The sequence below is a fragment of the Xenopus tropicalis genome, chromosome 1, assembly GCF_000004195.4.
Source record: "Xenopus tropicalis strain Nigerian chromosome 1, UCB_Xtro_10.0, whole genome shotgun sequence".
Classification (NCBI taxonomy): Eukaryota; Metazoa; Chordata; class Amphibia; order Anura; family Pipidae; genus Xenopus; species Xenopus tropicalis.
Genome location: NC_030677.2, coordinates 132,226,808 through 132,457,617, shown reverse-complemented (window position 1 = coordinate 132,457,617; position 230,810 = coordinate 132,226,808). Strand labels below are relative to the sequence as shown.

The 230,810-nt window shown below is 38.5% G+C and overlaps 2 protein-coding genes across 2 annotated transcripts; one reads left to right on the top strand and one right to left on the bottom strand.

Moving 5' to 3' along the window:
* Window positions 1–32,364: 32,364 nt before the first annotated feature.
* Window positions 32,365–117,884, top strand: gna14 (guanine nucleotide binding protein (G protein), alpha 14). Its single transcript, NM_001008053.2, is given in 7 exon segments — window positions 32,365–32,903; window positions 84,872–85,056; window positions 110,356–110,510; window positions 110,637–110,765; window positions 112,622–112,751; window positions 114,509–114,662; window positions 115,746–117,884. Coding segments are annotated over 7 exon segments (1,065 nt in total). The 5' UTR covers window positions 32,365–32,782; the 3' UTR covers window positions 115,937–117,884.
* A 3,581-nt stretch (window positions 117,885–121,465) lies between these two features.
* vps13a (vacuolar protein sorting 13 homolog A) lies at window positions 121,466–219,410 on the bottom strand. The gene is made up of 72 exons (XM_031890907.1): window positions 219,204–219,410; window positions 211,088–211,131; window positions 205,822–205,864; window positions 204,577–204,672; window positions 204,137–204,238; window positions 203,386–203,495; window positions 202,057–202,116; window positions 201,890–201,949; window positions 200,350–200,430; window positions 199,844–199,901; window positions 198,421–198,548; window positions 197,990–198,096; window positions 196,252–196,423; window positions 196,017–196,079; window positions 195,183–195,315; window positions 194,232–194,326; window positions 192,464–192,606; window positions 192,059–192,257; window positions 190,941–191,055; window positions 188,702–188,838; window positions 187,199–187,331; window positions 185,398–185,515; window positions 183,138–183,276; window positions 181,820–181,907; window positions 180,133–180,305; window positions 178,049–178,205; window positions 177,865–177,944; window positions 177,699–177,758; window positions 176,420–176,576; window positions 175,945–176,061; window positions 175,673–175,776; window positions 174,463–174,630; window positions 173,529–173,836; window positions 172,040–172,187; window positions 171,054–171,192; window positions 169,044–169,174; window positions 168,406–168,572; window positions 167,515–167,738; window positions 167,151–167,383; window positions 166,969–167,061; window positions 165,924–166,283; window positions 164,468–164,569; window positions 163,799–163,957; window positions 162,591–162,852; window positions 162,023–162,183; window positions 161,230–161,333; window positions 159,439–159,721; window positions 157,944–158,339; window positions 156,269–156,373; window positions 156,042–156,188; window positions 155,474–155,602; window positions 155,008–155,141; window positions 153,153–153,282; window positions 151,826–152,058; window positions 151,208–151,355; window positions 149,013–149,159; window positions 148,797–148,878; window positions 147,834–147,903; window positions 146,984–147,092; window positions 145,201–145,314; window positions 144,830–144,975; window positions 144,664–144,745; window positions 143,294–143,407; window positions 143,068–143,143; window positions 142,364–142,527; window positions 135,008–135,053; window positions 134,797–134,920; window positions 134,476–134,590; window positions 128,622–128,707; window positions 127,654–127,777; window positions 125,438–125,512; window positions 121,466–124,037 (listed from the first exon to the last, which is right to left on the bottom strand). Exons 1-72 carry the CDS (start codon window positions 219,301–219,303, stop codon window positions 123,987–123,989), a joined length of 9,561 nt encoding a protein of 3,186 aa, XP_031746767.1. The 5' UTR covers window positions 219,304–219,410; the 3' UTR covers window positions 121,466–123,986.
* Between the last annotated feature and the right edge of the window lie 11,400 nt (window positions 219,411–230,810).

Sequence of the window (230,810 nt, the reverse complement as noted above, 5' to 3'; positions counted from 1 at the left end):
GAAGGGCATAGTCCCGTATTAAGCTCCTGAGTGCCGTTGCTATCTACCTATTACAAATTTGAAGTAAACCATAGACCTCCTGAACTTGTGCTCAAAGCTCAAAACAAGCAACCAAAGCTCGGGTCCGGACTGGGATTCAAAATAGGCCCTGATATTTCAGGTACGCAGAGGCCCAAACAGCCCCCACCAGCCAAATATATAGTGACTGTCTATGGTATCTACAGCAGCCCCTCTGGCATTTGCCAGAATCCACAAATTGCCAGTCCGGGCCTGCCAGAGCCTTACAGTATTTGGGCCTAACCACAGACAAAAATCCTTCTATGCTAAAGATCACAGCTTCAAGACTGTTTTAGGTTTCTGGCATTTTCAGAATCGGGAAACATTTTTTGCTAAATGACAAATGGTAACATAGATATCTTACTATGAGTATAAATACATGCTTTGAATAGCTGAAAAATATAATTTGGCAATAACTGATGTAATTAACCAGAGGGGCCCCGCTACTTATCTCTCAGACTCTGACGCCATTTATTTCAGTGTTTAATCTTTGCTGCCAGCTGGGGCACGTAAACATGTTTGAAAGCCTGTTCTGAAAAGCATAAACATAGTTTAAAGTAAATCAAATCCGGTTAAATAAAGCAATAGGAAGAAAATGCATGCAGTTTGAATAATCTATTCCAAAAGAATACTTTAATATCCTACTCATATAATCCAAATTGTTTTAGTAGCATGGAATCAATGAAAGAAAAGTGTTAATTAAATATATACGACAATAACAAATGAAACAGTAAAATTAGAAAAAGGAAAAAACAGAATTTACAAATATTTATATGTTTTAGCCTAGCAAATCTGACTTCCTTACACCAGAACTCCGTTTACGCACTTTACATACAGTAAATGAGCTTATTTGCCTTTTCACACATACATGAATGATGTATTTTGTTAGTCTTAAAGGGCACCTATTTTATGCCACCCACCTTATTCCTTTAATAATGGCCACATATTGGCTGTACATCCTGCATGGCTAATTAGCAATTAATTTAGATGCATGCTGCAGTGTGATTTATGTGCAGCTGTGCAGCAGTTATCTAAATGAATTGCTAATTAGCCATGCAGTATGTGGATTCAATATGTGGCTGGTTTTAAGGGCCGTGGCAGGCGGGGGAGATTAGTCGCGGGCGACTAATTTCCCCGATATGCCATCCCACTGGCTAGAATGTAAATCGCTGGTGGGATGGCATACGTGGTGCCGAAATTTGCCAAGTTTCCTCTCAAGGCAATTTCGGCAAATTGCTGCGTCGCATATGCCATCCCACTGGCGATTTACATTCTAGCCGGTGGGATGGCATATCGGGGAGATTATTCGCGCCGTGATTTATCTCCCCATCTGCCACAGCTCTTAAGGGATGAGGTGCCCACACAGAGCTCCATCCCTATGCAGGCAGCATATTACTCACAAGTGTGAGTTTCTTGACAAAATGCCCCCCCAACTGGTGTGTGGGCTCTAACAATATTTGTATGATAGGTGCCCTTTAACCTTAAACTGGCCAGGCAATGTGGCTGTGTTTGACCGTACTGGTCAGCCACCCTGCATGCAGGGACCCTGCCCTATCAACATCAAGCTGTATTAGGGACCAGTCCCACAGAAATACAATATATAAAATGCTCAACAGACATAAAGCAGGTGCTGACAGGAACTGAAATGCCCATTGGCCATCAATTTATATAGTGGTAGCAAATGCTCTCATTATATAAACTTTCCATAGATTTTAGTTTTTTACCTAATAGCTTGATTTTTGCATATGACTATCTCCACTATTATTTTCCCTTTCTTCTTCCCATGGGCCTTCCCAAAAAACGCTTGCTGAGAATACACTCCATGCGCTTGAAACTCCCTCTATCTGTGCCTGCACCCGAATGAATTGAATACCCTCGGGTGCAGGCACATGTAGCCTATATCCGCATAAAATGTGAGAAAATGCAAAGTCTCACATTTTTTGGCAGATATCGGTTTCATGTGCCTGCACCCGAGCGTATTCAATTCATTCGGGTGCAGGCACAAGTAGGAGTGTATGGAACGTATTTTTGGCAAGCGTTATTCGGCTGCCCAGTGTGCTCGCTAAAGTAATGAACTGTACATGTCTGTGACATCTTCATAAGTAGGAAGTAGAATGGGTACTGCCATGCAAGGCCATTCGGTTGTTAGAGCCTTATATATATATATATATATATATATATATATAATACTGTATATTGCTCACATTTCTAAAACACTTTTACTTCCTAGTATCAGAGTTCTTTTTTGGGAAGGGGTGGTGCCTTTTTCCTGATCTAGTGTTTTGTTTTTATTTTTGAGCAATGCATAGAAAGCAACTGTTACTTTCATCTCCAATATTTACTTTCTGCAACGTGCCAAGAATATTACACATATTGCTGTAGGGAGTGACAGAAAGGAAACGCTTCCTTCCTTCACATATACGGAACATAGAATGTATACTGAAAAATACAGGATGAAAAGCGGTCAATGCAGAAAGTTTTATTATATGGTTGCCTAAATCTAAACACATTTATTTGAGGCTAAACAAATAAATATATGTATTAAAGGGTCAAAATTAGGGACATAGATATCACAGAATATTTATTTGATATATACATTCATATGTTTGTGCACTGTAAATGGCAGCATCCTGAACAGTAACTAAAACAGTAAGTGGCTTACAACTTCAAGATTGGATTATTAAGGGGGATGATTTATTAACATTTCAGTTTAATGTTCTATTAACAATTCACGATTTTAGTGATTTAACTGCAAAAAACCCAAAAACGCGAATGGAAAACTTTGGCATCTAAAAGCTGTGAGTTCATGTTGAAGTCAATGGGAGTTGTCCTCAGCAAAGTCAAGTCATTATGTCAAACAAGATTTTTGAGTTTATTTTGAGTTTGTTAACTCACAAATTCGAGATATTCACGTTTTTTTTTTATTCAAACAAGTTTTCCATATTAATAAATACGCAAGCATTTGATTTTTTTTAAAAAGCGAGTTTGTTTAGAAAAAACAACTCTCGAAGTTGCAAACTTGAAAACTGAATAATAAGCCCATTAGTGCTGGAGAATCACCAGATGAGTATGGAGCAGAAGTGCTCTCTGCATAAATACCACACATGGCGGATTCTCGGATAAATGCAGACCCCTATGCTTGCAGCAGCTTTCTTCCTTGCCTGCACCTGGAAGCATTGTGTTTTTCATGCTCGTGCTCTTTTACTCGGGGTCTTAGTAAATAACCCCTTGTACTGGATCTCCTACCAATTTCAAGCTATCATAATGCATAGCATTTTTCTTCTTCCACTCCTCAATACAATGTTACCAAGGAGCAAAATCAGACAATTTTTCATACCCGCCCCCAACCCCACCTCCTTATTAGCACTTTCGTAGTCACTTCCCTACTCTCCCTCTGCACCCTTTTCTATAGAAAATGCCCCTCTGTGTTCATCTGTGATAAATACTACAAAGGCATGAAAAGACAATCATAAATAAATAACATATATAATCCACAACAACATTTAGTGCCCATCTGAAATTATAGTGGAATCAATTTTTTTTTTTTTTTTTCATGAAGGTTAAAAAATTTTGAATGCACAGTTCACAACCTAAACTGAATCAACTGCTGTTTTTTATGTGCTAGTGTAAATTACACTGTTGGATCTGCAGAGCGTGGGAGCATGCACAGCTGTTATCAGTTCCCAGCCTTCTTGCCAAAGCTTTTCAGTCACCTATGGCCCAGCCAGAAGCCAGCAAGTAATCATCACCAGACTGCTAACAGTACTAGATCCTTGATTGAAAAGATATTATATACAGTATATATTTAATAGCAGCAAAAAATCCTACTTACAGGACTTGATGATGAAATGAACGATGAAATTAATTAGTACTATCCTTGCAATGTACCAGGCTATACATTTCCATTGCTTCATAAAATCATGTGAGTGCTTTGTTTCAGTTGAATTTTTTCTGGCACTTTGGTGAAAGACTTTCCCTTAGCTTTATATTCTGTCTCTCTATAAACTATGCAGTGCCTTCATAGTGACTACAAATGTACACAGTTACATAGTCAACATTAAATGCATTTGGGGTATTATTATTATTTTTTTTTTTTTTTTTAAATGAAAATTTTCCATCTTTAAATACAAGCAAATCCACTGCCCAAATGTATCATTTACAGAGTGTGTTAAATGTTTCTGTAACCTGGCCAGAGTGCAGTTATATGGTATTTGTACATCCAACATAATTGAGCACAAAGGTAAAATCAAGCTGTTGTGCAAATCCAGTGTTTTTTTTTAATGCAAATTATAATCCACTGTATTGCAAGGGGCATGCATGTTCCATGTCACCCTAAAGACACACTAGGCTACTTAGCAGTTGCACAAAACTCTGGAAATTAGCAAAAAGTCTGCAGAGTGACAGTGACAGCTGTGACTCCTAGGGCCTATGAGAGCAAGGCCATTCTCAGAAATATGGTACCAATGATATATAGGTGTGTATAACAAATACAGACTAACAGAGTTTTTCTTAAGCTGGGGACCACTAAGGCCTGTATTCGCCATGGTGCACAGGTGCATATTTAACATTAAATGCTTTCCAATCTGGCGCTTAAAACTACCTGAGGGGTCATTTACAATCCCTACCACAGTTGCAGTTTGCAAATTTCCTTGCAGTCAGTTGCGCAAAAAAATCAATTTACAAAAGGTATTTGCATCAAAGGACTATATTTACACTTCTGTATAGTTGTGCACAGCACTGTTCAGCCCTCCCTGCCTCCTGTTCCGCATCGAGTGCAGCTGTGCCTATTTACTCAGGGGAATCCTGGAGCTACTGCCTGATTCAGAGGTGACAGTAGCTCCAGGGTTCCCACAGCACCCTGCGTCAAATGTCACAGTTGTGGTAAAAGGACAGGCCACATGTTGCCCTGCCAGTTGCCAGAAGTGACGTCAACTGTACTTAAATATTCAAAGTAGTTGCTTATATTTTAAACTGAAGTACAAGTACAAATAGAATAGCAACTCCCCCTGAGGAAATGCTGCATTGTGGAAAAAACATGGAGATTGCTACCAAAATTGCACTTTGCTCAATGCAATTTTGGTGGTTGGAAATGAGCCCTAGACTCAGTTACTACAGATTACAGGGCACATGTACACCTGCACAAGTTGCATGTGTTTTTCCACAATGCAGCGTTTTTCTCTCAGAATTCCAACGACATTGCAGTCACAAAGGCTCTTGATGTAGTTTCACTGTGCCTACCATAATTGTGTTCGATTCACTAAAATGAATGCATTCCTGGTGCGCTTTATCACTAATAGGGCTCCAAATATTTCCAAAGTCTGTCTGGCTTTACCGGTGATCAGCATGTAAGTGACATGTGACAATCATTCAGCACAAATTAACTAGGGCTATTGACACAGGGTATTAAGGGAACCCTGGAACTGCCACTTGGTACTGAGGTGGCGGAAGCTCCAGGGTTCCCCCACAACAGTAGGCACAGCAGCGCTCAGTTTAGAACATAAGGCAGTGTGGTGCCAAGCACAGTTATAGGAAATTGCAAGGAGTGCATTTTGATGCAAGTATGTTTAATACATTTTTACATGCAACTGACTGCAGGGACCCGCTACTGCACTCAGGCCCAGATTTTTGGAAAGGCCACAAAGGATTGGGCCTAGGGCAGCAAAAATTTAGGGGCTGCATGCCACCCTCTTGCTGCATTAATAGGGAGCTCTACGGACTACAGCGCCTGCTTTCAAACCTCCTGTCCCCAGTGCGGCTTCACTTTCTCTTGAAGAATGATGTGCTGTTTGAGGGGAGAAGGGAGTAGACATAGCTCCCAAGCAGTTCTTGCAGCACTCATATCAAATGGGTATTCCAAAAAAGATATTACAGGGTTTGTTTACTACCCCTACCTTCTAGCAGCAAAACTATAACTCTGACAAAAACAGCAAGAAAGTCATTGCAAAGTCCCATCAGGCACCTGATGATGCTCAGAGTTACATTAGCCTAAAACATTCAGTAATCTATCACATTGTACTTATGGTAAAAGTAATATTGTTATCTATACATCCCCATCATTTTACTTGGGTAAAGTTGTGGCTGATTGTCAGCAGTTAAAATATACTCTATGGAAAGTGCCTAGCCTTGGTACATGCAGGTAATAGATAACTGCCTGCTCAGTAATTGCCCCAGCCTTGAGTGACCCTGAGCTTTGTATAGAGTTCCTGTTCCCTTCATTTCACCCAAGGTTAACTGCAGCTGACCCAAAATGACTGCCTAACAAATATACAAGATATGAGTCCTTTCTACAGAATCTGAGCATTTTCATTCTCCAGAACTTTTTAATGTATGGTCAGGCAATTTTAGGTCTCTTTTATTTTATTTCCAGCAGAGCAGTATGGGTGGGACCGAATGTTTTTCTGGAAGGTTACACAAAGGCTGACTGTCTACAGAAAATTGCGAAAAGCTGAAAAAGTCTCCTGCTTTAATCAATTACAGATTTATGACAGAAGGAATTCCTGGGCAAGTCCTCCTGTTAAACAAATCAACAGTTACTTCTTCCAAAATACGTATTTCACTTCAGTCAGTGTTTTATCATTAGAGCGATAAAATATTCCATGCTAAACTGACTCATCTCCTATGGACAAACTACGGCTGCCAAATAACAAACTGTTTCAGCTGACTTTGCTTTTTCTTTGAAGAAGATTTTCCATTATCAGTGCCAAATAATGATGCAAATATACAGTACATGGGCTACATAATAATATCTGCTCACAGCCATTGAATTAGCCAGTCCTTTGTCTGTAGTTTTTAGCCCCACAGTTTTATGTCTACAAAGCTTTAAATTCATCCTAGTCCTGGATTTAGCATGACTAAGGGGCACATTTTCTTACCCACGAACGGGCCGAATGCGTCCGATTGCGTCCGAATGGTCGGTATTTGGCGATTTTTCGGAAAATTATCGCGACTTTTTCGTTGCCATTCCGAATGTTGCGCTAAATCTGCCGATTTTTTCGTAGCGTTAAAACTTGCGCGAAAAGTCGCGCCTTTTTCGTAGCCATTCCGAAAGTTTGGCAAAATGTTGCGATTTTTTCGTAGCGTTCGGATTCATTCAAGCTTCAGTATGGTGACTTTACTTGGGCCAGGTTGGAGCTGCAGGGTGCCATTGAGTCCTATGGGAGGCTTCCAAAATCATGCTAAGTCTGAAAGTTTCGCCCGCCACTTACGAGTGCTCAATACGAAAAAGTCGCGACAAGATACGAGCGAATCGTAATGGCTACGAAAAACTCGCTTTTTTTCACGAAAATCGTATTGGTAACGAAAAAGTCGCGACAATTTCCGAAAAGTCGTAAGGGCGCCGAAAAAATCACTAAAAATACGAAAAAGTTTTCCAATCGGAATTTTTCCAATTCGGATTCGAATTCGTGTCTTAGTAAATCAGCCCCTAAGTCTAAGGGGCCGATTCGAATCCCGAATGGGAAAAATTCGGAATGGATACGATAATTTCTGAAGATCGCAAATATCACAAAAATGCTTACGAAGAAATTGTATTAGTCATGATAATATCGTATTGGCGATCCGAAAGTCAGAAAATTTTCGTATCGAACGATTGTAAACAGCAGGAAAACCTTTCCGATTTTTTTGCGCAAGCATATAAAAAAGTTGTGCGGGCATCAAAACATTCGGCAAAAATATGCTCGGAGCATGCGAGAGCATTCGTGGATTAGTAAATATGCCCCTAAATCAATTGGATTTCCCGAAGAACCTTGAAAACGTTTCAGACTCAACTGAGCATTTTCTTCAGTTCAGTTGGTTGGTAGGGGATTTCCCAACATTATAAATCATTAACAGAAGTACAATTAAGATAATCCAATCACATTGGTTCCATAAAATTTATTTAGTTCTGTCTAACCTGCAGGTTTACCATACTCTTCCTGTTCATCTGTTGTTTTGTTCCTCTGTTCTTGCTCAAACCACTGCTCAATGCATTTTGGACATGAGGAGTTGGAGAAACTAATGATGAATCTGAACCTTAGAAATTACTGAAGTCAAAATTGCCATGTGTATATTTGCAAGGAGGAGACTTTAATCTGAAACTAATTTACCGTAGGTATAAATGCTAATACGTTTCAGCTAACACATACCTGGATAAACTCAATGAAACCATTGTAATTGGATTATGGTGATTCTGTTTCCCATAAGGGTTTAAAATGCTGGGGAATTCCCTATTAGTTTCATTGAAGAAGATGCTCAGCTGAGTGGTGAAACGATTTCAGCATTACTCAGCAAAACACGCTTTTGGATATTTTGCAGGGAGGAGATTTTATATAAGTCCGTTGCAAAATGAAAGGACATTAGATAACAGTCACTATGATGATATTATGCTTTTTAATGCTATTTTTTTTTCTGTGTAAAATGAAATTTGCCAAAAAAATGGTATAAAAAGCTGCGTAAAATAAATAGAGAAGTCTGACATCCGAAAGCCAGATTTTACGCCAGTATTTTACATAAGTTCTTGGCGGAAGAAAAAACGTGTAAAAGAATTACTCCGGTTTTATGGTGTATTTTTATGCAGCTGAGCCTGGCAACGTGTGGTGAATTTTGACACCGTTTTTTATATTGCATAATAAATCTGCTGCTATGTGTATTTGCAATTGTTTTTAATATGAAATGTAGTTGCACTATCACTGTGTTGTTACTTAATATGAGATGCCATTAAAGCATAAGAACTAAAAAAAACTATCATTATTCCTATATGCACCTAAATACAGATACAGATTAGCTCAGAGATATATACAATATATATTTATGAAACCTTGTAATAGTATTGTATATAATACTTTGTATTACTATAAATCCATATAGCCCATTCAAATGGGTAACAATATGGCATCACTGTGCACAGATTAACATCACATTACTGTGAATATCCCATTTGATAAATAACCACTAAATCTACAATACAGTATATTTGTACTTTCAACTTTTTGTTGAGTTCTTTTTTGGCCATTTGTGTTTAAATGTACATGTTGCTGTTGATCCTTATACTGACTCTTCAACTAATTTGAGTGTAAAGGTGGCCACACACCATCGGTCGCACGAAAGATCGTACAATCTGCCACTAACCGTTCAGGACTGAAACGGCAGATAAGGAGGTAGAAACAATAGGATTTTTACCTCCTGCTGATTCAGCCCTGACGGCAGATTTTGCTCAGGCGCCTTCTATGGCGCCCGATCAAAATCTTTTAACTGGCCCGATCGGTGCCATACACTTGCCGTACACGCACCGAATATCGTACGAAACGAGGTTTTGTACGATATTATCTATGCGTGTATGGCCAGCTTTAGGCTTACAATGCAGACTTTTGGTCTCCACAGGAGAAGCTTCCTTGTCTCCTACCTGCTGTGGAAACAGGGGCAGGCCTTATTACTATTGCGCCCAAGGCAAGGCAATTGATTCACTGCACCCCACAGGAGACAGGTAGAGGCAGGGCATGACAACTTTCCTGAACTCTCGCGAGAGTTTGCGAGAGTTCGGGAGAGTTCAAGAAAGCTGTCTTGTACTGCCTTTACCTTTCTCTGGTAGGGCACAGAAGTTTTCTCTGGAGCCTCCAGAGGTAAAGAAGGGCCAGAACTAGGGGTAACTAGGCAGAAGAGATTCTTGCCCTATATCTCCCAAGTGTTGCGCCCTAGGCACGTGACTCTTCAGCCTACCCCTAGTTCTGGCCCTGTGTGGAAACTTACATTAAAGGGATTCTGTCATGATTTTCATGATACAGTTTTTATTACTATATTACACTGTTCATGTTGCAAATAATTCTAAAATTTAAAATGTTACTTTTGAACCAATAAATGTATTTTTTTGGTGTGTAGGCAGCCATCCCAGTGCATTGTGCCTGATTTTGAGATTACAGAAGGAGACAGCACCACACATTAGTACTGCTTTCTGATAAGCTATTGTAACTCTCATGTAACTGGACTTGGATTTTGATTGCGTTTCTGATATCTAGGTGGGGCATGGGAGCATTTTTAGCAATGCAGGTGTTGTTATCTTGCTACATTTCCATTGTTCTGGTGATCTGTTGGTGGGGAAGGGAGGGGGCTTGATAGCACTCCAACCTTCAGTACAGTGGTAAAATGTGAACTTAAAGGAACAGTTACACCAAAAAATGAAAGTGTATAAAAGTAATTACAATATAATGTACTGTTGCCCTGCATTGCTACAACTGGTGTGTTTGCCTCATAAAGACTACTATAGTTTATATAAGTAAGCTGCTGTGTAGCCATGGGGGCAGCCATTCAAAGGAGAAAAGGCACAGGTTACTTAGCAGATAACAGATAAACTCCCATTATATGGGGCTTATCTACTAGCTATCAGCTATGTAACCTGTGCCTTTTCTCCTTTTTTTTTCAGCTTGAATGGCTGCCCCCATGGCTACACATCAGCTTATTTATATAGTAGCTCTGTAGCAAAAACACCAGTTTTTTGCAGAGCAACAGCACATTATATTTTAATTAATTTAAAACACTTACATTTTTTGATGTTACTGTTCCTTTATGACTGAGGGCATCTGGGAAACTAAGAATATGGATAACCCCATGTCAAGTTTCAAAATTTAATATTAAAAAATCTGCTTGCTCTTTTAAAAAAATGGATTTCAATGCAAGGTTCTGCTGGAGGATGCATTTTGTTAAAAAAAAATGTTTTTCCATGACAGAATCAAGAGAGATATTTTGGGGAATGTCTTGCAAACAGGTGGGCCTGAGGTGTGGCCTTGAACTTTAGTGAACATGCTACTTTAGGAATAAGAGATCAACAGAGATCTGACATAACTGTTAAACCAACCTATCCAATAAGGGTGGCTCTATTGTTGTGTTCGATACTACTGATTGTGAGTCTGACATTTTGTCACAGTTATGGTATTTGATGGTAATGTATATTTATGTTTGAATACTGACCATGTTTCACATTAGAGACAGAGTAGAAGGTACAATAGTGATATGGTACAATGTGGTGTTTCCCAGGACTTAAAGAATTACTTTATACACAAGGACCCTGCCCAACCTCTAGGGACTGATTTACTAAGACACGAATTCAAATCCGAATTGGAAAAATTCCGATTGAAAAACGAACATTTTGCGACTTTTTCGTATTTTTTGCGATTTTTTCGGCGCCTTTACGACTTTTCGGAAATTATCGCGACTTTTTCGTTACCAATACAATTTGTGCGAAAAAACACGAGTTTTTTAGTAGCCATTACGACTTGCGCGAAAAAACGTGAGTTTTTCGTAGCCATTCCGAAAGTTGCGCAAAATCTGGCGATTTTTTCGTAGCGTTAAAACTTGCGCGAAAAGTCGAGCCTTTTTCGTAGCGTTAAAACTTGCGCGAAACGTTGCGCCGTTTAAGTTTTAACGCTACGAAAAAGGCTCGACTTTTCGCGCAAGTTTTAACGCTACGAAAAAATCGCCAGATTTTGCGCAACTTTCGGAATGGCTACGAAAAACTCGCGTTTTTTCGCAAAAACGTATTGGTAATGAAAAAGTCGCGATAATTTCCGAAAAAATCGCAAAATACCGATCATTACGAAAAAAAACGCAATCGGACGCATTCGGCCCGTTCGTGGGTTAGTAAATGTGCCCCCTAGTGTGTCTCATAGTAGCAGGGATGGGCTCTCTTCTGCCCTAGGGTGTCCTTGATAGACAGGGTCCTTGCTCCATTAGTGCAATGGGTTATGTCAAATATCAGGCATAGTAATTTTTTGCAAAAACTATATGAATTTCAGATGAGAAAATGGCATAAACTACTGTTGCAAATACTTATTTGAAGGGGGGGCCACATGAGACCTAACTGTTTAGTTGGTTTGCTTTTCAATCTGACCTGCATCCTAAATATCAAAAGCAAACTAACTGAACAGTTATGTCCCATGTTACCCCCTTTTAAGTCGCTGACTGGCTAACAGGTTAAAGAGCTGCAATGGAGGAGGTAGTGTTCTGGCTATTATGGTATATATCCTTTCACTCCAGCCTTTATAGATTACATTTTTGCCTAACTAAATATATTGTTAACATTTTTTAATTTTGCACTGTCTATCTATTTACCCACTTTTACTTTTTTACTGAACTGTTCCTTTAAGTTACTGCACCTGGGCAAACTCAAGTGTCTTTTATTACATAACCCCACTAGCATGAAAATATTAAAGTTGCTTAAGGGTAACGTTTTGTGGTTAAACTACTTTTTCATCCTTTTTCTGTGCCTTAAGAAAGGAAAGTGTTAAGGGACTGGGCAGGCACATACATCAGCACCAGACACCTACAATAAAGTCAATATTAGAGCAGGGAAATTTACTGTGCGGTAGCAAAGCAGAAGCAATGAATAAAAGCTGTTAAAAATGTAGGTAAACAACTCCCAAAAGACAAAGAGAAGCTCATTAGCAGTGCATTGGATCCATTTTATAGATATACTTTTATTACATATCTGCAAGTGTAGCAATGTTTCTGCTTTCTTGTTCAGAGGCACTTTTAGATGAGGTGATGTGCTTAAATAAACACCTCTTAATTATTACACCTGATGGGGATCAGAGTTTACCACCACCTTGAATGAGAACAGTGTCACGCAATGTATCTCTAACAACAGGGGCATTTTTGGCCCCTCCAATGCCGCCCCCCTCGCTTACCTTTACAGCGCCGGGGGGTCCAGGGGGGCCCCATCGCTAGTGTAGAGAGCGCAATTGCACTCTTTACACTAGCAGAGCCAAAATTCCATTTTAAAAAACAAAAGAAAGAAATTCGGCTTCTAAAATTACGAGGAACGTTTTTTTTTGCCTCCCCTGGTAACTGTGGGGACGCTACTGTCTAACAAGCTGCAGCTGAAACGGCAGATAAGGAGGTAGAAACAATAGGATTTCTACCTCCTTCTGCCGATTCAGCCCTGACGGCAGATTTTGCTCAGGCGCCTTCTATGGCGCCCAATCAAAATCTTTTGACCTGGCCGACTCGCCATACACGCACCGAATATCTTACGAAACGAGGTTTTGTACGATACTATCTGTGCGTGTATGGCCAGCTTAAGAATTTTTTCCAAGATGAACCTTAAAGGAGATAAAGCAGTATAGGTATGCAGTGCATCCAAGCCTTACAATTCAGCTTTAGTATATTTATTGGAAGGACAAAGTCAAGGCCATAAGGCAAGCTGTAGAGAGCAAGTGTCATGAGCTAAAGCTAGAAACAGAGAAACAGTGTTGTGAATACCAAGACCAATTATCCTTTTATACTGAGGAAATGGATAACAGAGTATTCAAAAGATTATCAACAGAAATTCTTCTGCTTGCATCAACCAGGTCATTATGGAGCACAGTGGTCTACTGTTTAAAAGCATACATGTTACTTGTTGTTATGAGGTGCTACACCTGGACCAAACTTTTCACCTGTTGTTACAACACCCCATCTATATGATATAATGCTTCAAGACTGCCCTTGATAACATTGGCTGCCCACCAACATTCCATACTGATATTTACAGTAATCGACTTTTGGTTTACAGAAATAAATGCAGTCATCTTTGTTCATTAAGTATGCCAGGAAACTAGGAGACTAATCCCCTTTTGTAATAAAAAGCACTATGTTTGATATGGAGCAGTAACCAATAAGATGTTTGCTTCTAAACAGGTGACAAGTAAATTCTACCTGCTGATTGGTTGATATGGGTTACTACCCTTGGGCGAAATGACATAACCCCCTAGGAGTAACAAGTGCAGTTGCAATAAAATGGACGCAAATATTAAGTGTATTGATGGCATTCAATAAGATTATCTTAGTCCAAACATTCAGTTCCTGGCATCCCTGCACTTCCACACATTTGCACTGAGCGCAATTGCATCTATTCCCCCTTATAAATCGTGTGCAAATGCATTTATTTGGAACCCTGGAGCTACTGCCATCCTGAACATGGTGGTAGTTCCTGGGTTCTCACAGCAAGTTGCTTCAATAGGAGCATCAAAATTGCACTAAAAGAATCCCTTGCCAACAAAGTGTTAATGCCATGTGCTAAAAATGACATACTCCCCACTCTGAAATTGTTAGCCACAAGTTGCAGCTGATATACAAAAAATGCACAAGCAATTGCCAAATGCGCAAATCAGTACACAGACAGATAGTGCTGCAAATCTGGGAAAAATTATGCATTTGTGTGCAAAATGCATGGGGCAAAAATTGCACTTTTTACACTGTGTTTGGTTAGTAAATGCCTCTTTGGTACTTTTTATTTATTTATTTTCCAAATTAAAAATTCATTTTGTAATCTAATACTGCTTGTCATACAGTTTATCATATTAGAAATTCAACTGTAGATACCCATGGCACATTTTTAACACCTATTTGAAGGTGCGGTTTTAAATATGAAAAACAGCTTTGCACAATTGGTTTGCGAAAAATATATTACAGGTATGGGATCCGGAAACCGTTTTTCCAGAAAGCTGCAAATTATAGGAAGGCCGTCTCCCATAGACTCCATTTTAATGAGCTAATTGGAATTTTTAAAAGGTATTTTTTCTCTGTTCACTCTGTAATAATAAAACAGTGCCATGTACAGGTGTAGGACCTGTTATCCAGAATGCTCGGGACCTAGGGTTTTCCAGATAAGGGGTCTTTCCGTAATTCGGATCTCCATACCTTAAGTCTGCTAAAAAATTATTTAAACATTAATTAAACCCAATAGTATGGTTTTTGCCTCCAATAAGGACTAATTATATCTTAGTTGGGATCAAGTACAAGGTACTGTTTTATTATTAGAGAGAAAAGGGAAATCATTTTTAAAAATGTAAATTATTTGATTAAATTATAGGAGATGGCCTTTCTGGATAATGGGTTTCGAAAATGTTTGTGTTGGGGAAAATGTTTGCATTGTGCATATGCAGAGAGTACAATTTGTTCTTGCATCAGTCTGGGGTTAGGAATGTTAAGCACATAGCGGCATAGTAAGTAAAGGTAAAAAAAAGACATTAGTTCATCAACTTCATCCTGTCCAAAGCCTCAAAGAAGTTGTGCTTGTAAAAAGACCCACATAACACATGGATATTAAACCTATCACAAACATGTCACTAAAATCTCTGCCATTTTTCAGCCAGGTGTGCTAGTATTTAAGAATAGTACAGACACTCCTCCGAACAACATATTTCCACCATGTGAGAAAATTGTTTCTTGCAATTGTTCCGCACTTAGAGGAGGTTTTGTGCAGGATTCATCATTGCAGTTGAAAAGTAGAAAGCATTTTGCTAGCTTTCTTTAAATATTAGTTCTGCTTCAGGCATCAACCTTTATAGGTTTCTAAACCTATTGTTTTCAGCTGATCCTGTATACACACAAATCCACAAAACATTAGTAAAGGGGGAAACAAACTGGCACTGCCTTCTACATCTACAATAAAGCATCTTGTTTTTGATTTTCATCCCTAGGAATGCTCAGGAGGAGGCTTTGTCTAATTAGCCACATGTGCTGCACTGATGGGGACAAATCCTCTTTTCTTTACCAACAATCACCTCTGAATACAGGGCATCTCCCAATTTCCTGAATATGACACACACTTCCTTTTTAGCTGGAGGCTACACCTTGTTTCCACAGTGTTTTGTTTTGGCTTATGCCAAGTGAACACATTTCAATGTGTGTGGACCAGAGTCCACGAAGTTCAACCCTTCCAAGTAAACCCAGCACACAAACCTATAATGACCTATTTATACACTCACATACATAAACCCTACATACCAACATCAATACTAACTGTTGATATTAGTATCACAATAGCCTTGGATACTATGCTTGTTCAAGAACTCATCCAGGCCCCTCTTAAAGGCATTAACAGAATCTGCCATTACAACATCACTAGGAAGGGCATTCCCCAACCTTACTGCCCTCACCATTCCTTTAATCTAAAGGGTGGCCTCTGGTGCACTGATCGTTTTTATGGGAAAAAAAAACATCCCCTATCTGCCTATATGTACCTGTGCATATCAGAGGGAAGGCGTACAGAAGTTTTACAGAAGTTAAGCTCAGGACAAAAGATTTTTGAACTCTATAGGGGTCATTTACATCGAAAAACACCATTGTTGCAGTCTCACATCATTTGTGCAGTTGCTGTGTGAGTTTTTACCATTCATTAAAGGTACTTGCATGCAAAGCCACACCTTGCACTTATGTGTAGCTGCACTTGGCACTTTGTTCAATCTCCTGTTCTCAATTTGGTGCAAGTGCATATATCAATATAGGGAAAACCTGAAGTTACCACCAGCAAGGTCTTTAAGGTCTTCTTTGTCCTACTCCTTGCCTTAAGCTCCAAACAACACCCTCTCACCTTCTCTGAATTAAGTCCAAAGAAACCTAAACTTTGCTATTCCTTTTTATTTTTTAGACTAAGGGAAGCCACCTGACACAGTTTATGCCTAGTGTAAATGGGAACACCTCCTCCTACCCTTACCCTTCCCAGCAGATAGGGTATATAGTTACATTCCTGTTACATTGGTTGTCCTGTTGTTTAAGAGAGTTTAACATATATTACATTAGTACATTTAGGCCTCCATTTATTTTTTTTCTATAGTGTATTTGTTAAACTTCTGCAAGGTTATTCTTATTCTAACTTTAGATTGTGCCAACCTTCTTATATCAAACAGGCAGCAAAGACACTTATGGGGCCATTACTGATTTGATTATGTGTACCAAGGCAAATTTCCAAGGTCAGTACATTTTGTCTGTCCACAATTGGATTGTGAAAACATTTCACCTTTGGCTAAGCGGACAGATTTGGGGATATACAACACAGTATTATGTGGAAACTGGCACAGCAGCCCTGTACATTGTAACTAGCAAACGAAGCCCATCGTGCCTTGGGGCTTCAGTTAAGAAAATCTCATATATCTACATTCTTGGGGGCACATTAAACCTGTTTGGTTGTTTTCGTCTGTCATCTTCTTTGTTGACTGTTGATTTTTTTTTTACATCGCCTGTTTTCCCTTTTATTATTTACAATGTTATGTGTTTGCTTTTTCTTAATTCCTCCCGCTACCTATTCTCTCCTTCCCCTTTTTATAGTATATTATGAAAAGGTGTATTTATAGGGTCTTACAATATTCAAAATGGCAAAATGCTATATTAGGCAGAGGTCCTTGTAAATCAAACTCCCATTCTTCATTATGGGAACATGCTCTTTTAGTTGTGTTGAATGCATCTATTCCAGTTCACGTTTACAACACAGTTTTGGTGCAGTGATTATAGAGATGCTATATTACAAAATAAGGTATGAGACTGAATTTTAATGTTTCCACGCCAGTCCCAGTGTGATTTAGACAGAGAGAGAAAGGTTTTAAGTTACTCTCCATGTCTATTAATATATATTTGCATCTTTGTATGATATGGTACAGGTAACCGTTATCCAGAATGCTCTGGACCAATAGTATTCCGGATAAGGGGTATTTCCGTATCTCCACATTTTAAATATACTAAAAAATGAATAAAACATTAATTAAACCCAATAGGATTGTTTTGCCTCCAATAAGGATTAATTATATCTTAGTTGGGATCAAATACAAGGTACTGTTTTATTATTACAGAGAAAAAGCAAGTCAATTTTAAAAATCGGAATTATTTGATTAAAATGGAGTCTATGGGAGATGGGCTTTCTGTAATTCGGATCTTTCTTGATAATGGGTTTCTGGATAACGGATCCCATACCTGTACTCTCATTTCAAAATCATTTTCAGTCCAGGAACAATAATGCTGGGCCTGCAACCCCATAATGCACTATAAGGGTTCTTAGTACTTTAAACCCATGCGCATGATGAGCCAAAGGCATCCCTTTTTATTTAGCTTAGAGAATGTTGTTAGATAATGGGGTTGGCTTGTTGGTTATGAAAACATTTAAAGGGGTGGTTCACCTTCAAGTTAATTTTCAGTATGTCATAGAATGACCAATTCTAAGCAACTTTTCAATTTGTTTTAATTTTATATTGTTTTTGACTTAATTGTCCCTGAATCCCTCCGTAGGGAAAACTCACCCACTCTCTTTAAGAAAAAACTCAGCTGTTACCTTCTGGAGCACTAAAACATTATTTTGCCCAGTCCTGCGCTTAAGGGCAAATGCCCATACCTGGTGCACTCTTACCTTCCAGTTTGTGCCTGTATGTTACCCAACCACTTAGATTGTAAGCTCTACGGGGCAGGGACCTCCTTCCTACTGTGTCTCATACCACATGGCACTTATATATATATATACATATATGTATTTATTGTATTTATTTATTATATCACTTGTCCTCCCTGTGTGTAATTTTGTATTCTGTAAGACTGTACAGTGCTGCGTACCCTTGTGGCGCTTTATAAATAAAGTTATACATACATACAATTGTCTACTTTTTCTGTCTCTTTCCAGATTTCAGTTGGGGGTCACTGACCCTAGCAGGAAAAAAAATTCTCTTGAGGCTACAGTTTTATTGTTTTTACGTTTTATTATTTATCGTTCTATTCAGACCTTTTCTATTCATATTATTAGTCACCCAATGAAACCACTGCCTGGTTGCTAGGGTAATTGGGTCTGTAGCACTCATATAGCTGCTGAAATTCCAAATTAGAGAGCTGCTTAACAAAAAGTGATTCAAAGGTAAACTATCTCTTTAAATACTTCTATCGTGGTTGTCCGTTGAAAAATAGAAATTTGTGGCCAAGGATACAATACACAGGACATGAGGTCACTAACCATAACAAGTCACACGGTCATAGGCTGACTGCATTTTTACAGGTCACAGAGCTCCTTGTGTGACTTCTAATATCTTTGAATGATTTAAAAACTATCAGGAAACACATTATATCATTAAGGTAAAGGAATATTTGAGTAAATGGAGAAGAGCACCAAACTGTCCATGCCAGCTCCCTTTACCTTCAATAGGAAATGCCTAACATCATTGTTGCAGGTAGTAATTTACTACCTGCAAAATACAATTTAAAGTGTTTTCAGGCTAAGAACCATCTGTATTACTCAGATGTGTCCCATTTCTACAGTTCTTACAGTAGACTGATCCAGCAGTGCGGTCTTGCTCCTTGGCACACTACCTGCCCCTGAGCTCACCCACTCCTGTCCCTACACTGGCGGTTTAGGCCTACACTAGGGTTTGAGGCTTGATAAGGGGCTAATAACATGTCAGTTGTGATGTCACTTCAGTAGGTATGTGCCCCAACTTGAATGCTTTTCTCGTGTTACTAACCATAGTCAGCTTCTGACAAGAGCACAAAGGCAAAAATGTGTTTTTGGAAGGAGCCTTGGATGGATAAAGAATCCATCATCATCCCCACTAAAATTAAAATTAAAAGTAATTCTCTTACAGTACCAGAGACCTTGCCTATTAGGATGGGCACCTCTAGGAAAGGTAACCCCAACAGTTTATAACCACTACCATAAAAGTGCTGTACACCCTATCCCCAGGCCATGTAGACTCACTTTCCATAATTGTTTCAGGTTTCTTTGTGACTTCTGTATTCATGGAGCCTCATGTGAGCAGGCGGGTAGGGTAAGTATTCTTCCACTGTAAAACGTAATATTAAAGCAATTTCTTCAGCTCTCTACCCTAATAAGATATAAAACAATTAAAAGTAACAATGGGAGGACTGCAGTCTTTGATGTCTTCAAGTCACCAACTCAAGTGTGAGTGAGTCTGCAGAGCTCAGTGAGTAAGTTTTGCAACTATGGCTGAAGTTGGCCTTACAGATGAACATGTGGATCAAGCATGAATGGGCAAATTGTAGTGATTCAATTCTTTGCTCTGCTAATTGGTTTCATTACACTGTATAGACATCCATTTGCACTGACCCCACAAATTACTGGGGGTTGGGTTATTCAGCAATTATACCAGAATTTAATAAACCAGAACTTTATATCAAAATATCAAAATATGGGATTAAGGCTTTAAAGTAGTGTCATTCAAAGCTTTTATTTGTTATATTTTTTTATACAAACTACTGAAAAAGTTGTTATTCTTTTTAATTTCAAGGTTAGGAATAATTTAAGTATCAATTTTAAGTCAATTAAACTAAACCAGTTTTTTCCTAATTGCATTAAATGTAAGCAAAGCTTCACATGGCCTCTCCCTTAGGCCCGCACCACATGGGGCAGATTCTCGGCCTGCGGATAAATCACTGAGAAATGACCCTACGCTCAAAAGCGCTTTTGGTTGTGCCTGCACCCAGAGCCATTGCCTCTGTCCGGGAATTTGTTGCAAAACTGCATAGGGTTGATTCACTAAAGTTCGATAAGCGTTATTGCATGCTTTTTTGCGTTAAAATTGACGCAAAAAAAACACGCGATTCACTAAATTATTATTGCTTGCGTTAAACAGCGCACAACTGAATGCGTTAATTTTACCGCATTTCGTTAATTCTTGAGCAGAAATAATACTAACGCATAATTCACAAACACTTAGACGCGCTAAATATCGCATTAGTCTGTGCGAAAATTAACACCTACTTGGGGCAGGCGGTAATTATAGAAAAGTACAGTTCATGATCTTTTGGCAACACAATATGGACTTTGCAGTGTGATTTATTCAAGTATGTGTTGGCCCTAGAGTGATGCAGCATCCAGTTTGCAGGGAAATGGTCATTTTCAGAAAAATAGTTTTATGAACGTAATGGTGTGTATGGCTAATATGGCATGCGCGCAATAAGTAGCACATGTGCGTTAATTAGCGCGCGTGACAAGTAACGTGCTGCATTAATTAGCGCACGTTGCATCAAATATTGCACGAAAATAATCTTCACGACTTTAATAACGCAAACAGCATCGCGTCTAAATTACCGCAAGTGTCCTTTTAGTGAATCGTGCGCTAAGACGTGAAAAATAAGACACAATAAAATTTTCAACGCATGCTATAAATAGCGCTCATTTTATCGCACTTTAGTGAATCAACGCTAAAATATGGTGCAGACACCAAAAGTTTTTTTAGGCGTAGAGGCAGATTCTTAGCTGCAAATAAATGCAGGTTGAGAATCTGCCCCATGTGGCATTGGCCTAACGTAAAAACTGAAATACTTAAAGCATTTAATATGCAAGTTAAACAGAAAGCAAAGCAGATAAGCATGTGCTTGGGTTTCCTGAGTTATTTAGTATATATAAGGCCACAGAAAGTCCTCTTTTCCCAGTAATCATTAATTAATTTTAATTCTTCTGGGCATAAACTTGTCAATATGTTAGGATTGATCTCAGAACCTTAGTTACACCTTAGCTCTAGCAATTGTGAAATTACACACAAATCTGAACAAAGGAAAGCGGACATTTTAATAATGCCTTTTGTTCCATGCACTTGAAGACATTGTTCTTCTCTTTTGTGGAGTAAAGAACGAGATCACATGCAGAGACATTCACCATATGAAATAGAAAGACAAGTACAAAGGATTTTTGGAATTTCCCTTAATGATTGCATAATTGTAATATTTTTATAACCCCCTTTATGCTTTAAACATTGGCTTACGTAGTGCTGCGGAGAGGTTTTTCTGGTATGTGCTGGTTTGCATACAGTCACTGTATATGTTTTAAATATTATGGCCTTTGCATTTGTTTACCTTCCTTATCTCTCCCACTTCTCCGAAGGCCTCTCTGTACTATCGTACGCAAACAGAATACCTGCATTTTAAAGAGGACAGTTTTCAAGGAAACAAAACTAGGTGTAATAGGTTGTCCTTCCAAAACATTTAAAATATGGTTTATCGCACTCCATGGCATTTAATAAACTGGTTAAACACAGAAATTTGTTTGATCAAATGACCAGATCAGCCTTGAATGACTGACTTCAGATACCAAAAATCCAAAAAATATTCAGAGTGATAATAATGTTTATTTGAATTCTTATTTATCTCTTTGTGTCATATAGAGATCCAAGGTACACCTCATTTTTAGGGAACCGATCAGTTTGATTTATAATTCAAAATGAGACACTACATCAATATGATATACAGAGCTCCAGTTACTGTGTATCAGGAGGTCTGTATTTGTCTTTCTGCAAATTCCGGTGCCATACTCGTATACTTAACCTCCATCCCATAACTTTTTTTTATACATGGGAAAGTTGTTTAGAATTAAGAATAAAAGCATGTTGTATAGCTTCACTGATATTCTGTGTTGAATAGCTTCACTGATATTCTGTCCTACATCTTGTTTGATTCAAAACCAATAAAGACAATGTGAAAATGAAAGAAAAAAAATCTACTTCTGTTCAGTCAGCCATTTTAAAATAATTTAATATTAAGAAACTGGGATCTTGGCATCACCCAATGAAATTCCGTTTGCAGCTTTGGTCAATCCTAAATAAAAATAACAAAGCGACCCTGGCAACTAAAATCTCGACATTTGCTATTATCAAACAAAGAATCAGGTACCATCTACCATATAATTAATAATGCCCCTTTCACATGACGAGTAATTAGTTGGGACTGTGTGCCTTCCAGCAGGGGTCAGTCTTACACACATGCACTGACCAGTGAATCCCTGCACAGAGCGCTTGCCTAGGTGTAATGCTGCAAATCTCACATATTTACTAGTTGACATTCTTTGCTGCAATATACTTGTTGGTGAAAACTGAACCATAAAAACAGAAACACCTTAGAGGGTAATATGGCCAAAAAGGTAAAGAACATGTTTCATTGAGTAGCCCTCGCCAAACAGGTTCTCCTTCTTTCCTGCCCTCTGATTCTAGTACCACTGTGCATAATACAGAAACCAACCAGGGCTGGATTGTTTTCTCTCTCAAGGGCTGGAAGAGGAGGGGGGAGCTGGGTTGGGCTCAAGCTACGGACTGATATTTCTCAGCCTGACAGTGAATGAGCAGAAGTATGGTATTTCTGGAAGACTTAACTAACTAACCTGGTCACCGTTTCTGTTAGTTTCTTGAGGGGTTGTAGCATATTTTATTATGAAAGGGTAGATAATCTATCATTATAAAATTGTTGGGGAGACACAAATAACTCTTTTAATTCCCCTGGACCAATGCATCCAGGACCGCTGGTTCAGTAGCACATTTAGAACCTTAAAAAATCAGATCATAGCCAATGTAATTACACGTGTGAGTAAGTGAGCCAATAAGATTTTAAAAATTATCCCCTTACTGAAAATGCTATACCTATATGCTGGTAAACACCTACAACCTATCCAATACAGATTCAACAGACCTCACCAACTGAGCATGTTCTGGCACTCGCAGACCTTATATAATACAAAGGAAAGTCAATTTGTGTATGCCCATTGGTGTCTCACTTTCACAGCAACTAGGCCCTCACAGCAGATACAACAACTATTTCCTTCTATGTAATCCTACTTAATCAGCTGTATAGAAAAACTTTCTTTACCCTATATCCTATCGACAACTTTGCTCTCCACTGTTTCCACACAATATGAAAATAACCTCCTGGTCCCCAACATTTTCTCTCTATTCTATAAGTGAGCAACTGGGCTAATAATGAAATAAAGCAGTTGGCAGTTGATTTTGTTGCAACTTTGTTGTGCAAACTTTTCAGGCTCTAAAAGAGAAATACAGACCCCCCAAGTGTAGAGAGAAAACTCTTGCTGCCTATTATTTATGTTATGTCTGGTGAGTTTTTCTGAAGAGCTTTTGCTGAACACCCCTTACAGGCTATGTCTATTACATGAACAATTCATGACATTCCCCCATTCTGCCTCTACAGAAGCTAATGCATCTTGCTAGTGGGTGTCCAAAAAAATTGCCACAATCTGGGGTTACTGAAAAAAACACTTTTGTGTGATGTCAAGCTTCATTTTAAAATGTCACTGTGTCCCATCTATAATTGGTAAAATTTTCCAAGAAATTGGCATGAAGTATACCTGCTAGGGAGCCTTCTGGAAGTCTTGAGCAGAATTTTTAAAAAGCAGACAATCCCTTGTCTGCCTTTCAAGCCAAATTTATGCACTATAATAAAAAAGGCATAACTCTAACTACTTTTCTTATTCAAAATGAAGCATCTTCCCATGAATTTCATGTCTCAGTCTCCTCAATTGGGAAGCAGCCTGGCTGTTTGGCCATGTGTTAAAGGTGGACACTACTGACTCAGCCACAGCCACTAAATGGGCCAAAAAATTTTGCAAACTTGGCCCATTCAGATCAACTTAGCAGCTTATTGGCCCATATATGGTGCCCATTTATTGTTGTAACTGATATCTTGCTTAAAAATCAAGTTGGTAAGAACCACTTTTGAGTATTAAAGTGGTCCTGTCCTGACCAATCACAATAGACCTCCCCTCCACCATGTAGGTAGTCAACTCGGACAAGGATCTGCTTGAAGTTTGGTACACCAAGGGGCAGATTTATTATGCAGTGTAACAAAAATGGTGACAAAATTTGCCAACACAATGCCAAATGTCAATTTCTTATTCTGTATTTTCTTAGAGTGACTTTTGCTGGTGTAAAAGTGGTGTTAAATGGTGCAAAGTGGTGTAAAATGGTGTAAAACAACAGTGTCGAACAAAGTAAAATGAAACACACCTTGGTAAATTTGCCATTTATTTTACACATCTTTTTACACCATTTTTTCTGCAAATTTAATTATACATAATATGATAAATAGGTCCCTGATTGATAAGTGCTATATGTATGGTGAAACTGTGAACGCGAGCCACAGACTGATGATGCTGGGAGCTGTACTATGCCAAGAGGACTTGGGGCACATATTGATACTTTCTGCATTGCCACATCCCGTGTTTGCCTTAGTTAAAAGTTCTACCATAAGTTTAAGCATAAGGAAACTGGCTCTGGGGCCTTAAGGGAATTAGAAGAACGACAGATGGCTCTGATGTACAACCACGATTAGCAATGAACCATTTCTGTACAAAAAAAAATAGAAAAAGCATTCATATTCATACTTTCCTTTAAAAATACCTGACAATAATGTACCTGACCAGTTCTGAAGTGCATATGTCACCTCAAAATAAATCTGCATTATTAGAGGCAGAATGTAAGAGACCATGGTTTTATATTTTCCACTGTTGTCAACAAACCATTCACAATAAGCAGCATTAAGTTGCAATGAATGGACAACTGGATTATTACAAAAGGTCAGATTTCAGTCACTCAGCAGCTCTCCCAAAGAAAGCTCCCTGCAATGATCAACCTAACGGCATACCAAAACCTCCCACTAACAGATCTGTGTACCTGTACAGTTTGGTATTTGCCAAATTAATGGCTTGATTACCTGCTTCTGTGTGGGGCACCAAAAAGAACAGACTGAATTTGGCACTTTAGACCCCTCACAGATATCCACTGTTTTTAGCAACCCCCTACATTTAGCAATGTCAGAGCACTTGTTTACAGCTACCAGCACAATTCTGCCTATCACTGTACCATCAAGTCCACCAAAGACCTAGTAAGTCTTTAAGGATTGCTCTGTTAACCCACTGTCTCAGGTATGCAGCTGTAAGTATATTCAAAAAGTCACTTGTACTGCTGTACGTACAAGCCTGTTCATCAGCATGTTGTGGGGCAGGTAAAACAAGACTTGCAGCCTCAGGCATCACTGGGAGTGTTCCATGGGCTCAGTAGGGTGGGAGCCAGCTATCATTAGCTTCATAAGCTTTATTTGTTTGCCATTTTCACAGAGTAAAATTTCATACACAGCCTCCAAACTTAGCTTACTTACTTCTCAATGACAATGAACAGTTCTTAGACTACATGGACAGGAAGTGATTCTCTCTCTGCTCAGCATTATATAATAACATATACTCTGCTTTTTGTCACCACCCCAGAACAATAGATAGACAGATATATTTTAATATATTGCAGTAATGTAATTTATACATATTTGTTAATTCTATTCTAAAAGAAGTACCCAAACAGCACATAACCTGAAGTATTCAATAATAACACTGGAAAAACAAGATGGACACCTGTTACCTTGTAGAGTTTTGCACCATGTACTGCACCGTGCTGTGGGTACAAAACACTCTTACTTACTGTCCTTGTCCATTCCGATATCCCCATATATTGTATTTAAACAGTGAAACATTTGGAACATAGATTGTAAGCTCTTTTGGGCAGGGCCCTCTTCACCTCTTGTATCGGTTATTGATTGCTTTATATGTTAATCTGTATGTCCAGTGTATGAAACCCACTTATTGTACAGCGGAATATGTTGGCGCTTTATAAATAAACGTTAATAATAATAATAGGTTCTCATGGGAAAGCATCCCCTTCAGGCCTGACATTACCATGTGTGATGCCATGCACTGATTCAATGTTATAAAGGTCTGAATTTTAGCAGATGCCAGAAGGCAGCTACTGTTTCTAAATACATAGTGCCAGTTCCAGTGAAAGATGGCACTAAAGCTACAGTGTACTATGCCATTTTTGACAATTTGATGCTTCCTGCTTTTTAACAACAGTTTAGGAAATGCTTTGCCTACTTCAGCATGATAATGCCCTCATGCTCAGAGTAAGGTCTTTACAGAATTGGTTTGCTTTGATGTGACTGGATAGTTGCTAACTTGAACTTATTTTATATGCAAGGACATCGGAACCTGTTGGGGACGTGCACCACATTTTTGTTCTATTGCAGGGTGCTGTATTATCACATAAACAAGTGTTTTATATACATACTTATATATGATTTGGACATTAGTAACTTTGTGTTTAGTAGTTGTATGCACACAAATTGTGGTACATGTTATTCATTTATGTAAAAAACAGGCCTTGGACAAAAATTACTTGCCATACTTTGCCCCATTGATTTCAATAGATTATGCCAGTTCTAGAGTGATGTGTAATGATGGTTTCAACTGGCAATGATGTCCAGAGGGTTGGACTCTGTGGGCTTTAAAGACATACTGACATCACAAATTAAGCATTTTTTACATCTAATATAACACTGTGTTTGCATGCTATTTATAATTTCAATAAAAGAATTTGTCCAAGGCTTTTACATTACCTATCTGATCCCCCATGTTTCTCTATGAGGGGGCGGCCATATTTGTGAATCAGTAGCCAGTTGGCATTAGAAGCTATAACTGACTTCAGATTGAGAAGGGACAGTCAGGCTGGCAAAACAGTCAGGTTTATGAACTTCAAGTAACAATGCCTTACAAAAGCAGAACTATCAGCAAAAAACAATCAAAATGACCTACAGGTAAATTTTAATGCAAATTAATATTTTAATTTATTTTAATAGTTTTTTTGGTGTCAGTATCACTTTAAGTTTAAAGTTTTATTTTTCATAATCTCATGTTTCTCAGTAGCAACTTAATAGTTATGCACAGGATGGGAATTTCCTTGACATGCATCTACCTTAACCCTCAAGTCAAGTCCCTTCTCAATTTTCAATCTCAGGCCAGGAACTTGAATGCCTGAACGTAATCTGCCCCTCCAATGATGTCTGAGATGATGTCAGATAGGGACTGTAGGCACCAAAAAAAGAGGGGTAAGGGCCAAGTCGCAGTGCGGATATGACAGATAATATGTGTTGTTATGGAAATCATTAACCACAGCAGACTACAGCATTTACCAGTTCTTTAGCATGAACCCCCCCAAACCCACAGGTCCCAAGAGTTTCAAGCCAGCCCGCACATCTATACAGCTCAGTAAGGGGGGTAGGGGGGGTCACGGATGCTCTAAAAACTGTCCAATTTGATAGTTTGATTAGAGGATAGATTCCTTAAAGTTGTGCTGTTACAGGAAAACAAGTTTTACATTTAATTTTAAAATTTGATGTTGGGCTAGCCATATTCTTAGTTTTCCAGGTGCCCTCAGCCATGTGATCTGTGCTCTGATAAACTTCAGTCACACTTTACTGCTGAGCTGCAAGTTGGAGTGATATCACCCCCCTCCCTTTCCCCCCAGCAGCCAATCAGCAGAACAATGGGAGGGTAGCAAGATAGCAGCTCCCTGGCACCTGTTCTGCTAAAAATGCTTCTAAAGGAAAACTTACACACGCTGGCACTCCAACACTCCAAGGTTAGTGTGCTCAGTGCACAGTGCTGGAGGGATCGGCACCCTCCAAATACAGATACAAAGCAACAGAATGCTGGCATAAAAAGCAAGTACAAGCAGGGCATGACAAAGGGGGTCCATCCTGAAACGTTGCACTTCCACAATAAAGATTGCAAAGGCATGTCCTGCTTGTACTTGCTTCATGTGCAAGCTGTTAAAAATGCTCCCACGCCCCTAGTGGTAGAATAGCACTCAATAGTAAAAATCCATGTCCGGCTCACCCAAATCATGACTCCTCGAGTTACGTGGGAGTAGGAGAAACAATAGGTTACCTGAAAGCAGTTCTAATATGTAGTGCTGGCTCCTTCTGAAAGCTCAGACAGAGGCACAATGCACTGAGGTGGCTGCCTACACACCAGTATTACAGATGAAAAAAAATACATTTATTGGTTAAGAATATAATTTTAGATGGTAGAATGAATTATTTGCTATTTAAACAGTGTAATTTAGTAATAAAAAGTATACCATAAAAATCACGACAGAATTCTTTTAACTTTATCCTTACTAAGCATAACCCCATTGGACTTACTGAGGGAATCATGAGGGGGTGCAACATGAAGCTTTGAACTAAAATATTAGGAAAATAGTAAAATAATTTTTAAAAAGTTGAAAAAATGTTATTGCATTGTACTACAACAAAACAATAGAACTGTTTGGAAGTTGAAATACCCCTTTAATATTAGCAAGTATTTATGAAACTTCAAGCCTTTTTGAAGCACATTACTACACTGTAAACAGAAACAGACCAAGACATGAGGCCAGAAGGCCCTGCCCATGATTTAAAACAAACATTTTATTCTAACTGCTTGTGCAACATAAAGAAAACAACATGTCCCATTTTACGCTTGTGGTATTATGTGAAAATAAACAAAATAAGAAAAGGAAATTGTATTTGTAATGGCATACAGCATATATTATTTGTCCAATTTAAGGCTTATAGAACACAGGGTGTATTGCCTGCTGGTGTGTTACTGCACATGGAGACATGCTGAAACTACCACTGCTGCATCCCTTTCACTTGAATGGCAAACATATGACTGGTGCTTTTTATCCCCAGAACTTACAGCAGAATGTTCTTGGGCTAAAAATTTTTAATGCCAGCACTGTTATGCTTTTTTTAAAAAGACAAATATATTGAGAAATTATTGGAATCTCTATAAATGAGTGGAAGATTTGTTTTACTGATCCCTGATGAGCAGGCCAGAAGGTGGGGAGCAAGTATTGGCATGGTTATTATTATCTCTGATTGCAGAGTTCTTAATTTTTAGAGAATGTACCAGCCACTAACCTTACTTCCAACAGCCTTGGGCAAATGCATTATCTGCAGCGAAAAGAGGTGGCAATGACTGGAGCAATCACATTCCTCAAAACACACATACATATATATATATTGCTTATTAATCAGGGCCCCTTATACTTTTTGACACCCCGTAGCCCTTACACTCGCAGACTATGTTATACTCAGACTCAGATACCTGATGTATATTAGACGGAATGCATTGTTTTAGGTCTTAGGTGTTTCAGATGAGTGTGACTTCACACAAAGTGACCTAAACCAACAAACAGAGCAGGGCTACACCCTCCAAGACATGCTTTTAGCAAGGCTTGTATGTTTTGCCTTTTATTTATAGGTAAGATCAAATACCAAGAAGTAGCATGAGATGTAAAAGGCAGCCTGGACTAAAACAACTTGATGGAATTTAAAAAAAGAAAACTCCTGTTTCTGTCAAATTCATGGTTACACTTCTGAACACAGCTATTTCAATTTATGTTTTTTTATTCACATATAGGTGCAATCTGCTAAATACAATTAATGAATTCTCTGCAGAATTTAGGTGACTTTTACGGTTCAACGGAGCCTTCCCCCCAAAACCTATTTTGTCGGATAAATAATTTTTTTTTATCAGCTTTTCAATATGACTTAAAGGAGAAGGACAGGTACAATCACATACCTGATACCCCAGCCTGCGGCGTAACTTGGTTGTGCTGAAAAAATCTTTTGAGATGGCCCAGCGCGACCAGTCCCTTCTGCCTGCCCTGACCGCACTGCACCTCCCATCCCAGACCATGCCGCTATATTTAAGGTAGGAGAGGGACCAGGGAGGAGGGCTTAGGTACAAGATACTCCAGGGTCTGGGCCTGCCGGCTGCCCTAGCCCCCCAACAACCACGGGATCTGCTGTATATATAGTTACGCCATTGACCCCAGGCCATGGTACATGCAAACAAGTGATCCTATTCCTTCTTTCTTTGCGCTGGGTGTGCATGAACAGTAGAGTGAAAAGCCCAACTTTAACAAAAAAGCCCTTTTTGACTCTACTAAGCATGCTTCAGTAGAGCACTGAGTGCAATGATAGGGCTGCCTATCATTTGACACCCCCAAAGCCAGAGTAAGACTAAATCATTTTCCAAGGGAAAAGACTGCCAATGCTTTTATCGCAATGAAGCAAATTTACAGATGTATGTAATGAATTAGGTACCAGATTCCAATTGATTGAACAACTAACTAGCCATAACATGTTTTAATATTTTAAAGTTTTTTTAATGAATTAAGATTTTGATTCTAATAGATGTAGTAGCCTAATGCTCACACCACTTCATACCCCTCCTTTGTCTATTTATTAAATTAGGAACATGATTCTAATTGATTAAGTGATTTATCAGCCACAACATTTTCTATTTACCCTAATAACCCACTCTCTGTTTGATTATCTATTGATAATAGCATTGACTGACGTTGTAAATATCTTCTCCTATTTAATGTGTAAAATAGAAAACATGCACCTTGGTTTTATTTGTTTTGTATGAATTATATGTTATTGTTTTTTTTTTTTATTATTCATTGATTGTGGAAATAAATTGATTGATTTTACTATAAGTAGTGATTTGTGAGCGCCAACTCTTAGGGGTTAAATTTACAGACCACACCCACTTTGGAAGACACACCCTGATAAACCACTCCCATTGAATATATAGGTAGCTAAGTATCTATTTTAGCTTTTCCTAAAGCAAAAATCACATTATTCTCAGATAAAAGCCACTGATGCACGCAGGGATATCAATTTCATTTGTAAAGCCCATAGAACTAATAGCAGGATGAACACAGTGGCTATCTTATACCAGTGAGACAGTTTTGCTCAGTGATTTGAATGAGAGACTGGAAAATAAATAGGACAGGCCTTAATAGAAAGATAATGAATAAAAAGTAACAATAAAAAAATTGTAGCCCACAAAACAATAGTTTTTTGGTTTCTTTAGAAAGAAAAAGGTCAATAATTAAAAAACTATAACTAATAAAAAATGAAGACCAGTTGAAAGGTTGCTAAAAATTGGCCATTCTATAACATACTAACAGTTAACCTAAGGGTGAAGACACACAGAGCTACTAGTAGCAGCTACTTTCACAGCTACTAAGCTCTAAAAATACCCTGCCATAGACAGTACTGAGAATTGCCTCTGCTAAAACACACATAGAGACAGTTATCAGTAAATGATCAGCATTGTCTATTTCAGTAGCTGTGACAAGTAGCTGCTACTAGTAGCTCTGTGTGTCCTCACCCTAAAGATGAACTACCTTTTAAACAGACCTGCAAAGAAGAATCAGAGGGCAGCTCCAGAGAAGAGAAGGGACTTCCACCCACATGAGAGATTCACATGGGACACAGCCATTGCTATAAACCGGTTAACACAGTAAAGGGGTTGTAAACCCATATATACAATTTTGGGTACTTCAAAGCAAATTTATTTCTAAGCAACTTTCCAACAGGTTCATGATTTTAAAGTTATTGGTAAGTGTAATTGCAAGTAAAAGTAGTATTTGTCCTTCATGCATTATTCTCTCTGCACTGTTGATTCTGGCTATACTGTATATACCATCAGAACAATAATTCATTAGTCACCTTCTGTCCAAGACACCAGTCCCCACAGAGCTTGCCCTGCATGCCCACATAAATAAAAGACAATAATTAGCTAACACACTATTACTAATAGCCTGGATTTGAGGGAATCTTCCCCTGTCAGAGACCTACATTCATTAGGAACACACATCGTTCTGGGGTAGAATTAAAAAAAAACTAAACGAGGCAATGTCAGTAAAATGGAATTTTGGCAATCACAGTTCAAACAGTGCCCAGCCCTCTAAAGTGGAGGAGGAGGAGGGTGCCTGCTCGGAACCGCCCCGTCCCCTCCTCTCTTTCACTTCAGGAAAAAGAAATGTTTCAGTGGATCAGAGCTGACTGCTGACTGCCCACCCTCCTCCTCCTCCTCCTCCTCCCCTCTCTGTCTGTCTGTGGGCTGCAGTCCATCTGCTTCTTGGAAAGGAAGAGACCTCCTTGCTAGCGAGTCCCCCTCCTCCCCTGCACACTGCTAGTTACTGGGGTCACACTGCCCTGCGGCTCCCAGCAATCCTGCCAGCCCTCAGATGCCTTCAGGAAGAAGGGAAGCGCAGTGACACAAACGACAGCGCAAACTTCCCAGGGGCGCAAGGGAATAACAACTCTCCTGGCTGTGCGCCCTTTCCGCCTCCCGGAGCGGGATCTGATTGAACTTTGCAGCGAGTCGCAACTTTCAACTTATCGCAGCTAGGGCAAAGGGACACTCAGACACAGTCTGCCTGCTGTCCGGCACATCTCTGTTTAACCCTAACGCGGGGTTAAGTAAGGAGTTTGCACTAGTTCCTTATTGTTTTGCTAAGTCCGAACCTATCTCCGTATAGATATCTAATTGCTATTGGGCATGGCGGGTTGCTGCCTGACTGCAGAAGAGAAGGAATCGCAGCGGATAAATGCCGAGATTGAGAAGCAGCTCCGCAGGGATAAGAGGGATGCGCGCAGGGAGCTGAAGCTGTTGCTGCTGGGTAAGTAGCTTGTAATGGGCTCTGATGGGGAGAAGCCCCTGTGCCAACCCAACTACGCATTCCCCTGGCTTCTAAATGGCATCCTACTATTCCTTGTGACTTTCAGACCCAGGGTGCTGCGTCTGTCTGTCCTATAATTATTGTTTTTGGGTTACAGGGGTAGTGGAGTCACAGTGGTAGGGGTTCTGCTTTCCCCCCAGATGGGCTCTTTTTACCACTGTCAGAATACCTCAGACAGGTGTTTTGCAATTGAGCTGCCACTTTCCGGAGTTCAGGTCTGGCTCATAGGGGCACAAATGACTTTGTCAAGCACTTGGTATATTCCTTCTGCATTTCCATTCCATCAATATGTATGGCACAGCACTATGGCCAACACTATGAATGGTCCTCTCTTCCTGCACTTTGTATGTACCTCCTGCTGTCTGTGTATGGCTCTTCTGAACCTTTTATCATTGTCTAGTTCAGGGATCCCCAACCTTTTTTTCCAGCCACATTCAAATGTAAAAAGACTTGGAGCAACACAAGGATGCAAAAGGTTCCTGGTGTGCCAAATATGGGCTGTGATTGGCTATTTGGCCAAATATTATGTGGACTGGCAGCCTACAGGAGGTTCTGTTTGACAGTACACATGTTTTTTATGCAACTAACACTTGCTTTTAAGCCAGAAATTCAAAAATAAGCATTTGCTTTGAGGCCACTGGGAGCTGAATCCAAGGGGCTGGTGAGCAACATGTTGCTTTTGAGCCACTGGTTGGGGATCGCTGATCTATACACCCTGCAACTTGTGTCCCTTGTACCTCCTGCAGTGTGTCTGGTTACTCTAAACTTTCACTCGCCAGCAGTATGTAAGTAATGTTTGGAGAATGGTCTGTGTCCTGGTAAAGTAACAATTATCTGTTCTGTTTGCTTTATACACAATATGGTCACACAGACAGGGCAATAGTTGTAAGTGCACAAGATGCAGGTGTGAGATTGGACTATGGTCTCCAGAGGCTTTATGGGTTGCCCCAAATATATGGCTTTTTATTGGTAAGGTGGATTCCTCTTAATTTTGCAGGTAACTGTGCCTGCTTGGTAGTATGAAATGGTATGTTCATTCTGATGAGAGTATTTTAACATACTGCAGAAACAGCTTTTGACCTAAATGGTTGGACCCCCATTTCTTATACTATTATTTGTTGTTAATTTTTTTTCTAGGAAATAGGGTGTATATAAGCTGTATAGGTGTATAGTAAGTGGAACTGTTTTGGCCTGAACACAAGTCTGTTACCAAATTATATTTGGCCATATGACCAAGGGATGCATAGATTGTAAGCTCCTTGAGTTAGGGACCTCATTCCAAATGTATACTGAAACTCTTTACCGAAAATTCTATTTTTTAGGCTGTTTACTGCAGCTCTGTTTAGGTGTACAATATATGTCACTATATGGAACACCCCCTTCCCTTTTGTTAGAAAGTGACTTGGTGACTGCAGTGAATTTCCTGTTCATACACTTGTTTTAGAGTGACTAGTCAGGTTTTATATCTGAGCAGATAAGAGATGAGATCTGATCTAGGCTGAATGTCAGCTCCTTATCATAGGTTACTGATTCTACTCAAACCTGTTTGTACATTGTGTTTTTTTTTTCTTTTTTGCTTATGTGATTTAACAATTAGGGGAAGGCAGATCTTGGAGACATAACTATTACTAGAGTCGTAATCCTTTCTCCTTACACTATTAAACTGCCCTGTCTTTTGAGAACTGAGTTGATAATGTACAAACTGAACATGATGTTTCCCTATTCTTTTCCGTTAAAGTGCAAGGTGCAGTCTAATACCTTACTAGATAGTGAGCTCCAGTTAAACATCAGCATGTGAGTCAGGCATTTGGCATATACAGTGTGCAAAACCAAAGGCTGAATGGATGACAAAGATGTGTTATAATAATCCTGGTCAAGGGTCCTATTGTGTTCTTTGTGGCCATTTTAAAGGCAAAGTATGTATTTTAAATGCACATCACTCCAGAAAGTGTACTTGGTGGGATTTAAGCTGCTGTATTAAAATAAATTGTATTTATCAGTTTACACTGCTTCCTTTCCAGAACAGGACCTGACTGTGTGGCTCGAGAGTCTGCTCCCAATAGAATGTATTATACTCAGGCCCAGACTGGCAATCTGTGGATTCTGGCAAATGCCAGAGGGGCTGCTGCAAATAGCAATGGACAGTTACTATATTAGTGGGCTGTTTGGGCCTCTGTATACTTGAAATGCCAGGGCCTAGTTTGAATCCCAGTCTGTGCCTGACCATACTGATTGTCGGCTATGTGGAAGTTCTGAAGTGTTCTCTTATTTCTTGTGGGTGCCTGCTGTTACATTTGCACTTTTATTGCTTGCCCAGTTGGAAAATGCATTAAAGCCCTTTGATATTATGTAACTGATTTAAACTTGCAGTCTAAAGGTGGCCATGCGTGTTAAGATCTGCTCGCCTGGCGAGGTTGCCAAGCAAGCGGATCTTCTACCGATATCCCCCACCTACAGGTGGGCGATATCGGGTGAATTCAGGCTAATTCGGTCTTTGGCCCTGGGGCCAAACGATCTAATTTGAACACTGGTAATAGGCGCAATCGGTTCGGGGACTGCATTAATCAGTCCATGCGGTCCACGATCCGACTAAATTTTTTAACCTGCCCGATCGATTTCTGCCCTATTTCAGGCCAGATATCGGTCGGGCAGGCCTGTCGTTTGTGCCCCTACACGGGCTGATAAGCTGCCGAATCGGTCTAAGGGACTGATACGGGCAGCTACAATCGGCCCTTGTATGGCCACCTTAACTGGGCTGCACAGGCAGATACAACACCTACTTTGTTGAATTTAATTGGATCTTCCTTCACTTTGACTTTTTCAATACCTTCCATTACCATTGCCTGGGGTGCCATGGCTTTAATGCGCTGACAATTGGCATTGTAGTTATATTATGTGCCTCATATTTTATGATTTATCTAACCTTATGTAGCCCTAATATTTGTCTGTTTCTGCAAGGTAAGGACAAAACAAATAGCTGCAAAACCTGCAAAATTCATTGTTTCTCACTGAACGTTGAGGTAGAAATTACTTGCTTGGTTCCCACTGCTTCTTTGGGTTATAAATTAGAAAACTGTTTTTGCCACAAGCACCACCAATAAGGCAGGACTTTTAGAAATCCAAGTTGGAACACTGGGCGACCTAAGAATGCCTTGCGTATAGTTCCTCTTGTGTTTAGTTGGCAATTATACAGAAGTCCTGTCTTGTTGGAGAGTCTTGAGAATTGGTGTTGGCAGTAGTACAGTGGAAGTATCCGGGTAGGTTCCTAGAAAAACATGAATGGATCTCGCCCCCTGTTAAAATTATGCAGTTGCATTTTTTTTCTCCAGTGCTGCTTTCTGCTTCTGACTCTCTAATTAGTTACACTTAATAATTTTAGCTATACACCAAATTTTGTTGTAATCAACTTGTGGCTTTTCAGTTGTTATTAAACTTCAGTGTCCAGCATCCTATGTATTAATAAGGACTGGTTTAAGGGGTTAGCCAGATATTGGGAGTTTTTGATAACTGGTATTTTATAGATTGAGAGTGTTTTATACAATTCTAAGTGTCTGGTCAACCTAATTTGGATACTTCTTTTGGCTGGACTGTCCTATGCCAGATCTTGAATAAATTTGTGTTGTACTTGGCTTTTTCCCTCAACTGCACATGCGTTGGCCCCACTATTCTGAAGAAAGAAGACAGAAGGAAGAGGAACGAGATGTTATTGGAAGCTGAGGTTTTAGTCACTTTTCAGCAAAGGTTTCTTAGTACTGACTTGCATCAGGCTGTGGGGAGCATAATGACTGACCTTCTACACTGTGGATATCCATTACTATCACAGTGCAATTGGCTTGTATGTTTTAAACATTTTCTTCCTTTGACTTTGAGAGCCTCTTTTTGTGCTCTTAGCACATGAACGGATATGACAAATCTCTAGATGCGATGTTAACCTAAGGCTTGGTTTACTAAAGTTACAGATCACTTGAAAAATCTTTGCGTAATTCTGTTGCTATTCCATCCAATAGTATAACTTGGGTATATTTCAGAATAGAATTAATATCAATTGTGTATATAAAGTTCCCTGGCAACCTGTGCGTGGGATTTTACATGTCATATTCCACCGCTGGCCAGTCAGTATCTGAAGTCACACTCATATATATATGTGTGTGTGTGTGCGCACACGTCTGTATTAAAAGCTTACCCTCATTTTCTCACCTAGAGATCAGCTCTAGCAATAATAGACTGTGTTGGGAGATTAACTCATTCAGGAAAAGTAGCATTCCTCAGTACAAAGGGTGAGTTTCACATAGCAGCCCAAGACAGACCCACATTGTTTTTAATCTAATGACTGGGATCTGTTACAGAGTTCACAAATCAATCAACTGCTTTAAAGGGATGCTATCACTTTTTTATCATTTATTTATTTTTTTTAACACACAAAAAGCATATACAGTTCATCTATTAAAAATATTCCTCTGGGGCAGTTAATGTACCCTTGATCAGCTGAGTATTGGAAATGCTCTGCCTGTGGAAGGCCATGCTTGCCATCACCCTTTTCTGGTTACAGTGTTGCATTTTCATTTCTAGCAAGTGCATGGGCTTGCCTAGGCAGTAGTCAGCTTCTTATCTCTAGTCTCTTGTCTCCTTCAGATTATGCTATATTTCAGCCAGTTGAACAGAGCCCACGATTGCTTCCTGTGGCTCCAATTCACTTGAATTGCAAATGCGTGCAGGTGCCGGTGTGAGCCCTTTCTGGCCTGAAAATGCTGACAGTGCATTTTCAGACTGAAAAGCATTCACACTTGTACTTCTACACCATGTCTCCCATTCAAGTAAATAGGAGTTTAGGGAGGTGATCAAGAGTGATTTTCAGCCATCTGAAATATGCTGCCTGAAAAGTGCTTCCTGTGATTTTAAAAAAGTCTATGAAGGCAGTCTGCTGCAAGGTTTTGTTAAAAATGTCTTGTTTAAGTTGGACTTTAGAAAATGGCAATGACATATTTTGAAGCTTTCTGGATAACAGACTCCATACTTGGGATACTTGGTATGGAAACATCTGCTTATTTATCAACTGAGTTTAGCAAAGTAAATGGCCTTATTATGTGTACTCCCATATTTAAATACCAATTGCTCAAGCTCAATTGCTCATTCTCCTTTAGGGCTCTGGCACACAAAACTCCCTGTTCGCGGGCGACTAATCTCCCTGAGTTGCCATCACCTGCCATCCCACCGGCGAAAATGTAAGTCGCCGGTGGGATGGCACACACGGCAGCGCGATTTCGGCAAATCGCCGAAGTTGCCTCGCGAGGCTTTTTTCGTCGCTTTCCCGAAATCGAGCCGCCATATGTGCCATCCCACCGGCGACTTACACTTTCGCCGGTGGGATGGCAGGTGATGGCAACTCAGGGAGATTAGTCGCCCGCGAACAGGGAGATTTGTCGCGGGCGACTAATCTCCCCGTGTGCCAGAGCCCTTAGGGTGAAGACACATTGAGTTACTAGTAGCAACTATTTCTCATGGCTTCAGAAACAGACAATGCTGATCATTTACTCATAATCGTCTCTATTAGTAGAGGCAATTCTTAGTATTGTCTATGGCAGGGTATTTTCTGGTGTTTAGTAGCTGCGACAAGTAGCTGCGACTAAGTAGCTCCCTGCGACATGTCATCAGCCCCATTGATGATGCTCCCTGTGGCCTCAAAGAAGGTGATAATTTTTGAATTTCTGACTTGGAGGCAAGTTTTGAATCATTAAAGACTATTTACTACTAAAAAGTAGTCTTCCAGTCCATATTGGGCTACCAAATAACCCATAACAACCCTTTTTGGTCACCCCTAGGACAGGCCGCTCCTGCCATTAGGCAAGTTGAGAACCTTGCCTCAGGCAGCATTGAGTGGCCATTTACTAGGGGGCGACAAAAAGCCGACTTTTTTTAAATGGGAAAAGCCTATTCCTTTTTTTAAATGGAAATTCACCCTCGAGAGAGCAATAGCGATGCAGCCCCTTCCAGACCCACTCTAACACTGAAGAAGTAAGCACAGAGTGGGTTTGGGGGGTGGTATCAGGGCTGCTGCCTCAGGTGGCATCAGCCTCAGCATGCTTGCATTGCTCCCCAACTTTTTCATATTTAAATCTTGCTTAAAGGTAACAAATGTTGGGAACCCCCTGGTCTAGAGGATCAGCCACTTCATGGCTAATTCAGCAAGAATTACCCCCTGTGTGATTTATTAGTGAGTGCAGGGGATAACCCCCACTAGAAATCACCTCTGCTATGCTGGATCTTATTCTTGTTGCAGTACTTGAAGCACTGACATTTACACTTGAACACTTACTTTTATAAAAAAAGTTGGGGAGCAGTGCAAGCATGCTTCTACCTTTGATGTGATAGTTCACCTACACAAACGTTCACACTTACAAGTGTGCACTCTGTACAGTAACATTTAAATGAGAGTAGTGGGCGAGGTGAAATAAAGTAATGAGAGTTCAGAAGGTGAGTATAAACATCAGAGGTTATGTTGAGCTATGGGGTAAACAAATTTATGAAAATCTTACAAGCCAGTTAGCGCTTTAGGGCTTGTTTATTGAGCAGTTTGACTAGTTATAATTACTGGAATGTAAAATGTATATTTGCCCATTAAGTGCATCACTCCATTCATAATTCTTGAATTTGCATGAATAGTGATGATTTGCCATTGGCTGAGCCACTCCTTTCTCTATCTCCTGCATACTGTCATCTTGTGAAACATGTGCTTCACTTTACTGGTTATTAATTCCTACCAAATTAATTTCATATGCTTATTCTGGATAAATGTCCATGCTTATTAACTAGTATGAGCAATTCTTATTTTTTATTTTTCCTGCACTGCCTAACTAAATGGCATAGCTGCTCCGGCAAAGGCAGTGAGCCAGTCCAGTTCTGGAGTTCCCTAATGGGGCTATGGAAAGTTCCACTTGTTTTCTTGGCTAAATTACGATCATAACAGGGGCCAATGCTGACTTGTCAGGAGAGGAGCTCTTCATAGGCCAAAAGCAATACTCATACAATGGGATTTTCAAATCTGTCAAATGTCAAACTTGGTATTGATCAGGCAGATTATTATTTTGTGACCCCATACATGGATCAATAAACTTCTCAATAGGCTTGGCTGGGTTGGTAGCTAATGTCAGCCCACGCGTTTCTGCCTTCAGTCTTTTCTGATTGAACTGGATGACAAATGGTCCATTAGGGGGGCTTCCTATCAGTTTAAGATTACATTCCTATTGCACCACAATTGGGAAACCAAGACTACAGCATTTACAGTGTTCCATGAGCACAGTATTATATGTATACCCTCTTTATTCACTTTAGTGAAAAATAAATGGGCTTTCTAAATGGTGTATTTTCCATTAACACGTGACCATATTTCTGTTTTGGGATCAGGATGTGTTTAGAGGACACATGATTAAGAGCAATTGTTCTCTTTTGGTGATGGTAGGCTTAGTAGTGAAGGAGCTACAGGTCAGTCTGACTTAAACACTACAGAACAATACAATTGTGGGAAACATGAATCAACTGAAAAGCAACTTTCTTTATGCTGTGCTGCATTTACTCCCCCTTTTTGGGCTGCTAGGTAAATTAGGAACCAGTTAAACAGCTTTTCTTACATATGTAAGGAGGGTTTGCACTGGAGGATCTTGAGCAGCATTATGGTAGGTTTTGTTGTGACAGGGAAGTTAAACATGATCTAAAAGCATGTGGGCCATCTCTGTGAGTAATGTATCTTGTATTGACACAAAGTGCTTTAGCTGAAAAGCTCCTTGTTCTCGTTTGCCTTACATGTTTAGTCATTTCAAGCCAGCAGTTATAATGTTCCCGACCTGGCTGGCTCTTCTCAGGCTGTGTGCCTGATATCCTTTGTTAGCTGCTGCTAAATGTGTAGTGGACTCACTATTGACCTAGAGTTCTTTAGCACAGGTATATCTCTACCTGTTATGGGACTTGATCTTTATAAATGGTACAGTTCTGCAGCAGGTTGGGTACCCAAAAGTGTATTTGTGGGTAGGAAACACAGAAGGGAATGCATGCTGGTTCTTTTTCCTGGCTATGAGTGACTGATCAGCCAGAGTTGTGTCCCAGAAGTTCTTACTGATGGGCAAACACAGGGAAATCTGTGAATTTGCCAGTGTCAATAAACTAGCAGATTATTACCTAGCTTATCCTCCCAAACTTGGCTTATTACCCAAAAATTTTATCTTAACGAGTCGATGCAGTCCCCGATCCGACTGAATTTTTTAACCTGCAGATTGATATCTGGCTGATTGATATCAGGTGGCCAGATATCGGTTGGGCAGGCCAGTCGTTGTTTCCCCTACACGGCCCGATACAATTGGCCCATGTATGGCCACCTTAAGTGGCTAAACAGTAGGCTAAAGCTGGCCATACACGCACCGATAATATCGTCCGAAACCTCGTTTCGTACAATATTCGGTGCATGTATGGCATGTTGGCGAGTCGACCGATATCGCAGGAAGCTGCTGATATCGGACGACTCGCTGATCGGCCAAGTTAGAAAATTTTGATCGGGCGCCATAGAAGGCGCCTGACCAAAATCTGCCGTCAGGGCTGAATCGACAGAAGGAGGTAGAAATCCTATTGTTTCTACCTCCTTATCTGCTGTTTCAGCCCTGAACGGTGTGTGGCGGATCTGACGATGTTTCGTGCAACCGATGGTCGCACGAAACATCGTCAGATCGCCACGTGTGTGGCCACCTTTAGAATGAAGCAGATTCAGCACTTTTATTTAACCCTGCAAGAGAAACCATAAAAAATGTGTAATGTCCCTTGAAAGGCACCTGCCAAATCTTCAGTTATTTTCTTTTCTTTTGGTGCACGAGAAGCTGTGTGAATTAAAATGGCTTCTTGTCCTTGTGAAATAACATGGGGTTGCAACTTTCTTGTGCTTGTTTATTTTTACCTAGGGTTGGAACACACAGTTTTGTTGTAGAAGTGTCCTAGATCTTGTGTAGTTTTACAGTGGTATGGCTAGTAGAGTTGTAGCTGTCTATATGAATTTTATGGTCACAGCTTCATTGCACCCCCTGCCTAGTGGTTTAAAATTTAGTGGTGAGCACAGCTTCCCCTTTGGCTAGTAGCGTTTGTTCAGATTTAGCTAGTAGCTTCTGTTTAACATGGACATTTTTGGCAGGCCTATCTCTCTCACCTGTCACAATTCCTACTTGCTGTTTGGATAAGGAAACCAACTTGTTTTATTAGACTAACATTGCTGACGCAGTTTAAAGGGAAGAAACGCGTATTAAAAGGTGCTATTTGCCTTAGTAAATATCCTGTGTTTAAAAAAAACAAAAAAAAACAAAACAGGTGCTTCAAGAAGATATAACAGCACCCATCAGTTCTTTGGATACTCTTTTAATACTAAATTATTAAGAAATTAATGCAGAGATGTGTGTATGTAACCCTTTAACATGTGAATAATATACAGGTTGTCACTACACGCTTTAGTTGGCAGATAGTTGTGCTGTTAATTGCAGATACACATTCAGATTCTTTCAAATTTACGTGCCTTCTAGCCTGGGTTTATAGCAGATCAGAGCAGGCATTTTGTGTATTGTGTTAAAATATGATTTAAAGGTTTATTTATTTTTTTTTATTACAAGTGAGAAGCTGCTTAGTCAGACATAAATCAAACTTGGCTTGTGTTTATGGACAGAATTGGCTATGCTATTTCTTCTCGGCAGCATTATAAAGTGTGTTTTTGACTTGGTCATATAAGGACACACATAAGATCTGTTATCATCTATTATTTTTCTAGCTCCCCCCATTGAACTTCTAAGGTCCGTTAAAAGGGGTGGTGTACCATTAAGTTAACTTTTAGGTATGTTATACAATGGCTAATTCTAAACAACCTTTTTGATTGGTTTTCCTTATATATTTTTTATATTTTTATAATTATTTGCCTACTTCTTCTAACTTTGCGGCTTCTAAATGGGGTCTCTGACCATGCAGCCAAAAAACTATTGCTCTTTGAGGATACAATTTTATTGTTATTGTTACTTTTTATTACTTATTTTTCTATTCAGGTCCTCTCCTATTCACATATCAGTCACTCATTCAAACCACTCCCTGGTTGCTATGGTAATTTGGACCCTAGCAACCAGATAGCTGCTAAAACACCAAACTGGAGGACAGCTGAACAAAAAGTGAAATAACTAAAATACTACAGATAATAAAAAATGAAGACCATTTGCAAATATTACTCTCTATCTACATCATACTAAAAGTTAACTCAAAGGTGAACAACCTCTTTAACATTCAAATAACAAGCACCAGTGACAAGTTTGTTTATTTAAAACTGTATTGTACCATTCTCATTTGGTCTGGTCTAGCAAATTTTGTATGTTTTTAATTGTGTGTGGCGATAAGGAGCTTTTAAACAATCATCTCTAGAACCAATAGCCTCATCAGTACAGTTTGGCATTTTTGGCCATTATTTCTTATGCCAGGCTACTAGCCACTCACTCATCCATCCTGCCTATGTCTGGTTAACAACCTGAGTAGTTTCTTAGCCAAGTTGTTGATGATACATGTCAAAGACTTCAAGCAAAAAAAGATTTACTAAACATTCACAAGAAGTTAATGGATGTTTAGAAATATGTCCCTTAAACATTCAGTACAACCTGATAGAGGTTTACAAATATGACAGTGACTTTTTTTATAGGTTCTTGAATTTCCTGCTTAGAGATATTAAATCCACTGTTGGTCTCTGTATACACAAGTACCATAACTACAGGAAAATATAACTTATTCAATGAGTCGGTGCGGTCCCTGATCCAGCGGAAATATCCAAACTGCCAATCAACACCTTTCTGATTTTCGGCCAGATATCAATCGGGAAGGCCCGTCAGGGGCAGGGGCGCTTCTGCCATGAGGCGAGTTGAGAAACTCGCCTCAGGCGGCAGAAGCGCCCCAGTTACAAGGGGCGGCAAAAAGCCGCTCCTGGTAACTTTAAGAGCCGAATTTCCGGTTTTTAAACCGGAAATTCGTCTCTTCTAATGCAGAGAGCGCAATTGCGCTCTCTACACTAGCGATCAGACCGCCCCCGGACCCGCTCCTGCGCTGGGGAGCGGGGGGGGGCGGCATCCAGGAGCCGCCTCAGGCGGCAAGAGGGGCCCAAACGCCCCTGGTCAGGGGACCTTATACATGGGCAAATAAGCTGTCAAATCAGTCTGGACTCGAATCAGCAGCTTATATCTGCCCGTATATGGCCACCTATAGTCTACAAAAAAATCATTAAAACATTAATTATTAATAAAATTTTAATTATTTGATTAAAATGGAGTCTGTTGCAGATGGCCTTCCCATAATTAGGAGCTTTCTGGATAATAGGTGTACAGATAACAAATCCCATACTAGTAATATATGGAAAAGAGTTGTCCCTGCATTAAATTAAAAAGGCGAGTTCTCATATAAGATTTGCCCATGTGATCCATTTTCTCCATCGAACCTTTGTACAGGTATGGGACCTGTTATCCAAAATGTTAGGGACCCATGGTTTTCCGGATAAGGGATCTTTCCGTAATATGGATCTCCATAGCTTAAGTCTACTAAAAAATCATTTAAATATTGAATAAACTCAATAGGCTTGTTTTGCCCCCAATAAGGATTAATTATATCTCAGTTTGGATCAAGTACAAGGTACTGTTTTATTATCACAGAGAAAAAGGAAATCATTTTTAAAAATTAGAATTATTTGCTTATAATGGAGTCTATGGGAGATGGCCTTTCCGTAATTCAGAACTTTCCGGATAAGGGGTTTCCGGATAAGGGATCCCATACCTGTATTGTGCTTGTTTGTGCCGCTCAGTACTGAATATAAATAACTTTCAATTCAGATAAATAACTGATTATTTTTGAGTGTTCATGAGCATGATTTAATTCTGTTAAGGCTGCTGCATTTTAAGCTATAGAATTCTTTTCCTTTATATGCTTAACTGATGCATTTTGCTACATAAAGTGATCTGTTTCACTGTGAATATAGATAAACAGCCTTGCTATGTGAAAGACACACATTTGAACTCATGAAAACACAGGTGAAAAAAGGACCAATATGTTGTCTTCTGCTGTGCTGTCTGTATTGACGGGCACACCATCCACCAATCTGGGCCCACACCGAGTGGATTTTAGCGCAGAAATGTAAAATATGCTATGTCACTGTGTACACAGAACACCGAGGGACCTATTTATCATACTGTGTAAAGATAAAATTATCTTTTATGAATTTGAGTTTGTTCTTCTAAATCTAATAAACTTGCATATTGAATACTCGCTTATTTATTAATAACCGTAAACTCATGATATTAAAAAAACTCAAAATACAGGTATGGGATCCCTTATCCGGAAACCCGTTATCCAGAAAGCTCCAAATTCCGGAAAGGCCATCTCCCATAGACTCCATTTTAATCAAATAATTCAGAATTTTAAAACTGATTTTCTTTTTCTCTGTAATAATAAAACAGTACCTTGTAATTGATCCCAACTAAGATATAATTAATCGTTATTGGGGGCAGAACAGTCCTATTGGGTTTGATTAATGTTTTATTGATTTTTTTAGTAGACTTAAGGTATTGAGATCCAAATTATGCAAAGACCCCATATCCGGAATGCCCTTGGTCTCGAGCATTCTGGATAACGGGTCCTATACCTGTACTCAAAAAATTTGAGTTTAAAAATATGGGTTGACTTTGCCTAGGACAACTCCCATTGACTTCTATAGAAACTCACAAGCTTTTAGATGACAAATTTCTACATTCAAGTTTTTAGTTTTTTGCACTTAATAAATACCAGGCATTTGAACATAATTCAAATTTTTTTTAGCGTGAAAAAACTTGAATCGTTAAAAAAATCACACTCACCCCCTAAATAAAGCCATTAGGAACAGTTCAAGGTACTGTTTTATTACTACAGAGAAAAAGGAAATAATTTTTAAAAATCAAATTATTTGTTAAAAATGCACTCTGTGGGATATGACCTTTTTTGGATATTGGGTTTCTAGAAAAGGGACCCCGTACCAGTATATAATTTATACCTGGTTAGGGAATCTTTCCTAAGCACAGCAGAAGAGGGGGGAGTTCTAATACAGTAAACATTCAGTATGGTGTGGGTGTGTACATGCATGTTCATGGCATGGTAAGCATGACACTCTGGCATATGCCCAGAAATAGACAGATAGAAGGGCAATAAAATACTTGAAACCCTTGCAGCATAGTGCTGTGAATGATACAGAATGCTATCTTCCATAAATTACATTTTTTTTTGACAAATTTTTTTTTTTATATAATTACCTTTTTCTCTGAGTTAATATAAAAAGTACTTGTACTTGATCCTAACTAAGATAGATTATATTTATATTGGTTTATCTGTTTGTTTAATGTTTAAATGATTTTCAGTATGATGATCCAAATCACAAAAAAACACTGTATCCAGAAAACTCCAGAAAATTAATTCTGACAATTTAGTAATTTAACATTGTGTTTTGATGCAGTGCTTGCTCTTTTTTCTGCTATGACTACATTTAAACTGTTGTATTTCCTAGTCTGTATTTTAATAAGGGTAATATTCATTGTTTCTGCAATTTACAGCATTATTCCAGTGGATGCAATCTTCAATTAAAGGATCTACAAATTCATATCTAATTTGATCCCTTAAAGCAGATAATCAGATTAGTCTTGACTAGTCAACCTCAGAGTTGAAATGGCTTCAGATGAAATTAGCCCATAGAGTAAACCGTTGTGTGTCTAAAAGTGGCCATACACATTAAGATCTTCTTCCGATATGCCCACCTAAAGTGGTCGATATCAGGCTAATATATGGGCCATCGGACCAAGGACTGCATCAGTGAGCCAATGTGGTCCACGATCCGATGGGAGAATCAAACCTGCCCAATTGAGATCTTGCCAGCTGAATTCTGGCCACCTTAAGTTGTGTAGCTATGTGGCTCATAAACACCTGACCATCTCAAACCATTGGTTAGATCAGGGGTTGGGAACCTTTTGGCTGAGTGAGCCATAAACACTGCATATTTTAAAATGTAATTCTGTGAGAGCCATACAATGGCCGATGGGAGCTAGGCCGAAGCCGGGTCCTGGATTTCCTCTGCCTGTGGAGGACGATGCGGTTTCAGGCCCGTTCGGCAGCGGATGCTGCAGGGCAAGGTAGGGTGGGTGTCATCTTTAGCTGTTTAATATGGCTTGTTAGTGGTATAACTAGAGGGCTACCTAGCACAGTGCACAGTTGGCTTCTCTTTGTAGCTCTAACAGAGACATATTGGCCACATTTTATTTTCAATTCAAGCGTGAACTGTCACAGGTTTCTGCTCCAATGTCCCTTTCAGTTCCCTGGGCCCTGGTTCAAGTGCAACCTGGTAAGGATGCCGGTGCCGAAGGGGGCGTGGCCTGCGCTCAGCAGATAGAAGACGTGTTCTAAGGCTTAGAACACATCTTCTATCCGCCAAGCAAAGGCCACGCCCCCCGTTACTTTTTTTTAATTAAAGATTTGGCAGCGAGTCAGATGCAGCCATCAAAAGAGCCACATGTGGCTCGAGAGCCATAGGTTCCCTACCCCTGGGCTAGATTGACTACACACATGTTTAGCCAGATTGCCCAGTACAAGTGATAGCCTTGAACAAATGGATCAGGTGCAGAGAAGAGGCGTAACACTGATTTAATGAAGTCCCTTTACATGTAGCCCAAATGTTACTTGTCTCACAGTTGAGAGTTTGAAAAGTGATTATAGTTTGCATTTTTAGCCATTCATGGCATGACCATGTACCGTTTATTTTGCTTGTTTGCCTCAAACTAAAATGGACCCTGCCCAAATATCCAGAGAATGCAGCAATATGGGCCCCATGTTTTTACTAACACTTTGCATATTGGTTTGTTTTTTCTTGTAGTGAGATTATTCTGTACATCCTGTTTGTCTGCTTTTCTGTGCCCTAGCATCTAGATGAACAGGCTAAGCTCTTTGTTCGAGCTATCTGACCCTGAGGCTTACTGCTTCTAAGCTGAGATCCTTTCTGGATCTGGCTAAAGAAGCAATGATACCAGTGAGACAATGTTATGGCTATAAGGGTTACTCTTGAAAGACTATATTCCAGGTATTGTGTTTATTTGGGGGCTGTGCATGTTTTTAAGGTAACTTGTTTGTTGGTAGTATATTTGAATAAAAAAAGTTTCCAAGCAGTTTAGTTTTCCTGGGCTGGTGCTGTTCTCTCCTAACAGGGGCACCAGCCCGGGGTAAAAGGTAGGCGATTGAAGTCACTTGGGGGTGCCTAACATTTTGGCACCCCCAAGTGACTTTGCCTTTCCTTCTCCTTTAAACAGGTGTGTAGTAAATGCTTCCTGCTGATTGGTTGCTATGGGTTACTGCTCCTGGGCAAACACTAAAGGTTAAGTAATAAATCTCTTTATTAACTGTGTGATTTCACTTCCACTTGATGGGGAACAAGCTTCTCTGCGGCAGGAAGTGGGCAATCCTGCAGAAACACACGCCAAGTGGGAGGCTTCTGCATTGAAATTTCCAAACTGTCAGTTGTTCATGTAACTATGAACCTATTTGGCCTGAAGCTGATAAAGCTTACTAAAATAACCCAAGACTCTCGTTAGGACTAGCCATGTTCTTCACTTCCCTGGGTGCCATCCATGGCTCTGATAAACTTCAGTCACTGTTTATCACTTTACTGCTTCGCTGCAAGAGGAAGTGATATCACCCCCCTCCCAGCAGCCGATCAGCAGAAAATGGGAAGGTAGCAAGATAGCAGCTCCCTGTAGATATCAGAATAGCACTCAATAGTTAAAATTCCAAGTCCGGCTTGGGACTCCTCCAGTTACATGGGAGTAGGAGAAACAATAGGTTATCTGAAAGCAGTTCTATTGTGCAGCACTGGCTCATTCTGAGAGCTCAGACTCCGGCACAGTGCACTGAGCTGTATGCCTACATACCAGTATTATAATATATTAACCACTAAAAAATACATTTGTTGGTTTAAGAACAAAATTTTAAATGGTAGAGTGAACTATTTGATATGTAAACTGTAATTTAGAAATAAAAAGTATACCATACCAGACAGAATCCCTTTAAAGTGATACTGACATGAAAAAACTACTTTTTAAAATATGAATCTACATAAAAAGTTGCCTATAGGTCGTGTGGATCGTTTTTTGCTAATAGGGCTGCTTTTGTAAGGAATTGTTACTCAAAGTTCCTAAACCTGACTGTTTTCCCAACCTGACTGTCCCTTCTCAGTCTGTCAGTTATAGCTTCTAATGCTAACTGACTTCTGCTACACAAATATGGCAGCCCCCTCATAGAGGAACATGGGGGATCAGATAGGGAATGTAAAAGCATCTGGCAAATACTTTTATGGCAAAATTATAAATATCATGCAAAGATAATGTTATGACAAATGTAAAAAAAGATTTTATTTCTGGTGTCCCTATCTCTTTAAGGCTATACAGAAGTTGGCAGCAGCTAGTAAAAGCATATATTACATATGTATGTAAGCAACAATAATTATTTTCATTGTAAAAATCCAGACCACTATTAAATATAATATAGGTATGCATATCAATATAAACATTGTTAAATCTGTTAGGTAAAAGTCTGAGGCACAAAATACTGAACGCTTGTTACTGATCTCTGATTTCTGGCTTAGAGAAAAATAATACCAGGGGCGTTAGCCAATCCAAACAGGCGAAAATCTTGCAGATTCCCAAACTGACTGCCCACATCTGTGCTTTTCACTCTTGGAATAATAGCTCATTGTTTCACAGAGGTTTATTTATTCACCTTTACAAACAGTGCTCCACTTACTCTGTGTTTTTCTTTATACCTATTTGTCCTTTCTACTTGTCAAACTTTTCAGTTCAAGCCCCTCATGAAGGTCCAACCTTTGTCCAGAGCCCCCTTCAAAGTTAACTTTTAGAGCTCCCCTTAGGTCATAAAATGAGTACAGATATAGGGATATAAGGCAGGGTTACATGGTGCAGATCCTCCTCTTTACTCTGCCTGTATTTTATAAGCAAGTGAAGGAAGGCAGAGCATTCCTGTTTCCCTGCTATTAAGAATATATAGGGCAGTGAATATATATTCAACCCAAGTCATACTTTAATCTTCAATGTGGGCTTATAGGAACAGTAACAGCCAATAATGAAAGTGTTTAAAACAATGGCAATATAATATACTGATGCCCTGCAGTGGTAAAACTGGTGTGTTTTTTCAGAAAAGCTACTATTGTTTATATAAAGTTGCTTTAAAATTATTTATACTAGATATACCATGACCTGGATGAATAAAAATCTTTATAGACATATTTATATAAACAAGCTGATCTGTAGCCATGGGGGCAGCCAGAAGCACAGGATACACAGTTGATAACAGATAAACTGTGCAGAGTTTTTCTGTTATCTGCTGTGTAACCTGTGCCTTTTCTACTTTTTCAGCTTTGAATGACTGCCCCCATGGCTACACAGCAGCTTATTTATATAAAGTATAGCAAAGTTTCTAAAGCAAACACACCAGTTTTACTAGTGCAGGGCAACAGTATGTTATATTTTAATTACTTTAAAACACATGGATGTTTTGGTATTACTGTTCATTTAAAGCAATCAATTAATAACTTAACAATAAAAGTGTCCAACAGCCCTGCATACAGGTCCCAACATCATGTCATCCACCCCCCCATGACATTTCTTCTTTCCACACTTGTGACATATTTTTGTACCCCACCCATGACATCTCATTGTTCCCCTCACAGTTCCTGCAAATATTATACAGACAAGTGGTTTTCCCTTTTGAGCACTCTTCTAACCAGTAAAATTCAGGAGTGGAATTTTAATAAGGTTGGGTTATTGGGACTGAGTATAATTGCTGCCAGTGCTATCAGTCTTGTATGTGTAAACTTTAGCTTCTCCTGCCAATAAAAATAAACAAACTGTTTTATATAGTGTGACACAGAGGCAGTAAAACTCGGTGGGGTAATGGTTTTGTCTCAAGGCGAATCTGCCAATAATCACTGATTATGTTAGGAAGGCAGCTGAACAGAATGTCCATCTTTGCATTTTCAAAGGCACAGCACAAATGTAGCTAGTGATTTATACATTTTTTGGGCCATAACCTTATATATACTCTTTATTTCATATGAAAGGACAGGTGCATAAATGTTAAATAAGTTATGATCCCTAAATGCAGGATTTGAAACAAAGAAATGATGTCATGGTCAAGAAAACCAGGATAATACATTCTTTTTTTATTGTGACTCGATAAAAAGAATCCCTTTGACTTCTCACATGGCTCCCCATCCGGTTAAGAACTACATGTAACTTTAGATTGTCTCTTACAGTGCTGCTTGCAGTCTTTTGTAACACAAAGGATCCAATTTTCAACCCATAAAATGTGTGCGTGCTTGTGTGTTTCTATAGACAACATGTAAGTTGTAGTGTAGCAATTTTCATTTGCTTAGCTTTAAGTTAAGGTTCTTTTTTTCAATTATTACCTTGTGGTGTATAATCTTAAACTAGTGGTTGAAGAAAAAGCAGAATAATGCTATGCGGCTTTCTACGAGCGCCAAACCAGTTTTTGTAACCATTGTCACAACTTGTTACCACACCCACTTCTAAAACCATGTGCACTACTTAGTGGAAGTGGTGGAGTATTTCATGTGCCACTAGGCCACTCCTAATCTAGTAGAGACCACATCTTTTAAAACTACACATGATTTGCAAGATGAAATTTCATACATGCTTTCTCCTGCCTACAACATAAATGAATAGAGGCTCAACACAACAAAAGGTCATTGTGACCCGCCAGCATTACTCCCAAAATATGGCATACAAATAAATCTACCAGAGGAGGAGATGGGTTGCAGTCACTCTAGATTCATGATATCAAAGGGTATAGCATAACAATTGGACACCATGATGGGACAATCAGCATCCAGATTTACAGACCGGAGGGTGGGTTGCAGTCAGTGCCAAAGTGTGTGTTTGTGTGTATGTATACTAAGGCCTATGTGATTCCCTATGCTGACATTGATAGGCAGGGAATTCATGCCGTTTTCGATTAGTCATACATGCCCATATTTGATTGGGCATGTATGACTATATTGCCTGTGGGCATACACATCATGTTGTTGAGGATTTGGGGCAGTTTTCAGAGATGATCCTGCAGTGTTTATCTGAAAATCAAATCCATCAAATCAAACCCATTTTTGGCAGGCAGATCATCAATAGATCAGTAGTGAGATGGAACAGCACTATTTTGTTCTTTATCTCATTGGGTGTTAAGATCTCTTAAGTGATGAACACAGGGAGATTATTCGCCCACAATAAATCTTTGCTTCTGGGTTGACTAGTCTACCACGGAATGCCTTTCCTCCGGCAAGAATGTGAATTGCCGGTGGAATGGCGTACGCATTGCTTTGGCTTTCTGAAGCTGCCTAAAGTTGCCTCATAAGGAAACTTCTAGTGACTTCGGAAAAGTGAAGCAACACTTATGCCACCCCCTGTGGTAGCAGAGATTTACTGCGTGTGACTAATCTCTCCATGGGGCATTAGCCCAAGGCTATCCCCTCTTGAAAGAGTTTGTTTTATCATAGGTAAATGGCTCAACAATGGTTTGTAGAGAGTTACTAATTAGTCTGTCCTGTTATTGCAGGTCACCCATTCAATGCTAATGTTGGATCCTTATCAATATGAATGGTTGTGTGCTTTATAAGTATAGTAATTACAGGATTGCTGTGACCTGTGGACTTGTACAAAAGTACAAACTACATTCTAACATGATTATTTGCTCCAAGAGGAAAATATTCATCTAAAAGTGTTCCATTTAGGGTGAAGACACACAGGGCCCATAGAGCATAATTGCGGCGCCGCGACAAATCACTCACACAATTTCGTCACGCGGATTAGTTGCTATGACTTTTCAAAAAGTCTTTTCTAAAAGTGCGTCTTTGCCCTAAACATGTTTTTCACAAAAAATTTTAAAATGCCACAGTTAATATATGGTATGTTAGACTGTTAGACTGCATTGTAATGACTGAGAATGTACCCACCTCTAATACTGTTACAGTGACAAAAGTCACATTTTGTCTGTAGTTTGGTGCTATACCTTATCCTTTGAAAACCAAACAACCCTTAGAGGGGCAATATATGTCTGTGTTCAGTATATAGGTCTTGGGATAGATATGCATTCTGCCTGTTATAATTAAAAAATGTGAATGTTTTTGTTAGGTCTTGCACTGAACCATGCAGAACTGAGAAATTGCAAGGACTTTTTTTTTTACTGGATCCTACATCATTGAACTATGGAAGGAGGAGAAGGGAATTAAACAGATTATCTCAGTTAAACCCCCTATCAAATAAACTTCTCTATCTCCATAAGCCTATGGCTAATGCCACATGGGGCGGCTTCTCGGGCTGCGGATAAGCACCGACCCTTCGTCTCTATGATCTAAAACACTAACCATAGGTATTCCAGCATCAGAATGCAGCCTCTCCAGAAGGAGGACCCTGTGAGGCATTTTTAAAGCTTTCTTCTAACTTTTGACTGCAGAAATGAAAGTGAAGTGAATATGAAACATATATTTATTTACAAAATGCCAGTATCGCTTTTTTATTGCATTTTCGATACATTTCACCACATGTAGGAGAAGTACCTCTCTTTAGTAATATGCAACCACAGAACACAATGCACAATTGTATGTGCTGCTTCTAACATGCAAGTGATGGTTTTGTGTGAGTCGAAATTCAGGATGGACAACATTATTTTCATACTACCTATTTACTGGAAAACCTTGATAAATATCTCAATGGTATGCTGAGATTAGTGATACCATCTAGAAATGTAGACAATTTAAAACTAGTTAGGTCACCTCAGTAACTGTAAAGGTTGACAATACATAATATTTATCTGTATATTTAATCTGTTTATTTGGTCCCATCAGTACAAGTTGGGAGCTCATTTGCTGTTTATAGGGGCCATAGCAGGTCTGTCCAACCTTGCCAGTGTGCAGATCCAGCCATGTATGGGCACCTTAAATCTAAAATCCACCTGTACAATTAGTGATTGATGGTTGTCATTAAAGCAAATGTCAGGCAGCACCAGAGTTTTTGCATGCCTGTTGTTCCATTAGCCCTAGACTGTCTGACATTATTAACTGTGATCATTAGGGCAAGGACACAGCAAGCAAATCTGTTGGTTTTGCTGCTCGAGCACTTAGTAGCTTCACCCAAAATCACTTACTGATATCACCAGGGTGCAATCATGGGTCAGGCAATTGTTGCTCAAAAACACTTGTGCTGTTCACACAAAGTATCCTGTAAATTGATTGACCAGTTCAATACAGTAGCATTGCCTCAGACATCAGTCACCAGCAACTGGTTATGATTACACCAGGGTGCAGTTATTTTAACCAAGAGCAACCAATGGCTATAAAATGTAGACGTATATTATCAAACTGTGTGCATTTGTAGTGCTTCATTTTCATTGCAGTAGGCTGAGCTCTGTGCTTCAGCATTCTTCCCAAAATAATCCAGAATACTGACTTTTCTTGTTTGTCTCATTGTAGATTTCATTGAGTTTGTCTTGTGAGGATTTTCTCAGCCAAACCTCTTGTCTTTTTCACTTTGATAGCATTTAAGACAGGTGGCATGGCAATAAATGTTTACACCGATTAAAACTGATCAGCTGTGTATCTTGTGAATTCTCGATAGTTCAGTATACACCATCTAGGCTGTGCAATCGGTAAATGAATCCTTTTGACTCCGACTCCTCGGTTTATGGTACCTCCAACTTCAACTCTGACTCCGAAGCCTCTGTTTTTAAAGGAGCAGTAATACCAAAAAAAAAAAATGAGAGTATAAAAGTAAATAATATTATATTCTATTGCTCTGCACTGGTACAAGGCATTTCATTACTGCCAAAGCCTAGCAATTTTAAAACTATATGAAGGTAACAAACCAAAGAACTACTGGCTAGGAAGCTGCCACACTGCCCTATTGGCCATCAAAGCCTGTCACTTTCGACATGAAAGAGGATAATGTTTAAGTTTGGGTCTAAATCTATAACTAAGCCTACATCATTGCAGCTTATTATTTTATTTATTAAAGGACAAGGCAAAACAAAATATAATTTTTTGCCTAATAGAAGAAAACATAATTCTAACCAACTTTGCAATACACACTCAGTACATTCATTACATATTTGTAATGGTTTTTACTTATTTGTATATATAATTGCTATTAGAAGTAGTATTTGCCTGTCATTTTCTATTCCCTGCCCTGGGGGCTCTGCCATTTGAAACAGTGTAACACAAAGACCTGTCTTGCTGGAGAAGCCTGACCGTTGCAACATTGTTTAAAACTCTGACTCTACAGCTCTGCCCACCACATAAACGTGTATATTTTATATAAGTCCAACGTTGTATTTTTTTGTCAGAACATAGAGATCCTGTACAATAGTGCAACTAAAGAAAAGCCTTGTATTGCTTTTATGGCTGGCATCCTTAATGCTTATTTCTTCTCTATGAGCTGGTGCCACAGACCTACACATGCACTGAGAGGAACTGAGCCAGCCAAAGGGTGCCTACTAGCAATGTGTAAGGCAGAATGTTAGGCATATTGGCTAGAGTGAAAATGTTGATAAGTTTAGTGCTTAAATACATATGGAAGCATGGTTACAAAGGTCAATATTAATATTTGTTTATGTGTTGAGGCAAACCAACAATTGGGACATGAGTTGCACATAATATAAAACTGGTGTGAAATAAAAAAATATATAGGTTATTACCCGTGAAAAGAGTGAATATGGATGTATGTGCCCATTTGTTGGAATATAAAATGAGTAGAATCAGAATGTACGTTGTGAAAAAGAAAGCTATCTGGAATTTGTACGGTTTGAGTCACTGTGCAAGCAGTGTTATCTTCTCTCACCCACACAAAGCCTACCTTTCTGTTCTACATTATGCCACAGATAATCTTTTTATGGAGTAAGTGAAAATGACTCGTCTGAGATATGGGGATATCTATAGAAGTGTGACGTACAAGATTCTGATTTGCACATAAAGCCATGTGACTATACATTTTACATTACATTAACATTTATTTATAAAGCGCCAACATATTCCGCAGCGCTGTACATACAGCATGATCATGCATGGTCCTTTGGCAGGCAGTTTTATAGGCTATTCTGCAATCTCTTTGGATAACTGGTGGTCTGTCTGGACAACAAAACTGGTCTCTATGCCTCCCATTGCAAATGTGCATGTGGGACAATTATTTGGGGATGATAAGTCATCTATGTAGTAATGGATTTTGCCATGTAGATTACCTTGTGTTTACTGTTCTGTATTTGTGTGTAGATGATTGTGCTTGTAAAACTGCATTTGTTTAAAACAACAAAAATATTTGTTGAGGAATTAAGCTAGCAGCTATATCATCATTTCTAACAGGATTTGCTAATGGCAATAGATAACATACAAATATATGTAAACTATGTAAGCAGAAAGCAAAAATTTTCATAATTAATGTACACCCTGCTTTAAACCTGTCACTAACCTTTTTCTGTTTATTTGAATGTACTGTACTGGTATCAGCAAAAGTCTGAAGTTAGTATTGTATTGACTTTAGATGCCCAGAGAGCTAAGGGCACTTTGGTAGGAGGAGCGTATGGATTAGCCAATCTCCTATTTTTTTTTTTAGGAATATATAGGGTTTTTTATCTACTATATATTACAGCATTACTGTCATAATTTGGTGTCATACTCCTAAATGAGGTCAGTGTCAGTTATTTTAGTAAATCTGAATTTTCTGAAAAAATACTTAATTCTGACACTTTGTAAAACATTTATGTATTTATTTTGCTTGTGGTCTATATAATAAAAACAAGCCCCCCACACTTGTTCTTACAGCCGTGCTGTAGTTTTGTGTTTCCTGTGTATGCCCTTTGAAAGCCTTTGTTGAGGAGGGGGCAGGGGGACTAGGGGTTAAAAAAGTTGTTTGGACATTTAGAAATACAAGTACACATATTGGTTGGTCAAATATGGAGCATTGGTGTTGGACTGAAATCAAGAAAGGCAGCTGTGAAACGGCATATTTTCAGCTTGTATCCACAACGTATATTTATTTTATACATTTCCTTCCCTTGGTAGTTTAAAATTCCCATATCATTGTTTCTTAATGTTAGATAGAACTGCGTAGATTACAGATGGCCCACACACATTTTTTGTTCCAAGGGATCTTCTTCTGTAATTGATGTAATGATAGGCTCTACCAAACTGACTAACACCACAGCAACCATATGGCTAATACTGAGGTTAAAAATAGGCGATGCTGTGAATATAAAATATCTTGCTTTTTTACACTGTCCCATGTGGACAAATAGCATTTTCTTTTTGGAGAAGCAAGTTGTGTTATTGTTGCTTTTCTTATTATAGAGGCAGAATTCTTTTTTTTTCTTCTTCTCTACATTCACTATTGACATCTATAAAATGTTCTGTTTGCCTACAAATTACCATACACACTTTTGCTGTCAGGGCAGAATTTAAACTACACTTCACTACAACTACACTTCCTGGACACTATCTGTAGTATCAGCTTTGGAAGAGCAGAGATGCAGCAGCATGGAGGAGACTTGGCTGCCATCTTTTCATACACAGTGCAAGAAGGCTAAACTGACAAAAGATTGACAAGTTTAGTTTGATGGGAAAAGCCACGTCCTCCAAAGAAACTAGGTTAGCCAACTTTGGTTAGCCAAAGTCTTAACACATTTATACATTTATACAAAATGCATATGTGCATTTGATTATGTTTGGTAAGATTTGATTGGTGTGTTACAGCACTGAGGAAATTGAGTGGGGGGGAGGGATTGAAAAATAAAAGAAGGAATAAATATGATAAATGATACTTGGCAGCATGGCAAGAATAGTACTTTGTGTAATGCCAATCAAGGCATATCTACATTCCCAGAAAATTCCCAGAAAACTGCATTGGGGAAAATCTGTTCCATGCAACATCAATCTAAGGGTCACAATGAATACAGAAACTTTAGTTAGTCCAATCCAACATCCCCTTTATGTGGAAAATCTGAGCATTTTATGTACCTTGGAACCATGGCGCCTAGGTAATTGGCCTCTCAAGCATACCAAACTACTGTCACAAATAAAGACCTAAACTCCTAGTATTCTTTACATTTTCATGCTTTGGCCAAGCAAGCATTCTACAAATAATACCTTACCAAATCTACTGCAAAACTTGCCTTGTTTTTCAATGAACTACAGGTTATTAGACGAACAAACTGAACAGATTCAGATTCAGAAACACTTGTGAAACACTCACAAGATCCAAGAATAAAGAAGATCTAGGGATACCTGACCCAAAGCAATGTCAACAGGTAGTAACATTATCATGAATATACCACTCCCACAGCAAAGGCTAGGTTATATTGGAACATGACATTGCTAAAATATTGCAATACAGGTATAGGACCTGTTATCCAGAATGCTCGGGACCTGGGGTTTTCTGGATAAGGGATCTTTCCGTAATTTTGATCTTCATACCACAAAAACTACTAAAAGATCATTTAAACATAATTTAAACTCAGTTGGATTGTTTAGCCTCCAATGAGGATTAATTATACCTTAATTGGGATCAAGTACAAGATTCTGTTTTATTATTACAGAGAAAAAGGAAATCATTTTTAGAAATTAGAATTATTTGCTTATAATGGAGTCTATGGGAGATGGCCTTTCCGTAATTTGGAACTTTCTGGATAACGGGTTTCCGGATAAGGGATCCTATACCTGTACAACAAAGCTGGTAAAAGGGATGTTAGACTGTGAAGGTTGGAATTGTTTTCTCTGGAAAAAAGACATTTGCAAGGGGACATGATTACGAGTACATTAGAGGACATTATAGATCGATGCACCAGAGGCCACCCCTTTAGATTACAGGTACAGAACTTTCATTTAAAACAGTGTAGGTGGTTCTTCACAATGAGGGCAGTGAGGTTGTGGAATGCCCTTCCTAGTGATGTTGTTATGGCAGATTCTGTAAATGCCTTGTCTGGAAGGTTTTTCGGACAAGCATAATATGCAAAGCTATTTGGTGTAAAATGCTGTGAAAAATAAACAAAAAATTTTGCACAATTGTTGTCATCCATTTTTACACAGCATAATAAATAGCCCCCATAGTATAGATATTGGTATACATATAGTTTAGATATGTGAGTGTATAGATCTGCATAAGTATATGTATATATGTGCACTGGGGCTCGCTTGGAGGGGTTCAACTTAATGGATTTTGGTCTTTTTGCAACCCAAATTAACCATGTAACTATGCAAAATAACATTGATATGGTTTTTGACTGCTATTTGTTTCTTTGCAGCAGGATTTCTTGGTTTGGTAGGTGCTGCAGGCCAATCCCTGCTTTCACTACATCTCACTTAAAGAGTTACTTACTGCAAATTTCCCTTGGTAAATTTAAATTTCTATGACGGCTTCCTATCAATGCAATTGTAGCCATAAATGATGTTGGGATAACTAAACTAAACATAGATTAAACATTGGTAATATCAGAGCTCCCCTCACTTAATTTATCATAAACCCATGTAAAAAAAAATTCATAGAATTCATTTTTGGGATACCCTTGTCATAACTTTTAGTTTGTCTTTTATTTTTTTTTTTATAGTTTTTTAATCACTAGCCTCCTTTTTCTTTCTATTTTCTGTATTTAAATTGGATTCACCGACAACCACAAAACTTTTGCTCTGTGAGGCTACAATGTTGTTGCTTTATCTTGATATACATACATACTTACATACATTGATATTGCTTATCTTCCTTTTTCAGGCTTTCTTCTATTAATATTCCAGTCTCTCAGTCAAACGACTGCCTAGTTGCTAAGGTAAACAGGACTCTAGCAACCAGATAGACTCTGGGTCTGGAAAGCCTGTTTAGCTATAAATTTAACATAGCAAGGAACACGGCCAACAATTTTTAATCAATATACTCTCTGTTGTTTGCAAAGAGACTGAATTTTATTATCTGTGAAGCAATTATTACATGCATTTGTCTTTATTGAGCAGAACAGGGCTTTTTGTTACCCATGACTACAGGACTGAAAACCAGGGATCTGGGCCTTGTAAAACTTAGTTCCTTGATTTTACTCCTGAGGCTAATTTATGTTTGTCACCGAATGCGGCCTTTATCTCCGTCATAGAAAGCCCTGCGTGACTTCTATAAAAGTGTAACATTCTAAATCACTAGTTAACCAATGAGGAATAAAAAAAACATTACGTACAAGATGTCTGCGATAGTGAAATGTGTTTGTACTTAACTTTTCATTCTAAAGGGCTTTTGTCTTTAGACCATATAAGGCAAATAAAGCCCCAAGAAAATATGCTTTCATTTTATTGGTTTTAAGATATAATGCATCTGTGCTGGTGACTCTTTGCAATTGAATGGGATGCTGTCGTTGAACAAACTATGAAAACCTGGTAATAACAGTGTGCACTGATTTGTTAATTTGATGAGAGCTGAAATATATGACTTACAACTGATTTTGCATCTTTCATGTAAAATAGTTACATAGTTACATAGGGTTCAAAAAGACCAGAGTCCATCAAGTTCAACCCATCCAAGTAAACCCAGCACACAACCTATACTTACCAATCTATACACTCACATACATAAATTATATATACAACCATTCATATTAACTGTAGATATTAGTTTAACAATAGCCTTGGATATTCTGCTTGTTCAAGAACTCATCTAGGCCCCTCTTAAAGGCATTAACAGAATCTGCCAATACAACATCACTAGGAAGGGCATTCCACGACAATGTTGATTAAGGAAAACATTTTTAAGAGCCAGTTTAATTAATAAAACTTTTAGGAAGATGTGCTATGTACCACATCATATCTTGCCATATTGTAATATTTTTATGAATTGCCTTTTGCCCTCTTTGGAAATAGGGGCAATGATACTATGTGGCTAACCACACCACCTACAGCCACCATGGAATAAAATATTGTTCATTTGTGTGTGTATATAGCAATTTAATCCATTATAATGAATGAAGAAGAAAGTGCTTCCATTTTTGGAGCTAAAAATAACAGTAGCTGGAGCTCTGTAAAACACGGTTCGGATACTGCCTGCATATAATGACATCATACTATATTATTTGTAGGATTTCACATCAGAATTAATTTCTTGCGTGTCAAATCTGGCTGGTTAAATGTCTGTATAACAGCGTAGCACCTGTTTTGGTATGTAAATCTCTGATTGTGTTTTCCCATTTGATCTGAATAGAAAGTAGAACATCTAGGGGCTTTGTTTTGCTTAGAGTGATGTATAAAGAGCATGTCCTTATGTGCAATGAAAAGAGCTCATTGCTTGACTCCCATAGTGTGTAACGCCATTGTCTGTCTAGGGTTTGTACCTAGGTGCAATGCGTGGGAACTACTTTAAAGTTTACCATTTGCAAGAAACCAGTTCATCAGGTTTCAAGGAGCTGAAGATGTTTTAGATAGCTCTGCAGATACTGTTTGTTAAAATGTTTTAACACTGGACAAATGCATAGTGAAATATTTGGGTTAAAAGACAACTATCCAATCAATGTCCGCCCAAAGGCCTATCAAGTTCAACCTCTCCGTATATACCCAGCATTAATAACCTGCATTAGGGAACCCACATTTTTACTACTGATATAACTTTTTGGGTTTAGTCTTTTCTTGGGATGCAATAAGTTCCTCATTTTCTATTTTTGCCTCCCTGATTGTTGTTGCTTCACAACACCTGTAGTATTAATAGGTCATGAAAGAAGCTTCTGACTATTTCTTATTTGCTATCCTCCTAATTACTACCTTAAAGTGGACCTGTCACCCAGACATAAAAAGTTGTATAATAAAAGTCCTTTTCAAATTAAACATGAAACCCAAAATAATTTTTTTATTACCACATCCATACCCATTGTAAAAGCATTTTAAAATCCCAGCTGTCAATCATATAATGCCTGCCCCGCCTCTATGCCTTAGGCATAGGGGTGGGGCAGACAGTTACTTTCACTTTCAATTCAGAACTTCTAAGATGTTGCTGCGCCCCTCACATTCCCCCTCCCTCCTCACCATGTAATTATGTAACCAGTGCATGGATATGGGTATTAGGTCCCCCCCATACTGGCACAGAAACAAGATATTGGCAGGATGCAATGCCTGCTTTGATAACAATTTGATAACAATTGCTTGCTGCAATTGCTGTGAATTCCAAGGCTGAAGAAAATAAAATTAAAATAATTTATACAGTGTAAGTAAAGTTTATTTTGCTTGCCAAACACAACAGAAAACAATTTGAAATTATTTCTTAAGGTGACAGGTCCGCTTTAAGGAGATACATTGAAAAAAAGATACATTGAAAGATACATTGTTCTGTGTTTTTAATATAAATGGCATTTTGAACAACAACAGCACACTTCTTCAACTGTGTCGTGTGTACGTGATACACTGCTTTAAAACATGAGCCTTCACTACATTCAGTTTCATACCTTTATAGACTGCCTTGTAATTGAAAATAACTGTTCTTTTCCTTTTGAGGAAGCCAGATAATTACTGCTTGCCTCCTGTTTTGATTACACATGCTGGCTGAACTCTCTCACAGGTGGTAAAACAAGGGCTTTGAGATGCAGTGTTAGGGGTCAAGAAGCATAGGGCCTGCTTCAATTTGTCTCAGACATTAATAAATACCTATGTGTGTGCATTAAATAGTCATACACAGATCGGTGTTTCACTTTATAGCACAAAACATTTTGTATAATCACTTCTAAAAATTAGATAATGTCAGGGACATAATGATAGGGGAATAATTCTAAAACTGCTTAGGTATCTTATAAGAATTGTATTTCTGAGAAAGTGAGGTCTGATGTTGACTTGGCCACTGACAATCCCTTATCTCACAGATGCACTTGAAGATTTACAATTTGGCTTTTCCTGTAAGGCACACTGCAGGCTTAAGAAAGCTTCTCACATGATAAATAAAAAGTTAAGAGCTGAGACGGATGGATTTTAAAGTGAAGTAATGGTAGCATTGTCTATTTATTGTCTGTAAACTACTGGTTCAAACCAGTTCTTAAATTATAATAATTTTACTCTTAACTTATTATCTGTATTTGTATGGTAGGCAAGGTCCCTTTTTTTCAATCTTTAGGTGGCTATAAACAAGCCAATAAAAGCTGCTGACCATCTGAGTCAGCAGCTTATTGGCCTGTGTATGGGGCCCTCAAATGGGCCTGTCCAACTGATATCTGGAAGGTTAAAAAACCCCCACTGAGGCTCGTCAGCTCCTTTATTCAGTCCTCATCCCAACAGCCTGTGTCCAGTCAATGTGATCTGAGTGTTGGGCCCAAGTGCGAAACAATCAGATCAATCCAATATCGCCCATTTTAAGTGGGGGCGTATCAGGGAAAGATCTGCTCATTTGGCGACGTCACCAAAGAAGCAGATCTTCACATCAGTGGCCCGTTTTACTGTATAAGTTACTGTATGAGTATCTCCAACTAGGTTGATAGAGGGGAAGAAAGTCCAACTAATATGATGAATCGGAAGGGCTTGTTCACGTGCTAAAAAAATACAAAAGTTGAACTTAAAGGACATGTAAAGCCTACTTTTGCCTACAATGTATATCAGTTGGGCACGTCTCCCCCACCCAAATTGCATCATTTGTACTGCATATATCCCCTCCATTTGCTAGCACCATCACATTTCCCTAAAGCAAATAGCAGCTTTCACCCGGTGGCCATTTTCCCTCTGATACATTATCAGTTACATTTAAATCTGCAAACAGCATATACACACACAGACCCTTATTCAGCATACACTTCATCAAGAATACAGGCTCACACAGGCACAACTGTCTGATAAAAGTTCTGCTCTGTTTGAGCACTGTAATGGTAAAGCTGAGCTCAGGAGAACAAAATTGAAGCAGACAGCTAGAGCTGAGTTTCTATGGGAACCAGCAATGCCATCTCTTTACTGGCTGCTAGACTGGGGGGGGCGTGTTTAGTAATCTGAGCTTAGAACAACTGAGCATGTCTGGCAAGCCAGAAATCAAAACAAATTCCCTGGGGGGGGGGGGAGTGAGTACCAGGAGGAAAAGGAAATCTAAGTGATTAAGGAGATGTTGCAGCCTTCCTGTTAACCTCTGGACAACCAGTGTGGCGGGTATTGAAAGATTTCGAAGAGGCTGTTCAGTGATTACTTTTTTGTGTGTGGGGTTTATATGTCCTTTAAAAATAGCATCCTCCTTTAACTCACTAAGAACAGTCTGTTTGTTTCCCTGTGCTAAGCATTGCTAATGGGCTTCAATGAGCTAATCAAAATCTGCACGCTTTTTTTCTGTAAACATTTTTTGTGGACTTTCTTACATTAGGTCCTTGGGTTACTCCATACTCAGTTGGGTCTATGGGTTTTTCCCATACCCAGTGCTGCCCATCAGCTTCTGCATACTAAGCACTGTCAGTAGGTTTCTAAATACAATGCTCTGTTCATGAGCTTCCTCATACTAAGCCTTGTACATGGGCTTCCTCATACTAAGTGCTGTCGGTGCTTTCCTGCACTGTCTGTGAGTTACTAAGCACACTCAGGAGGCCTTGTCCTAAGTACTGTGAGTCAGCTTCTCTCTGCTCAGTGTTGTGAGATGGCTTCCCAGGGCTAGTCCCATTCCTTGTTTCTTCCCTGTTAGATTGGGAGCCATAAAACTGCTAAATACGAATAATACATGTACTGCTGAGAAACTAAAGTGATCATAGCCTCTATATACTAGGGATGCACTGAACACAGCTTTTCGGATTCGTCCGAACCCCCGAATTCATCAAAGAAATTCGGAGGAATAACGCACCGGATCCGAATCTTAATTAGCCATTGAAGGTGCCTGAGCAAAATCTACCTTCAGGGCTGATTTGGCAGAAGGAGGTAGAAATCCTATGGTTTCTACCTCCATATCTGACAATTCGTCTGTGGAGAGTGGGAGCGATCTCGTTGCAATTGAAAATCGTCACGTGTGTGGCCACCTTTAGTACTGTAGCTTGATATATATTGCCTATTGTTGCTCTATTACATATCCGCCTGACCCTGCACCCCAGCATTCTTATTCCTTAGCAAGCATCAACATAACCTGCTTGTGTTCTTTGTCCCATGGTGTCAGATGTTTTACATTTGGGGATGAAAAACATCAAGGGTCTACATTTTTACTGGAGGCCCATTGGCCTGATGTGACCCTCCAAGGGAATTCTGTGGCCCCCAACCCACTCCAGAGTTCCACAGACTTCTGTATGACATGATCATTTTAACCCTTTAAGTGCCAGCCGAATTCGTCATTTCGGTTCCCCCCAGTGCCAGACGTTTTTTAAGCATTTTGTACTCATTCACTTTAACAATGTTTTTTGGTAGAAAAACCTCCATGAAACTAGGGAAATTATATATCGTTTTTTTCGTCACTAATTGGGCTTCGACATACATACCAAATTTTATAACTTTTCTGGAGATATGATGTGTATTTTGGGTGAAATATGTAAAAAAAAAATAAAATTATGAAAAATTTCTGTATATTTTGAGTTTTTTTTCCATAGAAAAGTTAATTTTACACACTTTTTTTTGTTGTTTGTAAAAGCCCTGATACTCCCAAGTCCAACGATACCAAATATGTGGTGGTACCCCACAGTTCCTGTCCAGAAGTAACCCCCAAACTAAAGCAATACTTTGTACAATATCACACCAGAACAAAGCAGAAAAGCGCTTGTAACAGTTAATGCAGCATAACTTATATGTAAATCTAAAATATCCCCTCATGTTTGGTATCTTTAGAAACTACAGACCTTCAGGTTTCTAGGTGCAATGTAGTTTTCACTCAAAAGCCAAATACCTTTTGTCAGTGCATTGTGAAATTTGGAACTTTTTATGACATTTTTTTTTTTTCTAAAACGTAAACTTGGACGCATGATCAAATGTGGATTTGACAAAAAAAAATCTCATAAAAATTTTCTAACAAAGGCATATTTGAAAGACAAACTTCTCCTGAATAAAATGATGCCCCATATGTATGGGTGCACATAAAGACATGGGCACCAAACACTCCAAAGCAGGGGCAATGCACAAGGGCAATTACAGCTAAAAATGTGGGGGCTGCGCTCTATATGCACTTCCTGCAGTTTTTCAGTGTTAACCCCCCTACCTGTGAAATAACCCCCACAAACTATATATTTCTGAAAAGTGCACACCTTCAGCTATTCAGAGACACCACTCTTCTCTTTCTACATGGAAAATTGTGGCCGCAGTCCCTTGCAGAAGTCAGCGCTTTGGTCAGAAATCAAGGAAAAACCAGATAAAAAACCTAGATTTCTCCCCAAAATCTCCATGGCAACTACCAAAAACTTACTAAACATCAATCTGCAAGTTCCCCTGAATAAAACGATACCCCATATGTATGGGTGCACATAAAGACGTGGCCACCAAATGCCCCAAAACAGGGGCAATGCATAAGGGCAATTTCAGTTGAAATTTTGGGGGCTGCGCTCTATGTGCACTACCTGCAGTTTTTCAGTGTTAACCCCCCCTAATTGTGAAATAACCCTCACAAACTATATATTTCTGAAAAGTGCACACCTTCAGCTATTCAGAGACGCCACTCTCCTCTTTCTACATGGAAAATTGTGGCCGTAGTTCCTTGCAGAAGTCAGCGCTTTGGTCAGAAATCAAGGAAAAAACAGATACAAACCTAGATTTCTCCCCAAAATCTCTATGGCAACTACCAAAAACTTACTAAACATCAATCTGCAAGTTCCCCTGAATAAAACGATACCCCATATGTATGGGTGCACATAAAGACGTGGCCACCAAATGCCCCAAAACAGAGGCAATGCAAAAGGGCAATTTCAGTAGAAATTTTGGGGGCTGCGCTCTATGTGCACTACCTGCAGTTTTTCAGTGTTAACCCCCCCTAATTGTGAAATAACCCTCACAAACTATATATTTCTGAAAAGTGCACACCTTCAGCTATTCAGAGACACCACTCTTCTCTTTCTACATGGAAAATTGTGGCCGCAGTCCCTTGCAGAAGTCAGCGCTTTGGTCAGAAATCAAGGAAAAACCAGATAAAAAACCTAGATTTCTCCCCAAAATCTCCATGGCAACTACCAAAAACTTACTAAACATCAATCTGCAAGTTCCCCTGAATAAAACGATACCCCATATGTATGGGTGCACATAAAGACGTGGCCACCAAATGCCCCAAAACAGGGGCAATGCATAAGGGCAATTTCAGTTGAAATTTTGGGGGCTGCGCTCTATGTGCACTACCTGCAGTTTTTCAGTGTTAACCCCCCCTAATTGTGAAATAACCCTCACAAACTATATATTTCTGAAAAGTGCACACCTTCAGCTATTCAGAGACGCCACTCTCCTCTTTCTACATGGAAAATTGTGGCCGTAGTTCCTTGCAGAAGTCAGCGCTTTGGTCAGAAATCAAGGAAAAAACAGATACAAACCTAGATTTCTCCCCAAAATCTCTATGGCAACTACCAAAAACTTACTAAACATCAATCTGCAAGTTCCCCTGAATAAAACGATACCCCATATGTATGGGTGCACATAAAGACGTGGCCACCAAATGCCCCAAAACAGAGGCAATGCAAAAGGGCAATTTCAGTAGAAATTTTGGGGGCTGCGCTCTATGTGCACTACCTGCAGTTTTTCAGTGTTAATCCCCCCTAATTGTGAAATAACCCTCACAAACTATATATTTCTGAAAAGTGCACACCTTCAGCTATTCAGAGACACCACTCTCCTCTTTCTACATGGAAAATTGTGGCCGTAGTTCCTTGCAGAAGTCAGCGCTTTGGTCAGAAATCAAGGAAAAAACAGATACAAACCTAGATTTCTCCCCAAAATCTCCATGGCAACTACCAAAAACTTACTAAACATCAATCTGCAAGTTCCCCTGAATAAAACGATACCCCCTATGTATGGGTGCACATAAAGACGTGGCCACCAAATGCCCCAAAACAGGGGCAATGCAAAAGGGCAATTTCAGTTGAAATTTTGGGGGCTGCGCTCTATGTGCACTTCCTGCAGTTTTTCAGTGTTAACCCCCCATACCTGTAAAAAAAACCCCACAAACTATATATTTCTGAAAAGTGCACACCATTAGCTATTCAGAGACGCCACTCTCCTCTTTCTACATGGAAAATTGCGGCCGCAGTCCCTTGCAGAAGTCAGCGCTTTGGTCAGAAATCAAGGAAAAAACAGATACAAACCTAGATTTCTCCCCAAAATCTCTATGGCAACTACCAAAAACTTACTAAACATCAATCTGCAAGTTCCCCTGAATAAAACGATACCCCCTATGTATGGGTGCACATAAAGACGTGGCCACCAAATGCCCCAAAACAGGGGCAATGCAAAAGGGCAATTTCAGTTGAAATTTTGGGGGCTGCGCTCTATGTGCACTTCCTGCAGTTTTTCAGTGTTAACCCCCCATACCTGTAAAAAAACCCCCACAAACTATATATTTCTGAAAAGTGCACACCATTAGCTATTCAGAGACGCCACTCTCCTCTTTCTACATGGAAAATTGCGGCCGCAGTCCCTTGCAGAAGTCAGCGCTTTGGTCAGAAATCAAGGAAAAAACAGATACAAACCTAGATTTCTCCCCAAAATCTCTATGGCAACTACCAAAAACTTACTAAATATCAATTTGCAAGTTCCCCTGAATAAAACGATACCCCATATGTATGGGTGCACATAAAGACGTGGCCACCAAATGCCCCAAAACAGGGGCAATGCAAAAGGGCAATTTCACTGAGCTCTATGTGCACTTCCTGCAGTTTTTCAGTGTTAACCCCCCATACCTGTAAAATAACCCCCACAAACTATATATTTCTGAAAAGTGCACACCATCAGCTATTCAGAGACGCCACTCTCCTCTTTCTACATGGAAAATTGCGGCCGCAGTCCCTTGCAGAAGTCGGTGCTTTGGTCAGAAATCAAGGAAAAAACAGATACAAACCTAGATTTCTCCCCAAAATCTCTATAGCAACTACCAAAAACTTACTAAACATCAATCTGCAAGTTCCCCTGAATAAAACGATACCCCATATGTATGGGTGCACATAAAGACGTGGCCACCAAATGCCCCAAAACAGGGGCAATGCATAATAATGGGGCTGCAATTTATGTGCACATCTCAAAGTTTTTCAGACAAAATTGCCCCTTAACTGTAAAAAAACCCATATAAACTATACATTGATTAAAAATAGACAACTTCAGCTATTTAGAGACACCATTCTTGGTCTGAAAAAAAATATAAAGTTAGATTTCTCCCCAAAATCTCAACGGCAACTATCAAAAAACTTGCTCAGTATCAATTAGCAAGTTACCCTGAATAAAATTACACCCCATATGTCTGGTTGCACATAAGTACATGGCCGCCAAACCTGAAAATGCACTCTATGCACCCCTTGCAGTTTTTTACTTTACCCCCCCCCCCAAATAAACCCCTAAATTGTACTTTACTCACCTATTTCTGTTTTGTGGAGCATCTTTGATTTGAGTTCCATCTTTCCTGTGGTGTTATGATACCAGTTTTTTGCTTCTTCCTACACTACTTTAGAAATGACAAAATCTGCACCACATTTAGAAGGATATTTGCCAAAAAATCCATAGTAATTTGGCCCATAAATGATGCAAATGTCCTTAGAAGTTGCACTAAAGGTTAGGAATTTAGGTGCCAACAATAAAGCTTGGGGCATTAGCATCAGAGATAAAATTATGTGCACCATTACGTGCCGTGCAGCAGTCACCAGTGGCACACCAGTATTACGCAAAGTTTTTATATTTAGAGAGCCACTGCAACTTGTGTAACCTAACCAGAACATACAGTAGATATTCAATTTGTACTACAAGCACAAAAAACCATAATGTATCTGTCATCCTGTGCTCAAGAACCTTTGCAAAAAACTCAAGGCCTACACTTACAGTAGTTAAATGCTGCCCAGAAATGCAAAGTAATATACAAAACTATGCACAGATAACTGCGCTGACAGGCAAGCTTTTGAGGTGCCAGTAAAAGGACTTGTGGCATCAGCTTTAGAGATAAAAACATCTCATTGATTCATCACACACCACAAGTTTTATCATGCGCCCTGTCAGTCACCCAGCACCTCAGTTCGCTATACCAACAGCACAATATAAGTCCTACCCCATAACCAAAGAAACACTGCAACTAGCCTGAATAACCATAGCTCAAACACAAAAATCTGAATGCCCAAGAACAAGTCTAAACAACCACAAGCTACAAGCACACTTTGTTTTTCTGACAACCTGTGCAAAAAACAAAATCACACACCATAAATCCCTACTTTACTAAAAAAAAAAACACTTTTGCCAATATGACACACCTTACCAAACTTTTCATCACATATATCTATAACCTAGTTATAAGTAAAGTACGGACCTGCCAGAATAGATAAACTCAATAAATAAAAAACAGCGTCACTTTGCCAGCACAGCTAAGTTTGGAGTCCTGAAACCTTGTGCATAAAAACCTAGAACATGCCAAGTTCACTATTCTGATATGCTAAATCCTTATTCCACCAACAAACCCAGAGAACCATAACCTACCTATAAAAACACAAAATTCAAGTCCTCTCATAGTGTACCACAGTATGGTACACTTCAAAACATGGGTGGAAACACAAAGCAGGCTTGCTAGGACACTTGGGACAATAATACCGGACATCTCGCCTAACACCCTTGGAACGGCAAACCTTACATTTTCTCTGGGCATATGTTTTTTTAGGTGTTGGTGGAATTTGTGCTATAAAATGCTTACCCACCATTCGGGCAACATTGTCATTACCTGGCATGTCAGGAACCTCCTCTACATCACCAAACAACAAGGAAGGGAGCAACTGCAGCAAATAATTGTAATAAGACAATCTGGGGCCTGGTACTGCCGCCTTGTAAACGACATAAGAATTATAAAGGGCCATTTGGATCATATAAATTGCTGCTTTTTTGTACCAGGCCCTGGTTTTTCGGGTGGCATTATAATAATGTTGTATTTGGTCGGATTTATCAACACCACCCATATGCTTACTATATTCTTTACTACACAGTGGCTTTGTTTTTGAGGGCCTACCGCCACTTCTGTGTTGGACAATCATGGTCTCATCGTGGATAGTAGTAAGCATAAAAACAACTTTGGTGTCTGAATATTTTATGGCCAAGAGCTCATTGCTTCTTAGAGCATGTACTTCTCCACGCTTCAGTTTCTTATCCAGCAATTCCCTGGGCAGTCCTTTGCGGTTACGGTTGACTGTGCCGCAGGCTGGGGTGTCCAAAGAATTTAGGGCTCTAAATAAAGGGATGCTTGTGTAAAAGTTATCCACGTATAAGTGGTAACCTCGGCCCAGCAGTGGAGTTATGAGCTCCCAAACAATTTTACCACTGGTAGTCAAGTCAGTGGGACAACCGGGGGGGTCCAAATTAGTGTCCTTTCCCTCATACAGCATGAAATAACTAGTGTAGCCCGTGCTGCTTTCACAGAGTTTGTAAAATTTCATCCCATAGCGAGAACGCTTACTTGGGATATATTGGCGAAATTTTAGGCGCCCTTTGAAGAGCAAAAGGGACTCATCAACACAGACATTTTGGGAGGGGGTGTAAACCTCTGCGAAGCGCTGAGACAGGCTATCTATAAGGGGCCTCAATTTATAAAGCCTGTCATAACCGGGCTCATTAGGGGCAACAGCCGTTGTGTTGTCGTTAAAGTGAAGAAACCGCAATAAAATTTGATAACGGTTTCTTGGCATAACGGCTGAAAAAAGAGGGATGGAAAGGACTGTATTGGTATCCCAGTAGGAAGCTAAAGAATTACGTTCTACGAGTCCCATTGCCAATGTAAGAGCCAGGAATCTTTTTATTTCGTTTATATTTGTGGGATACCATGCCTGGGCTCTTGAAAAACCCGGTAAAGGGTTGCTGGCAAGATACTGCTCAGCATACAAATTTGTGTAACGGACCATGTCCTGTAGGATGGCCTCTGTAATATAGAGATTAAAAAAATCTATAATTTCAAAATTAGTGGTGTCCACACTGAGGCCAGGGACTGCAGTGAAAGGGGGAATTTCAGGGACATAATTACAGGGAGGCCCCCACGCAGGCTCTCCAACTGCTGCATCAGTGCTACCCTCACCCTCTTCTACTTCCATGGGTACATCTTGGGCACTACCACCAGCCTCTGCCTCTTCAGCAGTAAGCGTGCCACCACTACTAACCTCTGCGCTAACCGTGTCACTATCGTCTATCTCTGATTCCTCAGTAGAGTGGTCAGATGGAACATACTCAGACCCAGAATCGCTAAATTCTTCTGAGCTGGAGTCCATGCAATACCTAGCAGCTTCCTCGGTGCTGTAAAACCGTTTGGCCATTGTGCCAGAAATATACCGACAACTGCAAATCTAGCAATCAGCAGGCAAAGTGAAAACAAGCAAGCAAAAAAAAAAAAAAAAAAAAAAAGCAGCAAGCAAGACAGCACTTGTAATAGGAGAAGCTAGAAAAAAAAAACCTCACTGTAACCTTTTGATAAACTCAAGCCAGCAAGGGATGACCAGGAGTTAACCTTTGGCAATAGAAACTACTAGAACAATCTGAACTTAGCACCTCTGGATCTTTCTAGAACAACTGAAACCAAATGGAATAAAACCACTAAAAGCAATCAAAGAACAATAATTACAATGAAATCGGTGGTCAGAGCCCTGGATCCACCAATGTCACTGCAAAAGCAACCTTTTAGGGGCACTAAATACACAATAAAGAACAATGCAAAGATAAAACACCATAAAATCAGTAAATTCAAATAAAACCACCCAAACCAACAAAAGAACAATAATTGCAATGAAATCGGTGGTCAGAGCCCTGGATCCACCAATGTCACTGCAAAAGCAACCTTTTAGGGGCACTAAATACACAATAAAGAACAATGCAAAGATAAAACACCATAAAATCAGTAAATTCAAATAAAACCACCCAAACCTACAAAAGAACAATAATTGCAATGAAATCAGTGGTCAGAGCCCTGGATCCACCAATGTCACTGCAAAAGCAACCTTTTAGGGGCACTAAATACACAATAAAGAACAATGCAAAGATAAAACACCATAAAATCAGTAAATTCAAATAAAACCACTCAAACCAACAGAAGAACAATTATTGCAATGAAATCAGTGGCCAGAGCCCTGGATCCACCAACGTCACTGCAAAAGCAACCTTTTAGGGGCACTAAATACACAATAAAGAACAATGCAAAGATAAAACACCATAAAATCAGTAAATTCAAATAAAACCACTCAAACCAACAGAAGAACAATTATTGCAATGAAATCAGTGGCCAGAGCCCTGGATCCACCAACGTCACTGCAAATTCAGCACCCAATAGCAATAAAAAAGTTACAGTGCAATAGAATAATTCAAAAACAGAAATCAATTATGAAAATGCCAAAAAAACACTAAAATGCAACCAAATAAATCAGATAATTATAGAGCAAGATCAGAAATAAAGTTTTAGTAAAAAAAAGACTGCCAAAGAAAGCAAAGAAAGAAAGAAAAGAAAAGAAAGAAAGATTTTTTTTTTTTTTTTTTTTTTTTTTTTTCTAAGTGTAAGTGTGTGTGTAAGTGTCTGTGTGTGCTTGGGAAAGTTGTAAATAAGTGTGTATGTGTGTAAAAGTGTAATAATGACAAAGATAGAAGAAGAAATGGAAAAAAAAAAATAAAAAAAATTTTTAGACAGTTGAGATAGAAATAAGCAAAATAAACAGTGGTTAGAGAGTTGTAGTTCAGCTCACACAATGCAGGCAGGCAATCAGGGCGACCAATCCAGCAGGAAGGCAGCAGGAAGGCAGCAGGGGGGCTCCAGCAGTCACATGTGCTCAGCAGGAGTGAAGAGGCGACGCGGGGGCGGCGACATTTAAAGGGACAGCAGTGGACACGTCATCAATGCGTGTCCACTGCTGTCATTGGCTGAGGGACCGGATCGGTGCGGCTCGGGGACCGGATCTGTAAGTATGTGTTCATTCGCTCGTTGCCTAGGGGGTTGTGCAGGCTTTACAAGCGCTGCGCTGCTTTAAAAGCGAGCGCAGCGCTTGTAAAGCCGACAGTGCCATTGGACGTAGATTCTACGTCCCATGGCACTTTGGTCCCTTGGTACCTGGGACGTAGAATCTACGTCCCTTGGCACTTAAAGGGTTAATGTGATCTGACCATCCATTGTTGTTGTATGTCGAATAATCTGTTTCCTGCTTTTTGTCCTTAAAGGCCTTCTCAAATAATAATACTTTTTATATACAGTACAATTGTATTGGACAGGTTATCCAGAATGGTTGAACCTTGGCTTTTCCATATAAGGGGTCTCTCTGTAATTTGGATCTTCATGCCTTAGGTCTGCTAAAAAATCTTATAAACATTAATTAAACCCAATAGGATTGTTTTGCCTTCAATAAAGAATAATTATATCTTAGTTGGGATCAAGTACCAGGTAATGTATTATTATTATTATTATTATTATTATTATTATTATTATGAAAGAGGAAATCATTTTTAAAAACTAGAATTACTTGATTAAAGGAGACATATTGGATACATGGAAAAAAACCCTAATTTTGAAGGCAATTATGAATAACTTACGGTGCTGGTTTCACATTGCTCTAAAATTGAATACAGTCTGTAAAAATGGCCCCTTTATTGGAGCTCCCTATAAATCCTCTCAGGTCTATGTCCCTGTTTCAATGAAGGCTCCCCTGCACATCCAGAGAATTCAGCCAGCAGGAAGTGGGACAGATGGGCGGGACTAGTGTAGTTTTGGTAGAATTTCTCAATAAATTAGTCAAAAACACAACTTTTTTATGAACAATCCTTCTATGTTTAGAGGAGTATAATTCACTGGTGCATTCTTAATTTTTATATGATATGTCTCCTTTATGATTGAGTCTATGGGAGATGGCCTTCACACAGGGTTTTCCAGGGATCCCATACTTGCCTGTACCTTAAAGGGGACCTTTTGGCAAAAAAATGACACACAGTGTAATGTAAAATACAATGTGCATTTATCAATGATAACGGAGAAGCTCAGGGATTTCGTTGGACTAGGACAAATCCTTGTCCAAGCAAGCCTCAAACCACAGGAAAATTCATGCCATATGTAGTCAAAATGCTGTGTTCTTATTATTATTAGACCCTCCTCAACATAAGCCATTTCAAAATACTGTAAAAATTCTGTTACAGCTAAAATGCCTGTAATGTGCAGATGACTATTGCCGTTATCTCCTGTTCTCCTCTACCCTTTTAAATTATTTTGTGAAAAAGGCCTTTTGCTCCTAACATTGAAGCCAGCGAGGACGAGTATTACAAAACTAGAGTGAATCTGTGCAAGCAATGCTGTATTTTGGCCTTAACACTTTCCTCACTATAACTTCAACAGTATTTTTAATAGGATTATTAACGGCCAGATTTCACAAAATGGGACATTGGAGTTTACCATAGAAGAATTCACCAATTTTCTGTTAATTTCTAGGGTATTATAAGATGCGCATTTATCAATAGGTAAAAGTCGGGGGTTCTAAAAATCCAATAGAAATGAATAGAAAGTGGATGAATTTTTCTGTAGTGAGCTCAGATCTCACATTTTAATAAATCTGCCCTGAGTGTTTCAAATGGCACCTTCATTGAACATTAACTAAAAGTCAGAAATAAGTGTCTAGTAATTATAGCATAGTCTCAACTTTATCATGGCTTCTCATCACTGCTGTTCTAATCGTTACTAAAGGGACATCACTCTAATAGATGGATAGAGCCCTAAGATGCTTAAACTGAAAAAGAGGAGCACAAGGGTTGACGAGGGGGTGGGTTGGTGGATTTATACGGCACATGTCATGTGTCATTGAAATTGTTAGCAAACAATGCCCATTTTAAAGGAAAACCCCACTTCTCAATCATCAAGAGCACCCTCATACAAAACACACATAAACCATACAACTTGTCACCCCCTGGTGTAGCGCAATAACAATTTATACTCTTGCAGTAAACTGGCACTCTTGTGCCAACTTTTGTTATTACTTCTAACACAAGGTAGAAAGTGTATTGCTCTGGGGCACTAGCAAATTTTGCAATCAATGGCTACTTTGAGCAGGCAATATGTACAAGCTCTGACTTCTTTCCTCCTCTTTCTAGTGCTTTTGTACTGGCATGCTACTAGGGCGCCTATCACCCCTGCACTTCAGTTAGAGGAAGCAATAGTTTTGCTAAAGGGAGCTCCCAGTGCAGGCAGCCATGTTATGACACGCATGCACATAATGAGCGAGTGCCACAACTTCTTCCTTATGTGCATGCTGTGATGTAGCACAGTGAATTTCATCCATCGCTCTTATGTCAGCCACATGTGCATAGTGAGTGAGTGGGGAGATTTGCTCATTATGTACATGTGTGCCAAACAACATGGCCACCTGCATTGGTTGCTCTGTCCTGGTGCCGGCAGCCTAGTGCTATTTTATTCAAGAAAAACTCTTGTTACTCCCAACTGGCTCTATTACCCTGTGCCTCTGGTAGGGGAAAAAATATGGGGGTGATAGGTTCACCTTAAATGGATGCCCATGTGCGATCACATAAATGGCAGGTGTCAGTTGTTCCTGCTTGCATGCCATTCCCTTTCAGGCATAAAGCTTTGCTTTCCTAGAAACACAATGCCTTGCACAGTGCTGTGATTGTCCTTGTTTATAGGTCATGCAAGGCACTGTGGGAATTGGAGTCATTACTGCAGGAGAGCTGACTATTGCTACATTGTTTCATTGGTATATGTAGTTAGAATCGGCACAGCAGAGATTAGCAAAGGTCAGACAAATGCTACTTTTAGTAGCAATTTACTTTCCTGATGCCAACATTTTATATCTGGAGCTCTCCCTCTTTTATTGAAAAGGATTCTGTTGTCACATAATTACATTCTTTTATAATTCAATGGTTTAATAGCGTTCTGTTACTTTTTTTTCCAAAACTACATTATATTACATTATATTCTCACAACACTGTTTTTGTTATAAAAAAAAACACAAAACATTTTGTATGCCTTTTGTAAAACGTATAGAGCATCACTGTGAATCTGCTATCGGCTTTTTCATGTGTGATTGTGCTGCTGTGAGAAGGCTAGAGAAATGCAGTCTAGGTGTAATGGAGATGTGGAGAAGAAGAATGCTTGACATGGGGAGTGGGGGGGAGTTGTAATACAATGCCCTTATTGTATTATAACCACTGTCCCCATGACCCTAGTTCCTCAGCACTGTTTTTTGGCTGTAGCCATTTTATTAATGTTTAATTGGCAGTAAGGCTGTTTGACACAGGCACTACATTGCTTAAAACTATATACAGTTTAAAATGGACTACAAATAAATAGCATCATTATAAAGCCTTTAATTTCTCCTTCCACTGTCCACACTGTAGAAAACATCATGTCATCACAACACTTACAGTGTATATTTTCCTTAATTCTTTCTGAACCCATATTTTATACCAGCTTAGATTTCTTGTATTCAGAAAGTGTAGTGTATTTGCCTTTTTTTCACACATCTGTATAAATAGGCCCCTTAATGGGTTGCTTTGCTGGCCAAGATTTAGATTGCATGAGACTCTGCTCTGCTCATCAGCTAAAGTGTATGCTTTGCATCTTTCCCTGCAATTATGATTTGTATTTACCAGGTATGCCAGTTACATATACCCACCTCTGTGTGCACATATATGCAGGCATTTTTCTACTTTTTACTTTGACTTATCATTGTTTAGCTAAATCTACCTTTAGCAATGATTTTTTCTTTTATTCTTCACTGTTTATAACATCCACTCACTTAGTCACTTAGTAGAAGACATATAGATTTGTGTTGTGCAAGACTTTCCATTCCTTGGGCTACAGATATCTACTGTTTCACATTTAGGGGTTGGATTAGTGTTATACATGATGTCATAGAAAGTGTTTGTGTTGATCTTGGGCATGCTGGGCACCATGGATATGTTTTGGAGGGCAATTGTGGTTTTCCAGTTGGACAGCCTTCCCAGAGAACTTTGCATTGATCAAACTGAATTCATATGTATAGTTGGGACAACATTCACAATTATGTTTTTTGGAGCTGCCGGTCTTTGTGTGTGTGATATTTATCTTTTCATGATGCTGCAGGTGACTGCTGAAGATCTGTGTACAACTAGGAGCTAGCTGTGTTTGTTAAACATATGCAAAATATCCTAAAAGTGTTGTGTAATATGGGACCTTTAAGATTTCAAGTATGTTTTTCAGCCTTGTGAGCCAGTGACCTGATTGCTTGACTTCAGCAGTTGGTTCTTTGCCCACCACTTTTAACTAATCTTATTCAAACTTATTTGCTGAACTAGTAAAGAGCAGCAGAAGAAATGCTAAATGTGACAAATAAATACATATAAAGCTGAACGGAAACAGGGCATATAATGTCTAGAACTGTATTTCATAACAGTTTTTTCTCTTTTGGAAATAACCTGCTTGCAATTGCTTTTTCTTCTTTTTCCAAATTACATACAATACTTTCTAGCAAGTCATTATGGTTGAGCTATAGGACAATGGCTTTATTCTTCTCTATGGGTGACATAATGGTGGCTTAGCAGGCACACAAGGTTATAGATGGCAGATTGTCTCTACAGCCAGAGGGCGATAGCTAGTAGTGGTCAGGAAGTTGCCAGAAAGCACATCTGTAGAATGCGTTGTTTTCATTCTAAATCTCACATAAGGAAGTCATTTCTCAGTTCTCCTGGGTCAACATAAGGGTACCATCTTAAAGTACTCAAGTGCCTTGAAAGATGTGTATCTGCCTATTGAAGGTGTTTATTATTTAATTTTTGAAACCGTCTTTAGTAAGACGACTGTTAGTAGAACAAAATCATGCTTATGGCTACTTGTTATAAGGTGTCTCCACTATCCTGTATATTACACTAAATATAAAACAATTTATTTTTCAAATGTAAAATACATTTTTAAAAGTTCACATTTTAAAGAATTAAAAAAATAAGCAGGTGATTAGGGATAAGAATAAAACAGTTGATATTGGGTTCCTAATGTTTTTTACACACTACTTTACAGCTGAATTTAAATCCTAATTAGGAAGCATTTGTGCTACAGGGACTACCTGTAATGTTGTCATAGTCATGGAATAGAAGACAGGTCTTATCAGAATGTATTTTTTTAGACCATAGTGTTTCCTGCAATGCTTTATAGCTAATCAGTGTATTCAATTGAAAACCACTGAAATTGCATTTATTCCTCTATAGCAGTAGTCTGCTTTTCTGCACTCTAACTCTGCTCTACACAAACCACAAAGTCAGTCATTCATTCTCAGAGATTTTGGACAAAAGTTATACCCCCTCATAGTTGGCTAGCTATACTGTAGTTCCTACTTAGTGATGCTTCCCAGTGTGCAGTTAAACGGTAAGCCATTTAATCAAAACAAAAATATATTTAAAGCACCCTTTTTAAAGATAGCAAGCTATTTTACTTCCACCTTCTTACCACTAGGGGAAGGGAGGGCATGAGTGACCCTAGATGTGTGTGGAAGTAAAGGTGGCCATACAGATTTAAGCTGCCGATTCAAGTCCTTTAGACCGATTCATTGATGGCTCATTGGCTTATTGACACTGTCCTTGGTCCGACGGCTCCTATCCCTGTCGTTGTAATTCGGTTGTTATTTTGTTTTTTTTAGTGTGCTTCCTTAACCTAATCTATTTCCTTACTGCAACCAACCCAACTATGTTGTGTGTCAGTAGAACACTGCAATCCTCTGCAAACCTTATGCGGCAAAAAGCCAGTTATAGCAAATGAAACCTGTCGACAGCTCTCAGCCTCAGGGTGTTGGCTGCAGCCAGAAAACACGTTGGGTTGAGGAACTCGCAACTATATAAACATATAAAATTCAGGTTTTTAGTAATTTATGTTAATATTAGTCCTGTAAAAGATTACCTGTGTCTAGAATGATGTTCCATGATAATAAAATCAAAATAATGCTACCTGTCATCTGTCTTTATACAACATGAAAGGTAAACCTCTTCCCTTCCTCAGTAATTATTTCCAGCCCTGTGGAGCAGGAAGCTTTCCTTGACCTCTCTTGTATGCCTAAAGGCTGTTGCTACTACGCTATTTAAAAATGGCAAATGGCTTGCATGTATCATTACATGAAAAGAAGTAAACTAATCTTTTAACTAATCTTTTTTTCCCATAAAAGCGATCACCGCACCAGAGGCCACCCCTTTAGATTAGAGCAGTGCTGTCCAACTGGTGGCCCGCAGGCCGCATGTGGGCCCCCCACCTGTCTGGCTGCTTTGATGGCTTACCTTTGTGTAAGCTTTAAATAGTATCAGTACTGAGATTAACTGCCCCCTGCATTGTTCTCACCTCAAATTCAGGCTGTAATCCCCCTGTATTGTTTAAACATGTAACCCCTTGTGTTTTTCACACCTTTTAGTTTCTGCATTGTTTTCCCCCTGCAGTGTTCACACCTCAGGCTCAGGCTGTAATCACCCACATTTTTCACCTGTTCACACCTTAGACATTGTATGTACTGCCTGTATATGGCAAACACAGACAGCATAGGGTAGGCAAAGTATGGCACATAGGCAGTATGGGGCAGGGAGGGTATGGAACACACAGACAGCATAGGGCAGGCCGAGTATGGCACACACAGGCAGCATAGGGCATGCAGAGTATGGCACACACAGGCAGTATAAGGGAGGCAGAGTGCTGCCTGTGTGTGCCATACTCTGCCTGCCCTATGCTGCCTGTGAGAGGGGAACCTGGCAGGGGTTTGTTCTGGGAGTTTGTTAGAAGTTGGAAACAGCCATTAAATGGTCCCTAAGGTGTATAATTATGTTGCTGGGGGTTGCTGTGCTATCCACAGGGGAGGAGGAGGCATATGGATTTAAGGGTGTGTCTGAATATGACATAATATAATTCTTTCATATATGAATAACTGTTGATATCCCTGCAAGGGAGGACCAAGCATTTGGGTTTTTGCTGCACTACCACCATTGTGATAAATTGGGTGTGGTTTGAAGTGGGTGTGGTTCAAAAAGGGGAGTGGCCAAAACTGGCTTCCATTATCGGCCCTCCACCATGTATGCTAGAGAAATTCCAGCCCTCGGCACCGCAGAAGTTGGACAGCACTGTATTAGAGGAACGGAGCTTCCATTTGAAGCAGTGTTGGTGGTTTTTCATGGTGAGGGCAGTGAGGTTGGGGAATGCCCTTCCTAGTGATGTCGTAATGGCAGATTCTGTTAATGCCTTTAAGAGGGGCCTGGATGAGTTCTTGAACAAGTATAGTATCCAAGGCTATTGTGATACAAATATCTAGATAGGTAAGTATAGGTTTGTGTCTGCCGAGTTTACTTGGAAGGGTTTAACTTGATGGACTCTGGTCTTTTTTCAAGCCTATGTAACTATAAATATTACAGTAGATTTTTATCTACTTTTTAAAGGAAAACTATACCTTCAGAATGAATACAGACAGTTTAGATTGTATTAAGTGGCATATTAAAGAATTTAACCAAACTAGAATATATATATATATATATATATATATATATATATATATATATATATATATATATATATATATATAAAGATCTGTTAATATTGCCCTTTTACGTCCATTTCCTAGAGCCACCAGTTTGTGATATAATGATAAAGGAAATAATGCAGCTCTAACTATAACAGGAAGAAATGTGGGAGTAAAAGACAGAACTCTGTCTATTAAAGGGGTGGTTCACCTATAAGTTAACTTTTAGTATGTTATACAATAGCCAGTGCTAAGCAACTTTTCAATTGGTCTTTATTACTAATTTTCTATAGTCTTATTTGCCTTCTTCCAACTATTCGAAGCTTTCAAATGTGGGTCACTGTTCCCGGCAGCTAAAAAACTATTTCTCTGTGAGGCTACAATTTTATCGTTATTGTTACTTTGTATAACTTATTTTGCTATTCAGGTCCCCTCCTATTTATAAACCAGTCTCTCATTCAAAACACATCCTGGTTACTAAGGTAATTTGGAGCCTGGCAACCAGATAGCTGCTGAAACTGGAGACCAGCTGAAAAAAAAGTGAAATAATTAAAAAAAAAAAATCTAAAAAATGAAGACCAGTTGCAAATTATCTTAGAATATTACTCACTACATCATACTAAAAGTTAACCCAGAGGTGAAAACCCCTTTTATTGGCTGATGTGACATGTATGTGTGCCCAGGGGGCGGCCTTTAGTACTTAAAATGGCAGTTTTCTATTTAGGAATATCCAATGACACATACTACTAAAATAGTATATTTTTATGAAAATGGTTTAGGTATATGAAGCAGAGTTTTACATATCAACAGTTTTATGCAATATATTTTTATATTTTTGCATTGTTTGGGGGTATAGTTTTCCTTTACCAGTGACTACTTCAGGTCCAATCTCCTTTTTTTATCTTATTCATATTAGATCATGTATAATTTATAGCAGTAGAAACAAGTAGAACAATTACATTTTCTCACCCAGATTTACTGGGATAGCAGAGGCTAATATTATTGAGTGTAAAGGCCCTGGTCTGATACACACAGGGCGATTACAGGCAAATGTTTTGATGCTGAGATGCACCTGTCACCGCTCCAAGTGTCCCAACAGGTCATTAACATGTTTCAAATCACTTTTTATAGGGAGCAAAAGGTTCACAGATAATTCAGATATTTTAAATATACAGATATTATCTGGTTCCTAATAAATCCCAGGAGTGAAGTAACTATACTCTCTAATTTTTGCCTAACTCCTCCCTTTTGGCGCCTAAGAAATATATGTCTGGCACTTATTGTTTTCATAAATGTGGGCAATCCCCATGCATTCTCTTGTAATCCCTGAATATGTTGCAATGGGAACTGACAGAGATGTCTGGGTCTCACAATCTAAAAAATGGTAGGATGCATAAAGAGTAATAAGGTGAAACCTTTTTGAAAACCTTTATTATTTTTAATTGTTCACAAAATGTGCTGTTTTGAGTCCTCTGATATGCTGAATGGATGGATTAACGGTGCAGACTTTTGTATACAATGAGGACATGTTGTGTTTACAGTTGCTTAGGGATCCAGAGTATTTAGTGGTTTCAGCTGACTGCTGTGTTAGTATATGTCTCGGGGTTGACATGGCACTAAATTCTTGTGTTTAATAATTTTTTTGTATAAATTATACTTTGAGCTGATGAAATTTATAATCAAGAATGTTAAGTTCCGTGACTTAAAAAAAGGCCTTTACGGTGCAAAGTATTTATAAATACCGTTCTAGGATTTGATAGCCTGTGTGGGAATGTAATACCATGCATATGAATGTGTATCTTTAGCTTTCTTACAGTGTACCAGAATATATGTAGCAATGATAAATTTGCTGCACCTTCAGTGCAAAATACAAATTTTTTTAACTAAAAAGTCATTTAACTCTGAGGCTAACTGTGGTCTAAAGAGAAGACGAGTAACTACTATTGCAGCTGCCTAGAAATGGGGTTTACCATTATTGACTGGCCAAGCTGCATTGGACCTTATGTTCGTATTGATTGACCCAAAAGTCCAATACACTGCTGATTTAAGCTGACAATTTGGGTACTTCAGACTGATTCAGCAGCTTATCTGCCCATGTATGGGTACCTCCGACAGGCCGGCCAGATTTCTATTGGGCAGGCAATTTTTCCGTTGGATTGAGGACCGCATCGCCTCACTGATGTGGTGCTCACTTCAGCTTTTTGTATCCCCTAGGGCCAAACTATTGCATTAGCATGATATTGCTTGGGTTTGCTTGAGTCACAAAGTCAAATGGGTGAGCATATATACTTGTGTTTAACAGGTACCTTAATACTATATTGAAATATGTTAAATTTATTGTATTCATTTACTGAGAAAAAGACTAAAGGACTTTAGAGAAAAGTGCAAAAACAGGTGCAAAGCTTTGTTCCATTAAGATTTACTGGCTGCTTTCCTGCAGTGCTGCCTGCCAAAGGGGCAGAAGGTGGGCAACACCTGGGCTTCACTGAACTTGAACGTTACTCACAATCCATGAGCATTATGCAGCTTGCTCCTGCTAATAGTACAGGTTCAGGTGCCTTTGGTATTTCCCAGGTGTGCTTGTACCACTGAACCTTTTACTCTGATATAATGCTTGGGTATACAATAATATATTTTATATTATATACTTGCACTATTTTACCAAATAGAATGTTCCTGGGGATATTAATTCTGTCCATTATACTAGGTAGAGTTTAATTTCTTTTTAATCTGTTTATTAAGTTCAGGGTTTTCTGTAGCTGGTATATTTTGATTTACAAAATGCAGCTGTGATGTTACTATAAATAGTGGTTGTGATTATATGCAAGTATCACAGACCTTTTGTCTGATTTCCCTGCCATTGAAGCACCCATTCCCAGAAATGTAAGTGGTAACTGTATCCTCAATACTGATGGGTGCCAGCTAAACACAAGGAAACCATTAGTAAGGAGTCACCTGACTATCTGTGAATCTTAATAGAATATGATGTCACCTCCTGCCCCCCCTTTTTTCCATAAGGTATGGGGTAGTTAATTAAAATTATGTTTGTTGATTGCATTTTCTCATTCTCACATTTTCTCACTTGCATTATCATGCATAAAAATCTTCAGAATTATGTAAAGTGTAAAATGACAAGGGTTAAGGTTAACGGTTTTATGTAAAATGGATACAATGTAGGTTTCTTGGTCTGTAGGACTGTATTGATCATAGTTTTTTTGTTCTGCCAGGTACTGGAGAGAGTGGGAAAAGCACCTTTATAAAGCAGATGAGAATTATACATGGATCCGGCTATACAGATGAAGATAGGAAAGGATTTACAAAACTTGTGTACCAAAACATATTTACTTCAATGCAGGCCATGATCAGGGCTATGGATACACTACGGATACAGTACTCTTCTGAACAGAACATGGTAAGACCATTTTTTTCTCTTCTCTGGTGAAATGTTAGCTGATGATCACTGACATAACAATGTGAGCTGGTGGGATAATAGCTGTTTAGTTGTTCTGTATAGGGTTCCTATATAATGCAATGCCTTGTCTGAAATTACCGTAACCCAAGTAATAAAATTATATTATCATGTACTGCAGTTTGTAATGTTCTAACTGGCTGCAGTGCATGAGCTGTACTGGTGGCCAACCCTGCCTTTCTTGCCTATCCCTTGTCTTGGGTATGCAGTTTATTAACTTAAAGGCACTAATATGCATTAAAGGAGAACTGTCATTGTGTTATTTTTAAGGACTGCAGAGGGTGTGTATTTTGTCTTCTGTCCCTGAGCATTAAGAGCCTAAATTAGTTTGTCAGCTCTACTCTTTTTCTACTCTCTTTTCCTGAAATGACTTTTATATAAAGGATAATGTTTCTTTCTCTTGCTATAACCTGACATGGCTTTTCAAAGTCACCAAGGTGTAATGCGACCATATAATTGTACTATATATCTGCAAGTAGTGGAGAGAGACCAGCGTTGATAATAGTGGTAAGAGGTGCTACAGTGGGATGTATGCATAGTGGCAGTGACAGACATTGCTGTGGCAGCATGCTGTGAGGGCTCTGCCAGTAACAGCAACCAGTGCCATTCTTACAGCATGCGGCTGTGGCACTATAAACAGTGTTTTTCCTAGTGAGTTTGATAAACTGTGCAAGGGCCCAGTAATATCTACAGTCTATCTGTTGTGCTCTTGCATGAGAGCATAATTGTGATTTCAGTTCTGCTTTGTGTTTGCTTAGTAGAGAGGTAACAGGCGGCTCTAGTTTATAATCTTGTGATAGTCACCACCTGTCATCTCTCCTCTCCGTCTCATTCTGTGATGTGCTTAGTTACTGTACATGTTGATAATTGAAAGTGGGCTCTTAATATGGCTTAAAGAGCTGCAGATACGTATACTTCTTCCTCCAAGGTCCAGAGCCCTGTGGGTGGCCCACTTCTGTTGGAGTTATCCTTGTCGTTTTTTTTCCTCTAGAGCAGTGTTGTCCAGTTTGTGGAACTGCTGTAGAACTCATATTATCCATGTGTTGGCACTGTGCAGTATTAATTACTGTTACAGTATGTACAATGTATATATTCCCTGTATTCAGGGTGATGAAAGTCATGAATAGTACAGGGATCCCTTATCTAAAAACCTCTGTGTTATGGGAAGATCATCTCCCATAGAGTCCATTTAAGCAAATAATTCTCCCATATGCCCACCATTTCAATTTGATTGTTTGGTCCTGCCAAGGTGCTTCAGCAGATGTGTGTTCACTTTGGACAGATACATACACCCCAGGGTGACATACATGGATAGAGAAAACATCTACAGTACAGTGGTGTAACTAGAGAGGACTGGCCCAGGGGTTAAGAGAGGGGGGCGAACCATAGAACAGATCCCCAGTCTTCTGTATGGTAGTTACTGTACTGAGTGGGCTTCTCAAAGCAGAAAACCATGCCAGTGGCTGACCTCTATTTTCTCATTTGGGATGTCAGTGGCCATTTTGGTCACATATTATGTAAATGTGGCATCACCATGATGTTTGTTTGGTGCCAAAATTCAAGTGGAACTTGAATTGGTGGGTATTTAGGTTTGTTTAATTAATAGTACGTTGTCTTGAGAAAGCTGGTACTTTCTGTAGCTGTCCTGGTTGGATAATTTGATTAGCAGTGCACAAATAAACTAATTGATCAGCGGACAAGACTGTTTCAAGCAAGAAGTACCAATAGACTTATTTCCAGTAGTTCATTCAGTTCATAGGGATGTATTTTTTAAACACACAAAGCATGGTACAGCACAAATAATGATGGTGAGAGATAATGTCATCAATTATAATACTGTAAACCAATGAAAAAGTAAATGTGGGAGTAAACTCAATATCTGTCCAAATAATTAGACACATGGATTTTGTGAACTGTTCATATACAATGGAGAGGAGAGGATTTCTTTGTAGCTTAATACACAGAATGTCTTAATGTCCTATATATACTGATAATGGGTGAGTGCAGAGGACCTATTGTTGTTGTCTATCTGTATTTTGTAGTCACAACCTCATTGCACTCCCACCTAATAGTATATAATTTAGTGGTTTAGCACAACTTGCTAGATTAAAAATCAAATTGCCAACCAACCTGTAGCTGTAAGATTGTAGAAAACAAAAATTAGGGGTATCTACAAAAAATACTTTTCCATTTGAAATATTATAATTGCATACAATACCATTTTAGTTTTGGTGTTACTGACTTAATATAGGGAGACTCAGTGGTTAGCATTAGTGCCTTCCAGTGCTGGGTTCCTAAGTTTGATTCTGGCATGGGCTCTATTTACAATGTGTTTGCATTGCTTTCTCCTGAAAAAATGTGTTTCCTCTCAAACTGTAACATATAAGGTTGTCTTCTGATGAAACTGAACATAGTGTGTGTGAATGTGATAGGAGCCTTAGACCTTAAGCTCTACTGAAACAGGCCTGATGTGATTGATGAACAATCTCTATAAAGTATAGTGTAAATGTTCTGGCACAAAACAATGATAATAAGCTTTTTCTCCTGAGAGTCTTTGATGGACTCCCCTTCTTAGCTCAAAACATGTTCAATTGACCTGTGTCCTCTTTCCTAAGCACTTTTCAAAGTCTATACAAATGTGCAGCATCAGGAAAACCAAAGGTTGTTTTTCTGCACTGTATTGTTATGTACTCTGGCTGAATGGAGGCATATTAGAAAAGTGAAACTAAACACTGCAAGACTGCAAGATCATTTGTAGCAGGCCTTCTTTCCACTGTCCTCCCCAGCTACTTCATTCCATACATTTCTTGGAATCCTGGGAAATATCTGCACAGGGAGGCTAAATAATGCAAGTACCATATGAACAGTGTCCTGATTTCCCTTTAAGAAACAGATCACTTGTTGATAGTAATCCATTCCTCATACATCTTACCTTTTTAAATTTACATTTTTATACCAAATGTTTATATGTCTATAGTGAACCTACACAAGCATAGAATCCAGTAGTTGTACATATGTTTGATATGCTTTAACGGCTATCTTTTCTATTTTTGGAGTGAAGAGCTCATATAGCTTTTACAATATATTATGCACAATTTTATTTGGTGTGCATGCTGGTAATTTACAATAAATCAGTTATTTGTTAATAAATTATATTTATATATAAGTAATGCTGAAAATGCAATATAATCTGGCCACATTTATAAACTCTTGGATTACTGATTCATGTAGTAAATGTACTGGCCTTTTTTCGCAGTCAGTGATCCAATCAACTACATAAATTCCAGGCTTGAGGAAGGCAGAATATAGATGCAAATATTTAACCACACAAAATATGAAAAGACATTTTAACTTGTCTATAATATCACCTTCTATATTCTATGTTGTGCCAAAAGTTCATTGGAAGTGGAATGTGTTAAAAACTGTATTTGATCTGGTTAATTACAAGTTCCTAATTTTTTCTGTACAGATATTGCTCAAAGTAATTTGGTTTTAGCTAAGAAAATAAAAATATAAAGCCATTAAGCCATAATGCTTGCATTAGAGCCTTTAGTATTCTGAGTAAACTGTTCTGAGGTAAACTTACTACTTGCCATTGTTTATATATGTTTTGTGGTATCATGTTGTTATACAGCACCTTACATTAGTGGTTCATGTTAGTCTTTGCCCAGGTAGAATTTACAAACTAATTTCCCTGCCACACACCCACAAACACACCTATTCAAGGGTCAGTTGCATCAGAAACCCGTTAACCTAACAGCACATGTTCCAGTGTGGCAGATAAACCATGCTCTAACCAAACCCAAGGGCTATGAGCAGCAAGCCGCCCATTGTGCTGCCCACAAATTCTTCAACTGTCAAGCCTAAAGGTGGCCACACACATGGCGATTTCCAATCGTACAATCGGCCACTAACCGTTCAGGGCTGAAAACGGCAGCTAAGGAGGTAGAAACAAAAGGATCCTTCTGCCGATTCAGCGATGAAGGCAGGTTTTGATTAGGCTCCTTCTATGGCGCCCAATCAAAATCTTTTAACCTGGTCGATCGGCGAGTCGACCGATATCAGCAGCCTCCTGCGATATTGGTCGACTCGCCGACTTGCCATACACGCACTGAATATCGTACGAAACGGAGTTTCGTACGATATTATCGGTGCATGTATGGCCAGCTTTAGGTACTTGAATGCAGTTTGTATAAAGAGCAGTGTTACACCAGGCAACATTGTTTCCTTTTGCGCTGTGACCCTTTCTTCTAGAATAGAACTGTCCAACTGCAGGCCTGCGGGACGGATATGACCTTTCAGAGACTTTTATTGCCACCAATTTGCTCAAATGTGACATAAACTTCAATGTATGATGTCATAACTTAATTTAATCTGGTCCTTGAACACTCTGTATGCGAAATTTTCTCCCCACTACATTTCACTTTAAACATTTTAACTCCACTGTAAAGTGGACAGTTCCGTACAGTGCAGCAGATGCATGTATAAACCCTGTGGCTGTTTACCTGCTGTACCTGCATTTGAAAAAAGCTTTTGTTCTGCTGGGCACAATGCTTCACCTTAGCATATAATGTGTGACAGCTTTAAAATCTTGCAGTCTGGTGCCATGGCAAAAAAGACCGTTCCCTTTATACCATTTAAAGGCATTTAGCTTTGTCAAATATCTTAACTCCACTTGAAGCATTTCACATAAATATTTATGAATGTTACAAAATACTCTTCACATAGGAGCAGTCTGTACATTAGTGCTGCTATTTGATTTATGGTTGGGGCAAAGCCAGCTCAGCCTTTCCACCTTGACTACATGTTATTCACAGCTTGGTCTCTTATTGGTCTCTTACTACCTCTCTAAGTCGTGCTACCTTGTAGAATCTAGGCAGCTATAGATATGGAATGCATACTTTCTGTGAGTTAGAGTCCCTAAAGCCATCCCTAAAGTAAAAAAGTTATTACCAGGTTACACCCATAGCATACAGAATCACATGCAAACTTGTCATTTTTATGACATTTCCTTGTACATATGTTATATTGTCTTTTACTTAGGCATGTTACATTTGTGTACTCATATCCAAAAACATAACTATTATATAATTGTTGCAGTTGGTATGTACTGTGAGTGGCAGCCCTGTACAGGTATGGGATCCCTTATCCGGAAACATCTTCCGAATTATGGAAAGGCCATCTCCCATAGACTCCATTATAAGCAATTAATTCTAATTTTTTAAAAATGATTTCCCTTTTCTCTGTAATAATAAAACAGAACATTGTAATTGATCTGAAAACAAGGTTTATTCAGTATTTAAATGATTTTTTAGCAGACTTAAGTTATGGAGATCCAAATTACGGACCATTCTGGATAACAGGTCCCATACCTTCTCAATAGAAATTCAGATAGATGGATAGAAACGGCCACTAGACTGAATGCTTAGATGGTGATATATTACCCTCATAGTTTCCCTTGATGTCTCTCAGGATTGAATTTGTGAATCATGTACGTCTTCCGTCCTTTGTGTACTACTGGGGTTATAATTCTGTAATGCCTCTAGCTATATATAGGACTATTTACATTTGAAAGTGGACAAAAAGAAGGTGAAACAGTATAAAGATAGATCAGTTTAGTGGTATTTATGTGCCAGAGGGGCCTTCGGTGGATTTAAGGGATTGGTATGAGACAATCTTTGTTAAAGAGATATTCTACTCCGTTGAAAAACAATTTTACTCTTTTTTTTCGTAATCTTATGAGTTTGTTTCTCGTGTGCCCAAATATAAATGCATATCTGTTTCCTTTATTAAAAGTTTGAATGGGTAACTGAATCCCTATCATAATAAATATATATATATATATATATATATATATATATATATATATATATATATATAGCGAGCAAGTTATGCAGCGCTTTACATTAATTAATAATGAATAGGGGTCTCACAATAATGTTACAAACAAGGGTTACCGAGTAAAAATCGGATTAGAGCACCCTACTTGCAAGGGCAAGTAGGGGCTTAGCACTCTTTAATGAGACACCACATGCACATCTAAGTTTTTAATAGCAATCTCCCATAGAGTCCCATTTGTACCTGATGTTACCTAAGCTGCATGAATCTATGCTGGTGGAAAAACAATCCTAATGGGTTTATTTAACATTTAAATGATTTTAGCAGATTTAAGGTATGGTGATCCAAATTACAGATTAGCCCCATATCCGGAAAATCTCAGGTCCTGAGCATTCTGGATAACAGGTCCTTTACCTGTCATGATTTATGTAGTAATTAAGTTAAAGTTTTTTTGAGAACTGAAGTGAAATGTAACAGGCCAGGGGAAGCTAATTTGTTTTCCAATCAGCATTTTCTTCTCAGGATCCTTCTAAGTGATGCCAAAGCCAGCACAAAATTATAAATGCATGTAACAATGCATTCTCTGCTACATTCAAACAATAGTGGGTATGTTTTGGCTTCATAATGGAAGCATTTACGTATTTAACATTATTATAGTAGGCATATATTGCTCTAGTGGCATTTAGAAGAACAAATTACCATTTATTTCGGATTTCACCATAATGGCAGTTTGGGTTGTTTCCATATCTGACTACTTTGGGTCGGTCAAGGGGTAGAGGTAAGGGAGCTTCTGTTTATATAGTTAGTTGTACTTATACAATTATATCTACAGTAAGGGGCTTATTTATTAAGATGTATGCAATCACACACACACACAAATAATTCAAATGAATATACACTTCCCCATTGACATCTATGGCATATTGGCATGTGTTAGGTGGCATAATTAAGATTCTTCATTTTTAATGTTTTTATTTATAATTCTAATTCAAAGTAACTAATTGCTATGTGATGTCACTTGCATGCACATAATCAGAAAATGGGACACTAAGCTTAATTTGCAAACTTGCTTCAGAATGGCCACCTGTGCTGGCAGGGGTCCACTCAACTGGGGTGCGGGCTCTATTAGCTTGCATTTCTAAAAAAAAAAAAAAAAAATATGGCGAAAATGGTCATATCTTTTCCTACAAATGCCTGAAAGGTCAATTTGGGTGAATATTTATTTGTTGTCATAGATATTCTTGGCTCCATTTTTGAATAACAGTGATATTTTCCTATATTTGTAATGATTTTATGAGCTAAGAAAGGCCCTGTCCAAAGATAAGACCTTCAAAGGGGATGTCCTAACCTAAGGTTGGGGCATGAGTTGAAAAGGTTTGGCAACTGCTGTTCTAGGGTTTTTTTTTCATACAGTTCTGTACAAAATTATCAGTATATAAACTAACACAAGCTTTCTATGTCTGTTCTATTCCTATAGGCAATAAAGATAAATGCTTCTGTGTCACCCAGTACACATCTCATTGTGTGGCAGAACAAAGCTAAATAGGCCCTTGCACGAATATAGAAATATTGTGCATACAATATGGTGAACAATAAAAGTACCAGAAGACTGTCTATATACTCCTGCTAAAACACTGGATTTAGTTTTTCCATTAAATGTTAACATTTTTGATGTTTTATTTTGGGAAAATTAAACACAGATTTTCTAGTGAATATTTATTATAAAGATGAGAGTCTCCACAGGTCACACCCTACTAACTGACTGCATTGGAGAAAAGGTGCCCTGGCAAACGTACAGGCAATCAATATGACCTATGTGCCATAGCCTGCTGGCTAAACTGTATACAAGATGCAATTTCAGCACTTGTTTAGTACAGTTGTGTTGCTGACACTTTCTTAAATGTTCATATTTAGGGGGAGATTTATTAAGACACGAATGCTCCGAGCGTATTTTCGCTTTTTTTTTCGTGCTTGCGCAAGTTTTTCGTACGTTTGCGCAAAAAATTAAGAAAGGTTCTGCCGCTGTTTACAAATGTTTGGTACAAAAATTTTGTGACTTTCGGATCGCCAATACGATATTATCGTGACTAATATGATTTTTTTCGTAACCATTTTCGTGATATTTGCGATCTTCAGAAATTATTGTATCCAATCCGAATTTTTCCCATTCAGGATTCAAACTCGTGTTTTAATGAATAGGCCCCTTAGAGTATGTGTATACTGCTGGGTTTTAAAGGGAAACTATATCCCCAAACAATGTAGGTCTCTATAAAAATATATTGCATAAACAAGCTCATATGTAAAACTCTGCTTCATCTAAATCAACCATTTGCATGACTCCTGGCTAGGATCCTGTCAATATGTTTTTTCGTAGGCCCAATATATCTGCTGGCACCTATGTATCTTAGTCTATATATTCATTGTCACTTTCTGTGGCGCTTTCACTAGCCTGCAAAATTGCCCATTCAGACAGCTAACTCACAAAAATATGCAGCATTGACTTAATCTACTCTGTGTTGTGTTTACCAGGTTTTTGAAAGCCACTGCTTGCTTTTGTGATAAGCATGGGAATTAACAGCAGGGTCTGACTATGCAAAGGCTCTCTCTACCTTTGCAGTCAACATTAAAGGGCCAAATAAAGTAAATATCTAGGGTGGATAGATGTAGACCTGAACCATAAAATTGCTTCTAGCAACTTGCACTAGGATGTATTATGAAGTGGGTTATTTTCGTATTGTCCCTATACTGGGCCCCAATAGGACCTTGACTCATTTATCATGCGTCTCTTTAGACTGGCAGTTTGTATTTGTGTAAATATTATGGAACTCTGAGCTGATGATAAAAATTTATGGTGACCAACAGAATATAGCTAATAGTGCCATTATACAATTTTTTAAAATACATGAAAGTATAACGTATCTTTTCTATAACGATATCAACCCCATAATGGAAAAATATTTCCCCAAAGAATCTATATTGTATAATTGTACTTAGGGCCGCCCCTAGCCCGCATGCAGGTCACATTAGCCAAGTTATGGACAAAGTTCTTTCTTTTACTCCCACACTTGTTTTTGTTACAGTTAGAGCTGCATTATTTCCTGTCAGGTGATCTCTGAGGGAGCACACAGACACAAAATGGTGACTCAAGGGAAGAGATGGAAAAGGGCAATGTTTATTGATATATATATATTACAGTTTGGTTTAATTCTTTTAATGGCCAATTAATATGATGTAAACTATCTGGTGGTTAAGTATTACTTCTGGGGATATAGTTTTCCTTTAACTAAGGAATGTCCTGTTGGGACAGGTGTATTGCATTACTTGGTTTGGTACTGACCTAAACAGCTACTAACAGAAGACTTCTGATAAAGTTGTGTGTGTGGTGGAGGTGGTGGATGGGTCACCCCTAAAAGACTGTTATTTGTAGCTTGAACAGTCTCCATGTTATTTTTATTAATTGCATATTATGCTTAGGTTGATGTCACTTTATGGGGTTTATTTGTTTCTACATCCTATGGCAAATGATAATATAGAAAATGTCAGTCGGTCATGGAGCAGAACTGACACTTGAGTGGGTTATTTTCCATCAGTGATGTTCAGGTTCCAAATATATATGAACATTTATGAATAAACACCACCTCTGTGTGCAGATCAGTAACTTCCATAATGCCATGTCCAGGCATCTCCTGTAGAGAAGAGGAAAAGCTGTTCTGTAAACAGTTGAAGAAGATTTATTAGTTTGTGAAGACTGAGCAATTAATCTTTGGGCACATAGCCTACCGTCTGCATAGTCTCAAACTGCTGTCTTGATTTACATTTGGGCTCCAGTATGTAATCCAGCTGTTTTTATAGTCCCTGGCAGCAGTTGAAATCTCACTATTTGTTTCTTCAGTTTTCTTTATTCTTAATAAAGCTGCTAGTGCCCAGTGGGTGATGAGCATAGAATGGTTAAATGGTATTGTAAAGTCTAGTATAGGCCTTTCTGATCAGTCCCACTTTTAACAACAGTTAGGGAGTGTGCAGGTCTGACAGATAACTTAAAAATCAATTGCTGATACATATCTTTGGGCTTCTTTACTAAGAAAAAAAATTACAAGTGAAGTGTCCATATAAGAATTGGCTTTCCAGAATCTACAGTTGACTGTGTAGTAAAGTAGACTATAGTACACTGACCAGGGCAACTGCACATTGGTTTCTATTAGTTACACTAAATAAACCAACTCTAGGGGGCATTTCATTAAAGTTCGACAGGTCCGATTACAAAAAATTTGTGTTTTTTCTAAAGTTTACAACTTTTGCGTATTTTCTGCAATATTTTCGTTAATTTGTGCAACTTTTTCGTACTTTGTGACAATTTGTGCAACAAAATCGTATTTGTCGCAATGAGTATGAAAGTTTTGGATTTATTCAAGCTTCAGTATCGTGACTTTCCCTGGGCCATTGAGTCCTATGGAAGGCTTCCAAAACCATGCACGGAAGGTTCAAAGGTTTTCGTGCTGTTTTTACGATCGTTCGGATATGAACATTTCGTAACTTTTGGATCGTACCAAGATATTTTCGTCCAAGCACGACGCGACTTTTCGCAAAATTAACACACATCAGAATTTTTTGTATTTAATGCAAATTTTTCGCAAATGGTACTCGGAATTCATACTTGATGAATCTGGCCCTAGCTCTTTAAGTTGACTTCTCACATAGGTACTAACTTGATCAGTGCAGTAGCCCATGCAACCAACAACAAATCAACAAAAAGCTTTTATCAGTCGAGCAAAAGGGAATGAGTCCATCTCTGCTTCCATAGCAAAGTTTTGTGTCCTTATGAAAAAAAAAAAAAAAAAAAGCCTTAGGGGGCTGATTTATGAACATAGCTGCTAAATTGTGCAGGTGCCATAAGCAACCAAATAGCTATTCATTTTGTGCAGCATGATTAATATGAAGACACATTTTTTTGTAGTTTCTTACTTTGAGCAATTGACTTTCTGTGGCACAGGAACCAGGAAGTTGTGCCTGGCCTCCTGGTATATAATGTAGCAAAGGGTTAATTAGACACACACAGAACATTTTCATTAGTCCTGTAACCTCCTATTAACCAGTCAGCAGGTATCTCTCACTGGGGTAGTGTTAATAGCATAATGCAAATGAACAGTTGACTGGATCCTGTGGGTTACACTTCCATTGCTGTATATGTCACGTGATAAGATGGCTCTGTCCAGCAACCCTTTGCAATAGGTACTGGCCCAATGCAGTTACAATTAGGAACCATGCTTTAGGACACTGGACTAGGGTATGCATCTCCTGTGCTGCTGTCTTATAAACAAGACACTCTTGGGTCTATTTATTATGCTGTGTAAAACAGAATTTGACGAAAAAAACTGTGGAAAAATCTGTGTAAAATAAATGGCAAATTTTACTGTCCGAACAACAGATTTTATGGCATTATTTATGTAAGTTCCGGCGGATGAAAAAAGCACTTCAGAAAAATGACACCACTTTTACATGGCGAAGCAGGACAAATTTTGTCGCTGTAATAAGTAGCCCCAGAGAATTTTCCCTTTGCTTTGATAGTGCCTCCTCAGCCTTGTTCCTGTACAACTGGCAGCTACAGAGATTGGCTACTGTAAACACTGGCTTCTCTCCCCCTGCCAGATCGTTTCATACAGGAAATAGGCTTTCAAGCTCCCATGGAAGGCAAGATGGAATGAATGCTTCATTGCCTGGCTGCTTTTACAGCAAGGTGAAAGCTTTTGAGAAACTGGTGGCTGCCTGCAACATGTTAACTTGCTTTCTACCCCTCGCATGCAAAATGACATGAAAATCTGTTTCCCTACTTTCTGTTTGGAGAACAAACTTGCTATATGGCTTATAATGTTGCTGCAGCTTCAAGTAAACTTGGCTGTTCAAAGCCCTGAGATCTGAACGTGTGCCAATTTCAACAAGCCTAATTACTATCTGAGACAATTGTATCAAACAAGTGGAGGAAAGGGAGGAGGACTAGGGGTGTTTTGTAGAAAAATGTGTTTCTTTTAGCATTACTGAAACATGAGCAGATTCAATCCATCTCCTTTGCAGTGGAGCACAATTCCTTTATTTCTGTTCAATGCTGTATTTATCTGAATGTGTGACTGCATATTAGTATTCAAATTTAGGTTTTTATATAGTAGTGTAGGCAAAATTAGCCCCTTTACAGTAACCCATAGCAACAGCAGTTAGCTCAGAAATGCCTCGCAGAGCTGCAAACAGTCCAAGGCAAACTTTGCCCACAAGGGAGGGAATGTAATAAAAGTCGGTAACCGCAAAATGATTCGCAATGTGAACATTTATGCCTCTGTGCAAACTAATTTGCGCAAATTTTAGTGCAAACGCGGAAACTGTTTAGTGACCACTTCCTACAGGAAAGTTTTCAAATTTTATTGTTTGTGACAGTGTTAAGTTTGCTCCAAAAGATTACGCCACCTTCAAGCATGCCTTAAAAGTTTGCAACGCGCACACAACGCAATTTGCAATGCAATAACAGTCTAATAAATAATGTTACATTGTAAAAAGCAAATTTTTATTCATATTTGTGCAAATTTTTTTTCTCTTTACTTTTATTACATTCCCCCAAAAGTCAACTGACAACAGTCCTTAAAGAAGAAGGAAAGGTAAAATCGCTGGGGGTGTACCAAGTTTTTAGTCCCCCCCCCCCCTTCCCCAGTGATTCTAGTTATCTGTTATATTTGGACTAGCATGCTTCTTCTTCAAAAAAATGTGTCCCTACCCGGGTGCTGTTCTCTTCCAGGGGTCCCATTAGGTGTGAGAAAACGCATATGCTGTATCAAACAACGTATTACAAAGAGAAACCCCAGTCTGGGCTGGGTAACATGTAATCAATTAGAACAACTTGCAATTTTACATTTGCTTTTACTTTGTCATCTCAGACATAGGCTGACAGCCTAAAAGTCAGCCCTGACCCCACATAAAGTTGAACTGGTAGAAAAAAGAAACCATGTACAAGTTTTGATCCATAAAAATATTTCATAAGTACAGAAATCTGAAAAAGTATATTGATCGTTGTGTTTTTAAACAATTGGGTATTGCTGTTTTTTGTACACTGAATATTTCTTCCCTGCTAATATGCAGCTGAATGTATGGCTGGGTGCTGGCGTATATTTATTCACGTTTGATCATTTAATCCTCCATTCCATGGGCCATGGGTGCCCAGACTTTCCCCCCCGGCAATCTACTTTTGACTCCTCCCCGGGTACGTACGAGACACAGCGTACATATGCATACCCAATTAACGTGCCGCACTTCTGCATTTGTGCTGCATTTCTGCATCCCAAGGATTAGACGCGGTCAACCACAAATCCATGGGGGATCGACTGGTGGACCACAATCAACGTCTTGGCCACTCCTGCCATAGGCCAAATTGATCTTTTAGTTAAACCTGTGATGGATCTAATGATTTATGACTATGCCTTCATATATGTTAAAGGGGATGTAAACCAAAATATAACATTTTGCACTTAATCCTAAGAAACTTTCCAGCGTTCAACTCCTAATGATATTTAGGGGTATATTTATTATGCTGAGTGAAGCATTACCGGTGATGTTGCCCAGGGCAACCAATGAGCCACTTGATTTCAGTAGTTAGAAAAACAAAGCAAAGCATCTAAGTGGCTGCTATGAGCAACATCACCTGTAATCTTTCACTCCACTTTTTGCACAGCATGATACATATACCCCATAAAGTTAATTTTGAATCTAATTAATTTTTAAAGCAGAATGTGTTTTTTCATTGTTGGATTTGACTACATGTACCACTGAAGCTATCTTTTAGTAGTCTTCTCCCTTCCCACCAAGAGTCATATTTAAACAATGCCTTTCATGTTCTGTGATAAACACACCTAGTAAAAACAAGTGTGCAAGGCATTGTGGGAAATGGAGCCAGTGAGTGCCAGCCAAAAAAGTGATTTATAACTTTACTAAACACTTGCATTGTTTCAGGCACACATACAAATACTGTTCCCAAGTAGCCTGCTCTGTTTTATATTAAAATTTAACGATATCCTCTTAATCACACTTCTAATGGAAACAAAGTATTTGTGCATGACATCTTTACTGCCACCAATGTCTTTTTTCCCTCTGATATTGGTGTCCTGTGGGCATGTACAACTAATACGATCTAGTACAAAGATGCTTGTCCTCCATTTGCTAAGCTTTAGCTTGCCAGGAAAGTTAGGAGCATCTTGGATTCATGTGTTACCAATGAAACATCAAGCTTTGTTTCCTGTTGGTGAAATGCATAGTAAAGGCGGTGCTTGCATGATGAGTGATCACACACATGCTAGTCATGTGACCCTTGCATCAATGGCTAGTCATGAGTAATCAGGAATATCTAGGCAGACACAGAACTTGATTTAGATCTGATGCGCATGTGGGATTGGGCCACCAAAAAGGAAGTTAAGTCACGTGTGTAGAAGGGATTCTTCATCGATGAGCAGAGTTTTAGGGTTAACACACTGAACGGCGGAGCAGCAATACATACTCTAGTCACAGTGCCCCAAGTGCTAAACTTGATTCTGAACTTTCCTTTTTCTTGGGGCAGCCTTATGCTTTGTTCTCTCATTAAATACTTTATTCTTTAATCAAATTATTTTCTGTCATGTATAGGGACAATTCAGCTTGAAATTAACTTATAGTATGATGTAGACAGTATCCTAAGAGAATTTGCAAGTGATTTTTGGCAATGTAATAATAATAAAAAGTAGTAACCTATAGCAACCAATAAAAGGCCTATTAAATACTTCCTGCTTACTGGTTGCTATAGATGACTAGATGTATAGTAAACTTTATACCTTTTATCATATAACCATCACAGAGAGAAAATATACCCCTGTTTCTAACATGAACACATTAATTTGGGCTTATGTAGAAAAGGTACATAAACACTGTCTAAACCTCCAGATATAAATATATTATTTTTTCTACACAGACTAAAAGGAAGCCATGATAGTCTATCTCTGTTTACAGGTACCGGTTTCCAACCCCACATATTAATGCAACCCCTCACTTATTATGTTCTATTGGGAAGTGATGGAATCTGGGACTTGAAGAACCTCTGCTTTCCATAGTGGGTGGTCCCCCAATAGAACTAGATCAAGGTGGAGTTACAATACATTGTGTGTTTAGGGGATGTTAGGAAGGTGCTCATAAGAGTATGGTGGCTTCCTTTCAGTTTGTGGAACCAAGTATGTTTGCTTAAAAAACGAAAAAACATTTAGATTATATCTGGAAGTTCAAAGTGTTTGTACGCCTATTCTACATAACCCAAATGAATGAGCTCATGTCAAAAAGGGGTTTGCACAGCACCATGCATCAATAGCCATTGCAGTGCTCAATTTGGAACAGAAGCAGGAAGAACTGATTGGCACTAAACAAAACTATAAACGTAGAAAAAGGCAGGCACTCCGGTATTTCATGTGAAGAATAGCGCTTGTTCACGAGAGATAAGGGTAAAATCACAAAACTTTTATTAAGTTAACACATGACATAGAGAGCCTAACGCGTTTTCGTACCTCACGGTACTTAAACAAAACTATATAATGGATGCAATTTCCTTTAATGAAAATGGTTTTAGACACAACTGACTGCGGGAAAAAGTTGCTCACTGCGTCTTTAGACGTAAATAAGCCCATCTCTCTATTTTATCTTGCACTTGCCTGGCTTTATAAAATCAATAACATTTATGGTTCAAAGGTCACATATCTACCATCAAAGATGCGACTACCGAATGAGTACCTAAAGCAAGCCAACATAATCATCAATACACATGGCAGTTAAACCATTCTTATTTTTATAATTAAGGTTTCATTCATCTTTTCAACTACTTCTTTTAGAGCTAGTGTTCCTTTAAGGCTTCAGAACTGAGTAGCCTATGCATTCCAGGGGTAGAAAGAAATAACTTTTATTTTAACACATGGCTGGAATAGCATAGCACAGTGGGCAGGACATTGGGTGTGTAAATAAACTAGCAATGCTGCCGTGAACAGTAGAAATGTGTGATTATTCATATACAAACACTCAAGTGTTTGGAGAGGGCAGTGACTGTTGAAAGAAGAAAATCCTGTCTTTCAAGTTTCACTGAGCAATCGACTTTGCTCAACAATTTTTTTGTCTCTTAGGAAGAAATTCTTTACCTCTCCTGCTGTGTATAGTAGAGGTCATATTTCGTTTTTTTTCCATTGCTTCTTGGTGAGTCAGCTCTGTAGGAGAGTCCACTGGTTTCAGTTCATTGTAGTTTCTCCTTGTAATCTAAGGCAAAGTCTGCTATGTCATGTCATGTGGAAAGACAGGTCTGTTTTTCTCCATAAAGCTGCTGCGCTTTAATGTCATATCATAGCATTGTAGACCTTGGTGGGCCTTTTGGGTTGGACAGAATTAATGCTACAGGTAATTCAGTGCCACTGCTATATGAGAATGATGGGTAAAAAAACAGAGCATATGGTTTTGCTTCTAAGACAAGGCCTGTGGAGTAGTAGATATTATAAAGGGGCTCCCCCATATTGAAAATAAAAAACTTTTCACGTTGTCCATTACCATTCAAAAATTAGGGTCAAAATTTTCTACTTTTACTCTACTTATACAGCCCCCAACGTTGCATTAAAAGAGAGAGATGTCTTCTCTAAGATTATGTAAATGTGTGTTGTTCACCCATAGTCATCAGAAGCATTATGTTCATGAAATGGGCACAATACATTACAGATCTTATGTAGGCATCTGCAACTTTGTCTTGGAGTGTTTTATATAAAGCTGATGCTAGTGCCAGACATGGCCTCTTGCTGCAGAAGATGGGCCATTCACAGCCCTGAAGCAGATTTTATTTGTGGTGTTTGCGGCTAGAGCAGAGATTGTAATTCAAAATAGCCAATATTAATATTCTTGCATAAGGACCATAATCCTTGCACCAGGCCAGTGAGTGATAGTAATATCCTTGCATAAGTACTAGACCAATGAATGATAGTAATATCCTTGCATAAGTACTAGACCAATGAATGATAGTAATATCCTTGCATGAGTACTATGCCAGTGATTAATAGTAATATCCTTGCATGAGTACTAGGCCAATAAATATTAGTAATATACTTGCATGGGTACTAGGCAAGTGAGTGATATTAAAGGGGATGTTCACCTTCAGACAATAGTCTGAATTTGAAGAGCCCCTGAAAATAAAATAGTTTTGAATCTACAGACCACGATCAGTGTTGCTAAAACTCTTTCCTCTTACTTTGGAAGGGATCGCTGACACCAACTTGCATTCTGCCCAAAATAGGAAGTTGACACTGATTACTGCGCATGCCTTCCCTCTCCTGCTTCATTTGCATTTCACTGATCCGATTGGATGAACCTTGCCAGCCAATGATATCGACGATATTCAAATGAAGCCTGAGTGGGAAGGTGCGGGCAGAACTATTCAGTGTGAACTTTTTTTTATTTGGCTTCCTGATAAGTCCTGGTCTGGGAAATCCTATACAGAGTTTTAGCAGATCTGATCTGAAGCTTCAAAACTAAATATTTTAAATTATAAAGGAGATCTACAAAAATGTTTTTTTCTGACAGGTGCTGGTCAAATTCAGACTATTGTCTGAAGGTGAACATCCCCTTTAATATTCTAGCATGAGTACTAGGCCAGTAAGCGATAGTAATATCATTTCATGAGTACCAAACCAGTGAGTGTTAGTAATATCCTTGCATGAGAACTAGACCAGTAAGTGATAGTAATATCCCTTTCATGAGTACCAGGACAGTGAGTGCTAGTAATATCCTTGCATGAGTACTAGGTCAGTAAGTGATAGTACAGGTATAGGACCCATTATCTAGAATGCTCAGGACCAAGGGTATTCCAGAGCCAAGGGTCTTTCCGTAATTTGGATCTCCATACCTTAAGTCTACTAAAAAATCAATAAAACATGAATTAAACCCAATAGAATTGTTTTGCATCCAATAATTATATCTTAGTTGGGATCAATTACAAGGTACTGTTTTATTTCTACAGAGAAAAAGGAAATCAGTTTTAAAATGATGAATCATTTGATTAAAATGGAGTCTATGGGAGACAGGCTTTCCGTAATTCAGAGCTTTCTGGATAACGGGTCCAATACCTGTAATATCCTTGCATGAGTAGTAGGCCATTGAGTGATGAAGGCTGTGTTAACAAAGTCAAACGTGGAATTTAGTCATGAATTTTCAGTTATTAAAAATATGTTGTATTCTGACTTTATCAGTAGATTTGTGTCCTGGTGTTACATTTTCCAAACTGCATAAATTCTAAGCTTCATTGATAAAATTGCCAAGTGCTAATTATCCCAGCCCCAGCCCCTCCAAAACTATACGATGAATGAATAATAAGTGCTGGTAAAGAACATGTTGTTCCCTGGTTCCTGGAGAAGACAGTTGCTTTGCATTCAGCTTGGAGGCTATTTTAATGTAACACATGTGTTCTTCAGTCTTGGATATCACATCCCCACAGGCTGCCAAAAGTACTTAGATTGCAGAAAATCAAGTTGTGCCTTTTACTCCAAAACACAGCTTTTAATGATATGCTTGTTTATTGGGTGTTTTCCGAGCCTTTAGAGGCTTTGATGAGATTGTATCCATTTCATGGTTTCCTCACACGATAATATTTAGTAGTTAAACAATGACATCCTTGCAATTAGGAATGTTATCCTATAGTGTTATTCATTTTCAGAAGCTTATAATGAATTTTAAAGGGTAACTGATAATGATATTGTTGATATTCTTTCATTTGAAGCAGCATAGGTGGTTCTTCATGGTGAGGGCAGCGAGGTGGTGGAATGCTCTGCCAGGTGATGTTGTGTTGGCAGATTCTATTAACACCTCTAGAAGTGGCTTGGATTATTTCTTGAACAAGTATAATATCCAAGGCTATTGTGATCTAAAGATTTACAGATACCTAGTATAGACATTGGTGTTTTTATAGTTATAGTATATAGTTTTTATATGTGAGTGTATAGATGGGTATTTGGTCTATAGATTGGTATAAATCTATATATGGGTTGGCTTGGATGGGTTCAACTTGATTGACTTTGGTCTTTTTTGTTTCAACTGAAATTAACTATGTAACTATGTAACTATGTACTGTGCATATTACCTTGAGACTCATAGGCTACTTGGCATGTCCTAGCTGAAACTACACAATGTTAAATGGAAAAAATGTAGAAATGGCAAATAAAAACATAAAGGCATCTTAGAAGGAGCTGTATAAGGCTACATAATGTTCGCAAGTAGCACATTTATATTTATATATTATTATATTCTGTAAAAATGAATAACTTGACACCACACTGCTTACATCCTTGGTAGATATGGTAATATTTGTGCACCCAAGATCTAGCAGCCACTTGACCATAAGCTTCATTTCCCTGCTGTAAACTGCAAGGCCCTTGGCAGGGCTAATCTTCACTATGTACTCTGGCTTCTCCGTACTGTGCCTTATCTGGCTGAACCCTTCAGCTCTCTCTTTGCTTACAGCAGTCCCAGCTGATAGAAATTGTTACATAAAAGGCGTTGAGCATTTCGGATTAATTGAAGTTGGTCATGTTTTTCCTGGTTCACCTGAAGGTCCTGATAAATGTGTCTACATATCCTGTGTTGTTCACACATATCTGTCACATGTTAAACTGTAGGGCAGCGCAATCTGCAAAACACTGCTGATGGAAGTCTGCTGAGAAAGCACTTCACTCTGCTGCTTTGGAAAATACTGACTACACATTCCTGGTTGAGCACTCATTGTGATCTAATTCCATCCAGCGCGTTGACGTACCCCGTGCACCCTATGATTCTGTCGCCAAATGCACTGTCTGCGCATCTTTGCACACTTTTACATGTGTTCCTGCTGTTGATGGCCAAATATGGTGGTTGCCAGTATTTCCTAACGTTCCTTATTATTTTGGAAATCAAATAATAAATAGGAGAAATGCTTAGACTGATATTCTTAGAACTTGGATTCATCCTACAAGTTTCCATATACATAGGCAGTGAATATTAAAGTTCTAAGCAGGCTTTGCTTGTTCAGAAGGCTGGTGCAACCTATAACATACAATGCACATTGAAAAACCTAAAACATATGTGCGGTTGTGTTGGAAAGGGGAGTTGTATGAAAGCACAAACAAATTGTGTTTCATTTTTAAACAGCAAACAGATAAATGGTGTCTGCTTACCCCATATATTATGACCTTAACAGTGCACCACATTTATTAACCCTAAGCTCTGTGCCATAAGCAGGGGGGTCCAGGTCTGATATTCTGACCCAAAGCCTTTATTTGAATGGACATTTATTCAGATTCTAAAAGCAATGTAGGTTGTACATGTTACTGTAAAATGTATGTTTTGATTTTCAAAATATATGGATTATTATTATTATATTTTATTAAACAGTGTCTGAAGATGCAGTCTTGCACTTCCTGCACGTATGATCACATAACCTATGCATATCAATAAGGCTTGCCTATTGTTAAGTTTGTAGACAAAAGTTAAGTTTATAGACAAAATTAAACTAAACCTCTATATAAATGGGTTTGTGATATTCCTTTGCTGCTGCAGGTTCAGACAGTTACTTTGTACACAATCCTGTCTGTGCCAGTAGCACAACATAATCCTCTGCCTGCTGGGATAGTTGGCAACCCAAGTCAGGAAGGTCCCTTGGCAAACACTGGGTGAAGATCAGAGCTGGCATCATGTGAGTGATGAGTAATGAGCAGTGCTGCAGGGTGAAAGTTTCATATGTGTTAGCAAAGGCCTTCATCCCTGTAACAGCAGGCACAACTCTAACTTTCAGCTGGATTATTCACTTGGAATGCCTAGGCATACAACAATAGGAACCGCGGTCAGAAAATGGGCTCTGGGTGCATTTGGCCAGTTTGCTTTGTGTCTGTGTTTCTAAACAATCCAAATATTGCATCGTATAATATATATTGACTTTCAGGATTTGTACAACAAAAATAAAGAATGGTTTTGGATCAATCCAAGGTTTTGGTCACTAAATGTGACCTTCATCAGGGACAAATACCAAACCTGGTGCCCGAAACACTGGACTAATCCAATACATTTCTTTATTTTTGTTGTCCACTGTTTTTTTTTTTTACAGACACCCTGGAACTCGATTTTCTTAAAGAAGCTCTCCTCGTGGGGCATGCATATGTGTTCCAAAAGTAGAAGTGCAAACTTATGTTACCTTGGTCACAAAGCACTGCAATATTCAAAAGTTGGTGTGTGAGTTTGGTATTACAGTATAATACACAGAGGCCTGTATTTCCTGTAAAAAAAAATAAATAAAAAAAAATTAGTAACTTTTGTCACATGACACACCGGTATTATATTAAATGATGCACTTGTAAACATAATAGTAAATAATGTCTGTTGTAATATATGAGGCTATTAAAAATTACTTTGGAATTTCATGATTGTAAAAAAGCACTTTCATTTTTTGGTGTTACTTGTCCTTTAATATGTTCATAGCTGTTAGAGTTTACAAATAATTAGCTCATATGCATGTGTAACCCACCTTTTTGTCGTATTGACCCATGTGACCATCTAGTCCACACACTCAGCCAGCATAGGGATAGGCACAGCGGCAGGCAAGAAGACTTGAACACATCAGGCAGAGATACCATAGCTTTATAACATTTTATTGATGTGCACCTGTCTGGGGACCTGTAAAATAGGCAGATCACAACAATCAGGTGACAGTGTGAGGATAAAATCATATTATGTGTTCTTATTATTTTGTCTTCTTTACAAACTTTTGGTAATATGCTACACACACTGCAAAAACTGCTAAAAACATGAAACTGCTATAGCTAAAGGTAAACCATTTGCTGCATTAAATAAGTAACCTTTTCAGGTGATTTGGAGTGTGGAGCTAATACACTGAGGAGGGACCAGACCAAGTGACATACCAGGGGGCGGGGATAAGGAAAATCCATTAAGTACTATAATCTGGCAAAGATTCTGCTCAGTGTTTGGCTATTATTTTCACACAGAAGTTAGCTGGTCTGTAAGAAACTATTTCTAACTTAATTATAACCTAATAAACAGCAAAACATACAAATTTATATGTTGTACTCCTGGTCAGTATATTGGTACAATCCAAATGATTATGTCAGGAGTCAGAGATATTTGGCAAAATCATTCATTTATATATTTAAGTTAACTTACACATGGATGAGACTTAACTGAAAAGAAAAGAAGTTGATACATATTGCCCATCCTTGTGTGGCCAATTGTATGTGCTCCAGCAATCAGATGTATGTGGCTAGATTTACAGTGCTTTTATATAGCCAGCCTCTTTGCGGAGAATTTGATGCATTATAAATATTCGGCAATAGAGGCAGTTGTTCTGCTGCTGTGGCTATACGTGTGTATGTGCCATAACCAGCTACAGGGATGGGTACTAGTCTGCCAGTAAATCCAAGGAAGAGAGCGGAGGAAATTCCCTGTCATAGGGAAATGGGTGTAGCTTTTTGTTACCAGAAAGCTCTTCCCAGTGACCATCTGCTGACTGTTTGCTGTTTGTTCCTTCATTACACAGTTCTGAAGTGCTTGGCAACTGCAGAGTTAATTTTTTGTTTTCGGTCAGAAAGCATAAACTCTCATTTGATGTATTTTACACAACACCGGAGAAGCTGAATGTATTCTGCACTGTTTAGATTCCTGTGTAAAGCACTAGTGCTTAAGTCTGCTCTGTGCAAAAGGATAGGGTCACTTAGTGGCAGAAACAGGCCACTGGGCAATAACTGAGGGTAATAGTACACATTATATACATTGGGTGTTACCTTTCCTTTATAGGAATGGTTCTTAAAGGAACAGTAACACCAAAAAAAAGAAAGAGCTTTAAAGTAATAAAAATATAATGCACTGTTGCCCTGCACTGGTACAACTGGTGTATTTGCTACAGTAACACTACTATAATTGATATAATAAGCTGCTGTGTAGCCACGGGGGCAGCCATTCAAGCTGCAAAAAAGGAGAAAAGGCACAGGTTACATAGCAGATAACAGACAAGTTCTGTAGAATACAATAGTGTTTTATCTGTTATCTGCTATGTGCCTGTGCCTTTTCTCCTTTGAATGGCTGCCTCCATGGCTACATAGCAGCTTATTTATATAAATTATAGTAGACTTTCTGAAGTAAACACACAACTTTTACCAGTGCAGGGCAGCAGCACATTATATTTTAGTTACTTTTATACACTTTCATTTTTTGGTGTTACTGTTCCTTTAAGGAACCATGTAGGTTACGAACTGCATTGTTTTTGATTTGTTGGAGAAAAATATACTATTATTTAGCAGTTCATATGCCATTCATTTAACTGTTGGACATTCTACACTTTGCATATTCATTATTACCAATACACATTCCTGATTAATTAGGCTACACATTGATCCATTTTGGACAGTTCCATAAACTCAAACAGTTTCTGGATCCATGGTTTGGGACTGTCACACATCACTAGTAATGTTAAAGAGGTCCTATTGCATCCTATGTTGACTAAAAATAACTCTCAAATAGTTACCTTAATTGAAACATGTATTGGTCAAATTATCAGAAAAAGACAGAATACTTGGTTGCTCTTGCCAAGCAGTATCTTTTACATTTTCTTCATCATAGGACCATTGTTTTGGAAATAGGATCTGATATGCAGAATGATCAGGTCCAGGGATTTTCTAGATAATTATGGTGGCCATACGCAGGCTGATAAAAGCTACCGATTTGGTTTTATTTACACTTTTCACATCTTATATAACAATGGTGTTTTCCAGAATTTGCCTTATTCAGTGTATGATTTTCAAATTTGAAAAAAACTTCATAATAAAGTATAGAATAGTATAGAAACAGTAAACACCAACGTGCATAACAAATAGCTAAGTCCAAATGGTCCTGTAGGGAAACAGTTCCTGTTCTGGTGAGTTGCCAGTAATCTATTTGGACAGTGACTTCTGGGGGGCAGATATTTGCTCTTTGTTCTCATGTTGGCTTTAAATGTGTTAAGATGCTTCTGTGAAAAGTGTGTTTCCTCTCAAGATCTCTGTCATACCATGTAGTGTGTGGGATGTATATTTTGTGAGGTGTCGCATTGGGTGTGGAACTTTCCTTGTCCTTTTAATCAAATCCATGTATATTCCTGTTGGCTAAAGTAAAAAGTTTACCTATGACATAAAGAGATATATATAGGCTCTGATTTCTAAATCTGCGCTGCAGTGTTGTGTTGCTTTTATTAGAAATCACTGTGCTGGGTCAGGATGCCAATACTGCCATTTACTGAGGGCTTTTATAGGATATGTGGGAGAAGTGAGCTGAAATTGTTCAGTTAAGGCTCTTTTGAGAAAGAGCTGCCACCTAGAGGAAAATAACCGTAAGGGATATTTCTATTTATGGTGCAGTACAAAATCAACCTCAGTCATTCTATTAGATAGTGACACCATAAATTAAACCATTTTTTATATCCATCAAAACATTGCCTTTGCAAGTTATTTATAATTTTGCCTTGAAAGTATTTGCCCCATCCCCCATGTTCCTGTATGAGGGGGCGGCCATATTTGTGCTGAAGGATTCCGCTAGCATTAGAAGCTATAACTGACAAAGGGGAGCTGAGAAGGGACAGTCAGGTTGGCAAAACAGTCAGGTTTAGAAATTTCAAGTAACTATTACTTAGAAATGCAGCCCTATCAGTGAAAAATGATTAACATGACCTATAGGTAACTTTTAATGTACATTCATATTTTGAAGTGTAGTATTTTAGTGTCAGTATCACTATAATGGTTTTTGCCAGTGTGGGAGACTCCTTGCTGCCTCTCATTTCTATATCATTTTGATGGTCACAACTTTTTTGTTATACAGGCTATACTGGCATTATAATTATAAATGTTAATGAAATTAGATTAAAGTTTACTTTCACTTTGTGTGCAGGAATAATTTGTAGTAAGTTTAAGTGTTTATCCTACTTGTAGTGCCTCATATTCAATATGAGCTCAGTTCTGGAATATGTAACACTAATATCACATGGTTTTTAATATAAAGTTGCAATTTATGTCTATATAGCACTACTTGTATTCTCTGCACTGTACATTTACATTAATAGGCCAGAAATATATACAGTGTATACAAATTAATTCAACATAAAGTACTGAGCATTCAAAGACTCGAGAGTAAGGAGACCCCCGAAAATCTAATTGTGAAAGTGCTGTTGCCCATAGTAACTAATTATCAGTTTGATTTTAGTATCCTACTTCCAATTTTATTTTCTGATTCGGCAACTGTACTTATGAAATCAGCAGCCCTGTGTATGTTTATGGTGTGTGGGAAGTAGTAGTATCCTTGTATTGATTATTGACTTTACTGTTATAGGAAAATGCATTGACGGTTAGAGAAGTTGAGGTGGACAAAGTATCCAGTCTTGAAAGGAAACACGTAGAGGCAATAAAGAAGCTCTGGGAAGATGAGGGGATCCAAGAATGCTACGACAGACGGAGAGAATATCAGCTGTCAGATTCCACAAAGTAGTAAGTACCCCCCTCCCAAATTATTTTGGGTGGAAGATTAATCGAAAGTTGTTCTTAAATGGCTTTGGTCTTTCTTCCCTTGGTGCTGTAGGTTAACTTTTAATGACTATCTTATTATCTTTTCAGCTACCTTAGTGACATTGATCGCATTTCAAATCCTAGCTTTATCCCCACCCAGCAAGATGTGCTGAGGGTCAGAGTTCCCACCACTGGAATCATCGAGTACCCCTTTGATTTAGAAAACATTATTTTTAGGTAAGTGACCTGATTATAGTCTCCAGATGCTTTTTTATTTCCAGGTAATCTGTTTAGGAATGAAGGTTTTTTTTTTTTAGCAGTATTATCATCTATTCTTTATGCTGTTTGCAGATATATAATTGTATCTGATTATGTATCAGAGGAAAAATGGCCACCAGGTGAAAACTACTGTTAGGAAAATGTGATGGTGCTGGCAAACGGAACAAATCATGCCATTTGGGTCGGGGAGATGTACCCAACTGATATACATTGTAGGCAAATGTAGGCTTTACATGTCCTTTAAGTTGACCACATGTGTGGCTAAAGGTAGTCAAACACAATACACAATATATGCGCTGATTTTATAGTTAACCAACCGAAATTTTCTAACCTGGGCGATCCGCTAAATGACCGCCATGGTTCCAAAAGTATTGGGACAATAATTCTGAGCCCATCCGGTCCAAAAATTGTATGAAACTATTTTATCGGTACATGTATGCCAGCTTAAAGTGATGGCTCGCCCAACCAGTATCAGGCCCATTTTAGAGTGAAGACACATGGAGCTACTAGTAGCAGCTACTTGTCCTGTCCTGGCCCTGGGGCCAAACAATCGGATTACATTTGAGATTAGTGCTGGGCGGTATGACCAAAAATTTATATCACGGTATTTGACGGTATTTTTTTTTCCCCATGCATGATTAGATGACCACCCCAAACACCCGCCACCCGCACCCCCCCCACCACCCCAAACACCCCCCCCGCCACCCCAAACACCCCCCCATCCGCACGCAGCCCCCCACCCCCACGCACCCCCCCACCCCACCCCAAACACCCCCCATCCCCTTCACATAAATATAACCCCCCACCCCATCCCACCCCCCAAACACAACCCCATCCCCTTCACATAAGTATAACCCACCCACCCCAAACACCCCCCCATCCCCTTCACATAAATATAACCCCCCACCCCACCCCACCCCCCCAAACACAACCCCATCCCCTTCACATAAGTATAACCCACCCACCCCCACCCATCCCCTTCACATAAAATATAATTACTGGCCAGGCACCCCCCGACAGCTCACATTGGTATCCGACTCTGAATGCGTCCTAGCGATGGCGCTTTTGTAGAGTGTGCGCGCTGACGTCACGTGCGCACCCGGAAGTATTCAGCACACCGGTATGGGGGTATGTCAAAAATTTATATCGGTTTCAAAAAAAAAACCGGTGATCGGTTTTTACCGGTATACCGCCCAGCACTATTTGAGATTATGGGGCAGTCGGTTCGGGGACCGCATGAACGAGCCGATGCGGTCCCTGATGCGTCTGGATTTTCTAACCTGCCCAATCGATATCTGGCCAATTTCAGGCCAGATCTCGGTCGGCCAGGCCGCTCTGTTCTGCCCATACACGGGCCGATTAGCTGCCGAATCGGTCCAAGGGACCAATATCGGCAACTATAGTCGGCCCGTGTATGGGGGCCTTTACTATTTGCTCCATGTGTCTTTACCCTAAAAATCTCAGATGCGTTGTTCCTCTCCCAATGGATCTGCTTAGACTGCTAAATTGGATTAGCCTGATTTGGCCCACCTTTTTGGTGGCTAGACCAGTCAAATAGCCTCTAATTTAGTGAGCTTGCCAACAAGCAGATCATTCCGTGTATGGCAAGGGTTTTTATTAATGGTAATGTCTTTCTCCCTTCATAAACATCATCTCCCAAAGCCTTCGAGTCAATCTGTTATGCTGTTATAAGAAGAACTGATAACAACATTCTAGTAGAGGGCCTCTACTCTAGTTTGTGTTCTAAATGTTGGCAGAAAAGAAAAACATTTCTCACAAGGTTTTTGTTTTTTTTTATTTTTTTAACCCAATAGGATGGTTGATGTTGGGGGACAGAGATCTGAAAGACGGAAGTGGATTCACTGCTTTGAGAACGTTACATCCATTATTTTCTTAGTGGCATTAAGTGAATATGATCAGGTCCTTGCAGAATGTGACAATGAGGTGAGACGGCAATAAACATTACATGAGGTTGCTGGAAACATGCAGAATATAGAAACTTTTTATTAACATGCTAACAGCAATTTAATTAGTGACAGCTCCTGAAAAGCCATTTAACTAATATATAAATTATTCACATATTTTACAAATTCAGTCCCCCACCTCCTTTATAATGATTTGGTAACTATAAAGCCATATATAGTACTTTATAGATATAACCACATCAGTTCCATTGATGGCTATTCTCATAGTGACAAGAATATTGGTAGCCCAGTAATTAAATTTCCCCCACCCCTTATTTCAAGTGCAGATTGCAGAGAGTCCTTAAAGTGATACTGACACCAGAAATTAAACCTTTTTTACATCTTTCATAACATTGTCTTTGCATGAGCTTTATAATTTTGCCATAAACGTATTTCCTGAGGCTTTTACATTTCCTATCTGATCCCCCATGTTCCCCTATGAGGGGGCGGCCATATTTGTGCAGCAATAGGCCGTTAGCATTAGAAGCTATAACTGACAGGCTGAGAAGGGACAGTCAGGCTGGCAAAACAGTCAGGTTTAGGAATTTCAAGTAACAATTACTCACAAAAGCAGCCCTATCAGTAAAAAATGATCAACATGACCTATAGGCAACTTTTTATGTAGATTCATATTTTAAAAAGTAGTTTTTTCGTGTCAGTATCACTTTAAGGTTAAATATACTTTAATACTGGCCAAAGATGATGTTTTATGCAGTTTGATGAACTTCCAACTAAACTGACTGGTCAAAATCCCATACTGACCAATAACCTATTTAATCACATATGTGCTGAGTGATCCGACCAATCATCGTGCTAGCCAGTGAGTCGGATCAGTTTTACTTAGCCATTTAAATGCGTAGCTAATTGGATTACGGCAAAATATTTTATATTAATTTCCAAAAATATGCAATTTATGTTATATAGGTATTAATGTACCCCATGTTGTAAAATATAAGGCGATTAGGAGTTACTGAGGATTTTCTTGACCATATGCTTATATGTAGAAGCCATGGAACGCTGAGATCATTGTGCACTGACAATAACAGATGACATCAATTATAAGGCTACATTTTATAAATTATTCAGGACTTTGTGTATTAGAAGTAGATATTTCTTTTTCCTCCAATTAGTCAGTTACTATTGTTCAGTTAATCAGTGTCCATCTGTGTTTGGGATTGTCTGCCTAATATTAATTTGTAGAAAAGCAGTAGCGTTGGAGAGAAAATCGTTATATTTACAATGTATTTTTTTGGTTTAAATCATTATAGTAATGCGTTTATTATACATCCTACACCAATAGTGATTACAGGCCGGCTACACTATTATTTACTTGGACAATAAAATAATCGATATCAGGACTCAGGAGCCACAGTCAAACATATAAATCCTTTATTACTATAAGGCTGCAAAGAAGTTTTTTTCAAAGAATCACTGGGCTTTATAAAGTAGCTGGGGCCCCAGTTCACCTGCCTCTGTTTCAATAATAGTAGTTCTCTGCCCATGGGTGCGCATCTACAAAAGGTTTGTTTTTATGCATATACTTTCTTTCTATGTTAGAGCTAACAAATGCTGTATCAGGGTGATGAATGGCTTTCCGTAGTCAGCACCCCATCATAATTGAGCAATTGGTATGATTTAGGTGCAAGCCTGATAATACATAGGCTCCACTATGCTGCACTGTTCATCCTTTGTGGGGTCTGTCTGTTGTAAGTCACCAATGTTATATTTGCTTTATAGAACCGAATGGAGGAAAGCAAGGCTCTGTTCAGAACCATCATAACATACCCCTGGTTTCAGAATTCCTCGGTTATTCTCTTTCTGAACAAAAAGGATCTTCTGCAAGAAAAGATTATGTACTCCCACCTCATTGACTACTTCCCAGAATTCACAGGTAGGATTTTCTGCATAACAGCTGAGCATTTCTACAGATGCCTATATGTTCAGTTGCTGTAAAATATGGTACAGTGATATCCTTCTATATATAAGTACAGGTATGGGATCTGTTATTTGGAAACCCATTACAGGAAGGCAATCTCCCATAGGCACCATATTAATAAATAAATACATCTAATTACCTTTTGCTCTGTAATAATGAAACAGTACCCTGTCCTTGATCCCAACTAAAATATCATTAATCCTTAGTGGAGGCAAAAAAAATCCCTTTGGGTGTATTTTAATCCCCCCAGATCCTAAGCATTCTGTATAATAGGTTCCATACCTGTAGTAAAATAACAAAGCTCCTTTATTCTGGACTTTGACCTGTAATACTGTATGCATTTATATCCTTGGTCTTTTTAACTTGCTCAATTAATCCCACATTGCAATTAAGCTAACTATACATGACTGCTATTTTAATAAGGCAAAATGTTATACACGTATGGGATTATCTGGAAACGCAATATCCAGAAAACTCCAAATTATGGGAAGGCCATTTCTCATAAACTCCATTTTAATTAAATAATTCACATTTCTATATATGATTTTCTTTTTCTCTGTAATAATAAAACAGTACCTTGTACTTGATCCCAATTAAGATATAATTAATACTTATTGGAGGCAAAACAATCCTATTGGGTTTATTTAGTGTTTACATGATTTTTAGGAGCCTTAAGGTATGGATATTCAAATTACGGAAGAATCCGTTATCCAGAAAACCCCAGGTCCTGAGTATTCTGGATAACAGGTCCCATATACGTATTTATTTACATTCAATGTAATGCCAGATAGTGAAACAAGGCAACTGGCACATCAAGCTTACTGGGGAATTGTCTTGTAAATTCTGATGTGCTGACCTGTAGGGGAGACTGTTTTCTTTTCACTGCTTACTGCATATTCTTCTTTCCTGCCTGCTGCTAAACACGGGAATGTATTAATCAAGGTATGAGTCAATGAACATTTTTTACATTTCAAAAAGGCTACTTTAATATACCAAGAAGTCATGGAATAATAAACTTGCCTTTTTTTTTTTGGCCAGGTCCAAAACAAGATTCCCAGTCTGCCCGGGACTTCATTCTCAAACTGTACCAGGATCAGAATCCAGACAAAGAGAAGGTGATCTACTCGCACTTCACTTGTGCCACGGATACAGAGAACATCAGATTTGTTTTTGCTGCTGTGAAAGACACTATCCTCCAGTTAAACCTGCGAGAATTCAATTTGGTGTAGAGGCCCGGGACAGGGACTACTGCTTGGGTGGATTTATCGGGCACGCTGTACCGAGCAACTCCTAAGTCTCCTGAATAACGTCTGCCCAGGGTTTGATTTCTCTCAGTACAGTGTTCAGAGGTTCTTACACATTATACCGTGTTCTGAACTCCTGTAACATTCTCTGGTAAAAACGTAATCAGGAAAAGTGAAGGTAATTTCCTATCCGTTTACTGCATTTTTTTTTTTTTTTTTTAAAAGAAAAGGAAGTATGAAATGTACATGCTGTTTTTATAATTCTTCTTAAGGTGTTTAGTAGTTGTTTTTATGAAATGTTATGACAAAAAAGGATATTTAAGAGAATATTCCATAGAACTTTGTATAAGGTAAGGCGATTCTAGTACTTTTTTTATTGCTAATTCCTGTCTAGAGAGGGGGGAGGTTTAAAAACCAGAGTTGCCTTTATTTTGTAAAGCAAAAGACTGTTAGGGTCACGGGTGGCCATTGCCATTAATTAAAGAAATATTTTATGATTTTTTATTTTTTTTTATTTTTAATAGATTGGGGTCGTTCAAACGTAATGTTAGAGTGTACTTTGCGTTTTCTCGAATGTCATTTTCTAAACAGAAACATCTATATCATTTAGCATGGGATGTTTTTGTTTGCTTTTATTTAATAGAACTGTACAAATATGTCCTCAGCCAGGAGTCGGTTAAATCTAATAGTGCCACACCACCACAACATAATACCAAAGGCTCTCACAGAAAGAAAAGGCAGTGTAATGATACATGTAAATAAATGTACTTCTTTATAAATATGTGTGTGTGTATATATATATATGTATAAGGAAATATACATATAGGGGCACATTCATCAAAGTACGACAGGTCCAAATACAAACATTTCGTATTTGTTTTTAAAGGTTACCACTTTTGCGTATTTTCTGTGACTTTTTCGTACATTTGCACAACTTTTTTGTACTTTGTGACAAAAAGCACAACAAAATCGTATTGTCATGCTGAGTACGAAAGTTTTGGATTCATTCAAACTTCGGTATTGTGACTTTCCTTGGGCCAGGTTGGAGCTGCAGAGAGCCATTGAGTCCTATGGGAGGCTTCCAAAATCATGCACTGAAGGTTCAAAGTCAGAAAGGTTTTCCTGCAGTTTACAATCGTTAGGATACAAAAAAAAAACGTACTTTTCGGACATTATACGATAAGATACCATTTTTTCATATTTCAGATACAACTTTTTCGTAGTTTAAAAAGCAAAATACAAAAAAATAGCATTTAATACAAATAATGCTTTTTAAAGGTACGAAAATCGTACTTTGATAAATCTGCCCCATATTCTCTCATTCAGTAGGGCTCACCTGCCGGGAAATAACTTGCATCAAACTGATGTACACTAAATAAGATTCCAAAATATCAGAATGACTTTTGTCTCCATTTAGTCGAATGTCCTAGCAGAGATCTGCTTATGGCGAGAACATTCCATAGGACTGAGTTTAGATTTATATCCATATGGGAAAAAGGACACCATTTTTAAAAGAAACAAAAGAACCTTTTCTATACAATGTGATATAATTGTAGGCTGTGACCAGTCTAGGAGGTGTTGGCAAATTTTCCTTTTTTTTATTTTTAAAAATTTTTTGAAACTCTAAAAGCACAATTGCTGAAACTGTTTATTGTTGTGCTGCATACACATGAGCTGTAATGTTATAATTTAAAAGAGACTTAAGTTACCAGCAAAGATATCTTAACATGTACTGAAGTCAATCATTTATTCCAACCTTTTGTAAAGTAGATGTTTTTCCTTCATAAATTGCACTATGAATTGTGGATGAAACCATTGATATGATTTGCTTCTTGATGCATTTGAATAATGTTGAAGACCTTGCTCTTTAAAATTGATTCCCTCTTCATTGCATCGCACCATTTATTGATAATAAATATATTTTAGAGAAAAATGGTCATTGACTCTGGTTTCTGAATCGAAATTTGATGGAAATATATGGACTCTTCTAAGCTGCAATGAAGCATGGTGTTTAGTAGCTTAAACAGAGATAGACTGATCCATACATATTGGTAATGATGTGAATAAGGAGGAACTCCACCTAAACACAACTTTGCAATATACATCAATTAAAAAACATGCAGCCTTTTTATGATTTTTAATGTAATAATATGGTTTGGAACAGTTACCTAAGCCTGGCCCCCTGCTCTGCTGCTGATCTGGCTGACTATTTTGAGACTCAAATAAAATGCAACAGTAGTAGACTGTCCTCAGCCTGCCTTCAGCCTACATCCTCCAAATCCCACAATTCCTGCACATGTGATCTCAATAAGGAACATTGCAGTATGCCTTGTGAATGATATAGTCCCTCCATGCTGTCTGTAAGCTGTGGAACAGTTGTTACAATTGGTAACATCAGTGTTTTAGACCCTCCTTCCCTGCCAGGATTTTAAATGATGCAGAAAAACTGCTTTGCAGTTGGATTTCAGCATCTAAAAAGATTCCTTTTGTTAGCATCTAAAAAGGGGATTCTGTGTTGTGTGGAATTCTCTAGCCAGAGTTACCCTTTAAAGGTTTCTGCATTAGGGACAGTCAGGTTGGCAAAACATTTTATGTCACCATTTAATACAGATCTTTGCTTATAAATCCCCGCAAATACTATTTTTCCTGTTAGGTTTTGGAATGTCAGTAATATGTGATATAACCACCTTTTGGGGGTGGGGGGTGGAATTCACCAGTATGAGTATTACAGAAGATTACTAAATGATTAAATGAACCACAAGACTCTGGGGTTTTACCTTCTGGTAATTTCTTGGTTGATACAGGTTGGCTAAGTTGATATGTTGTTGAGGAGTCTAAGATTTGCTTGTTTGGCAAGGTCACCAAATGAGCGAATCTTCTCCCGATATGTCCACCCTAGAGACAAACGATTGAATTACAATGGAAGGCGTAGGTTAGGTTGGACCAAGGACTGCATCAACGAGCTGATGTGATCCCTGATCCAATGGAAAATCAAACCTGCCTAATCGAGATCTGCTCAATTTTCGGCTAGATGTCGGTTGGGTAGGCCCATTCATGGGCAGATAAGCTGCCGAATCAGTCTGAAGGACCCAAATTGGCAGCTGAAATCTGCTCGTGTATGGCCACCTTAAAGGAGAAGGAAGGAAAGTCATTTTGCTGGCAATAGATTCGCCACATTAGTGCCACCTAGAAAGCTATATTTATTCTGCAGAAAGCTTTATCATACCTGAGTAAAGAGCCCTAGAAGCTTTCTCTGTTTAAGATTGCAGCTGCCATTTTAGCTTGGTCATTCTAGCTTCCTGCTTGCAGCTTAGCAGTTATAGCTCAGACTACACATTCCTAAGGGTGGGGGGAGGGAGTTTTATGAATTCTTATGGGATGGGGAGAGAGGAGAGAGCTGCACAGACTCTGGCCCCGGGAATGAAGGATTTTTTCTGAGAGAGGAAGTCAGATACCAAAGAACATGGATAGCTCACCACAGAAAAACTCACCCATTTCTATTCATTCCTATAGGATTTTTAGAAGTTTATTTATCAATGGGTGGAAGTTAGAATTCACCCATTTGTTAAAGTGAGTAAATATTTTGTGGTGAGCTTTAGGGTTGCTGGTTTTCAGTTGTCAAAATATTTCATAAAACCGCTAACAACAGAAAATGTATATTCAGTACAAAAAGTGTAAGTTTACCAAGTTGCTTTTTAAATTTTGATTCCCTTTAGCATTAGCTTTATTAGTCATGCTGATGGAAAGAACCAATTTGTACTTGAGCTAATATATTTTGTTTGGCTGTTCAAATTTGTTTCCAAAGCAGCAAGAATATATTTTTCTCTTTGTGGGTTTTATTTAATAAACTTGATGTGTTTCATTCCCAGTTGATATATTAAGCAATATATATGCTAAATATGCTGTATGGCCTGTCCAAACTATAGTAATAATACCATTGTACCATTGAGTAAATATCATAAACATGTGAAATTAGGTACAATCTTCTTGTATTTTGGGTAATGTGATCACAAAAATTAACATTTCTAGAGCCTGTTCATTTTCGTTTTATACAATTGCAGGATTTGGCTAATACCGTATATATATAGTTGAATGCAAAAGTTTGGTAAATCTTTATTTTCTCCCTTGTTTTAAAAAGCAGCCCAAATATTCTACATCAGTAATACATTTAGATTCATGCCTCTTAGCATGTTAATATCATGTGTTCAGGCTTAAATGCTAGGATTGTTCAAGGATCTTTAAGGGCTCTGGCACATGGGGAGATTAGTCGCCCGCGACAAATCTCCCTGTTCGCAGGCGACTAATCTCCCCGAGTTGCCTTCACCTGCCGGTGGGATGGCACAAACGGCGGCTCGATTTCGGGGAATCGCCGAAAAAGACTTGCGAGGCTTTTTTGGCGATTAGCGCGAAATCGTGCCGCCGCGTGTGCCATCCCACCGGCAGGTGAAGGCAACCGCGGGCGACTAATCTCCCCAAGTTGCCATCCCACCGGCGAAAATGGAAGTCACCGGTGGGATGGCACACGCGGCTGCACGATTTCGGCAAATCGCCGAGAATGCCCCGCGAATTGCCGAAATCGCCTGCACAGCGTGTACCATCCCACCGGCGACTTACATGTTCGCCGGTGGGATGGTAGTTAGGGGAGATTACTCCCCCATGACAAGGAAGATTTATTAGGGCGACTAATCTATTGGAACCAATGAAACATTTATTTGTACCTTACAGAATAAAATCCAGCTAACATAGCTTCTTTTATGCCAGTGAATCTGTATGGCTTTAGAGTTATAGGTATCTCTAAACGCGTGCTAGAGCCTTATTTTTCAGGTTGGTAGGGGCTATTGGCTAAAGCACTAAGGGGTGCAAATATGAAGAGCGCTTGTATCTGTATCATTGGCTGGTGCAGAGTGCAGCTCACACAGATGCAATAAAGATTTGAATTCAAGTAGAGGTCTCACCAGACTGGCATCCCATGTGATATGCAGGGCAGCCCTGCTAACATTCTGAATAGCATCTCTTGAGTATACTCTGATCTCTGCTCTAGGAGTGCAAGGAAATTCTGCTTCAAAGCAAAAATCTAGTTGGGGCAAAATGCCCCTGTTCCACACTTCTTTGTATCTGAGCTTCATTTGTTTCCATGTAGTACCTGTATGTTGGCCACACACCTGCCAATGCTAGATTTGTTTTCCATTATTAACTGGTAAAACACCAGTGTATGTGGTCTCTAATGAACAGCTTTTCTAGATATTTTTAACTGGATGTATTGAAAAATCTGCTCAGCCAATGATCACTTCAGCATTGTACATGCCAGGGCCCTGCAGCCCACAAATCCGGATCTCCTGGTGTTTTTCTTGTGGTATTTTTTTTACATTACTATCTAGTTTTTCACCTTCTGCTGCGATGCTATGAAGCTGTAATCATACTAATGTAAAAATATATAATACTGTCATTATACACATATTTTAGTAGCACCACTAGCTGCACAGAGTTTAATTTAAAAGTGATGAGGATAAGAGGCAGTGCTGCATTTTCAGTTTATTCATAGTTCCGTTGATCATTACAAACATTCATTTCCATTTGGGGAGAAATATGGGAGTGCAGCTCATTTCTGCTGTGAACATTTCATGTATGAAAAGTAAAACCAAGGAAAGTGGAAGGTCGCAGGCATACATCTGTAACTACAGCTTAGCAGGAAGCTTTCTCTTGGCATGGTATGAGCTTAACATGGAACCACTTCATGTTGTTATGTGTACTTACAAAATACAATCCAAAGAGACATTAACAACATTGTGTTAGTGCAGAAATATTGTAGCACCAAAATACAATCCCTTGAGGTTTACATAGTACATACATTGTTTCAAATAGAAGGTAAGGCAAAAATGTCAATTATGTCTGCTGTTTGGTACTTAGATCCTTAGGGACCGAACTTGAATTGTTTGAAGGCAAATGGTTACTTGTTCTGATAAGTGAAATGCTTAATATATTATTTTATTACAATCCAATAAATATTGTGTGGGAGCTTCCATTAAACTCATCAAAAGTAAAAAAACAAAAAAAAAAAAACACAACTGCACTTCTCCAGATTTGAAACAAATGGTTAAACTTTTCTATATGTCTAAGCAGATACAAGCAATATTGTTTCTATGCATATGTGATGCTTTGAACTCAATAAGCTGCAGTATTCAAGCAACAATAAATATCCCCTTATAATAAATATATCCTTTCCGAATACCCATTTACTTCATGGCACAGGGCTGGACAAATAACCAGATTACAAAGTTAAGGCTTTTTGACTTCTTTTGTTTAAAAAAGTCCATACTTTATCTACTAACTGCTTCTATGTACCACCCATGGATTTCACTTTTCTTGTATCATAACCATACAGCATAGATGATGCATAATTCTTATTAGCAGTCAGGAGTGTATAACAGTAGTGATTTAACACATAATAAAAGCATGTTTACACATATTATATATTATAAAATCATGTGTTTGTTAAGTGAGTTGCATTTACATTCCTGATGTCACACGTACTGATACTTCTATAAATAATGCAGAATAAATATACTGTGTGCATTGAGATACTGTACTGGCCGGAACTTATACAGTGTCACAAGGCAGTTTGGTGAATATTAACACTGGTGCATGAGATATTTATAACTACATGTATAAAAAAGTTAAACTTTTAAGAAACAATGAGTTCATTGGATTTTCATCAGATCCCTGATATAATGATACTACTCCAAAATATTTAAAGTGCCAGTATTTCTCATTAGTATGTATGAAAAGGTTCCATACACAAATATGATCCCATTAGGACTTGAGGTCTTGTAAGAAAAGATGTTTTGCTTGGGAAGGTGATATTGCTGCTGAATAAAGCCGCTTGCCCTGGGACACTTTTTTTCTCTAAGTTCTTTGGTTTTCATGCAAAATGTTCCGGTGAGGCCTGCACAAACAGGTTTACCCACCAGTCACTGTTTTGTTTACACTTTCTCTTCCGCTCTAGGGAATTTTTTTTTTAGAACCAGCAGATGACACAAAAGATGCTTTAATGAAATAAAATTTCCCACATTTTGACATGAACTCATCCAGTTAGGCTTACATGGGAAAGGTGGATAAATATCAGAACTTTCAGATGAGTATAAATGTATGTAATTTGTTCTTTAGGTAGACATGCCTGATCCCATAGCCTGAGAGGAAACCAAGATAGGTCACTTACTTTGTTCCACTGTGAAATGATGGATTGTTTGATTCTCTGGAAAAGCAGAGGGAATTCAAGTGCCAGAATCCATGACCCTTTCCAGTCCAGAGTCAAGGATAGTCTACAAATATATATACATTTATATCTGAAAGCTCACACAGCATTTCTGAGCAAGCCCAACTGAATGAGTTTGTGTCAAAATGGGGGGTATATTTACTTTTAGGGCTACAGGGACATTATCTGCAAAACAAACAAATAATATCCCTCTTCTAATTTAGAACTTGAGGCAAACACTGGCACAACTTTGAGGGGCATATGTAAATTCCTAACTCTGGCTTAAATACAGTTATAATACACCAGAGACATGTAAAACATATCTTTGGTGATAAAGCGTGTCACATGACCCCAGAACATTTCCTGTGATGGTGTTATTTTGGCTTCTGATTGGCTTTCTACAGTCCAGAAAATAAACTGAAAGATCTCTGGTTGATCAGCCCAAAGGTGCATCATTTGCTTAAACCACATCAGCTGAGGAAAGGGCACAAGGTTCAGAAGTGTTGGAGGTAAAAGTATGAAACCCAGAGTAAATTACTTAAAGGCCAACCAATTCACACTGAAACATCTGAAATATCAGGGTCTACAAGGTGATACCTTGGTGCAAATTCAAGCCACAAGGTTTACCGTGTGATGGAGGCATTCATTTTCACTCGTATTTGGAGAGTATATCATTATTAGAGATGGGATAGTCATGCCTTATAAAAGTACAATATCTAACACAAATATTACAAATGATTGACACTGCTGTGCACTCAGGTGCTGGACATTCTTTTGCAACGTTCAGGTTTTGGTTTGGGCGTCTCTAACTTCTTCCAGTTTACACAGAATCCACTGCAATTAAAAGCAATACACAGATATTAGTGTCCAACCTTATGCAAGTGCACAGTTGTTTCCTGAATTTCCTGTCTCTCAACGGCCATACAATAAGAATATACTTGGAAAGGAAGATGAATAGTTGCTGTGAGCCTGCGTGCATGCTGTTACTGACAGTTTTTGTAATATACACAACCCTAGTCTGCTCTGTGATTCAATCCCATGCTAAGTCAGTCGTGCTGGCTGATACATTATATAGCTTTAAAAATGGGTTGGATGGATTCTTAGCAAGTGAGGGAATACAGGGTTATGGGAGATAGCTCTCAGTACAAGTGAGGGAATACAGGGGTATGGGAGATAGATCTCAGTACAAGTGAAGGAATACAGAGTTATGGGAGATAGCTCTTAGTACAAGTTGATCCAGGGACTGGTCCAATTGCCATCTTGGAGTCAGGAAGGAATTTTTTCCCCTCTGCGGGAAATTAGAGAGGCTTTAGATGGGTTTTTTGCCTTCCTCTGGATCAACTAGCAGTTAGGCAGGTTATATATAGGCATTATGGTTGAACGTGATGGACATGCGTCTTTTTTTAACCTAACTTACTATGTTAAGCCCAAAGAGCCCAAATCATTTCAGAGTAATATTAACAAAGAATAAACTACTCTCACTAAAAAGGGCAGTACATATAAAAAGAAGGCGGGATGTATATACTTGTTTAATAATAGCATATATAAATGTTGCTGTATTTATTGCATTTGGGACAGTTGGCAGAGTTTGTGATATGAACACAAAGTTTGCCACACACAGAAGGGAAAAGATATAAAATATGGAGGTGCTGACACAACAGTGAAATATGGCTACAAAAAAACTTCTGTGGCTAAATATGGTTCCACCTGCCACCAGCAAGATCTTTTCTTGGTAAGTAAACATGTACGTTACAGGGAAGTATTGGCCCTATGTTTTTTTTTTTTAATTATTTCTGTGGAACAATATGCTACATTTCTGCTCCTACTTTAATCCTTATATAGGCAACAATCAGTCCCCTGGAAAAGAGAGGCAAAGGAAAAACACACTGTATTTATTAGCTCAGCATCCATATCTTTTAAACTTTAGTTTGTAAACAATGTCTAAAACAGATCATGTCTGCTATTGATTCATCTAAAAATTCCAAACCCATAATGAGATCAAGGAAACCGTAGCTGGGACTCTGCCTTCTTATAGTGCATGGCATGATATTTACCTCTTCTTTAAATGCAGACTACATCTATTTTGGACTGAGTCCTGGTTATTTTCTACCATACGCTCTGCCATTCAGGGCTATTTGTACACTTGACATTTCCTGGGAACTGATTGGGTTACTAATAATTATCTGTTAGTAAAACTCACAGTCACACTTCAGAAAATGTATGGCTATATTTACCTTGGCTTCTTCTGGGGTCCTGAAATTAATTATTTTTCCAAACTCTTTGGCATGAAACACAGATTTTACTCGTTCCTGTGAATAAACAATTTCAAATTTAAGAAACAGACTCATCACTTTAATAGCTGCTGTGTCTTAGTCTGCCTTCCAGCGCAATGCCAGCAAATATCAGAGCCAAGCAGTCCGTTAAGGAGCAGTGTTTGCATTTATTTCTGGAATTTTTAGCCACTCTAAGCCTGTGATGTTCAAAAGAACAGGTTGTACAGTAAACAGGCAGAGCCTTTCATTGGGAAATGCTGCTTACAATAGATCATCCTGTAGAACGGCTGCCAAAAACCTGCTTAGCAATTTCCTTCACTGTTAAAACCAACAAGGTTTCGCTGTGAATGCAGGCACTGTTTATTCATTTTACCACCGATTAAGCTAATCACAAAAGGGGCTTAATTCAATTACAATTATGTGGCTATCTGAGAATACTTACAGTTAGGTCCATAAATATTTGGACAGAGACAACTTTTTTCTAGTTTTGGTTCTGTACATTACCTCAATGAATTTTAAATGAAACAACTCAGATGCAGTTGAAGTGCAGACTTTCAACTTTAATTCAGTGGGGGAACAAAACGATTGCATAAAAATATGAGGCAACTAAAACACAATCCCTTCATTTCAGAGACTCAAAAGTAATTGGACAAATTAAATAACTGGAAATAAAATGTTCATTTCTAATACTTGGTAGAAAACCCTTTGCTGGCAATGACAGCCTGAAGTCTTGAACTCATGGACATCACCAGATGCTGGGTTTCTCAGGATGTACCGAACTGTAGATTTTGCAACTCCTAATATTGTAGCAATTTCTTAGATGGGTTTTTTCTGTTTTTGCAGCTTAAGGATGGCTTCTTTCACCTGCATGGAGAGCTCCTTTGACCGCATGTTGTCTGTTCACAGCAAAATCTTCCACATGCATGCACCACACCTCAAATCAACTCCAGGCATTCTATCTGCTTAATTGATAATTGACACCTGCCCATGAAATAGCCTTTGAGTCAATTGACCAATTACTTTTGAGCTCTTGAAATGAAGGGATTGTGTTGAAAAAAATGCTTTAGTTGCCTCACATTTTTATGCAATTGTTTTGTTCCCCCACTGAATTAAAGCTGAAAGTCTGCACTTCAACTGCATATGAGTTGTTTCATTTAAGATTCATTGAGGTAATGTAAAGAACCAAAGTTAGAAAAGTTGTCTATGTCCAAATATTTATGGACCTAACTGAATACACTGGCTATTTATACATTAAAAACAAGCTTGTTGGTGGCAATGTTAAAAAAAAAAAAAAAAAAAGTACAGGCTTACACCAGGTTTAGTAGAAGCCATAAGAAAATAGCATCTTTTGGTCATCTGTTTAAGAGTAAATTGATTTGTTGCTATGGGTAACTGGACCTGGTGTGAAGTAAAGGTCCCCATACACGGGCCAACTATAGCTGCCGATATCGGTCCCTTGGACCGATTCGGCAGCTAATCGGCCCGTGTATGGGCAGAACATAGCGGCCCGGCCAACCGATATCTGGCCTGAAATTGGCCAGATCTCGATCGGCCAGGTTAGAAAATCCAGTCGGATCGGGGACCGCATCGGCTCGTTGATGCGGTCCCCGAACCGACTGCCCCATAACCACAAATGTAATCCGATCGTTTGGCCCCAGGGCTACCCGATATCGCCCACCCGTAGGTGGGGATATCAGGTGAAGATCCGCTCGCTTGGTGACATCGCCAAGCGAGCGGATCTTATAGTGTATGGGGACCTTAAGACTTTTGCTACATTATCCCAGTTTCATACAGACTAGACTTGTTGACGTTACTATTGCAGTTAGCAAACAAATGCCAACATTCAAATCCAGAACCTGGATTGCTGTGATTGGTTAGAGATTGGTCTGGCCTTGAGAAATATCTAATGTTTGTAAATGCAACTATTGTCCCTGCTGTTCTACACTAGGCCCAGGCAACCTTCACTTTTCTAGCTGTAGCTTCCAGAAGGCTGATGGATACTGTAGTTAAGCACCTACTAATATATTGGTGTAAAGCATGGATATCCACAGCCCTTACTCTAGCTGATCTTTCAATCAGAATTCTGACCATCACAGAAAGTGGTGCATATACTACCTTGAAACCCACCATGCCACTATTATTCTTGTGGATATGTTACTAATAAAAACACATCATACCTTTGCTTCAATCCGTAGTCTTCGGCCACTTACAATAAAAGGCTCTTTGGTGAATTCATCAAAACTGTATTGCCATTCGCATGTGAGTTGGCCGAACGTTCCTCTTGTAACAAATAGAACTCCGCTACAGAAAGAGCATATTTGCTGTTACATAGGAATTGCGTCTAACACGCAGCTTAATAGACTGTTAAATTAAATAACAAATTTGAAAGGACCTGAAAACAAATAAAGTTCCCTAAATGTAAAATGTACATTTTTTTTTGTTGCTATACATGTGTATGGAGCCAATATTCAATGTTATGGCCTTTAGTTACAAGTAAACTACATTTACTTATAATGAAGCATTTCATGCATAACTGGCACAAATGCATTATTATATTGCCTAAGGATTATACAAGCATCCAAACAACATATAACAAACAAAACTAACAGCCTTGGGTTTGCATATTAATACATATACATTTAGGATATTTTCAAAATGAATTGGGTCTATTTGTATTAAGGTATACGGTATGTGATATCTTTCATAAACATAAACAAAAATCTTCAGCACACCACTTACATACATATTCTCAGAGGGTGCTTAACTTCCACAGCCGCTCCCAAGCCTTTTTTCCATGTATCTTTGCAAAGGGGAAGAAGCACTCCAGTCTGTCGGCAACGCCTTTAAATCATTTATTTGCAGAAATGGACAGACAGCACAAGCTTTCGGAGGTGATTGCACCTGAAGAAGGGGTCACCCCCGAAAGCTTGTGCTGTCTGTCCATTTCTGCAAATAAATGATTTAAAGGCATTGCCGACAGACTGGAGTGCTTCTTCCCCTTTGCAAAGATATCTTTCATAAACACATTTCAATTTTCTGATTGGCCAACACCATATTTAAGTAAAGGAATAAAAAGCTTTGAAATTATGTGCTGTCTACAAGGCGCTATATCCAAGCATTATAAAAACTGAAAATGTTAACCTACCTTTTCATCACCATTAGTAAGTCTGAACTATTGACCATTGCATGTGCAAAATATTTACATTTGGCAAATCTTCCATTTTCAATTTTCTAGAAAAAAATGAGAATAGAAAATGATTGGCCTATACGCCAGTGTTTGTATCATAAAAACACCTTATTTTTGCACTTCTTTCTCAGTATGATGAAAGGGATGGAGGGAAAGTAGCAGTCAATGCACATTACTTTTGTTTCTTGCAGCACATGAAGGTATGGAATCTGCTATCTAGAAAACCATTATCCTGAAAATTCTAAATGATGGGAAGGCCATCTCCCAGAGACTCTATTTTAAGCAAATTCTAAAAATGATTTTATTTTTCTCTGTAATAATAAAACAGTACCTTGTAACTAAGCTTCATGGATCCTTATTGGAGGCAAAATATTCCTAATTGGTTAATTTCATGTTTAAATTATTTTTTCGTAGACTTAAGGTATGGAGATCTACATTATTGGAAATAGGAATAAAGGGCACGTTTCCAGGGTCAGCTGGACTTACAGCTAAAGCAGTCTTTTATTTTAGTGGTCCCTACTTGCAAGTTAAATTACATTGTTTACTACAGGTATGGGATCCCTTATCCGGAAACCCGTTATCCAGAAAGCACCAAATTATGGAAAGCCTGTCTCCCATAGACCATTTTAATCAAATAATTCCAAATTTTAAAACTAAATTTCCTTTTTCTCTGTAATAATAAAACAGAACCATGTAATTGATATAAAGATATAAATAATCCTTATTGGATGCAAAACAATTCTATTGGGTTTAATTAATGTTTTATTGATTTTTTAGTAGACTTAAGGTATGGAGATCCAAATTACGGAAAGACCCCTAATACGGAATACCCTTGGTCCCGAGCATTCTGGATAACGGGGCTTATACCTGTACAATTTTTTTTAAAGAGGACCTGTCATCCTAAGAAATAATTCCAAATTGTTTTCTATTGTGTTTGCCAAGCAAATTAAAACTTCACTTACACTATATCAATTATTTAACCTTATTTTCTTCAGCATTGGAATTCCCAATTGCAGCAAACAGGTAGGCACCATTTTGTGGACACTGTTATTAAGGCAACAAAATGTTGTTTCTGTGCCAGTATGAGGGGACCTGATGCCCATGTCCATGCACTGGTTACAAAATCACATTTCGTTCTGAATTGAAAGTGAAAGTAACTGTCTGCCCCACTTCTATACCTAAGGCATAGGGGCGGGGCAGGCAATATATGATTGAGCTGGAATTTTTAAATGCTTTTATAATGGGTTTGGATGTGTTAATAAAAAATGAGTTTGGGTTTCATGTTTAATTTGAAAAGGGCTTTTATTATACAGCTTTTTATGCTTGGGTGACAGGTCCACTTTAAAAAGCCCAAGATGAAAAATGGCTGTGAGATTATCAACTCAAAAGTGTTTTATACTGCAATTAATAACTGGTATTATTACTAATATCTACAAATGGTATTTGCTTTCTTTTGTTAAAAGAAATTGCACTGAATTAAAGCAGAATACTCATCCAGAACCAAATGGTGACAAATTCCTTTGTTCTTTCTAGGGACTTGTGAAGAATTTTTACCTTTTAGTAAGTTAGCCTCTTGGTATCTTGGTTGTTAAGTACAGTGTGAATAAACCTTGTATATGGGGACATTTACAAATGCACTAGTGCAAGTGCGTTAGGCAGCACAAAGCATCTCGCAGCACAAGACCTGTGCGTTAGAAGACAGTGATGGCAGTGCTCCTTAGCACCATGTGTGCATGAATGATGTACATGTTAGGAGGGAAGGAAGGAGGAGTGCCCATGTGTCCCCTGCCCACCCCTCATAAATACATTTCTGCTAAAAAAGCCCGTGGGTGCTCACAGCAGGCAGTGTGCAAAGTAAATAAAACATTTTGCCCCTTTGCCCTTTAGTATTTTTAAAATGCTTTGCATCTTTCAGTACCATTCTAAAAATACACTCCTATGCTTTCAGATCAGTTTTTATAGCAATCATGAATTTACTCACATTTGACAAAAATGTACATAGTTCATAGTCATCCCTCGAGTAACAAAGTTCTATGAATGTATAGCATTTTTATAATTCTATACATTTCTTTTTCACTATTCTTTAACTGTTCCAATATTTATACAAGTGTTCGTTCAAACCAAAAGCTTGCTTGGCAGAAAATGAAAAATATGGAAGGATATGAAGAATGGTACAGAGAAAGCTTGTCCCAGTCAGGTAACCCACAACAACCATATAGATAACAGCAAACTAGTGGCTATGTGGCACGGCAAACTTTACCAGCAAAACAAAAAATATCCAAAAAAGAAATGACTCTCCTAGTACCTGGGCATGCATGCTTATCAGTTTAAAGCCGTAATCTTGAAAGATAAAGTTAAATTACAAATCTAATAAGGTTTTAATATGCTTAAGGTAAAAATATGGAGAAAATAGTGTACAGATATAGCGTTAGGACTTCCCCTAAGAGAGGGGAATATATAGTTTGGAGTAGATATTTATTTTCTGTCTTGCATATTCACAGGTCTAAAGCCCTGCTTGTTGATACTCTGCCCATCAATGTTTTTATTGTTCCTAATTAAAAAAAAAATATACGCTCGGACAATGAAAATATATTGCATAAACAAGCCCAAATGTAAAACCCTGCTTCATCTAAATTAACCATTTTCATAAAAATGTATTTTTTTTCCAGCATGTGCCATAGGGTAATCATAAATAGAAAACTGCCATTTTTAGTACTAAGGGCCGCCCCCTGGGATAATAGGATTCAGTGTGCACACAAACACACCAAGGCACACATACATGTTAGGCCGCATCGCCAAGAGTTCTGACTTTTACTCCCACACGTCTTCCCATTAGAGTTAGAGTTAATTTATTTCTGGTCAGGTGATCTCTGGGGGAGATCACATAACCAGAAATAAGAGTGAATGGTCTCTGAACTGAAAATGTCTCAAAACCTCTCATTAAAAACCTGTGAATGAATCTGGACATAACTTTTTTTTTAAAAATAGTTGTAAACATTCTATAACTGCATGTTTTATTTCATTGCCTTTTGGAGATGGAAAGCCATACCATCGTGCTGCTGATCTTTGTGAAAGACAAAGTAGCTCAGAAACCTCACACAAAGTCTATCCATTAATTTCACCTTCCTTTCTACTTACTGGTAAATCACAAATATTCCACGAATATTCCAGTCTTTCCATAACCACAATAATATGGTCAACATACTATTTTCACAAAACATGCACTTCTGAAAACATTAAAAAAATTATATCCAAATAATGGATTAAAGAATTACGCATGAAAATACACACCACAGATTATTGACCACAAAACTAGAACTAGTAAAAATAATTCATATCAATACACAAAAACAATTTCACTTGGCTTGGATTAATTAACCTTTTTATTATATAAATTCTCTTTGAAACAAGAACAAAGATATGGGAACCATTTGTGCTTATACAATAAACATACAATAAGAAAACTACAAAAATCAACCTAAAAACAGCATATGAGTAACCCCACATGTAACATATAATGGGGCAGTATATTTGATACACAGATAAGATTAAAATAGTAAAAGTAAATATAAAACTGACTTCTAAAATATACAATAAAACTTGTTTTCTGTAATAAAAAAAATTGTTTTTATCCATTTTGTTAGATAAATTGTGCTATACCCTTTCCTTTTAAAAAAGAAATACCAGAAGAAATATATTTAAAATATAGGTATGGCTATATATTGAGGAAATAGTTCTGTACCTTAAAATGGAGAGTGTCACTAATATAAACAAACACACAAACTGCATGTTTAATAAATGTTTTACAAACAGTCTGTAATGTTTTTACTTATGGCTTAAAAAACACGTTAATTGTGAGCTTCTCAACTTGTTTCCAGCTGCAAGCCAAACACTCATGCTGTAAGTAACTGATTCCAGAATGAATTAACAAACAGCAATGCAGTACTCAAGAGCAGCATGATTTAGGTTTTTACTGCGGTAGAAAAAAAAGTTTGGTTAAAGCAGTTAAGAAAATGTAAAATTGTTCAGGGTGCTGCCTCTCAAATTTTTGCAATTTACCATAATTATTTTTTTTATTTGTTCCAAAGCTATTAAGCTATTTATTAACTGCTAATACAATGAATTGTGTAACAATGGCGCCACCAGCTTTTCAGTTCTTACAGTTAAGGAGAGTATTTAGAAGGAAAACAGAGAACTCTTCTGATGTTGATCTGCTCAGGTTGCTGAGCTCTTTCCTGTGCAGAATAAAATGAAAAGAGTTCTGTTTTCCTTCAAATGACCAGGAGGAAACACTGACCAGCAGGCAGAGCTTTGGAATAAATAAAACAAAAAATTAATTAACAATACAATTGCAAAAGCACTTAAAGCTCCCTGAGCAACTGTACATTCAAGTTTACATATACTTTAAAGAAACACACTAATGAACCATTTATATCTCAAAAACGAACCATTTAGTTTGGGTGTCTGTTTATATCAGTGACTGTTCTATTTTAAGGGGAACGCTATAAACATTTTAGATAAAATATAGATAAATATTACTTTTAAAAAACTTAATTAACAGGGCAAAGGGTTAAAATAGAAAAGACAAGTAAGGCAGTTTCATCATTAAGCTACAACGAATATATCACACTACCTGGTGCAGCAGAGCTGCCATGCCTAAACTTCCCTTTCACATATTAAACACAAACAAGTAAGGCAGTGTTATCATTAAGCTAAAATCAATATACTACCCTGTGCAACAGAGCTGCCATGCCTACACTTCCTTTTCACATATTAAAATATTTTTTTTTGCAGAACCAGCCTCAGTTTTGATTTTTCCAAAACCAATATGCAGCATACTGACTATATGTATAAGGCGCTTGAGACTCTGTCAGCACTAAATACTTCATCTGCCACCCAGGCAGGAAAGAGAGGTCTAACCTGAGGCACCAGTTATTTAACTACAACTCTCTGTATAACTTCACAGCATTTACAGCTCACCAAATGCTGGAGAAGGTTAGGAATGTTGCATAAGGTAGTTTGGTGTTTATATACTTTACAGAAAAAAGTAAAAACTGGTGGGATAAAATACACCAGTTAAGTGTAAAAATAAAAATCATTTGACAACATTACACATATATCTAACAACATTTAATGTTCAGCTGGTTGAAATCCCACTGTCAGTATAGGTAAAATATGGAAATGTAAAACAGGAGCAGAACCTGGCAACATGGCTAGTGTTTTGAAGCTGGATCTATTATTACTGGCAGGTAAGTAAGGCTCTAACTCTAGCAGGCCCTGTATAGCAGGAATTTCAGTTCTCTAAAAAGATACAGCCCTAGGTTTGTGTAAATACTGTATCAATACAAAAAGGATTTAACATCACACACACACATATTTTGTGTAAAGTACAGAATTATGTCATATCCACGAAGTGTCAGAACATTAAGACTTATAGTGTGGTATCTTTGGTAACAAAGTATCTTTGGGAAAACTATAAATCTAACCTAATTGTGCCTTGCTTTTTTAAAAGAGTTATATTAAAGGCAATCTAAGAGGTACATGTACTACTTTTATATAAGACAAATTGTGTATTGTGTATCAAATGTTCTGTATGTATATATTAAATTGTGCCCTTTTTGTCTAAGTAAGGCAATGGGTGGATAATATCTCTGACCAATGGGAAGAGGGTATAAGTTATTATGTACAACCTGAGCAACTGTTAAAGCACATATATAAAAAGTTATGACGTAACAAACACAAATGCCCCTGACTCATGGCAGTTCTTTCTAAGATGGATTATGGATGATGACTATAACCGTGCTGCCTTCACCTGTAGCATCTGGCTTCCTGCACCCTCTCTCATTCTGTATGGTCGAATAACTCCATCTTCATGAATAAATCGTGGAGGACGCAGACTTTCGACATCATCAGAAGAATCTGTAGCTCTGTGACAAAATATTTGAGAGTATATTTACAAAAGAATTGATCTGTGCACTTACCTCTGCCAGGGTGTAGTGATTACACACATAAATAATGTATACCAACAATCACTTAGCAAGCTGAAATCAAGTAGTCCAAGAACATTACAAATGGTATTATAATTATTATTGACAGTAGTATTTAAACACAGTAGGTACTTAGATTTGCTTACTTTTTAATACCCTGGAATGTACTGCTGGCCATGTCGATAATTCCGCCAGTTGGTCTTGTGACTGCTCCAACTAATCCTTTGCCAACACCCTTAAAGAATCCAGCTGCACCTTCCTTTTGGGCACCTGGCACATGCATTGTGTGGTTAGATTCCCTGGCACACAGAACTACAAACCATCATTTGCAATTTTAAAAAATATGAAGCACTCTACCTTTGATTGGTTTTGTAACAATTCCTGTTATACCACTGACAAAGCCCTAGGGAGAAAAACACTTTAAGATCCAAAGGAAAAAGGTATAGATATACAAAAAAGTAATGCTAACCTCATGCTTTATTAAAATTCAATACACTAACCAGAATTCAAATATATAAGACTGTTGGCTTAATATGCAACTATAAATATAAGAGATTTTCAGGAGGGCTGGCACTGCAGAGTCTGCTTCCATTATAGTGTAAAATAAATCACCCCCCCCCCCCCAGCCGCTTTCCCACCTGCAAGGCAAGGAGCGGGGGGATGCAAGGGACACGGGCAGGCAGGGATTATGTGGGCTTGGGGGCTGGGTAAGAGTTCCCCTGAAAGTGTGTAATATAAAAATAAAATATGGCAGCCCCTGCTATAAAATAAGAGGACTTGGCAGTCACCTCAGAGTTCCATGCCCTGTATGAAATGCTCATGGAACTCAGTGACTTAATATACTCATATATTGTATATCATTCCCTACATTATGACATTTTTGTGCATAAAGCTACTAAAAATGCTCTCAAACTGGGAATACATTAGGTTGGCTGTGTCAAAGTGATCCTTGCTCTGGCTAGTCCTAGCCTCACTTTCATTATGGAAACCCCATTAAGTATAATAGTGGCCATATACATGTAGACTTTCAAAGCATGCATAATATGTGCAACGTCACCAGGAGAGGCAAGCCGTGTATTCACATTCCAAACTTGACAGATTCTGGCCAAAATGGCTGCCACTATTGTGAAGTCCAGTATGGTTTTTCAGAGCAGCATTCTGTAAGCATCGTTTGGCACAGATGTTGTGGTTCAGTAGAGGCAAGTGTGCCCTATCAGTTGGCAAGCTTTAACTTTTTGAGGCTTTCCCTGTCAGAATTCTATTATTTCATCATGATTTTTCACAGGTACTGATTTTTACCCGCAACTTGGTTTTCAAGTTTAAAACTAACAACTGGTTACTCTATTTATTGGACCCAACTGGAATCACCTGATTCCTGTCAGATAAACACAACTTCACCTTTTGCTATAGTTTAAACAACTTTCCATCAACCCCTTTTGTCAGGTGATACCAGTGTCCAATAAAAAGTGCAACCTCAGAAAGAGAGATTTTTGTACTTACCGTTAAATCTTTTTCTCTTGTCCTACGATTGGGGAACACAGGCACCATGGGGATGAAGATCCTGCAGCTTGGAGAATGGACACTAAAAGGTTAAAGTAGCTCCTCCTCCTGCTCAGGGCTTCGTCCCCCGCCTACTTCCTCTACTTGCCAGTTTGTTTTTTACCGAAGAAGGAAGGAAAAGGACCTAGCCGAGAATTGTAACCCACTCTTAGGAGAAGGAGCTCCCCCGGGAGACCCCCAACCAGAATGATTAACTGGATATAACTCAAAACTGTAACCCTTGAACTGTAGTAACTCGTATTAACATAGGGAGGGAAGGCCTGTGTTCCCCAATCGTAGGACAAGAGAAAAAGATTTAACGGTAAGTACAAAAATCTCTCTTTCTCTTGCCTACATTGGGGAACACAGGCACCATGGGGACGTCCCAAAGATTCCCATGAGGGTGGGACATCCAATGAACTCTTGGTGGTTCAAGGAATAACTGTCTGTAACACCTTCCTCCCGAAGCTAGCTTCGGCAGAGGAGTATGTGTGAATCTTGTAGAACTTCGAGAAAGTATGTAAGGAAGACCACACCGCAGCCCTGCATACCTGTTCAGCGGAGGCCTGATTTCTCATGGCCCACGAAGTGCTTAATGATCGTGTAGAATGAGCCCGGACCTGGAAGGGTGGTGGTCTCCCTCTGGTTGCGTATCCTCTAAGGATGGTAGCCCTAATCCATTTTGCTAAGGTGGTCTTGGAGGCCTTTAGACCCTTTCTGGGGCCTTCCGGTATAATGAAGAGGGTGTCCACCTTTCTAACCTTTTTCGTTGCCTCTATGTAAGTCCTAAGCGAGCGTACCACGTCTAGGGTGTGAAGTTTCTCCTCCTGATGGCTTTTGGGATTAGGGCATAGGGAAGGTACCACAAGGTCTTGGTTAAGGTGGAATTCCGAAACCACCTTCGGCAGGAATTCCGGTGTTGGTCGCAAGACCACCTTGTCAGCATGGAAGATGGTGAACGGGGACTTGTGAGACAGGGCTGAAAGTTCCGACACTCTTCTGGCCGATGTGATTGCCAGTAGAAAAACGGTCTTGGCTGTCAGTGTTGAAAGAGGGATGGAGTCCAGAGGTTCGAATGGATCCTCCTGTAGTGCCGACAGCACCAGATTTAGGTCCCATGGTGGGATGGGGTGTCTGTACGGAGGGGCGATCCGCAGGGCACCCTGTAGGAAGGTTCTTATGTTCGGTCGTAAGGCCAGCTGTTGTTGGTAAAGTACGGACAGTGCTGACACCTGTACCTTCAAGGAGCTGAGGGCGAGCCCTTTGTGGAGTCCCTCCTGAAGGAATATTAGAAGGTTGCCCTCTTCCAGGACCTGTGGGTCCCTGCTGTTGGTCTCACACCACGTGATGAATGCTTTCCAAATCCTGTGGTAAATGTGGGCTGAGACTGCCTTTCTTGCTCGCAGCATGGTTGGTATGGCTTCGCGTGGCACTCCTGTCCTGGCTAAAACTAGGGCCTCAAGAGCCACGCCGTTAAAGCCAGCGACTGTAAATTCGGGTGGACGCATGGACCCTGCGTCAGGAGATCCTCCCTGGCTGGAAGGGGGAGCGGTTCGTCTGCGGAGAGTTCTATCACGTCTGTGAACCATGGTCGGCGTGGCCAGTAGGGGGCCACCAGGATGGTGCTGATGCCCTCTCTTCTTATTTTCTTTATGACTCGGGGCAGAAGGGCCAGGGGTGGGAACACGTATACCAGCTCGAACTGCCACGGAACTACCAGTGCATCTACTGCCAGTGCTGATGGGTCCCTGCTTCTTGCTATGAATCGAGGTAACTTGCGGTTGTATCGTGATGCCATGAGGTCTACTTCTGGTAGGCCCCATCTTGCCACGATTTCCTGAAAGGCCTCTGGGTGGAGGCTCCACTCTCCCTGGTCTAGAGTTTGACGACTCAGGAAATCTGCTGTCCAGTTCTCTACTCCCGGAATGTGGACCGCGGAGATTGCAGGGACATTCTGTTCGGCCCATAGTAGGATCCTTTGTGCCTCTGCTAGTGCTCTTTGGCTGCGTGTTCCTCCCTGATGGTTGATGTAGGCCACTGCTGTCTGATTGTCTGTTTGTACTCTTATCGGGTGGCCTCTTAGGAGATTTGTCCAGTGAGCCAGTGAGAGGAAGACTGCGCGGAGTTCTAGGATGTTGATGGGGAGGGAGCGTTCTTCCCTTTTCCAACGTCCCTGGACCGTTCTGCTTGCCAGGACTCCTCCCCAGCCCTGTAGGCTGGCGTCCGTTGTCACCACTGTCCACTCGTGACTTGGGAAGGGGCTCCCTAACTGTAGTCTGGGTGGGTGTTGCCACCAGGAGAGAGATGCCTTGACCTGTGGTGGGACTGATATTACTCTGTCCAGGTTTTGTCGGTCCCTCCTCTGTTGTAGGATGATTAGTCTCTGGAGTGGTCTGGTGTGCAGTTGCGCGTATGGCAGCGCTGGAAATGCTGAGACCATTGTGCCTAGGGTCTGCATGCAGATGCGTAAGGGTAGGCTGTCCGCTTGTTGAATTGTGGAGATCCTTCTGCACAGGGTGGCTACTCTGTCCGGAGGAAGGAAAACTCTCCTTGCGGCAGTATTCAGGGTGAGTCCCAGGTACTCCACACTCTGCGCTGGTGTGAGGACTGACTTTTGGTAGTTGATCAGCCATCCCAGACTTGACAGTGACTGGATCAGAATCGAGAGGTGATGGTTGGCTGCTAGCACCGAGGGGGCCTTCACCAACAGGTCGTCCAGGTATGGGATGACCTTGACTCCCCGAAGTCTGAGGCCTGCTAGGGCTGCTGCCATTATCTTTGTAAAGATGCGCGGTGCGGAGGACAGGCCGAAGGGAAGGGCCACGAACTGCCAGTGTTCCCCTGCCACGCAGAATCTGAGGAAACGGTGGTGGTTGGGGTGAATCGGTACATGTAGGTACGCATCCTTGATGTCTACCACCGCCATGAATTCTCCCGGTTCGAGGGACATTAGGACTGATCGTACGGACTCCATTTTGAAGTGATGTCTTTGGACGAATTGGTTGACGGCCTTGAGATCTAATACTGGGCGATAGGAGCCGTCCCTCTTGGGCACCATGAAGAGGTTTGAATAGAAACCTCTGCCCTTTTCGGAAGTTGGGACCGGGTGCACCACTCCGGAGAAGACCAGGTTGCGCAGGACCTCCTTGTAGGCGGAGCGTCTGGGTTCCTGAAGTGGTAGGCGTGACATGAAGAAGCGTTGGGGAGGTGGTTGAGAAAACTCGATTAGGTAGCCGTTGGAGACTACTTGGAGGATCCAGGGGTCTTGTACCTGGTTTAGCCACACCTCCCGAAAGTGTCTTAGGCGGCCGCCTAAGGGGATGCCTTCGGGGGTGGGCACCCCTTCAGGCAGAGGTGGACTTGTCCTGGGAGGACTTGGAGGTGTTCTTAGTATTGGACCAAGAGGTGGACTGCTTGGCTGGGTATCTGGGTCGGAAGTGTCCCCCCGACGAAGTCTGATGCTCCTTAGAGGCTGCTTTTTGTCTTTGGCCCTGACGAAAGGGCCGAAAAAACGGTCTACGTCTGAATGGGGGTCTCTTGTGCTTGTTTTGTGGGAGCAGGGTACTCTTTCCCCCCGTGGCCTGCGAGATGATTTTATCGAGTTCAGCCCCGAAGAGCTGTTTTCCTGTGAAGGGGAGGCTGACTAGGGATCTTTTGGACGCGAGGTCCGCCGACCAAGTCTTGAGCCACAGGAAACGTCTGGCAGCGATGGATTGTGCTGAGGCTTTTGCAATGAGCTTGGCCGCATCTAACGCTGCCTCACATATGTATGAGTTGGCATCGGCTATTTGTGATAGTAGAAGTTCAGTGTGTGGATCGTCGGATCCTAATAGTTGGGACACTTGTTCCACCCAAACCTCCATGGCTTTGGATACCCACGCTGTGGCGAAGATGGGCCTTAGGGCTGCCCCTGAGGCGGTAAAGATGGATTTGCAGAAGCCCTCTAGGCGTTTGTCTATGGGATCCTTGAACGAGGCCGCGTCCGCCACCGGAATGGTGGTGGTCTTGGACAGGCGGGAGACCGGAGGGTCTACGGTCGGTGGGGAGGCCCACGTATCGATACAGTCCTGCGGGAAGGGGTAAGATTGGGTGAAGCGCTTGGAGAGTTGCACCCTGTGATCCGGGGTTTTCCACTGCGCCTTGACGATTTCCTCGAGCTGATCGTAGGCTGGGAAAACGCAGGCTTTTTTCTGGCGCTTGAAGATACTCTTGTTGGGCTCCGAAGTGGCTGGAGTATCTGCGATGCATAGGGCTTCGAGTACCGCCTGAATAAGGCCCTCCACCTCCCTCTGTGATCTGGGAGCGTCGGTCTCCTGCTCCGAATCTTCGCCTGATATAATCTGACCTTCTTCCTCTGATCTCTCGTCTAGGTCCTCTGCGGACTCAGGGGAAGGAGGTGGGCGCTTGGAGCTGATTCCCTTAGTGGGGGGAATATGCTGGGATGCCGAGAGGTGTTCTAGGACTCTGTCCAGTGTCTCGGGTATCTTGGCTAAATTTTGGAGGCCTGCCAATGATAAGGTTAGAGCGCGAACCAACTCTGAGTCTGTGCTCAGTGGGGGAGCCGGGGCTGCCGCTGAGCAGGAAGGCAAGGATGCGATGTGGTGCGCGGGCGCTGGGCCCTTGACCAGTCTGCAGGAGCTGCACATGGGGTCCGCAGACGCATTAGTGAATTTGAGCTTGCAGGCTGTACAAGCAAAATAGGCCACTAGAGGGGTAGTGCGCGCCTGTGTCTGGGGCAGAGGGTTGGTTGGGTCCTCGGTGGGAACAGACATGGCAGAGGTGTAAGTAGGCAGGGGTAGCAGGCGATGATATTCCCCCTTCAGGCAGCAGCTAGTCCGGAGAATGGATGCTGTGGAAGGGAGGGAGAGGGAGTGTAAGGGGTAGTCCCTGGCTTTTTTCCCCATAGAGTATAAGGGAACTCATCCTACCTTAATTCAGTGTTTTCTGACTACAGCAGCAGAGACCACGCTGTGAATAGGTCCCAAGATGGCCGCCGGATGAGACGAGGAGGCGGTGGAACGCATGAGAGGGGGTGGAACGCATAGGAAGTGCGTTCCACCAAGATGGCCGCCGTGCGTCCATGCGCGCGGAAGTGAGCGCCGACAAGAACGGTGGAACACACTGTGCGTTCCAGCAAGATGGCCACCGCGCGTCAATGCGCACGCGCCGGCGAAGAGCGGTGGAACGCACAGGGGAAGTGCGTTCCACCAAGATGGCCGCCGGCAACCGAGAGCCGGAAGGAGGGAAGGCGCGCGGCAGCGATTAGGCGCCAAACCAGGGGAGACTGCTGGAGAGGCAAGAGGGAAGGGGAGCATGGCGAGTAATGCCCTGACCAATGCCCTGGGGGTGGTGACGGCGGCGGCGGCGGAAGTACGGATGGGGGGTTATACTTACCCTATCCGTCAGCCTATGCTGCCCAGTAGATGTCCCTGTTTTTTGTGTGATGGTGCAGCCTCCTGGGAGCGGGATCCATCCACACAGGGTATCCGGGGAATTCAGCCTGCAGACCTCCGTAGAGCGGAAAGGCAATGGGCACTGGAATCTCAGTTTTAGGCTGTGAGGCACTAGAATAGAAAAAACATTGGCCCCAATGTGGCATGGCACGGACCGTAGTCTATACCATTTTCCCCTGCCACTAGCGTCCGTCCTCCTTCTGAGGACACTAAAAATAAAACTGGCAAGTAGAGGAAGTAGGCGGGGGACGAAGCCCTGAGCAGGAGGAGGAGCTACTTTAACCTTTTAGTGTCCATTCTCCAAGCTGCAGGATCTTCATCCCCATGGTGCCTGTGTTCCCCAATGTAGGCAAGAGAAAGTAAGTTGCTAGTAAAACGTATTGATGAAACAATTCTTGATAAAACTGATGAAAGTGAGTATAGTGTAGGACTGGCCAGACTGGGGATGACTTTGATGGAGCTGGCCAGCTTGAATATATTGCAATATTTGGACAAACAATTACTGCTTTGTTTAAAGGGGAGGGCATTTCTTAGTAGCTGTATGCACAAAATATCTTAATGTCCTTATTATACTGACACAGGTATAGAGGATTTCTTGTCTATGTATGAAGTTTGTGGTCACACCCTCACTGCTCCCACAAACAATGTAAATTGCTTAATAATAAACACAACTATCCTTTTATAATTAACAAGTTTCAAAACACAGCCCTCCAAAACCTACTGAGACCAAGCCTTTTCCTCCTCGTGTAATGCCTTCTCTAATACCACTTGGCTGTTTGTTCATGGCTTCTCTCCTTTTCTGTTGGTATTCCTCATCCATGGTTATAGCGGCTACACCTTTTGCCATAGCACCTGTGATGCGGGATGCTGCACCAGCCAGACCCCCTAACATAATTTAAAATACAGCAACATGTTATACCACAGAATAAAAAGATGTATGGATGTTTTACAAAAAGAGCATGCCAAATATGTGTGACAATATCCTTTCTGATGCAATGTATAATTTACTGAAAGAGAGGGCCCTTCATGTGTCAAACTTTAAAGGGCTGCATGTGTTTTAAGAAACAATAATTTCCAAGGTATCTTTGTCTTGAAGATATGCTTGCTCCCAGTCATTTATAATGGCTATGTACTTGTGATTGCATGGCCAGGTATAATGGTTTGTGAAAGAGAAGGGTATTGTTTTTCAAGTCAGAAAATTAAGTTGCATAGTTTAGTTTGTATATCCAATTATGAGTCCAAGAGTCCCTTGTGCAACAGAAGAAAGAACTTTTTTTTCTTGCTATTTCATGAAAATTATGTAATACATCCATTTTTCTAAATAAATGCACATACCTGTACTTCTATAAAAGGTTGACGTTTTAAATAAATTATATTATGTGCAATACTGTTCATACTTAAACACAATACTATTAATAGGCTTACCAACTGCGCCTCCCACAAGAGCCTTGACCCCAAGTGCCATCCCTTCAACAAATTCTTCAGGACCTTGAATCGCACCCTGTTATGGAAAAAGATGCCAAATAAATGTGAAACTATATGGCAGCACAACATAATATGGCAGCACAACATAGAACTGTATTTATTTAATAGCAAACCAATACTGATTTATCTTTTTCTCTCTCTTTTAATTATTACCAAAACACCATACCTGGTACGGTTCATAAAAAAATGCTTCAACTCCTTCAGACAGATCTCTGAAAAACCCAAATGGATTACCCAGCACATCCAGGCCGAGGACCAGCACATACATTTGTTTAATTGCCTAATAAAGAAAACACATGTAATTAAAGCAAGGCAACATCTATCTGTCTCTTTTATATTGTCATTCTAATTTCTAGACTAAAGGAATTGGCACGTCATTATGGGCATTGCAGCACAAGCTATACTGAAAAATGCTAATTTACAAACAAAGGTGCTGTACAAAGCACAAACTTGACTGCCATTTTGCCCACACTTATACGTCATTCACAATGGTACTTGTGACAATGTACGATATTCTATACTTGGGCCAGGACAATGCCAGTCAATTGTGCTTTTTTTTTTATTGTGCAAGAAAGTCATGGAGTAAACTCTGAGTAGATATTAATTCCAGAGTTCCAATTTTTGCTTACACACCCAACTGACTAACACCACAAAAATGACCATGGCAGAAATCACACAGTTCACTAACACATCTATGCCATCTATTCAACTTAGGAGTGATTTACCACTGTGGATGCTTGTTTGTGCCTGCATTGGTACACTGTGTTATGCATTGTGTGTTTTTACATACCGTACACCATTGTAGGTATGTAACTTTTTTATGTCACAGCCTAATGGTAATTCCTAACAGTTAGCAAATGTCATGTTCCTGTTTCTGGCCAAGAGTGCTCCTAAAGCACAAATGCAGATTTGATTTGCAGAAATAAAAGTGAAAGAATCTGACTGGCCTGCACAGATGCCTGTCCTTTACCAAACTATACACCTATGGGATGAATTGGGATGCTGAATGCAAGCCAGACCAGATTCCTAACAGAAGTGTCCAAGCTCAGTAATGATGTTGTGGAATAATGGAAGCAAACCCCATAGACAATTGTAACAAATCTAGTGAAAGTATTCTCAGAAGACTAAAAGATTTTGGACAGACAGATGCCCACATACTTTGGGCCACATAGTAAATTAAAATATTGCAAAATTGTTGGATCAGACATTCAGCCAATATTGCAAGAAAGTCTAGGAGAGAAAGGATCCTTTCTGCCTGTGCATGCTGGAAATGCTGAGAGTTCCTCCAAAAAAATTTTTTGGCCCCCAGTCCACAGATCTCTTTGTGGAAACATCATCATTTAATTGTCATTCAACCTAAATTTGTAGTACACTATTGTAAATAAATATTATTTTGAACTTAACAAAAAAAAATATTATTACATAAAAACTAATGTGGATAAAAATTAACACAGCCATAGAAGACACTACTGTAGTTACTATTTAGTTAGATCATTAGGCTAAATCTTACCACTTTATTACAAATTACATTTGTACCTGTTTGGAATAATGTCTAATGACTTCCCATTGCAGCTCTTGCGTTGTATAGAACTGATTCTGAAGTTCAAAATATGCCAGCCTGTAAATGACATCAGTATTATCATTTTGTTCCAGTAAGCCTACATGACTGCAGTAGTAAGAGATTTAATTAGTTAAAACATACTTAAATACAACATCCTGGACATCTGTAAGGGTAGCTCCAATACTCTTCAGCAGAAGGTTCAGAGACTGAACAGGAATTAATTCCTTGTCTCTTTGTTCCTTATTACCATCATCTCCACCAGTACTTAGAGAAAAGCTTAAATGCAACTGTTGAAAGGTAAAGAAAAGCAGATAAAACTTACTGTTTCTATCCAGAAGCTGCGCTTTTGATTGTTACTTGAAAGTACTAATAATTCACAATGACACAGCACAGCATAATTTACCGACTTTTTTTTACATTACAGTATTGTTTTGCAAACAAGTGGCTTTCTTATTGATATTCCTATTGAATTTCTTAAAAAACATACATGCAGGTATATTTGCAAGTCTTACCTTTATAGGAGAAATATGAAAATACTCATACACACTAATACTAGATGTATCAGTTGATGAAACAGCGCTTAATTCTGTTTGAAAAGACTCCACATCTTTTTTGAAGAGCTCAATCTACAGAAAATACAATTTTAAAAATGATTAGTTATCTTTCGGTCACAGAACCATAACCAGAATGAACTGGCAACATTTATACACTATTAATAATATAATCAAGCTTCTTAAATTAGATCCAAACAACCTCTGGACAATTTGAATACAATCATTTAACACTTGCAAGTAAGGGTAATGTCCCATGGAGAGATTAGTCGCCCACAATAGATCTCTGGTAGTGCAGACGGCTTATCTCTCCAAAATGCCTTTCTAAGGGAATCACCAGAATATCACTATGCTTTTTTTTCTACCTTGAAGGCTTAACCCACGTGTATAAGGGCTCTGGCAAACGGGGAGATTAGTCGCCTGCAACAAATCTCCCTGTTCGCGGGTGACTAATCTCCCCGAAATGCCATCCCACTGGCGAAAATGTAAATCGCTGGTGGGATGGCATATGCGGTGCTGCGATTTCCCTGAAATTGCGGAAGTTGCCTTGAGAGGAAACTTCCGTGATTTCAGGGAAATCGCGGCACAGCGATTAGTCCACGTGTGCCAGAGCCCTAAGGCTATAATATCCTTCAACCTTATGAAGGATGCTAGAAGTACACTCAGAGATCCACAATCAATATAAATGCCAATGACATGTAATCTAATGATTGCTTATAAGGGCAGCTGTAATATAAACCAATTTATTTGGCTGGTCTTACTTAACGCAAATAGATTTTATAAGTAAGGATGCACCATAATTTGGCTGGGGATTTGTACAAATACCACCAGTTTTTCACAAAATTAATATTTTGCTGAATCTTTCCATTTTGGAAGACCCACAACAAACCCAAGCCACTTACCTGCAACTTGGACCAGAACTCAAAGTTTCACCCCACCCGAGCTTGACTAAAAAGTATATCTCACAGAGGTGACCTGCTCCATGTCACATATGAATGTACACTACAACAAAAGTGACATGCCTAAAGTGCCACATCACCCGAGGATCAGGACTTCTTTTTTTTTTAACCTGACTTGATATAGGACTCCTGGGTACCTGGCCATGAATACTTTAGAAAGCCTGGTTTTGTGACTGACCGGAGCCTTTTTCTCCAATCTTTGCACCAGAGGCTATGACTTAAATATTTATTTATTCAGATCAAGGAAGTCTTACACTTAGGGACTTATTTACTAATCCACGAATCCGAATCCCGAATGGGAAAAAATCGGATTGGAAACGAACATTTTGCGTTTTTTTCGTATTTTTTGTCGCCGTCGCGACTTTTTCGTAGCCGTTACGACTTGTGCGAATTGTCGCAACTTTTTCGTATTGAGCGCTAGTAAACGGCGGGCAAACCTTTCCGATTTCTTCGCAACGGCTACGAAAAAGTTGCGACAATTCGCGCAAGTCGTAACAGCTACGAAAAAGTTGCGACAATTTACGAAAAAGTCGCGACGGAGACGAAAAAAAATCGCAAAATACCGATCATTACGAAAAAAAACTTATTTGGACGCTTTTGATCCGTTCGTGGATTAGTAAATCGGCCCCTTAGTGTTATCTAAAAAAAAACAGGACAGCCAGTATAAGTGACATATTTCCTGCACAACTTAAATTGAAAATAGCAATGGTGCTTTCTGGTGCCTAATTTTAAAATTATTGAGTACAAAATTGGAGCCAGAGTTGGTTATTTCTTTAAGGCCTTACCGCTTGATCTTTTGGTACATCTCCACTTTGCGAAAACAGGTCAGCAAGGGCATACAGAAACCCAAGGTCGATCCTGAGATCCATTTCTTGAATCAAAACTTTGAAATACCTATTTTTAATAAAAACATCTTTGTTTATTAGGGCATTGGGTTAGCAGGTTAATATGATTCTAAAAAGCTAGAACAAACTAAAAAAAAAAAATAAAAAAAAAAAATACATTTTAGCAAAAGCAACATTCAAAAGCATTATATTAGATATGGATACACTGCCTAAATGCTTTATTCACTTAATCAAGATAAGTTTGAAGATGCTGTATATATTGCATTAGAGAGAGATATAAAATATCTGTAATTGCCAGGCTCTCTCCAGGGGCTGCTGTTCCCTGAGGTAGGAGCCCCGAAGCCACCCCCCATCACCCCACCATGCTTGCCTCTTTTGCCCCAGAGCAGGCTAAAGGGGGCAGCATCACTAGTACAGAGAGTACAAAAACTCTGCTTTTAAAGTTACCAGGGGCAGGTACATTTTTTTTTGCTGCATCAAGGGGGAAGATGTGCCTTGTAAATTTGTATTAACTAAAGATGCAAGGGATTCTATAAACTGGTCTGTGCTATTTCCATAGAAAATAAAAATATATGTCACCTGACATGAGGCATCACGGATTAAATTGTAAGGATACAGTTAAGAAAATATCCTCTACTCAGTGACAACTGTATATATAAAAGTGCAACAGACTACTAAAAGCAGCACCACAGTACTGAAGATCATTTGATAACCCCAAAAGAGATTGCAAAGTTAGAGAATGTGTCTGACTAATGTTTAGCATTTTACACCACTGACCATTAACACTTACTTTATACGTGAAATTTCTGAATGTCCAGCAGTTCTCATCACTATACTGACATCAGTTAATGGCTTGGGTTCTGTAAAAGTGCAATAAAATGCAAAACATGGTTTAAAATCTCTTCAAACATTCAACAATTAAACAGGGAGTTCTAAATGGGAATCAATAAATGTTTATTATAAAATACTGATCTTAAATGTTTTTTAGGTCCATCCTTTTACCATTATAATGTTGCAGAACAGTCCCTATGAAATTAGGCAGCTAGCTAAGACATTTAAATTCTTATCTCAATTACTGTATTGTGGGGTTTAAAAAGAACAGCAGTACTACCTAATATTTTTAAATTCCTAGTATTACAAGAATTTACACCCAGGGTTTAACGGTGAGTTAAAATAAATGCATGAAGTTGTTCAAAGCTTTAGATAATGTTCCTTGTGTAGGATCTACAGATCATTCCCATCCTCCACTGATGTTCAGGGCTAAATCGTCAGATATGGAGGTAGAAAAACAGAAATTCTACCTCCACCTGCCTATTCAGCCCTGAACAAAGATCAAAATCTTTTAACCTGGCCAATCAATGAGTTGACTGATATCCGCAGCCTTTTACAATATGGGTCGCCTCTTCGAGCTGCCAAACATGCACCGAATATCGTACGAAAGGAGGTTTTGTACAATAATATTGGTGTGTGTTAAATATCTAGGTTGGTCAAATGTAGATCCTCCTCAGACCTGGATTCAGAATTGTAACTTGAACAGACTTTATCCTTGCTAATTACAATATTCTCTCCATCACATCTTGGTTAGGCACATTAGCTGGCATTTTCAGTTAGCCATCCTGCTTTCTGCTGCCACATGTAAAGTGTAGCAATGTATATGGCTTTTGTTCTACTTTAAGTAATCATACTTGCAATACTGAGTTTTTAAAAAAAAGAATCACAGAGAAAAGAAGAAAAATATCACATGATAACATACCAGAGTCCAGCGTTACTGACTTTGGAGGTTTAACTGGGTAAAATACAAAGGGAAATATGGCTGCAGGATTTTGGTTCTGAATCTGAAATACATATGAAAAGGAGATCATTGGGTTATTATATGCTTTTTTGTTCAGCCTCTAATCTGCAGAACACCAGATTAGCAGCAATCATTCATAGACAAGTAGCAAGTATGTCATTATCTATAAGTATTTACCTGTATCCTGTACACCTGCAATCTGATAGATGTCTGATGTGCGGATGCAGAATATTCTAGCTTCAAAGCTGGCAGAAAACTTCTTCTAATAGGATCTGTGGTAGGCTGTATAAATTTCATTCCAGAAAAATCTGGTGTTAAGCAAACCTGCAAACATTTGGAAGCAAAGCAGTAAAAAATGTTAGAAAGAATGAAGCATCTTAAAACTTGAACATACTTGACATGTAACCTTTTAAAAAAATGGCCTGGAACTTAAATGTAGTGCCTTGAAAAAGTATGACACAATTTACAGCAGATAGACAGACTGGCAACGAAGACAAGAAATATAGAAAGGAAAGATATAGAAAAGTAAGGAAATGTTGCAAAGTTCCACTATTAAATAGGAGGGCAATAGGAAGGTGTAAGGTAGGAAATAAGAAAGGGTCGGCTAGGAACCATGGTAAGAAAGAACTTGCAAATAAGTTAAAATACTAGACATTTCTAAGGCTTTGGACACAGTCAAGTCCCATTCTAATATTTGGTTAGGATTGGACTAGGCAGGATTACCCCTGTAGCCTCTATTGTTTGCATTGACATGGAACCTATCACTCAGCATATTATATTGCACCTAGGCTAAGATGTTAGTACCTTTTTAATTAAAATAACAGCAAAACTTACACAACTAGTAATCAGAGTATACATACCACATTCTAACTACATTGCTCTAAACGTAGACCCAGTGATAGTGGGGATACAATCCAACACTAAAGCCTTGTCTGCTTTAATATTAAGTCCAATGGGTAGGATCCATTTAATAAAGAAGTAGTCAGAATTATGACTTACCTGCTAGTCAGTGACTCAATTAACTTAGGTTAAAAAGAACTCTCAAAAACACTAATAAAAAGATTAAGAATACTTATCTGTGATAATAGACTCCTACTCCTTATTAATAGGTCATCATCTAGGGCTGTATCTCTATTTTATATGCACAGTTACTACAGCGAAGCCAGGTTGACCTACTGTAAAAGCTCTGTAATGAGTGAAAACTAACTACAGAAACAATCCTAAATGGCACTTAAAGTGTCCCTAATCTTTATTATTTAGTTACAGGATGAAAATTATTCAATTGTATGTACTACATAGCCTACTACACTTCCATACAAGGGCTGCAAATGTCTCTTTTTGTACAAGATTTAATTTAGAAAGTTGCTCCTTCACTCATATGCTTTGGGACTGTTACAAGCTGAAAATGTACTTGTTTTAGATAAAGTGTATCTGTAACCCAGAGTAAATTGAACAGAACCCCTGAATACTAAAAGGGGTTGTCGTTGATTTAGACAGCGCTATTCTGAGACAGTTTGCAATTAGTCTTCATTATTTATTTGTGTTTTTTGAATAATTAAGCTTTTTAGCAGCTCTCCTGTTTGGGATTTCGTGAAGCTATCTAGTTGCTAGGGTCCAATTTAACCTAGTAACCAGGCAGTGGTTTGAAAAGGAGAATGGAATATGAATAGAAATAAAAAGATACAAAGTAACAATTACAATAAAATTGTAGCCTCACAGATAGTTCTGTGACCCCCATTTGAAAGCTAGAAAGAGTCAGAAGAAGAACAAAAATAATTTAAAAACTATAAAAAAATTAAGAACAATTAAAAAGTTGCTAAGAATAGCTAATTTAATAACATATCAAAAGTTAACCTGAAGATGAACCACTCCTTTCATATCATACTGAATTCAGTATTTTACCTTTACTTTGCATATCTGTTCAGGCAATTATTATATATGGCAAAAAAAAACCCTATTACACAAAGTATGGATTCTTAAGAAGTTCTAATCCAAGAAAAAAAGCTAGAGCAATTGATATACTTCAAAAGACGGAAACTTAAAAAACATGGGGAGTATGGATATCTGAACAGCTGATACAGTTACTACTGTTATACCAATACAGTGAAGCTATATTCTCCCTTTACATGCAATGTATTAGGTCTGTATTATAACTTTATAACTACAGCAATTCTGTAATGCTTAAATCTACTTTGTTAAAGTAAAAGTGAATAATGTACCCCTTGTTGTAAAACTGAGGAGTTCCATGACCATATCATACATATTAATCAATTTTATTCAGGTCATGGGACTCTGAGGTGACTTCTAATATCCTCATTTTTTACAACACACACACTTAATGAAAATGATCTGAGCTGCATGTTTATTGTTACCTGACAATTGGTATCTAGTGCAACGATCTTAGTGTCTGTTGGACTAGACTCTGTGTATTCTTTGAAGGCTTGCTCCAGTTTTTCTGTCTGCTTTATACTTAGTGGCTTCCATCTTGACTTTTTTTTGGTTTCCCAGACTACATCTGAACTATTTAAAAAAAAAAAAAAAATCAAAATATAAAACAAAAACTTTAGTTAGGTCTCCCATGAACAGCAATATGACAGTTTTGTTTACGATGTTTACTTAACTTTCTATACCATAGTAAGCCAAACTAAATAACAAAAAGAATCTAATTTTTTTAATTAAGTACTGACAGTACTGACGTTAATTCTAAAAGGAACAAATAGGACAAAACCTGCATTGGGAAGCATTTCTACTGTACAGAGCTGTGATATATATAAATAAAAATATACATACATGCATACATTTTGCACTGCCTGCTACTAAATAGCTTACAAAATGATTGATGTATAATATCAGTAAAAAACTGATCTGTATAAAAATAGCAGTAATAATAATAACTATCACTATGGCTGGACAATATGGGACATTTTTTTATTTAATATTTTAATATTTACAGTTGGTTACGATCACAGATACAAATTTTTTTTACTTACTTTGTAATTCCAATGTAGGAAACTTCCTGTTTTGTGTAATTATTTACTAAAGAAATACCAATGTTTGACAATGATATAATGATTTCTTGTTCAGCTAACTCTGCCTTCTGATTGTCAAAGGTCACATTAAACACACTCTCATTCTCAGTAAAAAGTAAAATTCTCTGCAGCCCTTCCAGAAAGGACACTAAGTACACAGATGTGTCTTCAAGGCGAAGGTATTCAACTCTATCCTGTAAAACAGGAATTCATTAATTAATAAAAATAATTATGCCTTAAATGAGAGAGGAAGGGCCAGGCAAGACAATACAACAGGATTGATATAGCACTGGTATACAACAGTAATTAAAAGATGGAGGTTGCTCTTGTACTAAGCAGATGGCAGTACATGCAGTAAGGGGATAAGGTAGAAATACTGTAAAGTATTGCAGTAGGCCTAAGTGGACGTGCCTGAAAGTGCAGTATTAATAACAGTGCAGTGCGCAATTCTAATGTCATGAATGGGAGTGGCTATAGTCATAGAACTAAGTGAACCAGGGAATTAGTGTCTTCCTAAAGCAGGGGTGGGCAAACTTTTTAGCTCAGGGGCCCCATTAATTAACATACGAGCCGGGACAGCGTTCAAAAAATCAAAACCATCAAAAATTATGGGGCCTCTCAGCTCCCCCCCAGCGACCCGCTGCTTCCTCCGTCCCGTCCTTCTGTTCCCCGGCTCCCCAGTGCATTCTTTTATATGGTTGCGTCAGCATGCACGGGGCGCAACCAATCAGAGCCCGTCATTCTTTTAACGGGGCCGGAGATGGCGGGCCGGATTAAAAGGGCTGACGGGCCAGATGTGGCCCGCGGGCCGTAGTTTGCCCACCCCTGTCCTAAAGTGTAGCTACTATCTTCTTTCTCAGTGGAATGCATTTTGAAGAAAGAACTGAAGTGAATGGCATATTTATGCCCACATTGCACATTGTGATGTAAATGAGCCTTGTAAGGAGAAATCAATTTTCAAACCTTATGGGATGCTTCATCATCATAACCTCAGTCACTAACTTGCCCTCCCTGGGCACCATCACTTCCTACAATGAGCCCCAATAACGCCTTCTTGCATGCATATCTGCTTGCCCCAAAATCCAGTAGCAGAAACACCCTGCGCTTAAGCCAATGGCATTAAACAGAACACTAAAATCTCTGTCAAGATAGCAATGCTGTGGTTCAATGTAGAGAAACTAGGTCAACAATTTTGTTTTTAAAGAACTTAGCCTTTAATAAATTCCCCAAAAGTTGTTTTTTTTTGGCTTCTCTCAATATAATGTTAAAATGAAAGGATTGTACTAACTTCTGTTTGAGAGACTTCACCCTGGCTTTTCCGACAAATCCAGGTCAATTTTCGTTCGCTTGTGGGGTCTTTCCAAGCATATAACACAGCTTTGCCTGGGGGAAGACAGTCCTTTTCTTCATTGACAGAGCTGAAACAAGTGAATAAACATAATTATGTAATAATTTTTTTTTTACAAGGTCTGCTTATTTATGATTTTTTACTACATTGCTGGTCCACATTTATAGCAATTTGAGAGCTTGGTCCATTATTCCTAGGGACACAAAAAAATTTTTTTTTTTTTTGTATGGCGTAATTTTTATTACTTAATTGTACTGTGTACATTACAAATATAATTCTACTATCTAAATTTTATTTTTGAACCAATATTTTTTTTTTAGTTGTATTTTTGAACCAAACTATTTTTTTAGTTGTATTATTGGTGTGTAGACAGCTATCACACTGTGCTTGATTCTGAGCTTTCAGAAAGAGCCAGCAAAGCAAAATGCAACTGCTTTCAGATAAGCTATGGTTTCTCCTCTTCAATGTTATCTCCCAAGTCATATCACCATGGGTACTGCTGCCAAAATCAAAGACAGCAGAGTTGTACATATTGACAAGGGTGGAAAAAAATGCTCCTGGTAACTTTAAGACCAGAAATGCCAGTTTTAAAATCTGAATTTCTGCACAAAATGCAGCCCCCTTCATCCCCTCCAAACACTAAAAAGTTAATAACTTAAATAGCCTCAGGGTGGCACAGGACCTGTTTATTATTATTTAGCTCAGTGATCATCAACCAGTGGTTCATGAGCAACATGTTGCTCATCAACCCCTTGGATGTTGCTCCCAGTGGCCTCAAAGTAGGTGCTCATTTTTTAATTTCTGGCTTGGAGGCAAGTTTTGGTTGCATAAAACCCAGTGTAAAGCCAAACAGAGCCTTTAGCAGGCTGCCATACCATATAGGGGCTACCAAATAGGCAATTATAGCTCTTATTTGCACCCCCATGCTTGTGTTACTCCCTAACACTTACACTAGCTCACAGGTATAAAAGGTTGGGGATCCCTGCCTTAGCTTGTTGTGCTATTTCTTCTGCTTGAGTGTTATTCTTATATCTACCACTAGGTGGAGTATGGTGGCATTTTTAGCAATGGAAAAGATTTCTGACTTTAGTTTAATCTGTACATGTTACCCGGCTTCAGGTAACCTGATTTTGAAGGGAAGAGGGGTGTCAGAAGTCATTGGCTCTCATTATATTTAATGTATTTGGGGCTAAAGTTCCTACTGCTACTCACCCTTTGTCTCTTTCTGTATTTAATCTATTTTAGGTGTTATTACCCTCTTTGTCTCACTGTAAAATGTAGTTAGGATCTGAAGTCATGAGGGGTCATTAACGACCACAAGTGCTGCTGCCCCCCTGAAAACGTCCCTGCAATCCATTGTGTTTAAAAACACTTTAATGAAAGGTATTTGCAATAAGATGCACTCTTTGCATTTCCATATAGATGCACTCGTCACTGCTCAGTCCTTCTTGTCTTTCTCACTAAATTGAGCACTATTACACCTAATGATGGAAGGAGCAAGTGCCTGGACTGGTTCCTTTTGTGCCCAGCATCAATAGGTGCAGCAAACTTGCAGCACATCAATAGGAGCAGACATCAATGCAAAATAATTTTAGGACGATTTGCTGCCTGTGAGCAGCACAGATTTTCTGTGTGCCATCATCCTAAAGTGAATGGGAGGCAGTATTGCCCATTTCCCCAATCACTAAAATACAGGCGAATACAAGATAAACCTGCATCTGTTCCTACTGAGCTTCATACATTCTAATGCATCCTAATAGTCATTTTTCAAACGTATGCTGTAAAGATGACTAACCTCTGAAAGAATGTTACTGTCTCAGACTTCATATCATTGATAATAAGGAAGGGAGCAGCACCCGCATGGTAGTCTGAAAAGGTGATGACTGTAGAATGATCTCTGAGAGTCACATCCACTAGTATTCCTCCAAACTGTAAACAAACAAACATTTTAATTATTTCTAACATTTTTATTAGGAAAATACCAGTGTTGAACAACAACTAGCAGATGTACAGTACCTAACATAGACACAATACATAGAATTTACAGAGGGCACAAGGGATTAGAGAGGTTTAAATAAGGTAAGTGGTTCCAGCAACATCTCAGGCCCATGGCAGATGAAGTATCTTGAAGCCTCTGTCCACCTTTCCCTGACTGTAATGTTATTCAATCGAAGCTTTGTGTCTACAGCACACACAGCAGTGACTTACAGTTTCATTGCACAGCAACAAAAAATGTTATCAGAGGAGATGCAAAGTCTTACCTGATCTCCCAGATAAAGAAGAGTAGAATTATCTTGTTTGTTAAAATATATTTTCTTGGGAGCAGCTTTTGAGCCTTCTACTTGAACAATCAGTTTATTGTTGCTATTTTCAGGCCAAAAAGGGACACACTAAAAAAGAAAAAAAAACCAAAAACATTATTCATGTAAATATAAAAAAAAGGCAATGTTGGAAGTAGGACTGTTGGTCTTGCATATATACCAGTTTAGGCCATTTTAAAGGGCCAACAATTGGCATTTATAAAAAGTGCTTTACACTACATTTGTAAGTGGATTACAATGCACATTTGATCTATAGGGATGTATGGACTTGGGATGAAAGGCATGAAATGCAAATAGGGTGGACTTAAATTGCAAAAACATTGCTGCTAATGTTGAGTATTAATGTGCAAAACAGTTGGCTATTTTAAATGCAATTCAAATGCAATTGAAGGTGGTCAAAATTTAATTTTGAGCAAATTAATACAAATAAATTCACACTGGCCTAAATTACATGAAGAAATGTAAATATTCATATTGTTACAAGAAATACTTCAAACAGAAAAATTACCTGCTCGGTGCTGACTGTTATGCATTTTTCTGAGCCCTCCTCTGCCACAGATAAGGTATAGTTACTTCTGTTCGCAACCATAAAAAATGGAGTGAAAGTTACAATCCTGGTAAGATTGAAACTGCTTGCATAAATGGTGACACCAACCTGTAAATAGAGACAGACCATTCATGCTGCTGAACCCACTGAAGTTGGAAAGCTAAGGTAGATATCAATAGGGAACTTACCTGGTAATCCAATTTTTTACTTTTGCACTTCACAGCACCATGACTACCAACGGTATCCAGAGAGAATGGATCAGATAATTCGCTGTCTGTTATCATGAGTTGCACCTGAAAAATGAATTTTCAGCAATAAAGGCATATCTATTATATAGCACTGATATATTCAATACTTACATAATCATTCCCAGTGGATCCTACCATAGTAGCAATTACAATGTCATTTCCCCACCACACAAACAAGCTAGAACTCATTACCTAAAAATGGTGCGGGGTGCTTGGTACCAAAAATAAGAGGCATCGAACAAGTGTAAGACTCAGTGGGGCCCTGCCATTACCACTTTCTTAGCAGGCGTTGGCAGTTCTGTGTTGCCCCAGAGGTGCTCTTTAGCTCCTGCACTGCATTCAGCAGGAACTGAGCACTAAAGACACAATTTTTAACCTTGTGTGCTGTTTTGTTTGCATCTAAGGATTTGATAGGTAAGGCCCACTAGGGTCAATTTTGCAAAAAAAAAAATTAACCCACCGGTATTTTCATGGGCTAAGTGAAGAAATAAGACCACGTGGAGGAAACCTACACACAACCTATCTACAAACAAATTTTACAAGCTGCTATAGTATCCTGCATGAAACTTAACACAAGCTCCCAGTGTTGCGAGATAGCAGTACTTACCACTGTGTAGACAACCTTAGATTAGAAATAATATGCATATCTTCCTATACAGGCATATATGGTAGCTATTTTTCAGGTTAAAGACTTAACAACTTATGTCCGAACACACTACGTGGGAATATGTTAATAATTAAAATGAAACATAGGAAACAATCCCAGAAAGACATGGCTGGGTCAATGGCCTACTCAGTTACTATGTCCAATTATTTCCTTTTAGAAATGAGCGGTCCTGCCATAAATTGGAGTCAAGCCAGATACATAGCTTTCATGCAGCTTTTAAACAACATCACTGAAAGTCTGTACACCAATCTCCTATGTGCACAGTCACAGGTGCTATTTTCATTTAAAACACTTTTTCCAGCAATGAGACACTGTACTGCCAACCTGAATTAACACAAATTATTTAGTGCTACAATGTTTGCAGATGAGTAACAGAACACACAACTAAATGCTTGGAGTATGTCAGAAAGACCTATTCAAAGACATCAGTAACAAAGTACAAACAGTGCCGATTCTGAGTCTGCCATCGCCCCCAGGGGGTTGGGGGGGGGGGTGGTGTTGGGGCGGGGTGGGAGCAAACCCTGGTAACTGGCCGCTTCTTGCCTCCTGGCAGGAGCAGCACAAAGCCCCTATCTGTCTGTCTACATCTGATTCATCCATAAGTCTCTTAAATGTTGATAAAAACAGCATTTTTCTTTTTTCCACTTCTACTGATGTGTTATGGCTCAGAATATGGTCAGTTCTGCCCCTTGCTTTATGTTTAGTAACTAGTACTAGTCTTGCTTGGATCTTGTTTAGTGAAGTTAACTGTATTTATTGCAGCTGTCAGATGAATATGTCTTTGGAGAACTTATGCCATCCCATCAGTGATTCACTTTATTGCCGTTGGGAAGGCATTTATAGATTAGTCGCCTGTGGTAGCCGAGATTTAACCACAGGGGACTAATCTCCCTGTGCACCACTTCCCTAAGTGAATTCCATATTTTTAATATAAAGAATGTCCCATACCTTGTTATTCTGTAAAAAGTTCTTTGGCTTAAATGAAAAAAGCAGTGGTTTTTTGTGATCAGCTGGATGTTTTCTGTGAATGTCATCAGCTTTGTACTGCAGCATCCTCCCAGTTTTATTTACCATCCAATATGGACTATGTAAGGCAATAATTGTTTGACCTGTAGTGTATGTCACATGGACAGCAATATCCAGTTCTGACTTGTCTAGTTCTGCTACACAGCGGAAGTTTATAAAGTGGATGTCCTGTTGCTTGCTTTGGATATGGTATTCTGCTGTCCAGCCCTGGTCAGTATAATTCAGCAATTGTAACTTCAACTTGGTGTTGTCTAAGGCTGCATTATGAATCTGGGTACTGCAGCCATCATCTACTAAAGTTGCATCAACATCAACACCCTAGGAGAGAAAAGCAAATTAATGTTTTTGTAAATCTTACAAAGGATAAAACGTGTTTCTGTGTATTGGTCAACAGCAGGGATCCCCAACCTTTTTTTACTTGTGAGCCACATTCAAATGTAAAAAGATTTGGGGAGCAACACAAGCATAAAACATGTTCCTGTGGGTGCCAAATAAGGGCTGTTATTGGCTATTTGGTAGCCTCTATATGGACTAGAAGCCTACAGAAGGTTCTGTTTGGCAGTATGTCTGGTTTTTATCCAACCAAAACTTGCCCCCAAGTCAGGAATTTAGAAATAACTCCCTGGTTTGGGGGCACTGAGAGCAACATCCAAGGGGTTGGGGAGCAACATGTTGCTCAGGAGCCACTGGTTGGGGATCACTGGTCAACAGTATGTATGGCAGACAACAGCAGGCTGTGTTGGGCTTAATTACATAAGCCAAAATCACATAGTGGATTTACAATTTCTTCAGTCGTAAAGAAGGGCCAAGTGCACACAACTAGCAGCAACCTACAAAAAAAACCTATAGCTACTAACCTCAGCAGAAGTCAAGAATGAGCAGAATGGGCCCAGAGCTCAGGGGTAACTAAGAAACCACTTCTGCCAACCAGATCAGGTGTGAGGAGAAAGTGAGCCAGAAACAATGTGGTCAAAATATAAAATAAAAACCAAATTTTCTTGGTTCCATTTACAATACAATTACTATTTATTGAACCCTTTAGGTTCCATGCATATAGCACTTGTAGCTGGGGCAATGGTCTTTGCACACTACACTGTGAATGGTTTAAAAATAAGACAAATGATACAAGGTATGCTACATGCTCACAGTAAATACAGGGTACTCTTGCACCTTGTCGCCCCTGAGACTCCCTAGGATGCCTACTGCAGTGACATTTCAAGGGATGCTTACCACCGGCCCCTTCAAAATGCAATTCCTCAGAACACAGGCAGCACTGCATACATAGCGAGGTGCTGCTCTTTGAACTCAATTTTAGAATGAAAATTGTCATGGTTATTGTATACATGATATGCATACTGTGATTTTCAAAAGGTTTTTTCAAACTAGCCAAAGATTATTCTGCAAAGTTGCAATTTACCTGCAATGAGAACTTAATCTGATAAGGCAGCAAGTTACGAAGAACTACAGTTGGCCATAAATGAACAACATATGGCAAATGCCACCCTTCATTGGTGTGATCAGATGACATGACAATGTCCTTTACAGGCACAATGTTTAGCTTGAGGGAATCCTTTTTAGATGTAGCAGACTGGCACTTCATATTCAGCAGCAGGCCATCATTTTTAATGACGTCTTCAAAGCTAACACCTTCACTCATTTCATATTTTTTTTCTTGCACTGGCTTAAAGCACAACACCGATCTGCTCGATCAACACAGAAAATATTATTATAGCACAAACACATTTTAAATTTGTATATAGATGAGATTGTGTTTTATTAAACATAACATTTTCAAATGCTTTTCAAAACAATTTGGCAGTTACTAAAAAGTCATTAAAGACAGTACAATATAGTGATAAATATTACCATGAAACGTACCAGTAAGTAATTTCTCAGCAAAGCAAGAAGTGACTTTTTTCAAGTGAGGAACGCAGCATGCTACCGGTTTAACAAAAATGTACTTTCTGATTATTGACTCAAACTAAAGCAAAACAGGCAGCTTAAATATTTACACCTAGGGGTAACTTACATACTTAAAATATTGCACCAGCATAGCAACCTACTGCAAAATGTAAGCAGTTGTTTCAAATATTTGATGGTTTTGAAAAAAAGGACATCTTTACATTTGCTGCACTGCTTTTTTGGAAAGGACTGTAAAGATTAAAAAGCCTCAGGTGGCTGTGCAGGTGGCAACCAGGCCATTAATCCATGAAGGGCCAAATAAATCCAGCAGATCTAACCATCTGTTGACACAGCTATATATGCACAGATGATTAGGCAGCAAGGTCGACATCAAGCGTTTGACCAATTTTATGTACATGCAAGCTGTGTGTGTATGCAGTGGTGTAACAAGATGTTGCTGGCCCCACGAAAGAATTAATTTGAATCCTTCATTCCCTGGGCTTGAGTCTGCGCAGCTCTCTCCCTTCTCCTGCTCCTCCCATAAGAATTCCCTCCCCCTCCAATCAGAATGTGTGATCTGAGCTTCCAGCTGCTAGAGCTGCAACAGGAAGGTACAGAGACCAAGCTAAAATGGCAGCTGCTATCTTGAACAAAAGGAGGAAGCTTCTAGGGCTGTTTACTCAGGTATGGTAAAGCAGAATAAATATAGCGTTCTACCTTGCACTAATGTGGCCAAGCTATTGCCAGTAAAATGTCTTTCCTTCGCCTTTAAGTTGACCTGTAGTGATAAGCGAATCAGTCCCATTTCGCTTTGCCAAAAAAGTTGCGAAACTTTGGAAAATTTTGTGATGCGGCAAAACATTTTTTATTTTTTTCGATGCTTCTTTTTTTTATGCAACTGCGACTTTTTTGACGTGACCGCAAATTCTGCGCCAACATTTTTTACAAAAAAATTTGACAATGGCGAAATGCAAAATTGCACTCCAAATTCATGCCTGGCCTGATCTATCAAAATATTTTGCAATTGCTCATAACATTGGGCCACTACACCCCTGGATTCCCCCAAACATAGGGTCTGCTTCCTCTATAGTTACACATCTGTGTGTAATGTGAGATCCAAATTTGCAATTTGAAAAATGAACAGTGCACTATGTATGTGGTAGAAGTCAGCTCAGCAGGGTATTTTATTTTGCAGTTTTTTAATTTTGTTTTCAGTTCTGTCTCTCGGGTTCTGTTTTAGTCTAGCCATGCTCAAGACACCTGCACCTTTGGAATAGATGTAAGGATTTAGCAATTAGAAGTTTACCTGTAGGAAGCTAATGGAATATTAAATTCATCTTCTGGGGAGGCAGTCCCTAAACACACGCCTTCTTCATATATCCCAATGGGAATTGAGAAATGATTTCTTATCTATAAAATCACAAAAATCAAGAAAGTAATAAGAAAAGGCTCAATTAAAGGCACGCTATAATACAAGTTAATTATATACTTTCTAATAAGAAATATTCTTAACATAACAAAGAGAAAGAAATGTATTAGATAAGCAAACAAGTATAAAAGCACCATAAAAAGGGAGCAAAGCATAAAAAAGCAGCTCTTTAGCCTGCACCATTTGGCTGCTGTTTAGATTTTATGAAATAAGAACGCAACAACAAAAAAAGGCTCTCCAGGCTGTTTATAGTAACTGTATGGTAAATCAAATTGGGCAATACACATCATATAATACAAACAGTTTCAGGTGTTTTGCCTCAGTTCCACTTGACCGGACTGTAGTGATCAAATCCTCTTAACTGTTATGTATACAGCATCACATTCACCATTCACTGTAAGGTGCACAGCATCATAGTTTTTCACAGAGAACGTTCTTAAAAAAATTTTTTGTGCAATTGCATCAGATTTATTTTTATATACTTTTTCAATGGGAACCAAATATTGGTATGTTAAAAAAATAAAAAAAAACTTTACATGAGATGTACTTAATTTTTCATGACTAAGTTATCATAACTGATTATGCAAGATGATGTATCAAATTACCATGCTACCCAAAGGTGCAGAGCTAGTTTTTAAGTTATAACTTAAAACAGGAAGATGCCACATACCTGTAATGGAGAACGTATGGTTATGCACTTGGTTCCTTCAACAGAATCAACCTGGCACACAATGTATCTTTCAATTCCAGACACTAAATGCCGGACACAATATAGGCTTCGGCCTACTTTGGTTAATGGTATCTTATCGGTATGAGAATGGTCCAGAGGTGCTAACAAAAAAAAAAAAAAGAAATGTAATTATTAACTTTTCCACGGCTTCTATGGGAAACGAAAAACTACAAAAAAGCTGTAACTAAAAAAAGAAAGACCATCAGAATGGGTATGGTCATCTAAAACAAAGGAAAAGAGGTCACTGGCTGCCCATAGAGGTGACAGCTTTACTTTACTTTTTAAGCGATAAGTGACATGGTCATCTGCTTGCTTGGCCAATATGAGACCAGATTTAAGAGATTAACAAGTATGACTGAGAAATTATGTTTCTGTGATAAAAACCATTTCATAAATCAAGCAGATCAGGCTAGCAACTAGGCAGATGAAATAAACTACTAGCCATGGAAATAAGAATGAAGTAGTTTGCATTTTGTCATATAAAACTAAATAAAACTTTTCAACATACTTAGCTGGATATAGAAATGTTTACTGCTGAGACTGGTCATTGCAGAAAATTGGTCTGTCTGGCTTTTGGACTGCACATAATCCATATCAAGACATTCACCATCATGTAGGTCTATTTTTTTTGATCCAGCAGCAGAATTTAATGGTTTGAAAGAGTCACTGGGAGACACTGAGACGAGCAGTCCTAGATAGTTTTTCACCACAAATGGAGCTTGGTCTATTTTACAAGCATCACATTTTTTACTGGCTGCATCAGTAAAAGCCTGGATAACAAAATAAAGTCATTTGAATCAGCGCACTTATACACACACACATACGATAACAAAATATATTCTTCACAACAAAGAGAAAATTGTTCTATACAAACAAAGGTACTTATTCTTAAACACACTCCTTTCTAAACTGTGCCTAAAGCCATTTTGCTAGTTCACCCTGCCTTGATAAATTTTACAAAAGATACAAAGCACAGGGTGTATGGACACAACAGAGCCCTCAAAGTAACTTGAGGAGGAGTTACTACCAGGGTTCCTTTTGTGTACTGGACCTGCAGTTCACATGAAACCCCTCGGTACCTAGAAAATAGCTTGCAATGTGGTTTCTGGCACACTTATATTAAAAGATATGGAGTCACAACTGGTGTGACAGCTAGCAACACAGATACTAATAGTGCCTCAATTGCTAAATGGTACCCACTGTTGTACCCCAAATGTCCCCCACTACTACTAAGCCCTACTAAAGGCAGACAAATGTAAAAGAACACAGAGGTGAATAAAATTAACCGTATTAGTATCTATGGACAAAGATCTTGTGTACAAGGCTATGACAGGCTTTTAATGTCTGACACATACAGACAAAGTAGAGCACTCACCTACACCTTGTGGCACCTAGTGCTCCCTAGTTTGTTGGTATGAATGAATTGAAATCTAGGGGGTATTAATAATTCCAAGGGATATCCATAAGCCTCCCAACAATCACCCCTTCTGAATACAGTTGCACATGTTGAGGGATTTTAAGCCTGGCACAGTATAAGAAAATAATTTAAAATACAAACAGGCAATACCTTCCCTTTTTATCCAGGACTAAGCTGTACTATTTGTCCAGTATTACAAGTCTAAAGATCTCCCTGGAGATTTAGCAGCCCATTTGCAAATTAAATCATTTTGGTACATCGTACAAAAAAATAACTAAAAACATGCAAATGATTCTTACATTTGCCAAATTTCCTAGTGTTGCCATACCACACTTAGAAAGGGTGATGTTTAAATGGTCTTTGGAAAATATGCTTATAGCAGTTATATATTCGGGAATTTTGTAATTTTCTTCTTCTCCATCTGGTTCACAAATCTGCTCCCGTGCTTTCTTTTTCATCTAAAAATAAAACACAAAAGAAAACTGGTATTATTTTAATTGCCTTTTAAAAAGCTGCAAAAATCTACTGAATTAGCCAATTTAACGATTATTTAAACATACAATGTAAACAGAGTATCTGGCTATGAATATAGGCAAATAACTAAACTGTTACAATTCAGACAATAAACGAGCTGGCAAGTTGTAAATACATTTAAATACAGTTGTTTTAAATATTATGTACTTAAGGCCAATATGTTTATCAGAGTATGAGCCAAAAAGAAAAGAAAGATGGTCACTTTTAGTACAGCTATTGACTAAACTCTAGAATCAATTAAAAACAAACATTTAAGAAACTGCAATTAAAATATTACATGATTATAATATAATTGTAAGTGTTATTGTTGTATCTATTTGCCCACAGAGATTGTACTCTTCTGCTGAGCTCTCAAAATACTTTAAAATAACCTACATGACATCACCATATCAGGATATCCTTGAATTACCTAGGTTTTTAGATCAATAAATTACCTTAACGCCAAGGTTCCATGGCCGGAAACTATCAGTTTTATCAACTTCAAGTGGTTCCACCAATGGCTCCCATACACCAAACATTTCATTAAAGCAATGCACCTGGAGAAAATAACACAAAATAATATGTATCATAATCATGGAGTGTTTTTTTTTTTCCAAAGTCACAAATTAAACATTCTTAGGAACTGTATTTATTAGAATGGGGTAGTTGTCTGAATTAACAGAGTGTATCTGAGCTGGAAAGTAATATATAAAAGCAAGTAACTTTATAAAAAATTGTTAAACTGAATTTGCTCTTCTCATTTTCTATGCTACAGAACTGTTTCCACCTTTTTCTTATGCTAGTCACGCATGGCTCAAGTAGCGGTTTATCTAACTATAGATCCTGGAGAATTATCAAGTGCATAATAGTGCAATATTGGTTGATTTGTAGTTAATCTGCAGTGATCTTATCAACCACTGCCAATGACCTGATACACTCATAAAATCACTTTATCAGTCATCCAGTTTTTCATTTTGGGTGAATTATTCTTAGTGTATTTACACCGCAGACAGTGTACTGGTTAAAATGATCACTTTAAGGGGATGCACAAGAGCAGACATTTATGCAGCATGCATTTTACTTAGATAAGGGGAATCCCCTTGAAAGGTTTTCTTTGCTGAAACTTTGGGGTAATTCTCATCTTTGGCAAGTGTATCCAGATTACTTGTGTGTCCTTTTTCCTATTTGTGCACATTTCTGTGGTATGCATTGTTTTATATAATTATGTGAAATTGACTGTATTGTATTGATTAAAATTGATTAGTGTAATCTTTTTGTATATCTTGTATAAAAGACAATTACCTTTTAATACTACCACTGTGCCAGAGATTATTTGAGTGTAAGCCCTTGTCTAAGTAAAATACATTGATTTTGGAACCCTATATGGGGGTATAATTTTTTTGGTTGTTTTTGCACCAAACTTTTATACTTTCATTTGTGATAGTGTTGTTTTGAGTGCCCTCCATTTATTTATATTTCATTTTTGCAGCATGCAAAATACTTTGCTTGGATCTGACCAGTAATAAGTATAAGTGGGGGGACACAATTACTTAATTTGTTCACTAAAACAGTTGGCCAGTTTTTTTTTTGGCCAACTTATTTTCAAACAATTGCACCACAGGTTGATTAAATTAAACAGGTTGATTAAATTAGACAGATCACTTGTGTAGAAGAAAAATTGTGTAGTTCAGTTGAAATTTGATCATAATGCATGAATATCTGTATGACCAGTTTAACAGGGGCCCAAGAAGTATGGCAATACATTGGTTAAGCAAACTTCTCACATTAAGAAAAATACAGTTATAACTATATGAAAACAAAAAAATCAATGACCATTATGTGTTTATTGCTTATACTGAGCTTTGTATAGTTGAATCAGATTTACAGTTAGAATATGCATAATTGCTTTACCTCTAGTTCAAGTTGACAGTAAAGGTTTATTAGAGTACTCCAGTTTGTTACATTTCCAGAAAATGACGACTTTGCTAAAAGCATTGGTAATGTTCTGTGACCAACACCAGCTTCAAGAGTCACAATGATCGACTCAATGCTCATTTTCAGGGTTTCCCCTGTTAAAACCATGTTAGAAGATTCCTCAGGTTTGTTCTCACTTTCTTTCGATTCTTCAAAAAACCACATTTTTAAATCTTTCAAATTCTTCTTTTTCCAAAGGTCTGGTGAAACAGGGCTTGTCACTTCAGATACTGCTTCTTTATTAGAAGATATTGCTGATGTGATTGTGATGACTGTGTTTATAATTACCGGAGAAACCTGAAATATATAGAAGTGTCAGTCAGTGATACTGACGAAAAACTACTTTTTAAAATATTTGATGTTCAGAAAAAGATACCTCTAGGTCATGTGGATCGATTTTAACAAATAGGTTTGCTTTTTTAAGTAACTGTTACTTGCAGTTCCTAAACCTGACTGTTTTGCCAACCTGACTGTCCCTTCTCACCCGGTCAGTTATAGCTTCTAAGCTAATGGACTTCTGCTGCACATATATAGTAGCCCCCTCACAGAAGATCATGGGGGATCTGATATGTAATGTAAAATCAACAGGAACTACTTTATTAGAAAGCTCATGCAATGGAATGTTATGATTTATTTAAAAAACAGTGTAACTGTCAGTATCTCTTTAAGAGAACAAAGAACATAGGATTGAGTAGAAGGCTGCAAAAGCAACATTTTTTGGCAGGTTTCGCCTAGAAAAAAATGCCCCTAGACCCCAATGGCCACAATAAAAATGGAAAATGTCCCCGTGATAAAATGGCCATTGACTCCAATGTTTTTCATGAACATTTTGTCAATTCAATGAAACAGGACAGATTCACCCATAACTAGTGTTAGTTTTATCCATTGTCCTGTGGATAAGACAAAATATCAATTGTGTAAGTATATTTTATAGGAACGGTTTTCCACTAAGGTTAAAAAGACATAAATGAAACCAACTTACCTTTAACATAAGTGACTTGATAGAAAGCTCGATCATTTGTGGACCACTATTAGACTGGATGCTTTGGAAAAACAAATCACATGGTTGCAGTATCTGTGAAAAAATGGATTTATTAGAAGAAAGCATAAAAATAAGCTCAATCAAGTGGTATAGCACAATAACAGATGGGAAAAAGAACTCACAGTGGTGATTTTCCCAGCACGTTGGTCAGACAGAAAGGGACATGCTTTCATATGTAAGTCTTTAACCGCAGCTGTCATGTTCTGCATTTCAGGGCTGGTTTTTATACAGAGCTCACACTGTGTAGTCACTACTAGTGCTGGTGCATCTGCTCTTGATAAATCGGCCACAAAAACAATTTCTGGATTTTTAACCACTACATTCATTTCCATTTTTGAGACTTGCTGTGTAGGAGCTAAATAAACAAAATGTAATTCATTACAGCATCTGATTAATAGATCCATTCCATTCCTTCAAAAATGTGTTAAAAAAATTTTTTTAATGATAGAAATGGGAGAATGAAAACTTTATACGTTAAGCTCAGACCTGATTCCTTTACGGGAGCTGACGTCTGCTTGATACTCTTCTCAGCTTTGGAACTCTGCTGACTCGCTTTCAAAAAAATGTCTGCTACAGTAAGAAGAAACTCCATACTAGCACACAAGTAGACGTCACGTACAGTAACATCTAGTATGGTACCCTCTCTCCCTTGTTTGTAACTGACATCAACCATGACGTTTTTCTCAGTACCGACCTTCATTTCTAACATTCTAGGAAACACAAGCAACATTATACATTACACATGGAAGGACCATTGTCTGTAGAAAACACACTGTGGCTTGGGCTGACCTTGATTAATCTACAAGTGTTATAAGTGTTTTTTTTGGGGGGGGGGTTCAGATGCTGAGGGTTTCCATGTGCTTCAGCTGTCTATACCCCATAATAGTGATAGTGTTTTATATCAATAACTCTTTCTTTATACTTCATACCAGTGTGAATGCATGGGGGAACAAGGTACACAATAGATACATAAGCTCATACACAGCCAGAACACTTCATTTTGTTATAGAGATCAGTGCATTATAATAACTTAATGGCAACTTGCCATTCTATTTTTTTTTGTGCAAGGACTTATTTAAAAAAAGAGAAAAAAACTGAATGCTGTGTTTTAATACAGAATTTCTACCAAAATATAGCACCATGGCAGACATTTATATGGCACGCATTGCAATACAGAACATCAAAGTACTATGAATTGACACATTAGATTTGAATATTTAATAGTAAATATTAAAATCTATTTTGTCAATATACATGACCATCACTAAGATATCCCTAATGGTGGCAAGGCTGTCAAAGTTACTGTGTCTATGCCAAGGCATAATTTTTATTTTATACATAGCAAAGACCCAGTAAAATAATAAGAAAACACAATACCTGGGTGTAGCTTTCTGAACACTTTGCCTCTTATCATCCAGTAAGCAGTTTGTTAGTTTAACAGCAGCATTCACAGTCCCATCAGAAGACATTTTGACAGCCAAAGATATTAAACCTAATTTAAATTCAGCAAGTTTTAGGCTACTGTCCCTTTCATGAACACTTCCCTATAAAAAAAGGAACAGATTAATAGAATGTTAAATGAGACTTCACAAACGAGGATAATAGAGTATAAAAAAGGAAGACGACCTGCTCTGCCTTGGTATACAGAAAACCGCCTTCCTTATCCATTACAAAATGATGCACTAATAGTATAGACATTGCATAAAATGGTACTATTGCATGTGATAATAAAGCTTGATTTGCAATATTTCTATATAGTTAGCCATTAATGGCACAGTAGTTATGCTACATATGTTTTTCTTCTACTAGCCAACATGGTAAACTGCTGTTTTTTTAAACTTTCTCAAAAATGTGTTGGAGACAAAGCATGCATAACACACACCAGCAGGTGTTTATTTTCTACTTTCTATAGGGTTAAGCACATATAAATATTTAACTGAAGATTTTTCTATTAAAATGGTAAAGAAAAACCTTTCCTTTCCTGTAGATAGTAGGTACACGGCTTAAAACATTACCTGCAACACAAATGTTTTGCCACTGTACAAATTTAATGTGAGCGAATCAAACTGGAAGTCCAATTTTAGTGTTGTTTTGATTTTAACAGGGCTATATGTTTCCACAACAGCAGCTGTTACTACAGTTGTCCCTTTAAAAAAAGAAAGCAAAACAGAATTAATTTTCTTCTACACAGAAAAAAAAATAATTTTCAATCAAAACATTGTGGTTGACTGATTCAATTCATTTATACAGCTCTCATTGCTAAGTTATTCCAGAAAAAAAAAATGTGTTTAAAACATAACTTTAAATAATACACATTAAAAATGTTAGAATTAATAAGTAAGGAAGAGCAGTCTTCCACTCTGGTAACTAATAGGGGCAGATTTATCAAAACACGAGTTAGAATCCCGAATGGGAAAAATTCGGATTGGAAATGAAAATTTCTGAAGATCGCAAATATCACGAAAATGCTTACAAAAAAAAAAATCAGCAGTAAGGGGAAAAATACCTTAAAAATAAAAGGAAAACTGCTTTAAAAAAAACTAAATAAAACCACTTTGCCATTCATGAAATTCTATTTACAAGTACCTAGCAAAAGCACCCTGTGAGACAGAAATGTCCCATCAGCTGTGGTCTTAGAAGCCATTGTGCTTCTGACATACTACCTAACAAAAGAGCCCTTTAGCCCAGAAAATGCAGACTAAGGGGCTGATTTACTAATCCACGAATCCGAATGAGAAAAATTCGGATTGGAAAACGAACATTTTGCGTCTTTTTCGTATTTTTTGCATTTTTTTCGTCGCCGTTATGACTTTCCCGTAAATTGTCGCGATTTTTTCGTAACCGGTACGACTTGCGCAAATTGTCGCGACTTTTTCATAGCATTACAAATTTCGGGAATTGTCGCGACTTTTTCATTGCCATTATGACTTTCGAGAATTGTCGCGACTTTTCCATTGCCATTATAAGTTTCGTGAATTGTCGCAACTTTTTCATAGCCATTACGACTTTCGCGAATTATCGCAACTTTCGTATTGAGAGCTCGAAAAAGTCGCGACAATTCGTGAAAAAGTCGTAAAGTACCGATCATTACGAAAAAAACGCATTCGGCCACCTTTCGGACGTTCGTGTATTAGTAAATGTGCCCCTAAGAGTGCTATATATATGGCTTCAAGAAACTCTGTAAAGCAAAGCAGAATGACTGACAAGACAACATAGATGAGAAATAAACATCTGATGCTTTTCATGGCTTTGAATTGCAAAGAACATTTTGTCATGTACCTTTGAACAGGTGGTATATGAACCATGTGGTTAAATGATAACCCAAATGGAAGAGATGGAAAGTCCTTAGGCTGATGCCAGATGTGGCGTAGGGCTGATATTTTCGGCAAGCGGAAAAACGCTTGGCGAAAATTCAGCCCTATGCCTGCTACTTGTGCCTGCACCCGAATGAATGAGATACGCTCGGGTGCAGGCACATGTAGCCGATATACGCATGAAAATGTGAGACTTTGCATTCTCTCGCGTTTTCATGCGTATATCGGCTACATGTGCCTGCACCCGAGCGTATTCCATTCATTCGGGTGCAGGCACAAGTAGCAGGCGTAGGGCTGAAATTTCGCCAAGCGTTTTTCCGCTTGCAGAAAATATCAGCCCTACACCACGTGTGGCATCAGCCTTAGGAAAGACTGTATCACTAGAGCAATACACAGTCTTTCAACAACAAGAATTCTGTATCAGTCTTCATTACTTTTTTTTTTCTTTGTATTCATTAACACTAGCATCAGAGTAACAAAACAGATGTTTAATGATTATTGCAAGAGCCTTTTTTCCCAGGAAAACCTACTAAGGCTGAAAGATAGTATGCGTGTTTCATGTGAATGGTAGCAAAAAAATATTGAAACCTTCAGCACAGATATTAATATTAATAAAAAAAGAAAGCTGCAATACAATATAATAAAATCAGATGTCAAGTTAGAATGAAAATAAATACAAAAAGCACTTATTGATATTTGTATTTTTATTACCTGCAGAGTGGGAACTACTGTTGTCCCCACTAACTAAAGTCTCATCATCTGATTCAGCTGGAAATAGTTCTGAGGTTTCTCCTAAATTCTCATTCAGCGTTTGGAGTATAAGAGTCAAATCTTCCTGCCCAAGTATTAGCTGCAAAGACAACATAAGATTATTGCTCTGTCTAAGGTAAAGGCTAAAAGCCAGACAGCTGCTGAAATTCCAAACTAAAAAGCTGCTGAAATTCCAAACTAAAAAGCTGCTGAAATTCCAAACTAAAAAGCTGCTTAAATTCTAAACTAAAAAGCTGCTGAAAACAAAACTAAAAAATACAGTAACCACAAAAAATAGCAGACAAATTGCAAACTGTAAACAAGGTAAAACTAATCATGTTTGCCCTGTGCTGGAATAGTTTTATATTATTGCTCTATACAGGTTATGAGCAAATTTGGGGGGGTAGTTACTGCTATTCCTTTTTGTCCTCTCATATTGCATGAGAACTTGCATATGCCACCAAGACAGAAATGCTAGAGGTTTAAGCTGGATGGAAAAAATAAATAAAAAAGCAACATTACTGAAGCATAGAGAAAAAAACAAAGGTGGTGAGAATTACCCAATTAGCTTTTAATGTTTAAAAAAGTAGCAAAGAACACCTGTAAATATTAGGGCATGAATTGATGACTTGCATGCATATTTGACTTGTATGTGCAGAGCTATACAGTTTTAAAAGTTTCATTTGCTTCCCCTGTAATGTTTGTCCTCTTAGGGTCTAATGAGCCTTGGTGGGGGTAATCTGATATCTACTACATTTAGCATTAAAAATAAAAAAGACACCACAAGTGATAACTGGATAATCTGGAGTTTGGTTTATGTGGGATCTTGCTTTATTTCTTAGTTAGAACTTCTGTTTACCCCAATGATGACAAAGGAAATTGCTTTAATGAATTGTTAAAACAATACAATTTCAACAAATGCATTAAAAGATATAAAAGAAACGTACATTCATAGGTTTAAGATGTCCAATAATTTTAATATCAGGAACATCATGGTACCAATCAGCTGCCAAATTGCGTTCGATAGTGATGTCCAAGTTCACTGGCTGCAACAGTTGTAATTCTGATTGTAATGATCCATTCTCATATACAGTCCTGTGAATTGGTAAGAAAATTAACACTTTCTCTCCTTGAAGTGCACAACAACACATTTACATAGAAGAGAAGATCAAAAATTTACATAATAGATTTGATAGATAAACCCATTATGCCTTTGGAGGCTAGCCAAAACAGTTTTTGTTAAACCAGATATTTTACACTCTGGCATTCTCCAGAGCAGAACAAGTAACACCTACAAAAAGCTATTTGAAGACGCAGACCCAGGGCCAATTTATTTTTTGTTAAAGCAGCCCGGTCCGTCACATCTATAAAATCTAATTAGACGTGTCTGTCTGCCACACCAGCCCAACCAGAACAAGTGCTTCGGCTCACAGGTGACTAGCATTAAAACATTTTTGGGGGTGAAAGTGCATGGGTTGATGTTTGGGTAGCCTGTGAACCCCATGAGAAGGCAAGTCAGTTGCACTTCCTCGTAGCTGAACCACTGTTGGTCAGTTTCAAGTCCACACAAACATGTGGTTACATACCCCCATAGAAGTAACTTCAAGATAGTAGCTGAAGTTCTATCCTGTTTAAAGCAGTGTATGGTATGGGTTCTTCTTACAGAGCAGAGGCTCCGTCACATGATCTAAGGTTTATAGGTCAGCAATAGGATGTCACTCTGGAGAACCAGATCATTCAATTGTAATTTTGCGTTATAAAATAAAAAAATTACAATTGAGGGATTTGGGTCTCCAGAGTGACATTCTATTGCTGATTTGTAAACACCATATAAGGCTTTTGTAGTGCTTTAACCAAAGAAGCTGTGTGGTGCAAAACAACCGTAGTCAAAACGCTCCTTACTGTCACCACCCACCATACTAAATTATGGGAAAAACTGTGCCCGAGACTGATAGTAGTGACTGGATAGACATCTACTCTAAATGTTTTTTAGCCTGCATCAGCCACAGCGTTTCCCATCCAGTAAAACCCCAATTTAACATTTTCCAGGGGAATGGGACAAAAATGTAAATACTGGGTTTGACATTAAATTAGAAGAGGAGGCAAGCAGGAGTGTTTTGACCATCACTTTTTTTTTTCAGGAAGGCAGAAGCTGTTTATTGCACGTTTATATATGGGCTGCTTTGACATTTTTGCCAGGGCTGCTCTTTACTCTCAATCCGGCCCTGTAAATATATAACAATATGCAGGAGTTTAGCTGCAATGATATCTATGTTCACATAAATTCAAAATTCCAGTCAAACACTGGTGTATATCTACTGTATTGGGCATGTTGGTTTTAATGAATACACAATAGTTAAGGTTACTTTGTATGCACATTTGGAGACGGCTATAACAGTTATCAGTGGCTTCCCTTGATTCCCTGTTGCGTTTTACCTGTACATCTTCAGTTCACTCAGGTTTATCATCATGGAGTCAATCACAGGAGGTAGATTACTGTGACTTTTTGGTATTACGATTGAAAATTTGTTATTCACTGTAATGAGACCAAGATCAGCAACAAGGACTTGGGAACTTTTTGATGACTGTGGTACAATAACAACAGGCGCTTTAACATGGATATCCAAGGCTAAACGGAAGCTGTGCTGGGCTAACTCTTTCACTCCTGATGCTGCTTTCTCAGCTGCATGTACTGTGGCTTCAGCAAGGGCTTGCTTAGTAGCTTGAAAGTTATTGATAAAAGCCTTAAAAAATACAAAATACTGAATGTAAGTGATAAATATCAGTACCAGGGAAACAATCAAATAAATAGTAAATGTGAGCAAAGTTAGAGAAAATGGAAAATATTGCAAAATCATTTTTCTGTAATAGTACTATTATTAAAAAAATTAAGGAACCATTGTCTGTAAACGGAAAAAAAACGTGTTAAACACATAGGCTTAAAAACGTCTGCAACACTGTAGTAGTCTTGAGAAGAATAAAGAATAAAAATACTGTCCTTGGCCCATCCAGGGTCCTAAAGGACAGAGGTAAGGTGCACAGTGGTAAGCAGACACAGACAGATATAATTACACAATTTGTATATACTTTGTAGTCCACTATGCTGCAAGCAAAGAAATAAATGTTGAGGGTTAGTAACTGAAGTCCACTAAAGTCCAGGGAACTCTACAGAGAAAATCTGTTTCAAATATAGTAGGGAGAAAGATATAACATAACTTTACACATTGTTTGGTTGAAATGCACTACAAAGATGCACTCCTTATAACAAGCTTCAATTCAAATGTACTTTTGGTCAGAGAAAAAAGGGTGCTGGCAGACTCTGTTTCCCATAGATTATTTTTATCAATATAAACATATTTCATTTACTTACCAAAATTGCTGAAACAAATTTATTAACAAAAATGACTTGTATGCATCCAACATTTAGTGTGATATGGCTGTCCACCACGCTCATATCTCTGTAAGCATCTCCTTCAGTAGCACCTACATAGGACACCATTTTAAAGCTGAAAAACTCTTTTCCCTTAATGCAAACAGCCTACGTATATAAAAAAAGAAATAATTATTAGTCATCTACAAACACATGCAAACTAACAGAGAATAATTGAAAAATGATTCGGTGTGCGTACTTTAGGACAAACAGTAACATAAAAGAATGATTTATGCTAAAATATATGGGCCAAATAAGCATTCCCTTCAGTGCAGAACAAAACAAAAAAACACAGACAAAATAGTAAAAACATTCACACTGCTAATGTTCTAAAAAGTAACCAAAACAGGATTACGCGCCCAAAACCATGCATGTTCTGGGCAATACTATGACCCAGCTTGTGCCACGAAAACATTCCAAAATTCATGATTGTTTAGGATGAACAGGTGAGTTTGTTGGAATTATGTACTGGGGATCCCAAACACAATCTAGCATTGCATTTTTTCTTTTATATGTTTTATGCATATTTATATTTGCCAACAATTCTGTATTGTAAAAAGAAAATAATATGCTGCAGTCTTTGAAAAATGGCATTTCTACAATGGCACAAGACAACACCAAAACAAACACCTTCAGCATTCTTCTCATCCTATCTTGATAAGCTGTAAACCTTCTTAAGGTTATACAATGTACAGGTATTGGAACAGTTATCCAGAATGCTGGGAAACTGGGGTTTTCTGGATAAGAGGCTTACCCGTAATTTGGATCACCATACCGTCTGCTAAAAATGTTAACATTAAATAAACCCAATTGGGACTGCTTTGCCTCCAATAAGGATTAATTCATTATATCTTAGTTAAATACTGGTAAATACAAGGTACTGTGTTATTATTACAGAGAAAAAAACAAGTTTGAATTGTTTAATTAAAATGGAGCCTAAGGGAGATGGGCTTCTCATAATTAGGAGCTTTCTGGATAGTGGGCTCCTGGATAACAGATCCTATATCCTTATATACTAAGTGGATATGATAAATAAAGGATGAAAAGTAAAGCACTTAAATATTAAAAGTGATAAGTGAAAAGTAATAGCTTCCCCCTAGTAGGGTTTTTAAAAACAATATAAATTAATCCAGGAAATATTCTCTCATACCTTTTTAAAATTGGCTTCAGGGTCACAATCTAGGATAGCAATATTTTTCAATTTTGCTAAAACTTCTGTTGCTTTCTTCGTAATTACCACTTGAGAGTCAAGTCCTGTAAACAGAAAAATTAAAGTTTTAAATAAAAAATAAGGTACCCTTTAAACCACAAAGGTACAGTATTAGTTCAGTGCAAAAAACAACTCAATAGCTCCCACAGATGATTTTTTATCATTATATATATTTTAAATACAATTATAGGAAAGAAACAATAGTGTTTTACCTTCAATACTTATTTCTGAAATCCTACATTTCTGCCCGCGGATAAAAACACGAAGACAGGACAGCTCTGCACACACATGTAGATTTACAACGTCATCATACTTAGATTTTTTTATTGCTAGATGAAAATGAAACACACAATAATCAGGTAACAGCAATATGTATGGAGAGAGTAAAACATATCAAAAGATTGAAATAAATATATTTAGAAATGTCTACTAACTGTTAGATGCTCCCAAAAGCCTTGATAAGGCAGCACAAAGTAGTACATTTACATTTAAATAGATGTTGCTTGAGTACAAAGCAAATCAGGCCATTTGTTGCTCCCAACAACCGCTGCTTTTAAATACATCTACAAAATGAAATATTCTACTCTACCTATACAATCAAAGTAGGCAATTAAAGTTAAACAAAGTCAAACTAAATATATTTTGACTGAAAAGGCTATTCAGACAGTTTAAGGTATTAAATCATACTTGTTTTCTTTTGTTCTTCCCTTTTTTCCTCCTCTGAATCTTGGACAGGCTGGTCCATTTCCTTCCTTTCAGACTGCGGGACAAGACTTGTTAGGAAGCTCATTGTGCTTAGAAGAGCTTCAGTGTGCAGATGTATATCCAAAGAAGAAAAGTTCACCTTCATAAATGGCAGAGACAAAAGAAAAATGTAATGAAGAGAAAATTAATTTCACAGACACCTAAACCCTAAGGTTAAAAGGGAACCAGCACTATTATAAAAAAAAATAAATCTGCAAAGGTGAACTGCACCTTTAACAAAAGCTACCTAGGTGTCCAGAAAACATCAGTAAGAAGTCCAAACTCTTCATGTCACCTGCATTAAGGCTTTTTGTTGCAGCCGACAAATTTCTTGACTCAACTTGACAAACAATCAAACTCTACCATATACTGCAGCAGTATTTACACTGGTATACCTGTTCTGGGCAGGTTGCCCTTGCAATTTAACCATGAATCAATTACTACCACAAAAGAACATCCTAGGAACAGCAAGTGTTGGATAAGAAAGCTTCACTTGAGAAAATGTTCTGCAACCTTTACAGTTACTATGGTCCCGGAACAGTTTGGGGACCAAATTAATTAGCAGAGAAGTGTGTGGTTGCCTTTGTCTTGTCCCATTTTGAATTTTAAAGGAGAAGGAAAGGCACTGGGGGTGCCAAATGTTAGGAGAAAACTAAATCAGCCTGGGGTATATGTAAGCAAGCATTCCTCTTCAGAATCCTGGGGCCGATGCATGCACAGCTGAATGAAAAAGCAGGCTTTTTTTTAATTTAAGTTGGCTTCTCACTCTACTGTGCATGCACAAGACTGAATCAGGAATAACGATCGCTTGGTTGCCTACACCCCAGCCCGTGCAGTTTTCTCTGAACAGGAGCACTGGCCAGGGGTTTCAGGGGAGTGATTACAATCAATGAGGGGGGGGGGGGGGGGAAGGGTGCATAACATTTTAGCACCCCCCCAGCAATTTAGCCTTTCCTTCTACTTTAAATGAGTCTGAGAAGAAGCACAGCTAGAATTTATGCTTTTGTGTATATTGGAGTACCGGAAATGTTTGTAAAGTGTCTTCTCAGCTTTTGAGGGATGACTATAGTAAGTAGCAGTAGGCCAAATATTTGTTGCATGCCTGGCTGGATAGATTTGATTATTTAGCTCTCAGGACAATAATCATATGACTGCGGCCAGGACAAAAAAGAAATTTCAAAGCAAAACAAAGTTTTTAAAAAAATTACAGAATTATCCATACCTTTATAAGCTGTTCAACATTTTTATAAGTAGTCTTGAATTCTGGTCCATTTATGTCAGCCTGCATAAGATAAATTAAATAAATGTATACAAGCATCATTATATTAAGCATCATTGTGATACTAATGTAACAAAACCAGTAATTAATTTACATTATATTACTTTACCTTTATGTACTCCAAAGTTAACAGATCATCTGTAGTGTTATCCAAGGTTGTAATAATATAAACTGGTCTCTTTTCATCATCTTTAAAAGAAATGAAAATCAATAAAATAAATTGGTAATATTAAACTGATATACAGTATACAGTCCATCAGTGTGTACAGATAGTGTGCAAACACTGTTCTTACCTGTGTACTGTGGACATTTCAAGGAGATCTCTCGCAGAAAAGCATTTGCAGACATATCAAATGTCCGAACATTCAGCTCAGTGCCTAATCCCATTATCTCCAGGTGCAAAACAGTCTTTTCAACATCTTTTGACAAGCTGCATAACTGTATTGTAACCTTTTATTGCACAAAATAGGAACACATAATACATGCAAAAAGTAGTCAGCCACCTTGAATAAATAAAGAAATAATGAAAAAAAACAGACAAAGTTCTTAAAGGAGAAGGAAAGGCATTTTGCCATTTTACTGCCAATAGATTCACCACATCAGTGCCACCTTAAAAGCCATATTTATTTTGCAGAAAGCTTTAGCATACCTGAGTAAACAGTCCTAGAAGCTCCCTCCATTTGTTTAAGATAGGAGCTGGCATTTTAGCTTGGTCTCATGTAGCTTCCTGCTGCAGCTCTAGCAGTTGGTAGCTCAGATCATACATTCTTACGGGAGGGGGGAGTGAATTCTTATAGGAGGGGGAGCAAAAAAAGGAAGGGGGAGAGGAGAGAGCTGTGCAGACTCATGCCCCAAACCTGGAGGAGCCCTAAGGGAGAGGAAGTCTGATATCTAAGAACATGTTTACACAAAAGAAGGCAAGAAATCCTGTGTTTCTTTTGATAGAGGACTCCGTGCAGCTTTTCTGTGAGTGCTTATGGCTGTATTTACATAGACCTTTCTGACAAAGTTTTTACCTTTACTTTTCCTTTAAACATTGTACCATAGTTAAGTTTAGCTGAAACTTTTAATATTATGTAGGAGTGCTAAATCTAGGCACTCACAGACCAACAGTTGGATAGTGTGCAATGCAGGCTCTTAAGGTGGCCAAACATGGGCTTATAAAAGTTCACAATAGTTCACAATAGACCACCTATATACCAAGTCAGCAGCTTTGCAAGATCCTGTGCCTGTCAGTACATAGGCATACAGGGGGTAGAAAGAGGGTTTGTCTTTTTTCAGCAGAAAATACATTACGCTATTGGAGAAAAACAATCCTTCTGTCATTAGCCTACAATCTTTTTTATAAAGCAAGACAACATTTCTGCTATTTCTAAAAAGGAGATGGATGGATTACAGGAGATGGATGATAAAGAATGATAAAGAATAAAACGTCATCATTTCTGGTTTACTAATAGAAAACAACGGAACATAAGTTTGGAAGACATCCTACCACTTAAAGGAAAAGTAACACTAAACATTTTTAACTAAAAAATCTATTCCACCCTCCCCCAATAATTGCCCTATCCTGAAAACCATTTGTTATTTTGAATGCTTTAGAAGAAAATACCTGTTAAACTAGGCTTCCTGTCATTTGAACAAAGGCGATACAGCATGCCGGGAAAAGTATCGGGAGATGCATCAACTATGCGGTGATCGATTGATCGAGCCTAGCCTGACTCCAGTCAGGCTAGGCTCGATCAATCGATCACCGCATAGTTCAAGCATCTCCTGATACTTTCCCCGGCATCGCCATATCGCCTTTGTTCAAATGACAGGAAGCCAAGTTTTTTACAGGTATTTTCTACTAAATTATTGGGGGAGGGTAGAATAGATTTTTTAGTTAAAAATTTTTAGTGTTACTTTTCCTTTAACGGTCTGATATTACTATAAAGGGAATAAATTACATTCCACAGGAAATACTAATAGAAACAAAATTATAGAGACATGAGGAAAATATCAGTTGAGGTTAAAAAAGTTCATTAAGGGGGTTTGTTCACCTTTGAGCTGACCTTTTAGTATGAGAGTAATATTCTGAGACAGTTTGCATTTGGCCTTTATTTTGTATTGTTTGTAGTTTTTCAATTATTTAAACATTCCAGTCTGGAGTTTTAGCAGCTATCTGGTTGCTAGGCTCCAAAATGCTGCAAAGAGTTTCAAAAACTATAAAAAATAATAAAACTAACCCTAATGAAAAAGTTGCTTAGAATAGGTAAATATATATCATACTAAAAGTTAACTTAAAGGTGAACCACCCCCTTTAAATTTTGGTGAAAAGGTACAGTATAAGAATTTGTTAATCCTACCAGCTAGTATTAAGCAAAAAAAATGTACTTACAGTTGGGATCTCAAATCTCATCTGAAATTCAGTCATATTTTTCTGAGTCTCCTGTCTTTTTAACTTCTTTTTTCTCAGACTGTCTGTCCTAGCCACTGCCCCACTAGACACCTCAAAAAATGGCTTTTCATCCACTGGGCTTGTAGGAGCATCATAGAACTCTTCTTCAGATTCTAAATAACAAAAAAAAAATATAAAATTGTTACAGGATAGGAAAAATAGTGAACTTAATTATCAGTTTGCTTCACTAACAGGAATACCCAAGTACAAGACTGCATCCTCTTCGAGAGCTGCCTACAGCAGGAAACCATCTTTTAGCAATTTCCAAGTACAACCTGGCTCTCTGTATGTACTGTCCTACTGAAATAGCAGTAGCCAGCAGCAGCCTGGAATACAGTATGTCAGTTTGCTTTTACGTAATCTTTCACATGAAGAATCCCTCTCCAAGTGTCTATACTTGAGTGATCATTGTCTGTTACAGTAGTATCAAATTCACCGAGAACTTGGGCTGGCAGAGATACTGTAATACTGTACATTCATTGGTGGAGTGTGAGCCATAATCCTTCTGTATTATGGCATCGCTACTTGTACTTGACACTGTGTATGATATGTAAAGTTTGTGTATAAATAAATAAATATAAAAAGGAGTAAAAAGGAAATACAGCTGTGCGACACCCTTAAAAACAATAAATATATGTACATATACATATATATATATATACATACATATATATATATATATATCCTTTTAAGGGTACCTCACAGTTGTATTTCCTTTTTACTCCTGTTTTAAGACCTATGTAAAGTAATAACTTATTTTATTAATTCATAGCCTGAATTGCTAGCCAAGAAGATTTGTATGCACTGTTTTCAATTTAGGTTCCCTACAGGCTGCATACTATGATAAATCTAAGCATACTAGGTATCAACCTGTCCAGTAGATGGAAATAGTAAAATGGCTTTGATTTAAAGCGAGCGGAAAGTATTGGTGGCCAAGAATTATTATAATGGGGTGTGTGGCTTATAATTGTGGGTAAGGCTTATTTTTGCCACAGCACACATAGCATCCCTCCCCATTTTTTACCCCAATTCAAGCACTGCACATAATAATGGCAAGATCTAGACTAAATATAGAGCCTGTTTTTTTCAGGAGAAAACTCTGGTCCTCCTTGAAATGGCTTGGGAGAAAGCGGCAGCTAAAATGGTATTTGACTCCCACCCATACTATACCAATCTGTAAATGTCCCTTCATTGCGTCATTGCCCATCCAGAGGAAGCTAGTGTAAAATGTGACTGCTGTTCTTAAAGGTATACCTTTATTACTTTCATATTTTTTAAATGTTTGTTTTTTATATCTGTACAATTTGAACATGGGAAAGTTTATTCTTATACAATTCTGAAAGCAGCTGTTAAGAGGTAAGCTATGTGGAGGTAGTAGGGGATTCTGTAAAAGAACATTAAATTACTGCTCTTCTGGACAGTACTTAGCATGCAGCAATTTCTTAAAGCCAAAACAGAGAATATGGCAATAGGAATTCCCCACATATTGCTCATCCATTACTTCACTGTATGCTTTGTTCTATAGGTGTAGAGTAGAAAGACTCAAAAGAATTAAAAGGTAGCGTTTTATGGTCTTCTGATGTATATAAGGTAATGTTATATTTGTGTTTTTGTTAATCAATATTACCAGACTCAATAAGAGAAGGAAGGTCCACAATAGCGGGTCTTCTTGGTGCCAGTTGAGGAGTATTCACTACTGAAGTTGATTTTTGTATCTTTAAAAAAAAAAAAAATTAATAGAAAAACAAATCTAAGTTTTACAATACTCTTACACATTTAGACAGTCTGAATTTCTGTATTACTGAGGTTTTCTTTTTTTCATGGTATTTAGAATGCAATTAAAGGGTAAATAAACATTTTCTGGTATAAGATGCAAAATAAGTTGCTAAAATACTTACCACACAGAAACAAAATCCAAGCAGTTTATCATGCAATAAAAATAAAGATTAAAACAGTCAACAACAGTGTCCTAACAGAACAATAAGTACATTATACAGAATATCCCTAACTTTCTAACTCCCCATGTTTAAAATTGATTACTCATCAATATTTCATGTAAAAGTGCTGGGTCCAAAAAAAGAGTGAAACAGTATGCTTCTTCCATATCAATATTTTTAAATTATCCGCTGCAAATTTCAATAGTAATCACATGTTACAATATTTACCAAGTCCGTATTGAACAGCACCAGTCAGAAGAATTAATTTTATGATAAAAAGCCTTTATTCCATGATGGCCAAAATCTGGAAGGTACAAGCAACGTTTCAGGCCCCAATCGGCCTTTTTTCAAGTGCTGTGCCCAAACAAGTTACCTCATGCTATTATCACGCAGAAGATGAGAAGCTTTAGCTTTTCAGAGTGCATTCCAGGTTGCACGAAATGCAAATTTACATGTGCAAACAGACTATAGAGAGTACACCTTGTACAGTAGACTATGCAGATCTTTGACAAAGGTTCTGCAGCATCACATAGATTAGACCAGACTGAATGTTCATAGAATTGTGGAGTTTGCAAACAGGGTTTGACTGCTTGCAGCCCTATGGCCTTAGGAATGACCAATAGGTAGCCATGCAAAGTAAAGTTAGATTAATGTCACATTCTGATGCAATCTCATTTTTGTTCAGCACAATATTTAGAAACTAGTTCAATGGGGTTGCTCTAAAGTAAGCAATGAAAATATAATCTGGGCCAACAATGTTTCCTGTTTCTGGAAAAAACATATCTGCAATTTGCAAGGGGAACTGCTCAGACTTTTTCCATGAGGTAGATATAATAACTCTGATTTGTGCATCCTATACCAAATCTATTTCATGTTTATTTATCCTCTAACAAAGCAAATGGATATGTTTTACTTGTTTACACAACACAGATTTACATTTTGTTTGGAACAAAATAAACAAATGTGGTCTCTCACAGTGTAGACACAACTTGACATAAAATAACTCACAGCAATTTTTTGGGGGGAAGGATATGGTTCAGGAGGACTTTCGGGTTTGGGAATGCTGTCTATCAGTTCCAACACACCCTTCAGTTTTTGGTCAGAGATCTGAATGGAAAGTATAGGAAGTTCTCCAGACAGTTTACATCTATGAACAGAAAGCAAACAATGAAATATTTAATACAGGAGCAAGAGCCTTATAGTAAAATATATAACTATGTACAGTGAGGAACATAAGTATTTGAACACCCTGCGATTTTGCACGTTCTCCCACTTAGTAATCATGGAGGGGTCTGAAATTTACATTGTAGGTGCATTCCCACTGTGTGAGACAGCATTTAAAAAAAAATAAAAAAAAAATCAGGAAATCACATTGTATGATTTTTAAAGAATGTATTTGTATTGCACTGCTGCACATAAGTATTTGAACACCTGAGAAAATCAGTGTTAATATTTGGTACAGAAGCCTTTGTTTGCAATTACAGAGGTCAAATGTTTCCTGTAGTTCTTGACCAGGTTTGCACAGACTGCAACAGGGATTTTGGCCCACTCCTCCACACAGATCTCCTCTAGATCTGTCAGGTTTTGGGGCTGTTGCTGAGCAACACGGAGTTTCAGCTCTATCCAAAGATTTTCTATTGGATTTAGATCTGGAGACTGGCTAGGCTACTCCAGAACCTTGATATGCCTCTTACAGAGCCACTCCTTGGTTATCCTGGCTGTGTGCTTCGGGTCATTGTCATGCTGGAAGACCCAGTCACGACCCATCGTCAATGCTCTGACTGAGGGAAGGAGGTTGCTGCTCAAAATCTCACAATACATGGCGCCATTCATCTTCTCCTTAATACAGTGCAGTCGTCCTATCCCCTTCGCAGAAAAGCACCCCCAAAGCATGATGTTACCAACCCTATGCTTCACAGTTGGGATGCAACTCATCCTTATTTTTCCTCCAAACACGGCGAGTGAAGACGGCGTAGTGTTCTACCGACAGTGACCTTTGAAACTGTGGTCCCAGCTCTCTTCATGTCATTGACCAGCTCCTCCCTTGTAGTTCTGGGCTGATTCCTCACCTTTCTTATCTTATCAGTGATACCCCACGAGGTGAGATCTTGCATTGAGCCCCAATCCTAGGGAGACTGACAGTCATCTTTAGCCTCTTCCATTTTCTAACAATTGCTCCAACAGTTGATCTATTTTCACCAAGCTGCTTGGCAATTGCCCCGTAGCCCTTTCCAGCCTTGTGGAGGTCCACAATTTTGTCTCTGGTGTCTTTTGACAGCTCTTTGGTCTTGCCCATGGTAGTAGTTGGAGTCTGACTGACTGTGGGGTGGACAGGTGTCTTTAAAGAGCCTAAGACAGTTGCTACTAATTTAGATTAATGAGTGGAGTAGAGGTGGACTATTTAAGGCTAATGCCAAACGAGGTGTAGGGCGGATATTTTCGGCAAGCGCAAAAGCACTTGCTGAAAATTCCGCCCTACGCCTCCTACATGTATCTGCACCCGAATGAATGAGATACGCTCGGGTGCAAGCACATGTAGCCGATATACGCATGAAAACGCGAGATAATGCAAAGTCTCGCGTTTTGATGCGTATATCGGCTACATGTGCCTGCATCCGAGCGTATCTCATTCATTCGGGTGCATGTACATGTAGGAGGCGTAGGGTGGAATTTTCAAGAAGCGCTTTTACACTTGCTGAAAATATCCACCCTACGCCTTGTGTGGCATTAGCCTAAAGGCAGAGTAACAGGTCTTTGAGAGTCGGAATTCTCGCTGATTGCCAGATGTCCAAATACTTATGTGCAGCAGTGCAATACAAACACATTCTTTAAAAATCATACAATGTGATTTCCTGAATTTTTTTTTTAAATGCTGTCTCTCACAGTGGGAATGCACCTACAATTTGAATTTCAGACCCCTCCATGATTTCTAAGTGGGAGAACTTGCAAAATCGCAGGGTGTTCAAATACTTATGTTCCTCACTGTAACTATGTAACAAACAAGCTAAGAATATAACCTTTATCTCAAACAGAGTAGCATTATACCATAACACTTACTGTTACTCAATGAAAATCCAGAACACATTGTAAAAACAAAATGTTTACTTAGTAGTCAGAAATATTAATATTTAAGACATGCTGATACAATTGACTGATATTTTTTCACTCTGTCCAAGGCATCCTGGTAGTTTTACAACAACACAGAAGAGCACAGAAAGTGTAATGGTGCACAATTGTGCTTTGGATATTATCTCTAAAAAACACTTACTTCGGCATCCTGGCATCAGTAACAACCATTGCTCTGCTGAATTCCACCTTTAGATCCATTGGCTCTAGAATATGCAGGGATGAACGTTTCAGATTGCGGGCCTTCTTCCAGTCTTCATCTGAAATGAAAAAAGATTTGTTTATAACTTAATGTTAAATCTCTTTCTCGCTATTTACTTGGGGTACTCAATAAACATAGGGTAAAGCTATAAAACTGATACTGACACAAAAACACCAACTTTTCAAAATATGAATCTACATGAAAAGGTCATGTTGATCATTTTCTGCTGATGGGGCTGCTTTTGTAAGTAATTGTTAATTGAAGTTCCTGACCTGACTGTTTTGCCAATCTGACTGTCTCTTCTCAGCCTGTCAGTTACAGCTTCTATGTTTCAGACTGATTTATTGAAAAATTCCACCAAAACCCCACTAGTCCCACCCATCTGTTCCACTTCCTGCTGGCTGAATTCTCTGGATGTGCAAGGGAGCCGGCGGCTCTCAGTACAAGGCACTGTAGGATAGGAACCAATCAGCAGCTAAGCTGACCTGATGGGGAACTGAAGCCTGTCTTTGCTTGTATGACTGCAGTGCTGTGATAGGCTATCCCCCTCCTACTGTACGTCTGGCAGGGACCATTAGGACACGCCAACCCTTCATTTGAAACAAGGACCGAGAACTGATCTATAGGGAGCTCCAATAAAGGGGCCATTTTTACAGATAGGATTCAGTTTTAGCCCAAAGTGAAACCAACACCATATATTATTCATAACTGCCTACAAAATTAGGTTGTTTTTTTTCCCCATTTATCTAATATGTCTTTAAAGGAGAAGGAAAGGCTAAATTATTGGGGATGGCAAATATTAAGCGCCCCCCAGTGATTGTTATCGCTTACCTGATATCCCTGACCAGTGCTCCTGTTAGGAGAAAACTGCACCAAGGCCGACACATGCACAGTTAGGCAAAAAAGCTGGCTTTTCACTCTGCTGTGTATGTGTGAAGATCAAAGAAGGAACACTCAAGTCTTATACACCCAGGCCGGTGACGTTTTCTCCTAACAGGAGCACCGGCTGGGGGTGTCAGGTAAGTGATTAAAGTCACTGGGGGGTGCCTAACATTTTGGTTGAATTAGGTATCAACACCATGGTTAGAAAACCCCTTTCAAAATGGCAGCTGGAGCCACCATGCCATCAAAGACAGTATTCCCAGATTGTGCTGGCGAACAGTACCAATCCCTCACTGACAGGGAGATCAAGGCCACAATGACCCCCTCAAATTTGGGTCCCTGCTTCTCAAGAGAAATACTGCTATTCACCTTGAGCATACCTGTCAGATTCTTTCTACTCAGCAAACTAGACTGGCATTAGATGTTATTACAGTTCATTTAGGACCTTCAATGGCTGATCCCTTTCTAGATTATCTGTTTTCAGGCACCATCTCAGCAACTCCAAGTGATGTTGAAAAGAGACAACCTTGCCAATCATTCTAGAGCACAGAATTTAGCTGTGCCTACTGGGTTGGTGTGTTACCTGTCTCTTTTTTCACACATTAAGGGAACGTTGATACTTGTCAGTTAAAGCTAGATAAACATAGCTTAAACAGTGTTTTCAATTGGCTGCCAACCAAAATACCTTTGTTGTAGCAAGATGAAGTAGCAAGTTGATTTGCAATTCACATTTTTTGCTTCTGGGATGCTAACAGGCCTCAAAGCATTCTCTGTAGCAGATTCATCAACTCAATGCATTATGTACATTCAACAGCTCGTTAATCCATTTAAATACACAACCTTAATAGGATATACTCACTGTTTTTTCTATAAAGCAGCTGCATTTTGCTAAGTTGCACATCGAAACTATCATATGCTCGTGACATAATATCTTCAATGCTGCTCTGTCCTATTTTCAGTTGGGGAAGGTGTGAGCGACTTTTGCTGACCATCTAAAAAAAAAAAAATTAATATGGGAAAGTAAGCAAGGTACTTAATATGATCAATTATTTAGGAACAGAGAATTAAAGTGCTGCATCTTTAGGCTAGTTATAGAGTGGAAAACCTTTGCCAAAGGCTGATGGCTCATTAAAAGAGTAAGAGTAAGGTACAGCTGTAAATTAGGTTTTTGCACAGGAAGGGATGGTTGTAGCTGATGAAAGAATTGGTATAAGGACTGTTTCAGCACAACACAAAATAGGATCCATACTAAGTAAATATCTGCTTTATGTGTTTAACATGAAGTGTATAAGAGCAGCATGCTCTTCACTTGGAAACAAGGCCCTAATATCAACAAGAGGCTCAAAAGCTGAAGACAAGGAAAGGAGGAGTCCAGCATAGTAAAGTGCTTTTTACCATTGCAAAATTGCAGAAGAACATCTTAACTGCAACATCTTAACTTTTGAAAATGTAATTTGCACTCATGTGAAAATGTTGTGATCATTTTATCAATCAGATACTTTCACAGGTATCCCTTGTAAAATAGTGTGTAAAGTAGAGTGAAAACATAGGTTTTACTTTACTGCTCCAAAAGTTGGTGACACTTTTTGTTCTTGCACGGTGGAATCTATATAAACCGCACTAATCTTTTTGCCAAGAACTAGAAGCCTATCCTACTTTATATGAGAAATTTTAGACTGCTAGGATGAGAGCCACTGTCCCACAACACAAATTAGGGGTTTAGGGTTTAAGAAATGTCTCAAACATTTATTAAACTGCAGAACTTGTACACCTGACTGACAGGAAGAAACTGGCAGCGGAGTTAAATGGTGCTGTCAGCTTATACAGTTAGTTCACAGCTTTCTTATCGCAGTGCTGCCGCTTTCTTTCAAGTTCAGGTATGTGACTATACAGTAGCGATCTCCACTGCACTACAAAATTCCTTTCCTTCTCTGCACTATTTTTTTTTTATTTCCCTCTTACTTGATTATTTATACGTGGCCCTCGCATGCCTTCCTGCTTGCCTTTCCTGCGCCAATGTTTAACAACAAGATTAATATTTCAGCCCCACAAACATGGAAGGAGTTAAAAGTACCATTAAAAAAAAATAAGAGGGTTTTTTTTTTGTAGGAGAGGCTGTGAGATAAGAGAGGCTGAAAGGAAAAACATCAGCAGGAATAAAATAGTTGTACTTGCCCCCTACAGGCAGTAGTGTCATTCTCCATATGAAGAAGTGGAGTGTTTTTTGCAGCAATATATTTTACTTATTTGGTGGTTTTAAATCAGCAATTGTCATTAATAGTTATTATTGCTCTTAAAGAAGGGAATAACCCATCAAAGCTTAAATATATTTACAGAATGATAATAACGAAAACATATTTACCTTCAAACTACCAAGGTCCAAAAGAAGTAAGTTTGATGATTGCTCATAAAATCCATTTTCAGGAACAATGATATATGAAGCCATCAAGTTAATTTTTAAATCAAGAACCTTTTGTGTTTCAATGACATACAGTAATCCTATAATAAAAAACAAAAAGCTAAAAGTAAATGCTATAATGTCATAATATTTCATGTTTTAACTATGAAGTGTTTTTCTAACCAACTCTTTAAAAAGCATTCATTTAAAAAAATTTTGTAAATGATATTGCTAGGGAAAACAGCAGCAGAAGTCAGATTTTCACCGACCAAAACTACAGTCATTTATGAATGCAAGTGTGCAAAATGCAATTCTGGAAACAAATCAACATAATGCACTGCAATGAGTAACTGTGTGCATATTCCATGTTGCATTCACCGCATCAGATACATGAAAATGGACGAAAATTGTGCTTGCATTCGATAAGTTGTGTCTAGCATTTTCAGAATGGTGGTAACATCACATTGAAAACATTGTTTGCTTCTGATTCACTGTGTCTATGAAGGTTTTCATTCATCATGATCATGGTACAGATATAGGACCCGTTATCCAGAATCCGTTATCCAGACCAAGGGTATTCCAGATAAGGGGTCTTTCTGTAATTTGGATCTCCATACCTTAAGTCATTAAGGCATGGAGATCCAATTAATTAAACCCTATGGGATTGTTTTGCATCCAATAAGGATTATTTATATCTTAGTTGGGATCAATTACAAGGTACTGTTTTATTACTACAGAAAAAAAGGAAATCAGTTTTAAAATTCTGAATTATTTGATTAAAATGGAGTCTATAGGAGACAGCATTCCATAATTTGGAGCTTTCTGGATAACGGGTTTCCAGATAAGGGTTCCCATACCTGTATATCTAGCAGAAGTAAAATAAGAGCAGCTGGACTTGATGAGTAATCATTTAAATCAGTGCTGTCCAACTTCTGTGGTATCGAGGGCCGGAATTTTTCCGACCGACGAGGTGGAGGGCCGATAATGGAAGCCAGTTTTGACCACTCCCCTTTTTGAAACCGCACCCACTTGAAACCACACCTGTGTTATCACATGACCATACCCATATTAATGGTTGTAGTACAGCAAAAACCTGCTATACTCTGCCTTCCCTACCCTGCCTGTGTGTGCCATACTCTGCCTTCCCTATCCTGCCTGTGTGCCATACTTTCACTGTGTGTGCCATTCTTGGCTGGTTTATGCCATACTTGGCCTGTGTGTGCCATGCTCTGCCTGCCCTACCCAGCCTGTGTGTACCATACTCTGCCTGTCCTACCCTGCCTGTGTGTACCATACTCTGCCTGCCCTATGCTGCCTGTGTGTACCATACTCTGCCTCCCCTACTCTGCCTGTGTGTATGGCACACACAGGCAGCCTACAGTGACACAATGCTGGCACTGCTCCTACAGTCTGCACAATAACTATATATTAAAAAACTTTTTAATTGCAGTACCACCTCAGTATATGTTCTTTTTTGTAGTGTGCAGGGATTATTTGTGGGTTTTCTACTCCTCTGAGGTGTGAACAGGGGAACAATGTGGGTGATTACAGCCTGAGCCTAGGGTGTGAACACTGCAGGGGGTGAACAATGCAGAGATTAAAAGGTGTGAACAACACAGTGGATTACATTTTTAAACAATACAGAGGGTTTACAGCCTGAGGTGTGAACCATGAAGGGGGGGGGGGGGGGGGGGGGTAGTTAATCACAGTACTGATACCATTTAAAGTTTACACAAGAGTAAGCCATCAAAGCAGCCAGACAGGTGGGGGGCCACACAGAGGGGGGTCGCAGGCCGCCAGTTGGACAGCACTGATTTAAATCATTTCACTACTCATCCCAGCAGCTTCTTCAGTTCAACTGACTAGTACAGGTCTGACAAGTCCTTTGTATATACACTTTTTTCAATAATCCAATCACAATGGTGCAATATAACTATTAAGAGAGGTGACAACTGAAACTCAGAGATTTCACTATACAACATTTCATATGAAAATGCTTTTCTCCTGGCAATGTAATAAATACTCAACCAAATTATTTTGCCATTACATTCTAAGAGCTACATCATGCACACTATTTAAATTGCGGAAACTCAGAACATCAGTTAAAATGTTAAGAACAGTTGCAGGTTGCTGACCCTTTTCAGATACTTTTAAAAGTCAGCACTTCAGACTGAGTAATGAATTAAAAAATATTAGAGCTTACCTGTTGATGTTCTGTCCCGAAATTCTTCAAGTTTTGTCATTGTGGCAGAGGCCAGTTGCTCAAGATGTACATCTTGTGGAGGTCGAAAAAAATCTACCAAATTGTTGATGGTTTTCTAGCATGCAGAAATGATAAATATTACTAGTTAACAGTTCCTCGTTACTTAAAAATACAGAGAATAATACTAGGAGTACAATGAATCCCATTTTGGACTGTGTATAGACAAAAGACTTAGATTTCAAGTAAAAACTTCAGTAGGTTGCCAAGCAGCCAAATTTAAAGCAAGATTAGTACCTACATACTGTATTAACAGGCCTCCAAGCAATGAGGGATTGTCTCTCCTCAGTAGTACCTACTTGTGGGTCAGTCTGATCACTGCTCCTGAAATAGTTTGCTAGGTCTATCTAAAAAACCATATTATCCAACCATTTAAAACAATAGTTAATAGAAAATCCTCAGTGATTACATGTTAACATATTAATCATATAACCTCTAATTCCAATTATCCCTGTGATATAAAAGTCAAGTGCACATTAGTAGCACTGAACCCTCTATTTAACAAAGAAGGTTTGCATCTTAGTGCAAGAGATTACATTTTAAGATGCTTGTCCAACACAGCCCAAAAATGCAGTTAAAGGAGAAGGAAAAGTACAATTAGTGATTGTAATCACTTACCTGATTCCCCGGGCCAGTGCTCCTGTTAGCAGAAAACTGCACCAGCTCGGGGAACCTAGGACCGAGTGATCCTCTTTCTTAAATAAGTCACAATTTGTTTAGGACATACTTGTAAATCAGTGAGGCCAATTTTCAGCTCAGTAACAATGAAAATCCTTTATTAAGAATCCAGTATTTTTTTGAATGCTAAAATAGCCTATTGTGTGCATGCCCAATTGATATCAACTCTAGTGAACTTCTACAAAAATGAATTAATTAAGGTAACCGTGCTGTACAGGGTTAAAAGCTCCAGCTCTTTAAAACCTACAGTGGAAGTGTACACTAGCTTACAGCAAGTACTGCATTGTGGAGCTCTCTCTCAGTGGCTTTGTATGGTTTAACTTCTAGAAAAATATTTTAATCGAATTACATGTGGCACAAAACATTCAAAGGCTTTTACTTACTGCATCATATATTATTTCTAGAGGCTGGGACTCCACTTGGAGTTTTTGGTCTGCACGCTCATCTAGTGGGTTGGTTTCAAACATAAGGCTCAATAGCGAAATATTATTTTCAATCAGATTTCGAGAAGACAAGACACAAGGCACTGACTTTTCCTGGGGTGTGCCCGTCACTTCGAAAGTGCCAATCTGTGCTTCAAATCTGTAAACCAGTAATACTGCTATGTAAGACAACATGAATTAGTAATACCAAGTTCATGCAGTGAGCTAGCTCACATGTTTGTCAACAAGGATAGTTCTAAAACAACAAATGCTCCAACCAAGTATACACACTGCTTATTTCAAAAACATTAAAAATAAAGTTTTGGTGTTTTTTTCAATACACCAATAAACATGTAAAAGCCTTACTTAATTGCTTGTGCTCCTGGGCGCTGTTTTAACACTGTGCTCAGATCAGTTATGGCAAAGTTGATCAATTCTGTTTTTCCCTTATCTTCTCGTAATTGAATTGACATGCTTAGCAGCTTGACACAGAGACGCATAGCTTCGTACTTAAAATAGAACAGTAATCGTTATAAATTTGTATAAAGAAATCATACATGCATACACTTAAAAGTTATGTAGCAGTTGGAACAAGGCCATACCTAAATGATTCAGACATTTTTGCCTCATGTCCATATATACACATTTACATGAAAATGTATTATGCAAGTAGAGCTTCAAGATTTTGGGAATTAAAATACAGGACACAATGGGAGGGCCAAAAAAAAATATGGCGTATGGAGTCGCAAATTTTAGGGAACACATCTTTAAGTCTGCTTGTAATATAAAAACTCTGAAAAAAAGAGGTGGCTGTTCCGGGCAATAAAAACCTGTGAATCCTTGGCTATTCTATGGGCAAGGGCAGGTTTACAGCTTTCCTCCACAGGTGTGTTTTTAGAGATGTGGAGGAGAGCCGGTCTGATCTTTTGGGCAGAACCTGTAGCTCCATTGACAGGCCCAGCGTATCATTACGAAAGCACAAATGCATTCTGTGCCAAAATTCACTCCACGCAAGCCAACACTGTGCCTGTCAATGGAGTTATGGTGGTGTGCACATAAGAATGTATCCACTTTCTTCCGCATCTCTAAAAAATGCCTGCTGATGAAAGCGGTCAATCAGTGCTAGGTTATGAAGAATGTCTGAAATATCTGCAATTATTGTGAAGGAAGCATGTCCTGTAATTAAAGGTAAATAAGCTTCTCCATGAAAAATTAAAAAGTATTCATTTTGAGTGAATAAAACAAGACCATTATTTGCTTTATGCAGCACTGCATAAGAAAGTTAGGCACAGATGAACATATGTTGCAGCTAACAGTGCTTCAGCAAAGGATGGCAGTCAAGCACAATACAGGGACAAAGCAGAGCACGTGCTTGTCTGTTTATTGAAAGTGATGTGCAACTTCTATTGTCACTCAGACATTCATTAACTTGCACCATTTTACAAATATTCTATTTTTATTAAATCATCTGAACATAAGAGGCAGTTAGAGACACATACTGCAGTTAAAGGGGATGTAAACTCCAAAATGATTTTTGCATAAAGAAAGAAAATGTAAATGTAAGGAACTTTCCAATATGCAACTATTACATTTTAGTTAAAAGGTTTTAAAGTTACAGGTATGGGATCTAATATTTAGAAACCCATTATCCATAATGCTCCAAATACATAAAGGCCGCCTCCCAAGATTAAGTAAAAGTGAAATTATAACTCGTCACCCTTAAAGACATTTGGTTGAGCCTTTATTGCCATTTACAGAGTTTACACTGGCATTATAAAAAAAAATTATGCATTCTAAAATCAATAAATGTTTTATAGGACTTATCCACATCGTCTTTTTTTGCTGTGCCCTATAAATCTAAGGTAATGCTATTTATTTAATAACCACGTATGAAATTGCAATTTCAGTCTGTTACATATACAAAAGTGTTTAAAACATATATTTGTAAGGTGAAAAATTTGTGTTACTTTTCGTTTAAGATTGTGGGGTTGTGGGGGGAACCTGAAGGTTTACACACTGGACAGCCCTTTATGACTTTCTGAAATGACTAATGTTCTGTAATGTTTGCTAAGGTGAATACAATAAATCAACTATAATTATTTGCATTTGAGTGTTTATTGTGAGAAATGCTTACTGTTTTTGGCAAAGTTGGGTCAACAGCTGTTTCACTGTATCCAATGGCTGCATAGAGCCTTACTTTCTCCTCAGGTGACATCAGTCCTTCAAGACCTAGGCAAAAAGGTATACTCATTTACCATGTAACTGTAATATTCTCAATTTTCTTATATGTTCAAGTTTTTTCAATAGTATTTATACAAATAGAAAGAGGAATATTTTGATTAACAGTAGTGAAAATGGTACATTGGGATGAAGATCACAGATATATAGAACTAATTTTCTGCTTTCTTACATTCAGCAATAATGTAATAACATGCATATAACAAAGCCATCACAACTAGAGATATGAGATATGTTTTTATAGGTCTATATATTTTTTCTTCGTGATTCCTTACAATTATAGTATTACAAGCTGCATGGAACATCTTAAAAGAAATAAAGGGTGTTACAGTTTGTGTTTTATCAACTATTTTTTCTTTATTGCATTTATTGTTATTTTCAAACAAAAATACAATGCTTTATAGATGGTGAATTATTTTTATTATGTAAATTCTTTTTTGGCATTTTAATTTCTTGGTATTAAAAATTGTTAGGAAAAGTTATTTTGACAATGACAAAATGACTGAAACAGAAACTTGTGTACATTATTTAATTAAATGTTTCATTTTTTCTCATAATTGTGTTAAAAAATACATCATAGAATCCAATCAGCAGTTCTCCAGAAGTTGGTGAACTGCAATTTTTGCATTCAAAGCTTGACATAGAGGTAATCATAGATGGTTATGGGAGCTGTAGCCACTGATTTCTCTACATGGATTTGGTCAGTATTAGGTATTTGGATTTGGTCATTTATATTACAATTTCTATTTTCTAGTCTGTACTATGAAGACAGAGAAAAAAACGTTTCCCTTTTGGCAACACAGGAGACAACCACAGGTATATTAATAGCAATGTAAGGCATGCTTACTTCCAGATTTGAAATCCTCTTTTTTCTCAGCAGTTTCCCCAGACCAGCCCCACATCCAACCAAACCATCCCTTGGAATTGCAATCCTCATCTTTTGAGCCAGGCCTGTAGATTTTAAGACCAGCTTTGCATGCCTAAAACAGAAGGGAACACAAGGGACTTGCAGAGAGAGACTTTAAATATTCTATGTTTGAAAATAGCATTAAATGTGTTTCGTGTACTATCAGTGTTCTGATTCTGCACAATGCACCTTTGATTGCCACTTGGCTAGTATTTTACTGGCCTGGCAAGCAAAAAATGTTGCTTGATGCCAATCATATTAATAGAGAAACACTATAAAAATATAGAAAGGACAGTATTTTTTTCAGAAAAGGCAGCAACCTAAAAATCTCAGTTTACTGAAAAAACTCCAGCTGGGAACAGTTTATACATATTGCTTTATAAAAATATGACATTTTAAAAGTTGTCTGCAGTTCCACCATGCCTGCTAGTGATGCCTATGATCATAACTTATTTATATAGTACCTGCAACTTACACAGCACTTTACATTAATTTTATAACTACCAGGGGTCTTACAATAATTTTGCAAACAAGGGTTAGAGAGTAAAATAGGATCAGACAGGGCTTGAAAAAAGTCAACAACCATCAAATGGATGCATTCAAAAGCAACTTCAGTTTGGTGCTAGTAAGGCAGTGCATGCCAAAATAAATAAACAACATTATTTTGAAGTCAAATTAAATATAAACATTTTTAAGGCTTTATAAATCAAAAAATAAATAAATAAAAGAGGGATACAACAGCTTAGGTTATCAACAATTTCTCTGGATCTTTACCTCCATTTCAGCTTGTTGTCTTGCTAATGTTATGTTAAATATATCCAACGCTTTTTCATATTCCTGGAGAGAGAGAAAAAATATTTAGAGCACTTTCCCTACTCCTGCTAGAATGATTAAAAGGTCTTCTACAGACTACAAAAAGTACAGCAATAATTCTGTAGAGGGAATAAAACCCAGATAAAAAGGCTCCATAAGAGCCAGTGCTATGAAATAAGATATTAATAAATACAACCTCAGTTTTGGAAAGAACTTCCTCTGAAGGCTTCTTTGACGTTATCTTCATTCTGTACAATTCCTTATATTTCTTGACTTGCAGCCTGTGTTTTCTAATACGTTTCCATGACCACATATGAAGTCTTGGTTTTATGTTGACTTCCAATATGCTAGTTATGGCATACTTCCACCTGTATTTGATAAAGAAAACAAGTTGTTCATACCTTTACCTGAGGCATTGCAAGCTAGTAATTTTTCCTGCAAAGCATTTCTAAACACTGATTTACCTACAAGTGAAGAAGATTTTTTTTTTTTTTTTTGCATCAAAACAGTGGTGGAAATCATCAGCACTGGAAGGGATGTGGTGTCAGGTGGTGTGCTGGAGTGGGACCTTAGCTGAGGAGGTGGGACCTGCCTCTCCCTGTCAGACACTGAATGGCAGCTTAAAGAACTAGCTATATTTTAAAATCCAAAGAAAACCTTGGGTGCTCCACTAAAACACAAACGCTGACTGATTGATAGGATACAAAAGGATTATTTTTTTAATTTCACCACAAGTATTTTTAGTTTGCCATCTACTTTTACGACTCCCGTGGTAATGATTTGCAACAGTTATTCCAAAACAGCTCATCGTTTTCCGATTGTTGTCCAATGCCAAATTGATTGCAGTTATAAATATTAAATGACATAAACATTCACTGTCACATTTAAAGCATGCTGGACAATACAAAAAAGGATCAGTAGTAACAAAGTGAAAATAATTTTGTTTGCCTTTAAAGTTTATATCTTGTGAACCATCACTTTCGAATAAATTACTTGTTGGAATAATTAATTTAAAGAGATCAATTGGACTTGCTGTGTTTTTCTTGAAGACGTTTTGTTAGTCTAGTCTTCCGACCGGCCTTCTCAATTCAAGAAAAACACAGCAAGTCCAGTTAATATAACTTACTAGATGATTCTACTATGCCATAGCCGGCCGTACTTGCTATCTAATATGCATGCGCATAGATTCTATGCGCATGCGTAATAGATAGCAAGTACGGCCGGCGAGATCGGTGCGGGCCACATTGCAAGGCCTGGCGGGCCGGATTTGGCCCGCGGGCCTTGTGTTTGACACCTGTGCTTTAAGGTGAGAACCTTGCCACAGCGGATAGAGGCCCACAGGTAACTGTAACCACCGAAATTTCACAAATTCGGCTGTCCCTTCTCAACCCTTTAGAAGCACAAAAAAAAAAAAAGATACAGCAAGGATGCCTCAGGGTGTGGGGCAGAATCTTCCCTGTGGAGGTGCCAAGAGAGCTTGTCATAAAGCAATACTTAGAGATTAGACATTTTGAAGATAAGAATAATTTCAACAACTGCCATATGCTGTACAATGACATGTTTATTCTCTTATTTTAATGAATATTTCTTCTGGATAGCTACTGCAACTGTGTATCAGATTAGTTTTCTCACCATCCTCTTATGCACCCTTTTCTCCATATCATCTTACACCCAGTGGTCTATACCCCAGCATTACCACTAAACCATGGCATTTCTAAAGTTGTCCGTTTCCTTAGAGGTTGCTATGGATTAAACAGACAGCTATGAAGGTGCACCATTACTAGTAATGCCCATGTGACATGAAATAAACTGAGCAATAGAAACTGTTGTCATAGTCTATTGTCAGAGAGATGCTCTTTAAGAAACATAATCAACGTTGGTTCATGCTTTGAGATATATTTTAGATTAAACTGAGCAAACCAAATTAAACTAACCATATTGGGGCATTAGTGGCAACACAAACATCTGGACGAAATTTCCGGTATGGTAAATTTCTGGACATCAAGTCAATAGACTCTAAGAGTTCCATTACACTGTGGTACTGAAGAAACAAAACAAGACAAAAGTTGTTAAGAACAGAAACAAGCCAAGGTAACCAATATATCCAGACATACTAAACAGCATGGATCTGCAGACTGCAGCTTTTTGGTCGTAGATGAGGCAGTGTATCATGTAAATAATAAGTAATATACTGTATGTAAAGCCCTGTGTGATGTGTTGATATTATGTAAATAATGGATAATAGTAATTCAGTAACTGGAGAATGACAGATTACAAATTCCTGTTTTGCAGTGCAATCCTAATTTCCATATCAGTAATATCAGTACCACCAATTCAGCAGAGCTAAGCTGAACACAAAACTGACCTGAGGTTTATTAAAATCAATTGCTATGTCCTGGAGATTTACATCCAAGTCAATTTTTGGTGAGGAAAAGTCAACATCAGAACGAGGGTTCATACGGAGTTTTGCTCTTCCTGAAATTGGACGGAACACTAGAGAAGAAACAAATAAGGTTGTTGTGTTTTTCACCACATTATGTAACATCCAGACTAGGCAGAATGGAAAGCTATTTTACTTAGCTAAAGGAAAATTATAACTAAAAATGTTCATAAGAAAATAAAGATTATTGCTTGAGTAGTGATGAGCGAATTTTTTCACCAGGCATGGATTCGCAGCGATTTTCTGCATTTCGCCATTAGCAAATTGTTTTGCGAAACTTCTGTGAAAATTCACAGCGGAAAAATTTGATGCGCGGAAATGTTTTTTTGCGGTCGACAAAAAAGACGCACGTGACAAAAAAAAGAAATCGCACAACAAATGCGTTTTGCAAATTTTTCGCCGTTTCACAAATTTTCTTGCCGTTTGGCGAATTTAATAGCAAAGCGAAACGAGACAGATTCACTCATCACTACTTCTGAGTGACATTGTGAATACCACCCTTTTTTCAGGATTTATCTGGAATCATTAAAACTAATCTAAAATAGACCTCTAATTTACTGTATGTTACTTTTTTATCTTCAGGAGTCACATCTGTCTTGTTTCTATGGCTTTTATCACACCACAATTTAAGGCACATGTAGAAATGTAGAACTGGGAGAATCCTAATTATGTACTTACAAGAATAGTAATTTAAATCATTCACAGAGTAACATGTTTAAGGGTGGTAAGAAGTGGTGTAAGGAGCAGAGTTATTGTTTTCAATTTACTGCTGTAGCATTTTATAATCATTAAAACTCTTCAATATATAGTTTGTAAGGTTCTGCTGCTGTAAAACAACATTATGTGCGTTATTATATTATACATTATATTATACATAAGCTAAACCTACTAAGGCCAACAAGACATATACAATATTGTCCTAGAGCCAATCAGTGATCACGCAGCATTCAATTGTGATGTCAAGGTCAACACCCCAAGCGATCATGTATCTCTGCAAATTATTGTTTCCATTACTGTGGGAACCGCAACCATAAAAAAAGCAAAAGTTATCAGTTTGCAATTAAAATATTCGGGTTTCCCTTGACGAAGCCCTGTCTATAGTCAGGACCTAGTATTGTTAATGAAATGATAAATCTTGCCATTTTGTGACAGAAGTGTCCTGCTTTATCTATATTAGTCTACTATTGGAATATCCAGATAAGCAACTTTGTCTTTAACTTGCATTTGATGTGCCACTTTTTTTAATACCATTAATATTCTTTAGACATAAGCTTCCACAGGCACAAACAAAATATTACTTTTCCAACCGAAAGAAATCTGTAGTACAAAGTACAATAATCGTGCTTACCAAAATCATAGCCTTCAGGAATGGTGTTGCGTGCAGCAATACCATATTTCAAAATTTCCTGTAAAATACAAGTTGACACATAACCAAATTTGTACAACAATGTAACTATTTAATAACATTTACTAAAAATTCTTGAAAGTTGACTGGGAAAGAGAATAAAGTCTTTTCACAACTATAACTTACTGAAGCCTAGAGTAAGTGACAGAGCTGACTAACATAGCTTGCATAATTAGAGAGTCAGTAGATGTAAGAACAGCTGGGCTGGGACATGTGTTTTAGGTGATTTAAGTTTTCCACCTATTTGTTAAATAACTACCTTTAATTCTCTGGAAGGCATCTTTGTAGAGCCCATATATCTTTTTGCCACTAGATGGATGTTTCCCAAATGAGAAAGATTAAATGTTTTCTTCCAAAAGCTGCCTCATTTAGTATCTCAGCTCATTTCTACACATGCAAAAACTACAGCATTACAGATAACAGTAGCATATCAGTGATACTAAACTTACCAAAGCTGTGTCATAACTTCGGTGGTAAAACATATCTGATTTCACATTCCAGTAGGCAAACAGGTTATCAAGGCGTACAAGCTGTTATAGGCAATAAAGCAGAATCACTATTAATAGTCATCACTATAAATAGTCATTACTATTATGCATTTAAACAAAACAAATCCTTTTTTTAAAAATCTTCATTTGTATACCCCAAAAAGCTTAAATGCTTAAAATCCCAGAAATTACAAGAGCAGTGGATATATTTGTTGCCAAATTTAGCTACCCTTTAAAAGAACACTCAACTCTATAAATGAACTCTTTTTTAAAAGAAAATTAACACAAAAACATGAAAGTAATATAATGTACTTTTGTACTGTACTGGTAAAACTAGTATGTTACTATAATTTATATAAATGAGCTGCTGTATAGCCATGGGGGCAGACGTTCAAGATGAAATAGAGTTAAATTGCACAGGTTAAAAAACAGAGAAACTCTGTATCATACAATGAGTACTGTGGGCGACTAGACTTTCCACAGGCAGCAACAGGAGTCACCAGTAGAAAGGATCACTTCAGTTTTTCTAAGTTGCTTGCAGGAGGAAACTTTGCATGACTTCAGAAAACCAAAGCGATGCAAAGGCCTTTCCACCAGCGATTCCTATTTGTGCTAGTGGAAAGGCATTTCAGAGTAGTTAGTAGCCTGTGATAGCAGAGATGTATCTCGGCGACTAACACGCTCCGTGGGACATCAGCCATATAGATTGTAAGCTCTACGGGGCAGGGACCTCCATCCTCTTGTGTCTTTGACTCTTAACTTATTGCAACTGTATCTTGTATTTATATGTGCTTATTGTAATACTTTGTATTTATCTATTTTAATACCCCTGTTTATATTAATGTATTCTACTGTACAGTGCTGCGTACATAAGAAGCGCTTTATAAATAAAGTTATACATACATACTTCAAGAAATAAAAAAAAAAACAAAGAAAAAGATAGATTTTTATATTTTTAAAATCACAGCCAAAAAAGTATGTTTGGAACAATACTCATTTAACTAATGTTAAACAAAGTGATATAATGTCTCTTTAAATACAAGGGAATAGTTTTTAAATATATAATTTTATAGGTCTTTCACTTTCAGTGCAAAAAAGATAATTTAGATGGTCATTCTAGCTGCTATTTTGTCTGAAATATTAAGTAGTGTATGTGACTAGTTATCCCACAATTAAAAAAGCTTCACTTACCCAAGCACTTGCACCTATGGAATGCTGCTTTTTGCACCAAGTGCCAGATCAAAAATCTGGTGCTCAGTGAAGAGAGCAGCATCAAGAGGCGTAGCCAAGCCCCATCCTTACTGCAAGCCTTAAGGGTACAAAGCAGTGTGCAAAATGAACAATTGGCTTTTTTGCACTGTACACACTGCGCTTTTTAACATAAATAACCCCCTAATTGAAATATACTATAAAAAATGGCCATGCTTTGTGAGAATAAATTGTTCTTTTAGATTTAAAATACGATACTAAAATAGAGCTTAATATAGTAAAGAAATAATACCTTGTAAAATAACTTGGCTGATTCATCATGTAAGCATGGATTCCAATTTTTATCCGACGTCTGTTAGGGAGGACAAATATATTTTAAAACTGTCAAAATCTCTTTAAGAGAATAATACAAAGGTTTTCTAAAATCTTATACCGTATTCTAGTCTTTAAGTTTCTTACCTGCAAACTAAGGTTTTGAAGCGACACTCCAAACGATAGTGGGCACTTAGGATTTGTGATCTTTAAACAGAGAGGGGAAAAAAATATAAGAGGAGAAATCATTAAGCATTTATGGCTCAAAGCAAAGGTATTTTCTACGTATTATATGCAGCCTCAGGCACTCCATCTTTTGAGGGAATCTGGTAGCTACAGTTTAGTCAAAGCACTGAAAGTTTCTTATCTCTTCTGTAAACCAAATCCATAAGTTGTAAAGAATTAATTTTACAAAATTACTTATCTGTTTTTTGCTGTTTTTTTGCCATCATGTCTCCATTCACACACAGTTATCCCAGATATACAGCTAGGAGCTAATAGGATGCTATTAGATGTCATTCTATGTTGAGTTTATTGAGATAAAGGAACATGCCCAACGTCACAACAACCAGACATTTTTATTAACCAAACTAAGATACTAAAGCACTGACAAGTTGTGACACTCAACAAAATCACCATACCTCAGAATTTGTAAAAGCACAAAAATGTAATGTATTTTAAGTGTATGTTAAATATGCAAAAACATTTATTGTATTATATTATATATCATGCTTTTTGCTTCAGTTCGAGATGGGAATAAATGACAAATTGATTCAATTTAATGAATCACACATCACACTTTAAGGATCAATAAACAGGAGCCTTCAAAAATGGTTTAAGTGTCTGAAGGTCAAACACTACACATAAGTAAACTGTTAAAATGAACAGACAACCTTTAGAAAAAAATGCTTTAAGCGTTTGAAGGTTAATCATTACACATAAGTGGACTGCTATATCCCTTGAGATTCATAATGGTAACTTTGACAGAAACCAAAGTATGCCTTTTCTGATGATCTGCAAGTTAAGGAGTGTAGATACAGTTTGGTTCCCAGTGGACGGAGGTATCACACAAGTATTATACAAACTGATGACTGTAATTTCCTTCTGAAAATGAGTAGCCACACAAGCATTAGTCAGGAACTATAGGCCTCGGTGCCAAGAGTCTAACTGAAAAATCAACATTCAGAAAGATACAGAGGAGAATTCTAGAATCACATTATTTAAAACCAGAAAAGAAGTAGGTGTGCTGGGAAATGTCACTGTGAACACAGTTTATGCCACAGATCCCAGACAAGCAGCCAAATTGCATTATATTGACTTGTAATAATGAGCCTTAAATAAATATTGAATATATTCCAAAAAGCAAGCAGGACTGAAGTGCTTGTATGTACAGGACAGAGGCCTTCAAACACAGAAAACCATATTTTCCTGTAGAAGTAATAAGGTATGTGCATACATTAATATATATGTACTTACATCATCTTCATACCGGATGTGAATGTTGGAAATCTTCACTTGAAGATTCTTAATGACCTGAGTTATTAGCTTCTCAACAAATGTGTCCTGTTTTTCTTCTTTTGGTTTTTCTAATGAAAAACACAGATAAAGCATTTATATTATTTTAAAAACAAACTGGAATTCCATTGTTCAGAAAGCTTCAAAATATGGGAATCAGGCCCAGACTGGCAATCTGTGGATTCTAGCAAATGCCAAAGGGGCTGCTGTAAAAGGCCATATATAATCACTATTTATAGGGGCTTTTTGGGCCTATGTGTAATTGAAATGTCAAGGCCTATTTTAAATCTTAGTCCAGAGAAATCGCATTTACAATACCTGAAGAACAATAATTTTTTTTTTCAGTATTAAGACAGCACATTTTCACATGGTATTAACTAACCTAGCATATATTCATGTTGGTGGCAAAACAATCTCTAATTTGGGTATAAAATGTTTACATGTTTTTGCATTGTGCTCCATATCTCATTTATGTTAATCCTCAGGTCCTATGCTTTATAGATAGTAGATCAAACTGGTTTATACAGAAAACAGTTTCATCTGAATTACCATTCCACAATAAAATTAGCTTAATAGCTTCAATGAGAAAACAAAACATATTTACATTTCCATAGCACAGCCAGGTGGTTGCCTTACACAGACTTGAAATTTTGCTAAAAACATATAGGCGTATGCTTCTGATCTATGATAAAATTATTTAATGCTCCCTTACCCTGATCAGCAACCTTTTGCTTTGCTTCTTCAATGCGCTGAAGTTCCCGTTGTTTTGCTTCCAAGGACTGTTTTTCTTCTTTCTCTGCATCATATTTTATACCTACAAGATATTGCATTAAGAACAAAAAAAAACTTTATTTGCAGAAGGAAGATGTGAATATTTACATTACAGTTAAGCAATAAAACAAGAGCTTTTGGCTACCGTAGTAACACAATTTAGATTTTCTTTTATAAATGTGGACAACCCCTTTACTTCCCTTGAAAAATACTGCATCATAAATGTTAAAGAAAGGCACATACAAGTAAAATGTGAGCTTGACAAAGGTCTTGTAGAACAGTATAACAGAATAATTTACTATACAATAAAAAAAAATGTTGGCTTAAATAATATTCATTTCTCATTTAGAAGGTATTTATTCAAGTAAATATTCAACTTACTGGCAGTAGGCACTATAAGCAGGTAGACTCCATCCAAAACCGCTTCCACAGGTTGAGTGTACAAATTCTTCCAGGGGATCTTTAAATCAAGCTTTCCTGTGCATTAATACAACCAGGAAAAATGTTCTAATATATTGCATAAATCAGCTCATATGTAAAACCCTGCTTCATCTAAATAATTTTACTTTAGTAGCATGTGTTATTGGGTACTCCTAAATAGAAAACTGCCATTTTAAGAATCATATGATTCACAATGCACACAAACAAGGTAAGGACACACATACATGCTAGGCCACATCAGCCAATTAATGGACAAAGTTCTGCCTTTTGCTTTTACACTTCTTCCTGTTACAGAGAGAGTTGAATTATTTCTGGTCATGTGATCTCTGGGCGAGTCACAGGTGGCTCAAGGAAACAGATGTAAAATATTAATATTTACTGATATACAGTATATTTATTCCAGTTTGGCGAGATTCTTTCTGGCATCAGGCCCATTTAGTACAATATGTTTACTGAAACTGCTTGTAAAAAATATGTCAGTCTGCATTTCTTAACAAGTCAACTTATTACTGCTTTGGAACTGAATACGCAATCATAACAGAATAGAAATCCATTTCTGGGTTATTTCTTGAACTAAACAGGGCAAAGCTATTGAAGTTATTTTATGTTTGGTCTTTTTGTGGTAGTGCACCAAAAAATTCCCCCTGCAGAATGGACTTTTGCTAACAAAACATGATTAGAATCTCTCTTATATAGTTTGTATAAATAAGCTACTATGTAGCTAATATGTAGCTATGGGGCAACAGTTGTACATCAGATAAATAACAGTTACAGTAGTCAATATGTGGTATGATGAGAAGGTGAATCAAACATTTTTTGTGGCATCTTGAGTTATAAATTATGCTATTTTGGAAATATGATTTAGATGGAAGTAGAATTAACTATTGCTTGATTTAAGAGTAATCTCACAGCACAGGTCATGGTGAGGTGGGGTAATAAAGTTGTTATTGGTAATAGACAGTTTGCGATGTTATTGTTGTTAAAATGGGGAAAGAGAGTCATTTCTGTCTTAGAGAGGTTTAATTTAGGGTAAAGTTTCGACAAAGTAGAAATTGCCTCTCCCCCCACCCAAAAAAAATAGTTCACCTTTTACATACAAATAACATTTCATTAATTTCAAGTAACACTAAATATTTAGTCAGCATATATCAGGCCACTAAACAAATGTATTTCTACTTAACTTACCAATATGGCCAGCTTTTACTTTAAATGGCACATCCAGCTGACTCTAAAATACAGGAGAGGAAAATGTACTTAATCTTAAAACAAGTTGCATAAAGAACATGTAAAACTGTTTTATAAAAAAGTTACTGATGCTGTTAAAGTGCAGTAAATAAAACATGAAACATTGTCATATTTGATTTAGCAGCTTTTGGTAGAAGTGACGCAATTAAAACTTTTTCAATGCCAGATAAGTCACATGTTCACACTTGTAATATAAGCCCTTTTATGCTTAACAGTGCTGTTATTATTAAACATTTGGGACAACATAGGCAACAAAGACTGAAGGAGCCATTTACAAAGTGCAAACTAAACAAGGTGTTAGGATCACAATATCAAGGTACTTTTAACCATATTTAGATGTCATACTTCCTCCAGAGGAAGGTGTCAAAAACCCATCTGAAGGTTCTCCAATTTGCCTGGGGGTAGGGAATCCTTAAACATCCTGAATCCAAGTGGACAATCACACCAGTCCATGGATACTGTGCTTTTCCTACACCTACCACACTGACGAACGTAAAAATTGACAAGATGCTACTAGCCTCAGTAAATTTATATACCTTCTGTGGACCCCCATGAAGCTGGTTAACTTAAATCCAACAAGCCGCTAAACGTATGTGCTACCTTGAGAAAAATTGTCAACCTTTATTCCTATGATTAGCACCTCAAGCACTCTTATATATATGTATACACATGTTCATCAACCTAAAACCTCCTTGCAACACTGGACAGGTACAGCTGGCTAATACATAACTACATTAGTAAATTAAATATATCCCTTTTACAATTGGAAGATCTTTCTTTTCTTCGTAGAAGAGGTTTTGTGGTGTTTTGATGTTGGCTTTCGTGCAACAAGTTGAAAAAGTCAGTTTTTGCGACTTTTTCGCAACTTTTTTCGTTCGTAGTTTTTCAGTTCAGATGTTTTGATAAATGACTGCCATTTGTGGAAATAAGTTGTTTGTGGTTTTTAAAAAGTAAAACCGAGAAAATTTAGATTTTTGGTAAATCTTCCCCTACTTGACAGATTTAACAAAAACCGAGTCGGTGTTTTTTTCTCTAGTCAAGAAAAAAATGCAGCAAGAAAACATGAAGGCAAATATGCATGTAAGTAAAAGCTGATGCGTTTCTATAGAAGTCAATAGGAATTGGCCCCAACAACTTTATTTATTACAACATTCAAATTTATCACCCTCATTGAAAATGAAAGGAACAATGTGATTCTCACTTGGTTCAAGTTTTATTTCTGTTAGAATGATGGTGATTGCTGCTTTATCCCTAGACTTTTTTTCTTCCCTAAAAGGAGCACCGCACTGCCCAGGGAAATCGAATTAGCAACTGAGAGGAAGGTGCAAACATATTGGACCTCCTTCCTTAGCGCTTTTAGCCTTCTTCCTTGTGACTTTAATCGCTTACCTTGTACCCCGGGCTGGTGCCCCTGTTAGGAGAAAACAGCACCAGCCTGGGGTACCTGTAGTGAGCGCTTCCACCTTCCTGCTTCGTTTTGCCGGGACCCCAGGACCGGAGCATGCGCAGTAGAGTGAAAAGCCGACTTCTCTGTTAAAGTTCGGCTTTTTCACTCTACGGCGCATGCGCGCGCACGCGAAGCAGGAAGAAGAAAGCGCTGCAGCTACCCCGGGCTGGTGCTGTTCTCTCAGAACAGGGGCACCAGCCCGGGGTAAAAGGTAGGAGATTTAAGTCACTTGGGGGTGCCTAACATTTTGGCACCCCCAAGTTACTTTGCCTTTCCCTGTCCTTTAATAAGACTTTAGGGCACTGCCATATGATGAGATACAAAATGAGAAAGAAACTAAAAAGGAGGTATTTACTGAAGAATCTCAAACGAATAACATTCACATAAGTCTTACTGTTAAGTTATATAACAAAATAACTGCATTTTTTCCAATAACACTTGTAAAAATATTTTTGCTCGCCCTTTTTCTGCAAAACTGTTCAAACAAGAAGTACAGCAGGATAATCTGGTTACATGATATTGCTTGAGAAATGATCAAACAATAAGGTAGAGAGAATAGAAATGTTAAGAATAAACTGAAGGGTACATTCATTTTTTACAGATCTAAAATCAGCAATAGTGTGGATGGCCAAGAGGTTTTTTTAGGGGGGTCTGTTACCACCACCAGGAAAACTCTGTATGATATAGATGTCATAGTCTACAAAAATATTTGTTTTATAATCATCATTTGTTTATATAACAACAGAAATTTACACAAATATCTAACAAACAGGGATCTTACATCATACATATATATTTAACCTTTGATTTAAGGTAAGTTGCTTGGGCAACCCACAGTGTCGCACAAAAAGTTACATGCAAGTTTTAAAAGAAAAAATATTAGGGTATGTTACTTTATTAGAAAGCTTAGTACTTTTCTATTAGTATAATATGCAGCCCTTCCGAGCAATTAGGGTGACACGTGAGACCCCTTGAAATCTTGTAGCTTGCCCATCTTTAGTCTTACTAGCATAGTGTGAAACAAACAAGAACTATGACAAATAAATAATGTTGCTCATTGTATATGAAAGGGAGAATCTACAATAACAAACTGATTTTGCAAGCAGTTTCCTAAGCAGTCTTATCTTAAATGTGTGTTAGGAAACCATGAAAGTGATCCTGAGAAAGGAATTAACTACACACTGACATATAAAAAAGGGTTATGAGATAACACTAACAGAACTCATTGGTTTTCAAAGGACATTCAACCCCCAAAATAAGTTTTCCCTAATAAGAGTAAGCAACTTTCCAATATAAACTTATGAACAATTTTCAAAAGAAAAACAGCATTTGCTGAACTCCTGGTTGTTACTTTTTAAAAAATGTTGCAAATGCCAGGCTCTTCCAGCAAGTCTGATGGCTTGTGTTACACTGTTTCAAATGCCAAAGCCACAGGGCAGAGAATAGAAAAGGACTGGCAAACTCTGCTTTTAATAGTAATTATATATACAAAAAAAAAAACTATTACAAATTTGTAATGAATGTATATTGCAATGTTGCTTAGCATTAAGTTTTGTTTTATTAGGCAAAAAATTATTTTGGGGGTTGACATGTCTTTTAAAAAACTGCATAACTATTTGCTTCAGCTGGATCATTTTCTATGGATACATTTTTTTAAGTACAGATTTCTTTATAGCTTTTTTATGTCACAAGTCAAATGAGAACATCTACAAATGTATTGTATTGTAAGCTAAAGGAAATCATGAGTTGGAAGTCAATGGGATGCCAGATTTTTAATTTTTTTTTACATTTGCATTTTTTGTATGTTTACCAACTGTAAAATTCTATGGGGGATATGTAATAAAAGGCACTAAAGTTTGCCCAGGACCAGTAACCCATAGCAACCAATCAGTAGGAAGTATTTTCTGGTCACCTGTTTAAAAGCAGTTATCTTATTGGTTGGTTGGTCCTTTAAAGGGGACCTGTCACTCTAAGAAATAATTACAAATTATTTTCTTTTGTGTTTGTCAAGCAAAATAAACTTAATTTTAAACTTATTTCCTTCAGTACTGGAATTCACAATTGCAGAAAACAGGCAGGCTTCATTTTGTGGACACTGTTATTAAGGCAAGCTGTGTATCCTGCCAAAATCTTGTTTCTGTGCCAGTATGGGGGGACCTGATGCCCATGCCCATGCACTGGTTACACAATTACATGGTGAGAAGGCAGGGGAATGTGAGGAGAGCAGCAACATCTAAGAAGTTCTCAATTGAAAGTGAAAGTAACTGTCTGCCCCACCCCTATGCCTAAGGCATAGAGGCGGGGCAGGCAGTATATGATTGACAGCTGGGACTTTTAAATGCTTATATAATGGGTATGGATGTGTTAATAAAAAAAATACTTTGGGTTACATGTTTAATTTGAAAAGGGCTTTTATTATACAGCTTTTTATGCCTGGGTGACAGGTCCACTTTAATGCATTTAAAACAAAAACAGCTAAATGGCTTATTCAAAGATACCACTAACTGGGGTCGTATATATTTAATATTTAACACAGTGTGTGGGAAACTGTCCAGTTGAGTTTTAGCTTTAAATGCTTTGACTGGGTTTGTTTAAACATATTTAATATTACTGTTAACAATGAAAAAACTGAGGTACTTTTATGACCTAGGGCATGGCACTATCCCTCACACACCCATTTCTGTTGAACTCACTGCTAGCTTGGAATGCTATGGCAAGTTGTGCTGGCAGATATGACAAGAAAGCCTGGTCATGATGCCAAGAGCTGCAGCATCTAATGCAGCACAGCACAAAAGACATGAAGCAAAATAAATACCAATGCGATCTAGATGTACAGATCTGTAAAGGTATAAATTAAGATACTTTTAAGTGGACTGAATCTATATTAATTATTAGTTTTATAACCAATAAGGAGTCGGAGGCAATTTTGGGTACCTGGAGTCGGCAAAAAAATGAACCGACTCCGACTCCTACTAAATTTAAATGGGAATAAAAAAAAAATAAACCAAGTTTGAATGTCCCAATTCACAAACAGTCATAATTAATTACTTCTCTGCTATAAGAATAAAGCCCAATGCACGCAGTGCATAAACGAACACGTTGAGTGACCATGAAGCATGCTTTTCATTGACTGTATGAATGTATCAAATACATTAGCATATTAAAAACAGAGGAGTCGGAGTCGTGGAGTCGGAGTTGGAAGTATCAGAAACTGAGGAGTCGGAGAATTTATCTACCGACTCCACAGCCCTGTTATATATAAATGTCCCATTTTTGCTGGTTCCTTATTTAATTTTCCCTTAGGAGCTTATGGAAAGTTTTTTGTATATATTTTCTAGTCCAATATAAAAGATATTAAATAGAATTTATATATATGTCCCTGGTTTGTCCCTGAGGAAGAGCACAGTTGGTGCTCGAAACATTGGATCTTTTTCAATAAATTCTTTTTTGTTTTTCCTAAAGTCCCTATGTGTGCGGCACTCTGTTTGTTTGTTTGTTTATATATATGTATGTATGTATGTATGTATGTATATATTCTGGAGTGGATAGAAAGGAAATCCCTATATATATGTAAAGTTATAGATCTCAAGCTATTGTTGAGAAAAAGATTTGAACATTCCAAGTGTCCAATGGTCTCAGGGCAGTTTTGAAGACTTTATGATAAGATGGATGGAGTAATAGAATTGGAAAGTTAATGTATTAACATCTTGATTCTCCAAGTTACCAAGTCACCAAAGTATCTTTAGAGTAAAAACTTACCAGCGCATTTTCTTTAATTTCAAGATTCTTTAGTGCTACTGCTCCTAAACAAATAAAAAAAATTACGTGTCAGAAGAAGTTTTGTTCACCTATATTAACTCACATTAAAATCTCAAAGAGGTCATATTAGTGTTCAAAGGTCACCTAAAAGTCCTGTAAAATACTGTGTAAATCTCATGTACAAAGTGCTTAATATATTTTTAAACATATTAAAACTACACAACAGTTTTAACACCAACCCTATCCGCATTGTCTTTAGTTCAATATATTTTTATGCTAATCTTTGGGAGGGGGGAAACATGATTTCAAGATGATCTTCAAGAAATGCTTTTGTCTACTTATAGACACAGTTAAGGTAATGGTAAGCAATTTCCAATTGTTAAGCATCAAAGGAAACTGCCTCAAAAGTGTCTATTTGCCTCCTGTGGTGTATGTCCTATCTGGAGCATCCCCTAAAACACATATGATCAGCGATGTGATCATCTCACAGATAATCTAAGACTCAATTTTCTTCAGGAAAATTTCTCCCTGACCAGTTCAGTCAGAGACATTACACAGTTATGACATGGAAAGATTAAGTGGCCAAAGTTTGTGTTTAGACATGTTGGCAAAGACATCAGAGCGTTCACTTGAGTGCCGACCATGTACTGTATACACTAGTATTATCTAAATGGATGGACCATTTCCGAATACAGGAAATTAAATAAAATGCATCTCTCTACTTCAGAATTTTCTTCCCAAAAGAGGTTAATACGAATTAGGCAATTCCTGATAAAGGGCTTCCTAAAATGTCAATAACTGCACTCCAAGGGATACAAGCTTGAGAACTTTGCATCAGTAACAAGTGACAGAGAATAAAAAGACCATTGCTATATCTTGTATGTGAAGAGAAAACATGCTTTCCTATAGGCTTTCTGTATCATGGCAGTGGGCATTTATTGTCTTGATTTTGCTGCTGCAGTCATGGCAAATTTAAAGCAGTAGGTTGTATGAGAACTACACACAAAAATATGTGTTTGCCCTAAGGAAAGAAACTGTAATTAACCAACTTTCCCATGTATGTTATTTACAATTTGTATAATAAAGTTATTTGTAAATGTAAATACAACTGAAGAAGTGTCCTGTTTATCAAATTTTTTCTCTAGTTTTTGAATCTTTAAACTCTTCTGTAGCAGAATTTAGTTCAAGGTCTATTAATCAGTTGTCTTTGGTTGCATTGTTTCAGGGAGCAGAACCAGTATGTGTAGATAATAAAAGGGAGACAAATACTGATGTAAGTAGCAATTACATTTACAAATAGCTTTAAAATCATTGAAAACCAGTTAGGGAGTTAACCAAATCAACTAATTATTTTTAAGAAAAATAGAGGTGTAGGTGCACTTTTTTTACATATATATATACCTTTTACTTGAAGCTACATACAATGAAAAATAAGCATTTAGGTTTAAAACAAAACAAAAATAGCATATTCTCCAGAGTATCATACCAAATATAAAGTCTTGAAATCTCACCGGCATCTACAGCAATTAGGTTTGCAAGCAAATTAGAGCAAAACACATTGTGTATACCTCCAACCTTCATATTGAGCTCATTAAACTTAAAAACAATGTCGCACAGATCCAATTTCAATATTTGCATCTGTTCCCTAATCCCATGAGACCACCTAGTATAAAAGGGAACCTTCAGAAACATACAGACTGCAGTTTTTATAAATCACTGACATTTTCCTGGCCACTGCTCAAGAGAGCGTTTCATCCCAAAAGCGCAGTGGTACATAACGCTAAAACGATGACTCCATAGATTTACTCCGTAATTAATGCTTTGCAAAGAGATGATGACAAAGCTTTGAATACTTTTGCTTGTAGACTAAAACAATCTCCCATGGGTAACCTTATCACTGTTTAGCCTGCTTCTGTATATATATATATTTATAAATATTTAACAAGAAACAAAAACCCCATTGTTGGCTGGCTTTTCATTTTATATCCAACGTATATATGTTAGTTTCTTTGTTATTTTTACACCTGTGGGTTCTGTATATGCTTTGTTTTCAGAGAAGGCTGAGAATTATCATCCTTTCTTATCATTCTATTTACCATAATGATTTCTTGAACTGTCCTTGAGTTGAAGACATAGAAGCTATTTTAAAGGAGAAGGAAAGGCTAATAAAGAGTTAATCTCAAGCTGCAGGCATACCTTCAGTTCTCTCAATAGTGCCCTTAAGTCTCCCCATATTTCTCCCTTTCAGATGATCAGAAGCCTCATAGGAAAAACAAAAGCTGAGTTCTATAAATAAAGTTCCCATAATGCCTCACTCCTGCACCAAAACCATGACCAGTGTACATGCTCAGTGTGTAAGACTATGAGGAAGCTTCCTGCTGATTGGCTCAGATCCACATCCCTAAGGGAGTGAGTTCTTAGCATTCTTGAGGGAGGGGGGGGTGCAGGAGAGGGGAAAGAGGAAAGAGCTGCGTGTCTCTGGCACAGGAAACAGACACAACAAATGTTTTGACAGAGAACTCAGTGCAGCATTTCTGTAAGTGCTTATTGCTGTATTTACATAGACCTTTCTGATAAAGCTTACTTAATTTTTACCTTTCCTTCTCCTTTAACCTAAAAACGTTCTCACTTGTTTTTGGTAGCAGTCCAAGAGTTGCCAAAGGGAGAGAAAGAGCGCTTGATAAAGCAAAACTTAAAGCAGAGCTGGATCTCTCCAACATATGGACCATTTTATAACCTTATTTTTTTGTACCCGATTGCTACATTCTACATTATTGACACTGCAGTATACAAAAAATCTGAACAATGCAACATCTAATCATAATAAACCCCAAGGTTACATTTTTTAAACTAAGTGGGATTATATCACTTTGCACTTTTTACCTGGTTTTCTCCTGCCCTTTCCACTCACACCCTCAAACCCAATATATTGTCTATTTCTAAACATGCCACCAATATCAACTAATAACATCAGAGCACCACATACACAGAAACACACATACCATCCCATATTCTTATTATCTGAGTGTCCAATCCAAAAGTCTCAATAACTTCTATAGGCTTTTCTGATTGGTGGAGAAGGCCATTCTAATAAGGTATGGCTATAAATGTCATGTCTGCGGTGGTGTAAATAAGGTCCACACAGGCCCCACATGGAAACACCAGGGCTTTAGGGGGCCCCTCTGTCTGCTGCTATTTGGATCAGGTTAAAAACCCAGTGTTTCCAGACAGTAACATCAATGACTTATATGACTGGGGGGGCCTGAATTCACCCCAAAACTTTAGTTAAAGGGAGATGTGTAGGTTTGCTGGGGCACACTGCACTTGCACTAACTTGTGCAAGCATTCAAAGTTAAATTTTCCTGCGTCTGTTTTTTTAGACGCAACATGCTATATTTTTTTGCTCTTGACGTGGGTTTATAATTCTGCAGAATATAGGGTTGCATTTGGAACTGACAAAAATGCACTAAGCTGTGTTTAAAAAACGCATATAAACGCATGATGCCTTTTTTTGCGCTTGTGAATATAGCCCTTACAATATTGCTATTATTATTAACATAAAGCTGCCAATAAATAAGGGGTTTTTTAAAGGCGACCTGTCACCCAGACGAAAAAAGCTGTATAATAAAAGCCCTTTTCGAATTAAACCCAAATTCCTTTTTTTTTTTTTTTTTTAACACGCCCATACCCATTATAAAGGCATTTAAAATCCCAGCTGTCAATCATATATTGCCTGCCCTGCCTACATGCCTTAGGCATAGAGCTGGGGCAGTCAATATCTGCCAAGATGTCACTGCAGTCCTCAATTCTGCCCCCCCTCCCCTCCATCCCCACCAGTGCATGGGCATGGCCATCTGGTCCTCATTTCTGTCACATAAACAATATTTTGGCAGGATGCAAAGCTTGCTAACTAACAGTGTCTCCAAAATGGCACCTGCCTGCTTGCTGTGATTATATTATTTATATATTTATATATTATTTATATAGTGTAAGTGAGGTTTATTTTGCTCAACTAACATGATAAAATAAAAAATGTATTTATATTATTATTTTTTAGGGTGACATGTTTCCTTTAATGTAAACACCCATTAACTGTACAATGCTGTGGATTATGTTGGCATTTTATAGATAGACAGAACTTATTTAACTTAAAATATTGCTTTCAAGGAATAAGTGAAAAAAAGATCAGCTGATGTCCCTTTGAGACACTTAAAAGGGAAGCCCAGAATACAAACTACACCCCACTGCAAATGCAGTTTCTATAGAACCACTTTTCCCACTGCATTATATCCCACTCTAGCAGTAGCAGACATCCTTAGACATTGCCTGGCATCTTGGCTACAACAGGAATATTTGCTGCGTATAAACAGCATGCAAAAGCCCTGGAAATGTGATTTGCTCTGAGAAGCCCTCCAGACAAGTTACACCTCCTCTTAGAATTCTGTACTACACTGTGACATATGACAGCAAGTTGTATTGTAGCAAGAGCACAACATTGAATAACCACTAAATGTTTATCATCAAACAGCAGATCTGCTTTTGGCAGTACAGGGAAACCACCTTTTGTTAATATGATTGTGGGAAACCGGAAGAATTTAACTATTTAGTTAAGTTCTGGCTCTTGCAGGCAGCTTTCTAAATTTGAATTCAGATATAGCGAGAACTCATTTACACTACAGCCTTTGTTCTAATTCTAATCCATCGGATTCATATAAGAACAGCATCCTATTATGTTCTATTTGGCCTATTTGGCAACAGAAAAAGAGGTCTAAACTAAGCAGTTTTTATAAAAATCTTTGGAGATGTTCTGTATAATTCATTAGGTAGATGCATGCGTGTATCTTCATGCTGTAGTGTAGTTGTATTCACCACAGTAAACTTCCCCATACTCTATAGTCATGTCAGAGTGTTATGCTATTAGTTTACCATGTAAAGGACAGATAATTGATTTAAACTGCATCTGAATAATAACATTTAAATAGAACTGAAGACTTTTACAAAATTAAATATTTTGAAAGTGCTCACCCACATTGCTTTGATAAACATCAACTGATAAACATCATTACAATAAAATGGTTTTACTAATGAGGTAGAGATAAATGGCAGCACAATGAGGAGTATGGGGCTTTTAACACCCTTTTTTTTTTTTAAAATGGTTCATTAAAAAAAAAAAAAAAGGTTAAGGCAGGGGTCCCCAACCTTTCTTACTTGGGAGCCACAGTCAAACGTAAAAAGACTTGGAGAGCAACACAAGCACCATAAAAGTTAATGGAGGTGCCAAATAAGGGCTAAGATTGGCTATTAGGGGTCTCTATGCACACTATCAGCTTACAGGGGGCTTTATTTTGTTTTTATTCAACCAAAACTTGCCACCAAGAGCAATATGAGAGCAATATCCAAGAGGTTGGGGAGCAAAATGTTGCCCCTGAGCCACTGGTTGGGAATCACTGGGTTAAGGTAATATTCTCAATTGCTATCTGTGTGCATTTTACAAAGCATTCCCGTAAGAAACGCATTGTTCTATTCATTTTCAATGAGTCTAAAAAACTTGAATGTTTTAATAAACTGGGAAAATAAATAAAATATTAAAGTTGTTTTAGTGTTTTTTCTTGAGTCGTGAAAAAATGCATACTCAAGTTTTAAGAAATAGGCCCCTTACTGTGCTGGAATTTTGCCAGTTTGTTTTTGAGTAGTCAGACACAAACTGCAACAATTAATATGTTGGTGACAAATTGCAGCCACCTGGTCCAGTTGGTCACAGTAAATCTGTTACAATTATGACACCTAGCTACAGTAAAAACAAGACAATACTATATACTTTTTATCACAGGGATATCATTATTAACACTTTATCAAGTTTTCCAAAAGCCTGAAAAAAAAAAAAAGCATGGCTGTAATAGTATGGGACCCCCAGCCATTGTAAGCTACAGTTCCCAAAATACTAAAATTAATGTTGTAGTTTACAATACTTTGATAAGCACAATACTAACTGCCATGGTGAGGTCACATAATAATAAATTCAGAATATTCTAACAAGTTTTTTTCAGTTATATAGTTATTACATGTAATCATTATTGCCTTTTAAAAACATTACAACTACATACAAAATAACCCCATCAAAATCGCTTAGTATGTATTATCTGTATAAATGATTTTGATTTTCAAATAGTAATTGAAAAAATTTGTAAAAATGGTAAAAATAAAACTTTGAGTGGAAATAAAGACAACTGTCCACCAAGTTCAACCCCTTCAAATAATCTCCCAGCATGTGCACAAACACATATATACATATAAATCAAACTCTGAAGCTTGATACTACTGTAACCCTGGTGTTATACAATCTCTTTAGAATACATTTGATCTGTACTCAATATTTTTTTGTTCAGCAGCAAATCAAAGCAGTGTTGCCCAATGGGAATAAACAAAGCAATGCAGCCCTCTGGAGCAAATGATCCCTACAAAATACAGTATCTTTTTTTGTTGATGTTTGCTGGAAGCTCAGCATATTAAGGCTCCTGTCCAAGGAGGCTTTTGTGAGCACTCTGGTAAAATTATGTACTTCACAGGGAGGAAAACACTCTGTCAATAAAGTTTCCTATAACATTGTAGGCTGTATGAGCTATTCTGTGGGTGTGATTGACAGCCTGGTATCACCATTTTCAACAGGGTGGACTAAAAATCTGGGACCTCCATTCCCAAAGGGTGGATTAGCAGCCTGGGCTGCAATTCCCACAGGGTGGACTGAAAACAAGGTGGACAAGCAGATTTGGACTGCCATTCCCTTTTCCAGTAGGGTGGAATGACAGCCTGGGACTGCCATTCCCACAGGGCGGACTGTGAGCCCGGGAGCACCATTCCCACAGGGCGGACTGTGAGCCCGGGAGCACCATTCCCACAGTGCAGACTGTGAGCCCGGGAGCACCATTCCCACAGGGAGGACTGTGAGCCCGGGAGCACCATTCCCACAGGGAGGACTGTGAGCCCGGGAGCACCATTCCCACAGGGAGGACTGTGAGCCCGGGAGCACAATTCCCACAGGGAGGACTGTGAGCCCGGGAGCACCATTCCCACAGGGAGGACTGTGAGCCCGGGAGCACCATTCCCACAGGGAGGACTGTGAGCCCGGGAGCAGCATTCCCACAGGGAGGACTGTGAGCCCAGGAGCACAATTCCCACAGGGAGGACTGTGAGCCCGGGAGCACCATTCCCACAGGGCAGACTGTGAGCCCGGGAGCACAATTCCCACAGGGAGGACTGTGAGCCCGGGAGCACCATTCCCACAGGGCAGACTGCGAGCCCGGGAGCACCATTCCCACAGGGCAGACTGCGAGCCCGGGAGCACCATTCCCACAGGGCAGACTGTGAGCCCGGGAGCACAATTCCCACAGGGAGGACTGTGAGCCCGGGAGCACAATTCCCACAGGGAGGACTGTGAGCCCGGGAGCACAATTCCCACAGGGAGGACTGTGAGCCCGGGAGCACCATTCCCACAGGGAGGACTGTGAGCCCGGGAGCACCATTCCCACAGGGAGGACTGTGAGCCCGGGAGCACAATTCCCACAGGGAGGACTGTGAGCCCGGGAGCACCATTCCCACAGGGAGGACTGTGAGCCCGGGAGCACCATTCCCACAGGGAGGACTGTGAGCCCGGGAGCACCATTCCCACAGGGAGGACTGTAAGCCTGGGGCTGCCATTGCTACAGGGTGGATTGAAACCCTAGCACTGCCTGACACTGCTTCTGACACCCTGTAACTACAAACTCCACAAAAAAGTGCTGATCCCATGCAAGCAACAGACACAGGAAGACAAGGTACCATGCAGCCAGACAGCCCAGCCCCACTAAAAGGACTGACACCATGTTATCTCACAAACTCACAGCACTGGCCCCTGTCACTACTGGGCTGGTCCGGCATGCAGCTGCCTACATACGGGGCAGACCACCTGCCAGCATCTAGCAGCAAAGGGCACATTGAATCTCCATATCTAGGGCAATCCCACGTGGGAAGCATGCTAATCAGTAAATATGGCACAGAGGACATGTGCGCAATGTAAATACGAAGGCACTGGATGTGTCAGTATACAAACCCCAGAGTCAGTATGGGTGTTGTCACTCACCTCCCCATATGCCGAGTTTCAGCTGCGAACTGTCAAGATTCACAACATAGTCCCCCAGGAAGCGGTTCAGCACATCCACGACCAAGGACTCAAACACCATCTTGACTTAAACCAGCAGCCCTGCAACAATCCTCCCCCACCCCCTGTGTCACCCTCCTGTCCCACAAACACCAGCTACACTCTGCCAGCCCGGAACATCCACTCTCCCAATGCGCACTGCGCCCGCAGATCTGCCCCGCCCCTCCGACCGCCCCAAGCACCGCCCCCCGGACCGCCCCAAGCGCCGCCCCTGTGTCAGATTCAGGGAACTCGCCGTAATATCAACTCTATGGGATTTATGCACTCCCGGATGTGCCCGACTGCCAGGAGTTGGGGATACACTGCACTCTTTTTTCATGTTTTTTTTGTGAGTTCAACCAAACCTTTTATTTCAGAGCTAGTCAGATGGCATATATTTTTTCTTTTTCTCTCTGGACATAAAGGAGCTTTTTATTTTAAAAAAATAAATAAATAAATAAAAAAAATATATATATATAAATAAATAAATATATATACATACACACACACTATTTTGTACAGAATATCCTAAGGATTTATTTACATAGGCAGGGCAAAGGTTTTAAATGACTGCAAATTGCTTTTTGTCCCCAGGAAATCAAACAAATAATAAATGGCTGACTAGTGGGCTTAACAATTTGTGCCCTATTTACCAATGAAAACTCAAACTGCAGGTCTGGATTTTCATAGCCAGCATGTATGCATATTGCATCACTTATGAAGCACAGATGTGCATTAGAGTAAGGACTGGTTTTAAAAATGTCAGCTATGTGAAATACCCATTCAGGTGCATCTTCATCTTCAGCCAGGTCTCACATTGCACCCCCTGCCCTCACAGTGACAGCAGGTACCACTGGGCCAGAGGTTTCTTGGTGAAAAGCAACAAGCACCATGGGCATATAGAAACTCCAAAGGGGTCACAAAAAACTGTTAAAAAAGACTTTATTAAAGCTACATTAAAACATCTCCAAAGGCCCTATGTGTTTCATGCTCTAGGGGCACTTAGTCATGGGCTGCTTGGAGCAATTTCTAGGCTATGGGCTTTCTTTTTTAGTAATACTTACATCAATTATCATAGGAATGTGTCAATATCACATTAATTTGACCAATCAATTGTAAATATATACCTCTTTATTGTTGTTATACTTTATTTATATTGTGCCACTTCTCACCATTTCAGTTCTGCACTGGCTACACAATTAGATGGTGAGAAGGATGTGGGAATAAGAGGAGGGCAGTGACATCTAGAAAATGCCAAATGGAAATGCAGGACAGGGATTTTGAAATGCCTTTATAATGGGTATGTAAATAAAAAAAAAATTGGGTTTAATCTTGTTTAATTTATTTTGTATATTTATTATGTATATTATACAGCTTTTTATGTCTGACTGACAGGTCCCCTTTACATATTTTTTCACATGCAAGCATTTTTTAGAGATTTTAGAGATTTTACAAAGTTTTATGAGGTGGTTTTTAAATTTTCCTAAGGTTTTTTTGTATCCTCTGCATTGGCATAAATAATTTTAACCAATAGAAATACTGTAACAATTTTCCAGCATCCTATAAAAGAATGTAGTTTTTAAAGGCTGAAACTCATATCATGTGTTATTGACAAGGTATAATTATATCACATTATTAGACCATAATGTAGTAATGTCCTACAGTGGGTAAAACCCTTGCTTGGCTCTTCCAATTAAAGGCTTTAAAAAAGTGCAACATTGTATTGCTCATTGTCACAGAAGAGACTGAAAATAAAATGTAAACATTTGGCAAAGTAAGGGTTAAATTGTGCTGTGGTCTCTTTATACTGCAATGTTATACCTTTTTTGGAAATTAATCAAATACTTCATACCCTTTGACCCCCCCCACCCGCCCTCTAGTATTCTCTGGACTCAAGGAAGATTACAGAAAAAAGCAAATATCTGATTAGTTGGTATAGTTTACTAGACTGGAGGCAAAAACTCTGACTTTTATTACAATACCCCCATTATTTTCCAATGTTTCTCCTCAGTATCTATTTATTCTTGCAAAAGGTGGTCGTATGTAGCAGTAAGGGGCTCTCCTCAGTTGCCCAAACAAATCATCCTCCCCATTTATTGCTTCACAATCAGTGCCAGACTCCCAGTTATTAGATTTTTTATTCTGTTTATTTGAGTTTTTTATTACTTTTAAAGCCCTACCTCTTAATTATCCAATGGAAATGAATGAGTTTTTGTAAAGTGTCCCTGTTTTCTCTGACTTTCTGAGTATTTCTACTGCACTGAATGGAGAAGCAACAGAGAAAGAAGAATAGGATAGCATAAGGAAGGGTAAAGAAATAGCAGTGGGAGAGCTAAGGAGAGCAAAGGAAAGGAGACAGTGGCATAACTACAATGTTTCTAGGTCCCTAAAAAAATATTTTAGAGCCCCTTAAATGCTGGGAATAAGACATTTTTATATACTGAAAGTGTCCTACTAGACTCCCATACCACGTGGACCTCCAAGAAGTCTCGGAGTCTACTTTTGAATTACGCCACTTGAAGGCAAAGGATTGATGAGGGGACCAAAAAAAGGTGGGGAAGTAAAGTGGCAGAAAAGTAGGGCAAAGAGAATGAAATTAATGCAGAGCAGGGAAGAGAAATGGCAAATAGGAAATTATAATGTAGCTAATAGTTGGAAGAACCGAAACAAAAGAATAAAAGAAGACTGTGGGAAGTATCTTAAGACCAATTGTAATGTATGGTATAAGATGAGTGGGGAGCTATGTGCCATTTGTGTATGTATTGTTTATTTTGCTAAATGGTGTAGATATGTAACCTGATGTCTCGGTTACCTAGAAAGTTCTACCTTCTTGCATTTTATTCAAATATTTTGTTGCTATTATATTGATTTCAAGAGAATTCTAAATTGGAACTGCTATGATGCCTTCAACTTTATGTTCAGTGCTTATCTTTCCAAACATTGGCATATGTTCCTGCCCCCAAATTAGAAGTTAGGCTTAATAGGTCAAAACCAGATAGTATTGTTCTTTGGATGTCTAAGGTAAGGAAAGCAATATAAATGTGCTTGTAAAATTGGTTCCCATTAGTTAAACTTATTAGTGGTTATGCATCCAGATATACAAGATGAGTTGGAAATTTTCCACACATCATTTTCTATCATACTTATTGTAGGAATTCCTGCCTATTTAACCAACACTGCTAGCATCTAGTGCCCTCTAGTGAGTATATGCAAAAAAAGTGGGTATATATATATATATCAGCAAGTGTAAAAATACTCCCTGCACCCTCAACAAGACACCCCATGTCATATAACCACAAACTGGCTTTGCCGTGCAAGGTTATGTATTAAAAGTACAGTTATGGTTTAGAGCAGATGTTTTGGGTATTTTATACCGGGGGCAGAGACCCACACCACCATTTACACATGTTGCACTGAACACATTACTAAAAGGTCACAAAATATTTTTGACTCTGGCCTCTATCGTTGTACTTTGCACATAATGCATACTTACTGTAAATACAACAACACCAAAATTTGCTCTAAGCCACTCAGCACATCAAGTCTCATCTACTATAAGGCATACTGCCAAAAACAGGGAGCACCAATTCTATGGGGCTGCTTTACTAATCCACGAATCCAAATCCCGAATGGGAAAAAATCAGATTGGAAACGAACATTTTGCGACTTTTTTGTATTTTTTGCGATTTTTTCTTTGCCGTCATGACTTTTTCGTAGCCGTTACGACTTGCGCGAATTGTCGCGACTTTTTCGTAGCCGTTACGACTTGCGCGAATTGTCGCAACTTTTTCGTATTGAGCGCTAGTAAACGGCGGGCAAACCTTTCCGATTTTTTCGCGACGGCCACGAAAAAGTCGCGACAATTCACGCAAGTCGTAACGGCTACGAATAAGTCGTGACAATTTATGAAAACGTTGCGACGGTGACGAAAAAATCGCAAAATACAGATCATTACGAAAAAAATGCATTCGGACGCTTTTGATCCATTTGAGGATTAGTAAATCGGCCCCTATGTGTTGGAGTAAAGGATAATAAGGATAATAAGAAAACAAAAGGGCCCCAGAACGTTTGTTTGCGTGTTATGCCCTTGATGCTCCTTCATTTGTAATAGGATACTGGGTTATAAAAACAATTCATTACCAGCACTATGTGTAGGTAAATAGATGGACCCACTCCCATATCACCATGCCCAGTTTTAAGTTGAGTAGGGGTAAAAAAGGAAACTGACTAACCATGACCTCCTAGTCATTAGACAGAGAAAGAAGGTGTAATTAACTTGCAAAATGAATAGTGGGTTGTCTCAGAATTTTTTTTAGGGTTAGTGTCCAAATTATATAAATGCACTCATGTCTTGTGACCATTATTCCAAGTACAGTGGGGATAGAGGCACAACCCTTACTGCTAAGTCCTCTGGGTTAGGGTCTTTAAATACCAAAATATTGCTTAGTTTAAGGATGGTATCCTACATTGTCATCCCATCCACCCATAAAAATTAGGTGACACTAAAAAAAATATAAACATCCCAAATACCCCTAAGATAACTAACTGAAAGGGAGACTGTCCTGTGTCTGTTTGTAATTCTGCAGCCAATTGCAGTCCTACTTTACCAGTTACTTCTCAGCCTGGCAGTCTACTTATATGCTGTGAACCCCACCATCTTCCTGGAGTGTAGAGGCAATCAGCAGACATAGGTATTAGTTGAATACTATAAACAGTTGCTCACTGAGTACTCATAAGTCTTTAACCTTACTTTTAGGGCACACAATAAAAACTTTAGGTGATCTCTGAGGAAGCAATCTTGCAACGCAAATAGGTAGCACTCACTTAATTGCATAATTAAGTAATGGGTGCACATCCAACACGGTCCCTCCACTACTGGGAACTTGTATTCCAGTGGTTAAAGGCAGCACTCCATTATGAAATTAAAAAGTCTTTCTTGTCACAACACATGCAGCAGTCAAAAGTCTTTATTGTCACAGCACGAGCAACAGTAACGTTTCAAGTCTAATTGGCTCTTTATAACTGTAAGCTCTACGGGGCAGGGACCTCCATCCTCTTGTGTCTTTGACTCTTAACTTATTGCAAGTGTATCTTGTATTTATTTGTATTTCTTGGTATAGTTTGTATTTATCGATTATCTTAATAACCCCCCATTTGTATTAATGTATTCTACTGTACAGCGCTGCGTACATAAGTAGTGCTTTATAAATAAAGATATACAGGCATACATCGTTTATTAAGCTAACAATCAAGTGTATGTGATCTTCTTATATCCTGTGTAACATAGCACCACCTAGTGTTTAATTAATATACAACTCACACATCCAGATCAACCAGTTAAAGTGCACAATATAAACCAACAAAAAGTCCGATAGAATCTGTTTCAAGTTCAAAGGTGTCCAATTTCAAGTGTTGTTTAATATATCCATATAAATACTGTAAAACGGGGAAGCTAAGTCCACTGATTAAAATACTGTCCTTTATGTAAAAACAGGTCATATTCCATGTTTAAACCATTTGGAACAAGACTAATTTTCGGATCCACCAGGCTTCCCTGTACAAAACCTTTTCTTCTCAGTTTAGGAATCGCATCAGTAATCTGAAATTTTAGTCGATGTACAGCATGCCCCATACAGTCTCTTAGTTTCTGGACCTAATTTTTTTTAATTGTGACTTGGAGCTATTTTGCTCAAAGGTTACAATTTGCTAAAGTAAATCTAGCTGGTGATAACTCTCCTATTAATATGTTTTGTGCTAAACATTGGGTTTAAAATTGCCTAGTGAAAGTAGAAATACTTGTGTTGAAACTTCTGCAGAAATTAAAAAACTTGAATTAGCATATAGGCAGAGAGATATTAAAACTGCACCAAAATCTAAGGGAGAACAGGATGCATTGAATAACTTATGAGTTGGATGGGAGGACCTGATATTCAAGGCTGCAGATAAGGTTGGCACAGTTGTTGTAATGTGTCGGCAATATTATGTAAGAGAAATACACAGGCAGTTAGCTGATAGTACTACCTATAAAAAGCTATCTGGGGACCCTTTAGTTGAGATTCAGAAGAAAATTCAGGTAGTGGTAAATTATTCCAGAAGGGTGGAAATGACTGATGGAGATTTGGTGAGATATTTGATTCAGGAAAATCCAGTGACTCCTGTGTTTTATGTCCTGCCAAAAATCCATAAAAATATTAACAGACTGCCTGGTAGACCTTGTTGTTACTGTAATTAATTCTGTGTTTACATCTATTTGGCCAATGATGACTGGGCACACTCTCACATCTGCTATAAACAGATTCTATTCTAAGTATAAAGGATCAGAGCAATTTGGGGCAATGTCAGATTATCCCCACAATAATTGGGATCAAAGGGTAAAATTGCTTTATGCAACATAATAAGGACTTGACTGGGCAGATAATTATAATTGGTGCCCTCAGTCAACTTGTTTGACTTACTAGCAGGTCATCCAGTCAGATCAGAACCGGTTGCAAGGGACTGAAACATCTGTTTTCCAGTCACTTCTTACAGCACATCTAGCAGTATCACCAGCTAACAGCAAACCTAGAGGGTCTAGAAAATTAATGTGAACTGTGCAACCTTACAAAATGACAGCACCTTTTTTCCTTTTCCATTGTGCATTATTGTTTGACCTGAAAGCTAGCCCATTGGATTAATGAAACTGCTCCACCTATGTGCATGGCCAAGCAGCTAAAAAATGATTCCATTTATGTTCATTTAAGGAAGTTATATCCTCTCAGAATGCTCTATGAAGCAGCACAGAGGGCTGTGAAAATGAGTGCCTGATCAGGTATGTGAGCTGATTACCATTAGCAAATAGAGGTGTGGTCTGGCAGTAAGCTCTATCTTTTCTGAGAGTAAGGTTTTCTAGACCTAATGTCACCTAAGGTGGCTTTTGTGATGCCGCCTTCCCCTTGGCCCCCTTGGCTACCTTTACAGCACCAGAAGTTGGCTCTTAAAATGATCAGGAGCAACTTCTGCTGCACCAAGTAACTCATGGGGTGCTGTTGCCTCATGGTAGCAGCGCCCCTTCAGCTGGGGCTGTTCTGGAGATCATTTTCCCTCTGAATTGTTCAAAAGGGCAGTATAAAAACACTATAGACTCCAATGGCCACATGTGGTAGCTGCAAAAAAACCAAAATGCCCATTGACTTTAATGCCTTTTGCCAATTTTTGCCGTTTTGCAAATTTCCAGATTTTCAGCAAAGTGAAACAGGACAGATTTGCTCATCAGTTATCATAACCTACTATATGTAATTAATAACATAAACCAAATACATAAATGCTATACATATATAAAGTGTAAATTAATATATATGCAAATTCTGATATGACCAAAATTAATATCAGTTAAATGACAAACAGTAGCTTGAGACAAATAGTATAATGCATAAACAAATCTATCCTTTGATGTTGAAGTTTGAATTCCTTAATAAGTATATCCAAAACTAAATATATGTATATTATAAAAATAGTGCAAATGTGTCATCTTCTTTATACAGTATAAAAAAAGGAATTGCTATTGATAAAACATAAACTAAATAGGTAAAATGCATTAAAAACCAACCATGGTTAGAAAGTGAGTGGAAGGGAGTCATTGGGTCTGCTGTATCTTTACTGCAGTTCTGCACGCCAGGAAGCAAGCTTCCAGAGTATCAATAAAAGCATGAAAATGTTCCTGCATTTAAAAAGTGGAAAGAGAAGCAGAAGATACCTGCACTGATTAAAGTATAGGCGTTTCTACCAGAGCACTACTTAGTAAAAGCTCTTGTTTAACAGGACTAGTGTAATCAAGTGTGTAAAAGAGAAGTAACACCTTTCAAAGATGGCTGCAAAACTTTAGAGATGAGTTCTGGAATACCCCCACAGCCTAGAGCAATCATCATTTTGTTTGTATTTCTTACAGGTAAATGCTTATACAAATATTAATTTGTGTGATTTCCTGTGTATGCTCCTCATTTTAGATACCTTGTGTCCCTGGTCAAAATATAGTTCAAAGAATTGTCCAAAGAGCCCTCTTTTGCCTTAGACTTGGAGATGAGGTAAATGCTTATGAGTCTGAAACAAAGTCTACACGAAGAGAGGCAGATGGATGTGAGTGGCATAGTGAATTTACACCTTTTACACTTTTTAATTAAATGTCCAGTCAAACAGGGCCAAAGTGATTGGGACACAGCCCAAAGATTAAAGGGCAAGTCAAGCAATTTACCAAACATAGCTCACACTTTACAAAACAATCAAAAAGAAGAAATTCAAAGAAGAATTATCATATTTTAAACCATATTAAAAACATACGAACCCCAAAATACGCCGCCTATGAGGCATATTGAAGACTAACTGGATTATTTCATAAACTGTCCTGAATTGTTAAATGATTATTTTAGGAAAGTTTCGTATTTCCAGAAGATAAGGCTTGAATTCAATTTTCATTTTCACAATCTCACAGATTTACAAGGAATGTCCAGATTAGTCTTACATAGGATTAGAGTAATATATTAGCTTAACAACTTTAAAGAAGAAGGTTATGTTCAGCTGACTAACACTCACCTTTAGACAGGTGGATGGGAAATAACTGTCATCCCCTCACTAGGCAGCAAGAGATGTCAAGTGTAAAAAACTGAACAAATCCATACTCAAAATGTCTTGTTCTTCTGACAGAAAAGCAACATCATCTTAACTAGAAAGGGAAGTTTGAGAACAAACTTTGTGTTGGGTTGAACAACGTGAAGTCACTGAATGAAATCTGATCTGTTGATGGCTCTGCCCACTTTTTCTAACCTTGGACCACAATTATATAGTAAAAACCACTGTGCAAAGTTTGGGGGCCCTGGTTTTAATAGTGTCTGAATGGCAGCAACTTAAATTTCCCCACCGAAAGTCAACGAGTGACATCTGATTGGTGGCTCCACCCACTTTTTCTAACCTGGAACTGCAGTTACCCCGTGACTAACTCTGCAAAGTTTAGGGACCCTAGGATTAATAGTTAAAGAACGGCAGCAGTTTAAATTTAAACCAATAAAAGTCAATAGGTAAATTGTGATTGGGGGTTGGTGGGTGTGCCCACTTTTTCTAACCTTGAGTCGAAGTCACCCAGTGACAAACAGAGGGCACCCTGGCATAAATAGTGTGAGAATGGCAGCATTTTAAATTTAAACCAATAAAATTCCAGTGACCAACTGTGCAAAGTTTGGGGACTCAGGCATAAAAATTGTGAGACTGACAGCATTTTACACTTCGCCATTGAAAGTAAATAGGTGAAATGTGATTGGCTGTTGGTGGCTCCGCCCACTTGTTCTAACACTGAATATGTAGTCATCCAGTGACTGACTGTGTAAAGTTTGGGAACTCTGACATAAATAGTGTGAGAAAGGCAGCTTTTTAAATTTAAACAAAAAACAAAATCAATAGATGAAATCCGATTGGCTGTTGGTGGCCCCACCCACTTTTTAAAACCTAAAAATGCAGTCCCCTAGTGACCCTGGTATTAAAACTGTGAGAATGGCAGCAGGCTGAATTTCCCCATTAAAAATCAATAGTTAAAATCTGATTGGCTGTTGGAGGCTCCACCCACTTTTTCTAACTCTGAACCGCAGTTACCTGGTGACTAGCTCTGCAAAGTTTAGGGACCTTAGTATTAATATTTAAAGAATGGCAGCAGTTTAAATTTAAACATACAGTATGAAGTCTATAGGTGAAATCTGATTGGCTGTTGTTGGCCCCGCCCACTTTTCCAAACTTGGAACATAGTCACCCAGTGACAAACTGTGGAGAGTTTGGGGACCCTGACATTGAACATGTGAGAATGGCAGCAGTTAAAATTTTCCCCACTGAAAACAACAAAAGAAATGTGATTGTCTTATTGAGGCCCCGCCTACTTTTTCTAACCTTGAATGCGTAGTCACCCACTGACTCACTGTGCAAAGTTTGGGAACCCTGGCATCAAACCAATACAATTTAATATGTGAAATCTTATTGGCTGTTGGTGGCTCCGCCCAACTAACACTGCAGCCCCCTAGTGATCAACTGTGAAAAGTTTGGGGACCCTTGTGTTAGTACTGTGAGAATGGTTCACAGCTCCGCCCACTTTTGGGCATCCAACAATCATCATATTTTCATTCAGGCTGAACCCATGACTATGTGATTCAAGTTTGGGGAGTGTAGCCTCAAAGCTGTAAGATTGGCAGCAGTTTCAATTTCCCCATAAAAGTCAATGGGTAAAATTTGATTGGCTGTTGTTGGCCCCTCCCACTTTATGGTTTATAAAAAAAAAAAAAAAAACTTGAATGCCACCCAGTCACCCAGTGACTGACTGTGCAAAGTTTGGGAATCCTGGCATCAAACCAATAAAAATCAATAGGTCCACTTTTCAAATCTAAAACTGCAGTCCCCTAGTGACCAAGTGTAAAAAGTTTGGGGACCCCAGCGTTATTACTGTGAGAATGGCAGCAGGTTGAATTTCTGCTAAATCAATAGGTAAAATCTGATTGGCTGTTCACAGCTCCGCCCACTTTTGGGCATCCAGCAATCATCATATTTTCATTCAGGCTGACCCCATGACTATGTGATTCAAGTTTGGGGAGTGTAACCTCAAAGCTGTAAGATTGGCAGCAGTTTCAATTTCCCCATTAAAGTCAATGGGTTCAATTTGATTGTTGGCCCCTCCCACTTTGGGGTCATCCAACAAATGTCACTGTTTCATTCGGGGTGACCCCATGATTATGTTATTCAAGTTTGGGGGGTGTAGCTTCAAAGCTGTAAGTGTGGCAGCAGTTTGAAAATCTTCCCTGTCAAAGTCAATGGAAAAATTGGGGTGTTCAGAGTGGCGCCACAAAAAGACGGGCGGCCGGATCGCTTAGAAAAGCACAAGCAGCCTGCTCCGCTATAGGGCGAAGATGTGTGGCAAGTTTGGGTGTTGTACCCCTAAAACTGTAGGAGGAGTAGCGTTTAGAAAATGGGGGGGGGGGGGGGGCGCGAAGAAGAAGAAGCGGAAGAGTAAACCAAAGTGGAAGAACAGTATGTTGGGGTTTTCAACCCAACACAATTAGAGTGATAATAATGGGTTGGCTCTGTGATGGGAGCTGACTTCATACTTAGGGGTGTGACAGTTGGTTCAGTCCATTGGTTGCCACTGTGATGAGAGGTAAAAGCACAGCCCTTCTGAGAGATTTTTGGCCAAATAACCCTAATTTTAGATTAAAAAAGGGGGATAAATAGTTGGATGTTTCCCCCCCCAGACTAGGGGATGTTGTCTCTTTTACTGATTTTAGTGAATTTGGAGAATTTTCCCCTAAAATGGGCTTTGGAGATGTCTTTAATCTTAGGGCTGGTTCCCCTTCAATAGCAGCACTTGTCATGTGATGGGAGCTGACTTCATACTTAGGGGTGTGACAGTTGGTTCAGTCCGTTGGTTGCCACTGTGATAAGAGGTAAGAGCACAGCCCTTCTGAGAGATTTTTGGCCAAATAACCCTAATTTTAGCTAAAAGAATGGGGATAAGTAGATGGATGCCGCCCCCCCAGATTAGGGGATGTT

Bases quoted from the DNA above. Each gene is read 5' to 3' on its own strand.
- vps13a (XM_031890907.1), bottom strand. From the start codon at position 219,303: ATGGTGTTTGAGTCCTTGGTCGTGGATGTGCTGAACCGCTTCCTGGGG. The intron at 167,384-167,514 runs GTCTGAGCTTAA...TTGTTTATTTAG, and splicing joins AGCTCCCGTAAAGGAATCAG to CTCCTACACAGCAAGTCTCA. The intron at 164,570-165,923 runs GTAAAGCAATTA...TATTTTCTCCAG, and splicing joins ACTGTCAACTTGAACTAGAG to GTGCATTGCTTTAATGAAAT.